The sequence below is a fragment of the Taudactylus pleione genome, unplaced genomic scaffold (genome assembly GCF_031769625.1).
Source record: "Taudactylus pleione unplaced genomic scaffold, aTauple2 ptg000760l, whole genome shotgun sequence".
Classification (NCBI taxonomy): Eukaryota; Metazoa; Chordata; class Amphibia; order Anura; family Myobatrachidae; genus Taudactylus; species Taudactylus pleione.
In genome coordinates, this window is record NW_028285162.1 from 523521 (window position 1) to 785933 (window position 262413).

Below are 262413 nucleotides of genomic sequence, written 5' to 3' on the forward strand. Positions count from 1 at the left end.
GACGAGTGAAGGACTTTCCTTCGCTCGTTGTGTCTGATCAAAGGGGGCGTGCTGTCGATGTTGATTGACAGCACGCCCCCTTTGGTGGGCGTGCCGGGGTCGTTCATGACATTGAGCACAGCCGCTGAATGATATCATTAACGATATCGTTCAGCGCCGGGCTCTCTCCCCCATTCCCTGACATGCAGCAACCTGACGAGATCGTCAGGTTGGCCTGCATGTCAGCCCGATGAACGATAATGACGAACGACCAGCGGGAACGCGTGTCATCGTTATCGTTCATCTTTTTGGGGTTAAAAATGGACGACTGAACGATAACGATATCATTATCGTTCAGTCGTCCACTTTATCGCCCAGTGTGTACGCACCTTAAGTATGTCATTAACCAATTATCGTACCATAGTTTATTTTTATGAAGCCAGATGGGTGCTAGCTTATAACTCGTTACATTGTTACTGAACATCACTTTCCATTCTGCCAAACATCCGCTAGGGGGCGCAGAACTGCTTCTACCTACTAAGTCTGCAAAGGAGGAGTCAGGGGGAACAGAAAGGAAGAAGAAATAAAAGTAAACTCCCTTCTTCAAGGTAGGCAGCAAGAAGACTTTTCCCTGGATAGAAGTGAGAGCTACGCCGTGCTGAGAGAATAATAAACAGGCATAGAAGATATATGCACAGGGAGAGCCATTAGACTTTAGGGGTGGAGATTTCTTTGTGATACTAACTTTGTTGGGTGATCTGGATCTGTCAGTGGCTGCAGAAGATTAGTCCCATCTCTCTCAGAGTGCAGAAATGTGCATCTACTAGGCTGTGTGTTCCACACCCAGTAACCAGGATTCCGGCTCTGCTCTACTTGTGCATGCGAATTCAGATTGTGCCCGGCAATGGACTGAGTATGTGATCTGTCCCAGGACTGCGGAGATTGTAAAAAGCGGATCGCCTGGGACGTCCTCAGCTACATTGCAGTTGCTGGGATATAGTAACACGACACCAAAGTGTTGGGGTGCTGGAAGAGAAGGTAACTGGATGCAGAGTTCTGGCCGCGCAACGATGACCGTGTCTCGGGCAGAGAGTCCTGCCTGAGGCTCAGACATATTGGGCTCTCTATGGTGGTTACTACTTAGCAGACCTGGAGCAGAGATGCATCATCTGGCTGGGCTGGTAGTGTCATCCTGTGTCCCGGCTCTTTGGGATATGTAGTAACTGAGCTGCTGCACATTATCAGCTATGGCTCTGAGCAAGGGGCTGAAGATCCATGTCAGACAGGAGGCGGCGTGCTACGGTGTGCTGCTGGAGTCCCGCAATAGAGAGGACTGTCTGCTCTTCCAGTCCGGCACCGTGGCCACACTGAGTAAGTGCTGTGGGAGAGGGGAGGGAGCAGTGCTGGCTGGCTGCTCAGTAATAGCACTAGCATGCGTCTGTCAGCTGCAGCGTGGTATTACGTGATGTACTGTATGACTAGCAGGCAATTCATGTAAACCATTATAGTTTAAAGGAGTGCATTTACTTATACTATAGTGCACAGGTTCTCAAACTCGATCTTCAGGGCCCCAAACAGTGCATGTTTACCAGGTCTCCTCACAGAATCACGTGTGAAATAAATAGCTCCAACTGTGGATCTTTTAAAATGTCAGTGAGTAATGTAAACACCTGTGCACGTTAGGGGTTCTGGAAAATGCGAACTGTGTGGGGTACTGAGGACCGAGTTTAAGCACCCCGGCTATAGTTGAAACACTGCATACATTATATATGTAGACTGTCATTACTACGAATTCAGTATGATTTACGGCCGGCGGTTCAAATCTCGGCAGCAGCAGCCTGACAGAGGCCTGTCGGGCCTAATTTTACACCTTAACCCTCTAGGGTGCCTAACCCTAACCTCCCTCCCCCCCCCCCCCCCGTGCCTGACCCTAATCCCCCCTCTAATAGCCTAAACTTAAGTCCCCCGAGGTGCCTAACCTCCCTCCGGGGTGCCTAGCCCCCCCATCCCCTAGCCTGACCTTAACCTCCCTAAACCTAACCCCCCGCGGCTGTTCGCACCCAGCACCCCTGTGATCGGGATGCGCGGGCGCTGGTCTCCCAGCGTCGGTAAAATGACAGGCATCTAGATTTAGATGCCTGTCATTTAACCCTCGCCAGGATTAAGTAGTCTGGAAGCCGGCGGTCGGCATTGCGTCCACGTATACCATTCATACCTCTGCTTTGTAAGATTTTGCTCAGCAGCAAGAGGTATATACTCGTAACATATGAAGTGGCTACCCATTAGACAATATTTTGTCCGATCCAATGAATTTAGTGTATACCCCAACTGTACATCTCTGCTGTCCTCATTCACCTTGCGTTTCTGTGCCATGTGGTGCGGTACAATTGGTGCGATTTAGATGCTCCACCATGGGTAGTGAGTTGTACTTTTTTGTTTGAATCGTAGCCACATACAGAGTTGCTCACGTTGTACCATACACACTAGATTAGTACTTTTTTTTTTTGCAAAGGAATTGGTAAAAAGTCGCAGATTAAGCATAACGCTACGTGGCACAATGCATTGTGCGGTCGCTCATATTGAAACTCTGCTGGATATATATCAAATCTTGGAGAGAGATTAAGTGGAGAGACCTAAAGTACCAACCAATCAGTTTCTAACTGTTGTTTGTTAAGCAGCCTGTAAAGTTAGTTAGAAGCTGATTTATTGGTACTTTATCCCTCCAAGGTTTGATACATATCCCCCTCTGTCTTTTGCCTATTTTACCCAGATTAGCGACTTAGTCGCACACATGAAATGCCAGTACCAGTAGACATTGTACCCCCTGCATTGTACTTTTGTTACATTAGTGATGTGAATAAGATGTATGTTTTGAGGAAAATGTCTCTGGAGGAACACTTGCGCAGCTAAGCCACAAAGTACGTGGCTCTCAAATGTGGCTATTTGGAGTGATTTGAGCTACGGGTTATATGAACACATCTGTATATAGTTGCATTGCTGTACTGTTAAACTGAGTACACTCTTAGCAAATTTTTTTAACCGATTTGCCCGATTTCGACAAATTGTTAAGTGTGTACAGACTATGTTGTGCGGTGCGCGCTCCCGTGTAGATTGTAAGCTGCATCATCAGATGCATTCCAACTTGACTATGCAGCTGAGAACCCCATGCAGCTAGTGCCGACATGTTGGGCACAGAATTGTCTAGAGTGTACCGGCTGCCCAATATGTCAGCCTGTCGTCGTTTAGTGTACACAGCTTTAGTTGTCTTGGAGGTAAGGAAGTAGCTCTATTCAAATGGAAACATTGCATGAACCCATTATTTGTCAATATGATCAGGATGTGAGTAACAACAGTAACAGGGATAGGAACGATTCCAGGAAACTACAAAATAGATTAGAGCTTCCCTTGTTTGCAGATAGGGTAAGGCTTGGAGTATGCAGGGACAGTTTTTGGTCGGTTTAGCTACTGACTTGCCTTACCCCATATTTTCAGCCCCTCTACCCCTGCTGCAGAAAGTGGACGAGCCTCTGCTTCTGTTCTAAATTGGCCACCGACCAGGTACATTCTGGAATCATTCCGCATTTCTTTACATAGTTGTGTATAAACAGTTAATTCTGTATAGCTGTGCCCATTGTTGTATTTACTGTGAAGTTCCTCTTATAGGCACTTTTCACTTGTAAGAAAAATCACCTGGTATAGAAGCTTTTTATATGCACTCCTCAGTTTTGCTGATTAAGGAATTAACCCATTAGCATGAATTCTTCTTATATCACCACAACGGCAACTATATAAAAGTGGAGTGGAACAAAAAAAAAGTGCTGAAACCTGGTCACATCATGATCTGCTGGTTTGGTAAACAATTAATTCCGCCATACTTACTTTTTTTTTTTTATTCACATAAACTGAATGAAAACACCTATAAATCCTATGCAGTTGCCCATACGTCTTATAATCTTTTGATATGCAGTTGACAGGCATTATTTAATAGTATACACCGCATGAAAACTGCATATAGAAACCAAATTGAAAATAATCTGTCATTTAAATGGCGAAGCACTGATAATAAATAACTAGCTGTTGTACCAGGAGCTGCCATGCTTCCCACCCCTTCCTATCCTTTTTTTTAATGCCACCTCTATTCATATTCTCTCTCTCTCGCTCTCTCTCTCTCTCGCTCTCTCTCTCTCTCTGTGTCTCTCTCTCTGTGTCTCTCTCTCTGTGTCTCTCTCTCTGTGTCTCTCTCTCTGTGTCTCTCTCTCTGTGTCTCTCTCTCTGTGTCTCTCTGTCTCTGTCTCTCTGTCTCTGTCTCTCTGTCTCTGTCTCTCTGTCTCTGTCTCTCTCTCTCTCTCTCTCTCTCTCTCTCTCTCTCTCTCTCGTCAGGGACCTCAGTATGTATCGCTGTGTGCACTGACTATGGCCAGAGCACCGTACTTTGAATACCTAGAAGATACAATGGTTCCTTTTACTGCCATCACCTGTGATACAGCTACAGGTCCCCTCACTCTATAACAAATGTGCATGCTCGGTGACACTATTCCTACTTAGATAATTGGTCACCACCTGCTTCTAGCAATTATAAACATTTTGTAGCATAACCTCTATCACAATTGCACAGCCCTGCCAACACAATTCCCACTCAGTTAGCCCCCTGCTACTAGCAATTATGAACAGTTTATAGCATTACCCTACAGCGCTACAAGTCTCATCATAGACTGGGTTTTGGATCATATATGGATTAAACTAATAATACTTTATTTACAAAAGAGTACATTGTTTAGGTATAAAAAAATGTTACAAAGGAACTGATTACAAGATGCATACATGTGTTGCAATTTCAAATAAAAAGGTATACATTTTCAGAATTAACATGCAGCTAAATCCATATTGGGGGAATACATACGTACTACTGCCGGGCACAAGTCCGGCGGTTCAAACTCCGACAGCGGCAGGCCGACAGTGCTGAAAATCACGATTGTCCCCAGGTAGGTATCAGCTAACCTAACCCTCCTTAGGGGTGCCTAACCCTAACCTTCACCCCAGTGCCTAAACCTGATCCACCCCCCCCCCTCTAAGTGCCTAAACCTAAGTCTCTCGGGAGGGTGCCTAACCCTAAGACGCCTGTCATTTAACCCTCGCCGGGATAAAGCAGTCGGGAAGCCGGCTGTTGGGCTTACGTCCGCCAGCTTCCCGATTGCATACCATACTGGGGGCACAGCAGAAGTAATGGAACATTTCCTCGATCAGATTGAACCCCAGAGAAAAAACTTCAATTCCTTTTATCCCCTTGTGATGTCATTACCAAGTGTTACCTGACTGGCTGACCAGCTAAATCTGGGACTTTCACTGAATGTCCAAGTCACTTTTAACTTAAATCAAAATTATTGTGCATAACTTCCCCTGCAGAATGATTAATAAGATATGGGGTGTTCACATTGGTATCTGCTATTTTAGCTACAATATAACTATAATTATGATGCAGTGTGATGTGGGAAAGGTTAGCTACCTCATATCTTGGAAGTCAAATCTCCGAAGGCTTTCCAAATCGCACTGGGCCTGCGTATCGACATTAGATATATTTATGAGCCTTTGGTATAGGTCGCTAGGAGCTTCCAATCTCCTCTCCTGAGTGGAGTTAACATACTAATGAAAAACCTTCCATGGGCTAAAAACACCTTCCTGTAGTATACCGTGTTTCCCCGATAATAAGACACTGTCTTATTTTTTTTTTGGTTCCAAAAAACACCATAGGGCTTATTTTCGGGGTAGGTCTTATTTTAACTAACATTGACAGCAGTGCCCCTTATGCAGGCCCCCCCCTGTAGCAGTGCCCCTTATGCAGCCCCCCCTGTAGCAGTTCCCCTTATGCAGCCCCCCCCTGTAGCAGTGCCCCTTATGCAGCCCCCCCTGTAGCAGTGCCCCTTATGCAGCCCCCCCCTGTAGCAGTGCCCCTTATGCAGGCCCCCCCCTGTAGCAGTGCCCCTTATGCAGGCCCCCCCCTGTAGCAGTGCCCCTTATGCAGGCCCCCCCCTGTAGCAGTGCCCCTTATGCAGGCCCCCCCCTGTAGCAGTGCCCCTTATGCAGGCCCCCCCCTGTAGCAGTGCCCCTTATGCAGGCCCCCCCCTGTAGCAGTGCCCCTTATGCAGGCCCCCCCCTGTAGCAGTGCCCCTTATGCAGGCCCCCCCCTGTAGCAGTGCCCCTTATGCAGGCCCCCCCCTGTAGCAGTGCCCCTTATGCAGGCCCCCCCCTGTAGCAGTGCCCCTTATGCAGGCCCCCCCCTGTAGCAGTGCCCCTTATGCAGGCCCCCCCTGTAGCAGTGCCCCTTATGCAGGCCCCCCCCTGTAGCAGTGCCCCTTATGCAGGCCCCCCCCTGTAGCAGTGCCCCTTATGCAGGCCCCCCCCTGTAGCAGTGCCCCTTATGCAGGCCCCCCCCTGTAGCAGTGCCCCTTATGCAGGCCCCCCCCTGTAGCAGTGCCCCTTATGCAGGCCCCCCCTGTAGCAGTGCCCCTTATGCAGGCCCCCCCCTGTAGCAGTGCCCCTTATGCAGGCCCCCCTGTAGCAGTGCCCCTTATGCAGGCCCCCCCTGTAGCAGTGCCCCTTATGCAGGCCCCCCCTGTAGCAGTGCCCCTTATGCAGGCCCCCCCCTGTAGCAGTGCCCCTTATGCAGGCCCCCCCCTGTAGCAGTGCCCCTTATGCAGGCCCCCCCCTGTAGCAGTGCCCCTTATGCAGGCCCCCCCCTGTAGCAGTGCCCCTTATGCAGGCCCCCCCCTGTAGCAGTGCCCCTTATGCAGGCCCCCCCCTGTAGCAGTGCCCCTTATGCAGGCCCCCCCCTGTAGCAGTGCCCCTTATGCAGGCCCCCCCCTGTAGCAGTGCCCCTTATGCAGGCCCCCCCCTGTAGCAGTGCCCCTTATGCAGGCCCCCCCCTGTAGCAGTGCCCCTTATGCAGGCCCCCCCCTGTAGCAGTGCCCCTTATGCAGGCCCCCCCCTGTAGCAGTGCCCCTTATGCAGGCCCCCCCCTGTAGCAGTGCCCCTTATGCAGGCCCCCCCTGTAGCAGTGCCCCTTATGCAGCCTCCCTTGTGTAGCAGTGCCCCTTATGCAGGCCCCCCCTGTAGCAGTGCCCCTTATGCAGGCCCCCCCTGTAGCAGTGCCCCTTATGCAGGCCCCCCCTGTAGCAGTGCCCCTTATGCAGGCCCCCCCTGTAGCAGTGCCCCTTATGCAGGCCCCCCCTGTAGCAGTGCCCCTTATGCAGGCCCCCCCTGTAGCAGTGCCCCTTATGCAGGCCCCCCCTGTAGCAGTGCCCCTTATGCAGGCCCCCCCCTGTAGCAGTGCCCCTTATGCAGGCCCCCCCCTGTAGCAGTGCCCCTTATGCAGGCCCCCCCTGTAGCAGTGCCCCTTATGCAGGCCCCCCCTGTAGCAGTGCCCCTTATGCAGGCCCCCCCTGTAGCAGTGCCCCTTATGCAGGCCCCCCCTGTAGCAGTGCCCCTTATGCAGCCTCCCTTGTGTAGCAGTGCCCCTTATGCAGGCCCCCCCTGTAGCAGTGCCCCTTATGCAGGCCCCCCCTGTAGCAGTGCCCCTTATGCAGCCTCCCTTGTGTAGCAGTGCCCCTTATGCAGGCCCCCCCTGTAGCAGTGCCCCTTATGCAGCCTCCCTTGTGTAGCAGTGCCCCTTATGCAGCCTCCCTTGTGTAGCAGTGCCCCTTATGCAGCCTCCCTTGTGTAGCAGTGCCCCTTATGCAGGCCCCCCCCTGTAGCAGTGCCCCTTATGCAGGCCCCCCCCTGTAGCAGTGCCCCTTATGCAGGCCCCCCCCTGTAGCAGTGCCCCTTATGCAGGCCCCCCCTGTAGCAGTGCCCCTTATGCAGGCCCCCCCTGTAGCAGTGCCCCTTATGCAGGCCCCCCTTGTAGCAGTGCCCCTTATGCAGGCCCCCCCCTGTAGCAGTGCCCCTTATGCAGGCCCCCCCCTGTAGCAGTGCCCTTATGCAGGCCCCCCCCTGTAGCAGTGCCCCTTATGCAGGCCCCCCCCTGTAGCAGTGCCCCTTATGCAGGCCCCCCCCTGTAGCAGTGCCCCTTATGCAGGCCCCCCCTGTAGCAGTGCCCCTTATGCAGCCTCCCTTGTGTAGCAGTGCCCCTTATGCAGGCCCCCCCCTGTAGCAGTGCCCCTTATGCAGGCCCCCCCCTGTAGCAGTGCCCCTTATGCAGGCCCCCCCCCTGTAGCAGTGCCCCTTATGCAGGCCCCCCCCTGTAGCAGTGCCCCTTATGCAGGCCCCCCCCTGTAGCAGTGCCCCTTATGCAGGCCCCCCCCTGTAGCAGTGCCCCTTATGCAGGCCCCCCCTGTAGCAGTGCCCCTTATGCAGGCCCCCCCCTGTAGCAGTGCCCCTTATGCAGGCCCCCCCCTGTAACAGTGCCCCTTATGCAGGCCCCCCCCTGTAGCAGTGCCCCTTATGCAGGCCCCCCCTGTAGCAGTGCCCCTTATGCAGGCCCCCTTATTGCAGTGCAAGTACGGTACTTACCTGAGTCGCCGCCGTCCGGGATGTCCCTCTCACTTGCGCGCTGACTGGATCTAATATGATCCAGCAGGCGCGGCCGCACAGGATCCTCAGCGCGCGGTTGACGTCATGATGTCACCCGCGCACTGCATGACTGGGAACGCTGGTCTCTGCAGCATTCCCAGCTCAAAAAGAGCTTATTTTCGAAGTAGGGCTTATTTTAGACCGGGCTACAAAAGTAAGGGTAGGGCTTATTTTCAGGGTAGGTCTTATTATCGGGGAAACACGGTAATTCTGACTGTTAATTAACAAAACCAGCATCTTATGAGTCGTAGGACTTATCACTCTATTGCAGCGTATTTCAACCACTGTGCCGCGGCGGTTAGCTCAGCGCACTTGTACTGTTGTGTCTTTTACTCCTGTGGAGTCCAATATAGTGTGTTTTATTCCTGAGGAGGCCAATATAGTGTGTTTTATTCCTGAGGAGGCCAATATAGTGTGTTTTATTCCTGTGGAGGCCAATATAGTGTGTGGTTTTATTCCTGTGGAGGCCAATATAGTGTGTGGTTTTATTCCTGTGGAGGCCAATATAGTGTGTGCTTTTATTCCTGTGGAGGCCAATATAGTGTGTGCTTTTATTCCTGTGGAGGCCAATATAGTGTGTGCTTTTATTCCTGTGGACGCCAATATAGTGTGTGCTTTTATTCCTGTGGACGCCAATATAGTGTGTGCTTTTATTCCTGTGGACGCCAATATAGTGTGTGCTTTTATTCCTGTGGAGGCCAATATAGTGTGTGCTTTTATTCCTGTGGAGGCCAATATAGTGTGTGCTTTTATTCCTGTGGAGGCCAATATAGTGTGTGCTTTTATTCCTGTGGAGGCCAATATAGTGTGTGCTTTTATTCCTGTGGAGGCCAATATAGTGTGTGCTTTTATTCCTGTGGAGGCCAATATAGTGTGTGTTTTTATTCCTGTGGAGGCCAATATAGTGTGTGTTTTTATTCCTGTGGAGGCCAATATAGTGTGTGTTTTTATTCCTGTGGAGGCCAATGTTTATTTCTGCATTGGTCGCGTACACCACATCGCCGGATAGTGTGCCTTGGCAATTTTAAAATCTTGTGTAGTGTGCCTCAAGTTGCAAAGGTTGATAATCACTGCTCTATTGACATGTGATAAGTCCTACAATAAATCTGGCAGCAGATTTATAACTTATATCTATGAGAAACCTAACTCACAAGACCCTAATATCGATATTTCTTATACCCCTCTTTTCTCTCTCCCCTCTTCCCCTATTTCTTCTTTCTCTTCCCTTTTTTTTTTTTTCTCTCTCCCTCTTCCCCATTCATTTCTCTTCGGCATTATTTTTGTCTTCTTCTTCTGTTTCTCCCCTCTTCCCCCTTTTTTTTCTCTCCTCTCTCCTCTCCCCCTTTTTGTACCCCCTCATTTTGCCCCCTCCTAACCCTTTTTCTCCACTTCCCCTCTCTCTTATTTTAAATTTTTTTTGCTTTCCTCCTCCTTTCTTCTCTTGCCTTTTTTTTTCTCATCCCTTTTTTTTTCTTCTCTCCCTCCCTTTTCTTGTATATTCCCCCTCTTTACCTTTTTTCATATGTTGTAAATACTGCAGTATTGTATACCACGTTGTTTATCCTATTCCTGCACTTTCTCTAGCTAATTTGATGTCTTTCGCTCACCCTTTTTTCACTCTCATGATCGTTCACTAAAACCGCATCCTTTCATTTTACATTTTAGTCCCTAACTTTCCAACTATATCTTTCCCATTACACAAATATATAAACATCTATGTTCTCAGTGTTCCTTTCCTATGACCTGTACAAAAGGAATATCTGCCCTATTATCACAGAGCGAGTCACGGCTGTGGCTCACAGCACGGTGTGTTTCTAACTGCTCTGAACAGACTGCACAAACAGTCAGGGGTAATAAATACAGTAAGTGGATTACATGTATAGGGGATGGCAGAGGTTTTATTTACACTGAGTTCAGGGGGCGAGCACTTGCATTACTATTTTGGCCATATTTGGTACATTTTGTTTGCTGTGTCCAGAGATGTAAGCAGACCATTTTCTGTAAAGTCAAAGTCTTCTGAAAAATAATGAAGTTATCATTTTTGTTGGTACTGCATAAAGAAATACTGATGGCGTTGGAATCTGACCAGATTATTATGGTGGATCTTTGCTCCACATCTCTGACTGTATGGTAACCAAATGTGGATATGAAAACATTATAGAGCTTAGATTCTATTTGGAAGAGGGTACAAATGAAACGAGGAAGTGAGTGTGGAGATTGAGAATGAGGCCCCTATTACACAACGATGCATAACCCCTTTAGCACTGGCTCAGGGGTTATGCCACCTTTCTGGATTTAACAAACCGCGGTAATCTAAGATCTTTTAGATGGCAAGAGCGATGCGCTCCCCATTGCCGGCAATGGAGACCTGACTTTCCAGGCACTGTCGGGTCCCCGTGTCATACACATGCACAGACGGACCGTGGCAGTGTCAGGCTCAGCCGTAAGGAGGACCTTGCAGGACCTCGCTGGAGGGGTAAGTATTGGTAAATACCAGTGAATTTTTCGGTAGTATCACAGTGATACTAAACAAAAAATTCAGCTGGTATTTGCCTTCGTTGTTAAATAGGGGCCTGAGGGTGCATTAGTCTCAGTAATATAAATGGGAGTATTTTAATACCAATTAAAGACAAAAGTCATGCACAACATGTTTATGATGGTCGTTAATGAGATTTGATTGTCATTTTTTAATCAGTTATGTGTATTACATTCATCACTTTTGAAACTTGACAGAATGGAGCATATCCATTATTAACGTTTTCTTTGTTTTCGGGAAAGAACTACTTATTAATCTTTTTCATTTTATTAACAAGTGCCTTTATACAGAGTTTTAGATGCTTGTTGCATTCTTTTAGTTTGGTTCTAAAAGCAAGAATAGCACACCACATAATTATTTCAGGAATCTCAGTTTTTTTACTCTAGATATTCTCAACCTACTTTACGAATGGTAAGTGCATACACGCTCATCAATCATTCGGCCAATGTGTCTGCGCTGACATCACAACTGCGTATTTAAATTTGCCCGCCCAGCTGAGATGTCAGCCACCGGCGGGTCCCTGGGAGGTCAGCGGGTCACCCGTTTCTGCAAGATATATCGGCTGTGCTGCAGGGCAGATGTGATAGATCTGCGAATGACGTTGTTCAGACATATCATCTGTAGCTAACTGCCGATGCACTACAGATATATGGCATGTTCCATGGAACGGGCGATATATCTATCAGTGTGTACCCAGTATTGGAATGGATATACAACTAGCTAACTATCGGTGTGACGCTGTTTTCTACTCACATTATTCATTCCCAATTACCAAGTACCAAACTCATTCATTATATTTACACCCGTACTTAATTCAGCTCAAGTTACTGCAACTGGAAAATGGGTCATGTTGAAAGGTTTGCAAACGATATGTATCGGATTGTCCTTCTTACTTTGTGCCTGGGAATCTTTCTTCCACACAGAAATTGTTAGACCTTCAGCATTGCCTCAATTTTGCAAGGAGGAATTAAATAGAGGATTGAAAAGGGAAACCTTTAGAGTATTCATTAGAGAGAGAGCTCTTGTACTGCTGTTTGCTCAGATTTCTGTGGTGAACAGATTCAGGCCTATATCTAATAGACTGCGAGTTGCAGGATCCGGCACAATTCTGGTGATTTAGCTCGTAGATATAAACCTGCAAAATGTAAATTATTGCTTCTTTAAATCTATGGTCCGTATTCAATTAGAGGCGAAAAGGCGCCATCTGCGAAAAAGTTTCGCCGATACGATGTTTTCGGCTCATTCGCCTGTTTGTACGCGAAGTTATCGCATACTTTAGCAATGCGCGCTCCCGCTTTTCGCCCTATTCAATTGCAAAACAGGCGAAAACACGCATGTGCGAATGCCGAGACTAGCGAAAAGGCCCACTTTTTTGGGGGGAAATCCGTCTTTACCCCAAATAAAGCTTAAGTGACCCTGATAATCAATATAGAAGTGTATTAATAGCTCTAATAAGTGTTTTGTGTACCTAGTTAATCAATGGGCTGTTATATGCACTTTTGCATTAGTGTGGAAAAATGAGATAAAGCATTTTTTTTGGTGTTAAAAATTTTTAGTTAAATTGGGGGTACATTAAAATGGGCACTAGTATATTTTTGTGTTAATAAAGTGCATTTTAAATTACTTAAAAAAAAAAAAAAAAGACCTACTGCAGCCCCCTGCAAGCCTAAAAACACCTGTCCCATCCATACAGCCCCCAAAACACCTTACCCAGTACTTTAGAAACATTTTCCAGCACTATTTACATTTTCACCCCAAAATGTACGTGACCTTTATAGGGGGTATTTTGAAATTTTATAGTTTTATTTTTTTTTTCCCTTAATAGTCATTGGGGAGGGGTCCAAAGGGTTCTGTACCAAGGGCCTGATTCAGACCTGCTTGCAAGCGGGTCGAAGCTTGCCCCCTGCACATGTGCCGCGTCCAGTGTGCACATGCGCGAGCCCAAGCGAGCGACTGAAGTTCAGTCGCTCCGGGGGTCGTTACAAAACGGGGCAGCTGTCGATGTTGATTGACAGCTCGCCCCGTTTTGTAGTCGTGTAGGGAGGGTGGTTGAGCAAACGCAGGAGATCCCAAAGGAACGCCTGGCATTTGTGGGCGGCCCTACTGACATCACTTGTGATGCCAGTAGTGGAGTTCCTGCAGGAAGTCCACTCGGGCTTGCGGGAGCCGAGACCCTACCACAGGGTCTCGTTGCAAGCCCGATGGTCGCATTAATCGTGACCATCTCCTGGTAAAAATATTAAAAATCCCCGCCCTGATTCAGACCAAGCGGCTCTGAATCATGCCCCAAGTCCCCACTTTTTTTTTAGCCCAAAATAGAGCTTTTGCACATCTTTTCTCCTTCCTATGGGTGGAGAAACCTTTTTTTTTGCTTGTTTTAGCCTATGGAGTTTTCACACAGGCGAAAACTTTCCGGACATGAATAGGGCAATAAGCGGGAATGTGTCAAACATCGCATCAGCAAAGCTTTTTTCGCAGATCGCAGCTTTTCGCTTCTAATTGAATATGGGCCTTTGCGCTAAATCGCCGGAAACGCAACGATTTCTGCAATTCGCAGGCTATTACATATGGGTCTCTCTCATATTTGTCTATCAGTGTTATCTAAATTAAACAAGCTGTATATATTGCAATTAACAGTATTCCACTACATATAAATTACAGAATTATACACAGCCCATTCCTGAATAATGGGAGAACTGCTTTATTCTATTGTCAATGCATCATTGATATTGCCTTAATATCATACTTACAAACAAAAATGGCAGCTGCTCAATCAATCTAGCAGTACGGTTGAGCTTATTTCCCCTTCGCGCTAGGGACCTGGAAGTGACGTGAGTGAGGGCTGAAGTGCAGTTCCTGCCCATGACAGCCAGCTAAAGAAGTACTTTGTCCCCACTTAAACAGGTTTGTTGTCCCCTCGCGGGCTCGCCACGCTTCGGGCACGGTGGTTCGCTACGCTCGCCACATGGTTATATTCCCCTTCTATGCCCACTTGGATGGCAGGGAATGACGCTGGACACTGGCTGATGACAGCAGGGTCCTCTCCATGAAGGGGATTTAGACATTACCCTAGCAGTACTAATCAGGTGCATGAAAGGGAGGGGTCATACTAAGTAGAAAAAGGAGGGGGGTTTAACCCCCTATTGTTCCTCAGCACACTGCATAATACTTGCAACAATATATGAAGACTATATGGTCATAGAAATTCAGAGAAATTGGTTGCATGCATTTGCAAATACATGGGAAGCTGCTAGGCCACGTCACGGCTTCTCTGTCGCTAGCAGTCCTTAACACTTAGGGGTTTACGTCCGGGGCGCAGTGCACCCCGAAAAACGTTCAGCCCTGGAACCCCCCAGGGCATCACACGAAAAATGGAAAAAGAGTGACAGTGCAGTGTAAAGTACAGATGTGTAAGGCTAATTAATAAGGGGTTAAAATATTACATGAATAAAATACAATCCCTATCCGTGATTCCTCAGAAGGATCCTTGATGACTATGCCTGTTGCTGCTGCTGTTGCTGTCAGTGGATCTTCATCCCAGAAGGGGACCAGGAGGAAGACTACTTGTAGCATATCCTCCAAAAAAACAATTAACTGTTAAACAATTGTTTGCAAGGGCAAACAAGTATGACAGCAATCACCCATTTGCACAGCAGATTACTGACGCCATAACAGCTATGCTGGTATTAGATGTGCGTCCAGTATCCGCCATTACTGCAGTGGGTTTTCAACAGTTAATTAAGGTCCTGTGTCCTCGCTTCCAGATCCCTTCTAGATTCCACTTCGCTAGAACAGCAATTCCAAGTCTGCACAAGGACATTAAAAAAACCTTCACGAAAACAAAACACGGAGGTGAGTGTAGTAATCTCCCTGATTGCACCTTACCCCCATTATGAAGCTGTTCTATTAAAAATAAGATTATATATATGAGACCAGGAATCGGCGGCACTCAGGGCTTTGTAAATAAAGACAACACACGCTAAACGGTAGTCTAAATCGACGTTTCAATTCTGGCGCATTTTCATCAGGACACAAAATCCTGATGAAAATGCGTCAGCATTGAAACGTCGATTTAGACTGCCGTTTAGCGTGTGTCGTCTTTATTTACAAAGCCTTCAGTGCCGCCGGTTACTGGTCTCTTGATCATTACCTGCAGTGTGTATGCGGTTACATCCAGAGGGCAACGGGGTAAGAAACATTTTTTTTCAAGTAAGAGTGCCGGCTTTTTCTTCTTATATATTATTATAATTTATTTTTTTTATATTTTTTTTCAAATGGGATCATTAGTATCTTTTCCCTGCATTGCTTATAAGGCACAATGATCCCTGTGGCTAAATACATTTCCTGAAGAGTATTAGTGTGTTTTCATCAACAAATAGATCTTATTAATTGCTTTTGGGCTTGTTTGAATCTGGATGTAAGTCAGTTTTATGATACGCCTCTCAGATGTAGCAGAACATGTCCACATTACCGTAGCGCTCATATTGTAGGTGTTACTTTCACAATCTCCCTGAAATGCTTTTTCAAAAGTAGGCAAGCATGCTTAATATTGCTATTTTTCTTGGAAAACATGCAATATGCTATTGGTGAGATAACTAAAGGCTCCATTTCAGAGTAATAATAGTAGATGATAGTAAGAACAAATAGGAAGAGAATACACCACAAGCAAGAAGAAGAACAGGTGGCTGAGTAAGCCTGTCGTGGGTTAAACAACGAGGCTAGGGGCTGCATTTTGTTGAGGTCACATGTTCAGTTCCGCTAATTTTTTGTATTTTTGCGGTGCGGCTTGGGCATAGTTTGTATAAGCATAGCCGTACTTATTCGCGGATGCGAGCTCTAATTGTAATATTAGTAGGAGATAATGCTAGACAATAGAGAGAGCGATCCCCCTACTTTTACATGTTCCTGCTCGGGGCAGTGTGAGGGTGCCACGTTTAGGGAATGTATTTTGAGACGGGGCGCGGTCACACAACACTGGGCCTCTCAGAGCCCCTTTACTTCCTCTTAAAACACCACCGCTAATACCGTATACACCTGCCTCTGGCATACATAACATTGGAGGGTCACTCGTCACCTCCCAACTCTTCTGGAATCTGGTCAGATGTCTTGAGCTACTTGATGAAATCAAGACTTTTCCCAGATAATTGGAAGGTATGGAAATGGAATACTGCTAGTGTAATAATAATGGGAGTGAGGCAATAGCATGGAAAATAACACTGTTCAGCAGAATATAAGACATGGTTATGAAAGGGCATAAAGACAGAAGCGTAGTGCCAAGGCTCTTGGATGAGATGTTATGCCCCTTTTTTATGCAAATGTGTTTACAGATCTCTGCAAACCAGCGGTACAGAGTTTTCACTTCCAACGGGAGCAGTTGAGTTGCATATGTAAACGATATTTTTCACTGTCAGAGTCAAGCCCTACTTTTCAAAAAGCATTTCAGGGAGGCTGTGAAAGCAGCACCTATGAGCGTGGCGGTAAAGTGGACGTGTCCTGCTACTTCTGAGAGATGTGCCTTAAAATTGATTTCCATCCAAATGTAAATAAGACCCAAAGAAGTTAGTAAGATCTACACTGATGCTTTTCAGAAAATGCATGTAGCCATAGGGATCATTGTGCCTTATAACCAATGCAGGGAAATGATACTAATGATCCCAGTTTAATGTATAAATCTGATTATTTTTTTTTATTATTATTATTTTTAATATAACTGCTACATAATGGGGGTAAGGTGCAATCAGGGAGATTGCTGGACTTTTCAGGGAGTCTGGGAGATTGCTACTATTTCAGAGAGTCTCCCTGACAATCAGGGTGAGTTGGCAAGTATGAGTCAAGGTAAATGTACATTTATGGTGGGATGTACTAATTATTGTTGTTTTTGTTTTCGGGCTCATTGTTTTGATCATGCTGTTTTTTTGTCTTCTTCAGCCGCTGTATTTTTGCCATATGTACTATTTTTATTTTTCAGATGCTGTCACTGACTCCTTTCCCTGTATTCTATGCATGTGTCAATTTTATCCACCATGAGTTACTTACTGCCATACCCAGCCACCCTTTGCCTCCAACAGTCACATTTAGTTACAAAAACAAACTAAACGGCCACTGATTGCTGACATAGATTTCCTGAGGTGAAAAAGAAAAAATAAGAGTAAACGGCTTTAAAAAAAAAAAAAAACACAGTATAAACATTACCTTTAACAAAAAAAGACAGTTTCAGGAGAAAAAAAAGTATAACAAGTTGAACAGCACTAAAATCGCCTTCTACAAGTGGAAGTTTTTTTTTACAAAACTTTTAATAGTACATCCCCGAAATTAACAAAACAGCCCTACCGGAGCAGAAAATGGCAAACACTGCAGCAAACAGTAATAGTACATCCCGCTCTTAGGGAGGTGTACAGCTTTTAACTCCCTCCAAAAGAACAGGATGTTTAGAGGTGTCAGAGACCCCTCCTGTTACCTGTACTTCCAATGACAAGATGGACTTCTGTGGTAAAGGTGCACTTTGTCTAATATAATAATAAATTCTGTAATAAAGACAGTCCAAATGATTAGTTTAAGAAGTAAATGAGGCTAAACCGAGCAGTGTTTTAGGAGAAAAGCCAAAACCTGTAATAAAATGTTAAACTGTGCACTTCATTGTCTACCAAGGCAGCTGCTGAGGTACATTTACACAACAAACCTAATGCTGGAAAATCCCTGCTGATAATAATCAGAAGAGGAGTTAATCTATGCTTACTGGTAAGAAGACGAGTCAGTGAGCAAACAGTGACAGGGAAATATTGTCCGTGGCAGACACTTGTGTATTGATCAAGAAGGCAAAAATGATACAGTATCCGCATGTGTAAAGGCCATTTTAGTTATGGTGAATAGGCCCCACAGAATCCCAGCATGGAGGAGAGCTTTAGCAGAATATACAGGTCACCAGCCGTTGACTGTGTGCGGGTAGCGATGCAGGATGGAAGCTGTATTAGTGGTTGTAGCAGAATGGAACACACAGTAATATAATAGCTGGGTCTCTCTGGAGCTAAGTGAGACACGGCCTTGTGCCACTGTGGCACTCTAACACAGTGACAAGATTGCACTGCTTATGCACAGTATTATAGATGGTGGCCATCTTGGTTAGGGATTGAGGCCTCCCTAAAGAAGCCAATATAGAATATGCACACTAGCTCTCTCCGGCTTCAACTGTTACACAAACTTTTACTTTCAGCTTTCTTGTAGCAACCTAAAAAAAAAAAAATAGTGGTTTAGCCAAGCGAGAGAACCTCTTCATTTCGAATTGTTCTAGTCCACATTTTCTTGATAGATAAATCAGCGAGACTCCTCTCACCCACTGTGCAGACCATATCAATAGTCTGTTTCTTCATGAACTCATAACTGCTGTTACTCTCAACATTGTCAATGCCTTCCACACCTGTAAAATTCAATTTATGCAAAGTCGCTTTGTCTATTTTGGACTTCCACTGCCACCAGTCAGTTCTTGACTTTGGTTTCTGGATGTCTTGAGGTTTACTGAAAGAAATATTTTCGAATTGGTCATCGTATCTTTTCAGTGGTTTTCCAATATTTGATCTTGCAGAAGTTCTTTGTGGTCGGATGTCTACACTAGTAGACACCGGGTTAAGGTATGTCTCCAGCTGCTGGCATATCCAGTGACAGATACTGTACTTGCTCTGCACTTAAAATTCTAGATTTTCTTAAATTTTTGCTGTTTCTTTAAATATGAAATCTTTTGACTTGACAAGCTTTTTGGTACTTGGATTTCAGAGTCTGTACCCTTTACTTTTATGGCAGTAACCAAACATGATACACTTTATGGACTTTGAATCCAGGTTTATCTTCTCTCTTTTATCATGCGTACATAGGCCCTCATTCAGAGGTGCTCGCAAGAAGCGAGCGCTCGTTCTGAATGAGGGCGGCCGCTTCTATTTTTAAGTGCGCCCTCCTGGTCGCTAGCTAAGCTGTGGGTTACCACCCACAGCTTTAGCAACCGACCAGGTTGATGGTCGCAATAGTCAAGACCATCGTGACCATCAGGGCTTGCGACGAGACCCTAAGGTTGGGTCTCGGCAGCCGCAAGCCCCAGGGAGCTTCCTGCTCTGATCGAACAGGAAGCTCCCCCCTGACATCACTGCTGATGTCAGTGCGGCCGCCCACAAAACGGCAGGTGTTCCTTAAGGAACGCCTCTGTTTGTGAAACCACCCCCCCTACAAAACGGGCCGAGCTGTCGATCAACATCGACAGCCGGCCCCTTTGTAGAGAGCTCCGGAGCAAGAGAATTTCTCTCTCGCTCCGGGACTTGCGCACATGCAGTGTGGCTGCTGTGAGATTCTTTACATTTTGACTTTCTTCCTCTCCTCGCCTCATTCTGTGTTTTATGTTTTAAAGTAAGTGTGGGAGAACAATTTTTCAGGTAAACTGCTGTGGACATTGCTTCCGTCCAAAATGGCTTGTTTAGGCCTGCATCCTTCAGCATACAACAAAGTTTCTCCACTAGTGTGCGGTTTACTCGCTCACTCACACCATTTTGTTCAGGAGTATACGCAATATTCAATTGTTGTTCAACTCCTTTAGGAAGAATTCCACATCTTTGCTTAGATATTCTCCTCCATTGTTGGATTTTAATGTATTTAGTTTGTGACCTGTTTACTTTTCTACAAGTCTCTGGTAGTCTACAATTTTCTTTACTACTTTAAACTTTTTTACTATGAAGTATGTGTGTGTAATTCTTGTGAAGTCATCAATGAACATAAAGTATATGTATCCACTTACTGACTTGACTGCCATTGGACCACACACATTTGTATGTACTAACTCTTGTGGGGCTTCAGCCCTGCTTGCTGACTTTGAAAATGGCTGATGGCTTTGTTTTTCTGTTATACAGCTTTCACATACAGGTTTCTCTGCATCCATCACTTATATTCATCTAACTATTTTGTTCAGTAATTTTTGAACACTGCCGATCCAAGGTGACCAAATCTTCTGTGCCAAAGTTCCAAAGACTGTTGCTGTTGTCATCATTGGATAACACTGCTGTGTGCCATGGATGGCATCAGGTACCTGTTGCTGTTACGGTCTCTTTTCTGTTCCGTACAATGCACTTTCCTATTACGATATTAACTCTGTGACCTCTTTGTGCTAGGAACCATAATGGCTATGAGACTTGTTCCCATCTCTGGTACACAAAGCACATCTTGGATTTCTGTGACTTTAGTTTTAGTCCAATATCAAGCGGGTAGTGACTTCCAACTTTTATAGCTGTCACCACTTAATTCCCTATTCCTTTGATTGTTATAGGATCACATGTGGCTAGTGTGTTGTCGAAGCCGGATGATTGGCTGAGACCAAATCTTAAATGAATATCTGACGACGCCATCTTGCGTCGTCAGCACGAAACCATTGTGTACGATGCTATATTTGATTATTAACGTCGTGCGTCTGCTTTGCTACCGCATATTGTTGAAAGTCCTATCAAAACCTATACGCACATTAAATAATACAAATAAAATATACAAGACGCACAACGCACAGTTGCGCCGTTTATCAAAGTACAAAACACATAGACGCACAACGCATACTAGCGTCTTTACACAATATCCCACACATGCAATGACTTATAAAAAGGTTCCCAAGCATCACGCTTAATATTAGAGGTTTTATTAGTGAATACTTATGTTGTGAAATGTAATGTATACGATATTTAAGGTACATAAGCTAGTAGACATATCATGTTTGGTACCAGGGCCGGATCTAGACATTGTGGAGCCCAGGGCGAAATTTCTTAGCTGCGCCACCCCCCCCCCAAAAAAAGTTTCCATATATGGCGTTCCTATGCACGCGTGCTTCCGGAAAGGGGGTGCGACCGATCAGGGAGGGGGTGTGTCCATTTGGAACACCCCCAATTCATCACAGGTACACAAATATCTAGAAACGAAAACAAGATGTACATACAGAGACACATATACTCAAATACAGATACCATATACACATATACATAGCTAAATATATACACACATACACTCATATCAATAGGTATACATATATTCATATACAGTTACACATTTGCATTAAAAAACATACCACAGTCTCAGAATGCCGAGCAGCTGGCTCCTAGAGGACGGGAGGAGAGCTGGGAATGGTCGTCTGCACTTGTGTAACAGGGAAGATCATAGACTGGCAGCCCGGCAGCTTGTTCAAAGAGACATAGGCCGGGAAGTACGTTTTCAGTGTTTTACCACATTTTCTGTATGTATCATCACCTGGCCACCAGGGATCCAATGCAGAGGGGGAAGCCTTTGGGCGTCTACCGCATTGCGCTGCTATGAGGGATCCGATCGGATCCCTCCCAGCATGCCCCGTGGCCGCCGCGTCACTCTGCGCATGCGCTTATGGACTCCTGGGTCATAAACCCGGAAGTCCACTACACAGCGCAGATTGCAAACGACAGCTCTTATCGGAAGAGCTGTCCTTTGTGCTACTGATTGCATATGTCTGTGCATATGCTATCAGTAGGTATGTGAAGCATGGCGGGATGTACTCCGCAAGGTTAGCACATCCCACCCATAGTTCAAATTTCAGAAAGGGAAACTCACAGGACAGGGGAGGAAAGCTGAGAACAGGTGCCTGCGCTGATATTACAGCGGAGGTCAGTGACAGGCAGCCCGGCAGCTAGCTTTTAGAGCAGGGGAGGAGAGATGAGAAGGGCGCCCACACTGGTATTACAGCGGAGGTCCGTGACAGATAGCCAGGAAGCTGTAAAGATGATCCTCCACAGCGGGGTAGGGGATAACGGGCAGCGGCTGCAGCTGGTAAGGCCTGCTGCCACAAGGGATGCCAATCCCGGGCCGTTTTTTCAATCTCGGCATCCCCGGCATTGAGTTGGTCATTTAATATATTTTTTCTTATGGGCTTTTGCTGGGCCATGAATGTTTTTCTATTTCTGTGGTGTTAGGGCTCAGCCAGGGCCCCCGAACACCACAGGTACTATAAAATAAATACCATTCATGGCCCAGCACAGGCCCACAGGAAAAAAATAAATCTTTCATGGCTGGGCCCCAACAGTCAGCAACATAAAACAATTAACATTTATGGCCAACCCTGGCCCCAGCCCCCTGCAGGAATAAACTCACTTTCAGCCAAGGCCCCCCCCCAACACCATACCAAAATAGAAGAGGAGACTCACCCAGGCCAATACTGCAGACCAGTCTCCTCCAACCAGAAGCGAGGGGTGCTCCAGCAGGTACAGTCAGCCAGACTGTCAGTCTCTGTTTGGGGGTGCAGGCTTGCAGCAGCAAGGCTTCTTTTTTACACAGGGGCCCGGCTGGCTGCCTGTCACTACACTAGCCCCCACAGCCACGCTGCTGCGCTCCGTCCTCCTCTGCATAATTGCCGCAGGTGTGGCTAAAGGAGGACGGGAGGCGTTGGGCAGCACTGCGCGACGCTGCGTGACCTCTGACGTCACGCAGCGGTGGCGCCGCGCACAGCCGGCCAGCATCTGAGCTGAGCGCTCAGGACTCCTTCCTTTTTTTTTTTAAATATTTATATGGGGACTCAGTAGCGCCCTCCAGGGGTCGGCGCTCCGGGCGATGGTCCGGTTAGCCGCCCCCTAGAACCGTCCCTGTTTGGTACCATTCTAATTCACTATTTATTTGCAGATCTCCGGTTCTATTGGCAAGGAGATCGCATCATGCGTCTGCAAGTTATGAACTATATGAAATTAGTGGTTAGAATGTAAACCTGTATGTAGTGTCTTTTGACTAGTTTTAAACCAGTTCTTCGGCGGGAACCACAATAAAGCAACATCTGAGTAACTGGGACATACCCACAGTGATGCTGTATGAACTGTCCAATGATCTGCATCATACCAGAATGTCCAGGAGCAAGACCCAATGGAAACCTGTTAACTATTTTCTTTGTTCTGTAAGGTATATAGCCTGCTCACTGGTTGTAGTATACAGCCATTCTTCTTGGATGACCACAGGCTTCTGGAGAGACGACTGTATGCTGGGACCAGTGCGCACGCGTATGTATCGGCTTGTACCATTTGTATTTAATTGTCTTCTGCACTAATTTTGTTAGATCAAAGCGTGTGAATTTTTGTGCTTTGGAACCACAATATAAGTCTGGAAAGCAATTATTTGTTATGCGACTTGTAGCACTAAACAGCGACATTTTGGGTATATAGATTTAGGGGTATCAATAGTTGGGGGTTCATGGTTTTGGAGGTCACACTGCCATGAGGTCGCACAATAGCATACAGATCTCGATTTCGCACCAAAGGGTGGAAGGCGCCATAAGCAGGAAAGAACGCACTGTGTTCAAAACCTGCACCTTCTGGTGTTGTGAACGCGATATCCGTTATGTGATTTCAAGGAGCGCTGACTAGGACCTGGGGCAGGAGAGAAAAGTTTCTTTCATTGTCTGTCTTGGCGCTAGATTGCGAGTCGCACAATAGCGTATACGCATTTCCTGTATTGCTGCCATGTGTTCAAACAATCGTTCTGATAGTATTGTTGTATTGATAGCGTTATTACTGTGATTATTGTTTAAAACCTCTGAATCATACTGCCATATTAGCGAAAAGTCTAGTTTTTGCGCAGAAAACTAAAGGTGTATGAAAGCAGACGTGTGATTGTAACGTGATAGAGGCTACTACTGTGTGTGGGGCCTAGGCTAGGTACCATGTGTAAAGACCTAAAGACTCGGTAGGTGTTTGACGAGGCAGAAAGCTACTGAGTGTGTACGCATATCAGGTGTATTGCAGCAAGGACAGGGATTTTGTACCTTGAAGAAAACTAGGGGGTTTCGAAATTCGGCTTCCAATAGTTGTCGCAGAGCCCATTGATCAATTAGGTTCTCTGGACACTGCGACTAGACCGCACGGTTGGGTAGACCGTGATTGTGACTTGGGTTGTAGTGGAGGAAATCACTGGAAAGGGTAAGTGTTATTGGAACACTTAAATTCTAACAGGGGTGAGTACTCCAAAAGGGTGAGCTACCGGACAAGGGCTGAAAGGTGTCCGGAAAGATATTATAATTGTATAAGACATTATTCTGTTCCTCGTTGTGCGCTCTGTCCATAACAGTTATCGGGCCGGTTGTGGACAACGGTATAGGAGTGCGTGAAAGTAGCTCCATTGGAATCATTCACCGGTCCACATTCACTAGCGATAAGTTGCCTAGCATTTTCCCAGATTAGTGCTAAGCAGACGCTGGGAATGGTCGACGATGTGCTGCTTGTGGAAGGGCCGAAAGGGTCGGCAAGGCATATAATGTATACAAAGTATGGTGCGTATGCAACTGCGTACTGTGATGTATGGGTTAAGATGACCGAGATGTGTGAAACCTTTTCCTAAAATTGGCAGTTTTGATGTGGAGGTGTTGAATAATGTTAGAGATAGCATCTGTGTGGTGAAATCTCTAAAGAAAATCTCTAAAGAAATGAGTAAAGTATAACGATTGTTTGAAATTATGGCAGCATGAGGGGAACACGTGGTTGAGTGGTGTGCTCGCGCCGCTAAGTAGCGTTGTGAGAACTACGCAAAAGGGTGTGCACGCGATGCAAAACAGTGTTGCGCACGCACCTCAAGGGAGCGCGCTCGCGGCGCTAGTTACCATCAGGTGCGCACCACAAAGTAGCGTACACGCACCGCAAGGTAGTGGAGCTAAGGGTATAGGTATTTGCGCATGCGCACCTCCACCGCCCTATGCGGCTGAAGGTGATGATACAGCCGATACTAAAAATTATAAAAATGTAACAATTAATTTGTACCCTATCCTGAGTAATCATAAGGAAAATGTTTGTGTAGATGATGAACCAGTTGAAATGTCAGCCATTGCATATGCAGTAAATCTGTTAGACACAGCACTGAACCCAGAAAGGGAAGTGATCCAACCAGCTGTATCAGCAGAAGGGATCCCATCAGTTATACCAACAGTAGAAATTGATGAAGGTAATACAGTGCGTAGTAGTAACAGATTGAACTCCCAGAGTACTAAGGTAAAAGTTCCCATAAATAACCGTAAAAATAGCAAAGTGGTAGGTGTCCATCCTGTTCAGACAGTAACTGTTGCCAATGGGAATCCGCACGGAAATGGTGCAGTACCCACAAGGGATGTAGCAATGCACTGTCCATGGACAAGTGCAGAATTACATTCAATAATGACAGAATTTCCCGACCCTAGAAAATAATTTAGCTATGTGCCAAAAATTTATAAAAGCTTTAGGTAATGCTCATGAGCCAACCAACAAAGATTGGCGAGTGGTATTACGGGCTTGTCTTCCATCCAATACCGATGTGAAAAAGTTTATCACTGATTGTGTGTTGAATGGAGATAGTCCCTTAACTGATGAGAACAACCAAGGTAACATTATACGCATAGTCACCCAATTGGCCGCATATTTTCCAGTGGTAGTGAACTGGAGTAAAATTTTCACCATCAGGCAGAAGGATAGTGATTCTGCAGCAGATTATTTTACCCAAGCACTGCTGACAATCACCCAATATACAGGCATAGAAAATATAAAAGACAACACACACCACAGGGAAGTAGTGTCACGGTACTTATGGATGGTCTTTAAGACACTCTAAAGACCAGGGTTCAAACCTCTCAGCCTAACTGGAGAGGAATTACTGTAGATGCCCCCAGGAGTCAGCTATAGAACATGATAAAAACATCCTCAGGAAGAGAGAAACACAAAGTGAGAAGCTAATGGCCATTGGCTTTCAAGCTTTAGAAGGAATGTACACACAGCCACCCAACCCCTACCATATACAACAACAAAACACATCAACATATACAGCCACAAACCTCATTCCACACGCAACCACAAACTCTCCATGCACAACAAGCTACACAACGACAACTTTCCAACATAAGATGTTACACATGCAACCAGAAAGGACACATAAGTAGATACTGTCAAGAGAGAAATAGGGGGACAAATAATAAAAAAATTCATAAGTTCACACCAAAAGGATACCAGCAGAATGTAGGAAACTCTCAGCAGTCGGCGGCTCAATTAGTGGCCATGAATGCTCTTACTAACCTACTGGGAAGGAATTTGTTGTGTAAAATGGGATGTCATTTACTGTACCCCTGATGGTATATTCCTAGATATCCCAGAGAAGGTTGCGCATGAGGTAAGGGATATATTGGACACTCCACAAAGGTTAATGCTTCACTCCACCGTTTTAGAACAAAGCCCATCCCAAGTAAAAGAGATGTTATCTCAAATACTGGGTTCACTTTTAGACCAAGGATGGACAGGACACTGGATTGATGGCAAATGTATCTCCTGTAATGGTAAATTTAAAAAGTAATAGGCAAGCTCCAAAAATCCCTCAATACCCGTTAAAGCCAGAGGTAGAGCTAGGGGTTTATCCAATAATGGAAAGGTTGTTACAACAGGGGATTTTAATCTGTACAGCTATCCCAGCTAATAGTCCCATTTTTCCAGTGAAGAAGGCTGGGGGGAGGGGCTATAGGTTAGTACAGGACCTTAGGGGTGTAAACAAAGTAGTTGAGAGCCAATTCCCCATAGTGCCCAATCCAGCTGTCATCCTCATGCAAATTCCACCATCTGCAACCCATTTTACTGTCATTGACCTATGTTCTGCTTTCTTCTCTGTCCCTCTTCACCCTGACTGTCAGTATCTCTTTGCATTCACCTACAGGGGGGGTACAATATACATGGACACGATTGTCCCAGGGTTTCATAGATAGCCCCAGTATTTTCTCTCAAGCCTTACACGACTGCTTGCAATCTTTTCAACCTGCCAATGGATATGTTCTAATTCAATATGTAGATGATTTGTTGTTGTGCTCTGATTCGTTTATGTCATGTTTAAATTATACTAAACTGTTGTTGCTTCATCTCTCACAAACAGGACACAAGGTTGCTAAGGACAAATTACAGCCATGCCAGACTAAGGTTAAATACTTGGGACACTGTCTAACCTAGGGGCTACAATATTTGACAACCGACAGAATACAGGCCATACAGACATGACACTACCACAGAAACAACAGCAAATCCGTACCTTCTTGGGCATGTGTGGATACTGCAGGACATGGATCCCAGGTTTTTCTATTCTGGCCTTACCTTTGCAGGAATTGGTGTCATCTGCAAAACCCGACCGTGTCACACACACTGAAAACAGAGCAGGCATTCCTTAACCTTAAGGACAGTCTGACAAGAGCACCTGCATTGGGAATACCAGTTTACGAAAAACCTTTTGATTTATATTGTACGGAGGCTGATGGCTGCGCAGCAGGTGTCCTCACACAAAAACATGGTGATGCTAGTAGACCTGTAGCCTACTACAAGTGCCCAATTGGACACTGTGGCAAGATCACTCCCAACGTGTTTAAGAAGTGTAGCAGCAACCGCTCTTTTGGTCAGTAAGAGTGAGGATGTAGTATTAGGCCATGATATAATTGTTTATTCACCCCATGCTGTATCTGCTTTGCTGAATTCTGACCAAACCAGACATGTTTCCTCAGCTAGCTTCACGAAATGGGAACTAGCTCTAATGGCACCTGCAAATATCACCATTAAAAGGTGCAGTACGTTAAACCCAGCAATGTATATACCATATGTGCCTTGAGATGCACAAAGGGTGGAGAGAGGTGAGTCGTTGGTTGAAGGTGTTTTTTGCAGGTATATTGATACACATGATTGTATGGAATATTTGAATCCGACCTTTACTGCAAGACCTGACATACGTGATACACCATTAGAAAATGTAGATGTGACGTTTTATACGGATGGGAGTTGTCATAGACAAACTGACACAGGAGAATTATGCACAGGTTATGCTGTTGTAGATGACGAGGATGTTGTAGAAGCTGAACCACTTGGTCCACCTCATTCAGCACAGTTGGCTGAAATGGTGGCATTAAGGAGAGTTACACTGACTCTAGGTATGCCTTCGGGGTAGTCCACGATTTTGGGGTTCTTCAAAATTTTATGACAGCAGGCACACCAGTTGCACGCTCACACCACATAAAAGGACTATTGACAGCAATCCAACTACCAAAGGCAGTAGCTGTCATCAAATGTAAAGCCCATACATGTGAAGAAGACCCGCTGTCACTCGGCAATAACAGAGAAGAAGAAGTTGCCAAATGGGCAGCAGGGTTAAAAATAAAAATGCAATTTGATAAAATTATGGTTTTTCAAATGATTAACTCCCAGAAATTAATTGAGATGCAAAACTTGTGTTCCATACAGGAAAAGGCAGTCTGGAGATCAAAGGGATGTGGTCAGGAGTCCTCTGGACTCTGGAGAGATGGACAAGGTAGGCCGGTTGCTCCCAAGGCATATTACCCAACCCTGGCTGAGGCAGCGCATGGTTTGACTCACCTAGGAAAAGGAGGTATGTGTAAATTAGTCAGATTATACTGGTGTGCACCTGGATTTTCTTCTCAAGCTGAAAAGAGGGCTATGTCCTGTTTGACTTGCTTGAGGAAAAATGTTGGGAAGACCATCCCTACCGAACCATCCCATATCCCTCCGACAGACAGACCTTTCCAGGTAATAAAAATTGATATCCAATTACCACCCTGCAGGAATCTCAAGTATGTATTAGTTTGTACTGATGTGCATATCCAGCTGCCACTAATACTGCTGTTTATATTGGTAAAAAGTTTGTTCAGGAATTTGTGTGCAGATCCGGTATCCCTAGAATCATAGAAAGTGATAGGGATACTCATTTCACTGGAGATGTTTTCCAGTATATGTGTAAGTTAATGGGTATTAATAGTAGACTTCACACCCCCTCCCGACCGCAAGCCAGCGCGAAGGTGGAGAGAGTGAACGGTACTATTAAGAACAAACTGAGCAAGATCATGCCTGAAACCAGATTGGGATGGCCAGAAGCCTTACTGCTAGTCCTCCATAGCATCAGGACTACTTCTAGACCTCCTCTTAATCTGTCCCCCTTTGAGATACTGTTTGGGAGACAGCCTCATTTGATTGTAATTCCACAGGATGATCTGAAGTGTAATAATGAGGTTACTGTGAAATACCTTATAACAATGAGTAAAAAGTTGAAACCGCAGCAACAGAAATTGAAATTGTTTATCACCTGACATGCCTGAGACAAACTGTCATGATGTTGAACCTGGAGAATATGTTATGATCCAACATTCCTTATGTTCAGGTTGTTTGACAGACCAGTGGGAAGGACCGTATCAAGTGTTGCTGACAAGTACGATATCATTGAAAGTAGCAGAGAGAGATACCTGGGTCCATTCCACTCACTGCAGAAAGGTCAATCACCCGGAGGAGATACAAGGCGGAGCCGAGACAGATAACGTGGACCTGTCGATTGCACGCCTGTTCCGGGAGAGCTAGAGACTGCAATGCAACACCTGAGCTAGAGAAATTTGCAGACCACTATTCCAGCAATGGAGTGGTGGGCTGGGGTTGTGTTTGTGTTTCCTTCCAGGGTTCTCATCATATTCATTTGTTTTGGGATTTTCTGTTTCTGTGACGGAGAGGGAGGTTGATGGTGATATCAATGGAGTGGGGTCAGGAGAAAGTGACAAAACCATTAGGGAGGTATTTGGCAAAACCCAGTACAGTAATTAAGAGATCTGTCATCCTAGAAACTCGGAGTCAGTGTGAAGGTCTGTTGTCTGAGGAATACTGTATGCGTGCAAACTGTGGATCCCTAATTGATGAAAAGTGCATCCAGCGATGCCAGTCCAAGAGTAATCTGTATTTGGGCAAACATCCTTTAGAGGATTACCATTCCCTAGTGGATAAGGTCTTAAACCAGACTGAGTGTTGGGCTTGCACTCATGTGCCTCAGGGATAACATAATGTAGGTTTAGTACCACTCCTGTTAAACGTCTCTGAGGTTCTTGGATTACCTAAAGGGAAAATGCTGGCCGGGAAATTCATTAAGTCCAAACCTCCAAATTTTAAGCTTCACTCGTACCAAGTAGATGGAACTCTCATGTTTAAACTTCACCAATTTCAATAAACCAGGCAGTTGGGAGGTGACCGGGAACAATCAGACAATGACCTTCTCACACAGAGCTGATAACGAACCACTAGATGATAAACTTGTACATGACATTACTAACAATGGGAGATATTTCCGGTATAGGTATACTCGTAGTCCGATCAAGGAGATGGTTGGCAGAGTACCAGTAGGGTACTGTGCAGATATTATACAACCAGAGACATGTTTTAGCGAAATGGGAGAACCTGGGATAGAATCCTTTGTCAGAGAAATGTGTTTAATGGTAATGATGCATTCTATCCCTTATGTACGCCCAGATGATGTGTATTTTATATGTGGAAGGAAAGCGTACAAGTCGCTTACTCCGAGTTCTGAAGGTTTATGTTATCTGGGAAGGGTACTCCCAGAGGTTATGACCCTTACACATGGTGAAATGCTTGGTATTCATAAAAACATACCATCACCACCGTATCGTCATACACAGTATGAACACAGAGACAAAAGAATATGATACCTGGTGATGTACATACAGCCACACAGTTGATTAGCGAAACAACTGCCTTCCAAATTTTGGTATCATTAGATCCCTCCATGATCACTCGGGGTACTTTACATTTTAGATACATCCAAGACCTTGTTAAATTAATAGCCAATATCACCGAGATGTATGATGACACGTTCAGGTAAACAGGTAAAGAGCTACAGGCCTATAAGAAAGAACTTGTGCAACATAGACTGGTGTTAAATTATTTAACAGCTGTAACTGGCGGATACTGTGTGACTCTGGCCACCCAAATTGGTATCAAGTGTTGCACTTATTTCACAAATAATGCTAGTGATCCCAAAGAGGTGATAGACCGGAAGATGGATGAGATTCTGCAGCTGAAATGGGAATTTCAAAAGAACCATAATGCCTCATTGACTGAGCTGGAGAAAAAGGTAGAAGAGTGGTTCTCGTGGTTGAACCCTGTAAAATGGTTCTAAGGTCTAGGAGAGTGGGCCCAGGAAATGATTGCTAGTATAGGTAAGCTCCTGATCCTCATAGTGGTTGTCATCTTAGTAATTGGCTTATGTGTCAGATGTGTTCCTGCTGTGTTGAAGTGTGGAAAATGTAATGCTAAGGTAAACCGGGAGAATTAAATTATGATGGTGGTTAGTAGTAATAGTCTGAATACTACGGTAAATGAAGAACTGCATTACAATCCTGAACTAGAATGTACCATCAGATAATTGTATAGATTTAGCCATGCATGAAATGTATTATTAAATGTTATTTTTAAACATCCTAAATAATGTAAGTCCCTATTCCCTTCAAGACTTCCTTTATAGGTTAGGTGCATACCCACATCTTTCCCATGATCTACAGAGATCCTCGGTGTGCGTATAAGGGTAGTTTTATGTCCCCCCCCCAGGGGCGCATTATTGATGGTTTAATGACCGAATTGTGCCTTCCCATAATATAACATTGAATAATATTTTATAGTGTGTGACTGAATAGATTAAGCCTAGCGTGTGATAGCGTTTTGGTTGCTATCAAAGGGTGGACTGTCGAAGCCGGATGATTGGCTGAGACCAATCTTAAATTAATATCTGGCGATGCCATTTTGTGTTGCCTCTGACGACGCCATCTTGCGTCATCAGCACTGAACCATTGTGTACGATGCTATATTTGATTATTAGCGTCGTGCGTCTGCTTTGCTACCGCATATTGTTGAAACTCCTATCAAAACCTATACGCACATTAAATAATACATATAAAATATACAAAACGCACAGTTGCGCCGTTTATCAAAGCACAATACACATAGACGCACAACGCATTCTAGCGTCTTTACACAATATTTTCACTCCCACACATAGAATCACTTATAAAAAGGTTCCCAAGCATTAAAGCTTAATATTAGAGGTTTTATTAGCGAATACTTTTGTTGTGAAATGTAATGTATACGATATTTAGGGTACATAAGCTAGTAGACATATGTTTGGTACCATTCAAAATCACTGTTTATTTGCAGATCTCCGGTTCTATCGGCAAGGAGATCGCATCATGCGTCTGCAAGTTAAGAACTATATGAAATTAGTGGTTAGAATGTAAAGCTGTATGTAGTGTCTTTTGACTAGTTTAAACCAGTTCTTCGGCAGAAAAGCCACACAAAGCAACGTCTGAGGAACTGGGACATACCCCCAGTGATGCTGTATGAACTGTCCAATGATCTGCATTGTACCAGAATGTCCAGGAGCAAGACCCAATGGAAACCTGTTAACTATTTTCTTTGTTCTGTAAGGTATATAGCCTGCTCACTGGTTATAGTATACAGCCATTCTTCTTGGATGACCACAGGCTTATCGAGAGAAGACTGTATGCTGGGACCAGTGCGCACGCATATGTATCGGCTTGTACCTTTTGTATTTAATTGTCTTTTGCGCTAATTGTGTTAGATCAAAGCGTGTAACTTTCTTTTATTGCAATAAGAACTTTTGTGCTTTGGAACCACAATATAAGTCTGGAAAGCAATTATTTGTTATGCGACTTGTAGCGCTAAATAGCGACATTTTGGGTATATAGATTTAGGGGTATCAATAGTATTGAACCACTCTCCATTGCAGTTGAAATGCCTGGTAGCACCTGAATCGATATACCAACAATCTTCTATTCAGCTGTCTGACAGTCAGTGCTGACTCATCTTCACCATTGCACTTCTTATTCTGCATAGACCTATTTTGTGACATATATAACACTTGTACTCTGAACTTCTCACTCTTTGTCTGTAATGCAGTACTCTCAGGCTCTTATTCACATGGCACACATTCTTGGAACTGCAGTAGCTTTGCTCTGACTCTGTCTGTAGTTAACTTGACTGTGTTTGCTTTCAACACCACTACTGGAAAGTCAAACTCAGATGTTAAGTTTTGCAGCATCTCCTTGGCAATCTATTCATCATCTACTTGAACTCCTACAGATGTTAGTTGCTGAGATATAGACATCAATCTGTCAATGTAGTCACTTATACTGCTGTCTTCTCATAGCTTGATATTGTACAATACACAGCTCAGATTAATTTCTCTCATTAGACCTCCATCCTCATATGCTGCCTGCAGTGCTGTCCGCATGTCTTTTGCTGACATTTTTCATGTATGATAGAGTACACGTGTTGTTCAACACTCAAATCAATCATACTCATGGCTATCTCTACATCATCTGGGTTTAGACAGTTCTCTGGATCAATTGTAACTTTCCACAACCTTTCGCACTTCCATAGCAAACTTCCATGTGGTGTAATTCTCTGCACCTTATAGTTTTGATAAATCTCCTACAGTATGTGCATGCTACTTACTGACATGATTATGCAGCTTCTGTGCTTTGGTTAGCTCTCTTTGCTGACACACTGCGCTGTAAACACTGCTGGGCATTTACACTGCCTGGCATTCTGAAAGCTTGGGGTTTGTGTGACTGGGCTCATAACCTGTTGGAGTATGTATATACTACTGGCAGTGGTATGGCAGCATAGTTATACACACCAGCGGATGCCCTGACTCGGTGAACAGCCCATTGCCTAACCAGTGGGGTGGTTTATTCAGTAGTAATTTGATTAGTACAGCCGTACTCGGTTATGCACACACAGACTCTCAGCATGGAGCAGATCTTGAGATGAGTATACCAGCCTATGACTGTATGAGGGTAGCAGTACAGATTGCAAATTGTAGTAGCGGCTGTAGCAGGATGGCACATGAGGTAATAGCAGGGTATCTCTGGAGCTAAGTGGAACATATCTGTGTCTCACTGTGGCACTCTAACACAGTGACAAGATGGTGCCACACATGTGCAGAAGTACAGATGGTAGCCATCTTGGTTAGGAAATGAAGCCTCCCTACAAGATCCAATATGGAGTATGCACATTATCGCTCTTCGGCTTTAAAATAACCAGCACTTCCACATGCAGTTTGGACAATGGAGGTCACCCTGCCATTTACTCCAGTGGAAACGCTGAAATGACCCCGCTGCTTCTGACACCAGGCAAAAATAGAAGTGCACATGGGGACATTGGACCAATAGGTTTTACTGCTTTAACTATTTACATGCATCTGTTGGCATTAAAAATGCTGCTAATTAGTACTAGTGGCTTAGCTGCCTTATTAGGAATAGATGTACTAAGCCTTGGAGAGAGAGAAAGTGGAGAGAGCTAATGTACCAAAAAACCAGCTCCTAACTGTAATTTTTCAAATACAGAAGCACAGCCTGTAAAATGACAGTTGGCAGCTGATTGGATGGTACTTTTCTCTCTTTCCACTTTCTCTCTTGAATTCTTAAGCCGCTTATCCACTACACGATATATTGAATGATAATGACATTATCGTTCAATCGTTCATTATATTGTGCATTGGACATTGAGCCCACACTGAACGATATATCATTCAGTGCCTGCACCCTCCCTTATCCCCGTACCTGTACAACCTGATGATTTCGTCAAGTTGGACAGAAGGTTCGAGCGATGAGCAACGGCGTCAACGACCAGCGGGAGCACGCATCGCTGGTCATTGATGGCATATCCACTGCACAATATTGCAGACGATTGAATGATAACTATGTCATTATCGTTCAGTATATATGGTGTAGTGGATAGGTGACTTGAGCACATCTCTCGCTTAGAGTGGGCTGTGCTGTACATGTTTTGAGCAAAAAGTTTTAGATGATAAGTTGAGCCTTAATTTTACTCCTTTGCTGCTGAGGGTTTACTCACCCCTGTGCTAAGCCTATTCTGACACTTTTTGTGCTGGTCACATTCCAATTTTAATATGCGTACTTATTTTATGCAGTACAAAGAAACATTACCCCTCTCAGCGCGTCAGGTCCCCAGAAACTCTGCTAGCTCCAGATGACACTTGTATATCTGTATGTGACGGAGTCTCTGAATCAGCACATGAAGTGCTATGATGCAGCAGCTTTTTTGTACGCAAAGTCCCATTTCCAGACTCTGGGTCTCATTCAGACCCGCTCCAGAGCGAAGCGGGTCGATGGTACCCAAATGCGCATGCGCACGACGGAGGGCGCTCCGTTGTGCGCATGCGTGAGACCCGAGCCGTCGCGCGAGGCCAAGCCGTCGTTATGGGTCTCTCACTAAAGGGGGGCGTGCTGTCGATGGTGACTGACAGCACGCCCCCTTTAGAGGGCGTGCCGGGGGCGTGGTTGCCAGACGGAGACGTTCCCATGGGAATGCCTACCGTCTGGGTCCGGCCCCACTGACATCACTAGTGATGTCAGTGGGAGTGATTTTGGCTCTGATAGAGCCAAAATCACTCCTGGGCTTGCGGCAGCGAGACCCTACCGCAGGGTCTCGTCGCAAGCCCGATGGTCGCGATGGTCAAGACCATCGCGACCATCATCATGGACGCTCGCATAAGCTGTGGGTGGTCACCCACAGCTATGCGAATGTCCAAGAGGCCGCTCCATTTTCAGGTAGGAGGGCCCTGATTCAAAGCGAGCGCTCTGGTCAGAGCGTCCGGCTCTGAATCAGGCCCTCTGTCACATACAGATATGTGTTGCATTTCAAAGTAATCAGCAGAGTCTCCTGGTGCGTCCTAGTCACATTTTTGGCAAAAAAATAGAGCGGATGCCAGCAGAGTTGCACAGAACCTGCAGCTCACTCATGACAGGCATATCGTGCTGCATAGCTTATTGAGGATAGATGTAGGAGGACACATCTGTGTGTTTGTATGTGTGTGTGTGTGTGTGTATATATATATGTATATATATATTAGGGGTGTGCACCGGCCACTTTTCGTGTTTGGTTTTGGATCTGGATCTTTCTTCGTGTTTTGGATCTGGATTGGTTTTGCCAAAACCACCCTTCCGTGTTTTGGGTTCTGGGTTTTGTGTTTTGGATCTGTATTTTTTTTAAAAAAAGCATAAAAACAGCTAAAATCACAGAATTTGTAGGTTTTTCTGCTCCTATGCTATTATTAACCTCAATAACCTTAATTTCCACTCATTTCCAGTCTATTCTGAACACCTCACACCTCACAATAGTGTTTTTATGTCCAAAAGGTTGCACCGAGGTAGCTGGATGACTATGCTAAGCGACACGAGTGGGCGGCACAAACACGTGACCCATCTAGGCGTGATACTGCAGTGGCAGACAGGATGGCAGTTTGAAAAACTAGGCCCCAAACTGTACATAATGCAAAGATAAAAAAGAGGTGCAAGATGGAATTGGCCTTGGGCCCTCCCACCCACCCTTATGTTGTATAAACAGGACATGCACACTTTAACAAACCAATCATTTCAGCGCCAAGGTCTGCCACACAACTGTGGCTAAAATGATTGTTTCGTTTGGGCCTCCACAAAACAAGTTGGCAATTAATCTGTCCCTGCACAAACTGGCTCTACGGAGGCAAGATGTCATCCTCATCCTCCTCATCCACCGATTCCTCACCCTCTTCAGTGTGTACATCCTCATCCTCACAAAGTATTAACTCGTCCCCACTTGAATCCACCACCACAGGTCCCTCTGTACGTTCTGGAGGCTGGTCTCCCTGGAAGAGCTGATAATTCATTTTGATGAACATCATCTTCTCCACATTCTGTGGAAGCAACCTCCTACGCCTTTCGCTGACAAGGTTCCCGGCTGCACTAAACACTCTTTCGGAGTACACACTGGAGGGGGGGCAACTCAGGTAAAATAGAGCCAGTTTGTACAGGGGCCTCCAAATTGCCTCTTTTTCCTGCCAGTACAGGTATGGACTGTCTGACATGCCTACTTGGATGCTGTCACCGATGTAATCCTCCACCATTCTGTCAATGGTGACAGTATCATATGCAGTGACAGTAGACATGTCAGAAATTGTTGCCAGGTCCTTCAGTCCGGACCAGATGTCCAAACTTGGTCCTGCCTGCCCTGCATCACCGCCAGTGGGTTGCTTAGGATACCTAAGTTTTTTCCTGGCAGCCCCAGTTGCGGGAGAAAATGAAGAAGGAGCTGTTGACGTGTCACGTTCCGCTTCAGCTGACAGTGTGTTCACCAGCAGGTCTTTGCACCTCTGCAGGCTTGTGTCAGCCAGAAAGAGAGACACCACATAGGCTTTAAACCTAGGATCGAGCACAGTGGCCAAAATGTAGTGGTCTGATTTCAACAGATTGACCACCCTGGAATCCTGGCAAAGCGAATTAAGGGCTTCATCCACAAGTCCCACATGCCGAGCGGAATCGCTCCGTCTTAGCTCCTCCTTCACTTTCTCCAGCTGCTTCTGCAAAAGCCTGATGAGGGGAATGACCTGACTCAAGCTGGCAGTGTCTGAACTGACTTCACGTGTGGCAAGTTCGAAGGGCTGGAGAACCTTGCACAACACGGAAATCATTCTCCACTGCGCTTGAGTCAGGTGCATACCCCCTCCTTTGCCTATGTCATAGGTGGATGTATAGGCTTGAATGGCCTTTTGCTGCTCCTCCATCCTCTGAAGCATATAGAGGGTTGAGTTCCACCGCGTCACAACCTCTTGCTTCAGGTGATGGCGGGGCAGGTTCAAGAGTGTTTGCTGGCGCTCCAGTCTTCGGCACGCAGTCGCTGAATGGCGAAAGTGGGCAGAAATTTTTCGGGCCACCCAAAGCGTCTCCTGCACGCCCCTGTCGCTTTTCAGAAAATTCTGCACCACCAAGTTTATTGTGTGAGCAAAACATGGGACGTGCTGGAATTTGCCCAGATGTAATGCCCGCACAATATTGGTGGCGTTGTCAGATATCACAAATCCCCAGGAGAGTCTAAGTGGGGTAAGCCACTGGGCGATGATTTCCCTCAGTTTCTCTAAGAGGTTGTCGGCGGTGTGCCTCTTACTGAAACCGGTGATACACAGCGTAGCCTGCCTTGGAACGAGCTGGCGTTTCTGAGATGCTGCGACTGGTGACGCTGCTGCTGTTGCTGCGTAAGGTGATACATCTACCCAGTGGGCTGTCACAGTCATATAGTCCTTAGTCTGCCCTGTTCCACTTGTCCACATGTCCGTGGTTAAGTGGACATTGGGTACAACGGCATTTTTCAGGACACTGAGGACACTTTTTCTGACGTTTCTGTACAGTCTCGGTATCGCCTGCCTAGTGAAGTGGAATCTAGACGGGATTTGGAACCGGGGACACACTACCTCCATCAATTGTCTAAATCCCACTGCACTAATGGCGGATACCGGACGCACATCTAACACCAACATAGCAGTCAAGGCCTCAGTTATACGTTTTGCTTCAGGATGACTGCTGTCGTACTTCATCCTCCTCGCTAAGGACTGTTGGAGGGTCAATTGTTTAGTAACAGTAGTGGTGTTCCTACTTCCCTTCTGGGATGATGAACGACTCCCAGCAGCAGCAACAGCAGCAGCGGCAGCAGGAGGCGTAGCAATGCAGGATCCTCCGGAGGAATCCCCGATAGGAGAGTCAGTCATGCCAGTGACATGGCCTGCAGGACTACTTCCGATCCTGACCTAAGGAGGAAATTGACGAGAATGGAGTTGACGGTGTGGTTTGCAGGCGCTTGGATACAACAGGACAACGGGATTTAGGTGTCCCTGGACTGCTTACGGTCTTAGCCAAAGTTTCTGAACTTGACAGTAACTTATTACGAACGCGCTGCAGGTGCCGTATAAGGGAGGATGTTCCTAGGTGGTTAATGTCCCTACCCCTACTTATTCCACCTTTACATAAGGTACATATGGCAAGACAGTTGTTGTCCGGATTTGGATAGAAATATTGCCAGACCAAAAAGGTGGAATGTTTGGTCTTCTGCCCAGGCATGACCGTGATGGGCTTTTTCATCCCACGGACAACAACTGTCTCCCCCGGAGCCTGATTTAAACAAACCACATCACCATCAGAATCCTCCTCGCCAACTTCCTCCTCAGCGCCAGCTACACCAGTATCCTCATCCTGTTGTACTTCAACAGTGACATCTTCAATTTGCATATCAGCAAGTGGACTGTGGGTGCTCCTTTCAGCACTTGCAGGGGGCGTGCAAATGGTGGAAAGAGCCACCTCTTCCCGTCCAGTGCTGGGAAGGTCAGGCATCGCAACCACCACCACACTTGGACTCTCCTTGGGGATTTGTGATATCTTCTTAGAAAGCACAGTTCTTCGCTGTGCTTTTGCCAGCTTAACTCTTTTGATTTTTTTAGTGGGAGGAGGGCTTCCATCGTCATGTGAAGCTGAACCACTAGTCATGAACATACTAGGGATCGACCTTAGCCGTTCCTTGCCACTCCGTGTCGTAAATGGCATATTGGCAAGTTTACGTTTCTCTTCAGCTGATTTAAATGTTTTTTTCAAGGTCATTTTCCTGAACTTTGTCATTTGGGATTGTATGTGCCCTCTATTATGACATTGGGCATCGGCCTTGGCAGACGACGTTGATGGCATGTTATCGTCTATGTCATGACTAGTGGCAGCAGCTTCAGCACTAGGAGGAAGTGGTTCTTGATCTTTCTCTATTTTATTTTTATCGGAGAAAGTTTGATCCTCCATTTATGTTATATCGATTTGATATATACGTGCGGCTAAACACAGAAAATATTTTTTTATTTTTGCTGGAGAGTAGTGCACTTTGTGGGTTACACCAGCCTTTAAGAAATGAGCCAGCCGGCTCTTTACTTATGGGACACAGGCGCACGCTTGGCGCTGCTCCTTTGTTGATGCACGTGCGGCTACTGCGCACACAATTCACAAACACAGAAAATAATTTTTTATTTGGTTTGGACTGGAGTGTACTTTGGGGGTTACAGCACCCTTTAGCGGTCAAGCCAGCCGGCCCTTTACTTATGACACAGGTGCACGCTTGGCACTACTTTGTTGATGCACGTGCGGCTACTGCGCACACAATTCACAAACACACAAAAAATATTATTTTTTAGCACTTGGGGGGAGCACCCCTGATGGACAGAGCACCCCCTGGACAACACTACAGCACCCCTTTAGGACTGGGACACTGCACAGGACTTTGGAGTGGACACAGCCCCTATGGAGAACTGACTGCACAACACAGTCCAGCCAGCCCCTATGGACTTTGAAGTAGTGGACACAGCCCCTATTAACAACAGCAGCACAACACAGCCAGCCCCTATGGACTTTGAAGTAGTGGACAACAGCAGCACAGCGCAGCACAGCACAGCACAACACTACTCTGCACTACACTACACTACACAGCCCAGCCAGCCCTAACTCCCACCCTCCCTCTTCACTGTCCACAGCCGAGTGAGAAAATGGCGCCGACGCGGGTACCTTATATAGGATCCAAAACCCGCGAGACTCGGAAGGCGGGATGATGACGTTTTGCCTCGATTTCAGATCCGAGTCAGGCGGGAAAAGTCGAGCCTGCCTCGGATCTGCCTCGGAACGGGGGGGTTCGGATTTCAGAAATACGAACCCGCTCACCCCTAATATATATATATATATATATATATATATATATATATATATGTATGTATGGGATGTAGTTATGGTCGCCAGTCACAATCCCGACGCCGGAATGCTGGCTAGGGTTTAGGACAGGCGTCAAGATACCGATGCCTGTCATAATCCCGACGCCGGAATTCCGAATGATGCGGCCCCGAACGAGGTAAGTACGGGCGTCCATCCTCTTACCCGTGGGTATAGGTTTAGGGCACGCCGGGAGGACTTAGGGTTACAGCCGCCGGCAATACAATCCCATTCCATATATATATATATATATATATATATATATATATATATATATATATATATATATATATATATATATATTTTATAGTAGAGTCCGGCACTCTCCAAAATGTATATTGATTGCCCTGGTGCCACAACAGACCAACGGTTAAATATAAGCAGAAAATAGTGAAGGGCACTCAGCGGGACTTCAGCAGCTTGTAATAATAAACCAGACGGAGCTGATGTCACTGTCAACGTTTCAGCAAGTTAATGCTTTTATCAAGATGTCTTGATAAAAGCATCAACTTGCTGAAATGTTGACAGTGACACCGACTCCGTGTGGTTTATTATTACAAGCTGCTGAAGTCCCGCTGATTGCCCTTCACTATTTTCTGTGTGTGTGTGTGTGTGTGTGTGTGTGTATATATATATATTACTAGCTGAAGTACCCAGCGTTGCCTGGGTTTACATCTTCATGTTATTTTATTATGTGATGTCATCCAAATTCATCTAGTGGAAGGCTCAGAACAGGCTCCTCGGGTCAAAGTTCTGCCCAGCATACACCAACGGGAGGTCCGGCCAGAATCCTAACCCCCCTAAAACATGGCTAAGATCCATCCGGACCACCTTGCGTTTGTTTCATCCCAATCGCTGTAGAGGTGTCCGAATGCATAAACAGACAGACAAACAGACCAATGAATTTTATATAAGATAATATATGGCTCGGGTATGGGATGCCGGCGCCCGGGATCCCGGCGGTCAGAATCCTGATGCCAGCATCCTGACTCCAACCCATAATCCCTAACCCTCCCTCCCCCGCTGCCTAAGCAAACACCCAGCCCCCCAAGTGCTTAACCCTAACTCTCCCCCTAGGACCTAAACCCAATGCTTACCATCGGCATGCTAGTGTTTCTAACTGGTGTCGGGATTCTGGTGCCGGCATTGTGAGCGCCAGCATCCTGACAGCCGGGATTTAAAGCACATCCCATATATATCTATATCTCCAGCAATAGCTTGGCACTCTCCTCCAAGTTACCGGGCGCCCACCAGAGGGGGTTTGGTGGCACTCATCGTCTAAATACAATGTACCTTTTATTGTATGCAGACTGTGAGTGCAGGGCCGTAGCTAGGGTAGTGCGGCCGGTGCCATCGCACAGGGCATCACTGGTCAGGGGGCGCTGTTTGGGCCTATCAAATTTCTGTTTATTATCATTCTTGCTTGTAAAGTAGAATCAAAAGTAAATAAATTAAATAGTTTAACAGCTGTTATAAAAAATAAGAAAACAATAAATGTTGTCCCTGAGCAATACCTTCATTGGAATAACTTTGATCTCCACTACACAAAGGCTGTATATACATCTGTAGTTTCCCTTTTATTTACCTGACATAAGCTGAGTACACACGGTACGATGTGTACCCAGCGATGCGATCCACAATTTGATGGCCGATATATTGGGCGGTCCACACACACGGAGCGATCCGGTGCCCGACCGCCCAATATGCCAGGCCCCCTGGGAGGAGCGACAGATGACCCATGGGAGCGCGCAGTGGACGATATCATACACACACACAGAGTACGATATAGCTGCGATATCGTTCCAATCCATCGGATCGGCTGCTATATGGCTCCGTGTGTGGGCGCCTTTACTAAATGGCCTAGTAAATCTGTAAAATGAGAGAGGCACTTCGAACTATATACAGGGACAGCACAGTAATTGGCATTGTTGCCTCTCACCTACTCAGTTTGACTCCTGACTGCGGTGTGATGTTTGTATGCTCTCTCCCTTTTTGTTGTGGTAGGTTAATTGGTCCCAGACTAAAACTGTACCCAATGTGTGTCTGTGCTTACGTGTTAGGGAATCATAGACTGAACACCCGAAGGAGCACAAATTGATGTGAATGACGACAAATATTCTCTCTACAGCACTGCATAATGGGTGGCACTATATAAATAAATGATGATAAATGATAATCCTAATAACAATAGACATTACTTGATTGAAAACAGCCTTTAAAAACAGAATTGTGTGTACAAGATTAAATCAAAATAATTGCTCATCAAAGAGAATGAAGTCCAGCCAGTTTGGGGCCATTCCAAAAAGCATACAGTCGCATTGTACATAAACTTTAGGAACAATGCTAACTTCCAACAAAGTGCCAGGAACAAAACATCAGGACAGGGCTTGATATTCATTGCACATGTACTGAAAACGGCACAGGAGTTTACTGTATATTTTTTTTGTATATATATATATATATATATATATATATATATATATATATATTATTATTATCTTATCAGTATACACCAGACAGGTGATCAGCATATTAATTCATGTCGTGTTATTTAAATGGCTTGCCAGTATTTTTTGAGATTGGATTAGTGAAATCATACACATATTTTAGACAAGGGAACATATTAGTGCTGTAGTGCTGATGACGGACATTTGTATCACTTATCTACAAGTAGATCTCTAATTCAGTATGGAAGTGAGTTTGCGGTTTCCTATGTTCAGGATATATGGCTTGCTTTAGTTGACAATGTGTTGTTATAGTGCAGGTCTGCTCATTGAGTTGCTGTCCTTAATGACTCCCCAGCATTCTATGAGGATGAGGTCAGCAGCACCTGCTGTGCTGTCAGCTGCCTGGAATTGGGGTAGTGAGAGCTGGAATTTTCATTCAGACATATCTTAACACATTTCTCCAGGGACTGATAGGCCTCTGTGTATGTAACCAACGTATCTATGGCCCTGATTCAGAGATGGCCACTTTTGTACACAGCGGCAGTACAATAATATGGTAATGCCGCAGCAGGCGTCTTGTGTAAATAGAGGCTTTGTGTTTTCACGCTGCCAGGGCCAGTGAAGCTGAGTCAGAAGATACAGACACTGGCCTCGGCACACCTCATTAATGGGCTCGCCATGCCCCCGTTTTTGAGAATGCTGGCTACCGCTGCCATGTCCACGCCCCTAAATGACCGCATCAAGTCAGTCATGCTGCAGCTTGGGGGCACTGCGTGTGATCTTGCAGAACGAGATCTGCACGCGCAGTACGGCATCTATGCATGCGTAGAACCCACTCCATTTTGTCAGGTTTGCATACATCTCTGAATCAGGCCCAATGTACAGTATCTCGCCCTACGTAACACCTGATTACTTGTGCTGCGAAACAGTTTTATCCTTTGTAACTGGACATGCAAGGTGTAGCTAATAAATAATGAGACTGTACTTGTAAAAAATAATCCATACTGCGTGAGTTAAAAGGGAGTGGGGGAACATTGACCTTGGACTATCCCAAAACTGTTTTGCAAGTTTCACCCTCTCGCACAGATAGTTTGCTGTGTCACAGCGTTTGAAGAAGCTCTGTTTCCCATGCAACGTAAAAATGCTCAGTTCAAAATTAAAGCAACGCCATAACTTCAAAAGTTTTCGTTAAATTGAGCAAAACATCCACATAATCTTTCCATATGCTAACCGAGGCTTACGGGGCAGTGTGTTTGAGTGGCACAAAAGGTTTAGTGACAGCCGTGAAGATGTCGAAGATGTTGAACGTTACGGAAGGACTTGCACATCAAAAACAAATTTAAAATATAGATAAAAATGTAGAAAATTTATCAAATTGACCATGGACTCTGACTCCGAATCCGAATGATAGCAGAAACACTAAACATTGACAAAAAACTGTTTAGGGAAGTTTTTCATTAACCTGACAGAAGTTTGTGCTAAGATGGTCCCAAGGCTTCTCACTGCCAAGCAGAAAGAAAAGTGAACCAAATTTGTATAGACATTTTGAAACAAATTCAAGCTGCTTCACATTTTTTACCTGTGATGAAACATGGATCTTCCAGTACAATCCAGAGATAAAACGATGTCTATGCACTATCATCACCAAGAATGAAGAGAGCACTTCGAATCAAATTCAAAGCCATGTTAATCGTTTTTTTTGCTATCAACCCTGTTATTTTGGAAGACTGGGTACCAGAAGGTGCAACAGTGAATCAACATTACTACAAAAATGTTCTAGCAACTTTGCGGGAAAGAATTAGAAGAAAGAGTTGTGGCTAAATGGTTTTATCCTCCATCAGGACAACACATCACCCACACAGCTCTCTCTGTAAAGCAGTTTTTGGCCAAGAAATGGATTGCAGTGCTAGAACAGGCTCCATACTCGCCAGACCTAGCATCATGTGACTTCTTACTTTTCCCTTAAGTCAAATCTGTACTCAAGGAAAAGCATTTTGCATCAGTTACTGAGGTAATGAAGAAAACGATGGAGCTGTTGAGACAGCTGACAGATAATGAGCTGCAGCATGGCTTTGAACAATGGGAAATAAGAATACAGCTATGTGTGGATGCACGGATGCATAGAAGGGGAACGGAGTTAAAATTAAAATATAATTAAACCTAAATTATAGCTTCAGTTTCGTTATTTAATAGCCACACCTTGTAGGTGCTAAACTTGACATAGGGTAGTAATAGATGTGGTGGTTTATTTATGTAGCTGCTTCAAAATTCATTGATAACTGACCATTTGTACAGCTGTACCTAACGTTTTACTGAACTTTTGATGAGACCCTTCACCAGAAGTGTAAAGGCTTTGTGAGAGTGAAATTTCTACATTTGTTCTCATGCCCAGGCCGGAGAAGCTGCTGATTCGCATACCTAAGGCGCTAAGGCCGCTCATGCCCAGTGTAAATGTGCACTGTACATCACAAGACACTGTGGCTAAGGTGACGTTGTGTTTGCTTCAAAAACTGCCTTCTGCATAGTATTTCACACTTTTATACTCTGCACACAGATCACAGTCCCCATAACTTACTATGGGTATGCTATCAACTCCAATTTTAATGGTACAGCATGAGAAATCATTGATTTTATCTGTGGTGGCACTTTTAATGAAGTGGACATATCAGTTATAGACTAAAGCTGGCTACACACTAAACAATGTGTGTACCCAGTGATCAGACGGGCAACCCCCCACCCCACCAATAGGCCGACATTTTGTACTGCCGGTACACAGATGAAACTGTGCCCGACCGCATCACCCTGCATGGAGTCGTCAGCCGCATCATCTGGTTGAGCTGCATGTAGGGCCAACCTGGCGATGCAACTGACAACCCCACGGGAGCACACACAGCTGTCATCCGGCCGCAGATTGTGCATGGCTGGTCTACTTCATCTGTAATTGTATGGAAATTAAACTGTTCAAAACAGACAACTGCAACACATGAAATCTATATATAAAATAAAGTTCCTGGTTTAGGGGTTTGTCGAGTTTGAACGAACAATTCTACATAGCATATGTCAGTGTTTCCCAACCTCAGTCCTCAAGGCACACTAACAGTCCTGGTTTTAGTGATATCCATGCTTAAGCACAGACTGTTAAATCAAAGTAACTGAGGTACTAATTAAGTCACCTGTGCTCAACTGTGGCTATCCTTAAAACCTGGACTGTTAGTGTGTCTTGAGGACCGTGGCTGGGGAACCCCTGGCATAGGTCGAGGAAGGTTTTTTTTTTTTTTATTATTTTTTTTTTTATTTAATTTACTTTGAATATACAAAAAGAAAACAAACTAACAAAAATACATGCTTAATAACTGCTAACAAAGTGACACATTAAAAAAATATATAGAGAGCAGCGGACAAAAAAAATAAATTCACACACGATGTCAAATAAATTAAAATAATTGAATATCTGCATATCATTGATATAACAGAACCAACATCACATCTCAAGACTGTTGGGAGTCCTCAGTCGGACCAATTTGGGGAAGCATACTTCAAGTCGAGCCAACTGGACCAAATCTTAACATATTTAGATTCGCTTTGCGAGTTATATGCAAAAAAACGTTCATTCTGCACTGTTAGAGCAATCAAGGATACCCAAGCCTGAAAGTCAGGACTTATAGGGGCCATCCAAAGTATTGCTATACAGATCTTAGCTAACACACAAAAATTTATTGCATATTGCAATTTGTATTTATTTAAAACATCAACATCTATAATCCCAAGACAACAGAACCTTGGAGTAAGAATAAAATTAAAAATACCAGTATCATATATCTCCTGAAGGACCCGACTCCAAAAATATTGCACCCTTAGACATTCCTATAATAAATGCCAAAAGGTTCCAGAGGCTAAATTACACTTAGGGCATACATCAGAAGCCCTCCCTCCAAACTTCACCATTCGAGCTGGTGTCAAATAAGTTCTAAGTACCAGAAAGAGCTGAATCTGCTGAAAACGAACAGAAGCAGTAGATACACGCGGGAAAGCATTCCCAGCTTAATTTTAAACAGGGCAAATTAGAAGCATGATGAAATGACGGCAAAAACGAATAAAGACAGGAAAGTGTCCGCCTAGATGTGAAAGAAAAGATTTTAAGGGGGAATGCTGCATCGAGAGAGGCTTACTAGCAAATTTAGTGTTCAACGCGTGCTGCAAATGCCTAAGAAAATAATTCGATGGGAGTTTAAATTCGTCCGCTAGCTGAGTAAAAGAGTTAAGAATTCCATCTTGATATAATTGACTAATCTTAATAACACCTCTACTACCCCATACTCGAGCACTAAGGGAGGAGAGCTCCGACGGGAACCCCAAAGAGCAGTATCTGGATCAATCTCACTGAATTGTATTCGTGCATGAACAGCACGCCAAATTTTCAAGGCCTGTAATATTGGAAGGGGATCATTGCGAGAAACCAAATAGCTAAGCAGAGCCTGCAGAGGTGCATGTATGCTGATACCTGAGAAACTAAAAGAGCCGGAAGGGAGTCAAATGAACTGTCATGCACCCATAGCTGCAGATGGGCCAGTTGCGCCGCATAATTGTAGTATTGAAAATGGGGAAGTGTTAAGCCTCCAGAATCTTTAGACCTACTAAGCACATCCAACCTTATTTCTGGCCGTTTATCTAACCAAATCAAGAAAGAAATTATACAATTCAGCTTCCGAAATATTGATATAGGGAGATAAATTGGGGTTTGTTGAAAAATAAATAGAAATTTAGGCTGCACTATCATTTTAACGATATTGACCTATCCCGTTACTGTAAGAGGTAGTTTGCGCCAAGTTTTAGTCCTATCTTATAAATAAGAAAACAGAGGCAGGATATTCAGAGAAGAATAATCCTTCATAATATTAGACACCCAAAACCCTTAAATTTTTAAATGAGTCGACCCAGCATAGAGGAAGAACCAGGGCCATAGCAGTCGCATAGTCCCGAAGGAACAGCTAAACTGGTAAACTGCGCATCTAAAAAGACCTCTCCTTGTGAGCCAGATGTAGGAGACCAATTGCTGCTACAAAGGACCAAGGTGCAGGACAGTTGAGAACTGTAAATATTTTTAGTTGAGAAAGGTATCGGCAATGTCAGGGGTGTTGGAAACCAGTAAACCATCTGCAGTAACAATTTCAGGAACAGCTGTAGAGGAACGGTCAGCATGGACTAAGTGAGCCAAATAGCTACCAGTCTTATCTGCATATGTATAATGGGAGTGAGACTGAAACAACAGCTGACGGGTAGCCCTATCAGTAAGATGTGTAGTCCAAGCAGACTAAGCCGCCAACCACCGGACCCGAGTCTCTTCTAGCCTATCTTCTAAACAATCAGTCTCCAGTGAATGGCAAGCAGTCTCAAGTTCAAACTCCTTCTTCCTATAGTTCTTTTTAAGTTCAGCAACCCGTTGAAGCAGAGTCCCTCGCATGAAGGACTTAAATGCATCCCAGATAACATCAACCGAAGCAGATCCAGTATTATCAGTAAAGAAATTCTTCCAAGCAGCCTCTAGCTCTGATTCAGCCCCCCATCTGCAATAGCCAGGAGGGGTGTAACTTCCACAAGGACTGCCCTCTTGGACCATTCAGACCCACATTCAGTAAAAGGGGAGAATGATCTGATATACCCCTCGTCTTCTATTCAGCGCCAGATATTTTGGGACTCAAACAAGGGGAACCCAATACCAAATCAATGCTTGAGAACGAGCAAAAGCAGGAATATTGCTGTATCCCCGGATGCTTCACCCTCCAGGCATCTACCCACCGCAGACCAGCAACAAATTTTGCAAAACCACTGCCAATCACCACCGGACCTGCCTTAGGAGACTTACGTCACTTAGTCAAATATTTATTAAAGTCACCCAGACAGATCACAGGGGTAGTAGCAGACAACGCAATAAATTCTGCTGCTTTTTTGAAGCATATCATATGAGAATGGAAAGGGTATATAAACAGCTAGTAAAAATATGGGGGCAGTGTGAACCTTACAATCAAGGAAGACATATCGCCCATAAGGGTCAACCTTAACGGCATTACTTACAAATGGTACCAATTTCTTGACCAGAACAGAAACCCCCCCATGAGGATGAAGTGTGTGTGAAGCAAGATATGCCCAGCCCACCCAGGGGCGCTTAACGGTTAAAATCTTGTTTCCAACCAAATGAGTCTTGGTTAAACGGGAGATATCAGGATCATATTGTTTAAGCATGTTTAACACCAGAGATCTTTTTATCTTGTCATTAATCCCCCTAATATCCCAACATGGCTGCCTCACCTGGTACACTCGTGGATAGGATGAAAATTACATGGACCTGATGATTATGGTGGGACCCTACTCCTAGCGTTCGGACGCTGCAGCCATTCATTTTGTGTCATCTCTTCCAGGCATAACCTATTTCACCCAGGGTAATCCTACGTAGTGCGCCTAAAATGGCTGCCTCATCTGGTACCTTTTGTTGGTGAAATATATAATCCATGGAAGTTCTTTTGCAAAATGGCTGCACCAACCCTGCAATATGTTTATTGTGCTCTTTAGGTTTTGGTTGTTTTTAATTATCTCCGTGTGGTTTTCTATTTTCTGCAATACCTAATCCTTGAACAATGTGCCATGTTTTCTGATGTCTGTAAAGCAACTTTGAGTCCTGCTGGAGAAAAGCGCTATATAAATACTGTTGTTGTTGTTATAATAAAAATAGAAACTATCTGAGAAAACGGGGAATAAACATAAATCAGCATATACAAAACAACAAAGAAAAATAAACTTATCAAACCCAACCAGCCCCCCTCCCTCTATACACCCCCTCCCCAACATAGGCATGCTTGGATCCCCAAAAAGTTGTAAAATACCTAGACTAAAAGAAAAGTCTCATAGAATAAAAGAAAATCCCTACAGATAGAAGGGGCAGTAAATTGAATTAGCCACCAATACATGGGTGCCCTCCAATAGAGACTATGATGATGAGGGCAATTTACAGACTATGGGCCTGATTCAGAGGCGCGCTCTGAATCAGGGCGGGTGCTGTTTTTTTTACTTGTGGCCTCCTGGCCACTCGCATAGCTGTGGGTGACCACCCACAGCTATTGCGAGCAGCCAGGATGATGGTCGCTATGGTCAAGACCATCGCGACCATCGGGCTTGCGACGAGACCCTTGTGGTAGGGTCTCGTGGCCGCAAGCCCCAGAGAGCTTCTGGCTCTAATAGAGCCGGAAGCTCTCTCACTGACATCACTGGTGATGTCAGTGGGGCCGCCCCCAAACGGCAGGCGTTCGCTTGGGAACACCTCTGTTTGTGAAGCCACCCTCCCATCCATGCCTACAAAACGGGGCGAGCTGTCGATCAACATCGACAGCCGCCCCTTTTGTAGTGAGCCACGGAGCGAGTGCTTTTGTGCTTGCTCCAGGGCATGTGCACGCCGCGCGTGCGCACTGGGCCACCATCGACCCACTTGCGAGCGGGTCTGAAACAGGCCCTATATACAGAAGAAATTACATAAACCAGCCTCCTGACATAGGACTAACGGAACCACCCAAAATAGTCATATATCAACAGAGAATGCGCATACAGAACATCCACCTTTAGAAATATAAGAACTGAGTCGGGAAGATCGTTATATCCTGAAAAAAAAGAATACAGGTAATAACACAAAATAGGCCTAATATCAAAGGCAAATCAATCTGGAGCCAGTTGTCCATTGCCTGGGGCAAAGCGATCCAACCAGACAGCCGCCTCACGTGGAGAAGTGAAGAAGCAAGTCTCCCCGTCAGCCACCACTCGCAACTTGGATGGAAATAGCATGGCATAGGAGAGGTTCAAATCCCGTAATCTGAGTTTAATGGGGAGAATTTGAGCTCTGTCTTTCTGGACCTCAACCACAAAATCTGGGAATACTGAAATACGCACACCATTTCGTTCCAGCGGACCGTTAGTGCGAGACAGCTGGAGTACAGTTTTCTGATCCTTATAATGCAGGAACTTGGCATTGAACGTACAAGGCGGAGCACCAAGAGGCAGGGGCCTAGAAGGAATAAGATGCGCCCTTTCCACCGCAAATTGAGAGAAGAAGGAATCTCTGCCATAAGTAGCAATAAGCCACGACTCAAGAAAGGATTCTGGAGAAAATCCCTCTTCTTTTTCAGGTAATCCCACAAAATGAACATTATTGCAGCAATGTTTTCCCTCCATACCTGACATCTTGCTTTGCTAACGGACATTTGCTGGCTCATATTAGAGAGACGTTCATGTAGAGGGCCGTTGGAGTCCTCCAATGTAGAAATATGGGTATCAACTTCATCCACACGCTCACGAATCCTTTGCATATCGTGTCGAAGCAGGGAGACATTAGACTGCACTTTTTCAATTTTATCTGATAGGTATTTTCCACTGACTGTAACAGCATCCAGGACCTGCTTCAAGGTGACTTCTGGAGGAGCTGCAGCAGCAGGACCATGGGAGTTATCTGAAGTCGCAGTCAGGTGGCGGATTCTGTGAGCTTTCTGTCTGAGAATAAGATATGGGTAGAGGAGTAGTGCATAATGCTCCAGTTTAGCAGCTGCAGCTCCCTGACGAGTTTTACCCATAGTTATGGGAAAACTGGGTTCAAATTACAGGAGACTGTGCTGGAGCTTAACAGTGAAGAGAGGCACACCGTTTCCAAGATGTCCGCTGAGCTGAGTGAGACTGGCTCTCACAGATCAGACCAGAGATATCTCTGGCCAGATATATAGGAAGAGGCAGACCCTCTATGCTACCCCTGCAGCAGTAATGGGAAAGATCACATTCCACCTGCGTTACAGGATGTGCAGGTGACAGCCGCTGCAGCATTTACTAGTGCTAGACCCAGAAACTGCGGGCCGCGTCGCTGTGTCCGAGGTGGCTGTAGAGAAGGCCGCAGGCAGGTAGATCGCTCCCGAGCAGAGGACAACGCTGGATGTTCCTCGGGTGAGTCTCCAGGGGCACAGAGGGCAGTCATACAGTACGCAGGATAGGGCAATTACAGGACAGGTGATAGGAGAGCTCGGAGAAGACGTCCTCACTCCATAGCAGCCCTGGCCATGCCCCCCAGGTCAAGGAAGGTTTAGCTGTATGAACCATTCATCTGTGACAAAAGGGAACCGAGCAGTGACTATTTTACTGAAGCAAAGTCACAGAAAAAACAGTTGTGCTATGTGTGTGTGAGACTGCTGCAGGGCGAGGGCTGTGCTCTGATTGGCTCTATGAGACAGTGGGAGCCAATCAAAGATAGCAATGTGCCCTGTTGCTTAGCAGCAGCCTAGAGAGAGGAGGGAGTCTGGGACTGAGCAGGGTCACGTCTGAGGCAGACAGAGAGTTAGAGACTGCCTCCAATGAACCCATGAAGATGCCCCGATGCCGACACCGTAGCCAGAAAGGAGCCAGGGGAGGTATAGCTATCAGGAATTTAAAAAAAAAACAAAACATCCATCAGAAACCATCAAATGATTTCCATTTGATAGTGGCAAACAATGGACCGCCACCATCAAATGGTAGAAACACTACCATTGGAATAAAAACATTGAAGGTTACTAACCATCGGATTCCAATGTCAAGGGGCAGGAGTGAGAAGCAAGGGGCTGTGGTAAGAACCAGTGGCAGGAGTAAAAAGCAGGGGCCTGTGGTGAGATGCAAGGGGCTGTGGCAGAGGAGTAACTAGAGTTTTTGATGCCCAAGGAAAATTGAGAAATGCCCACCCCCCCAAAAAAAAATAAGGAAAGCATGATAGAATACTTGTATAGATACATAAACTGGTGAATGTACTATAATATAACCAGGGAGATGTATTAACGGCAAAATGCGGTAAAACCCCCGAAAACTGCATTTTCGGGGGTTTTACCGCATTCCCCGTATGTATTAAGCAGCAGAATGCAGCGTCGCTAGGTAATGCCACCTTCAGGAGGCGTTACCCAATAGAAGCCTATGGGCTTCTTAGCGCGATGCTCGGGGCCGGGAGGGATCCGATCGGATCCCTCCCATGAGCCCCCGCGGCCTTCTGCGCATGCGCAGAAGGACTTCTGGGTGTTCAACCCGGAAGTCCCTCTGCCCGGCCGCATCGCAAAGGACAGCTCTCATCGAGAGGGCTGTCCTTTGCGAAATCCTTGGTACATACCGCGGTAATGAACCGCGGTATGTACTCGAAGTCGGGGGGGGATGTACCGCAACGGCGATGTCGCCGTTAATACATCTCCCCCAATGCCTCCAATTCACATTATACCACAAAAATGTTCCCCTATTCACATTTCACCACACAGAAATGCCCTTTATTCACAGTATGTCCTACAGTAGCAGTGCCCCTTATTCACATTATGCCCCATAGTAGCAGTGATCCTTATTTACAATATGCCCACAGTACCATTGTTCCTTATATACAATATGCCCCACAGCAGCAGTGCTCCTTATATACAATATGCCCCACAGCAGCAGTGCTCTGTATATATACAATATGCCCCACAGCAGCAGTGTTCCTTATATACAATATGCCCCACAGCAGCAGTGTTCCTTATATATACAATATGCCCCACAGCAGCAGTGCTCCGTATATATACAATATGCCCCACAGCAGCAGTGCTCCGTATATATACAATATGCCCCACAGCAGCAGTGCTCCCTATATATACAATATGCCCCACAGCAGCAGTGCTCCCTATATATACAATATGCCCCACAGCACCATTGTTCCTTATATACAATATGCCCCACAGCAGCAGTGCTCCGTATATATACAATATGCCCCACAGCAGCAGTGCTCCATATATATACAATATGCCCCACAGCAGCAGTGCTCTGTATATATACAATATGCCCCACAGCAGCAGTGCTCCTTATTTCCTTATATACAATATGCCCCACAGTACCATTGTTCCTTATATACAATATGCCCCACAGCAGCAGTGCTCCTTATATACAATATGCCCCACAGCAGCAGTGCTCCGTATATATACAATATGCCCCACAGCAGCAGTGCTCCATATATATACAATATGCCCCACAGCAGCAGTGCTCCGTATATATACAATATGCCCCTTATAGCTATGGCAACTTATGTGACCTGGGTCTAATGCCTAGGGTCACTTATAGCAACACGGACATAATGCCCGCCTATCAGTGCCAAAGGCCTGATTACTCCCATGGGCCAAGTGCCCGACAACCTGGTGGTCTAGGAAGGAGTTAATAAGGCCACCACTGCAGCACTCTCCTCTGGTCCTCAACGTCTTTCTTCTGCCGCCTCTTCTCTGCATCCGGCCTTCTTTTTGCTTGACTGCGCCGTCTTCTGGCCTCTTCCACGGCCGCCGGAGCTCTTCACAAGTGACTGGGAGAGGGTGACAGGAGAAAGAGGGTGATGTTGAGCTAATGATGCAGGGGAGAGGGAGAGGGTGACAATTAGAGGCAGTGGGTGACGCCAGGGAATGGGTGACAAGGGGAGACAGTGATGCCAGAGTGAAGCAGTGGATGACATAGAGGATAAGGGCTCTATTTATTAACATTATTTTTACTAAAATAAAGTGAAAAAGGGGTACTTTCACACCCTTTTCACATTATTTTAGTGTCACCTATAGTTATTACAGGGCAATTGGAGTAGAATTCGTAAAATTCTACTCCCAACCCCTAAATATCACTTATTTTTAGTAATCAGATCGCATTTCTATAATTGTAATGGGAAATGTGATACGACCAAAGTTACTAAAAATAAAATGTGAAAAAAATACCTGGAGGTGGCATTATCCAGGGTCTCCCCCGGTTACTGGGGAGAGCAGAGCCGGGAGTCGGTCCCTGTAATCAGCTGTCTGGTATAAACAGACCTCAAGCTGATTACTGTTAAAAAAAAAAAAATTGAAAATTTTTTTTTTACTTATCTGACTCCAGGGATGTCTCCCATAGTGCACTGCGGCCCGGTCATCAGGTGATTGGGTCCCAGTGCAGTATGGGATATCACCTGACCGGAGGACATGGAGGACATCACCGGAGGCACGGATCATGCAGGTAAGTGCTATTAAGGGAGGGAGTGGGGGGAGGAGGGGGGGTCGCAGGGGGTCCGTGATCGCGGGGGCGGGGCTTAGCACCGGGGGGTAGCAGCGTCGGCCGGTTGGCGCATGTGCGGGCACTTTAGTCACGGTATATTCGCAAAAAATACCGTGACAGTGTGCGGAGGGGATTCGCAGGGACAGAGCTTTCTCGCAAGCTCTGTCCCTGCAAAAGATTTGTAGTAAATCCCTGTGATATTGCCTGAATTCGCAATGCGAATTCAGTTGATAATGTCACACTACAATCTGCATTCAATATGCGGATTGTAGTAGAGCCCTAAAAGAGAATTAGTCGGTGGAGTGGCACACAAAAGCAAAATAACCAATAAATGTAAATGTATCTTATTTATTAAAAAGCATATATATATATATATGTATATTTAATATCAAAAGTACAATAGGATAAAATCTAAAAACACTCCCGGAATGTATGCAAGACATTATATACAAGTTTCAAATTGCATATATATATTGTATGTAATGACACAACCACTAAAGGACAAAAATGTTATGTCTAATAAGATCAAATTCACACACTCCAGAGAGTCCTGCTAATAAATGTTACTCAGTCCCAGATATATTTATGGCTATATTTGTCGCTGAGACACCTCAATGTCAGTGCAGCGTTTTAAGAAAGGAGGGGGCCCGTGTGCAGCCTCTGTTTGGGCCCCCTCCTCTCTGTCAGTGCAGTTGATTCTGGCAGTAAGCATGCGCGGGTCTCCGGGATATGGTACCCGCGCCTTTTTCACAGGGACATCTTTCCTGCTATGCGCAAGTCACCGGGAAAATGTACGCCATAATTTTCCCTGTGATTTTTTACTGCTCTGCAGAGCTGGTCCGACGCTGCAGAGCGGCACACCGGAGTTTGCGGAAAGGTAAGTATAGCTAAATATGGGTGCAGGGTGTGCGATGTACTGCACCCATTATAAATACGCCCCTGATGCGTTTCCTGTCTGTGATCAGGCGAATCCGCAGCTGTACTGAGAAGTGCAGGAAAGCTCAGTGGAAGATGTGATAAATAATGTTATGACAGGGCAGTGCTTCAGGATATCAGTGACTATAGCTGAATGATAATAAACACAGCACCGGATAACAGCCAATCATTACATGGTGGTCACATAAATCGCAGAGTCCCTGCCAAGGCTGCATGCCATCTTATAGGTATGGGGACAACTTGCTCAGGCTGTAATAAAAATCCGGCTGGTGCAGAGTCAGCCTCGTGCTGAGGACCAATGAATATGCACAGTGCACAGCCAGATAGATGGTACAGTAATGAGGAAGATATATTCCTGCTGGCCATAAATATGAAAGAAAAGGTTTGAAAGTGGTGAACATTGGGCCTGATTCAGAGCCGCTCGCACTGAATCAGGGCCGGGCTTTTTTCTTTTGTTGGAGCGGCCTCTTGGCCGCTCGCATAGCTGTGGGTGACCACCCACAGCTATAGCAAGCGGCCATGATGATGGTCAGCTCTAACCGGTAGGTTTAGGTTGCGGTGTGGGGGGTGTTAGGATGCAGGGAGGGAGGCTTAGGGGGTGAAGGGGGGAGGGCTAGGATACTTACCCAGCCCCCGTCGAGATCTGAGCATCGGGATGCTGCTGTCGGTCTTTTGACAGGCGGCATCTCGACAACACAAGAATTAACCCAGTTAGACTTCAGCTGCCAATACATAGTCCAATCCTGATTAATGTAAAATTTGACCCCATTGGGGATTTTAACTAAAATGTGCTTTTCTCGTACAGAGGGCCTGATTCAGAGCCGCTCGCTCTGAATCAGGGCCGGGCTTTTTTCTTTTGTTGGAGCGGCCTCTTGGCCGCTCGCATAGCTGTGGGTGACCACCCACAGCTATAGCAAGCGGCCATGATGATGGTCAGCTCTAACCGGTAGGTTTAGGTTGCGGTGTGGGGGGTGTTAGGATGCAGGGAGGGAGGCTTAGGGGGTGAAGGGGGGAGGGCTAGGATACTTACCCAGCCCCCGTCGAGATCTGAGCATCGGGATGCTGCTGTCGGTCTTTTGACAGGCGGCATCTCGACAACACAAGAATTAACCCAGTTAGACTTCAGCTGCCAATACATAGTCCAATCCTGATTAATGTAAAATTTGACCCCTTTGGGGATTTTAACTAAAATGTGCTTTTCTCGTACAGAGGGCCTGATTCAGAGCCGCTCGCTCTGAATCAGGGCCGGGCTTTTTTTATTTTTGGAGCGGCCTCTTGGCCGCTCGCATAGCTATGGGTGACCACCCACAGCTATAGCGAGCGGCCATGATGATGGTCGCGATGGTCAAGACCATCGTGACCATCGGGCTTGTGACAAGACCCTTGTGGTAGGGTCTCATTCATCGCAAGCCCCAGAGAGCTTTCGGCTCTAACAGCCGGAAGCTCTCCACTGTGATGGCAGTGGGGCCGCCCCCAAACGGCAGGTGTTCTCATGGGAACGCCTCCGTTTGGTCAGCCACCCCCCAGCCCACGAAAGGGGGTGAGCTATCACTCAACATCGACAGCTCGCCCCCTTTGGTGCGAGACACGGAGCGACGTATTGCCCGTAGCTAGCCGGGTCTCGCGCATGGGCACAATGGAGCCGGCTCCGTCGTGCGCATGCGCTGTGGGCCACCATCGACCCGGTTGCGAGCGCTCAGCGCTTGCGACCAGGTCTGAATCAGGCCCATAAGCCGCAATCCCAGGAGAGTAAAAGTCTGTGGGGTCTATTTACTATAAGAAAGGAGGGGTACTAAGAGCTATTGTGGAAAGCAACGACTGGAACAGAAATACACATAGGAATAATAAAAAATATAAAAAATAAAATATAAAAATAGAAATTTAAAAATTAAAATAAAATTTAAAAAGTTAGATAAATGTAATTGGTATGAAAGAAGAATAGGAGAGATATGAAAGGGAAAAAAATAAAAAAAATTATTAGATGTTTAAAAGCCCTTCCGGGATAAGGTGTAGATGAGCAGTATCATTTTGGGTCTTAATGGAAGCCGTCCGTGGAATCTGATATTCCGGGCTAGCCCTAGCTGACCCTACCTTAGACTTGCTTGTAGTCTCTAAGGTGAATCACTTAAGATTCTGTGTCTGGGTAACTTCGCCGGGTCCGTGCATCCCACGTGTATTACCCGTGGCGCTGTGTGATGATGTCAGACACCCACTGCTGTACACGATGTTGGCCTGAATGATGAACAGTCTTGGTTTAGGAGGAAAACTCCATGCTTGAAAGGCTGCCCGGATAGAAGCTGCCGTATTAGTGAGCGGCAGTGACTGTAGAATGGACGTAGGATTTAAAGCCAACCTTACAGCAGCAATCAGAGAGCAGTCTGCTATTTACTAAGCGGTGTTAGGAGACAGAGTGAAAAGTGATAAGGTACCAGCCAATCAGCTCCCAACTGCCATGTTACAGGCTGTGTTTTAGAAATGACAGTAGGGAGCTGATTGGCTGGCACCTTATCACTTTTCACTCTGTCTCCTAACACTGCATAGTAAATAGACCCCTGTATAACGTAATGCATTTCACTACAAACTGCAGCTTCTTCAGGAGGTGAAAAGTCATGTAGAGGATGACGGGGAGAGGCAGAGGGTGACAGGAGAGAGAGGGTGATGAGATAGTGAAGCAGGGGAGAGGCAGAGGGTGACAGGAGAGAGAAGGTGATGGGGTATTAGTGAGGCGTGGGTGACAGGGAGAGATAATAGGAGACAGTGGGAGACAGGAGATAGTGGGTGACTGGGGAGGCAGTGTATGACAGCAGTGAGGTCTCTGCATGCAGACATAAGTTTACTTACTGGGAGAAGGGACAATAACTGCAGCCACGATGAGCTTGTGATGTCATCGGTCAGCACCACCTCCTCTTAGGCACCCAGCCAGTCCCAGATACACAGGAGGCAGAGAGAAGGAGCTGGGGAGAGAGGAGGGGTGGCCTCCCTGCACATACACCACCTCCTTCTCCTCTGGCCGAACCACGTCCTTGGGGCAGCGGCATACTAGTATACAGATGAGTCAGTTTGACTCATCATATTGCCGCCGACGAGCCCCGGTGCAATGCACCGTGCTGCACTGCCGCTAGATCCGGTAGGGCTGTCAGGCTGACTAACAGCCCGCAGCCACTGTTGATGCCAGGGTCTGCCGCCACTGGGATCTGACATTTGATCCTAGCACTGGCATCTGTGCTGCCCTGGCTGGCGGCGCCCCCCTCTGTTGGGCCTGCCACGGTGCCCAGGGCATGTGCCCTGCTCGCCCCACCCTAGAAACGCCTCTGGGCTGTGGTGAAATATAGAATGCTGTGCTGAAATGCAGGGGTCAGGAGTAACAAGCAGGAGGTTGTTGTGAGATGCATAGGGTAGCAGGAGGCTGTGAGATGCAGGGATCTGTGGCGAGATGCGGGGACAGTGGTGACATGGCGTAGGTTGTTATGAGATACAGGGGGCTGTGGTGAGATGCGGGGACTGTGGTGACATGGCGTAGGTTGTTACGAGATATAGGGGGCTGTGGTGAGATGCGGGGACTATAGTGGCATGGCGTAGGTTGTTATGAGATACAGGGGGCTGTGGCGAGATGAAATTGTCCCCGTGCTAGTAAATCAATATATATAAAATATTTGTTTCAATTGATTTTTAATTTACACGTAACAAACTATTTTCCAAAGCAAAATAATAATTAGTATAGTCAGTAAAACAATAAAAGTGTATCCCAAGACTGACTTTTCTTCTTCAATATTGAATTGTTATATATATTTGTAGTACAACCGTGATAGGTTTGATTTGTAGAGTATTTATCTTAACGGTCTTAACGGTTTTATAAATACTTCATATCCTGTTTAGAAAACTGTGTTCTGGGATTTTGTCAGTGAATTGTTACCAACTGTACCTAAGAAATGTCCATATTTTTCAATATTTTCCTAATGCATTAGCTAATCCCTATTTTCTTGCCTCTCAGATGCAATAATTATCTTTTTTTATTTTCTGGGATTTATAAGTAGATATTTAGTAAAGTGAAGTATTTAAAGCAGTGATACATCATAGATTTTATTCTTTAAATAGCAAGTACCTTTTTAGGATGTTACAGTGAAAACAGCTCAGAGGGGTGTCTCAAAGCCTCTCTGCTCAAAACATCATGTACCCTATGAATGTGGTTGCCATGGTAGGCACCTGACACTATTGATCATCTGCAGAATTATCAACCGTTAATATCAGTCTGAAAAAATACCCTAAAGGAAAATGGTAAATACAAATGTGTCCTCATATATCTAGCTTTAATACGCCATGCGGCGTGAGCCCCCGGCGTGGGTGAACCCCCATGTCCCATGCAAGTCTGCTTGCGCTGAGCATCTTTTTTGCATCTTTCTCTGCCGAAAAGCCACCTTATTTGCTATGAGATGCGACTAAAGCACCAAGAGACTGCACTGATTAATTTGATATGCAACACTTATCTGTTTGCAAATGAGTATGTAAATGAGGCACAACGTAACTTGGCGTGGAAAGAAGCCAGGCCGCTGCATTACATCAGTCTCCCTATGTGAGTGTGACAGACTATACATGCTCACATATGAAAAGAAAGCATCATTTACAGAATACATAATCTATCATGTAGTAAATCTTCATTTGGCAAATTGTGTGAGGCAGGGGCTGGCTGGCAACTTTCAGCTTGGGGGGCAAATGAATGCAAGCGGCCCTGGCAAGTATAGATGGCATCCTGCCATCCGAGCCAGCAAGCCTCTGTAAGCATTTATGTGGGCCCCCTCCGACCATATGTTCTTTTTGAACCTATTGCAGGTCAGAGAGGTTTTCTGCTTTACATGTAATAGTGAAATCACTGACCTACCCTGCTTTTGCTCACACGCTAGGGGTTGACGTGACAAGGGGGAATGCTCATAATGAGTGATGACAAGACTTATATATATATATATAATATATATATATATATATATATATATATATATATATATATATATATATATATATATGAGTTTTTTTTGTTATTGATGCTTGGTTTCAAACACACAAAAAAAAAATCATAAATAATAAATAAAAAGCTGGTAACCCCCTAAAAAGTAATAATCAGACTGGCATTGTGTAATGCTGTTTATAGTGCCTCGTCTTTATAGTACAATGCTAAATGTGCGCCTGATTCAGGTATGTACGCTAATGCTTTTGCAGCTGCGATACTGCACGCAGCTCCTATGGAATAATATGCTAATTCTGTAGCCGTTGCAGATCATAGCCATATCGTCACCTGGACTGAGCTGTCAGAACAACTTTATCTGCATACAGGATCGCAGACGCACACTATGACATACCCCAAAAAGCGTTTGGGGTTTTTTGCCGCCATTCCCCATTACATTCCGCAAATGGTCCCTGACTGTCGATCACTTGAAGGAGACCTCACTGTGAGTAGCAGCGCAGAGCTACCTTGGCGCATGCACAGTCAATGACTCAACTGCGTAAATATCGGCATAGTGTACATCTCTGACTCAGGCCCAGTATCATTGTTACAGGAGGAGGAGAGAGGTCAAAACTTTTGCTTCTTATAAAGTAGGCAACAAATATTCTAGCAAAATGCTCAATTAAAAGAACACTATTATGAACTTTACAAACCTATAAAGCTAAGTGGTTTATTGTCCATATTACTAAGTTATAGTGCACCGTGTGCTGGTCCACCTTTGTACAAGTAACTATGCTGACACAATATGCATATGGCACAGTAGGTCCATGGTAGCCTATGGCATAGGAGCCGCTTACAATGCCTACACACACACACACACACACACACACACACACACACAATCAGTGACTGCACCACTGCGATAGCGCCTGCTCTCAGAGGTGTAGCGTAGAGCTGTGGCGTCTGGAGCAAGCGCATGTTATGGCGCCCCCCATAGTACCGGTGTGTCTGGCATAGCCACCGTGTGGAGGCAATTTGAGGTGACAGAAATTTAGCAGAGGCAGTGTAAGACTGGGGCAGTAGGCACGGCCGGATTAAATCCTACATGGGCCTGGAGCTGAAAATGTTCAAAGGCCTATACTGAGAAGGGGAAGAGCTGTGATCGGTGCTGTGTGAGTGTGTTCAGAGTCACCTTGGTGGGTACACTATGAACACTATGTCTCCCTAACTACATAGAAATAGAAAAATTGCATCATTTATTTTTTGGGCGGGAGGACTAGAAAAACTATTTAAATACTTAAAATGTATGGCCAGTTAGGCAGCTGGTAAACATGCTGTCATGTTGATGGGCCTATTTTTATGTGGAGGCCTGGAGCTGTAGCTCCATCCGCCCCATTGTTAATCTGGCCCTGGCAGTAGGGGCCCACTGGGGGATGTTCAGTTTTAACAGGTGAGACATTACCCTGAAGGTGCCATTTGGGTAGACTGAGGGGGCAACACTGGGCCTGAGGGTGAAGTGGACTGAATTATGAAATAGTAGTGTATAAATCCCCTTCTGTTTCTGTACCTGGAAGTGACGTGCATTGAGGGTGGAAATGCGGATTTCTGCCCATACAGTCCACCAAAAGAAGACAATTGTCCCCTCGCAGGCTTGCTTCGCTTGCCACGCTTTGGGCTCAGTGGCTCGCTGCGCTCGCCACAAGATTGTATTCCCCCTCAATGCCCACGTGGATGGTAGGGAAAGATGCTGGACAGTAACTGATGACGCCATGGTACAGAAACAGAAGGGTATCTATCCATTACCATTGTGAAATGGGGCTGTCTTTGGAGGAGGGTGCAGTGTTAGAGCAGTATTTTTTTTGAGGGTGGTAGTTTGGGGGGGGGGCAGTATTTTGAAGGTGTGCAATATTTGGAGGGGGAGCAATATTGTGGGAGTAGTGTGAATTAAGGGCAGTGTTAGGGCAATATGTGGAGTGAGAGCACTGTTGGAGCAATATGAGGAGTGGGATCAGTATTTTGGGCAGTATGAGGAGTGGGAGCAGTGTTTTGGGCAATATGAGGAATGGTAGTATTGTTGAGGTAGTATGAGATGTGGGAACAGTCTTGGGGCACTATTGGTTGGGGTAGCAGTGTAGGGGCAGTGTGTGGAGGTGGGACTGGGAGCCCTGAATGCCCTAATACATTAAAACATAACAGAACTCAGGGCAAAAACACAAAGATGAAAGACCAACATGGCAAAAAATAACACTAAAAGACAGTAACACTACACAGAGGACACTGCACAGAGCGTGTAAATATGAATGCAGCAGGGAGGAGGGTGCGCACTGCTTACCGTGCTTCCAGTACTAATGCAGCCAGAGATGCAGAGGTCAGGGGGCCCAGCCTGTGCACAGTGCATGGGTGCTTCCGAGTCCCGACAGTGCCCTCATCACGCTCTCGGCAGTCTGATATATAATATCCCTAACGGAACCGGCTCTGGAGCATGAGCTCCATCTGCTCCGCCCACGCGGTGCCCTTGCAAGAGACCGAACACACTGAAGTGAGTCTACAGTGCTGGCTGCACTGTAAACTCACTTCAGTGTTAATTCTCTGGCAGCGCAGCAGCTCTCTGTGCGAGCGCGCTTCACTGCAGTTTTCCCTGATTGGTGGATGGCTGGAGCTATTCACCAATCAGTGTTAGATACTCCCACAACTGTGATTGGTGGATGGCCAGCACCATCCACCAATCAACGCTTCTAGCACAGTGCAGTGAACAGTGGAGAATGGACAGGAGTCACGGCGCCCGGGGGGCAGGCAGAGAATGCTAGTCATGCATTCCGATTGAGCCTTCTGGCTTGTGTGGCCCCAAATGCCTAATGGTATACCGGCCCAGGGGGTAGTTGGCACCCTGCCCCCCAGCCCAGCCCGCCTCTGGACTGTGAGGTAGGTTACACTAGCTAGGCAGTTTTGTCCTATGCTAGAATTTCATTCATTCATTTATTGAATCACAATCAGTATTTGAAGTAATTAAATGAAGATCTTATTTCAGTGCGCACTGTACAAACACTACTATATGATTCGTATCTTCCAAAACATGCACTGAGAGCTGCACTGAAGACAGCATTATATCATCAGCAGCATGTTTAGATTGCCATGTACTGATACAGATTGGGATGTATCCTATGAGAGCTGTGCTTTGTGGTGTGAGGACTTCTGGGATTATGACCCGGGAGTCGTTCTGCACATGTGCTAAGTGAGGGGCACTGGGAGGGATCTTTTGGATTCCTCTCGAGGAATTATATGAAAAGAAGCCCATACGCCATCTATTGAGGACAATACAGCTGCTCATTGATCGGTATTTAGTATCCGCAAGCACTCAATTCAAGCTCTAAAATCACAGGAGGTTGAAGCCATTACACAAGGGGCCACCATGTTTTTTGCTGTTACCTGATAGTCACCTGCAGTCCTGAATGATGTTTATTCTAATCTAACGGTCTATTTACTAAGCAGTGTTAGGAGACAGAGGGGTCTATTTAATAAGCTCCCAACTGTCATTTTTCAAACACAGCCTGTGAGATGACAGTTGGGAGCTGATTGGCTGGCACCTTATCACTTTCTTATCACTTTTCACTCTGTCTCCCAACACTGCTTAGTAAATAGACCCCCTAATTTGAGACTAGCAGTGTGTTATATAAAACAGCATTTTAAATAGTTTTGTGCTTATTTGCAGCACCTGATGAGAAGGAAGCAATTAAAGGACAGTATGAGAGACTCCAGGAAGCCTATGGATGCCTTGGTGAGCTTCAGTTGAAATCAGGTAATATATATATCCTTCTTTTTTTTTTTTTTTTTTTTAATTCTCTCTTTCTTTCTTTCTTTCTTTCTTTCTTTCTTTCTTTCTTTCTTTCTTTCTTTCTTTCTTTCTTTCTTTCTTTCTTTCTTTCTTTCTTTCTTTCTTTCTTTCTTTCTTTCTTTCTTTCTTTCTTTCGCTTTTTTGTATCAAGTATTCAAGACCTGTTCACAAATTTCAGTCCTATAATTACAGTATCAGCGTGCACATCTATATACTAAGTACTTTGTTCACATATAGAAGTACTCATCACTTTTCATTGAATAATGTTTCTACCTCTACCCTGTTTACTCGTACCCCCATTGGCTCTTCTCTTTGTGCTCCCTGTAACGTCTGACTGCACCCAGGTGGCCAGTAAAAGGCACCACCTTAGCCAGGTAATTTCTGGAATCTACATCTACTACCGTCTTTGTCATCAGCTGACTCTAACTGGTCTGAAAGTCCCAGGATTAAATAGCCCCAATCTTAGTAATATCTCCCCTATATGTTTGTATGCCAGTTAGTAATGATGTTACCTATCTTTACAGATCCGAATATTTGCAAATATACAGAATCTATTTTGTTTATTTTGATGCTAGAAAGATCTTTCTCAAACTTTCATTTGTATACTTTTTTTTTCTTTTTTCCAGTGCACATACTCTATCTAGAACAGGTGCAGATTTTGGCCAGGATGTTCTATAGGAAAAACGTGGTAAACACCCTGTGTACTAAGCCCCGGTCGCCTGACTTTCGATGCGAAGGGTAACGCCAGGTTTGTCTGGCGTTACCCTATAGAAGCCTATGGACTTCTTACTGCATCCCGCTCCCCGCTGCTTCGCCACAGTCCCGCAGTCGCCCAGCACCTCACTCTGACAGCTTCACTGCATAGCGTAGTGAATAGATGATGTGTGCATGGCATCTCTGCACTGTGAGGGTAGAGCCTGCGGGCAACCCTGAGTGATGTAAATGGGGGTGTGCCGCAAGGCCACATTCCCTTTACCAAAAGGCCATGCTAGTCCTGAATCTGAAATTACAAATGTTGGGAGGTATGCTGATGTATCAAGGTTTTTAAAAATATTTTCTTGCAGAAATTGCATCTTCACGTGTTTTTCGTAATATTTCATTATTCAGATACGTATTAAAGGCTTAATGAAGGTGATAGCACAAATATCTTCTGTGTTATTTAAAAAAACGTACAATATTGCAAAACATCCCTGGACCCATAGAACCGTATAGTAACTGCGATGTTTTCAAAATGTATCATGTTTCGTTAAGCATATTTTTGCAGAGCTTGTTCATTAACTGTAATGCCATCTGAAGGTGATGTTAGCAGGTAGAATTCACAGCTGGGTGATAGATCTTTTCATGGACCCCTTTACCAGTAAAAACTGCTGAGAGATGTGTGCGATGAGGTGCTCCTTTACAAGTAAGGACTGCTGATAATATATGTGCTCTAAGGCACTGTGTTGTTAGCTCTTTAGACTTTTTGTTAGATCTGCCTGATCAAGGGATAACGTTATTTTTTTTATTTATTTTTTTTAATATTAATTTTTATTGTTTAAAGTTTTTCAGATCACAAATAAAAAATTGTTAGATACAAAATATAAAATAAAAAACAACAACAGAATAAGAAAACAAAAAATTGGCGGTCAAAATAAAAAGGGGAAATTTGAAGAGAGAAAAAGGATACAGGTGGTAAATAAATTGTATGCATGGTAGACCATGTAGACTATTTTAAGTTTAGTAGAGAATAAATACATACATACAAATACAAGTACAAGAGGAGATTACATTGAGAGCGGTGGGGTCGTAAAATATAAAGAATCCAACAACAGCATCAGGTGTTGGATAAAGAGGCCCCGCTCCGTGTGCTCGACAATTTTGTCACCCAGTACTCACTCCACCAAAACCATCGTATAGAGGGGTTAGAGGCCGAAGATGAATATGAGGATCCTGCTACTTCAAATTCGTAATGGCTGTGAACTTTGGTTTCCACTACCCCTATACTAGGAACATAGGATATTCGCCAGTGTTGGACTATAACGAGTTTAGTTGTTATAAGAACATGTCCCATAACATAACGGTCTTGATTGGAAAGATGTCCTCAATATACATGAAATATAGCTATTAAAGGCCGGACAATGCTGGACAGGACCAAAAGATATGGAGTAGGGAGCCAACATGACCACAATTACGCCAGCATAAATTGGATGTGGAAGGTCATATTGTTTGCAGCAAAGTTGGCGTTAAATATAGACGACGGAGAAGTTTTTAAAAGTGTTCTGTATGGGAAATACACCTGGACAGATGAAAACATGTCAAAGACAGAGTTCCACTCATCTACCGAGAGACAACAAGATAAGTCAGCCTCCCACTTCACTAAGGCAGATAATTTTTGCGGCTTCATGAATTCAATCAAAAGGGAATACCACTACGAAATGCTACCCTTACTGTCTGCTGTAAGGAATTTGTCCCTGATATAACGAGGTGGAGTTGACATAGTATGGGGGGCATTGTGTGATACTAAATAGCCAGTGTCTTAGTTGAAGGTATTTGCTAAATTCTCTATGAGGAAGGGAGTACTGCATTTGGATCTGGGTGAAAGATGATAAAGAGCCTGTTGAAGTTAAGGAGAGCACTCCCCTGGCTTTCCAGAGTTCAAATTTTAAATTTGGTATAAGGTGCATCAATCCTGCCAATGAAAAGTCAGTGGAAGGGAGAGAAACCGCTTCAGATCTCGAGACAAATTCTAGCCAGGCTTTGCGGGAAGCCATGACCACAGATGAACGTACAATAGGCTGTAAATTAATAGTAGGTGGCAGCCATAAGGTGTCAGTCAGAGGGAATGGAGATACCATTCCTCATTCCAAAAGGACCCACTTTTTAGGATGTTCAGTAGTAAACCACGCACTGATCTGAGTTAGTAAACTAGCTAGTTGATATCTATGAAGGTCTGGGAATGCCAGTCCGCCATCCCGTTTAGGGAGAGACCTCATTCTACCCGCTAACCTAGGTTTCTTACCTCTCCAAATGTATTTGAGAAAAGCGTGTGAAATTTCCTCAAAAGATAGCAAGGGACCATTCTGGGGATCGTTCTAAATAGATAGATATATTAATTTGGGAAGGAGGACCATCTTCAGCGTAGCAATACGACCCAGCCATGAGACATTCTGCATCATCCAATCAGAGAGAAGAAGAGAGCTCTTACTTAGAAGAGGGGAATAGTTACACATAATCAGATACAAAATTTGTGGGGTAAGTTGAATTCCCAGATATTCAAGGCTTCTGTCCTGCCACTCATAGGAACACTCGGCTCGAAGAGATTGTAAAAGATCAGAAGAAAAATGAATGGGGAGGGCCTCTGGTTTTTAACTATTTAACTTATAATAAGAAACATTAGTATATTCTTCCAAGACTTCATTTAGGTGCGGAAGTGATGAAAGTGGATCTTTGTGGGTCAGGAGGACATCATCCACGAATAAGCAAATTTTATGAGAGATCCCGTAAAGTACAGGACCTTGGTTAGATGATCGAGTTCTGATAGTTTCGGCCAGAGGTTCTATTGCGAGCGCAAAAACTAAGGGCGATAAAGGGCAGCCTTGACTGGTACCATTAGAAATCTGAAACACTGATGATAGTAGGACGTTCGTGAAAACTCTAGCTGACGGATTAGAGTATAATGCTAAAATGGAAGTGAGAGCCCTACCACAGATTTCGAACCTATGAAGGACTGCACTGTGCAGCCTGTCGAATGACTTCTCAGCATCCAACAATAATAGCAAAAGGGGTTCATCTGAAGCAGAAAAAGCATCGACAATATTAATAACTCTCCTAGTATTATCTGGAGATTGTTTACCCTGGACAAATCCAACCTGGTCCTGATGGATAAGAGATGGAAAAATGGGATTGAGTCTATTTTTGCAATGAGTTTGGCATATATTTTAACATCGGTGTTAAGTAAGACAATCGGACGGTAATTTGCTTATGAAGAGGGATTTTTCCCTGGCGTTGGGAATGCTACTATCCGAGCTTCTAACATTTCCCTAGAGAATAAGCCACATGTTGAAGCATCATTAAACACCTGTACTAATACTGGGGTCAGAGTATCTTTAAAACACTTGTAAAACTTATTGATGTATCCATCAGGACCAGGAGCCTTATGTATAGGGAGAGAGTCTATAACTATCGCTATTTCTTCTGGGGTCCACGGGTGCTCAAGAGAGCTTAGGGAAATTGCATCTAATGAGGGCAAATTAATATTTTTAAGAAACTGTTCAATTTTATCGGTGTTAGGTTGTGGGACTAGAGGGTCATCAGATAAGTTATACAGCTTACAATAATATGTCACAAAAGCATCAGCAATCTCTAATGGGTCAGATACTTTAATTCCCTTCACATTAGTAATTACTCTTAATTCTTTCTTTTGCCAATTTTCCCCTAAATTTGCTCGCGAGCATTCTTCCTGCCCTGTCGTCCTGCACATAGAATTTTTGTTTCAAGTTAAAGCGCGTTTTATGAACTTCCTGTGAAGTTAAGACATTCCATTCTTCCCGAGCTTTGAGAACTTCTCGAATAATTTTTCATTGGATGGGGAAGTTTTTGTGTCTGGATTCCAAATCCTTCAAACGAGATTCTAATTTGGCTTGACACCAACGAATTGATTTACGAAGGCGAGCCGCTGTCTGGATTGCTGAGCCCCTAACCACTGTGTCACAAGCGTGGAATTTAGGAGCTGTGTTCCCGGACTGGGCCTTGGATCTGTATTACTTGGCGCAGACGTTCGCTGGAGGAGACTTGGCTTAATTAAGTTTCTCCGCATGAGAGGGTGCAGCGAACTGACAGGAGTTTGAGGAATGCAGCAGTAACGAGGTAGCTAGGAAGCTACGTGGAGCGGCTGGATAGCCGAGGGTAGACGGTAGCTGAGTGGCTACGTGGAGCGGCTGGATAGCCGTGGGTAGACGTTGGTAGCTGAGTGGCTACGTGGAGCGGCTGGATAGCCGTGGGTAGACGTTGGTAGCTGAGTGGCTACGTGGAGCGGCTGGATAGCCGTGGGTAGACGTTGGTAGCTGAGTGGCTACGTGGAGCGGCTGGATAGCCGTGGGTAGACGTTGGTAGCTGAGTGGCTACGTGGAGCGGCTGGATAGCCGTGGGTAGACGTTGGTAGCTGAGTGGCTACGTGGAGTGGCTTGGTTAGCCGTGGGTAGACGTTGGTAGCTGAGCGGCTACGTGGAGCGGCTGGATAGCCGTGGGTAGACGTTGGTAGCTGAGCGGCTACGTGGAGCTGCTGGATAGCCGTGGGTAGACGTTGGTAGCTGAGTGGCTACGTGGAGCGGCTGGATAGCCGTGGGTAGACGTTGGTAGCTGAGCGGCTACGTGGAGCGGCTGGTTAGCCGTGGGTAGACGTTGGTAGCTGAGCGGCTACGTGGAGCGGCTGGTTAGCCGTGGGTAGACGTTGGTAGCTGAGCGGCTACGTGGAGCGGCTGGATAGCCGTGGGTAGACGTTGGTAGCTGAGCGGCTGGATAGCCGTGGGTAGACGTTGGTAGCTGAGCGGCTACGTGGAGCGGCTGGAGCGCAGTGGGAAGGCTTGCTTAGCTAAACTAAGAAACTAGTTGCACTGGCAACTTGTGTGAGCATTGGGGATCCTTTTATAGTGGACACTGGGAGCTGACAGGCTGAGAGAGAAGGAGAAGGCTCCTCATTGGTGGTAGTGGGGTCACATGGGCAATCCAAGATGGCCGCACCCATGCACCGGAGGACAGCGCTTCCTGGAGGTAGTCAGCGGGGACCAGCGGTCAGCAGGAGCCGGCGTGGGAGCAGCACAGCAGCGGGACCCTCCAGAGGACAACAGCGGAGACTGCCTTGGGAGAAAAGGAAGGAGCGTACAGCGCGGGAGCCGGAAGACAGCGCGGGTCAGCGCCCGCACAGGTAAGCGACGGGGTCTGATTCTGGGGTCTCCAGGCCGGCGTGTGACAGTACCCCCTTCTTCAAGAGTGGCCACCGGACACTTCCTTGGTTTATGAGGAAATTTCACATGGAACGCTTTGACCATACGGGGTGCATGGACATCGGAGGCATTTATCCAGATTCGTTCCTCCGGACCATAATTCTTCCAGTCGATGAGGTATTGAAGACGGTTGTATCGACAACAGGAATCTAAGATTCTGTCAACTTCGAACTCCTCTCCCTGCTGTGTTTGAACACTAGAAGCTTTAGGCAGGACCCTCTGAAATCGGTTTAAGACTAGTGGTTTTAAAAGAGAAATATGGAAAGAACTTGGAATGCGAAGAAATGGAGGAAGCTTTAACTTGTAAGCCACAGGATTCAAGACTTTGATGATTGGGAATGGACCAATGAATCGCGGAGCAAATTTCATCGAGGATACTCGGAGTCTTGGGTTTCGGGTAGAAAGCCAGACCATATCCCCAGGTCGGAAATTTGGAACCGCTCGTCTTTGGCGGTCAGCAAATCTCTTGTACCGGGCTGATGTTTTAGTCAGAGAGGAACGAACCTTTTCCCAGATGTTGGAGAACCGTTGAAGGGACATTTTGGCCGCAGACACATCTAATGTGGGAAGAAGAGGGAAATCTGGCACTCGAGGATGTTGACCAAAAACTGTAAAAAAAGAGTTGAGCTGGTGGACGTGTGCTAATGATTATTGTGGGCAAATTCGGCCCAAGGAAGAAGTTCAATCCAGTCATCTTGGGAGGAGGAGACAAAAGTGCGCAGGAACTGTTCCAGGTCTTGATTGACCCTTTCGGTCTGACCGTTGGTCTGGGGATGATAAGCGGTAGAAAATTTGAGTTTTACCTGAAGGGCTGAGCAGAGTGACCTCCAGAACTTCGCTATGAACTGTACTCCCCTGTCGGAGATTATCTCTTGAGGAAGGCCGTGGAGCTTGAAGATCTCTTTTATAAAGCTCTGGGCGAGTAGAGGTGCAGACGGAAGCCCAGTAAGTGGTACGAAATGAGCCATTTTGGAAAAACGATCCACGATAACCCAAATTGTGTTGTGGCCCCGAGATGGAGGAAGATCAGAGATGAAATCCATAGATAGGTGAGTCCATGGCTTAGATGGAATTGCAGGAGGTTGGAGTTGACCCTGTGGAACCCGCCGAGGTATCTTGTGTTGGGCACATTTGATGCATGAAGACACATAAGACCTGACGTCCTTTTTCATCGAAGACCACCAATAGGACCGCTGGATAAATTCTAGGGTTTTATCCATACCCAGGTGACCAGAGAACCGGGAAGCATGAGCCCAATGCAGTAACCTCTTGCGGAGTTCCGGAGTGACGAAAGTCTTCCCAACCGGGGGTATAGAAGATAATTGGGTAGAGGCGAAGAAAGCTGAATTCAAGATTGGTTGGGGCTGTTCCATGGGTAGATCAGGGTTGCTCGTCATGGAACGGGAGAGTGCGTCGGCTTTGAGGTTTTGTGAACCGGGGCGATAGGAGATTTTGAAGTTAAATCTGGAGAAAAACATTGCCCACCAGGCTTGACGAGGGTTCAAGCAATTTGCAGATTTAAGATAAAGGAGGTTCTTATGGTCAGTAAAAATGGTAATGGGGTAATGAGCTCCTTCTAGAAGATATCGCCATTCTTCGAGGGCTAGTTTCATGGCGAGTAACTCTTGATCTCCAATGGTGTAGTTCTTCTCTGCAGGCAAAAACTTCCGGGAAAAGAAACCACAGGGATGAAGTTTTTCATCTTTAAATCGCTGGGAGAGCACTGCACCGACACCTTCAGAGGATGCGTCCACCTCCAGGATAAAGGGCCGGGTGGAGTCTGGTTGCTTTAAGATGGGAGCGGAGATGAAGGCTTGCTTAAGAAGTTGAAATGCAGAGGTAGCTTCGACGGGCCATATAGTTGGATCTGCTCCCTTGCGGGTGAGGGCTGTAATCGGAGCTACCAGAGTCGAGAAACCTTTTATAAACTTGCGATAGTAATTGGCAAATCCTAGGAATCTTTGTATGGATTTTAAGGAAGAAGGAAGAGACCAATCAAGAATGGCTTGTAGTTTTGACGAATCCATTTGAAGGCCTGTTCCGGAGATAATGTATCCCAGGAATGGTACACTTGAGACCTCAAACAGACACTTCTCTAATTTGCAAAACAGTTGATTGGACCGCAACCTCAGAAGGACTTGTTTGACCTGGTCTCGATGAGTTTGGAGGTCTTGAGAAAAAATCAAAATGTCGTCTAAGTAAACGACCACACACTTGTACAAGAGGTCCCGGAAGATTTCATTGACGAAAAACTGGAAGACGGCCAGAGCATTACAGAGGCCGAAGGGCATAATGAGATACTCGTAGTGCCCATCCCTGGTGTTGAAGGCCGTTTTCCATTCATCGCCTGGACGGATACTAATTAAATTATAGGCTCCTCTTAGGTCGAGTTTGGAAAAAACTGTGGCTCCCTTGACTCTATCAAATAACTCTGTAATGAGAGGAAGAGGGTAGCGATTCTTAATAGTTATTTCATTAAGACCCCGGTAGTCAATACACGGGCGCAAGCCACCATCTTTCTTTTTTACGAAGAAAAATCCAGCCCCTGCTGGAGACGTGGAAGGTCGAATGAAGCCTTTATTTAAGTTTTCCATAATGTACTCCGACATGGCCTGAGTCTCAGGGAGAGATAGAGGATAGGTTCGGCCTCTAGGAGGATTCTTCCCGGGAATCAGATCTATGGGACAGTCCCAATCACGATGGGGAGGTAACAGGTCTGCGCTCTGTTTGCTAAAGACGTCCTGAAACCCATCGTAGGCTTTGGGCAGGTCTGTAGAATCCCGTACAACGGAAGATCTGATAGGTATTACCCGCTGAAGGCAACCTTTGAAGCAATTGGAACCCCAGGAGATTATTTGCATGGTGGTCCAATCGATTTGAGGTGAATGTCTCTGTAGCCGAGGACTAAAGAATGAGAGGCTTTGGGGATCACTAGGAAGGATAGTTGTTCGGAATGGAGCACCCCAATGGTAAGTTTAAGTGGTGTTGTACGATGGGTGATGGTTCCACTAGAAATGCGACTACCATCGATGGTGGTTAAAGTGATGACTCGAGGCAACGCTTCCGTGGGGATTTGATGCTTCTGGACAAATTCAGTAGTGACAAAGTTCTCTGCCGCTTCGGAATCCAGGAGAGCTAATACAGCTTTGGAACCTCGAGGACACTTTAAATGAGCCTGGATGGTGGAATCAGACTTCCTTTGTGATTCAATGGCAACTCCTAACTTAACCTCTCTTTCATAAGTTAGGAGGAGGCGTTTCCCGGACGAATGGGACAAGTTTTAACTAAATGTTGAGGAGATCCGCAGTACATACAGAGGTTCTGCCTCTGCCTTTTCTGCCGCTCCTCAGCCGATAAATGAGAGCGGTTGACCTGCATGGGTTCTTCGCCCAGAGGAGGAGAGGGTAAGCGGGAAACTGGATGTGGCCTTCCACGATCAAATCTGCCTCTTTCCAAGGCACGCTCCCTGTGACGGAGATCCACCTTGTTGCAGAGAGAGATTAACCCATCCAAACTGGTTGGAAGGTCACGGGAAGCTAGGTCGTCTTTGAGCCTTTCAGAAAGGCCACTCCAGAAGGCAGCGATGAGGGCATCCTCGTTCCAATTGAGTTCTGAAGCCAGAGTCTGGAACTGGACTACGTATTGGCCGACGGTCCTGCTGCCCTGACGGAGGCGTAGAATATCAGCTGATGCGGAAGTGGTTCTTCCGGGTTCATCAAAGATTTTGCGAAATGTAGCAACAAATTCGGGGTAGTTGGAGAGCGGGGGATCCGACTTCTCCCAAAGGGGCGAGACCCAATCGAGTGCTTGGCCAGAGAGTAGAGAGATGATATATGCCACCCTGGTTCTGGCCGTCGGAAAGTTGGCGGATTGTAGCTCGAATTGGATTTCGCATTGGTTTAAAAAACCCCTGAATAATTTGGGGTTGCCATCGAACTTGCTCGGAGGGGAGAGCTGAAGACGAGCAGGAGGTAGAACCGGAGGAGCAGGTGACACCACAGGAGGAGAGGCGGCTTGGGAGCCAGCGGGAGCGGGATGAGCCAGTAAGGACTGAATGTTGTCCAGGCGTGACGACATATCTTGGATAAATTGGATCAGCTGAGCCTGAGAGGTCTCCTGTCTTTCCAGACGGGATAGTACATCCTGCGAGGCTTCTATCCCAGATCCTTGACCACTTGCCGAGTCCATTTGGCCAGTGCAAACTGTCACAAGCGTGGAATTTAGGAGCTGTGTTCCCGGACTGGGCCTTGGATCTGTATTACTTGGCGCAGACGTTCGCTGGAGGAGACTTGGCTTAATGAAGTTTCTCCGCATGAGAGGGTGCAGCGAACTGACAGGAGTTTGAGGAATGCAGCAGTAACGAGGTAGCTAGGAAGCTACGTGGAGCGGCTGGATAGCCGAGGGTAGACGTTGGTAGCTGAGTGGCTACGTGGAGCGGCTGGATAGCCGTGGGTAGACGTTGGTAGCTGAGTGGCTACGTGGAGCGGCTGGATAGCCGTGGGTAGACGTTGGTAGCTGAGTGGCTACGTGGAGCGGCTGGATAGCCATGGGTAGACGTTGGTAGCTGAGTGGCTACGTGGAGCGGCTGGATAGCCGTGGGTAGACGTTGGTAGCTGAGTGGCTACGTGGAGCGGCTGGATAGCCGTGGGTAGACGTTGGTAGCTGAGTGGCTACGTGGAGTGGCTTGGTTAGCCGTGGGTAGACGTTGGTAGCTGAGCGGCTACGTGGAGCGGCTGGTTAGCCGTGGGTAGACGTTGGTAGCTGAGCGGCTACGTGGAGCGGCTGGATAGCCGTGGGTAGACGTTGGTAGCTGAGCGGCTACGTGGAGCGGCTGGAGCGCAGTGGGAAGGCTTGCTTAGCTAAACTAAGAAACTAGTTGCACTGGCAACTTGTGTGAGCATTGGGGATCCTTTTATAGTGGACACTGGGAGCTGACAGGCTGAGAGAGAAGGAGAAGGCTCCTCATTGGTGGTAGTGGGGTCACATGGGCAATCCAAGATGGCCGCGCCCATGCACCGGAGGACAGCGCTTCCTGGAGGTAGTCAGCGGGGACCAGCGGTCAGCAGGAGCCGGCGTGGGAGCAGCACAGCAGCGGGACCCTCCAGAGGACAACAGCGGAGACTGCCTTGGGAGAAAAGGAAGGAGCGTACAGCGCGGGAGCCGGAAGACAGCGCGGGTCAGCGCCCGCACAGGTAAGCGACGGGGTCTGATTCTGGGGTCTCCAGGCCGGCGTGTGACACACTGCTTTCAAGGAACACCAAAAGGTGAATAAGGAGGTGTCCTCAGGCTTGTTGTTCTCCAAATATAGGGAAAGTGCCTGGGAAATAGTTTGCTTAGCCTCTAAGTTCTGGAGCAATAGATCTCCTAAGCGCCATAGACTAGGAGGGGATCTGTGGGATGTGATAGCCCAAAGTAAACTAAGAGCTGAGTGATCAGACCATGTTATGGGCAGGATGGAAGCCTTTTTCATCTGTTGCAGGAACCATTTCTCTGAAAGGGCCAAATATATTCGTGAGTATGAGTGGTGAACGTGAGAGAAAAAAGTTATAGTCTCTCATAGTAGGATTCCTCGCAAGCCAGATATCATAAAGATCATATTCTAAAATTTTTAATCTGAACATATGGGAGTGGTCACGTATCACATGAGTTCGTCTACTGTGCTGTATGGGGGGACCTGTCCATGGATAGGTCTAAAACAATGTTAAAATCCCCCATAACTAGGATGGAACCATAACAGCAAGATCCAGAAAATAGCAGCTGCTCTAATCATTCTGGCAGTACTCTTCAGGTGCATGAAAGTGGCCTAGCAGCTTCCCATGGATTTGTAAATGCATGCAACTAATATCTCTGAATGTCTATCACCATATAGTCTTCATGTATTGTTGCAGGTACAATTCAGTGTGCTGAGTTGAACCCCCCCTTTTTTCTACATAACAGCAAGGTCGTAAGGTATTGCAAAATTTCCTAATAAATGAAACCTTTTTAGTATTTGGGGCATATACAGATGTTTCCCAAGTAGGATAAAAAATCTCCCTTCCTGATCTGCCATTTGTTTTTCCAATACAAACTTACAGGTGTTAGAGATTAAAATGACTACTCCCACTTTTTTACAGAGTCCATTGGACATGTAGCAAAGGGGGTATATAAAAATCGAAAATTGAGGGGGAGATTGCTTAATAAAATGCTTTACTTTCAATGCTACGATGTGAGCTTTACATTTAGTAAAACAATGTAGGGCTAATCTCCTCTTGTTTGGTGAATTCAAACCTTTAACATTCATAATACATTAACCTTTAGCGATCAAAAAATTATAATGAGAATAGACATAAACAAATAGATCTACAGTTAGAAAATATCTGATGTACCCAGATGAGGGGGAAAAAATACTGAGTAAAAAAATTGGGATATAGCTATAGCAATCAATGAAAGAAGGTAAAGGGGACAAAAAAATAGAAAATAAAAGTATAGAGACAAATAAAACAAAAATAGCTCCATAAAGGGCCACCACTGATGGTTGAACATTGGGGTATGTGGAGGTGGCAATACCCCTCCATCACTCCATTCAAAAAAGATAATATAAATCATTAAAATTTAAATATAAAGTGAATCATATAACAAACTGAATAAGCATAAAACCAGTAGTAACAATGACAACAATTACTCCTTTCGTATCTGACTTAGCAATATAATAAGGTAACAGGAAAAGTACAACATTGATCATATACCAGACTAAACATATAGTGAACAATAAAAATACGTGATATTGGTATATTGTAAACACAAACAGCATATAGTTAATATAGAGCACAATGGTCGTAGAAGTCATTGCAGTAGAGAGATGTGCTACAGTAACACTGAGAAGTAGAAAAAAACACATCAGTAATGGTAACACTATATCAATCATTGTGACATAAAGCCAGTAAAAAAAACAAAAACGTAATAGTAATGTTAAACTAATAACTATAACGAAATTTGAAATGGAAAACAATGTAGCAGTATCAAAATTGGACAAAATAGCAGATATCGTTAATACTAACAATTGAAGCATGATGTTTAATGTCAGGTGGAGGAGCTACCAGCTGTGGACCATTCCTGTGCAATCCGAGGGCTGTTGGGAACCCCTGAGGAAATGTCCTCCAAATTCCAAGAGACTAAAAGTAGGACACCTTTATCAGGCGAATTCACCACTGCAATCGAGCCGTTTCGTCTTATAAGCAGCTTCGTCTGGAAACCCCATCAGTAAGGAACATTGGGCCTGATTCAGACCCACTCGCGAGCGGCTGTCCGCTCGCAAGTGGGTCGATGTTATGGACTGAGTATGCGCACGATGGAGGGAGCTCCGTCGTGCGCATGCGCCAGACGCGACGAGCGAAGGAAAGTCCTTCGCTCGTTGTGTCCGATCAAAGGGGGCGTGCTGTCAATGTTGATTGACAGCACGCCCCCTTTGGTGGGCGTGCCGGGGGCGTGCCTCCCTGACGGGGGCGTTCCCACGGGAACGCCTCCCGTCAGAAGCCGGCCCACTGACATCACTAGTGATGTCAGTGGGAGTGATTTTGGCTCTGATAGAGCCAAAATCACTCCGGAGCTTGCGGTTGAAAACCTCAACCGCAGGCTGCGGCTCGCAATTTCGATGGTCGCGATGGTCTCGACCATCGCGGCCATCACAAAGCACGCTCGTATAGCCTGTGGGTGGTGACCCACAGCTATACGAGCGTCCAGGAGGACGCTCCATGAAAATGGAGCCCGGCCCTCATTCAGAGCGTGCGCTCTGCTCAGAGCGTACGGCTCTGAATGAGGGCCATTGGCTTTCTGGAGGGCTTTAGTGACCAGATAGAAAGAAAGATCTGCGAAGGGCCAATGTAGTTGCAGAGAGGTCACCAAAAACCTGAAGGTCTCCCAGAATAGAGGAGGCGATATCCGAACGTCTGGCCGCACGTAGAATCTGTTCTTTAATATGGAAGTAGTGGAGGCGCATCAGAGTATCTCTAGAGGCTCCAGTTGGTGCGTTACGAGCCTTCGGAAGGCGAATTCGGTCCAGGAGGAAGTCTGTTATAGAAACCATAGGGAGTAGTAAGAAATATACAAAATAAAAAACTCAAACAATGATGGAAATAAATATACTGTACAAATTCAAATTAAACCGGTATTATTCAGACGGTGTTATTAAATAATAAACCTGGGTAACTGGCTTTCTCGTCATTTAGAATGTTGTGAGAACAGATAACAATCTCATCCCATGTAAACAAGCTCATACTGGTAAAACCTTTCTTTGCTCTACTGCATGACATAATATTAGGTTAACCGTAAGGAATTTTGTATCTTTTGATTATTATTTGCAAAATAACACTGCAATGCATACTACTACTTTTGTGAAATACTTTCGGGAGCAGCTGGAGAGGAGCTGCTGCTCTAAAGGTGCGTACACACTAGGCGATCAGGAAAGACAGTACGATTACGACATCGTAATCGTACCGTGGTTCCTGATCCCCTGTAGTGTCTGCACTGAACGATCAGTCGTTCAGTGCAGGCACTGTCCATCATTCCTGAACATGACAATCTGTCGTTATCTTTAGATTGTGCTGCATGTTCAGGCGATGGACAATGTCGGAAACGACCAGCGGGAGTTTGCATCATTGGTCGTTTCAGACATAAAAGTGCACGATTACTGAGCGACTACATGATTGCGATGTCGTAATCGTGCAGTCGCTCAGTAATATCGCCCAGTGTGTACCCACCATAAGCTTCGGGGAGAAGGGGGGGGGAGCCAGTCTATAGTCGTTACACCACGCCCCCTTTGCAGGAAAAGCTTGTGAGCCCATAGGTAGGGGGCGATTCTCGTCATTTAGCCCCTACCTACGGACTCGCAAATTTCTCAGAAAATCTCCCCATCCTGCTTTCTTCACTAGGAAGTGGGTGGGATGCGGGAGATCTGCTTACTCTTTCGGGGGTGCGGGGGCGTTACCTGAAAAATCGTGAGCCTCCCGCAATTCCCGGGAGAGTAGGCAAGTATCTTGCAATGATTTCCATATTTGTACATAATTAAAGGTTTTAATTCAATGATTGATAACTTTTCTTCATTCACTTTTGTGCAACATTATCAGCAGCTGCCTAACGTGAATATGATTATGGTGAAAGCAAGCTGGGGCACATTTACCACTATCTGCATTTAAAATGCAGTTGTAGTGTGATATTTTCGGGATGTACTAAGATTCACAAGCGAGAAAGCTCTGGGCCTGATTCCGACCCGCTCGCAAGCGGGTCGATGTTGCCCAAGTGCGCATGCGCATGACGTAGACGACTCCATCGTGCGCATGCGCGAGACCCGAATAACGACGGCCAAGCCGTCGTTATGGGTCTCGCTCCAAAGGGGGCGTGCTGTCGATGGTGATTGACAGCACGCCCCCTTTAGTGGGTATACCGGGGGCATGGCTGCCCAGACAGAGGCGTTACCATGGGAACGCCTAACCGTCTGGGGCCGGCCCCACTGACATCACTAGTGATGTCAGTGGGAGTGCTTTTGGCTCTGATAGAGCCTAAAGCACTCCAGGGCTTGCGGCAGCGAGACCCTACCACAAGGGTCTCGTCGCAAGCCCGATGGTCGCAATGGTCTTGACCATCGCGACCATCATTTTGGCCGCTCGCTATAGCTGTGGGTGGTTACCCACAGCTATGCGAGCGGACAGGAGGCCGCTCCAAAAAGGAGGAGGGACGGCCCTGATTCAGAGTAAGCGCTTTGTCAGAGCGTCTGGCTCTGAATCAGGGCCTCTGTCCCTGCAAATCAGATCTAGGGGGATTTTTCGCAAAAAATACAGAGCATGTGACTGCGCATGTGCCTCCGCCTGCCCCTCCACTTGCACACCTTGATTGGTGATCCGGTGAGCTCCTCTGTAACTCCGGTCATCAGATTGCTGGGCTCCTGCTCTGTGACCCCGGTCATCTGATGTGTGCTGTATACTGAGATGCCAGTTTACAGCACACATCAGATGACCGGAGTCACAGAGGAGCTCATCAGATTACCGGTCCCTGGGCGCAGGTTTGTTTTTTGTTTTGTTTTTTTAACGTGGTCTACTTAGACACACAAGGTTGATCACATGTTCTGTCTCCCATCTCTGCTCTGACTAGCATAGCAGGAGTAGGTGAAATGAGTGAAATCCCTAATAACGCCATTTCCAGTTGGTATCATTATAGCAAGGCTTCTCCCGTTACTGCTTTACAGTTGGATTTTAGTAAATTTGAGCACATCACATAAGTATGGAAAATGCAATCTGCTTACTAAAATATTGGGCTTGGAGGATAAATTAGCGATTTCTCCTCCAATTGCCCATTGATACATTTAGGTGATATTAAAATAATGTGAAGAGGGTGGGAAAATACTCGTTTTCATATTCTTTTAGTAGAAAAAATGTTGACAAATCTAAGTAGCAGTGATAATTCGCAACATGCATTGTATTATCTGTGGGTGGCATGTTGGGCAGGGCAATTATATACTTTTTTTCATCTTTACTTCCCTTTTGCTTCTTTGTACAGCTGGAGCAAGAGCAATAAAAACAAAACTAAACTAAACCTATGCTGATATTTTACTGTTCATTTCACATACCTGACATGTGCACCTGTCTTTTTATTTCACAAGATGCAGCGTTAGTAAGTAAGACCTATTGTACCTAAAGACTTTCACAAATACGTCTATACCAGAAGTCAGAATTAGCCTTTAGTAGTATCGCAAACATAACTAAGTACTCCAGGAAATGCAGTGTTACTTTCCTTGCATTGTTCAGCTGGTTTTTCAGGTTTTACTGTTGCATTTATCCAGAACTGGTTGTGTAGTTATAGTGAAGTTGAAAACATTTTTTCCAAAAAAAAAAAATTTTGACTTTTAGCCACCCCATATAAATAGCATACCATATAAGTATAAAGAGCTTTAGCATTTATGGTGCTCGTAAATATCATGAGTGCTGTGAACAGTCTAACTGGAATACCTACTCCTATGTGCAAGTTCCTTAATGTGAGCACAGCAAAACAATACACTAGGGCAGTGGTTCCCAAACTTTTTTGGCATCACGACGCCCTAGAGTATCAGCAAAATTTTCACTGGAACCCTAAGCCAAAAGTTTGTTATTGAGAAATTCAGAAAAATATGTAGTAAAGTAAATTGTGCTTACCTGTCATACAGTACTTAGGTTCAGTTATGTGGTGGTGGACAGGTTTGCGCATGTTTGTCCACATATTTACATTACATTGACCTTAAATAGTTTGATTCGAATGGGGTTGTATTGCCGGTGGCTGTATAGCCGGCGGTTCAAATCCCGACAGTGGCTAGCCGAAAGTAGGAAATCCCGACAGTGGCTAGCCGAAAGTAGGAAATCCCGACAGCGGACTACAGATAACCCTCCCCCCCAACCCTATCCCTCTTTTAGGAGTGCCTAATCTTAACCTCCCCCTAGTGACTAACCCTAACCTTCACCCGTTAGTGCCTAAACTTAACCCCCCCCTCCCCGCGTCCCAAACCTAACCCTCCCGGGGGGGTGCCTAACGCTAACCTCACCCCGGGGGTGCCTAACCCTAACCCCCCCTTCCCCCTAGTCTAACCCTCCCCGGGGGGGGCCTAACCCTAAGTTCTCCTGGGGTGTCCTAAACCTAACCCCCCCCCCCTGCTTGGCTAAGAGGATGGGCGCCCATACTTAACTCGTTCGGGGCCGTGTCGTTCTGCATTCCGGCGTCGGGATTATGACCTGCGGCCGCAACCACTGGCCTAGGGTATCACCCCTGACCCTCCCTCTCAGTGCATTTACATATGAGGTATGCATAAATGCTGTTTTATTTTAGATTGCACAGCCAGCAAAGCAAGCAGTAAGCTGGACATTTGTGTAGTAACCTCCCTGGAGTCTATGATATACTGGGCGATATGCATCAAGGGTAAAAATATGGTCAAAACCCGAAAATGCGAGTGTGACGTCATTTTTCATATGCACTAAGCCCCGGAGTGTGATGCACTCCAGGACTTGGCTGCGGTGGGTAACGCCATCTTCATGATGGCGTTACCCATAGAAGCCTATGGGCTTCTCTCCGCCGAGTGCTGATAGAGGGATCCAATCGGATCTGTCCCAGCACTCCCCGCAGCACGTGCGTCCTTCTGCGCATACACAGAAGGACGCCGGAGGGCTTCTGGGTCATAGACCTGGAATTCCCTCCACCGCAAAGGGCCACTCTTACCGACAGAGCGGTCCTTTGCGGGGATCGTCAAGCATACCAGCGTCATGCATCCCGCCCACTATCTCTGTGTAGGAGATTTCACATTAAACACACACTAGACTTGCCATATCACCCCTTTAACACATATGAATTACAGAGGTTCTGTAGATGGCTGACTTCAAGTCTCCATTTTACCTGGTTTTAATCAGCCACAGAACCTATATAAAGGCCCCCATACATCTGCCAGCAGATTGCGCGATCCAGTGATCGGATCGGAAACGCCATCGATATTCCGCGATCTGTCACAGAATCGGTGAAATCCACTATGTTTAAATTTCACTGATGTGCCAAACACAATCATATTTTGAACGTGATTGGCAAATCTGTGAAATCCAACATGCCGAGTTGCAGGATCGCATGGGGGTCTTAATTCACACTGTCCCAGATTAAAGGGATGATATGGGAACCCTACTGATAAGCGAAGTTGCAGTTTTTAGAGCAACGATGTTATTAAAAAATACTATAATAATAGCACTGGATGCTGCATTTCAAATATGAAGAGCAGGAACTTATGAAAAACAGACCTAAAAAGTTTTGTTAAAAATGTATATGTTCTGACCATGGGCGGGATGTATTAACGAGGAAAATGCGGTAAAACCCCCGTAAATGCATTCCCCATATGTACAAAGCTCGTCCCGGTAGGTAACGCCACCTTCAGGTGGCATTATCCAATAGAAGCCTATGGGCTTCTTATCTGGACGCTCCCTGTTCAACTTCTCCTGTTCATCTCTGAGACTAGAGTTACAGCCCAAGCCTGAATAATAATGGTCTTCTGCTCATGTGCAGAAGGATGCCACAGGGACCCTCTGTCCGTAGCCTTTGCAAAGGACAGCTCTTATAGGGGGAGCTGTCCTTGGCAATATTCTAGGTACATACCGCGGTATGTACCTGAAGACAGGCGGGATGTACCACATCGCTGATGCGATGCTTAGTACATCCCGCCCTATAGGAGCTAGAGTGCAAGTAATGCTGAGCTCTCTTGGATGTAAAATTTTTGGCACTTCCCCAGTTTTCATTACAAAATAACTGCAAAATACTTTCTTAAGGCCTTGTTTTAAAATGAACCGTAAACCCATGAAATAGCTTTTGAGTTGATAGTCCCATTACTTTTGGCCCCTTAAAAAGTGGGAGGCACATATAGAAACCGATGTAATTCCTACACCGTTCTTTCACCTGATTTGGATGTAATTACCCTCAAATTAAATCTGAAAGTCTGCAGTTAAAGCACATATTGTTTGTTTCATTTCAAAGCCATTGTGGTGGTGAATAGAGGCCAAAATATGAAAATTCTGTCAATGTCCCAATATTTATGCACCTGACTGTATTTGTTAGGTTACTAGAGTTGTAGTGTTTGGACACTGGTGCACCCTGGGAGTTGGAGTAATCTGGGGATTTCCAAGTGATGTGTGCTGCACTTTTAAATGTTGGAGAGGTTACCTATCAGTGGTCTATTTTCTTATTACAAAAGGTCTTTTTTTGTTTGTGTGTGTTTTTGTGTAGATATTAAGGCCCTCATTCAGAGCCACTCGCTAGCGGCAGTACGCTCGTTCCGAGCGATGTTCGCACATCTGCGCATGCGTACGGTTTTTAGTACACATGCGCGAACCAGTCAGTGCGGCCGAAAATCATTTGTACGCTATATAGCGAGTGCCTGCTATTTTGAGTGACAGGATGAGGCGTATGTGGGTGGTAACAGGGGAAGGTGCTTGAAAACGGGGAGTGGAGATCCGATCGCAGGCGTGCTTAAAGGTCAAAACGGGCGTTTTATGGGTGTGCATAATTAATACAGCAGCGTCAATGACCACGTCACTTGTTTTTTTTTAACTCAGAACTGCTCGCAAAATAGCGGTTGAAAAAACCAACCACAAGAATAGCGAGCAGTTCATATCCTGTTCGATGTACTCGATTAATCTAATAAATAGCGGACATGACGTATGGTGCGAGCGGCAAGGGGGCGTTTTTATCAAATAAACGAGCGTATGTTTTGCTCACTCGTTCAGACTTAGAGGTGTGAACAGACTGCAATGTGCGAACGGATCATTTGCATAGCCACCCCTTGTTTTTGAACGAACGAACGCAAATAGCGAACGGCTCTGAATGAGGGCCTAAGTACCTTGATAGCGCTGATTGTGAAAACACCTCTTTATGATCGGGATATATTAATAACTTTCCCCACAGTATAAAATGATATCAATTTAGTCATAATTATACACAACAAACATAAAATGGTCACACAATATTACATGGAGGAGAAAAGGGTTCCACAAAAAAGCTTCTCACCCAAACAAGGTGCTGCGGTGGGCAAATGCTAATTAAGCAATGGGTCCCGGGCCTCAATAGCTCGGCACCACCGCAGATAGTGTGTTAGGTCTAAAAAGCGTTATTAGGTTCCCAAATTGCGTCCCTCCTGGTCTTCAAGTATTCACCTTATTGCAACTCGTTTCGGATCTCTTCAAGGATCCTTTTTCAAGCAAAGGTGACTTACAATCCATAGATAGCCCTTGTGTTCGCCGGAAGTTTCATACGTTCCACCTTGCTCCGACTTCCTTTAGAAAGCCCAGAAGTCATATGCGTTCCACTTGTTAGGGGGAAGGCTCTATTCCGGATCATCTAGTGGTTACTAGGGGATATTTGGGCTCCGGTTGCGGACATCTTGGTGTGGGCTAAATTCACAAATTAGGTAACGATGTACGGAACTGTTTGCCCATTGTTATTGAAATAAACAGAGTGGATCAGAGTGAAGCAGAGTAAAACATATTGGAATTATTTCAATTACAATGGGCAAACAGTTTCTAAAGGAAGTCGGAGCAAGGTGGAACACATGAAACTTCCGGCGAACACCGGAAGTGACGCGGCCGCCGCATCCATCGTCAGTACGCGGGAATTTTGAGACCAATCGGAGTTTGGACCAGGGTATAAAAAGGGCTATCTATGGATTGTAAGTCACCTTTGCTTGAAAAAGGATCCTTGAAGAGATCCGAAACGAGTTGCAATAAGGTGAATACTTGAAGACCAGGAGGGACGCAATTTGGGAACCTAATAACGCTTTTTAGACCTAACACACTATCTGCGGTGGTGCCGAGCTATTGAGGCCCGGGACCCATTGCTTAATTAGCATTTGCCCACCGCAGCACCTTGTTTGGGTGAGAAGCTTTTTTGTGGAACCCTTTTCTCCTCCATGTAATATTGTGTGACCATTTTATGTTTGTTGTGTATAATTATGACTAAATTGATATCATTTTATACTGTGGGGTAAGTTATTAATATATCCCGATCATAAAGAGGTGTTTTCACAATCAGCGCTATCAAGGTACTTAGGGCCTGATTCAGAGCCGGACGCAATTAGCGCTCGCTCGTCCAGAAAAATAGGGGTGGCTATTCAAATCAACCGTTCGCTCTTTGCGGTCTGTTCACGCCTCTAGGTCTGAACGTGCGATCCAAACTTGCGCTCGTTTTTTTTAAAAATACGTCCCCTGGCCGCTCGCATCCTACGTCATGTCCGCTATTTATTAGATTAATCGAGTACATCGACCAGGGAATGAACTGTTCGCTATTCTTGGGGTTGGTTTTTCCTACCACAATTTTGCGAGCAGTTCTGACTATAAAATAACCCAGTGACGTGGTCAATGACGCTGCTGTTTTAATTATGCACACCCATAAAATGCCCGTTTTGACTTTTAAGCACGCCTGCGTTCGAGCCCCGTTTTCAAGCACCTTCCCCCGTTACCACCCACATACGCCTCTTTCTGTCACTCCAATTATCAGGCATTCGCTATTTAGCGAGCACATGAATTTCGACCGCACTGACTGGTTCGCGCATGCGTATAACGATCCGTACGCATGCGCAGTTGGGCAAACATCGCTCGGAGCGAACGAGCGGCCGCTTACGAGCGGCTCTGAATCAGGCCGTTAATATCTACACAAGTCTTTATGTGGAGTTGGTATTACTCCATTTTTTAGTATCCTTCAAGCAACAACATTGTTTTTGCGCACCAAAGCCTAACTCATTTTTATTTTGATATGTGTGTGTGTTTTTGTTAGAGATGTGCACTGGGCCATTTTTGCTAGTTTTGGATCTGTATCTCCTTCGTGTTTTGCATCTGGATTTGGTTTTGCAAAACCACCCTTGCTTGTTTTGGTTTTGGGTCTGTATTTAAAAAAAAAAAAAGATAAAAACAGCTAGAATCGCACAATTTGGGCCTGTTTTTGTATCTACAGTATTATTAACCTTAATAACAATAATTAAAGTAAGCGGCAGAGCAGCAGCACAAACGCACGGCAGTTTAAAAAAATATAGGACATCTATGAAACATTTCCACACAGCAGTAGCAGACAGGATGGCAGTTTGATAAACTATAAAAATGGCAGTCGGCAATGCCCCAAACTGTGCAAAATGTAAAGCAAAAGAGGTGCAAGATGGAATTGTCCTTTGGCTCTCGCACCCACTCTTATGTGGGATAGTAAAAAGAATATGCACAGTTTGGGATGTAGTCGCCACCCCGTCGTGCGGGATGCCGACGGTCTTAATACCGGTGCCAAAATCTCGACAGGTAAGGATCCCGGCACCAGTACCCCGACCGTCGGCATCCCAAAGGTAAGTATCTGGGTGTTAGGGGGAGGGTAGCATTAGCTAGCGGGGTTAGGCACTAGGGGGTGGGTTAGGTTTAGGCACCGTGGATGGTGGCTTAGGTTTAGGGAGCAGGGAGGTTAGGTTTAGGCACTAGGAAGGGGGGTTAGGTTTAGTCACCGGGGAGGGTTAGGGTAGGGGTTAGAAAAATACTTACTATACAGTCCTATAGGTGTCGGTATTCATACCCAACCCTACAGTTCAACAAACCCAGCACCTAAGCGACATGACTGACACCTTTTGTGGCTGAAGTTCTTGGTTTGTTTGGGCCCCCACAAAACTATTTTTTGGAAGGACTACCTTCAATCATTAAGGTTGCATATGCTGGTCCAAACTGCTGGTAGCTGATACTGGACTGCTTGTTATTAATTTAGAAATTATTATAATTTTGTTAAATAAATTGTATGAACTCAGTGCAAATGACGTAACATGGAGGAGGCGCCTAGATGGCTAATGCCCCTACCTCTACTAACTTTAGCTTCACAAATGGTAGAGATACCTTCACAACTGTTGTCAGGAGTTGGGTTCAAATAATTCCTCACCTAAGACATGGCTTTTCTGGTCTTATGCCCAGGCATGACAATATCGTTCTTTCTTTTTATCACGAGCAAGAACTGCTGCCACTCATGGCTGATTTACACAAACCTCATCCTCATTATCAACATCCTCATTAGCGTCAGATAGGATACAAATATACTCCTCATCCTCCTTTTGCACTTCATCCACACTATCAATTTCTATTATTTCACCATGTAATACTAGCACAGCCGTCATGGCGTCAGTGATCCGCTGTGCAACTTGGTGACAGCTGTCATACTTGCTTCCTCTATCAAAGGATTGTTTAACAGTTAATTGTTGTTTTAAACTAGTAGTAGTCTTCTTGGTCCCTTTTTGGGATGAAGATTCACCCCAGCAGCAGGCCTAGTGCTCAAGGATTCTTCTGAGGAATCCTGGATAAGGTAGGTGTCATCTTGCCTTATTCTGGATGCAGAACTACCTGAGATCATTAGTGAGGATATTGATAATCAAGGTGTTGGAGGTGGAGATTGCAGGTGCTGGGATCTAGCTGAGGGAAGGGAGCTAACTGATGCTGGACTGTCTGTTATTTTTTGTAGCACCAGTTTCCGATTTTCCCAAAAACGTTCCATGAATTTGCTGCAAATGATGTAACTGAGGCGGTTCCTAGATGGTTAAGGTCCCTATCTCTACTTTCTGTGGCTTTGCAAACGCTACAGATGTCTTAACAATTGTTGTCTGGATTTGGGTAGAAATAATTCCACACATAAGAGGTGGATTTTTTTCATTTTATGACCAGGCATGATAATGGGCTCTTTCTTACTATGGGCAACATTGGTTTCCACTGATGCCTGACTAACGCAAACAACCTCATCAACAACATCCTTATTAGCATCGGTGTCCGTTACATAAATATCCGCCTCATCCTGGTGCACTTCCACACTAGCATCCTCTATTTCTATGTCAGCATGTTGACATGTGTTGCTCTTACTTACATTTGCAGAGGGTGCACAAATGGTGATAGGAGGCTCCTCTTTGAGTACAGAATTGAAAAGGTCAGGCTCACACATTGCACCCGAGGACACACTTAGACTTTCCTTGGGATTTGTGACATTTCTGAGCACACTGTTGGTTCTTGAACCTTTAGTGGTTTTCATTTTTTTACACCTCTTCCAGAGTGAAAAGGTTTTGCATAGTCATGAGAGGCAGAAGAAGATGCCTCACTAACAGTTGCAGAACCGCCACTCATAAATAAAGGCATATTGTGGTGAATGGCATATGGTGAATTTTATGTTTTTCTGCACTATACTTTCCCTTTATTAGAGGTGGTTTTTTTTCTTTACCACTGTAAAATATTGGTTCTTTGATTTTAGATGACTTAAACCCTCTATGCCCTTGGGCATCGGCTTTAGTAGATGACTGGTTGCAGCAGCTACAGCTAAAGTATTTGGTTGTTTCTCCTGCTCTTCTCTTCTAAACTGATCATTATCCATTCTTCAATTAGCAGCTCAGCTCACATTGCGGGGATCCAAAGGGCTTTGTACGTAAACAAAATCACTGTGGTACAGCACACAGGACAGTACAAAGTAACAATAGAACCAAATATATATTATATTTAACTTTTTTTAGCAATTTTTTTTTTCTACTGACACTGTTTGGAGTCACAGTGCTTATGCAAAGTTAGTGAATGCAGTGGGCTATGGCCTGTAGAATCACTGCAGTGCCAGTCTGTGACAGAACAGGGACAGCCACTGTATGCCGACAGTATGGAACAGTACAACAAAATTGTTTGTTTTTTTTTAAACTTTGTTTGCAAATGACACTGCTGAGTCACACCACTTATGTGAACGCAGTGGAGTACAATCTGCAGCGTCACAGTACTTGTTTGGATACACTGAGGTAAGGTCTACAGTGTCACAGTACTTATATGGATACACTGGGGGGGTGTGACCTGCAGCGTCACAGTGCTTATATGGATACACTGGGGTACAGCCTGCAGTGTCACAGTACTTATATGGATACATTGGGAAAACGGCTTGCAGCATCACAGTGCTTATATGGATGCCCTGGGGTACGGCCTGCAGAGTCACAGTGCTTATATGGATACACTGGGGGGGTACAGCCTGCAGTGTCACAGTACTTATATGGATACACTGGGGGATACGGCCTGCAGCGTCACAATGCTTATATGGATACATTTGGGTACGGCCTGCAGCGTCACAGTGCTTATATGGGTACACTGGTGTATGGCCTGCATCATCACAGTGCTTATATGGATACACTGGGGTACGGCCTTCAGCATCACAGTACTTCTATGGATACACTGGGGTACAGCCTGCAGTGTCACAGTACTTATATGGATGGATACACATCAATCCAACCACTGGACAATGCCAAATCCAGTAGTGTGTCTGTCTTCTAGCTTCATTGTCATAATAGGATATATTAAGGACAACAATGGCTCCATCCTTATCTGCCAATCTAATTGTGATGTTAGGGTTATTTTTCAAATCTCACTGCCTTCTTCTCTAGCAGGGTCAAGTTGTATCCTTATTTTGTATCTTTATTTTTCTTTGTTTGGCTAGTTCTGTTGATCTATGACCATTTAAAAGGATCTTTATCATTTTAGTAGTGCTATTAATGTTTACTTGGTGAATGATGACAATCCTATATAGATAATTTATACACCTTGTGCACATCTCTTAGGTGATCGCTTGAGGCTTGGTATTATATATATGCTCACACCTATATATGCTGGCTGGGTGGGGTGAAAATATCAGAAATTGTAGGTCCGTATGGAGGTGAAACCAAAAACACATAATAGGCGCTAGTGAGACTAATAGCTCTCAAACAAGATAATCATTAACACTGTGCAACTGCTTTAAATGGGGAGCTATACCTTATCTAGGAAAAAAAAACATAGAATGTAAGCAATTAAAAGAGTGCTGTCCGGATACAGTATGTGTGTGCGTGTGAATATATATATATATATGTGTGTGTGTGTGTGTATATATGTATGTATGTGTTTATGTATGTATGTAGATATACTGTGTGTGTATGTGTGTGTATATATATATATATATATATATATATATATATATAACAGAAAATTTTGTGGGTTTAGGCGCCAGTACAGAATAACATCAAGTGATCAATACCACCTTTGATATAACATGCGGATATGCCCATAGGTTAGTAGATGGGCGTCAGCTCCCTGTCAAAATAAAGTAGTATTGGTGGTATACTACCTAGTACATAAACACAGATAGGGGAATTGACCATGAGCGACAATTTATTACAGAGAATTAAAATAAGGGGAAAAAATGGATAACATAAAAAATGCATTTTGAAATTTTATTCTATTTAAATTGCAATGGCTATGTTTTAAATCTCTTAATTGATTACCCCCATTTTTTATGTTATCCATTTTTTCCCCTTGTTTTAATTCTCTGTAATAAATTGTACATCACTTTTTAAACTTTATTTTATTGGTATATTTATTGTACTACCTATATGTCACTATATCTAGCACTTTTATATTAGCACTTTATATTATATTGCACTTATTGCATTTTTACACTGATTAGCGGATTTGCCGCTCATGGTCAATTCCCCTATCTGTATATATATATATGTATATATGTATGTATATATATATATATATATCATCAGGGTTTGGAACCTGGGAACAGGCCAGCCAGGCCAGGAAGGTTCTTACCCCATAAGAGACTAGACAATAGTATGATACAATGTTTTCGATGTATTGAATTGAGCCATATTGCTGCTAATTGTCCACTCACCTCTGAACCTATGCAATGTGATACTGCTTATGTCCGTCGCAGAATGTCTTTCTTTGCACAGCCTGTCACCGACAGGCTGAGACAGATAAGCAAATGTGTGATGTCACTATAGAAGGCAATCAAGTAGCGGCTCTGTTAGATTCTGGCAGTCTGGTTACACTTATGAAATCTGAACTAGTGAACCCCTTAAAGCGGAAGGGAAGAGCTGGTGGTTGGTGTGACCTGCATACATGGGGATACTCGGTATTATGTTACTGCGGAAGTGAACATAGAAACACGGTATGGTTCTGCTATAGTCTCTGTGGGTTTGGTGCATGGCTTGAGGTATGACATAATGTTGGGGAGAGACTTTGCTCATTTCTGGAAGTTGTGGGAAAGCCGATTTGTTACCGAAGTAAATAACCACGACCCATTTGAGAAGGCTGCTGATGCAGTAGCAGGGGGAAGTTTGTGCTTATTCCAAAGCCTGACAGGAGTGTACGTTTCAGCAAAGATTTCCGAAAATTGAACAGTGTGTCAAAGTTCGATGCCTACCCAATACCAAGGGTGGATAAGCTAATTGAAAGGGCAGGAAGCCAGCTGGCCAATGCAGATGCTTTGTCACGTGTCCATTGTTTGGGGGCTGCAGTTGTTCTGCCCCACAGGTTGAAACAAAGGGGGGGGGGATATGTGATAGAAGTACTGGTAAAGTGGTCAATGGCAGGTACATTTGCCCTAGGTTTTGGCCTATATGTTCTAAAAAACCCCAGGAGAAGTCTGTTTTGTAAACAGACCAGAGTATCGGCTTTTGGAAAAGCCGGTTTGGGTCCTGAGGGTGTGGATGTGAGGACAGAGAGGGCTCCATCCACAGGCCACTCCAGGTTTTGGGCCTTTCAGCCTGGTAACAGGCTCATTAGGTCTTGCAGCTGGAAATGGCTAAGATAAGCATGGCTTGTTTGTGCCTGAGTGTCTCACACCTGGGGAAGTAGGCATGCAGGCTAGCATGTCCAGAGACACTGGACATGCCCTGTAAGTACTGTGCACGTGCTGTTATTGATGGTGAGGGCAGTAGGCCCTACCATTCTGGTAGTGTGGGTATCCACTGTTTAGTTAGTGCCCAGTCGGCCTAGGGTTTTGTTTACTGTTTTATTTTGTTTATGCGTTTGGTACAATAAAGACTGGCGCTGACCAGTTTGTACAAGAACCCCAGACTTGTGTCCCGTTTCCTTGGCTGCTGTGTGTGTAAAGAGGGAGTTCCATCTACCCCAGGTGAGGGACCCCTATCCCGACTGTGTCACAAAATATATCTATATATATATATATATATATATATATATATATATATACATATGCACACACACACACAAACAGTAATTAATTCTATAAAATAGAAAAAGTGTAAAATACTAATGATAAAAATAACATTAACAAATGGATGTCTCCAAATAATCAACTCAATCAATTACAAGAACTTGCTGATTAAAAAATACATTTTGAACCAACAGAAATTACATATTAGAATTCATCAAATGTCTTAATTTGTGGTTATTGGCAACATATTCTAAAAACTCAGGGGCCTATTTATTAATAATATTATTTTTTACTGAAATAGAGTGAAAAGGGTGTTTTGTCACCCATTTCACATTATTTTAGTATTGATTACTAAAGGGTAATTGGAGTAGAATTAGTAAATTTCTACTCCAAACCCTAATTATCACATATTTTTAGTAAGCAGAATGTATTTCCCATACTTGAAATGGGAAAAGTGATCTGGCCAGATTTACTATAAATGAAATGTGAAAAAATACCGGGGGAAAGCCCTGTGATAATAACGCCACCTTGAGATGGCGTTATCCAGGGTTTCAGGGAGGTGTGACGCAATAGAGGGGCTGTGGCCGGGGATACTACCCATAAAGGGGGCGAAGCGGGGGTGTGGCAACAGAATTGCATCATTTTCCCCCGCCCCCGCTACACAGTGTTGATATTTTCAGCCTTGTGAAGCAGGGGGCGGGGTCATGATCATGTGAATCACGTCATCGCTGCCCCCCACACTGCTGCGGGGATCTGTTTGTTATTTGCGGGAGGTCTGGAGGGGTCGGCGGCAGGCCGGGAGGCGTGACTGTTTTTTCGGGGTGTGGGAGCGCCACCGGATCAATCTGGATAGTAGGCATGTATGGGCAGTGCAGAGCCAGGAGCCGGGCCCCAGTGATCAACTGTGTGGTCTAAATAGACCACAACCTGATCTCTGCAAAAGAAATAGTTAAAAAAAAAAACTTGCCTGATTCCAGGGACCGGAGATCGGTGCTCCGGTGATGTCCTCTGGGGCTTCACTCAGCTGGTCTACAGGCGCCTGCAATGCGACCCCTTGGGGGGGTCACGAGGTGATAAAAAAATAGAGGGGACGTGTGCGTACAGGATTTGCAGGGGCTCTGTACCTACAAGGGATTTTTGTTAAATTCCTGTAATATTTCCTAAATTCGCAATGTGAATTTAGTCGGAAATATCACACTACAACCACATTTTAAATGCGGGTTCTAGTAAATAGGGCCCCCAGAGTGGTTCAGTTGATATTATCCAGATCCACTAAATGTTAGTGTTTTGCCTGATGTTAGTCCGTCATCTGCAGGTTCATTAGATGGTTAAAAAAGCAGCAAAAAAAGTATTGTTAGTTCCAATCACTCTCTCCCAGTTAAGCATTCTGTAAACTCCTTGTAATTAGGTTTACTAAAATATCATAAAAAATGTAAACCTGCATCAGTCTCAAAATCAGTGGTATTGGTTAATATAGACCGGTAGTTTACACATAGGTAACGTTTGTTACCTATGTGTAGCAATTGTTTTGCCCGTGCACGGCTATGTCCTTATTTGCTCCAAGCGAAGATCACTTGTCGATGCTACTGAAGTAAGCTGTAGGTGGGGAGAGGCAGAAACTGGATGCGGTATGAAATCCTCTTAGGACTCAGTGACGTGCGGTGAGGTCAATGGCTGGGGAGGCACACATGTATGAAAACACAGTTTTTATATCAAAACTCTGGGGCATGACAGGGGAGGTTCTGCAAGAACCTAATAGTACCGCTGGTCAGTACGTCTGTTGGCTAAGGTTAGCCTCTTGTGTACAGTACTGCCACTGAGATCCCAGGGCAGTAAGGATAAAATGCCTCTGTATCAGTTGCTGACGCCGGCAAGACAGCACGTGAGGCGGAGGTACCAGGACTTGGTGCGATAATACTGGAGACAGTGTTTTCCTGTCAACCTGACTTGCGGGGGCCTGGGCTTGACGCTTTTCTCAGCTTGAATAGAAGGGCTGTTTCCCGTATGTAGGGGATAGGGTGAAAATGATGCAAATCGCATAGTTAGAGCCCCACCCCCTCCGCACGGACCCATGATTCGCAGCATCTTGTCACATCGGGAGAGGGACCTAATTGCGTGAAGAGCCTAGCCCTGCTCCCGCAGTGGTCAGCTTCATCTCCTTTCCAGGCGAAGCACAGAGAGGAGAAATATAAAGTTGCCAAGTATGCATAGTGCTCACTCTGCATAAACTCTATGTATTATGGTGTACTGCTCTGTCAGTTTGTGAACCTTAAAAAAAAAATTTATAGATCTTATTTAAGAAAACATGTATAATACAGGAAAAACACAAATAAATGAATTGCTATAGTTTTAATAAGGTTACTCAAAACATAAATTGGGATTTTAAGGCAGTGGTTCCCAAACTGGGTGCCTCGAGGCACTTGTAGGGGTGCCACGAGTTGTTGGTCCAGGACCAAATTAAATTATGTTCAATGTGATAGGCAGATCCGGTGCTTGTGGCTGCCTAACATAAAATATGTGGACAAACAAGTGCAATTCTGTCCACCATCACAACTGTACCTAAGGTTGACTTACAAGCACGATTTACTTAATTTAATATATTTTGCTGAATAAGAAACTCTTGGTCTAGGGGTGCTGTGAAAAAAATTCTGATACACTATTGCATTGTGATTCAAGAAAGTTTGGGTACCACTGTCTTAAAGATTTTGAAACCATCCAAGTTATAGCTTAAATAATCAATATTCACTGTATTAACATATTAACAATTTAAAATGTAAATGTTTTGATGGGCCAGGTTAGTCACAGGTTTATTCTATTGTAAAAAGTCTCTGATTCTCTGAATATGAACAATTATTGCAGCCTTTTTTAACTGATTGATGCATTTAGATGTTCCTATTTAATTGTACTTGTGTGGATGCACTTTGAGTATATTGTTGTTTTTTCTAGGAAACTCTCGATTGCACTTTCTTGTCTTGGTGAGCGGATGCACCTCTGTTGGAAGAATCTTAGATGTGGAAGTATACAAAATCACAACAACAGAATTCTGTCCACTCCAAGAAGAGACCAAAGAGGAGGAGCGGGTTACAGCTCTCAGGAAGATACTGAATTCAGGGATGTTTTATTTCTCTTGGCCAAATGCAGGATCAAACTTTGACCTTACTGTCCAAGCTCAAAAGCAGGCTGACCATAGTGGTTATGAACCTGGGAACTGGTTCTTCTGGTTAGTATAACTGTTACAATAGTATATTGTTCTATAGCTTTACAATAGTATATTGTTACAATAGTGTAACTGTTACAATAGTATATTGTTCTATAGCTTTACAATAGTATATTGTTACAATAGTATATTCTCTAGCTATTAGGTGCATAACCTCTTTAATTTCACTTCTTGATAGTTACAACAATCTCACAAAATATCGCATTCTTATTCAAAACATCACAGAACAAATTTAACCTTCCAACAGAGATTTTCATAGTGCACAAGTACAACCGCACACAGTAATATATATATCTTTATATTAAACACACCGATAAAACGGGACCAGTAAATAAAGTACATTGTATGTGCTATATGTATTACATATGATGACAATAAAGCAGTAAGCGAGACTGTAAAGTGGAATACACTATGTAAGTAATTGTTGATAAAATAATATTCACAAAATAAACAAATATATTAAAATGTAAAAAAAAAAAATTAAATATTGTTAGATCCACCGCATGACATATGCCACAAGCAGATCATACTTCAAGCATAAAAACAAATAAAAATATTATTCAAATTAATACAATTATATTGGTACCAAAGTAAAAATAGTAAAAAAGAAACTTGCAACAGGAGATGGTATTTTATTTGAATTTTCTTGGTGATTCTATTTGTTCATAGTTTTATGTATTAATATCCATTAAATCATTATTAGAATTTAGCATTTTTTTAAAATGTATTTAATCTCAACAAGATTAATAACATACAGTATAGAAATGGCCTTTCAAATAGGCAGGAACAATATAAACCAAATACACATATCTGTAAAATCAACAGAAGATAGTTAAGTAGTAACGTTACTGGATTTAAACCTCTATACGCTCCTGCCTATACCTTCTAAATCCTGCCTATACCTTCTAAATCCTGCCTATAACTCCTAGAATTGACGCTATTTGCGTATGCAGTCATACAGTAAATAAATGCCTTCAGACTTTGAGAAATGTGTTTCCAACGCACAAAGGTTATTATTAGAGATGAGCGGTTCGGCTTCTGTGGAATCCGAACCGCTCCGAACATTGGGGATCCGAGTCCACCCGAACCCATACTACAGGGGGGGCTACTACTGGGGGGGGCCTGCTACTGGGGCAGCCTACTACTGGGGGGTCCATACTACTGGGGGGGGCCATACTACTGGGGGGGCATACTACTGGGGGGGCATACTACTGGGTGGCATGCTAATGGGGGGCATACTACTGGGGGGGCCTGCTACTGGGTGGCATGCTAATGGGGGGCATACTACTGGGGGGGCCTGCTAATGGGGGGCATACTACTGGGGGACATTCTACTGGGGGCACTGCATAGTGGACCCTACTACTAAGGGGACTGCATAGGGGGCACCACTGCTGGGGGACATTGTGTAAAAGGGTCACTACTGTGGGCATTGTGTAAAAGGGGCACTACTGTGTGTCATAACATAAATAAGAGACACTACTTTATGGTGTAATGTGAATCAGGCCCTATGTGCGGTGTAATGCGAATAAGATTGTGCACTGTGACTCCTAGGGCCGTAGCCCACTTTGTAAACAAGTACTGTGACTCTGCTGGCCGTACCCCACTGGGTGGGTGCACTACTTTTCATTTCTGCCACTGCTGTGTGGTAATGTGTCATAGATGTGCTTTATACTGTGGTGTCTGTGTCGTTGTGCGCTGCTTTGTCGCTTAGTAACCAGTCAGCTCACTGCAACCTTTGGCCAATAATGTTGAAAACAATATTATAAGCTGTGATATGGTCTAAATTGACTGGAAATTAATGTTATTGAGGTTAATAATACTCTAGGAAGAAAAAAAAGACCAATTTATGTGATTTTAGCTTTTTTTGTCAATTTTTGTAAAAAAATCCAAATCCAAATCCAAAGCCAGTCACCGCAGTTTGGCAAATCCAAGTCCAAATCCAAAGCCGGACGACGAATTAGAACCAAATCCAAATCCGGCAAAAATGGTCCGGCGCACATCCCTAGTTATTATTCAACATAAAAACAGTAGGTTACATGCTGTGATCTAAAGACAATTTAGCGCGAAATCATACAGACCCAAGGTACAGTTATACATACGCACGCGCACTGGGACCAGTTACCGGCATCTACAAGAAACCTCCATCAACAGCATCAGCAAGAAGACTCCAGATTGGAGTCTGTACGCACATTTATACCCTTACAGGGATAAGCAATACAATAGGCAACTTTGGCATGATTCCATTGGTTCCCAGTCGCGGTGCTTCTGTTACAGAACATTTAACAGGTTGATTCAAATGGACACAGGTCAGCCTCCGACAGCCTTTTGTCTCCTTTTTCCCGCCGCATGCAAATCTAAGCTGCTTACATTACAAAGTACATTTTAGTGTTTTAACTCTCTACAGTCCATAAGTTGAGAATGCATGTTGCGATCTTCTCACCGATGATACCAGAAAGCTGTTGAGACATAGTAGATCAGTACAACACCAAACATGGTTTGCTTATCATGTACTAAACCTTAGATATCAAAATAGTCTTTATTTCACAACATTAGCAAGAAATGAATAAACCTTGAATATTACACTTTGAAACTTTGGAACCTTTTATGTGAGTGTGCAGTGTGTAAGTATTTGTGGTTTGGGAAAAGAGGCTAGTTAGATTTATGTAGCGAGGACTTTTAACTTCGAGAAGATGCATATGCATGAAGCTAATAAACAGCGTTCGTACGTGGGGTATTATGCATTCGTTAATGTGCGTATTTTAATGTGTGTATGGGGTGTGGTGAAATATGCGATCGCAAGGTGCTAATAATAGCATCGCTATATGTACTTAAGGGGTCTATGTACTAAGCAGTAATAAGAGACATAGTGAAAAGTGATGTCAGTGATAAGGTGCCAGCCAATCAGGCCCCAACTGCCATCTCACAGGCTGTGTTTGAGAAATGACAGTTGGGAGCTGACTGGCTGGCACTTTTTCACAGACTTATCACTTTTCACTCTGTCTCTTATCACTGCTTAGTACATAGAGCCCTAAGTGTGAGCTTCCCTAAAATGGCGCTGGGCGGCCATTCACAAAATGGCGTTGTGCAGATCTAATTTTCTAAGATGGTGTCTTGTGGCCATTCGCAAGATGGCGTCGTTCCAATCTAATTTTAAACTGATTCTGTCTCAGCCAATTATCCAGCTTCGACAATAGTCAGGGTAATTACAGAAAAGAACAACTATATATGTGAAGCTAACTGCATAAAACATTGTTGGTGGATGTTATGCTGGGTACACACTTTGACAACGGCTCGGTGAGTAGAGCGATCCACTGTTGGAGCTACCGATTGTTAAGCTATACAAACATTTACCAAACGACTGATTGATGTCTGGGCTGACATCACAACTGGGCAGGCATTTAAATTTGCCCGCATAGTTAGATGTCCGTGTCAGCGGTCTCTGCAGCAAGTGTACAGGTGGACGGCGGGTTGCCCTTACACACATACAGATGCACCAATATATTTTTCACATATATCGGCATCAGCTGTGCTGCAGGACCAACCTGATATGTCTGAACTATGTTATTCACAGACATATCGGGTGTACATTCCTGCCAATGCACTCCACAATATATCGCTGGTCGATAGAATGAGCGATATATCGGCAAGTCTGTACCCAGCATTAGTTTTGTGTTATAGCTTATTGTGTGTATCCTTAAGTTTAATATTATAATAGAGGTAATTGGGGGGAGGGAAAGCATGAGGGGGTAGAAGGGGGGTATTCTCCAAGGCTCAAGCAGCCTGCCATACAGAAGCCCAAAAAGAACTATGGGACCAAGGAAATAAACAGTGTCAACAACATTAAGAAATACCAGGGAGTGGGAGTTGTGGAGTAAGTACTAAGGTTCCCAGACCGAATTAATTATAGATTTTGTTGTGAAGCAAACTGGTAATATATCCCATTACTGCAACGTGCTACACATGGACAAGCATAGCATTATAGTTTGCTGGGCCTGGCTTTTTCCAGTTTCTAGCTATCTGTGAGTGGGCCACAGTACAAACTGGTAATATATCCCATTACTGCAGCGTGCTAGACATGGACAAGCATAGCATTATAGTTTGCTGGGCCTGGCTTTTTCCAGTTTCTAGCTATCTGTGAGTGGGCCACAGTACAAACTGGTAATATATCCCATTACTGCAGCGTGCTAGACATGGACAAGCATAGCATTATAGTTTGGTGGGCCTGGCTTTTTGCAGTTTCTAGCTATCTGTGAGCGTGCCACAGTACAAACTTGTTGTACTAGCTTGGTCTGGAGATAGCTAAGAGCCTTAACTGGGTAGAACAGTAGCATAATAAAGGAGTCAGTAGGTATAGTGACACTAAGTTGCCGCCCAAAGAGGGCCAGATAAAGGAGGTAGATAGCTCCCTGACTACCTGCAGAAAAAATAAATTTCAAAGGATGTGAGTTGTCTGAGCTTAGATATTTGAGTGTAAGATTGTATTAACACCTTTTAAATAGAGGAACTGAAAGTGAAGGGTCGAGAATAGATGATCTTCATTAAAAAAAAAAAAGTCAGAATAAGAGCTTGGAGTGATATCACCAGCCACATGCCAAAACCACGTAACCCCAGCCAGTATCCGTGGTAAAGCACAAGTGTCATTGAACCCCATAGGAAAGAGAGGGTGTCGCCAAAGAGGAGACAGAGAGGATGGTGCATAATTTGTTTTAATAAATGCTTTATGTAATCTTTAGAGTGCTGTAGGATGGAGTTTTGCATTTTCACCATTTCTGTAAGTGTCAGCAGTAAAGATCAGTTGTTGGTATAAGATGTATAACTGGCATATTCCTCCCCATAGCATTGTGCAGGCAGTGATCCAGTAGAAACTTCCTTTATTAGTATAAAGTATATAACATGCAGCATATAATTTATTGACTGCTTCCCTAAGCTTCAGGAACCTGAGCACAGTGTATTATGGGTGAGTCCTCCGAGAACACTCCAATAGCAGAGTAATCCTGTTCTGTATAAGATGGATAGTACAAGCCTGTACAATACAGTCCTTTGTTATCCAAGAATTCTTTCCAGTTAGCTCTGCCTGCCTATGACTATTGCTAATGGAAATATAATATATAATATATGCATTATAGCCTAGATACAGAGTTATGTTTATATGGAATTTATACAGTTCTTTACTTATTATTAACCATTTTCCTTTCACATTTATGAAAAACAAAATGCAGAATGTTCAGTACAGAAAAGTACAATTACGCTGTAATACGGATACGGATTGATGCGTCCTTATACGTCACCATCGTTCTCACCAGCCCTATAGCAGGTGCCGTTTCTTAGGCTGGGTACATACCTAAAGATTTTCTGTCCAACCCGCCAACTAGTTGATTGGTTGGAATGAAAATCTGGTAAGGTATGAAAGCAAATGACAATCAGCAATTTGCTCCCAAATGCCGGAAAATGGACAAAAACTGTTGTTTGAACAAATTATTTAGACCAAACATTTAACAAACTTGTCTGATGTCTATTTTCATCTGTTTTCTGGCATTTAGGAGCAAATTGCTGATCATCAGTTACTCCCATACGTTACCAGATTTTCATTCCAACCAATCAACTAGTTGGATGGTTGGATAGAAAATCTTTAAGTGTGTACCCAGCCTTAGTCAGACTATGGCCTCCTGTGCCTGCCGCTTGCATTGAAGTGGCAGTGACAGTCCCATAATACACCCACTGAACGTAACATTTTTGCATGCATTCTAGTCACCACCCAGGAACGCCTATTACTTTTCTATTCTGTTTTGATACCATGCATCTCAATTGCAACAGTGCCTTTGTGCATACACTCTGTGTAACACGTGTCATAGGAGCCTTTCAAAATGTTAGTGCATTTGCAGTTGCAGAAAATTGCTACGTAAACTTCGGCATTGTATGCGGCTCTGTATCAGGCATATTATCATTCTAACATCTTCCTGGTGATCTTTCTCAGCAACATGTACAATAAGTATAGAACAATTCCTTTTACCTCTTCCCTAGACCAACTGCAATTAGCCTCTTTATATGCCGTTGCCAGCTTTAGAGCATCATGTTTCCTGCAGAATGTTGTATATGTTACATTTTACTCATTGTAACTTATGTTCCTTTTATTTTATTATAATCTGAGAGATTGATAGAAGTCCATTGTGAGGAGATACAAAAATATATGTCCTACTTCGGGAAACCTTTAATTACCTCAGCGTAGGCCGGACATCACATAGGCTGAAATATTTCCTGTGCACAGACCGTACATAAGCATTAGAGAGTGACATTAAATATTGAATGCTGACAGCAGCACATAATACCTGCCATGGTAATGAAGGAAATACCCCACTAGCTACTGAATACAAGGCTGTTACTCATTAATGACTAGTTGTCTCCATTTCCTATTTGGTTTCTCTTGTGCTACTGGTTAAATTACTCGGACAAGTTAAAAATAATCTATTCCGCAATGGGAGATTTGCTGGAGCTGGAAACGTTGTCATGTACAGATGTGGTTAAGATTGGATATCCCCCCACCACCATCCAAGTTTAGCGCGCAGCAAAAAAAAATGGGCGTGGTGAAATGATGAAAAGGGCGTGGCTACTGAAAATGGGGCGGGCCAACATCACACACCACCAATTTCTTTACAGTCTGGGAACATTCCTTTCTATTCCATATGCACCTTACCAATACGGTGGGTTCTCACAATGTGGAACCTTTGAAGAAATGCATCCTCCCTGTGACGACGGCGTCTTCAGTCGGTATTCAATATTCATGTAGGTCACATCATCCGGAAGATGCCGGTTTGTGTAGGAATATTAACAAGGTCATCATCATACAATAGCAGTTCAACCAGACTCGTTCCCCTTCTGTAATTCCTTCCCTCTGCGTCTCTCAGCCACACCATCATCTCACTGCATCATCTCAGCCAAACCATCATCTCCCTCCATGTCATCTCTTCTTAGCCACACCATCGCCTCTTCCCCTGCGTCGTCTCTCAGCACACCATCATCTTCCCCCTGCATCAAATCTCAGCACACCATCACCTCCCCCCCCGCGTTGTCTCTCAACACACAGACACACACTGACACAGATACACACAGACATATACACAGACATTGACACAGATACACACAGACATACACACACACTACCATAGATACACACTAACACATATACACACACACACAATGATAGTATGTATGTGTCAGTATGTATATGTATGTATATTGATACACACTGACATATATATATATATACACACACATATACATACACACAAACACTGACACACATATACACACACACTGACAAATATACACATACACCATGACACATGCACACAAAGCCTATACAGACACACACTTACACACACACAAAGCCTATACAGACACACACTTACACACACTCAGCCTATACAGACACACTTATACAGACACACTTACACACACAAAGCCTATAAAGACACCCTTACACACACAAAGCCTATACAGACACACACACAAAGCCTATACAGACACACTTACACACACAAAACCTATACAGAGACACTTACACACACACTGAAAGCCTATACAGACACCCACACACAAAGCCTATACAGACACACTTACACACACACACAGCCTATACAGACACCCTTACACACACAAAGCCTATACAGACACCCTTACACACACACACAAAGCCTATACAGAGAGACTTACACACACACACACACACACACACACACAAAGCTTATACAGAGACACTTACACACACAAAGCCTATACAGACACACTTACACACACAAAGCCTATACAGACACTCTTACACACACAAAGCCTATACAGACACTCTTACACACACAACAAACACACACAAAGCCTATACAGAGGCACACACACACATAAAGCTTATACAGAGACACTTACACACACACAAAGCCTATACAGACACACTTACACACACAAAGCCTATACAGACACCCTTACACACACACACAAAGCCTATACAGAGACACTTACACACACACACACACACATAAAGCTCATACAGAGACACTTACACACAAAGCCTATACAGAGATACACACAAAGCCTATACAGAGACACTTACACACACAAAGCTTATACAGAGACACACACTTACACACACAAATGCAGCCAGCAGCCCCCCACATAAAAAATGAACACCCCCCTCCCCTCCCCTCCAGCAGCAGTTTAGCCATCCAATACAGCCCCCCCCCCAGCGGCAGTTTATCCATTAGCCACCCCCCCTTTCACCAAGAACTTACCTGTAGTGAGATGGAGAGCACCGGGGAGAGAAGAATCACTCCTCACCCGGCGCAGACGGCAGCTCTAGTCCAGGACTCCAGCAGGTCAGGAGGAGGATAGAGCTGGTAGGAAGGCTGCCTAGGAGGGGCTGCGAGCCTCCACTGCAGCTCCCCCTACAGGCAGCCAAGCCAACAGCAGGCTAGCAGGCACACTTGCCTGCTTGTTAAAAACCAGACTCAGGACACAATGGTGGTGCAGGGGAGGGCGTGCGGGTACGATGCCCTGGCCGGCAGCATCCCCCTCTGCAGGGCTTGCCATGGCGCCCAGGGCACGTGCCCCGCTCGCTCGGTCCTAGTTACGCCATTAACTGGCACAAAGCATGAAGCATAATGCAATATATTATCAATGCTCAGCGATGCAAATGTGCAGTAACCCGGAGAAACCAATCAACAATTATTTGTTTTGTCTATCTATTGCAAGGAAGAGAGTGAATACAAATGTCTGATTGGCTGCTATGGTGTATCGTGCATTTTCATAACTGAGTAATGCATTGCGGAATATGTGTGCGCTATATTCATAACTGGTAATAAATGTGAAAGTGCTAAATAAGGTATTAATGTGTGCCTCACCAGAGCAGCCCAGCCACACCAACCCCAAGGGGCACCGCACCCCAAACTCATCCCCAAAACTGATAACTATATCCAATTTGGGTAATAATTGCCCAATATAAGGCCACATGATAATGGCACATACAAATATACCTGAATTGAGAGCTAGCTTACCTTGGTGTGGCTAGGCTGCTCTGGTGAGGCACACATTAATATCTTATTTAGCACTTTCACACTCTCTAATATATTTTTTTCTATTTTATTGTGTGTATATATATATATATATATATATATATTTTAGCATTTTAATTACACCTTAAACTTATTAACGCATAGTTTTTGCTTTAATCTTGTACTAACACTTTAGTCTCTCACTGGTGTGCTTCACTGGGGTGGCTGGCTATCGCCAGCTTTTTTGGGGGTTCTGCACCCCAGATTCTGACCAAGTGATAGGGACCTCCGGTATCAGAGACGCCGTGACGCGGCCTGGAGGCTTAGCCATATCTTTGCAAATATATGCAACTGAGATCTCTGAATTATCTACCACCATGTAGTTTTTCAAATCTTATTGCTGATTTCATTCAGTGTGCTGGGGGATTACTTTTTGTTGTTTCTGGTAATAAATAATGGTTGTAGATAAACCATTGTATATAGGCTAAAGCTGCATACACACACAACGATGTTAGTAACCAATGATTTTAGTGAACGATTTTCGTTCAGATTTTCCCTTGAAAAAGTGAACGAAAATCAGTTATATCGCTGCATACGATCCATGATTACCAGTTCAATAGTTTACAGATGTGTCCCTGGAAGTGCCACTGTTTGTTTTATTTGTTTGTTTTTTAGTATTGACCAAATGTACCATGCTATTTCTCTGTCAGTCTATAGAATGCAGTTCTCACACTATGGATGTTAATAATTATAATCATTTGATAAATTAAGAATGGGGTCTAACTAAACTAGATAGTGACCCTTGAAATTATAGTATATTTAATTGTTGCCAGTTAGGGTATGCTGGGAAAACTTATATGCAACTGAAAAGACAGCATATATGTATGCCCACATCCATATGAGCGTTTCTTGAAGCCGGCGGAGAAAAGATGCAGCAGGTATTGCATGAACTTGATCAACTGCTGTATCCATGCCATTAAAAAATATATTAATAAAAGTTATCTTCCACTGCCACCCAGAAGAAGTAACCAGCACCAGTGCTATAGTCTGGGCTTGTTACTGTTAATACAGAGGGACAACGTAGGATCGCCCTGTAAAGCAAGAAATAGCATCAGCCTGGTTGGGCTGGTCACTCTATCACAATTATTAAACTCACCTTTACATGTTATTTCTGTCATCAGCATCAGAACTTATCTTTACACCAAGGCTTATGCGGCCCATACACTGTGCGATAAAAAGACGTACAACCTGTCTTATAAGATTTCCCTTGAAATTTTCCCTTGAAATTTTAGATACGATGTGTTCAAAAGCTGTACGATTTTTCGAACGATCATACGATCCGATGTTTCGTTTCACGATTACAAATCGTAAACGATTGATCGGTTGTGCACATAACCATTACGATAAATTTGCTGGAATGTGAATAGGGGAGGGCTTATCTAGGGGGTATAAAAGGCAGCTACCATTTTAGGTATGTTATATACTCTGCTCTGTGACTAGTTAAGCTTGGCTGTATACCTGCTGAACGCTGTGCAGTGCTAGTGTGCTTTGTTAAAGCTTGACTTGTACAAAGTGTTGTATTTCTTCAGATATCTATCATCTTCTGATGGATTTCTATCGCCATAAGCTTTTGCTAGCCTATGGCTCCTTGAAGCTGAAAGGCGAGGAAGCTGAGGAGACGAGGAGGATGAGGATGAGGTTGTGCTGGACTAAGGAGTGGCTGACGAGGAGGGAGAGTCGCTCCCATATTCCCCTGCTGATGGAGATTAGGGAGAACAACCTGGACGATTATCGCAACTATCTGCATATGGATGACGACACCTTCCAGGAGTTGCTGCGTCTGGTGACTCCCTATATTCAGAGGCAGGACACCAGCATGAGGATGGCCATTCCGGCTGAGGACAGGTTGGTGGCTACCCTGCGATATCTGGCTACAGGACAGTCTTTCAAAGACCGGAAGTTTGGGATCCTCATTTCCACCCAGCGTTGGGGCACATCATACCCGAAACCTGTGATGCCATTGTAAAAGTCCTGAAGTACCAGTATTTTAAGGTGAGTAAAAACACAATACTTTTTTTTTTTTTGGTGTAAAAAAAATATAAAATTTTATTTAATTTTTTTGTAACCTGTTTGCAATCAAATGTTTTGTTAATTAACGGAACGTTAATTACAACATATTACGTTGTAATCAACATCACATGGCGCAAGTGCAGATTGAGGCCCCTGCAAACATCTGCTCTTGTGTTTTCTTTTGGCCCTGCTCAATCCGCATCATCCACACCCCATACCATGCAGCAGGTATTGGGAGAGAACAAAATGGCTGATAGACTAGAAAAAAAGAGCATAAAACTTTTTCCAACATCACCAAATACTATAAAATTCGGGATTCTCAGCTCCCTCAGCCAACATGGCACTATATAAAACCTCCGTAGAGGTGGATGTGGAGGGGTAGGTCCTCTCGGGCCTATTGTAAGTGGGAGGGGGTGTAGGAATGGATGGGGATGCCCCATTCGTTCTGTGGCCAGTTACGTTGCTGGTGGGCGACCATGGTAGGATGGTGCTGCGTAAGGAAGTGGAGGCGACAGGAGTAGAGGACCTGCAGGTGGAAGTGGAGGTGACGGGGTTACAGGGTCTAGGTGAAGCGTGGAGGTGCCTGTCAGCTTCTTTAATTTACCCAGCATAATGACCTGGTAAATTATTCTTTCAGCATGAAGCTGTTGCTCCTCCTCCAACATACGTATGCTACTTGTAACGTGTGACCCAAGGCTGTCGAAGTGGTCTGGGGGTTTGCAGAGTGCCTGTCTGACTTGCTGCATTAATGGATCCGGGTTTGGCAGACCCCTGCGTGCCTGTCTTCTAGCTCGGCGGGGAGGCTGTGGTGCCTCTACAACACTCTCAGAAGTTGTAGCCGGTGCACTTGGTGGACTAATAGAGAGGGTCCAAGTCAGCCGGGAAAGACTGTAGGAGTAGAGAGAGATTAATGTTAATATACAGTAAAGTCTAATTTATATTTTTTCTTTATTTTAGTTTCCTACAATGGTGGAGGACTGGCAGACCATAGGTGATGAATTTGATTGCCGCTGGAATTTCCCAAATTGCGGAGGAGCCATTGATGGGAAACACATGCGTATTATCCCACCTGCCCACAGCGGTTCATTTTACAAAGGCTTTCACAGTATCTTGCTGATGTCGGTGGTTTATGCCAACTATGAGTTTATTTATGTGGACGTGGGAAAAAATGTCCGTGCTTCAGATGGTGGATCCTTCAAAAATACAGAATTTTATAACAGACTATCCACCAACCGTCTCAAATTTGCCATCTTCTGCGGTTACGAAGCATGGCCTCAACTATGTGTTCGTGGCTGACGAGGCATTTGCTCTACATGAACATTTATTAAAGCCGTATGGACAAAGGGGACTGACCAGAGAGAAACGCATTTTCAATTATTGCCCATCTAGGACCTGGCGAATAGTTGAAAATGCATTTGGGATAATGTGCAGCAGGTTCCGGATATTCCATACGGCTATAAACCCTTGTGTGGACAAAACTGATTCTGTCGTCATGGCCTGTTGTGTTCTGCACAATTCTTTGAGGAAAAAACATACCTTACAACTGCGGACTATGGGGATGGCCATCAACGAGCAGGAGCAAACACACGAGGGTTTACAAATGCCCTCTGTCATCACACCATCAGTGAGGGAGACAGTAGCAAGTGCGCAGGCAAAAGAGGTCAGGGAGCAATACCTGGCCTACTTTAATGGAGTGGGCACTGTACCATGGCAGGAGGACAGTATCCGATAATGAACTTGTATGTACTTACCACATCCATAGTCGAGGCCGGCTCATCCTCTGGGTTCTCCACTGGTACAGCCTCTTCTTCCGGGCCTATATCTACAAGTAGAGTTTGTGAAGATCTCTGGGGCTCTTCCTCGTGGAGAAATTCAAGAAGGGGGTAGTACCAGAGTGTACTGTTATAGATGTCATCCGTCCCTGCGCATGACTCGGTCTCCTTCCTCCGCTCTTTAACATACACTGTGCGGAGGTTTTGGATGCGTCTTCTCACCCAATCTGGACAAGCCTCATCATGGAAGGGGAGGGAAAAGGTGACTATGTCATCTATCGCCGTCGCCCTGCGATATTTGTTTTTATAGTCCTTGGACTGCACCTTTCACAGGCACTCGTGAGCGTGATAACGCTCAAGGAATCCACTTATAAACTGGCGTTCTCGAGGGCTATTCATTTCAGTGGAAAAAAAAAATCAGAAACATCTGTAAATATAATATATATGTTTATTTTTAAATGTTTGAAAATGTTATTGTTGATCATTGATTGTGTTATAATGTTTATGGTTGAGTTTTTAGTTTATAGTTGAGTTTTAAGTTGATTTTAATAAAATGTAACATTTTTAAATATTTATCTGTGTACATAATTCAGTGGCATAGTGGTGTATAAACAATGGCAGTGCCAGGGATCATATGTATTGGTAGCATAGTGGTATATAAACAATGGCAGTGCCAGGGGTCATATGCATTGGTGGCATAGTGGTATATAAACAATGACAGTGCCAGGGGTCATATGCATGGTGGCATAGTGGTATATAAGCAATGCAGGGCCATGTGGGAGGACACACGGTGGCATAGTGGTATATAAACAATGGCAGTGCCAGGGGTCATATGCATTGGTGGCATAGTGGTATATAAACAATGCAGGGCCGTGTGGGGTGACACACGGTGGCATAGTGGTATATAAACAATGGCAGTGCCAGGGGTCATATGCATTGGTGGCATAGTGGTATATAAACAATGGCAGTGCCAGGGGTCATATGCATTGGTGGTATATAAACAATGCAGGGCCATGTGGGGGGGGACACGGTGGCATAGTGGTATATAAACAATGGCAGTGCCAGGAGTCATATGCATTGGTGGCATAGTGGTATATAAGCAATGATGTACTGAGTGCCACGAAGTATACTCACGTCAACTCCACACGCTGCGATGCGATGCTGCTGCTCTGACGCCGTCTCATACAAAATGGAGGAAGGGAGTGGCTAGGGATTTTATACACCTCGTAATAAGACATCTGATCGTATTACCTGCCAAAAATGATACGATGTGTGTCACATCGTGGTAAGATAGGTCGCCCTCGTACGGTTTTCCAGTACGAGAGGTGATCCGATTAAATGACTGCGGGGATGCGTATCGCCATCGTATGTACACCAAACCAACATACGATGTATACGATCGATCGGTACTATCGATCTAAATCGTAAAAAAAAGCTTACTGTGTATGGCCGGCCTTAGGCAGTCACAGCTAGGTCTAACTATGACAGGCCTCCTAAATGTAAAGGGTATGTGCCTCTGCTCTGTGCTTGCCTGCTCCTGATACACCTCTCCAGGTTTAAGGAGCCAAAAGAACAAGTTCATCTCCCTTAAAATCTGGACTCCTTTTACTGCACAACTTGCAGTTAGACCAACTTTTAATTACAGTACATTCAAAGCACTGAACTGTAGTGCTATTAATCACACAGACACAATGATTCAGGGTGAGGAAGAGTGGACATCTCCTAAACAGTCCTGGGCATTAAGCCCCAGAGTTGTGCTAATGAGGAGATGGAAAAATATTAGTTGGTTTCTTCACCTTTTATACCACAAGTGCGTTAGACTTAAAATGCTGAAATGTTAAAATAAGTCCAGTTTACAACCCACTTATATATGGAATTTGTGTTTGCAGGAACAGGTTGTTGCATGTACCCTTGAAGCACTACCAAGTCAGCTGCTCTGACTGGCTTCTGAAGGTCATCTGCGGAGGGGTAGAAATCCGCACTGTGTACGCCTCACACCGGAAAGCCAAGGCTTGCCTTATCTCACGTATCAGTGGTGTACGAGCAGGCGCCAGGTTCCACATCCGCGGGGTGGATGATGACGGACATGTTTCTAACTTTGTGGAAACAGAGCAGGTATTGTAATAGATTTCTCTTTCTTTTACAGTTGACACTTAAGAGACGTAGTAGTTATAGAACTGTACCAGCATGCATCATCCTTGTTTCTGCTCAATCAAAAACTTCTGTGTTTTAAGCCTACAAATAGAGAACCAATATTTTTAGTGACCCCATGGCCAGTGGTATGATTAGTAGCAGTCTGTTACTTTGTGTTTGATGTGTTTTTCCAAATCATCTTGTTCCATTTACTTCCATATTCCCTGCATTTATCACCTGTAAATGTATTGAGAGTGACCACCACTGACCTGAAAAGCACTAGTAACAAAGCATTTCCATTTGATACGTGTTTGCACTCATGTTTTTACTTGCAGTTTCTTTTATACAAAGGCAGTACCATTGGGTATGAGGCCTTATATGTAGTGAAAGGCCTACATTTGTTTCTCATTTCCTAAAAGTGACATTTGTGCATACACATAAATATTTGCTCTCTGTGCATCCTAATAACTAGGATTGTTTTTTAACCCAGTGCTATATTTCAGCAGGAAGGCTGTTCTTGAACCTCTCATTAACTATGACATTGGGCCGAATGCATTTTGTGGTTAAACCTCAGAAAATGACATTTACCGCATATTCACCAAGCCCCGATATGCTATTAATACTGTACCTCCAAGAGTTGTCATTCTACAGTCTACCCCTAACTGTAACTTTCACAGCTATTTCATATACTAACTTACTGCCATCACTCAGATTTCTAATTCCATTTCCTTTTTTAAATGGCATCTAATAGTGTATTATGGGCCTGATTCTGAGGTGGAAGCAGAACAGAAAAAAAGCATGTAACTTTGCACCTTGGTAAAACCATGTTACACTGTATATGGGGCATATCTAAAATGTGCGGAGAGATTTACATTTCAGAGAGGCGTGTTTTCTTGGCTTTGCTCCCACCTCAGAATCAGACCCTATATGACACAACTGTGAGCTGCATGTCAGAACTGCTGGTACACAATTCGATTTGGTAATGTTTCAGCAGCATCTAGATCTAGAAAGTGTTTATACCATCTCACAGCTAGCTTTATCGTGCTGTATTACTAAACTACAGCAAAAAAATGTAAATTACTATTTAAATTTTTTTACTGTTTATTATTCTGTTCATTTACTTTCTTACTATTTTGCTTCAGGTAACAATTTAGGATTTAGGGCGTAGTTCCACTGAAGTTAGTACACAAGGTAATCTTATTATGTCATCATACTGCTATTACCATAAGGGTAATAGGCTTAGTAAGTTTGTGAAGTTATAAACAATTTTGTGGTAATGTGTTCCTTATATTAATACAGTAAGTTACCGTATTGTATGTTAGGAGAAAGCATGAGGGTGAGAAGTCAGATTTTCAGTAAGGTTTGCAATTTCATCTTTTGCAAAATAAAAACTGATGTTTTCTGTGTACAACCACCTATGAGGTTATTTTTATCTGGGGCTGATCCATATATCAGTAAACCCTTCTAATAAATTAGATATTAGATTACCCTTCTATGGTTAAATGTGGTTTTTACTTTTATGTAAGGCCGGCGTTTCTAATCCCGACAGCGGCATCCAGGCAGAGGAGGAAATCCAGATCGTCAAAGGTAAGTATGTACTAACCTAATTCTAACCCTAACCCTCCCTTAGGGGTGCCTAATCCTAACCTCCCCCCTCTAAGTGCCTAAACCTAAGTCCCCTGGGAGTGCCTAACCCTAACCTCCCCCCGGGGGTGCCTAACCCTAACCTCCCCTAGCCTAAACCTAATCTCCCGGGGGGGTTCCTAACCCTAAGTCACCCCCGGGAATCCTGAACCTAACTCGACCACCCACCCCCGCGGCTGTCCGCGCCTTCGATCGGTAAGCCGGGTGTCGGGCTCCCGGCGTAGGTAAAATGACAGGCGTTGGGATATCGATGCCCGTCATTTAACCCCTTGCCGAGATTAGACAGTCAGGAAGCCGACTTTCGGTATTCCGTCCATCGGCTTCCCGACTGCTTTCCTAAGTTGCATCATTCTAGTCATTGCATCTGCCAAAACTTTTTGTGTTGCTCCACTATTACATTAAGAAATCTAAACTGAGTAATAAAATATGATGAGAAAATTGCTCAAATATATTTTTAGAAATCTAAATGCAAAATGCTAACTTGCAGTTTGGATATGTTGTCCCTTTTATTGCTGTAAATTATTTCATTCTAACTAATAAACCGTTTGGAAGTTCAAAGTTGTTGACTGGTGGAGGAGGGCACCTACCCTTCCACATTTGTAGTTGTTTCAGTATATACTTATAAGTATAAGTACAATTCAATATACTAGTTGATGTCTGAAGAATATAAATGTGATCATATGTACATTTTTTTTTACAGACAATATATGTGGATAATAATGTTTCCTCCTTTGTTCAGATCAGGGGATCTGTCCCGTTATTTTGGGAGCAACCCGGGCTCCAGGTACAGTGTTACACTTTCTCTTTGTTTAATCTCAATGTATTCCAACAAAAAATGTATGTAAAATTGTATTATTTGTGAAACAAAGGGATAAGTTATTTCGAAGAGCAAGAAAATCAAGTAAATCCATTTTTGTCTCCCGTTATTTATTTGCGCCATGATATGCTCAATGTATATTATTATGCTTTATAAATTTAGTTGGAGAGTAATAATAAATCAAGTATTTGACTATATATGTTTGTTTCTGAGTTGGGTAATAACCCCGATATTAATAACTGAATTGATTTATTACTCGCTCTTTCACCTCTTTGCATGGTGCTTCTCTAACTACACAGACAGAGATTAATACCCTTTCAAACATACAGGTCGACCCAGTGTTCTGTCTATGTGTGAAAGAGTCCAACCTGGGTTGACTGTCATGGGTCCGCAACCCTTCTTACTACCAGGGTTTTTCCCCTCATTGACCCAGGTCGCCTATAGTGTGAAGGCACGGCCCAAGTTTTTAGACCTGGGTCACTCTGAAAAGAGCTAGTTGGCTGTTCGGGGCGCTGGCAGATGACCTCATCATCAGGCGGCAGAACAGACAGCATGGTTTATTGGAGTGAAGAGGAGGTGTGTGAGCTGCTAGCTGTTAATTGCTGCATAAAGCTCTCATTTGCTGTGTGAAATAGCAAAAAAACGCAATAGCTCAGGGACTCCGTGCTACACAGTAGTAACTCGTTGGCCATGATTAAATCAATCCTCCCACTTTTCATTATCTAATTTTTGTGAGACAAAAAAGCGCCCACTTTAAATGGCTCAGACTGATTGCCAGGGCAGACACAGTCTAACAGTGAAAGAAGTTGACCCCGGAATAACCCGGGTCCAAAGGGTTGTGTGAAAGGGAGTCTCCAAGCTGTGACGCAGGCTGTATCTGTTTCAAAAACCTGGGTTGGAGTATGGTCGAAGCCCCAGCTTATATCTGAAAAGGGTATAACAGACTTTGCACTATAGACAGTTTTATTAGCAGGTGATTTGTGCTTTCATCGCTCAGACATACATTATGCTTTCTTGAGTGATGAGCAGATTTTCTTGGTGTATGCTAGACTGAATTGTTTCTGCTGTGTTGCAGAGGATGTTGTCCTTTAAAAGATGCCTAATAGTGAATGTGTTGCACATAAACTAAATTGGGTACAAGTGCGATGTATGTGCACCGGGCGCATATGCTGCTATTGCAGACAAGAACACACACGGAGCTCTGCATATTGGCAATAATATACTATTTTTCATACACTTTTTTTTTCTTTTCTTTTTGTGCTCATTTTGCAACTAACTCTGCATCAGACCCAGACACTGTAGATTGGTGGATTCATACACAGGGGCAGGCCAAGTGCTGTCACAAAAGCTCAAACGGTAGATTCAGCTCTTTTACCTGGTTCAGATCCCATTGGGTCACAGTCTAAAGATGTGGGCGAAGCTTCAGCTGTCTCTAGTGAAGATGAAGGCAATACTGTACTTTACTGAATGTCACATTATGAGGTATAATCCTATGCTATATTAGATGCAAGTCCTATTTGAATTATCAGGAGGCTTTACAGAAAGTTCTAATATAGACATAATTATTTTAATTAGGTAACCTTTTCAGTGAAAATACCCTGCAAATATGTTTCACTATAGTTATAATGTATAATATTGCTTTCTTCGGTAGGATGCCTCTAATGGTTTGGCTCTTCTGTCTGCCAATGTCGGATCATACAGCTGCTGATAATACTCAGTATTGAAGCTCCCCATATTGCACTCTACGTAAAACTACATTATTACATTTTACACTACTTTAAAAAATGGCAAATCCAGCCTATTACATGTCACCTCATAATAGCCCTGCTTTGTTACAAAGACAAGCTTTCTGACATGTGGCCCTCTAATCCGTAACACAAATCAGCATATACATTAGTATTCGTGTTGTATACACAGGTATGGTTCATTTCAGCATCATTAGATGTATCAAGAAAGATGCCATTTCTGCAGCAAGTAATGTGGCATAATTAGGCATTGGTGTCCCCCGTATACCAGCAGTCTCAGTGCGCCGCACTGTAGGCATACTCCAAAAATCCTGCTGTATCCCGTGTGTCTCATCCACTGCTACTGCTGAGCTGGAGTCTATGTTGAAGTGTTTGCATTTCTGTGTCACTTTCTTAGTATGTGATCACAAACCATATCATCCACTGTAAATACATTTAGGTTATTGGGACTCATTGCAAAGATGTAACTGGCAGATATGTGTCTTTATTCTCCTAACATGCTGTATTAATTCTCCCAAATATTTCTATGAATGTGCTGAATATTCTTCCATAAAGTATGCTGTACACATGGCACTTCTATTCCATTGCTGGCAGAGAGGGAAATATCTCATCTGGTATTATGTCGTGCCAAAGAATGTCTGCAAGTTATAAAGCAGCCAAAGAGATTTATATTCAGAATCCAGGGAAATAATATGTTGTCTGGACATGGCATTTCCTCTGAAGTGACAATTATAACATTAAAGTGTATCTGTGACTACCTGGAGAGAAAAAAGAGCAATATTGATAAATACCGAAAACAACCTCCTATAATGGTGCTTTCAAGTATGGATTTGTGTATTACAACCTGTAAGAGGCTTAGCTGAAAACCCAAACAAATCCTTCTGTAATTATTCCTCTAGCAACACGTACAGCTTCCCGATCCTGTGACCATTCAACACAATTGCTTACAATGTGGTTTTCATTTCATTAATAAGGCGAAATCTATCAACAGTGTATTTGACAATATATCATACTGGAGGCATAGGTGATAGGATACAAAATCAAAGAAAGCCTCCATAGATCAAATGAAAGAAGGTTTTAGTTCTGGAATATGTAATGTCCCATCCTGTTCTGGATGCAGAATAGCTGGAAGGAATACCAGGACTGGTAATAGATTAAGGGGGAATTCAATTAGCCTTTCACGGCTGCCGTGATTCACGCAATTCTATTGCAAAAGATGTGAAGCAGTATTCACCGAAAAAATGTTCTTGGTGTTAGCAGCGAAAAGTGCAGGTGAAAATGGGGTGATCTGCCTGTACCCCAAAAAAAGTCAAACTAAGATAGAGTAATTTTGTAGAAGTGTTTTAGTGACCATATTCAAAGGGTTTGGTTTTTATAATTTGTGCCAGATGGCTGTTTTTATATGCATTATTCTCTAACAAGACAAAAAATGATAGGAAGCAATATTTTCTACATCAGGGTCCATAGGGTATCCACAGGATACCTTGGGGGTATAGGTGATGACGTCAGGCATCGGTCACCATAGAGTTAAGTTTTCAGCCTCCCAGGATGCACTAGGGTCCCCCTCCTATACCCCGCCCCCGAACCAAGGCATCTCAGTTTCGTTGGTGCCCGGCTCGGAGTCGGAGCACCTGTTTAGAGGGGGGCTAAGGATTAGCCCCTGAAGTTTTCTTCAAGGCAGCTATGGCTGCCCATCTGGAAGTACAGCATGGACAGTCACTACTGACGTCCATGCTGTCTTCCCTACACCCCCGCCGGTACCAGAACGCCGGTACTTATTCCGGGGATGCTGGTAAGCATCTGGGGTCACAGCTAGCGGTGACCCCAGATGTTTTGGACCATGGCCGGATTTAAGGGGGGCAGCAGGTAAGCAGCGGGGTCCCGCGGTGGGTCCCCGCTGAAACATGGTCCTAATTCCCCAGGTAGGGGGCTCCCTGGGGACTGGCTGCAGCGTGGAGCCAGGTAACAAACCTGTGCTTCCACTACCCCCCTGGGACAGCGGACCGCAGCTGAGCGGTAGTGCTGCGGCGTCCCAGGGGTTAATTGCATGCCAGGGGAGTGCGCCTTCCCTGTACACAGCCGGCGCCTCCCCCGCTTAACACAGCCCTATCCTCGGTGGCCATCTTTACAGAAGCATGGTGAACGCTGCTGGAAGCTGCTGATCGGTGGCATCGTGGTCTGGGTGCCCCGGCATACCTCTCTTCCGTTGGAACAGGTCTGTGTATGCAGTGCTGTGTCCTACCAGACTGTGTCGTTGAGGATCAGCGCTGATAGTGCAGGGATTAATTTCTTTGCAATGTATGTGACTGCTGCTAGCGTCTGCTGCCTGTACTTTCACTTTCTACTGTCAGCCTTTTCACTGTCCCTGTTCTTCTTCTGCTAAAGCCCTTGCGGTGCGGTGATTGCAGGGCGGTTCTCCCACTATACTAACGTGTTTCAGTGAGAGGGGTCACATACTTGCCATTATGTCTGAGAGTGATTTTCCTCTCCAGCTTCTGTGTACTACGTGCAAGGTACCTATAGCGGAGGGGGAGGGTAGCGCGGAGGGACTATGTCGGCAGTGTTTTTAATTGGCGCGACCAATTACTGTCACGGCTCCGGTACAGGAGCCGCTCTGGGCTTGTTTCGCCAAAGCGCTTACAACCCTAGTGGGGCCAGTTAGCTCCGCAACCTGCGTTCTCTCAGATGGGATTGTCCCAGCAGTCAGTGGTGTCGTCACCCATGCAGGGGTTCCCGAGACAACTGATGGTACCCCACAGTCTCCCTATTTCCCCTCCTCAGGTCTCTCAGGAGCCTGCGTGGGTTAATTCGCTGACAAGCTCTGTACAGCATTTGTCGGACGTGTTACAAGGGGAGTCTGTGTTGCGGCCTCACAAGCGGCCGGTGGCGTCTCTGTCTGCTCCTTATGAGGATGACGATGGGACATCCGATGATGGGGAGATTGTGGATCTTTCTGACCTAGAACCTCCCCGTACTAAAGAGTCGGACGCTAAGTCTAAGGTTTATATTCCTGGACTTATTCGTGCAGTCCGCACAGCTTTAGTTATTGAGGATGATGATTCTCCGGGGTCAAAGTCCAAATATGCCTTTTTTAAGGATATTAAGGGTGACGCCACAGTGTTTCCTCTTTCGGGTCAGTTAGTAGACCATTTAGAGGAGGCGTGGAAACATCCTGGCAGACGGTATCAGCCTCAAAGACGTTTAGCGGTGGCTTATCCGTTTGCGGACAATTTTTTCTCTAAGTGGGAATCCCCTCATTAGGTGGATTCTCATGTGACACGCCTAGTCCGAAGTGCCACATTGCCCATGCCCTCCATGTCCTCCTTGAAGGATGCTACGGACCGTAAGGTGGAAATCTCCCTGAAGTCCATTTATTCCCTTGCGGGTGGGGCATCCAGACCGGCTATGGCCGTATGTTGGGTAGCCAGAGCTATGGAGCACTGGGCCGATAGTTTGGAGGCGTCTTTGGATTTCGACTGTTCGGCTAAACAGTCCGAGTTGATAGGAAATCTCCGGGATTCGGCCACTTACATCAATGAAGCGGCCTTGGATATTAGTACCCTCACTTCTCGCATTTCCTCAGCAGCTGTGGCTGCTCGTTGCACCTTATGGTTGCGATCCTGGAAGGCGGACGCTGATTCCAAAAAGGGATTGGAAGCTTTGCCATTTAATGGAGAAGTCCTCTTTGGTCCGGATCTGGACAAAATTGTGACCACGCTGGCGGCAGCCAAGTCTGCATGTCTGCCGTCTGCTGCGGTCCCTTCCAGTTCGGGTACATCGTCCTTTCGGCCTTATAGGGCCCAGGGTAGGCCTAAGGCAGAGTCCTTTCCCAGACAGGCTGGGCCCAAGAAATCGGCCAAGCCCAGGAAACACGCCTGGAGTACCAGACGTCCAGCCCCTAAGTCTGATGACAAGCCTGCGGCCTGACGGTCCGGGCCTCCCTTTGGGGGATCCCAAAGTGGGAGGCCGTCTGCTGCAGTTCGCCCAGTATTGATCGGCAACTACGACAGACACTTGGGTTCACGAGGTGGTTTCTCACGGGTACGTCCTCTCCTTTCGGCACAGGCCCCCATCCCGATTCTTCACCACGGGTCTTCCCTTAGACCAGACCAAAGCCTTGGAACTGCGGAAGGTTTTGCACACTATGCCCCAGGCTGGAGTTATAGTGCCTGTTCCATTCTCCCAGATGGGCCAGGGTTTCTATTCCAATCTATTTTTGGTGCAGAAACCCAATGGGTCCTACCGTCCGATTCTCAACCTCAAGGCCCTCAACAAGTCTTTGTGGGTGCCGCGGTTTCGGATGGAGACCCTACGGCAAAAGTCCACCCTGATCCCGTCTCAGAGGATTCTGCACCTCGGAGCCTTATTGGACTCCAGTCAGCAGAGGATCTTTGTGACGGGGGAAAAGATCTCTGCCTTGCAGTTGAGGGTGCGCAGTTGTCTGCAGAGTCGCCGTGTGTCTCTACACTCGGCGATGAGGTTAATGGGCTCCATGGTGTCAGTATTCGACATGGTGGGATATGCCCAGTTTCACTCCAGACCTCTGCAGCAATTGATCCTGTCCAAATGGAATGGACTGCCTCAGAATCTAAAATCCCAGATGCTGCTGCTCACTCTGGAGGTTCGCCTGTCCCTTGCCTGGTGGTTGCAGACGACCCATCTCAACAAGGGTCGTCCGTTTTGGGTGGAGAACTGGGTCCTATTGACAACGGACGCCAGCCTTCAGGAGTTGTGGAGCGGTCACGGGTCCACACTTGTTCCAGGGCAGATGGACTCAGGCGGAAACGGAGCTTCCAATAAACATCTTGGAACTCCGCGCCGTTTTCAATGCTCTCCAGCAGGCACAGCGGGTTCTCCAAGGTCACCCCGTGCAGGTCCAGTCAGACAATGCTACCACCGTGGCCTACATAAATCGTCAAGGAGAAACCCGAAGTCGGGCGGCACTTGTAGAGGTGTCCCGCATTCTGGTCTGGGCGGAGCGCAATCTCCCGCCCATATCAGCAGTATTCATCCCGGGAGTTCTCAACTGGGAGGCGAACTTTCTCAGTCGCCAGGAAGTTCATCCGGGGGAGTGGTCCCTGCACCAGGACGTCTTTCAACTTCTGGTGGACAGGTGGGGTCTTCCAGAGATCGACCTCATGGCTTCTCGGCACAACAACAAGTTGCCGGTGTACGGGTCTCGCACAAGAGACAAAAAGGCGTCTCTGGTGGATGCTCTGTCCGTCCAGTGGACGTTCCGGTTTGCTTATCTATTTCCTCCGTCTTCCCTTCTTCCTCGGGTAATCCGGAAATTCAAACAGGAAGGAGGAACGCTCCTGTTGATAGCTCCCGCGTGGCCCAGGAGGAACTGGTTCTCAGACTTTCAGGGTCTGTCCGTGGACAGTCCTCTGCGGTTGCCGCTGCAACCGGACCTACTGTCTCAGGGTCCTTGTCTTCACCCGGATCTGACTCGGCTGTCTTTGACGGCGTGGCTGTTCAGACGGCCATGTTAAGGTCCAGGGGGTTTTCCAGCTCTGTAGTACGAACTATGCTAAGAGCTTGGAAGCCTTCTTCTGCAAGAATATACCATCGTGTGTGGCATATGTTCTCCCAGTGGTGTCGGCCGAGAGGTTATGCACCTCAGGAGTTCCGTCTGTCTAGAGTGTTGGCTTTCCTACAGGCGGGACTAGACCATGGGCTTCGCCTTGCTTCTCTGAAGGTGCAGGTGTCTGCCCTGTCCGTCTGGTTCCATCGTAGGATTGCTACAATCCCTGATGTGCACACCTTTATGCAAAGTGTTCTTCGAATTCAGCCGCCATTTGTTCCACCGCTGGCGCCTTGGGATTTAGTTGTGGTCCTGAGGGCTCTCCAGGGACCGCCGTTTGAACCACTGAGCTCAGTAGACCTTAGATGGCTGACAGGTAAAACAATTTTCCTTCTGGCCATCGCTTCGGCAAGACGTGTTTCTGACTTAGGGGCTCTATCCTGTAGACCCCCTTTTCTGATTTTTCATGGGAACAGGGCAGTGCTGCGCACTCGTCCTGATTTTCTTGCCAAATTTGTTTCATGTTTCCATATAAACGAGGAAATCGTTGTGCCGGCTTTTAACTCACCTGACCTGTCAGTGGGTGAGGCCACTTTGGACGTTGTGCGGGCCTTAAGAATTTATGTTGACCGCACTTCCTCGTTTCGGAAGTCGGACGCCTTGTTTTTCCTCTATGGCTTCCGTAAAAAGGGTTGGCCTGCTTCAAAGCAAACTTTGGCAGGTTGGATTTGGATGGCAATTTCAGAAGCTTATCTTCATGAGGGCCTTCCGGTTCCATCCTCTGTGAGGGCTCATTCCACTAGGTCTGTGGGTCCTTCATGGGCAGCTCGAAGTGGTGCCTCTGCAGTCCAGATCTTCAAGGCTGCCACGTGGTCCTCTGTCCACACCTTTGTGAGGTATTACGCGTTTGACACCTTTGCCTCTCAGGATGCTTCCTTCGGGCGGCGGATTCTCTTTTCAGCACAGGAGCGTCCCCACCCTTGAGGGATACTGCTTTGGGACATCCCCAAGGTATCCTGTGGATACCCTATGGAAAAGAAAGTACAAGTGCATAACTCCAACATTACTAATTATATATAATACATTATGCAATAGAATTTTGCAATACAGGTTGAGTCTCCCATATCCAAATATTCCGAAATACGGAATATTCCGAAATACGGAATTTTTTGAGCATGACTGAAATAGTAAAAACTTTGTTTTTTGATGGTTCAATGTACACATACTTTGTTTGAGCCACAAAATTATTGAAAATATAGTATAAAATGACATGCAGGCTGTGTGTATAAGGTGTATATAACTCATAAATGCTTTCTGTGATCAGATTTGGAGCCCATTCCCAAAATATTTCATTATTTTATGCAAATATTCCAAAATACGAAATATTCCGATATCCAAAATACCCCCGGTCCCAAGCATTTTGGATATGGGAGACTCAACCTGTACATAGAGGTTTTAGCATAATCATGGCCATGGTTATGGGCCTACCCACCGCGCCCAGGTAACCTCTGAGGGTAGGTCCTTAACCTACTGGGGATGAAATCCAGAGCACAGTACACCCCCAAACAGGCCCAGCTGAGCCACCACAGAGCATCACTCTAATGAGAGAAGGTGAAGTGTAAGAAAGTGTAAGATAGATAAGAGCAGCTACTGCTGCATATATAAGAAGGTGAAAAATACATATATATTAAACAAACAATAAAGGTGCTAAAAGTGCAAAAAGAAAAATGTGTTTATAATGCGATGCCCTGAAGCAGCCCAACCAAAGCAATCCAGGGGACCCATGCCCCAAAAATCAACCCATAGCTGCACTGCAGTATAACATTTTTTAGGACTTACCTAGGATTGTGCCTTGTAATAAGGTGCAGTCAAAATGCCAGAATCCCTGCTTAAAACCAATGGGGGAGGGGTGCTAATCTAGGCTGAAGGCGTCTCAAACCTTCATGTGTGCATGGGAGCACACTAAATAGAGTATATAGAAAGGGGGGCCCTAGACTGCACACCCTGAATATATATATAATGGGAGGTGCTACCTGTGGAGACTATTGTTGCAAACACAAGAAAAGAAAGTACAAGTGCACAACTCCAACATTACTAATTATATATAATACATTATGCAATAGAATTTTGCAATACATAGAGGTTTTAGCATAATCATGGCCATGGTTATGGGCCTACCCACCGCGCCCAGGTAACCTCTGAGGGTAGGTCCCTAACCTACTGGGGATGAAATCCAGAGCACAGTACACCCCCAAACAGGCCCAGCTGAGCCACCCCAGAGCATCACTCTAATGAGAGAAGGTGAAGTGTAAGAAAGTGTAAGATAGATAAGAGCAGCTACTGCTGCATATATAAGAAGGTGAAAAATACATATATATTAAACAAACAATAAAGGTGCTAAAAGTGCAAAAAGAAAAATGTGTTTATAATGCGATGCCCTGAAGCAGCCCAACCAAAGCAATCCAGGGAACCCATGCCCCAAAAATCAACCCATAGCTGCACTGCAGTATAACATTTTTTAGGACTTACCTAGGATTGTGCCTTGTAATAAGGTGCAGTCACCTTCTCTCATTAGAGTGATGCTCTGGGGTGGCTCAGCTGGGCCTGTTTGGGGGTGTACTGTGCTCCGGATTTCATCCCCAGTAGGTTAGGGACCTACCCTCAGAGGTTACCTGGGCGCGGTGGGCCATGGCCATGATTATGCTAAAACCTCTATGTATTGCAAAATTCTATTGCATAATGTATTATATATAATTAGTAATGTTGGAGTTGTGCACTTGTACTTTCTTTTCTTGTGTTTGCAACAATAGTCTCCACAGGTAGCACCTCCCATTATATATATATTCAGAGTGTGCAGTCTAGGGCCCCCCTTTCTGGATACCCTATGTACCCTGATGTAGAAAATATGAGATATGGTAACAACTTACCTTTGTTATCTCTATTTCTACGAAGTCCATAGGGTTCCACAGGACTCCCGCCCTGTCGCACCTGTGCTGCAGATGGGCTTTACTCTGGTCACCAGTTTTTCCTCTGGTGAGAATGTGATTCTTGTGTGTGTCCGGATCTTTTTTCTCTCTCTTCCTTCTCCTCCTCCGGCCCATGGCTTGGTACGTAACTGAGATGCCTTGGCTCGGGGGGTGGGGTATAGGAGGGGGACCCTAGTGCATCCTGGGAGGCTGAAAACTTAACTCTATGGTGCCCAATGCCTGGCGTCATCACCTATACCCCCAAGGTATCCTGTGGAACCCTATGGACTTCGTAGAAATAGAGATAACAAAGGTAAGTTCTTACCATATCTAATATTTTTTTGGAAAAATAAATGCTATATTTAAATTTAGGTTACATTTTAATTGGTGCAAGTATGTTTTTGTGTCGTCATAGTGCATTTCTTATTTTTTTTTTTATAAATACACCTGTCACTTGCACGTGCAATACCAAAAACATGTCCCACCCATAAAGCCCACTAAAATAAGTACCCCACTACTTTAAACCCATTTTCCAACACTTTTTACATATTCACCCCAAAAATTACCTGTCATTATTGGCCCAATTAAGCTAATTAATAAATTATCTTTGCATAACTAGTCATTAAGGGGGGACTGGGATTGTATTAGCCGCTGGTTCAATACCCAACAAGGAGAGACCGACAGGCTAAAATCCCGACAGGCTGAGGTAAGTACTCTAACCCTCCCCTCCCCCCCTAACCCTGACCCGCCTTTAGGGGTGCCTAACCCTAGCTTCCCCCCCTAGTGCCTAACCCTAACCCCCTCAAGTTAGTGCCTAAACCTAACCCCGCTCCCTAAACTAAACCCTCCCGGGGGGGAGCCTAACTCTAACCCCCCTTCCCCAAGCCTAACCCTAACCCCCCCCCCCCCCGGGATGTGCATAATCCTATATCCCCCCGGGGTTCCCTAACCACCCCCCCCCCTGCGGGAATTCATACCAGTATTCTCCTTCTGGCCAGTCCTACACTAATTATAAGCATGAAACAATTTAGCTTTTTACATGATCATTGCTTTGCTTTTCAACTGGGTTTAATCTTACTGGCACACCGTTGTAAAAGGCAGGCAGGGCCGGCCCAAGCCTAATATTTTTGGTAAGCGAAGATGCCTTTTGACGCCCCCTGGCAGACTTTGCACGCGCCGAAGGTGCATGCGCCCGATAAAGGAAAGTGGTGTGGTCTCATGGGAAAAGCCATAATCACGAGCGCCGCCCCGTAATTCAGATTATGCTGGGTACATGCCCAGTGCTCTTGGTTATGCTGGGCATACTCCCAGTCCCATTCTCCAGTCAATAGATGCCGCATGCATGCGCAAAAAATATACTGGTAGGTTAATAGGCTCCCAACACAAATTAACCCTAGTGTGTATGTGTGTGAGCATGTGATAGGGAACATAGAATGTAAGCTCCACTGGGGCAGGGACTGATGAGAATGGCCAACTATTCTCTGTAAAGAGCTGCGGAATTTGTAAGCGCTATATGAATAACTGGTAATAAATAAATAATGGTATCTATTCACCATTCCTCCCTCCCCGCCCCATCTGGTACACTTTCTCACCAAAATAGGGATGGTTGGGGGGTATGCTAAAGGCGAGGTCTCAAAAGTCATGGGCATGGTCACACAATATTATCCCCAGTTCAAACTACACCACACAGTAGTACAATCTTATTCACATTACACCACATATAGTGCCCCTGATTCACATTACACCAAATAGTGGTGTCACTTATTCATGTTCTGACACACAGTAGTGCCCCTTTTACACAATGCCCACATTAATGCCCCTAATACAATGCCCACAGTAGTAGTGACCCTAATACAATGCCTACAGTAGTAGTGCCCCTTACACAATGCCTACAGCAGTAGTGCCCCTTACACATAATGCCCACAGCAGTGGTACCCCTTATGCAGTGCCCCCAGTAGTGGTGCCCCTTCTCAATACCCCCATTAGTGGTGGCCCCAGTAGTAGTGTCACCTGTAGTAGTGCCCCTGTAATAGTGCTCCTAAAAGTAATGCTCCCTGTAATAGTGCCTCCATTAGTATTGCCCCCTGTAACAGTGCCTCCAGTAGTGATGCACCTGTAATAATGCTCCCAGTAGCAGTGCCCCAATAGTAATGCCCCCGTAGTAATGCGCCCTGTAAAATTGCCCCCAGTAGTAAGGCCTCTGTAATAGTGCGCCCAGTAGTAAGGTCCCTGTAAGAGTGGCGCACACATACACACAAAAAACCCCCCACAATACTTACCTTAAGCCACGATCCTGCGTCCGCTGCTGCCCGCCACTCCTCGGAACTATGGGAGAGATGTAATGATGTGCCCGTGGGGGGAAGCTGAAGCTCAGGAGTGAGCTCCGGCTGCCGCTGTGGGGAAAGAGCTGGGCGCCTGCTGGTAACAATCAGCGGGTGCTCGGCAAATGGAGCCTCCCTGCAGCGGCCGGGGGGGAAGGAGTGTGGCGGCGGAGGGGTGCTGGAAGGAGTTTGGCCGCGCTGAGGACTGAATTGTGGCCGGGTGGCTAAACACAGCGCTCTCTGCTGGCAGGCACTCTACACGCCTGCGTAGTCGGCATAACGGACGGGGCGGCCCTGAGGGCTGAATTAAGGCCTGTGGGGACCCCATCAATAAAATTGCCACGGCCTCACTCGTGACAGTTAGTCTCTGGACTCTCCACTGACCGGCAAGGTTGCAGCATACTACATTATGTCCGCAACACTGCTGGGAACCGACTCCCGGCAGCATAGTGGACATGATCTAATACACTGCCAGGAGCAAATGCAGGATTTTGAGTGGGGGGATATATATAGCTAGATAAGGTAGATAAAACAGGGAGGGAGGAAGGGAGAGGGAGGGAGACGGAGAGAGAGGGGAAGGGAAAAGGGGAGAGATAAGGGAGGGAGGGAGAGGGAGTGAGACAGAGAGCAAGTTAGAGGAAGAGAGAGAGGGAGGAGGGGACAGGGGGAGAGAGAGCAGATGATCAAGGGGAAGGGGGAGAGAGAGAAGGGAGGAAGGAACTGAGAGAGCACACACACACTACCTGTTTCAGCTCCAGCATCAGCTTTCTGATGGGGAAAGGCACTACATGGCATTAGGGCTTCCATAATCGGCCACGGTCGGGTCCATCAGTAAGTGTGCTGGGCGGGAGCTGGCCAGGTAGAGTCCAGAATGGCCTGGTTCCGGCCAATATTTGCGTAAGTGTCGGGGGCCCCTGGGCGACCGCCCCGCCTATAATCCGGCCCTGAAGGCAAGTAATCCCAAAGCAATAGCAGCTCTTAGACGCCAGCGGAATCATCAGACTCTAGATGTTTAGGGAGAGAAACTACAATAAAGTTTGGTTATTTATTTCTATCAAAATAAAGGCAACAAAGTACTGAGCTCTATCACAAGTATTTTAATAAATGTAATGAACTGAGTTATGGAGAGCAAGAGGGGTGTGACCACCTTTGCAATCACCAAATATATATGTTTATTAACATTTACTTATATAGAACCAGCAAATTCCACTGAGCTTTTACAAATGGGAACAAAATAGTAATAAAATGAGGCTGTGTAATAGCATACATACAAAGAGGTTAGAGCACCTGCTGGTAAGCTTACAAGCCATAGGCAAATAGAAATTTGATACGGATAATGCTGGGTGCACACGGAATAATCGTCAGCGATAACAATATAGCTGAACGATCTCCATTTAAAAATCCTGGTGTGATCAACAAAATTGTTGATCCACACACCAAACTACCATCAACGATCAACTATTGCGGACCCCTATGGAGAGATAACGATATCGTCCAGGTTGGCCTGCATGCATGGACGATAGTCGATATTGTTATCGTCTAGCGGGAGCACTCATTGTTGATGGTTCATTGCATACACATGGAACGATATGAACGATATATCGTTGAATGTTATAGATATCGTTCATATCGTTTAAATATCTTGTTCCGTGTGCACGCGCCTTAACTTCTATATATTGCAAATTGGTCCAGCCAGATTGCAGAGGGTGGCCAAATGATCTAGTCACACCACAATGTTGGATTGGGGTCAGTAGGTTGTGGGAGTGTACAAAGAAAACATATGTAAAGTTATGTGTGGATTGTGTAGGTGGGAGGTAATTCTGTAGAATAATTAATGATGGTCATGTGAGTGGTTATGAAATTTATTAAGTTTGTCTGAAGTGGTGATTCTCAGGCAATGTTTGAAGGTTTGGAGGCTAGAAGAAAGTGTTGTGCTTGGGAGGGCAATCCACAGAATGGATGCAGCCCGGCAAAAGTCTTGTAACCATGAATGAGAGCAGATTGTAGTGTGGCTGACAGTCGCAGCTCTTGCACGGAGCGGAGGGGCCAGCTGGGAAATATTCAGAGATAAAAGCTGTATGTTGGTCTAGTTTGGTTTATAGCCTTATGTGTAAGTAGAAGTATTTTCTATTGAATTTGGTAAAATACAGGCAACTAATGTATAAGGACTGACAGAGCAGAGAAGCAAAAGGATGTTTTTTGAGGTCGATCAGTGTAGCTGCTACATCCAAAATAGAGTGTAGGGGCGAGATTCTGTTTATAGCAGGGATGGGGAACCTCAGGCCCGGGGGAAGTATAAGGGCCCCGACATCATTTGGTCTGGCCCTGGGAAAATTTTTCTGCTAGACTCATCTGGCTAGGAGGGTGCCTAGAATGGCACCCTACAGCCAGAATCTATGCAATAGTGCCACCTGGAGCGTCCTTAGGATGCTTCAGACGGTCACACCGCTGCCCTTACAGCTCCCTGGCATTGCTGTAATCAGTGGCGATTGTGGCCCCGCCCCTTTTGACATCACACGGAGGAGGCGTGGCCTGCATCGAGCCCACAAATAGTAATATATGTTTCGAAATGGCCCTCTGCAGAAAAAAGGTTCCCCACCCCTGGTTTAGGGGGAAGAGCTATAAGGCGACTATTGCAATAATCAATGCTGGATATGTTTTGTGGGGGAGATTTATCAAAACTTTGAGTGAGATAAATTAGAGAAAGATAAAGTACCAACTAATCAGCTCCTATCATTATAGAGGCTGTGTTTGAAAAATGACAGGAGCTGATTGGTTGGTACTTTATCTCTCTCCATTCTCTCTCTCTCTCTCCCCCTCCCTCCCCCCCCCCCCCTCCCCCCTTTGATAAATAATTGGAAGTATGTGTGTTGGGCCTGGCATGGAGTGTGAAGATTAGCTAGATCCACTTCATCAAGGGCTATTTCTTGGGTTTGGTTAAGATGTGGTACAGCAATATTAGTAGAAGTAGATGTAGAAATTGGTAAGATATATATTTCATTATTATTACTATATACTTATGACAAATACAGCTGATTTGTCCAGCTCCTCCAGTCAGAAAGTGCACCCTTCGATTTATGTAAGACATGGTGAAAGTAAAGATGCTCCATTTGTACATCAGCAAATACATGTCTGCACACTAATGCTTCCATCCCTGTATTTTGTGTTTTACAAAGCTTTACGTTTATATATAAATGTTTGCAGATCAACAACACAGTGAAACGTTTCACCAATATTTTTCCCTATTATTTCAGGTTGGCTCTCATCATCTTAAGCTTACCAGAGGACTAGAAGCCAATGCTCCAGCATTTGATAGGTACAGTGGTTTTAAAGCATGTGTGTTAAATAGAAATGTCAGTACAAAAATATGAAGCGCTTTTTTAAATGAATGTACAATTGCTGTTATAATTATAGTTCAAATCGCTCATGATTGTAAAATGTAATTAGAGTTGCTCACATTTTAAATGTATATGTTAAGTAAAATATCACAAATATAAAAAAAGCGATAATAGTTTCAGAATTTAAGGATACCCATTGCTTCCACAAGAGTACAGAAGGATACACAACTCTGCATTCAGTGTTTAAGGAAGTTTGTAGACAACAAAAGTAAATGCAAGAGGTACCAAGGCATGTGCTCATTAATAATTTCTATTTAGCAAAACCAACATTTGGGGGGAAGGGTACAAAATAAATAAAAGGAAGGGGACCACAGTTCCCATACAAAAAAAAAGAGTTTTCAAAACACATACTTTAAGTGCACAATTGCTTAGGACTCCGATCAAAACAATAACCGGCTAAATACAGGAACCATGTGTCTGAATAAGTGATGTACCTGTATGTTACAAGTTAATGTCATCAAAACCATTTTATCAATGGCGCAGAGGTCCTGATGAAAATGAACGCAATGGCAATTTCATACGCAGACCAAGCGATTGTTTGCCATCGCGCATGCGTATAATCTGTGATCACATTGCGACAAGATGTCCACTTGATCTGCGTTGATGTTACCAATATTTATGCAGATATGCGTCATCGCACGCAGGTAAGAAGGCAGCAGTGGGCATCTTTATGCTCCAGTGATCTTTGCAAACAGCATATTTTCGCAGCTGCGTTGCATACAAAAACGCAGCTGCGGTCGCATTAACGTCCATCTCAGAATCAGCCCCAGACACTGAGTATGGGTGTCCCTGTGTCTCCATTTCAAAGACAAAATGGACCATAGCATGATCTTACCAATAGAAGGTGGAGGAGTGTTTTTCTAAAATTGAGCAATGACACTTTTGGTCACTACTAGAATTTGCCTTAATATACAGTATATCAGTCATTCTTCGGAAAATCTGGGGGTATACATGCAGAAGGGCTATTAGAGTTTAAGGTTGTAATCTAAACTGAAGAACCTTAGAAATTATGTTGAATACCTCACACCACAAAGATTTACCATAGCTTGGAGAGAGAACGTGCCAACCAACCAGCTCCTAACGTTCATTTTTCAAACACAAGGGTCTTTGTACTAAGCCTTGGAGGGAGATAAAGTACCAACCAATAGCCTAACTGTCATTTTTCAAACACAACCTGTAAAGTGTCATTTATGAGCTGATTGGTTGGTACTTTATCCACGTTATCTTTCCAAGACTTAGGCCCTCATTCAGAGCCGCTCGTAAGCGGCCGTACGCTCGTAGCGGTCCGATGTTGTCAAACCACGCATGCGTCGGTGTAACAGTGCGCATGTGCGTACGGCTGTTTGCGATCATTTTTCCAGTCGTTCTTCGAATAGCGAACAGGAAGTGACATATCAAATGTGATTGACAGAACATGTCTGTTTTGGGGCGGTGACAGGGGTGGAGATGGGAAAACGCAGGCGTGGCGAGGCGATTTTTGGGCGTACATACATTATCTGATGCGAACGGCCAATGTGAACGGAAAAAGTGTTACGTCACTGTCTGATGAACTTTCCATTCAAACTGCTCGCTCAGCTTGTGGTCTGGTATTCTCTACCACAATGACGATGGTCTCTTCGTTCCTCCCGTGGCTCATCGATGGTCTCCCGATTTATCAATTGAGGCCTCATAAACAATCACTTTTGAATTGCAAAAATGCTTGTAAGGTGTATAGCAAATAGCCTTTTTTTATTAGCCAAAAACCGTACGCAGGTGAACTACTCAGCTGCTAATTTCTGGGTTATACAATCAATTAGCTTACAAATGTCTTTTAAATTTGCGTGTTTTTCCAAAAAAAATATGTTTTTCTTTTTTATGCCAACAATATTGTAGGCATGTTTTTTTTTTTCTTTTTTTAGGGGCCAACAAAACAATCGTCCTTTTTTTTTGGATAAGTGTTAATTAAAACTCTTAAATGGTTTTTAACCCTTGCTTTTTTTTAAAAAAAACTAATGTTTACATTTCCATTGTATTGTTTGTAATTGTGTTTGTGGGATTACCTTTTAACCAGTTTTTGAATGAATTAACAACAGATTTGTTCAGATTTTCAACCTTTTTTTATTTTTGTACACAATTTTTTTTTAGTGTGTTTTTTCATAAATAAAATATGGATATCTATAAAAAAACAAAAAATGTTTTTAGAAACGCACAAACAAAAAAAGTGGCATTTTCAAACCACAAACAAACAATCAAAATTTAAAAACAATTCACAAGAAAGGAGAGGGAGGTTTTGGCCATTAAGGAATATGGGGCAAACACAGAAGGAATGTGGGAAATTTAGCCAGTGCTGTCATTGCCTTTTGGCCCGTTTGGCCGGGGTAGGGAGGGAGCCTGAACGGGTCCGGGAGGTCCTTCGGCTGGCCTGTCCAGAGGCAAATGTTGGGGCCTCTGGACTAGGCATAGGGCTAGGCACATTTGGAGGGATGGCTGTTGTTGTGCCAGAGGTGGAGGATCCTGATGTTACGGCAGGAAGGGAGGCTGGCTCCAACATCTGCTGGCGAACGAGCTGCTCCAGGACATTTGCAATACGGACGTTGGCCCCAGTATTTTCCGCCAGGGCCTTAGCAATGGTCACGTTGGCCGCAGCACTTTGCTTCAGGGCCTCCGCCACCCGTAGCAGACTGGCATCCAGCCTCACCAGAATCTCAGTGTGCTGATCCGTTTTAAGATTGAGCTCAGTGAGGAGGGCCACTGCCTGCGAAGGGGATTGCCCTGGACTGTCTTCCACAGGGTCCCCAGCCGGATCTACTGGATCCTCCCCTGCAGAGCCAGCAGAAGTTCTGCGACCAAAGCTCCCCTCTGGAGCAGACTCATCCGCCTGTGTCTCTGTGAAAAAAAAGAGAAAAGAGTAACATTAGAATCTAGTTATTGTCCAAAACACATTTCTGAGTTATTAACATTACTACATTTACCTGAGGCAACATGAGGAGCCGCAAAGTCTAGCATGTCGGTATCCATGTTCGACACGCCAAACACCTCCTCATCCTGTACACACCCCTGTGCCATCTCCTCCAAATCGTTGAGCTCCAGTGACACAGGGGTGGGACCCCCACCTGTCCCCCCTGCATGCCTAGCCCTATCAGCCAGTTTTTGCTTCAGCCGATATTTGAAATCGCTCCATCTGTGGGTTAAAAAGTTGGCATTATTCCTGCAGTATTTTGACCTGTAACCATTTTTTCATAAAATGTAGTTTGTACGTACCGGCATTTGACGTCCCGGGTTGCTCGTTCAAACTCACCCACCCTATTGACAGCACTGGCTATGTCATCCCACAATTTCCATTTCTGGCTTGCACCCATATTCCTTGCTGCCTGGGGCAGGTTGTCAACGCACATTTGGACCAAAACCTCCATCTCCTTTCTTGTGAATTGTGGCTGTCTTTTTTTTTTTGTTTGTTTTCTTGGCCTGCTTGGGTCAGCAGCCTCTTCCATTACATCCTCAACACCTTTTTGTAAACTGGAAATAAAATTTATAATGTAAAATGTACCTAAAATGTTGGTTCTACATAATCCTTTAGGGCCAAAAAGACAAATACTTACCTGGCGCCTCTTGGCCAGTGCTTTGCTGCTCTGTAGCCATTTTTGTGTTTCAGGTCTCACTACAGCAGACCGATTGGGGTTTTCAGTGACGTTTTTATACATGTGTCAGCATTATTCGGCCGCATCATTGATTGTGCGCTCCTATTGTCCGTCCGTAATTTGAGCGGGAAAATAAAGACTATTTATGGCTTGGTGTGACTCGAGTCGAGGTGGCGGGTGATGAATGTTGGAGGTTTGACGTAGGAGTTGTTTGTTGTCGGGTTTTGGAGTTTGGAGTTTTCTAGTGTGATCGTTTTTTTGGTTTTCTTATTTTTTTTACGTTCGCTTTTTTTGGATTGTTTACCTTTATTATTTGGAGTTTTTGAGTAAGTCTTTTTCAAAACCACCGTAAACAATTTTAGTAAATAGTTAAAAAATGTTCGTACTTATGTTTGTTTGTTTTTTGGTTACAGTTATTTTGGCCTTGCCCCATTGACGTTTTTATACTTTGGGTTATTTGTCTGTTTTTGGTAAGTGTTTTTAGTTTCATGAAGTTACAATTTCGATGTTGGTCTTCGCACATGCAGGTATGTCCTAAATAAACAAACAGGGCAATACGGAAAACATGCACATGCAGGTATGTCCTAAATAAACAAACAGGGCTATACTGGAAACATGCACATGCAGGTATGTCCTAAATAAACAAACAGGGCTATACTGGAAACATGCACATGCAGGTAGGGCCGCAAAAAAAACACTCCTCAATCTGGAACCACAAACAAGCAAGCAGGCGTGGGGTTCGGCAGCGCAAATCCGACCACCTACGTTCCAGTTGGCCGATATTTCGGCGATATTGCCGAAGGAGTGCAGGCGGCGGCGCACCTCCGCGTACGCCATACGCTTGCGTAGGTTTGTGATGGGGAGGATGATGCATGATCATGTGGTCCATGACCTCTGTGAGGACCAGGAGCTCACGCCTACAAAACGCGGAGGCTCTCATGATGGCAATGATTTAAAAAAATATATATATATTTTAATAAAGGCCCCAGAAAAAATTTGATTGGCTAATGTACTTGGAAAAATAACAGAACGCATAGTATTGGTTATTGTATGAGTCATGTGACCTACATCCTCACAAATATAATGTGAGTTATGATAGGCTTGATGCAGTGACATGCGTAAGCTAATTTAAATAAACAAATTAAAGTACTAAAATATGCCTATAAAAAACATAGGTAAACAATAGTATCATTCCTAAAAACATTTAAGTTATAAAAACATTGGTGAAACCGTACGTATTCTGCAGTACAAATGACACACACTCACAAGAATAAAGTTTATTGACAATGAAGAAAAAAAAAGGATTGAAAACATGTGAATAGCAATTAAGGTAATTAATATATTGATTGACATGAAACGATGAAAGTATGTTTGAAGAATGAAATAGCAGGCAATCGAAAACTGACAGGGCCACTTCCGGAATTGAATTGTGCAATCGTTCCCTGCAACGAAAGAGGAGACAGACGGTCGCTATTTAGAATGTTCGCTAGCTAGAGGAGGGGTTGGGAGACTATGGGGCGGTAAATTCACAACGAGCGAACTTACGAGCGAGCGCGTAAATTTTAATATTTCCGCTCGTACGGCGGACGAGCGAACGGCCACTTGCGTCCGGTTCTGAATCAGGCCCTTAGTACATAGACCCAACAGTCTGTAAAATGGCTTAAACAGATTGGCTAGTACTTTATCTCTCTCCACTTTCTAAGCTTTAATAAATCTCCTTTTTATGCTGGGCACACACTTAACGATGTGTACCCAGCACGGTGTCATCCGCGGCGGGTCCCAGCGGGGGTGCGGCATCGGCAAATGCATACACACTTGCCGATGCTGGCAGCAACCAGCAGCATGGCCGATGTGGACGATATGTCCTCCGTTCTGCCAGTTCGGACAACATATCATCTAGTGCGTAACCGGCTTTAGACAAGCGGTGTATCTCAAGATAAATAGTTTCCCTCTATTTAACTTTAAAGTGTTTTCTGAACATCCACTTCTGATTGTAACTGTAACTTTGATTTATCCACTGGACTGTCCCCTAAGAAATATAAGTACCAAAGGCCTACCACTTTGGATGTTAACATGTGTATGTATGTGTTTGAATCTGTAATCAAGTGAAGAACCCTCGTTGAGTTCTAAATTGCATTTTAGTTTGTCACTATCCAATCCATCATTGTTGGTTCCACACTAACCATAGCGAATCGTATTATTCCTTCCCTCTAGTGCTTCACCCCGCTTTTGGTTGTATTGTTGTTTCATACTTATTCTCTGGATTAATGTATACTGCTTATTTAACACTATACAGTGTTATGGACACATTGCGGTGCCCTATAAATAAAACATAATAGCTACTCTAATACATTCATTTTTAGAAAAATGTAACATTGTGGGATTTCATATTCTTTGAATGAATGGTGACCTGCCCATCATCTTGTATTCTGTACCACTTCTCGCTGTCCAAAGGAGAGCATCAAGCACTGGATCATCTACCACTGTTCACTATGCTGCAGTTGAGAGGTAACTGAAATGGCTGCGGAAACATTACAATTGGGTATTGCACTGACGCCTCCTCTAGCTCTGGAAGCAATGGGGAGAAGCAGTGAAAAGGAATTTCTTTTTGAGTTAGGCACCTACTAATGACTTGATGTCATGTATTGGTCAACCCTTGTTTTCATTACTGATAAACTCATTGCTCATGAAGGTCCTGGGGAAAATGGTGTCCACTTTCAAGGCAGTGTATTCTAAACTGAACTAATTTTGAAATGGAACAAGTCAAGCCAATACTTGACCAGTAAACTCCTCAGACTCTCCCAAGGAATGCTTCTATGACTCTGATTAGGGCTGGAATCAATGCTGGTCACCAATTACCCATCTCTGATTGGAAAATAGAGTTGCTAGAAGACAGCAGGGCCATTGCTCTTCAGTAATGGTTACAGGATCTTTGTACTCCAAAGGAGTGAAAGCTGCCAATAAGCAAGCTGGAGCGCAAAACGGTTTTGAATGCTTTGGCTCATGGCTACCAGTTCATACAAGGAAGGGACATCAAGATACAGTCTGACAATGTCACAGATGTAGCTTGCATAAAACACCAAGGATATACCAAGAGCACATTCGGATCATGTATTGGCTGGAGCAAAGAATTCCAGCCATCTCAGAGGTTTGGAAATCTGGGCATCAGAATTTCTCAGCAGACAAACACTTTTCCCCTGGGGATAGTTCTTTCCAGATATCATAAAATGGCTGGTGGACATGTAGGGCAAGCAGAGGTTGACATGACGCCATCTCAGTTGAACCACAAGGTTGATCACTTCTGCTACAGTATGGTGGATCCACAGGCATTTTGGTAAACACCATGTTGATTCCTTGGAGATTCCTTCTGATCTACCGGCTACATCCGGTAGCAATTCTTGCATGGTTCCTCAAAAAAGAGGACTTTCCAGTGATTCTGATAGGTCTGGACGGTCCCAGAAGTTCTTCCTGCCCAGATGTTCTCAAAACATGGAAGATTGCCCCACTTTGACACCTGCCTCCAAATCTTGATCTCTTAGCCAGGGCACCTTTTATCACCCAAGTTTAGTTCTGCTGGCTTTAACAACATCACTGTTTAAACCTTGAACCTTAGAGTCAAGGTGTCACAACCCTAGCTAGTTTTTTACCTTTTTCCTTGAGACTTACCTCTGCTAGCTGCTCTGTGGATCTGTGTGTGCATTTGGACTGTGCTCTCCTTTCCACAGTGATTATTCATCTGGGCCCTCCTCTGCCTGTGAACACTGCTAGCCTTGGTTGAAATCGCAGGTGTAGTTCTGACTCTCAATACTGCAGAGATGATTGCTCCCTCTGCATGTTGAGCCCTCCACCACTCAAAGTGCTGCTACCAGACCACCTGAACGTATCCACCAATTCCTGCCAGACCCAGAGTATATGCATCCTCCTCTGATAGCATTCGGGGCCTGAACATCTCGTTACTTCCCGTGGTGTACAGATTGTGCTATTTCTGTCTCCCTGTATACATGTGTATCCCAGGCTCCTGCTTGTAGTAACCCCTGGTGCATCTGGAAAACCTGCTGGTTCTCAGACCAGTCATCCTGCTAACAGCAATACCTGGCATACCCAGAAATCCTGCTAACAGCAATACTTGACATACCCAGAAATCCTGCTAACAGCAATATCTGGCATACCCAGAAATCCTGCTAACAACAATACCTGGCATACCCAGAAATCCTGCAAACAGCAATACCTGGCATACCCGGAAAACCTTCTGGTTCCCTGACCAGTTCATCCAGCAGTTCTGCTAATAGCTATACCTGGCGCATTTGAAAATCCTACTGGTTCACACAAGTGAACCAGCCGTCCTCCAATTATTTGGAGTCCAGTCACCTCCCGATCCTAACCGGTGATAATCCAGCCATCCTCCATTCACCTGGATGGTCCAATTCAGCAAGTCCTTTCGTTGTCTAAAGAGTTCCCAGCCGCACCAAGTAGCTCCCGTGCTACCATCATTCTCCATACAGCTTCCCAGCCACACAAAGTAGCTCCCGTGCTACCACCATTCACCTTATGGCTTCCCAGCCGCACCAAGTAGCTCCCGTGCTGCCATCATTCTCCATACGGCTTCCCAGCTGCATCAAGTAGCTCCCGTGCTACCACCATTCTCCTTACGGCTTCCCAGCTGCACCAAGTAGCTCTTGTGCTACCATCATTCTCCATATGGCTTCCCAGCCGCATCAAGTAGCTACTGTGCTACCACCATTCTCCGTATGGCTTCCTAGCCGCACCAAGTAGCTCCTGTGCTACTACCATTCTCCTTACAGCTTCCCAGCCGCACCAAGTCTACCTACTGGTACCCTGTTCAGCTCAGCATTCATTCCTGCCGGTCCCAGTCCAGTTCCTCCAAGTTTTCCACTGGTTCCACTCCAGCGTTACAAGTTTCCTGTTCCTGTCATTTATCATCAAAGGCAGTTCTCACTGCCATACAATTCTTATGCAAACAGAGCTATTTACATCATCCATGGTACCAGTCAAGCTGGTCTCCGCTTAATCCAGCTCAACACCTGAGTCAGGTAACTCTCAAACACCAATTGTGACAGTATGTTCAGGCCCAACGATGGTGGCGGATCAAGCACATAATACTGGACCAAATGCATTCCGTAACCTGGTCGCTCGCTTGGATTCACAGGAGGCGGTACAGCATCAAGTGCTACAGCTTCTGCAAATGATGACTAATTGGCTAGATGATACTCAAATCATACCTGAACCCCTAACTACCTTCCATCAACTGCTGGAACAACTACAAGCTACCTCAGGCTGTATTCAGAGGCGGCCGCACGGTCTACGACCGCACGGCCGCCTCGATGTTTGTCAAGTGCGCATGCGCACGAGGGAGCCGGCTCCTTCGTGCGCATGCGTGAGACCCGCTACGACCGACAGCGCTGGTCGTAGCGGGTCTCTTTCCAAAGGGGGCGAGCTGTCGATGTTGATTGACAGCTCGCCCCGTTTGGAATGCGGGCCAGGGGGGTGGCAGCCCAAACGGAGGCGTTCCCATGGGAACGCCGGCCGTTTGGGGGAGGCCCCACTGACATCACTAGTGACAGAGCCAGAAGCTCTCCGGGTCTTACGACAAGTGAGACCCTACCCTAGGGTTTCGTCGTAAGCCCCGATGGTCGCGATGGTCAATGACCATCGCGACCATCACCCTAGCGGTCGTTAGAGCTGTGGGAGTTAACCCACAGCCTAACGACTGAAACAGAGGCGGGCGGTCAGGATGCAAGCGGTCGCCCAGTTTCTGAGCGACCGCTTGCATCCTCCGACCGCCTCTAAATGAGGCCCTCAGTCTCAACTAAAACCTCTGCCTTGGTATCCCTAAGAACCAAAGATTCTTTCATACCAAGTAAAGTGAGATATCGAAGTTACACGCATCCCAAGCTTCCTGTGGCTGAATGGCAGCGGCGCAAAGATTTACAGCTCTGTCTCTATTGTGGGGGTACTGACCACTTAATTAAAGACTGTTCCCTTTGCAACTCCAACAGTAATTCCAAGTGTCAACGTTTCAGTGCCCATTTCGATCCCAGCCCGGATTCTGCCTGTTCCGGTCCCAGCCCGGATTCTGCCTGTTCCGGGCCCAGCCCGGATTCTGCCTGTTCCGGGCCCAGCCCAGCCGAGTTTGGTTGAATCATCCAATCATCACGCTAAAGAACCCCTAAGCGGTAATGTCTCTGTTCCTAAAAAGAATTCTGTAACACAACACTCACTGGACACTCCTGCACCTATTTTTTTCAATGGAGATTTGACTCAATATGCAGCTCTTCTTAAGGAATATGAAACCCTAATGAGTGTAAATTCGTCTTGTGATAACAAAGACACTAATCTTGTTAAGTACCTTCTCCTACACTTCAGAGGGAAAGCTTTGGAGTGGGCTAATCCACTCATTGAGTCCAAGGGTCCAATGATTCTAAATATAAAGACTTTCAGTGAAGCTGTTATCAAAGAATTTGTTCCTAACCCAGTAAACCAAATTCTAGAAAAGTTCCCAGTTCCAAAATTTTGTTCAAGCAGTCTGTTGGTTCTACCAAGAAATCATCCTCTGCGCAGTCTCCCTCTCCCCTGAAGTCCGAACAATGTCAAGTTTTCAATGGCCAGCATGCTGAATTCCAAGCATCCAAGGAAAGCAGCACTATAGAATCGGCATCCCTGAACATGAGATGTGCGCACACCTTCGTGTCACATTAGTACAACCGTACCTCCCAAAATACAGACTCTGACAAAGTTTCTAGTATTAATACCTAATGAACTATACACCCTAAATGTCGCTATTTAGCGTTGTAAGTCGCACAAGAAATAATTGCTTCCAGACTTTGATTGTGGTTCCAAAGCACAAAAAGATATTATTCACCAAAAAGCATATAGTTACACGCTGTGATCTAAATACAGTTAGCGCAAACAAATTATACAATCACAAGGTAAAGTCGATACATACGCATGCGCTCTGGATCCAGATTTCCCGGCATCAACTATGAAACCTCCGCCAACAGAAAAGAAAGATGACTAACTACCAGATCCAGGGTGCTTGCTTATGTACCCTTGCAGAGATAGGCAATACAATAGAATGAGTTGGCATAATCCCATTGGTTCTTCCTCTTGGTTGTTCTGTTACGATGCAGTTCATAGGTCAGTTTGTATTGTGATAGTTCAGCCTTCCAACAGCTCTTTGTGTGCGTTTTCCTGCCGAAGAACAAGTCTAAACGGGCTAATAAACATTACATTACAGAGTACATTTCAATGCCTATCTCTCTATGATCCATAATTCGCAGACGCATGTTGCGATCTCCTTGCCGATGGAACCGGAAATCTGAAAATAAACAGTTTTTTAGAATAGCACCAAACACGGTTTGCTTATCATGTACTAAACTTTAGATCTTAAACACAGTCACTTCATAACATAATAAATAATGAATAAAACCTTGAATATTAACCTTAATGCTAGGGAACCTTTCTATGTAAGAGTGCAATGTGTAAGTGTAGGGATATTAAGAAAAGACGCTAGTATGCATTGTGCATCTGCATGTTTGTAGAGTACACCATGGTGAGTGCTTTGCAGGATTGTTCATATTATATGTTTTAGTAAATGTATGTATTTATATAATGAGGACTTTTAACCGTGTTCTATTGCGTGGGAAACGCACGACGCTAAATTATAACATCACCGTATGTACTGATATTGTGTGAGATTCGCTAAAATGGCATTGGGCGGCCATTCGCAACATGGCGTCTTGTTGCCACACGCAAAATGGCGTCGTGCAGATTTTTATTTTAACAGATTCTGTCTCAGCTAATCATCCGGCTTCGACAGTCCACCCTTTGATAGCAAACAATACGCTATCACACTCTGATTTTAAAATTAATTTAGGCTTACACTATGACATATTATTTAATGTTATATTATGGGATGGCACAAGGTGGTTCTTAAACCATCAATAATGTGTCTCTGAGGGGGACATAAAACTACACTTATACGCACACAGCGGATCTTGGGAGATCATGGGAGAGATGTGTGGATGCATCTAACCTATAAAGGAAGTCTTGAAGGGAATAGAGACTTACATTATTGGGATGTTAAAATAACATTTCATAATACATTTCATGCATGGCTAAATCTATACATCATCTGATGGTGCATTCTAGTTCAGGGTTGTAATGCAGTCCTTCATTTACCTCAGTATTCATATTGTTACTACTGACCACCATCATAATTTCATTCCTTCAATTTACCTTATCTTTACATTTTCCACGTTTCAACACAGTAGGAACACATTTGACACATAAGCCAATTACTATGATGACAACCAATATGAGGATCAGGAGTTTACCTATGCTAGCAACTATTTGCTAGACCCACTCTCCTCGGCTGGAGAACCATTTCACTGGGTTCAACCAAGAAACCCATTCTTCTATCTTTTCCTCTACTTCAGCCACTGAAGCATTATGGTTCTTTCGAAATTCACATTTTAACTGCAGAATTTCGTCCATCTTCCGGTCTATCACTTCCTTGCAGTCACTAGTATAGTTTGTGATGTATGTGCAACACTTTACACCAAATTGGGTGGCTAAGGTCACAGTACAGTCCAGTGACAGCTGTTAGATAATTTAACACTAATCTGTGTTGCACCAGTTCTTTCTTGTAGGCCTGTAACTCCTTACCTGTGTACCTAAATGTGTCATCATACATCTCGGTTATATTATCTATTAATTTAGCAAGATCTTGAATATATCTGAAATTTAGAGTACCCCGAGCGATCCTGGTGGAATCCAATGCTACTAAAACCAGTTGTTTCACTAATCAATTGTGTGGATATATGTACATCACCAGGTATCATGTTTCTATTGTCACAGTATTCATACTGTAGTGTGAAGATATGGTGATGGTGTGTTTTTATGAATACCAAGCATTTCACCATGTGTAAGGGTCATAACCTCTGGGAGTACTCTTCCCAGATAACACAAACCTTCTGAACTCGGAGAGAGCCACTTATACGCTTTCCTTCCACATATAAAGTATACATCATCGGGGAGAACATAAGGAATAGAATGCATCATAATCATCCAACACATTTCCCTAACAAATGATCCTATCTCAGGTTCTCCCATCTCGCTAACACGTGTTTCTGGTTGTATAACCCTGGCACAGTAACCTTCTGGTACTCTACCAATCATTTCTTTGGTGACACTTAGTGTATACCAATACCGGAAGTGTTTCCCACTTAACCTAATTGTGCGTAACAGTTCAAAATTTATAGGCTCATAATCAGCTCATAGTGAGAAGGTCATCGTCTGGTTATTCCCAGTCACCTCCCAACTTCCTGGTTTATTGAAGTTGGTGATGTTCAAACATAAAAGTGATCTATCCACGGTACTGGTGGAGTTTAAAATGAGGTGATTTGGACATAAGAAATTTTCCATCCAGCGTCTTGCCTAATTCTATTACCTCAGAGACATTTAATGGAAATGGCACTAACCCTACATTATGCTGTCCTTGAGGCACGTGAGAGCACACCCAACAGTCAGTTTGGTTTAAAACTTTGCCCACCACGGTATGATAATCCTCTAAAGGATACCCACCCCAATACTGGTTATACTTAGGCTGGCACCGTTGGATGCATCTCTCATCGATTAGGGACCCACAAAACTCACAAATACAATAATCCTCAGACGATAGACCTTCACACTGTCTCCGAGTTTCCAAAATAGCAGATCTCTTAACAATTACTGTACTGGGTTTGGTCAGATACCACCCTTGTGACTGTATTGCTCCTTCTCCCAACTCCACTTCATCGATATCACCATCAGCTGCCCTCTCCATCCACTGTCCTCTGTCACATAAACCAGAAATCCCGAAACAACCCGGGATGATGAAAACTCTGGGAGAAAACACAAAGATAACTACAGCAGACCACTCCATTTCTGAAAACAATGATCTAAAAATTTCTTTAGCCCAGGTATCTCACTGTAACCTTTAACCCTCCCAGAACAGACTCGCAATTGACAGGCAGGGTAGGCTCTAGGGGTGTTCGACCAGTGCGGTCGCACAAGGGCGCCATCTGTAGAGGGCGGCACCCCTCCCCAGCATCCAGATTTCAGCGGGACAGTATTGTCCCGCTGTTCCACCCGCGGGCCGAAGTGGCCCATGGCTGGTCAAATAGGGAGGCTGGGGACCTCCACTGCCACAGCCGTGTGGCAGTGCCGGACCCCCGGAGAGTGAATGGATGCCGCGTGCATGTGAGAGGGCTGGGCTTTACCCCCAGCCTGACATTATTTGGAGGCGTGCCATGCGGGCACGCCTCCAAATAACATCACACAGGGGGCATGGCCCATGGTAATTAGGCCACGCACCCAAATTCGGTCGCACGCGGCTTTGCTTAGGGCGCACTCTCAGGATCCGGCATAAGGTGCTGAGAACCCTGGAGCCGGCCCTGTTGACAGGTCTACGTTATCTGCCTCGATTCCGCCTTGTCTCTCCACCGGTTGGTTGTCCTTCTTACAGTGAGTGGAATGGACCCAGGTATCTCTCTCTGCCACTTTCAAGGATGTTGTACTTGTCAGCAACACTTGATATGGACCTTCCCACCGATCTGTCAAACAACCTGAACGCAAGAAATTTCTGATCATAACAAATTCTCCAGGTTCAACATCATGACAGTTTGTTTCTGGCATATCATGTGACAACAAATTTCCGTTTCTGCTGTTGCTGATTTAACTGTTTACTCATTGTTATAAGACACCTTACAGTCACCTCGTTGTTACTTTTCAAATCTTCCTGCAGACTTATAATCAAATGAGGTTGTCTACCAAACAGTATTTCAAAGGGGGACAGATTGAGAGGGGTCTACGAGTTGTCCTGATACTATGAAGGACAAGTGGTAGTGCTTCTGACTACCCCAGTCCAGTTTCTGCCATGATCTTACTTAATTTATTTTTAATAGTACCATTCATCCTCTCCAGCTTGGCACTAGCTTGCGGTTGGTAAGGGGTGTAAAGTCTACTATTCATACCCATCAACTTACACATGTTTTGGAAGACATCACCTGTGAAATGAGTACCCCTATCACTTTCAATAATTCTAGGGATACCGTATCTGCATACAAACTCCTGAACAATTTTCTTAGCAGTAGAAACAGCAGTATTAGTGGCAGCTGGGTATGACTCAACCCAATGAGAAAACACATCAGAGCACACTAATACTTGAGATTTCTGCAGGGTGGTAATTGGATTAAATCAATTTGTATTACCTGAAAAGGTCCGTCGGTCGGAGGAATGTGGGATGGTTCGGTAGGGATTGTTTTCCCAATGTTTTTCCTCAAGCAGGTCAGACAGGACATTGCTCTCTTTTCCGCTTGGAACACAGCAAAAAATACAAAGATTACTGGACCCGTGTGGATCTGTTAAATTGGAGGCACCCTGCAGCAGTAAAAAGCGGTATGCCAAACCTCAAAAAACACAATGAAATAAATAGAGAAATACTGCGCTGGTGTGTCCCTGTCAGAAACAACAATCAATTGTATCAATGGTAAAAATCACACATGTTTTAATAAAAATAAATGAGATACAAATACATACATAAAACACTAGACAATAACAATGAAATTAGCCTCAAAGAGCTTATAGTGTATGATGGCTAATTTTATTAGCACATTATCATTGGTAATTGTGTGTACCACAGGGGTATCCAATGAAGGTAATAAAGTGGCAATGTCCCATATGTTAAACACGGATTAACAACCATGATAATAAAGGAAATCCAGCACTCGATTAAATAAATGTATCATATGATTGGAACAGTCCTGGCCCGCAAGTGGGATAAAGGAAAAAGGACAGTCGGACAAATCCGATGACACCTGTTTAGATGGTTGTGACCCACTTGAAATTTAGTAGATGGAGTACCATGCAGGGGATTTACTCACGGAGCGTCTCTGGCTCAATGCTCCACATGTAACAGGTAAAGTGGCCGGTTAAATCTCCCTCGAGTGTCTGCAGCAGGTTCGCTCTCTCACTCTCTCCGCCGGCGGAGAGGGGACGAGCGGCCTCCGTTCTGTGATAGACCATACAAGTGGGAAGGCTCTGTTTACTCTGCCGTGCCAGCAGCTGTGATGGTAATCAAGTAACACGTGGAAGACAGCGTCGCAAGACCATCTTTTTGGCCGCTTGCATAAGCTGTAGGTGGTCACCCACAGCTATGCGAGCGGTCAGGAGGCCGCTCCATTTTTAGGTAGGAGGGCCCTGATTCAGAGCGAGCGCTATGGTCAGAGTGTCCGGCTCTGAATCAGGCCCTAAGTCCTGTAATGGTAAAGCCAGAATAGAAAAACCTGGGATCCACATTCAGCAGTATCCACACATTCCCAAGAAGGTATGGATTTGTTGTTGGTTCTGCGGTAGTGTCATGGTCTGTATGGCCTGGATTCTGTCAGTTGTCAGATGTTGTAACCCCTGGGTTAGGCAGTGTCTCAAATATTTAACCCTGGACTGGCATGGCTGTAATTTGTCCTTAGCAACCTTGTGTCCTGTCTGTGAGAAATGAAGCTACAGTAGTTTATTATCATTTAAACATGACATAAACGAATCAGAACACAACAATAAATCATCTACATATTGTATTAGTACAGATCCATTGGCAGGTTGAGAAGATTGTAAACAGTCGTGTAAGGCCTGGGAGAAGATACTGGGGCTGTCTATGGAGCCCTGTGGCAATCATGTCCATGTGTATTGTACACCTCTGTATGTAAACGCAAATAGGTACTGACAGTCAGTATGAAGAGGGACAGAGAAGAAGGCAGAACAGAGGTTAATGACAGTAAAATGGGTTGCATTTGGTGGGATCTGCATTAGAATGACAGCTGGATTCCCCCTATCTCTACCACCTGTTTTAACGGGTACTGGGTAATTTTTTGAGCTTGCCTACCTCTTTTTAGATTTACCATTACGGGAGCTACATTTGCCATCAATCCAGTGTCCTGTACATCTTTGGTCCAAAGTGAACCTGGTGTTTGAGATAACATTTGCTCTACCTGAGATGGATTCTTATCTGAAACAGTAGAGTGAAACATTAACCTTTGGGGAGTGTCCAATATATCCCTCACTTCATGCGCAACTCTCTCTGGGATATCTAAAAATATACCATCAGGGGTACAGTAAATGACACATCCCATTTTACATAACAAATCCCTTCCCAGTAGGTTATTAGGGGCCGCTGCTGCCAGGAAAAAGGAATGCCTGGTATGCAATGGACCGATAGTAACCTCTGCAGATTTGGTTAAAGGATAATGTTGCACTTTACTCGTTACACCCATTGCTGGTACTATTTTGCTGGTCACCTGTAAATTAGATGTAGATTTTATCACTGATCTGGTCGCCCCTGTGTCTACAAGAAAAGAATGTTTAGTACCAGCTACATCAACTAACATTACAAGTTCTTCTCTAGTACCCCCAGTTAACCTGACTGGCTGTAGACTACAGGTGTGACCTTTCCCCTAGAGCTGACTATCTTCTTCCAGCAAAGCATTCACTGCTGCGATGTAAGCAGGTGATAACTGGAATTTTCCTGTCTGTTGTGGGTGCCTCCTCTGTGGGTATGTCAGTGTTCCCTGGTTTTGTGTTTCCCATTTCTTAGCCTTACAGAACTTACTTATGTGGCCTTCCTTGTTATATCTATAACACCATCGTGGTTGACGTGTTTTGTTGTGTGGGGAATGAGGAAAGATTGTGGTTGTGTATAGGGATAAGGGTTTGGAGGTTGTATGGAATGAGTGTATTGTGGCTGAGTGTGATAAGAGTGCTGTGGTGTTAATTGCATTCCTTCCAGAGTTTGAATACTAACAGTCATTAGTTTCTCACTCTGCATTTCTCTCTTCCTAAGGATGTTTTTATCATGTTCATTCCCTGAGTGTGTCTACCATAAGTCCCCTCCAACCAGGAAGTGAGGTCTGAACCCTGGCCTTTAGAGTGTCCATAAGACCATCCATAAGCACTGTGATTGTCATTTCCCTGTGATGGGTGTTGTCTTTTATATCCTCTATGCCTGTGTATTGAGTAATAGTCTGCAGCGCTCTGGTAAAATAGTCTGCTGCAGACTCGCTCTCTTTCTGCTTGCTCGTGAAGATTTTACTCCAGTTAACAATTAATTGGAAAAATACAGCTAATTGGGTGACAATGTGGGTTATATTGTCCTGATTACCTGCATCTGTTATGGGACTATCTCCATTAAATACACAGGCCGTGATAAACTTTTTCATGTAGGTATTGTGTGGAAGACATGCCCGTAATACCACTCGCCAATCTTTATTAGTTGGCTCATGAGCATTACCTAAATCCTTTACAAATCTCTGGCATTTTGCTAGTTCTTTCCTAGGGTCGGGGAAATCTGTCATTATGGAACGTAGTTCTGCTCTTGTCCATGGACAATGCATCGCTACATCCCTTATGGCCACCACACCATGTGCATCTGGATTCCCATTTGGAACGGTTATTGTCCGGAAGGGATGGATGCCTGCCACACTGCTACCTTTGACCTTACTACCTGTTTGAGAGTTCAGCCTCTGGCTACTACGTATGGTATTAGCAATCTCCGCTACTGTTAAAGCAGGTGTTAATACTTCCTGCACTGGTGGGGCTACCTCCATCTCTGGTACTAGCGGGGCAGCTACCTGTGCTTGCTGTGGTGGTACATTTAACATTTGTGTAACATGGGAGAGAGTGGACATCACAACAGGTTCCTCATCTGCATCATAAACATGTTCCTTATAGTGACTTAGAAGAGGGTACAAGTTACTTGTTAAATTTTTATGAGTTTTTAGATCGACTGTACCTTCACCCCCATCTGCATAGGGCGGTGGTGGTGCACGTGCACTACTGACATTACCTTCCGCAACGCACCTTGCTGTGCATGCGCGCTACTTTGCGGCACGCACGCTAAACTATTTGCATGCGCGCTCCCTTGCATCGTGCACATGACACTAGTTTGCGTCACGTGCACACCGCTAAGCCACATATCCCCCTCGTGCTGCCACAACTTCAAGCAATCATTAAACTTTACCCTTTACTTCAGAGACTTCACTAAACATATACTGTCTCTGAGATTGTTCAGAACCTCCGAATCAAAGCTACCAATCTTAGGAAAAGGTGTTCTACATTTCTTGGTCATTTTGACCCATATATCGCAGTACGCAGTAGTGTATACACCATACTTTTTAAACATAACATACCTGGCCAACCCTAACTGCCCTTCCACCAGCAGCACATCATAGACCATTACTAGAGATTGCCTTGCACCCATCTGAGTAAACGCTTAGCAATTTCTAGAGAATTTTGATTGGTGAACGATTTTCAAAGAGCTACGTTCACGCACTCCCTCCCGTTTTACACAGCAGACCCGCCTGCCTTTACAGTCAGTTTGTATAACGAGCAGCAGAATAACCACCTATTGAAAATTATTACTTGCGACGATATTAACTCAAGCTTCCGTCGCTCACTTCCTACTTTGAGTTTACTCCCGCTGGTAGCATCTAGAAGTTCCAATAACTTCTAACCTTGCCAGCAGTTTCACTCCCACGACAACCCACTTCACAATCACAGTTTTTATATAACCATGCGGTTCGATCGCATTGCCCAAAGAACCTAACTGATCAATGGACTTTGCGATTATTGGGTGCCGGTCCAAGAAACCCCTTAGTTTCTCAATAACCTAACCACAATGTACCTGCTTTGTACACTGGCCCAGAAGTTTGTATGGCCCCTTCAGGCACCTACCGAGTTTCCACTGAGGTTTAACAGACAGTAACCTCCACTATTTAGGCTTAACAGACAGTAGCCTTCATAATTCGCAGACGCATGTTGCGATCTCCTTGCCGATGGAACCGGAAATCTGCAAATAAACAGTGGTTTAGAATAGCACCGAACACGGTCTGCTTATCATGTACTAAACCTTAGATCTTAAATACAGTCACTTCATAAAATAATAATTAACGAATAAAACCTTGAATATTAACCTTAATGCTAGGGAACCTTTCTATGTAAGTGTGCAATGTGTAAGTGTAGGGATATTAAGAAAAGACGCTAGTATGCATTGTGCGTCTGCGTGTTTGTGGAGTACACCATGGTGAGTGCTTTGCAGGATTGTTCATATTATATGTTTTAGTAAATGTATGTATTTATATAATGAGGACTTTTAACAGTGTTCTATTGCGTGGAAAACGCACGACGCTAAATAATAACATCGCCGTATGTACTGATATTGTGAGAGATTTGCTAAAATGGCGTTGCGTGGCCATTCGCAAAATGGCGTCTTGTTGCCATTCGTAAAATGGCGTTGTGCAGATTTTGATTTTAACAGATTCTGTCTCAGCCAATCATCCGGCTTCGACACTAGTGAGAGGTGGTCACCCTCTGATGTTAGGCTCCAATATGCCACTTGTATGGGACAGAATCAATCGCTCCGGGAGTCTCAAGGACCAACCATCTAACACCATCCAAATTGGTCATGTTTCGCTTAGTTCCTCCCAGGAGTCCTATCAGTTTTTAAGTCCTACTAAGCCTTCCATTCTACTTTTAGATACTGACTCGGAATCTGAGTTTGACCATGCACATGATAATTCTCCATTCCCTGAAGAGCATCTGTTGTTTAACCGTGTCCTTCCCAGTCACGAATTTCCACAGGAGTTACCAGAGATTCCATGTCCGTTGGTTGGCACAAAACGTTCTCGCAGCAAAAAGAAGAATCGGCGAAGGTCTTGAACCCATCTCCTTTGAAGAATTTCCACTCCAGGTATCCCAATAAAATGTGAGCATTGGGAAGATGTGTGAAGAGATGCTTTCAAGAGTTATGGTGTCCCTGTGTTTGAAGCTCCTGGAATGTCATGTTCGGAAGAAAGTTTTCCAGTTTTTCTGGTGTCTAATTTTTTCGTGTTCTCTTATGTATTTATTTGGGTGTTCGGAGTCCACCCATAATGAGGGGGGTACTGTCACAACCCTGGCTAGTTTTTTACCTTTTGCCTTGAGACTTACCTCTGCCAGCTGCTCTGTGGATCTGTGTGTGCATTTGGACTGTGCTCTCCTTTCCACAGTGATTATTCACCTGGGCCCTCCTCTGTCTGTGAACACTGCTAGCCTTGATTGAAATCACGTGTAGTTCTGACTCTCAGTACTGCAGAGATGATTGCTCCCTCTGCATGTTGAGCCCTCCACCACTCAAAGTGCTACTACCAGACCACCTGACCATATCCATCAATTCCTGCCAGACCCAGGGTATATACATCCTCCTCTGATAGCATTCGGGGCCTGAACATCTCGTTACTTCCCATAGTGTACAGATTGTGCTATTTCTATCTCCCTGTATACAAGTGTATCCCAGGCTCCTGCTGGTAGTAACCCCTGGTGCATCTGGAAAACCTGCTGGTTCTCAGACCATTCATCCTGCTAACAACAATACCTGGCAAACCCAGAAATCCTGCTAACAGCAATACCTGGCATACCCAGAAATCCTGCTAACAGCAATACCTGGCATACCCAGAAAACCTGCTGGTCCCCAGACCAGTTCATCAAGCAGCCCTGCTAATAGCTATACCTGGAGCATTTGGAAATCCTACTGGTTCACACCAGTGAACCAGCCGTCCTCCAATTATTTGGAGTCCAGTCACCTCCTGGTCCTAACCGGTGAACCAGCCGTCCTCCAATTACGTGGAGTCCTATTACCTGCCGGTCCTAACCGGTGATAATCCAGCCGTCCTCCATTCACCTGGAGGGTCCAGTTCAGCAAGCCCTTTCGTTGTCTAAAGAGTCTCCTCACTGTGCTCCCAGAATATTCTCTATCTTCCAGTGTACCATTCTCCTTATGGCTTCCCAGCTACACCAAGTAGCTCTCGTGATACCACCATTCTCCTTACGGCTTCCCAGCCGCACCAAGTAGCTCCCGTGCTACCATCATTCTCCATACAGCTTCCCAGCTACACCAAGTAGCTCTCGTGATACCACCTTTCTTCATACGGCTTCCAAGCCACATCAAGTAGCTCCTCCACTACTATCATTCTCCCAGCCAAACCAAGTCTACCTACTGGTACCCTGTCCAGCTCAGCAAGCCTTCCTGCCGGTCCCAGCCCAGTTCCTCCAAGTTTTCCACTGGTTCCACTTCAGCGTTACAAGTTTTCTGTTCCTGTCATTTATCATCAAAGGCAGTTCTCACTGCCATACAATTGTTATGCAAACAGAGCTATTTACATCATCCATGGTTCCAGTCAAGCTGGTCTCCGCTGAATCCAGTTCAACATCTGAGTCAGGTAACTCTCAGACACCAATTGTGACACAAGGGGTTTTCTGATGGTATGGAATGAAAAACTGTTGTCACTAATAATTACCACAGGTTTTAGAAGATCTACATCACTTGGTGTGGAGCTAAGGATTTCTAACTCTTCTTAGTAAATGATGTTTCTTTTGGAAGTTGGTTTAGAACTCAACTCCTTAGATTTTCATGTCTCGTTTGTTTTCTTTCAGAGAAAAACGGTCTCTCTTACCTGAATTGTAAACCTTCTTACAGGGAATAATGCATTTGCAGCCTTTATTTATATATATATATATATATATATATATATATACCAATTGGTCCCTTGGCTCTCAACCTGGTGCTGACAACTTAACAGCACCCTAATTTCAAACCATTGGATTCTGTAGAGTTTATGATCTTTACCTGGAAGTCTGGCTCCTTGTTATTTATCTATTCAACTAGAAGAGTTTAAAAGCTGGTTGCTCTGAATTGTAGAACTCCTAGACTGGCTTGTTCTTAGCAGCAAACCTTCAAAAGAATTAGCCAAGTTCTCTCTGAATCAGGACTTTGTGATTCCAGCCTTTTGCCGATATAAGTAACTAGATGAAGATGGCTCGCTCTGTTTTTTGAACATTGTAAGGGCATAGAGAATCCATAGTACCCATTCCTACCACTTGGTTCTTTATGATAACCACAAAGAGGATGGCCATCTTTCAAACAGACCTTTACCTGGTGGATTGCTTTGGTAATTTGCCAGGCTTAGAGCCGTATTCAATTTGAGCCGAGCTGCGTTAAGTTAACGCTGCCCGGACTTAATGCCGACTTCACCTGTTTTGTAGGCGTTAAAGTATCGCGGCCGTCCAGGCTTTACCCCTTATTCAATTTCAAAGTACACGTAAACGGCACCCGGCAGTACTGTAACAAGCGGAAAGTACTGTCATTTTTGAGGAAATCAGCCTGTCAACCCCCAAATGATGTTCTGACATGGGGTTCACTATGGTGTTTTTAAATGGGCTCAATAGCTGCTAAATAGCGTTTTTCTATACCTGATGCAGAATAGTATTTAGGAGTATTTTTTACAGAAAATAAGTTATCTCAGCAAATTTGGGGTCCTTGAAAATGGGGGTCAGCATATTTAAAGTTGAAAAAGTGAAGTTGAAAAAATCATTAAAAATCCACCTGCCGCAAACACCTGCAATAAGAAAAACACCTGGGGCATACTTGGGGACCCCCCCCAGAGTCAAGTTCGCTAGTTTTTAAGTTTGTACCCCAACATTTTTTTTTTCGCCCCCTTTTTCAAAGTCAATTTTTGTGGTGTCCTTTAAGTTTTTTTTTTTTACACAGATTACCTTTGGGGGACTGTCTTAAGGCTGCATGGGGGTTCCCGAAACGTTGCACCCCAAAACCCCAATTCTGCACTTTTTTCCGCCTGCCATTCATAGGCGATACTTTACCGAATATTACATTGCATTGACTTTCCGCCTAGGCGGAAAGTCTTCCAAATTGAATACGGGGTAAAACCGAAACAGGCGAAAATGACGTCATCAACTTAAAGCGGATCCGGACTTAACGCTTCAAATTGAATACGGGCCTAAGTCTCCTGGGCTGCAGTCCCTGAGGACTTGAATGAGAAGTTGTGCACAGAAATTACATGGTCATCAGTACACACCTTTACCAATTATTTTTGTGTCCATGATGCAAGTTTTGGACATAATATAATGCATGCAATGCCATCACTTCTGAGTGTTATCTCCTTTAGGGACAGCTTTGGGATTTCTACATAGTAGGGGTTACTATGTGTCCCCTAATGATTATTAGAGAAAATTTTATTTTTGCATGTTTGTTAAATTCCCTCTATACCCTATGATATTCCTATGATAATCCAGTATTTCACAATGGAATACAAGAAAAGGACAATTTATAGTATCAGTTAGCAGTTCCTCTTTAATTGGGAGATTGATATAATATGAATGATATTTAAAGTCTGGAAACCTTTTTGAAAGTGAGACTTCACATCAAAATTTATGACCCCTAACTTCCCCGTCTTTTGCTGAACAAACCAGGAGCAAAAGTTGTGTGTTTTAAACCTTGCACAACCAAGACTTGCTTGCCTCGCTAATTATTCCACACGGCTTAATAAGGTCATGTGCCCCAGGAAGGATAACACAGCTATATTTATCTCTTTGTAGCTCTGGGCATGGCAGCGTTCCCAGGAAGAAATCTAATGTACATACTTTTGTTTCCTGTACAGTGGTTGCTGGGTTGGGCATTTCAATTTAGAATTTACCACATACTGTATCTCTATGTATACAGGTCTACCACTATTACTTGCATGATTTACACTAGAAAAAGCAAACATTTTGATATTGTATTTCAGAAGAAAAAATGTAGGAGGCACTTCTGGTGAGAACCTCTCTGCAGGTTATACATATAAGTGATTACCTACAGGTATTTTTAATACATACATTTTGAACACTGTGCCACAGATTAATTCTGTAATCATTTCAGTTAATTACATCCATGAAAATTTCCAAGGGAGGGAATTCAGTTCAGCACAATGTACTACCGTGATATTTCGACTGCGCGCTTTACTAACTAATCTGATCGCCAAACATCAACTTTTTTCCTGTTCTATAAGAGGCAAGGGAAAATTAACAATGTTACCGTGCATAAAGTACCTACATTTTGGTCATCATTCATAAGATAATTTTTGGGATTCTGATTCAACACTGAAATTATATTGTTGAGTATAGAGAAATGTTTGTTTTGAACTGAATATTATAATTATAAAAAAAGGATTTGTGTATTTTATCAGACATATGATGCTATTGAAGGAACAGTATGGACAGCAAGTGATTGTTAATCTTCTGAGGAGCAAAGGAGGAGAAGAGGTTTTAAGTCGTGCCTTTAAGGTAAGAAGTAGCTCGCTGCTATGTATAGCAATTTATACAGTAATGCATCTTGTTCATTATGGTTTAATTGAAGAAGAGTACAAATATTTACAATTTCCAAATGTAATATTTTAGTATTTTAAAAAATGTATATTTCCTGTTTTTTTTTAAAAATCATTATTATTATATATTTAATCTCGTAAGCGTTTAAATGATCCCTTAACAAATCACTTGACTTTCTAAAGCAGCAGTTTCTGGCTTCCACTATAAAACCAGACCAGCGTGTCACCATCAAAATGTACGTTTACAGTCTTCAGTTTTTTATTGCCTGGAAAACCTTAAATTGAATGCCATATTGGGTTGGCTTAAGATTCCAAAACACTAGAACATTTAATTGTTCATAATCAGCCAATTTAGTTTACTTAATGAATGATAAAATGATAATTCACTTAATCCTTAAAAGATACAATTGGTTAATGACAAACACAATTAATTGATCTGATAAAAGACCAGATGATTTTTAATTTATTCAGCCTCTCCACAGTTTAGATCAGTTTGGTTGTCCTGGTCAGATAATTTCCTCCCATACCCATAAAACTATGGTCCGGATTCAATGACCACAATACTTATTGCAGGCTTGTAGCCTCAGGCTTTAACACCGGGAGCTTATCAATTGCAAGCCCTTTACCTCGCATGGTAAATTTGTGGCTAATGCGGGGTAACTCATAGATTCCGGGTGAAGTACCCAGAGCTTTGGGTCAACGCATTTGCAGCAACCACTGTAAGAGCAGAAAGCCCTCCTTACCGTAGATTTCTGTTTGAGTCTCGGGGGGGGGGGCCTGATTTAGGGATGTACGCTAATACAATCGCATTTGCATTCTGTTACGGATCGTAGTTGCTAAGGGGTCTATTTACTAAGCGGTGTTAGGAGACAGAGTGAAAAGTGATAAGGTGCCAGCCAATCAGCTCCCAACTGTCATTTTTAAAACACAGCCTGTGAGATGACAGTTGGGAGCTGATTGGCTACCACCTTATCACTTTTCACTATGTCTCCTAACACTGCTTAGTAAATAGACCCATAAATATGCTAATGCCTTTCAAAGCACAGCCGAGCATAGGGACACCCACTACTGCCTTCTCATATACGTCCAACGACATGCAACAGCGTAGACATCGCTAAGATAGACACACATTGGGCAGTCACACAGCATGTAAGTCATGTAAATCAAGTCTGACCAGCCACAAACACTGCAGCTCTCCTGACACGCACATAGCTCTCATTCTGTGAAGGAAATCGCAATAGCTAATTTATGCACACCCATGAAACTGTGTCTAAATGGTCAGACACGCCAGTGTTTTTGCAACCACCCTAGCCCCAGACACTGCTACACCTGCGGTAATTAGTGTGGATAATTGAATCTGGCCCTATATCTTTTCATTTGATAAATCATCAACCTGGTTTAGTAATTTTTGAATGATTTATTTTTGAGGGTATGATTATAGTCAGCGCCACTTACAGATGTGTCCTCATACACTATTGCCACGGTTGCGCCAAACCGCTCTTCTCAGTGCTCCAGGTTCCGTGCGACACAGCTTGTGCCAAGCGTCTTTTTCGTACAAATATGCGTCTTGGGTCCGTATTCAATAAGCGTCGATAATATCTGCCGATTATCTGACGATTTTATTGCACTTTTATAATGAGAAACAGGAGAACGGTTTTCTCCATCTCAGACCAAAAGGTTCTGAAAGAAATCCCCATATTTTGGGGGAAAAATAGGGATTTTGCATTTTTTTTCTCCAGCTCTGAGACTGCACTGATTAATTTGATATGTAACACTTGTACGTCTGTGTGCTACGATGCAGCTCTATTTTTTCTCACAAGGTCTGTTTCGCTTCATCTGTGACTGTACATATTTAAAACTAATTCCTGAAGTCACAGCCCGTGTTTTGCTGCTTCTGCGGTGTGAATAAGAAGCTGATTTAAAGAAATAGTCGCTCCACTCCACAGCTCTGCATGGTTCACTCAAACCAAGTGTCTCGCGTTGCCTGGCGTATTGAGGCTAGGTTTATCATCTGTACATGTATTGCTCGGACAAATTTTAATACTCCTTTATCTTTACCTTTAGAAACTACTGTGGGCTTCCCTGCACGCAGAAGATGTGCCAATGATAAACTTTGATTACCACCAAATTGTGAAAGGAGGGAAGATTGAAAAGCTTGAAAACTTACTTAAACCCCAGTTAAAGCTGAACTTGGAAGAGTTTGGAGTCTTCACAAAGGGAGAAAATTTAACAACATGGTAAGTCTCATCATGGCTTGTTGGCAGCCTGTAACATTCTGTATTGTTGTTCAAATCCCAGCCATTATGTGGAATTTACAATACTACAACAACAATGGCAACTTTTGGTAATACACTGGCTAGCATCACCTGAGGAGCACCTACACCTGAGGTTCTCCCTAATTACTGTAGTACTGGAGGGCTGGCTAGCATCACCTGAAGAGCACCTCCACCTGGGGTTCTCCCTAATCACTGTAGTACTGGAGGGCTGGCTAGCATCACCTGAGGAGCACCTACACCTGGGGTTCTCCCTAATCCCCATATTGCTGGTAAACTGGCTAGCATCACTTGAGTAACACCTACACCTGGGGGTCTCCCTAATCTCCCAGTTGCTGGTAGGCTGGATAGCATCACCTGAGGAACACCTATACCTGGGATCCTCCGCAATCACTGTCCTTAATCTCAACGAGTTTGGGCAACAGTGTCACAATAATGTACATCATTGCCAGGCAATAGATTGTCTTGTCCACTTTTGGACAGTCCTTTATCAAAAAGACCTGATCCCTCCATACATTAAATTTGGTGTCCCACCACCTGAAGTCAAGACTCGGGAATGGCGGAGTCTGTCCAGGGCTCAGAAAACAGGTCTGTGGAAGCATGCTATGGTATAGCAATAGAATGTGTGCAATGCCCTCATTTTACTTCAGGAAATGGGCAACATTACATGTGGTTGGCACCTGGTGTCACGTAGCAGGGGGCTCTTGGTTGTGGGTGGGACCCTTTTATTTGCTGTTCTGAGGGGTTATGTTTTTTAAAAAGACTATACACATAACTGTATAACAGTCTAGTGTAACCACAATGTTACGCAGAGCAATTACATTTATTTTTATTGATTTTTTTTTTTTTTACTAGTGTAAGAAAGAAAAAAAACCAGTACATTAAACATAATAATTGTTCACAAAGATACAAAAACAGGCCTATAAGAACATAACAAAAAAAAAGATATATACACTAATACTGTATATCAAAATAATATTTTTATCTACTAAAAAGATTTACTTTGTTATTTATTAAGAGTGGTATAATAATGTAAAGTATAGAACCAAAATCTTGCAGTGCTCTTGCGCCTCTTTTATTAGAAAATGAATGGGCAAGTAGTCCAAGTCCATAAAACACTGCCATGAAATGTAGAGTACAAAAACTATTTTATTATATTTCTCTAAAGCAAACAAATTAAATGCCAATTGTAAAGTATATATATTTTTTAAATCTTTCTAACAATGTATTCTATATTTTACTATACTATGTTTTTGTTAATATTTATAAAGCATCTTTCTCCCAATAGTACTCATTGATTATTTTTTTTTTTATATTTTTTTGGTTAGGCATTCTCTGTTACAATTCCAGGGTTACTCACATAAGTAAGCTAATGGAGATTAGTCTAAATTCCCTAACACACATGATTTGTTGTTGTCAGAGGCCAATTAACATATCAATATGTTTTTGGACTTACCAATCATCCCACATCAATAAACACTATTGATATGTATATACAGATGTGTCCTCATACACTGTAGCTTCAGACGCGCCAAACAGCCCCTCTCAACATGCCAGGTTCCATGCAACTTTGTTGCACAGAGCCGCCATACCTGCCTACTCTCCCAGAAGTTGCTGGAGTCTCCTGAATTTGTAGGCATTCCCCCGCACCTATGGTAGAGTAGGCAGCCCTCCCGCAACTTGCCCACTTCCTAGTGAAGTGTGCACTATGGGGACGATATTCCCGCGAATCGCGGGTAAACAGTGAATGGGCGAGGCCAATACGTCATATTGGCCCGCCCCCTCTCAATCAACCCGTGATTCGCAGCATTTCCTGTGAGGGGACGGGGCTTAGTGACGTGTAGCGCCGGGCTTCGACCCCCACCTCAAGCCAGCTGTGTCTCTCCTCTGGACTGCTCCCGGAGGAGAGACTCAAAATGTATGCAAGTATGCGCAGAGCGCCTTTTTCACTACAAATGTGCATCTTTTGTGCACATATAAAACTGGAAATAACAAAACTACTTTGCTATACTGCACTGACCAATTTTATGTGCAACATTAGTACATCTGTGTGAAAATGAGTCTGACTTTCTGACTCTGTATACGAAATGCCATGATGCAGCGGCCGTGGCTTTTTCTCATGCCAAATTCTGTTGTGCTTCATCTGCGACTTTGAGACTAATTTCTGTGCGGTTAAAGTCGCAGCCCAACATCTGTAGTACACTTGGAGTGGTGTTTTACGATGTCTTCTATGCAAATAAGATGAAAAATTAAAAGATAAAGACTCTATGCTACATCTCTCGTATGGTGTTTTGAGGCTTTGTGTTTAATGACACCTCTGTACTGCATGAGATACTTTACTTAAAACTTCAAATCCAGGATTTTGCTAATACGGTATATGTGTAAGAGTAATGGTTTTACAGATTTCCTCAGTGGCTTAACACACTACAGTAAACAGGATAACATAGTAATAGTGCAGACATACAGTACATATTGAGCATATCGTGTCTTTTTCATCTGAAAGTTTACAGAAGGGAACATTTCGTGTCAATTGTCTGGACTGCTTACATCGCACTAACAGTGTCCAAGCCTTCATAGCACTTGAGGTAGGTTTCTTAGCTATTAAGACATACATTGGAGTTGTAATTCCTGCTTTTATCTGGATGGAACAGAATTATAGGGGTCTATGTACTAAGCAGTGGTAAGAGACAGAGTGAAAAGTGACAAGTCAGTGATAAGGTGCCAGCCAATCAGCTCCCAACTGCCATCTCACAGGCTGTGTTTGAAAAATGACAGTTGGGAGCTGACTGGCTGGCACCTTATCACAGACTTATCACTTTTCACTCTGTCTCTTATCACTGCTTAGTACATAGACCCCATAGTCATTTAAATTCAATATTAAGTAAGAACCTATTGTGCTATCACTTATTTCCTCCTTTGTAGAGAGGGTTCTGGAATTTGTGGAATTTCAATTTTAATGTAACTTTTGTGAAATAAGTAGAGAGTATTTTAGAGAATTTGGCAACAGTATAAATAAAGGTAATTTGCTTTTGTGTAATTTACCTTTAAGTTGTCTTTTTTGCATAAAAGTATATAGCTTATAGTGCAATTCTTTTTCCAATTTAAGCCAAAATGTGTGCTACTACTTTTCTGATAAATTTGCAGAGGCCTGGGGGTGGGTGTAGCACAACAGAAATATCCAGGGGTCTTTTGTATCTTTTTTTAAAGGCCAGGAACCAGGTCCCAGAAGGGGACAATATCCGGACAAGTCCACCATATATGTATTATAGTACGCCTGCAGCCACAACCCCGCCAACAATTGGGTGAGGAGGACGGAAACATTTTGTTAAGTCTCTTGGGAGTATAATACCAGCGATAATAAATGTTGTATGCCGTCTCCTTTATTTTAGTTGCAATAGAGCTTTGGCTATCCCCAATCTCATATAGTCCAAGGCCTCATGTGGAGAAGTACGAGGTCTTGCAAGCAATTTCATGGGGCCTCAGGGAAGGGAGGGTGACGTCTAGAAAGAGGGCATAAAGCTGGGAGATTAAGCCCTTGGACAAGGGAGAGTGCTTACATAGATTTTCAAAAGGAGTAAGGGCTCGGAGAACAGAGAGTGAAGGAAGGGAGTGTAGAAAATGGTAAATTTGAAGGAACTCAAAGGGGTTAAATGTCTGGGACAGGGATTTTTGTTGCAATTCAGACAAGGATTACCATTGGCCCTGGTCCGAAAAATCACCAGGAAATTTAAATCCCACTCGAGACCAATTATGAAACTCGTGGAAGAAAATCTAGGGGGGAACAGGATTATGCCAAATAGGGGTCAGGGGAGATATTGGTGAGGAAAGATTCATCTTGAGAGAGTAGAAGTCTCAAAGTTTGGAATTAAATTTGATAGTGGGTAGCAGTTTAGATGTATGGAGTCGGTGTGCAGGGGATAGACCCCATAGGGGGGGGGGTCAAATCTGGGAGGCCAATTCAATATCAAGCCAAGAAAGCCTGGGGGAGAGTAGGAAGCGATAATTTGAGAAAAATTGGGGGCCAGATAGTAAAGTTTAACATCAAGAAGCCCTTTACCACATCTTGGAACTGACCTCCAAAAAGGTTTTAGCTGCAATTCGCAAGGGCTGTGATTTCAAATAAAGTGGACAAGGGCTATTACTGGGGAATGAAGCGGGAACAGCTACGGGTAGGGTCTGAAAAAGATAGCCGTTAAGATGAATATTGTACAAATATGGGGACTATGATCCTACCCAACTACAAAATAATAAGACTGTTCCAGGACGTTGAATTGGTCTGCATTCTGGTAAACAGAGGTGGGAAATTTTTACGAAAAAGAGAGTCCTTACAGGAGGTCAGATGAATCCCCAGATACTTCATCTTTTTGGGTTACCATTTGAAATTAATATTAGTTCTGAGGCATTCAGCCTCCCGGGGATAAAACATGTAGCAGCATGGCTTCTGACTTGGTATAGTTAATCTTATAGCCTGAGATGTTACCGTAGTACTGAAGGATGCAAAAAAGAATGAGAGAGAAATTGTACTTTGAGTCAGGGATAGGAGAATGTCGTCCGCGAAGAGAGCGATCTTAGGAGTGGTATGTCTCACTTGCACACCATGTATGTCAGAATGGGATCTAATATGAGCCGCAAGTGGTTTATAAGGGCAAATATCAAGGGGGAGAAGGGACAACCTTGCCGTGTTCCATTACAGATGTGGACTGGGCCAGAGGGTATACCGTTGATCAGGACCGTAGCAGAGGGGGCAGAATAATGTGCCAGGACACCAGTGAGAAAATCACCAGACATGCCAAAAGCTTCAAGATAGTGCAATTCTTAACTTTAAAATACTGTAGTAAATATGTTTTGAATCAGCTAGCTGAATAGCTTGGGAGGCTCTTGTTTGCTTCTTTATAATTTTACTTTTATATTTAGATTTTGCGAACCCAGCTGGAGAGCCTTGGATTGGTTGATATGAAATCTGTGGTAGAGCGTTTTGATGAGTCTTACAGGTCCATGTGGTCTGTGAACGGGCATAACCTGAGCATGATATTTACAGGAAGCAGGGCATTGGAGGGCAAAGCTAAGGTATGTAGAAACCATAAAGTGGTAATAAAGAAAATATATATGTCTTAACATATGTCTTGACTACTTGCCCGCTCCGGTGACAACGTCATCGGCCGCCCGGCCAGACACGCCGGAGAAGTGGCACACGGAGAGGCATCTATGGAGGAGTCTTGCAAGTTACTCCCCAGCCTGCCACTCCAAAGACCATACAGCGGTAAGGTAGGGACAGTTGGTCTAGACACCTATCGGCACCCCGGGACTCCTTCTTTTTCACTCAGAAGAGCTATAAATATAACGCTTTCTAAGAAAACAAATGGATCCAAGCGCTCAGTTCCTAAGAAGATAGGTTCTACCTGATATTATCAGGGAAAACACAATATAAATAAATAAATGGATAGTTTTTTCAAATAGTCACGTTCATAATCCCCTTCTCAATGCGGGAAAACTCCACCAGAGTTTTGAGGCATCAATACCATTTTTTCCACAGAAAAGTAGGTACAGCTTAATAGGGGGAGCTAATCCTAAATGACCCCTATATGCTTTCTACTGTGCCTTTTCAGAAAAAGGACATTTATGGTGCGCAGCCATTTTTTATGTATGTATTTGAAATAAATTGTCTTAATGATTTTACACTATGTTTGTGTCTTTTCCTCTATTTTTCATATATCTGTGAGGAATTACACATGATTATTGGATTAATGGTGTTGAAGATCTAGACAAGTTGACAGAATCAGAATTTGGATATTTTCTTCTCAAACTTCTCCCGGATTGAGAAGGGGACTATGAACGTGACTATTTGAAAAAACTATCCATTTATTTATTTGTATTGTGTTTTCCCTGATAATATCAGGTAGAACCTATATTCTAAAGAACTGAGCGCTTGGACCCATTTGTTTTCTTTGTATACGTTTCTTGTTTATGATCCTGTGTTTATCATTGGGGGATAAGCTGCCAGTTCGCTAACTGTGAGCCTAAGGAATATTTCTTTTACTATGTACAATATTCATAACACTTTCTAACCCCATTTTTTTCCCCAGGTAGCATCAGAATTGAGTTTCTATTGTTTTTTATCGTTTATCTTTCATCTTCCCTATCTATTTCTTATTTTAAAACCACCCTCCTTTTATTTTATTTTATTTTAAATCACTCTCCTTTTTATTATTATAATTTTTATTTTATTTCTACTACCTATCACCACACATATTAGAGGGGTTAAAACAAGCGCTATTAATATCTTAATTTTCCATAATAAGCTGCTTTTCAAGCCAAGTGCTGATATATAATTCAATATACTGTATATTAAAGTATACTCTCAGTCAGAGCCGTAACTAGACTTTTTGGTGTCCTGTGCCAGAAAGAGCATTGGCGCCCCCCTCATTTTTCAAAGGGACATAATGCTCCCAATAAAGGGTCATGGCTTTATGGGGAAGGGCCAGGGAAGAGATAGGGGAAGCCAGGAGATGCTGGGGATGAAATAAGAGGAAGCTACAAGCAAGAATGATAATAAACAGAAATGTGACAGCCCAAACAGTGCCCCCTGACCTGTGGTGCCTTGTGCGATGGCACCGGCCGCACTACCCTAGCTACGGCCTGCTTTCATTGGCCACTTTAATAGGCACACCTTTTTAGCACTGGGTAGGACTCTCTTTCCCCAAGAATATCCTACATTTTTTGTGGCATGTTGTGGCCAGTGGATTACACTGAACTCACTGTCCGGTTCATGGAACTAGGTTGAGATGACATTTGCTTATGTTGCTTTATCTGTTCAAAGTAGCCATTAAAAGATGGGCAGACCATTGCCATAAAGAGATGCACATGGTCATGCAGCAATATTTAGGCCTTGGCATTTGAAGATGAATAATTGGTATTAAGGTGTTTAATGTATGCCAAGAAAATATTCCCCACACTATTACACCACGACCACCACCGTTAGCCTAAGCTGTTGTCACAAGGCAGAATGGATTAATGATGTTTATGCAACGTTCTGTCCCTTACATCTACATGTCACAACAGAAATCAAGATTCGTCAGAACCAATTTTGGTCAGTCTGTGCCCACTGTAGCCATTTTCTTTTTACTGTTTTTGGTTGATGGAAATGCAGCTTGGTGCCCATCTAGGTTAAGGTTTGACGTGCTGTGTGCTCAGAGATGTGTTGTAAGGTATGGTTATTTGATTTACTGTCTCCTTCTTGTCAGCTTTAACCACATAACTGGCTAATATTTTTTCAAAAAAACGCTCAGAGGTTGTCAGGTTTTTTATGATCCAATTAGGTCAAGAGCATCTATTTAGAACTTATCCAACCCGATTTTATTTGCAGAAGGGCCAGAGAGCCCTCTGATATTGGCAGCTGCTGGATGATAATCTTCCAGCAGCTTCCCAGTGGGCGTTTCTGAGTGGTCACATCGGATGCGGCCACACCAGGCAAGTGGTGAAGCAGTCTGGACATTCTCCTCTGGCTTCTCACATTAACAAGGCGCTTTTTGTCCATAGAACGGCCACTCTCTGGATGTTTTTTTTATTTTACACACCATTCCCTGTAAACCTTATAGATGGCTGTGGGTAAAAATCCCTGGAGATCAGTAGTCTCTGAGAAAATTAAACCACACTGTCTGGCACCATATTTGCCTGTTTCAGTAGGCTCAACAACGCTAATTTTCCTGCACACCTCTATGGGATGTGAGGACAAACTAGCGATATTGCTGGCTACGATGTGACTTTTTGGAATGACACATTTGGACCTAGCTGCTAACCGGACCACATAGAATATAAAATAAGTTAGCTCCACCTACCTTAATTGGTATTGCTGAGTGTGAGTCTGATGCTTATAATGTCACTTCAAATATTTTTGGATTTGATTAACTTTTTAGTATTTGATTTATATAAGATAATTTGCTTTCATAAGAGTTATGTATACTGAGATAATATTGCATAATTAATTATAGTAACTGGCTCTGTTTTTTTAACTTCATTAGTATGAGATATAACAGGGTAACAGGATAAGGTAAAATATCTGCCATATCACAAACTGTTGCTAACAGGACAGTATATTTACTCAATATGTGAAACTGACTTTAACAGATATGCCAACATCCAGTAACAAACGCAAAGTGATCTCCTGATCATACAAAGCTATTTTGACATGCAAAGAAATACAAGACTGCACATATAAAATATAATTGTGCAGCCCTAGCTCCACTTTAATTTGAGTTTATCCTTATTTAAGTGATTTGTGTTCAATCTAGAGATCACTTGACTTTAATTATTTATTTATTTATTACCAGTTATTTATATAGCTCACACATATTCCGTAGCGCTTACAGAGAATAGTTGGCCATTCACATCAGTCCCTGCCCCAGTGAGCTTACAATCTATGTTCCCTGTCACATACACACACACATGTACACTAGGGTTATATTTTGTTGGGAGCCAATTAACCTACCAGTATAATTATTTCGATACAGGTTGGAAAACTCAAAGACGGAGCCCGTACAGTTTCCAGAACCATTCAGACAAACTTCTTTGATGGTGCAAAGCAAGAGGCTATCGATTTACTGCTCATGGGGGATTTCTACAGTGATGGTTATGCAGACAAAGGACGGATGTTAACGAACAGCTCCGATCTACTTGGTAAAATGTGTATGACAATTGCAGAGAAAAACAACAGTAACATAGTATTTCATCAAAAAGTTACAGTAATATATTAATCTCTCTCTCTGTATATATAATATATAATATATATATAAATTAATAAATGGGGCACTCACCAGGTTTATTCATGCATATAAAAACCTGCTGTTTGTTACTCACATAATTAATAGAAGTGCTATTGCTTCTCCAACGGTCGCTCAGTTTAGACGGCCGGCCAACTCTAGGAAAAGTTCTTGTGGTTCCGAACTTCTTCCATTTCCGGATGATGGAGGCAACTGTGCTCATTGGAACCTTCAAAGCAGCAGATATTTTTCTGTACCCTTCCCCAGATTTGTGCCTCGAGACAATGCTGTCTCGAGGCTCTACAGACAATTCCTTGGACTTCATGCTTGGTTTGTGCTCTGACATGCACGGTCAGGTGTGGAACCTTATATAGACAGGTGTATGCCTTTCAAAATAATGTCCAAACAACTGAATTTACCACAGGTAGACTCCAATTAAGCTGTAGGAACATCTCAAGGATGATCAGTAGAAACAGATGCACCTGAGCTCAATTTTGAGCTTCATGGTAAAGGCCATGAATACTTATGTACATGTGATTTCTTAGGTTTTTTTTTTTTATTAAATTTGCAAAAATCGAAAAAAAACTTTTTACACATTGTCATTATGGGGTATTGTGTGTAGAATTTTGAGGACAAAAATTTATTTATTCCATTTTGAAATAAGGCTGTAACATAACAAAATGTGGAAAAAGTGAAGCGCTGTGAATACTTTCCGGATGCACTGTATAGGCAGTATTACTGCATTGAGGTAATATCTCTGGTTTCATTTTAATAGGCAATAGTATGCTTACAATTTCCAAAGGCAATTTTTATATAACTTATATAATAGTTTAAAGTAGACTCTACCTAGAGTGTAAAATGTTGTAGTGTACAGTTTTATTTAGTAGGGGTGAACCGGATGTGGTATGAAAAGTCGACATTCAGAAGGTCGACTTTCTGAATGTTGACTTTCAAAAAGTTAACATGGTTAAAATGTCAACATGTCCAGAATGTCAACATATGTTTTTTTGTTTATTTTAGCCTAAACCTAAAAATATGCAAAAAAAACAACATTATGTAAACATTCCGGTGCCGACGTGTTAAATGTCGACATTCAGAACCTGTCACAATTGTGGTGTCGACATATAGAAATTTAAAACCATAAATTGGAATTAGGGGAGTTTGTTTAGAGAACAAGTTTGTTGCCTTAAAATTGGTGAAATTCATTGGTATTCTGAACAAGCGCACCATTTTTGCGCATCTGAATTCACAGGGTTGGGGCAATGACAACAATGATGTCTGGCTGATACATGCCAGTGGTTATGATAAGGGTTGGGTACGGCATGCAGGCTGTCAGAATCCCGACGCCAGCATCCCGACTGGGTTACAATGCCGACACCTACCGGTAAGTAGGCTACCCCTAAACCTAACCCTCTCCCCCGCAGCCTAAACCTAACCCTCTCCTTCTCCACAGCCTAACCCTCACCCTAGTGCCTAACCCTAACTCCAACCCTCCCCTTAACCCCAATACTTACCGTCGTGATTCAGCTGTCAGGATTCTCGGCACTAGCATTCTGAACGCCAGCATTTCGACTGCCTGGATCATGACAAAATCCCAGTAGTAATATACATAAGACAAACACTGGGCTGTTGAAGGCTTCAGGGAACATGGCAGGTCAGGAAAACAATGCACCCGGGCTAAGTGAAACCCCCAGGAGCACCCTAGGAAAGGATTTTTTAGCATAGTGAACTCTAGAATACTAAGGGGCTGATTCAGAGTTGCAGACAGATCTCTCATCAGACCAAAAGGAGAAAATAGAGATGAGTGCCCAACAATGGAGCACACTATACGGTACAACCTGTACAATTCGGAAACTTTATTTGATAATCTCTCCAAAAATATAGGGAACATAACACTAATGTATGGAAAGCAGAATAAATAGAAGTCTTTTTATTCTGCTTTCCATACATTAGTGTTATGTTCCCTTTATTTTTGGAGAGATTATCAAATAAAGTGTCCGAATTGTACAGGTTGTACAATGAATTAATTGCCCAAACTGATAAATAAAAGGGTCAGAAGTTCCTAATCTCCCATTTAAAAATTATAACAAGAAACATATAAACTAGACATAAGTGAGAAGGAAGGGGCCAACATGTGTGGCTGATAAAGGAGAAATAGTCAAACAAATGAACAGACAACAATGTAACAATTCAAGTGCAAAGCCACTAATAATACAAGACTCTGTTCCATCAGGGCACAGCAATAATTACATTAGAGCAAATCTCTGGTCAGGGCCTGCACACACAGCATCTAGGGATATCTCAGCTACATCTTCATTGCAGCTAAATGAGTGTAACTTGGTGGCACCGAGAATTCACATGTAGGGTAAGTGGTCCATGTGCTTTTAGCTGGAATTGTTGGCTATTCAAAGTGTAGACAGAGGGCCTGATTCAGAGCCGAACGCTCTGACCAGAGCGCTCGCTCTGAATCAGGGCCCTCCTCCATGAAAATGGTGCATCCTCCTGGACGCTCGCATAGCTGTGGGTGACCACCCACAGCTTATGCGAGCGTCCATGATAATGGTCGCGATGGTCAAGACCATGGCGACCATCGGGCTTGCGATGGAGAGCCTGCGGTAGAGTCTCGCTGCCGCAAGCCCTGGAGTGATTTTGTCTCTATTAGAGCCAAAATCACTCCCACTGACAGTGACTAGTGATGTCAGTGGGGCCTGCTTCAGACGGTAGGCGTTCCCATGGGAATGCCTCCGTATGGCAGCCATGCCCCCGGCACGCCCACCAAAGGGGGCGTGCTGTCAATCAACATCGACAGCACGCCCCCTTTGGTGCGAGACCCGGAGCGACGGAGAGCCCGTCGCTATCCGGGTCTCGCGCATGCGCACGACGGAACTCCCTCCGTCGTGCGCTTGCGCAGTGGGGCAACATTGACCCGCTTGCGAGCGTCCTGCGCTCGCGAGCGGGTCTGAATGACCCCCAGAGTTCCTCCTGATTTCAGACCTCTCTTACACCAAGGATAGGTGTAAATGAATGCTGATGGTGATGATGGTTACTTTCAGATGTGGTTGTATTGAGGCAATGTAGCCAAATCTGAATACAGGTGAAGATCTGCATTTATTTCCTGCAGATGTGATTGAACCGTGCAACTCTGAATTATACCTAACATTTTTAGTTAGATGCTAATATTTAGTTAGGAGCTGATTGGTTGACACTTTATCTCCATCCACTTTATCTTTCTCCAAGGCTTAGTACGGAATCGGTATGAAATACCCGGCGGTTCGATTCCCGGCAGCGCCTGGCCGACCACAGCAGAGTTCCCGGCAGCGGAAGCCCGACAACGCTGGAAATCCCAATCGGCATTTCACCCTCCCCGGGATATGACAGTCGGGAAGCCGGCTGCCGGTATTAAGGAAGCCGGCATCCCGATTGTATACCCTTAGTACATCTATCCCATGTCTGATAGATGCTCCATCTCTGGGTAACCCTTAATGAATATGTAGGTTATAAGAATATTGTCATGTCTGAATAGAATGTGCGAACACAGAATAGACCAACATTTATTTGACTATCAAAACAATAATCCGGAATATGGAGCCATGTTGCTTGTATGTCTTTTTCATCACATCAAATGCCTTTTTTTCCTTCACTGAATGAGACTTATTTATTGAGGAAATACCTAATGACAAAGAAATCAATACATTCAAAAGGTGGAACAGAGGTTAGCATTGCCTGACAGCACTTGCTTGGGTCATGGGTTTGATTCCAACTAGGGCCCAGTTTGTGTAGAGTTTCTATGTTCTCCTTGTTGTGGTGGCGCTTGTGTCTGGGTGCTCTGGTTTCTGCTTACACTGCAAACAAATACTGGCTTATAGCAAAAGTAACTCTAGTGATGATGTGTGGTAGTGAATACAGCTTGTAATCTCCTTTCGGACTATATGTGAATACATATTCTCTGTAAAGCATTTAGTAAAATGTAGGTACTACAAACACAACTGGCAATAAAGAGAAGGTGACACATAACTTAAGGTAAAACGGCTATATTATTCACATAAGTAATAACAAATGTCTGTATAATTCCACAGTGAATCCAAGTGTTTTAAAAGCCATGTCAGAACGCCAGTTTGAGTTTACAAATTTTAAAAGGACTCGTGTTGCCATGGGAACCTGGAATGTAAATGGAGGAAAGCAGTTCCGGAGCAATATCCTTAGTACAAGTGAGCTCACAGACTGGTTACTTGATGCTCCCCAACTATCTGGAATTCCTGATTTACAGGGTGAGTGTACATTGGTAATGTGAGCTGAATTACAGGGTGAGTGTATATTGGCAATGTGAGCTGAATTACAGGCTGAGTGTACATTGGTACTGTGAGCTGAATTACAGGCTGAGTGTACATTGGTAATGTGAGCTGAATTACAGACTGAGTGTACATTGGTACTGTGAGCTGAATTACAGGGTGAGTGTACATTGGTAATGTGAGCTGAATTACAGGGTGAGTGTACATTGGTAATGTGAGCTGAATTACAGGGTGAGTGTACATTGGTAATGTGAGCTGAATTACAGGCTGAGTGTACATTGGTACTGTGAGCTGAATTACAGGGTGAGTGTACATTGGTAATGTGAGCTGAATTACAGGGTGAGTGTGCATTGGTAATGTGAGCTGAATTACAGGCTGAGTGTACATTGGTACTGTGAGCTGAATTACAGGCTGAGTGTACATTGGTAATGTGAGCTGAATTACAGGCTGAGTGTACATTGGTAATGTGAGCTGAATTACAGAGTGAGTGTACATTGGTAATGTGAGCTGAATTACAGGGTGAGTGTGCATTGGTACTGTGAGCTGAATTACAGGCTGAGTGTACATTGGTAATGTGAGCTGAATTACAGGGTGAGTGTACATTGGTAATGTGAGATGAATTACAGGGTGAGTGTGGATTGGTAATGTGAGCTGAAAGTTCAAAAGGAGACACTGCGCCAGCCATAGGGGGTCGTAAGTGTTGAAGGTGATCACGATGGTGCACCAGTGGTGGAGAGTTTTAGTCCACCGGCGGATTTGCACTGTCCGCCGGTGGACTCAAACTTGCAATTTCCGCAAGTATACAAGAGGAAGTCTGAAACTTATCGAAGCTTCAAATCTGAAATAATTTGCAGCGGTGCTTGCATTAGTGCCTACCTCTGAATGAGGACCTATGTGCTGATTTTCAGGGTGAGTGTGCTGATTTATTTTAGTTTTAAAATGGAAAAGCAAAACCATATGCAGTGCAATATCGTATGAGTGATAAAACTTGCAAATCCACCTTCCTCAATAGTCATGCATTTAAAAGCTATTGCTTAAAAACGTATTAATGTTACTACTGTCTCAAAAAGGGCACACTAATACTCTACTGCTGCAGTAGAAAGATAATTAATTGAAATCATATTTGTTTGTTTTTATTTATGCCCACTAAATTATGTACATGCTACTGTCTGCTAATCCTTAATTTCAGTATATTGATAGATGCCAGCTATTGCATACAATTTTGTGTATCTTCTTATCTGCTGCCTTGTATTCTACTGTACCTTACTGCCCAACTTCCCTCTTTATTATTTCTATTACAACTACCATTGCTTGAACAAGCAGCTAAGATAAACCACTCATCTACCAGTAAGAAGACTTAAGGGACATACACACGAGACAATATCCTTGAATGATATGAGGAATAACGATATTGTTCAACGAGATATCGTTCATATAGTTCCGTGTGTATGCAATGAACGACCAACGATGCACGCTCCTGCTGGACGATAACGATATCTTCGGTCGTCCGTACATGTAGGCCAATTTGGACGATATCGTCAAGAATTCAAAGATATGGCAGGATGACTTCACTGAAAGATATCTATCAGTGTGTACACCCAATATCATTTGTCCTGCACTACAGAAAGTTCAAGGGAAATTTTTCACCAATATCGTTCATACAGGACATCGTCCAGTGTGTATGCTGCTTTACACTTGTACATTGTTTATAGATGAACAGTATGCTTCTAATCTTAGGGCTGATACAAAGTTGGAGATAAGCTAGTTTTCGTAAGGTAATATAGATTTTTTTCACACTATGCATGCTAAGAAATGGTCTGAAAACTCATGCAAGATGTGTTAATTCAGAACTGGATGCATCTTGCACTTATTACCCTTATGACTAGCATAGTGGGACACTTAGATAAGGGGTGTTCTGACATATTGAAATTACTGTAAGGGTGTGTTCATGAAGCTGTGATCTTTCAGAGCTGGAGTCCGGCACCCATACATCTGCCTTCAGCAGCTGTATTGGTTGTAATAACTTGAAGTTACACTAGGGTTTGAGCAAGCAGCTCAACTGGGATGGGTACGGGATGCCTGCATTCGGGAACCCGGCGGTCAGAATCCCGAAGCCAGCATCCTGGCAGGGTTAGAATACCAACACTGTCTGTCGGTATGCTAACCGTCCCTCCTCGATGCTTAACCCTAACCCCTCCCCTGCCCTTCTGCTCCACGGGAGGTTTCTGTCCTCCCTGAGCTCGCCTTACATACATGTGTATATATGTGAATGCCTAAACCTAACCTCCCCTTCCTGCACCCTAAAGTTAACCCACCTCCCTTGGTGCCTAACCCTAACCTCCCCCTAGTGCCTAACCCTCCCCCTAACCCCGGTACTTACCTTCTGGATTCCGGCGGTCGGGATACCAGCGACGGGATTCTGACAGGTGTTGGGATTCAGGCACCGGCATTCTGACCACCGGATTCCCTTCCGACGGTATTTTAACCGCACATCGCTCAACTAGCTAACTGCTTTTGATTGGCTACTTGTAGGCTCACCCACCATGCAGTTAATGCAGATACATAATAGCTAATAAGAGATTGTTTGCTACCACCACAGCTGAGTGCACTTAACTAATTGCTCTTGGATATTCAAACTCAATTAAGTGGCTGATTCTTTGCGGGATCAGTTGATGTAGTTTGTTGTGCTTTGCAAAATTGTGATTTTTGACATTGTTACTGTGCATTATCTGACAGCAGATAGTTTTTCATAGTGTTTCTTATGTATGCAGTACTTCATATGTAATGCTGCTGTCACTTATAATCAACATATCCCCCTGGAGGCGCTATACAAATAAATATTAATGAGTCTTAGGAAGTGTACTATAAAAGAAACAATAATAAAATATTGCAATACAGGTTGAATCTCCGATATCCAAAATGCTTGGGACCAGGGGTATTTTGGATAATGTAATATTCCGTATTTTGGAATATTTGCTTATCATAATGAAATATCTTGGGAATGGGACCCAAATATACACACAGAATGCATTTATGTGTTATATACACCTTATACACACAGCCTGCAGGTCATTTTATACAATATTTTCAATAATTTTGTGACTCAAAGTTTGTGTACATACATGAAATTCAGTTATTTTTCATATACACCTTATACACACAGCCTGAAGGTAATTTTATAATTTATTTTTAATAATTTGTGCCTTAGACAAAGTTTGTGTACATTGAACTATCAAAAATTAAAGGTTTCATTATCTCAGTCAAGCCCAAATTATTCTGTATTTCGGAATATTCCGTATTTCGGAATATTTGAGATATGGGAGACTCAACCTGTATATTAAATTAGAAATAGTTAAAAATAAGTATGAAAATAATGGGCAATTCTTCTGCATTGGTGATGTATACTAGTTTCTTCTCACTTATACTGCAGTATGTCCACCATCATACCAATGTTAATCCAGCCACAGGGCCAGCATTTCACCACTACCAGCCTCCATTCTTTGAGCTCCACCTTAGGCTGCCATTTGGCTCTATCACAGCCACTTGTAGAGCTTTTTAAGAGGCTACAGTTTCATACCTCCTGGCATTTAAACATTCAAAATCTGAACTAAATTAACTGTTCGATCCACCTAAACTGCCAACCAATTTCCCACTTTTGGGCGACCGTCCGTCCCTCTTGAGGTTCTCAAATGTGGAATGTCCTACCAAAATCGAGACAGTTTAGAGGTATGTAGTTTCTACAGAGTTAGGACCTTGTTCTCATGGGCGGAGGGCCCGTGTGCAGCCTCCGTTTGGACCCACTCCTCCCTAACCGGTGGACCCACCCCTCTGTCACTGGAACTGTGAGGTGCAGACCTCTGGAAACATGGCGCTTGTTTCCGGTGATGTTTGCGGCAGACGGAAAGCTAAGTATTGTGAATGGGTGCAAGGTGTGCAGTGTGCGCCCCCATGGAACACACACCTTGCACCCATTATAGGTATGCCCATGCTTGTTCTGCTGAGGTCACTTAATATACATACAAGAGAACATAGTATATATACTGTATATATAGGTGCACACATACTACTGAAAGTGAAACGCTAAGAAAATAAGCACCGTTCTGATGCTGTAAAAGTTACAGCATTAGAGATTTCTGCATTTTTTTATTTGTTTTCCTTCTTAGGAACATTTGTAAAGGTTTGTATAGAGTAGCAAATGTAAAATGTTAATGTTTATATTGTATTGATTTTTGTGTTTTGCTCTTAGGTGATCAGAGCAGCCCTCCCGACATATTCGCCATAGGATTTGAGGAAATGGTTGAACTAAATGCAGGAAACATTGTCAGTGCCAGGTTAGTGATGTTCTCAAAAGTTAAAAATGTAACTACAAATTAAAGTTATTTTAAAGGGACTATTCAGATGATATTTAATTGGTTTAAGGTTTAAACTAACGAAGCATAAGTTTATCAATTTATTTATTGCGTAATATGTTATTTTGTTTATGTGCATCAGGGGCAGTCTCTATTAAATCTTTATAGGTAGCTGTTCTCTGTGGTTCTCAGCCATTTGGTCTAACTGAAAGCTTAAAAGTGCCTGCTTGTATAGCTGAATGTCTAAGCAGTTGTTTTGCACCCTATGCTTTAATTATTTTCAGGCAGTGTTCGGTGTTTACTGTTATCACAGTCGGAAACAAGATATTTACAATGCAGTAGCACCCTAACAATACTACTGTCGTTACCGGCAAATGCCAAGGAATTATAAACAACACATGTGAGCGACCTACTCTTGTCAAAGTGCTTGTACTAATAACATAGTCTGAGCTCTAATCATTGAGAGTACCATCATTTGAACACATATGCAAATATTGAATTTTAACAAAAATGTAGCAGAAGTTACCCCAGCCCTTCAGACAGAGAATACATTCCATGAGAAGCCAATACTATTATTCTAAGGCAGCTGAAGATCTCACATGGGTGTAGCACTCCTTCTCTCTTTTTTCTGGTGATCCTATTACAGGTATATGCATATCTGTATTTATTATTGATGGTTCTTACTGGTGTTTGTGCACAGCCGTCCTACAGGACTTCACATGAGAGCTGTATCATTGCAAATTACTCTCTTGCAATATATACCATAGTTTTTTTACATTAAAAACCTAATAATCCAAAATAAAAACTGTAGATTCAAAATTAATAAATATAAAATACTTAGAAATAAATACACTGATGAGAACCAAAAATACACAGAAAAAAATACCCTGAATGAGAACCATTTAGTGTATGCTACCAGTGTGACTTTGCTACAGGTGTACAGTGCCCAAGTACAGTTTAGACCAGACTGCCAGTTGCTCTAGTCTTTTGGATTTATTTACACTCCGACCCTCTATTAAACCAAAAATTATTACTCACAAAAGTTGAGGTGTGACTGCTTAATTTATGACCACTGAAATTTGTAGTTATTGTGTATGTGTGTACATATGTGAATGTGTGTGTGTATACATGTGTATGTATATGTAAAGTGTGTGTATGTATACATATATATATATATATATATATATATATTTTACCCTCCAATGGCAGCATTAATGCAGAAAAGATCCACTCTATACAAGTGTGTTTACCACTGTTTCAATGGTCCTTAATACATTTTCGTCAAAATATATATATATATATATATATATATATTTGTATATTGTCTTTTGTGATGATGAGGTCCTGATGACGGGGCTGCGGCCTTGAAACGTCGACCCAATACACGATTCATTTGATTAATTCCTCTGAGTGCCAGTTTTCTTTTGGATACGGTGTGTATATATACATATATATATATATATATATATATATATATATAAATATAATATTGTGAGTGTGTGTATATATAATATAGATCTAAGGCCAATACATAACTCTTTGAGATGATTTACCATATACGTACTATTTAATTTATTTACAGCACAACAAATAGGAAAATGTGGGCTGAGCAGATACAGAAGGCCATCTCCAGAAATCATCGATATATATTGTTGACTTTCGGGCAACTTGTGGGTATCTGCCTCTTTATTTTTGTAAGGCCATTCCATATGCCATTTATCAGGTACAGTATTCTTATCACAGCTAACATCACATTTTTGTTTTTTTGTAACTGATGTATATGTAAATATTTAATACTTTTTACATATCGAATTTGAATAGAAAAGCAGGTGATCCTTATCTGGATGAGATAAATAGATGATGCAAATGTTCTGAACAGTACCATTCTTTTGCTAGGGAAACAAATACATGAATACATAATGTTGTGTACTTGTGCATCTCAATCCCAACAGCGCCTTTGTGCATATACTTGTGTAACGTATGTGCCTTAGGAGTTGTAGGGATTTTCGTGCACGCGCAGTAGGAAAAGATCACTCAACTATGTAAACACCGCACTGTGTGTGGCTCTCAATTAGGCCTAAAGTATATTATGCCGTAACAAATAAAATGTTATATATTCTACAGAATATACTGTATATGTAGCACCACTCCTCTTTTCAATATTCAAATGAACACTGGGTGTAATCAAGCAGTATCAGAGAAGTATAGTGATTTATGAGCCATACCACTGCAGGCAGGGACAAATTTGTAGTTTAAAAAAACCTAGAAAATTGTCCAGAAATCATTCACGTATATGGGCAATGCAAGCTTTCAGGACACAAAGGAATGGATGATCCTGTCCAATACTGTTACAAATATCAACTTACAATTACCTAATTCTCCCTATAGACTACATATTCTCATCAGAATCTGCTATGAGTCTCTTATCTGCACCTCCTTTCTCTACTTCCAATGTAGTAATGTTTTTAGGTTTCATTTTTTTTTTTTGCGTTGTTCTAATTTTCAATCTATACTTGTACATTTGTTACTTATATTTGTACTTATGTGATTTATATTTGTATGTTGTGATATGTTAAATTATATTGTATTTCTGTGATTTGTATGTGGACTGTTAGTTACTGTGGAAGTTAGGGTGCATGACAAATAAACGGTGATGATTATAAATAGTGACTCAGAGACCCGACACTACAATTATAAATAGCGACTCAGAAAATGAAACTACAATTTTAGACTTTGTGATATTTACATGTTGAAATTCTTGCAACGACCGTGCCCTCTTCATCCATTTATTTATTTATTTATTTATTTATTGTTTAATGTAATCCAGGGAAGAAATGTGTTTTCACATGATTACGTATTCTAGTATGGTGATTTTAATTACCGATTGGAGCTCACATATGAAGAAGTTTTTTATTAAGCATCAGGACTGGAAAAAACTGTTTGAATTTGAATAGGTTTATAGTATTTCATAATGAAGAGTGGCTTGCTGATGTTTTTAATTAAGTAACTAGAGGTAGGAAATATAAAATGTGTGCTCCAAAAGTGGCAGCTCTCATTAGGTGTATTTACAAATATATAAATCCAGATATAGAAAATACAAACAACGTATTACCCAAACTTATGCCCACAGTTTTCTCGCTAATTAAAGAAAAAGCTTAAATTATATTTAAAGGTTTTGTTTTCCATCATAAGTCATTTAAGATAATTACATTATTCACAGATTAAATATTTGTTTTGTAATATCAGATAGAAAATAATGTAACAGGGTGTATAGTGAGCCCTTGCTACTGAATACAGTCCACATTGTCAGTATATTTCTCTATGGTCATGTTTCTGGCAGAGATCTGGCGATGGACACTGTGAAGACTGGTTTGGGAGGAAAAACTGGGAACAAAGGAGCTGTGGCCATTCGTTTCCAGTTCTACAGTACAAGTTTTTGCTTCATATGTAGTCACTTTACTGCTGGTCAAACCCAAGTAAAAGAACGAAATGAGGATTACAAAGAGATCACCCAGAAAATAAGCTTCCCCTTGGTGAGTGCTATATAGCTTATTATGGTTATGGGTGACTGAACCTCACAGGAATATTACATCATTTTAATAATGTCGCAAGATTTTGTATATTTGAGCTTTGTTTTCCCAGTGTCACCTAAGGGCTCCTCCAAGTTGTATTATCAATTATGAATTCAGTTATGTTTTGAGAAGGGTAATATTTACTGAGCAATGAACCATTTCTAAGCAATAGTATTATTATTTACTAAAACTTAAATACTTTTTTATACCACACTATTTTGTTCTCCTATGGGGTCAATCACATAAGGTACTAGTTACAGTCGCAACGGTGTGGAAACGGCGCCAAAAACAGCTCAACTCTCCATCCTCGTGGCCTGATCTGTTCCTGGACTCGCAAATTTTTGTACACAGCCCTATGGGGCTGCAAACAAAAATCTGCAAGACTGAAGCTACCATAAATGCAACTAATAGGATTGACCTCTATACAGATGTGTCCATCTACATCTTACTTGTGCGTTAAACAGCTCTTCAAGTCGTGCCATGCCATGACTCTGTAGTGCTGAGCATCTATTTGTGCAACTTTTTACATTTAAATGCGTCTTATTCACAAAGCGATAAGAATAGAACACACAAGCAACTTTTGCTGATTAAAAATACTGTACCGTAGTATTTTGCATGCCAATACACCCACTTGTGCATCTTATTTGCATCACTTTTCGAATGAGACGCATTTGAAAGTAAAAAGTCACATGAAAGTCGCTCAGCGATACTGAGTCACGCAGCAGTCACATGTTATGATTAACACGACTTGTAGCACACGGAGGTAAGATGTATGCGGACACATCTGTATGTGTGTGTGTATCTCTCTTTCTCTCTCTCTCTCTCTCTCTCTCTATATATATATATATATATATATATACACAGTATATAGAGTTTCTATATATATTTCTATGTCTCTCTCTTATATTTATCATACCTTTTTGTACTGTTTTGGTATTTTTTTTTTCTTTTCTTAAATACATTACTTAAAAACAATACATTACTACTTGACGATATACATATATATCATTTGATATGATGCCTTTTGGTCAGTTTTGGTACTTTGTTTTACTTCATTTCTTTAATACATTACTCAAAGACAACAAGAATGTATTTCAGAATTTCAATGAATAGTGCTAATATTGTGTTCTTTTTGTTATCAATTAAATATAGAAAAAATTTAAACCGCTTATTTGCAGTACTATATATAAATAAGTATTACAAAATTGCAAAATGTCATTTATTTAATTTTACATACTGTAGAATGACACTACAATTTTAGACTTTGTGCTATTTACATGTTGAAATCCTTGCAAAGCCAGTCATCTTCACTCATGTTTTTTGTTTTTGTTTTTTTGTGTAATGTAATCCAGGGAAGAAATGTATTTTCACATGATTATGTGTTCTGGTGTGGTGATTTTAATTACCGGTTGGACCTCACATATGAAGAAGTTTTTTATTTTATTAAGCGTCAGGACTGGAAAAAACTGTTTGAATTTGATCAGCTCCAACTTCAAAAGTCCTGTGGAAAAGTATGTATTTTGCTACATAAAACTATCTTTACAGGTTTCTTAACTGTTATACTGTTATTTTAACACACAATGTAACTTTTTTAAAGGCAGGTTGTACAAATATTTTAGGAACTGGAAGATAAAGTTCACATGTCAGTCAGACTATTGAGAAATTAGAAGTACATTCAGGTAACTTTAGCGTAACAATGGAAATGTTTTAGTAGGACACATGATAGCATAGCATGTTATTACTGAAAACAGTTTTGTTTGGTTGGAAAATGAAAGAATTGCAGAATTCATCGAATTACTTGAATATTACATTTCCGTAATGTACGTTCCACAAATAGGTCTTTTTTTATTTCTGATTTTTCTAGTATTGTTTTAATATTCTTTTTAATACCTAATGATTATTGTTTATACATCATCAAACTTCCCAATATTGCCAAGGAAATTAGTATATACTGTACAGAACTCCATTGGGAAGACAGGGGCAGATGTACTAAGCTCTGGAAAGTAATAAATTGGAAAGTGATAAACTACCAACCAATCAGCTCCTAACTGTCATTTTTCAAACACAGCCTGTAACATGACAGTTAGGATCTGGTAGTTTATCACTTTCCAGAGGTTAGTACATCTAGTACCCTATAAATATGGTCTACCAAGTTCCATTATGAGGGTGAAACATAACAGGAGGATACTGGTAGTTTCACGTAAAAAGAAACTCCCTTGCAAGCTAATGTTTGCAGCAACTGTATAGCCAGATGACTAGTTATATTGTTCAGATTATATTACTAAGTTATACTAGTTAAGATATGTTGATGAGTGATGGCCCATCCTACTCTAAATCATTGTATATTCTTTAGATGTTGTTATTTATAAAAAATAGTTGTTTAGCTGAAGTTCTTAAGGCTAAATAGAAGAGATAACGGGTTAACTAATTTAGCTTTATTTTGAGACAACTTGGAAATACTCTGCACCCAGGAGAGATGGAAGTAATGTACCTAGTACTGTCACAGGAAAGGGTTATATCTGAATTCCAGTAGGTGCATTCTCATTAAAATAAAGCACATATAAACAATCATATAGTAAGAAAGTATCAGCAAAATAATGCTGCTTGCTGACTGTGTGGCCCACTGTCATTCTCTTAGTGAGTAATACAGAATTAAGTATCATTATAAACTCTGTATTATGTGATAATGGAGGTAAGATGTAGAGTGAGAGTCACGATGTGCAATAAAAGCATACATTAACATCATAACCGTTCTAAGCAACATAACTGCTATGAACTTGATAAGTATGAAGAGAAAAGTATTATACACTGTTTATTATTGTAGGTGAAACCTCAAGTGTTGCATGAAAGACACCAGCACTGAGGCAGCTATGTTGTGGAAAGCTTAAAGGAAACCTTTAGTCCCATCATGAAGTTTACAATATACAGAACTATAAGTGGTATAAAACTTGCATTTGGTATATAAAGCATACAGAAGTCCATTGCATTGTACCATTTTTCTATCATCAGATAGCATCCTTTTTAAACCATATTCATTATTTTTCTCTATAGATATTTAAAGATTTCTATGAAGGTACAATTCACTTTGGGCCAACTTACAAGTATGACATTGGTTCAGAAGCATATGACACAAGTGAAAAATGCAGAACCCCAGCTTGGACGGACAGAGTATTATGGTGGAGAAAGAAATTACCATTTGAGAAATCAGGTACTAGCCTATTTACTTGGTTAAGATAAGATTATTGCAGTCAATGTTCCAGTAATTCAAAGCAGTAAAGCCCACACACCTTCATGTACATGTCTTGGTGGTAGCTCTATTATATAAGCCAACAAATATTTTAGTTTTTAAAGAGGATCCACCCACAACACATTGTTGGTAAGAACATTGATGGAGGGACTAGAAAATGAAGGTCATTTTATAGCACATAAATAAGTAGCTAAGCTAAGCAATAAATGCATACAATTATATATGGGTAGTTTTTGGTTTGTTTCTAAGCCATAAAATGTAAATTTACATTGAGGGGTCCACTTTAACAATTTTAATGCTTCAGCATCTAAAACTAAATTAATTTGTTTTTCCAGAAAAGTTGTTTTCAGTGGTGTAAGGATAAATACAAAATGTTACTTATTGTGTATGGACCATTGGCTGCATCTGCCAGGGTCCTAGATAGCTGCACTGAGCTCATGCCACTCTGCTCTCTACTTTTCCCCCTGGCGGAGTGGAATTCAGTGTTTAAATGTGCACTTATACATGAATAGCATGTTTACCGGGGAGGGTCATTAACTACAGCTTGGCCAGTTTGAAGCAAGCCAAGCACTCAAAGTAGCTAGCAGAATAGCATGGAACAATTGTAGGTGAATGGCCGTTACATCCTTAAATGATTTTAAATGATGTAGTTGCACAATGTGGGACTCTGTCACAGTGATTTCAAAGAAGTAGACAAGTACTGGTCAGAGTAACAAAAATTAAAGTTTATACTGAAAAATTTCTCTAGTTTGGAAATATAATACTAGTGGTTGAAGCTGGATCTTTCCACATATAGCATCCAAATAATATGTATAGACAACTGTCCTATACACTATGCTTAAAATACTTTATAGCATGTTATTTTGTGACAAGCATCAATGAAATGTACTTTGCCTGTAATGCAACATGGCATTGGATTACCATGATAAAACACCAAATTGCCATGATATAAAGTATTATTTTACAATGGTAAGCATGTGCCATGTTTTCATACTGGGTAGAACCTGCTTTGCTTCCGCAATTAAAAATTGCTTGTAGAACGTCATATTTACAGTCATGCCCTAACATCTTTTATTACATGTGCTCAAAATCCACATGTAGCTGGAGACCTTAATCTTCTAGACAATGATCTGGATTTCAGTACTAAAATAAAACACACATGGACTCCTGGTGCACTCATGTATTATGGTAGAGCAGAGATTCCGGCATCTGATCACAGGTACTCTCTCTCCTACATATGGTCAGTTTTAAAAATATTTAAATCAAAGTATAAAATGTGTATTACTTAACTTTCAACATTTCTTTGTTTTTAAATACTGTTCTATGCAGATGTTAGTGGTGGGAGTTTTGTCCTCTTTTTTTTCCCATTATTATGCTCACTTTTTTCTTGTACAGGGGTGAGCGGTTAACACACTATCATGTTAATGACAAAATGCAGATTATTATTATTATTACATTTTATTTATAGGTCGCCACAAGTGGTCCACAGCGCCTTACATACGTCAATACGTAGGACAGTACGTACAGGGTACACAGAACATTATAATACAGATCACTTTAATGTCCTGGCAATAGATAGAGAAAGACATATGTAATGGAATTTTGTATATGTTCTATTTTTATACTTATGTTTATGCATATGTCCAGAATATATGTATAAAATATTTTAAACAAAACCATGAGTAATAAAATTGAGCTTTCATGTTCAATATTTGCTGTTCTTCAATAGAAAATATGTGAACCAGATGACATTTTAAGTAAAAATTATTTAAGGATACAAAGAATTCTCAGTGGGTTTACAAACTTCTTGTCACATAGCATTATAGTAAGAATATATATACATTCACATACACACACTACAGTACATGTCCATAAAATCAAGCATACACCCATGCATTCTCCATGTTTATAGTCCATTATTAGCAAAATAGGTTGTACTGAAAAGCCCATCGACTTTTCATTGTTATAGGATGCCACCTTATCAAAAAGCACACCTTTCCTTTTGAGCTTACTTGGTTCTAAGGTAGAACCCCAGTTCAGTATAGGCAGCAGTTTGGCTTCAGAAGCACCCCAAGTTGTGGTCACTACTTATCAGCAAGCTAGATGGTCAAATTTGTGCCCTGCTAGAGCTGTGTTGTCAACTGGAAATTACGTTTTTGTGAAGTGTACACACTGTCTAGGAGCAACAGCAACACTACTGCAATGCAAAAGGCCACATAAACTCACAGAACTTGGCCGTTGAATGTATGTGTATATAGCAAGCAAGCAAGGTCCACACAAAAACTGTAGTTTGACTCTGGAGCAGTGGAAACTTGTTCTCTGCATCAGCATCTGGGAGTCTGATGGACCAATCTACGTCTGTTTGATGCCAAGAGAAAGCGTTCTGCCAGAATGCGTACTGCTATCTGTAAAGTTGTATGGAAAATAAAAAGTAGTCTGGAAGGAAAATAACAATAATACAGCAAACCATTACATTCTAGAAGATTGTGTGCTCCAAACTTTGTGGTAGTTGACAGTTTGGGGAAGCCCTTTTCTGTTTAAGCAAGATAATGCCCCAATGCAATACACAAGGTTAATCAAAAAATGGTTTGCCTAGTTTGGTTTAAAACAGGATGGTTTTTCCATTTATATCTTGGGGCTATATTGCTGAAATGTAGTTGCTGCTTGTCATCACACATACTGTTGTACTTTGAAGTTTCTCTTTCCAGTTGCTGGACCTCTATCTTGGACCATTTCAGTTTTTTTGGGAGACTTTATCTGACAACTTGTAATCATAATCATGTGCAAATGCTAAAAGTTTTGGCAAACAACCACTTGTCTGAGACAGTTTATTGAGACCAGTATTCCCACACCATTCCCAATAGCCCATCTTGTTCTCCAGAGGAGCCATCACCTCATTGGCTGGCTCACCCTCTTAAATTCATTTTCACCCATTTTACCTGCTTTAGCTATTCAGGCAAAGACTCAATAACTGTTTTTGAGTTTCTGAACTTGAGCTTCATATACTTGCACCGTCTCATCCTAATGCTGGGTACTCACCTGAACGATTGATTGGGGGGGGGCAGGCCGAACCTGCGATTTGGTAACTGTTCTGCACATACACACTTACCAATCCGCCGTCAGACATGCCTAGCTGCAGGAACCTGTAGTGACGTATTTGTCGGCGGTTACTGCAGCAGGCATATGGGTCTGTCGTACACATAGGCAGATGTATCAATATATCTGCACAGCCGATGTGATATGTCTGTAAACGTCGTTTACAGACCTATAGGCTGTATACACAAGCCGATGCACTTAGCGATATATCGTTCGTTGACTGTACGAATTATATCTCATAATGTGTACCTAGCTTTAGAGCTGACCTATTACCGGTATTTCATCTCCTCACAAAGGTGCTTATTGTCAAGCTATTGCCAGTGCTCATTATCACAAGCATATACTTCTGCTCAGGTACGTTCTACTGGGTATTTGTCAGAAAGTGTTTTATGCTCACATGGTCTTTTGCTCGCAGTCTTTGTTCCATCCCTTGCGTCTTCTATTGTAGAGCATTTTCCTGACAGTTGAAGTTGCTGAAGACTACCCCTTGTCATTTTTTCCATCATTATCTTTCAGTGTCCAATGGTAGTGTGTATGCACAGTGCCCACCATTTTCAGTTGTATGTTCTGCACCCAGCAAAGGGATAAGTGCAAGTGTCGCTGATGGAGAGGACAGCTGCTCTTGCAGCTGGGTCGTGGTGTGATCACACAGATGTGTACAACTCAGAATACAAAGTATAGTCACATAAGACTTATGATCGCTACCGACAACTCCTTTTTACTCAGTTCTTTGAGAGTGTCAGCTAAGTTTATAAGTTTAACTTCATATTCTGTATGCTTTATTGTAAGGCGATCTTTTTCTAATTTATACACCTCAAGCCTTGCTGATATATTCTACCTGATAGATCTGTGTACATTAATTATAATAATATATGTGATTATGTGCCTAATACATTCACTTTAATTCCCATCTCGAGTCCTCAAACACCCCTAACATTCCAGGTTTTAAGGATATCTGTGGTTGATTGCAGGTGTTTTAATTTGGAACCTCAGTCATTTTTGATTCAACTACCTGTGCTCAAGCATAGATATCCTTAAAACCTGATCTGTAATGGGGGCCTGGCGAAAAAAATTGGGAACTACTCCTTTGACAATTTAATGACAGTGTTTATCATCACCACTTCATAATGCCTGTAGTTTTCTAGTCAGAAACCAGTGTTCTAAGTTGCCCACCTAATTCTACTGTTAGGACCTGATTCATTATGGATCGTAACTGCAACAACATAAGCAGATCGGCCGATGGTGGAATGCACCGCAGTGCACGTGCGTGGGTTTGCATTGCGATTGCACTGCGATCAACTACGCAGATAGAAAGACATTGCAGACCAAGGGATGGAACGTCAGCGTTTGGGGGTAGTGATGGGGGAGTAGTAGGAGAAACACAGGCGCGCCTGTCCGTTTGAACGCCGTTGAATGGGTGTGCATAAATTAGCCACTGCGACGTTCCCGATGTATATGCAGGACTGCAAGGTATTACGGATGTGAGATAGTGGTAGTGGGCATCTCTATGTTGGCTGTGCCTAGGCTTTGTGATAGCATTCATTAGCATATTTTCGCAGCAGACCTGCTTGCGTAATAGCAGCCGCGATCGTGATCCGTAATGAATCAGGCCCTTATCCGCTATAAATTGAAATATCTAAATAGTTCTCTATATATATATATATATATATATATACTCGAATATACTCGAGTATAAGCCGAGTTTTTCAGCACAAAAAATGTGCTGAAAAAGTACCCCCTCGGCTTATACTCGAGTCAAGTGTAGCGCTGACCGGACGGAGTTCGGTCAGCGCTACACACTGCCAAACACACAGCCGCCGGAGCCGGCAACTGCGTGTTTGGTGTAATCAGCAGCCGCTGAGAGTCTGTCAGACTCTCAGCGGCTGCTGCTGCTGCTCCCACTGCGGGAGCCATCTTCCGGCTCCCGCAGTGGGTGATGGGAGACACGTCGTCATGACAACGTCTCTCCCATGCAAAGCGGCCGGAGGAGCGGACAGCGGCGGGACCAGGAGCGGGAGCTTCAGGTAAGTGATTTTTTTTTTTTATTCTTGTCACGTCTCTCTCTACTGGGGGGGGGGGGGGACTACAGGGGGCACTACCAGGGGGTGATTAATACAGGGGGCGATTACTACAGGGGGCATTTTCAGGGGGCGATTGCTACAGGGGGCACTAAAAGGGGGGATTACCACTGGGGGAACTACCAGGGGGGGATTACTACAGGGGGCACTACCAGGGGGGGATTACTACAGGGGGGATTACTACGGAGGGCACTAAAAGGGGGGATTACCACTGGGGGAACTACCAGGGGGGGATTACCACTGGGGGAACTACCAGGGGGGGATTACTACAGGGGGCACTACCAGTGGGGGATTACTACAGGGGGCACTAAAAGGGGGGATTACCACTGGGGGTACGACCAGGGGGGGATTACTACTGAAGGCACTGAAAGGGGGGATTACCACTGGGGGCACTACCAGGAGGGATTACTACTGGGGGCACAACCAGGGGGAATTACTACTGGGAGCACTACCAGCTGCTGCCATTTCCCACACTAGGCTTCTACTCGAGTCAATAAGTTTTCCCAGTTTTTTGTGGTAAAAGTAGGTACCTCGACTTATATTCGGGTCGGCTTATACTCGAGTATATACGGTAAGTAAGCATATAAGTAAGCATGTAGCTGGAATAATGGTTCAAAATAGATAATTTAATTACTTGCCTAATTATAAATACTTGCGGTATATTACCAAGGGGTGAAAAATGTGGTGTTTTCTAGTTTGTGGCTACGTTCGCTACAAGGATATTTTATTAATGCGTGCGCAAGAAACTGCTGCTTATTTATTGCGTCTGAGTCTTAACAGAGATGCTGAAGTTTCTCTTCCTATAGAGATGTGCTTTGCTCATGTAATCTTCTGTAGAGTAAAAATGTGCACTATACCTTACTGAGTTATGCTGGGCATACACAGCCAGATAAAATGTCTGTCAGACCGACAAACATTTTATCTGGCTGGCTGCCAGCCGCAGATGTCAGGTGAATCCCAGCAGTTCATAGCAATCCACACATCACAATAATATGTTGCCTGAGGGGCCAGTACTGCCAGGGAGTCTCATTGTTACTTTTATCTTTCAAATGAACAATTTATTGCAAGAATCTGTTATAGAGAAGGGAAAATATATGAATGTTATATGACTCTTACACAAAAAAAACTTATTTTTGAAATACACAGCCTTATGGTTACACCTACTGCCCAGAGATATCAAATAGATGAAAGAAATGTAGAGATATTCAAGGCACATTTCACTGGTAACCATTATCACAGAGAGATAATATTGTAGACATTTTAGTATTCATTAAGTGTGTTACTTCCAGTCTGTATGCCCTCACTATGCATGTCACACCTTGTGTAACATTAGATTTGTGAGAGAGAATGAGTCATGTCTCCTGGGTGGGGCTGTCAGACCAAAGAAATTTTATTCATTTATGTGACAACCTATGACAAGGTGAGAATATGCTGGATGTCTTATTTTAATGCTCGTTGGTAGTATAGTCTTCTAATGTGCTCCCCCCATATGCCATCAATTTTAAAGTTTTTTTTTTTTCTTAATATGAGCCATATTTTTATTTACAGTTTAATGTATTTTACTTAATATAGTCATCTCTGTTTTATTTCAGTCTCTGCGTTACCTGCAGACTATATTATTTATCAGCTAAAACTATAAAATAAATAGGGGGCGTAACTAGGTATTTGAAGGCCCCATAGCAATAGTTTGCAAGGGCCCCTGTGTTCCACCTAATGGTGAAAATGTATATAACACATGTAACTTTGCCATAGAAGGTGGGCCCCATATCAGCTGCACCCCTTGCACCTATTGTAGTTATGCCCATGGCATACTTGCCGACTATCTGACTGTCTCCTCAGGGAGGAGGCAACCAGATCGGCATAGCAGGAGGAGCGGATCGGGGGCGTGACTGCGCGATCGCGGCCCACCCCCACCTCACATTGCTGAGATTACCGCCATTGTGCAGCCAGGGCCACGATGACTCATATCAGCGTGAATCACGTCATTGGCTCCCCCGAACCGCCCACTGACAAGGCGAAAGTGGGCGGCGGAGGGGAGCGGAGCGGACGCCAGCTGGAAGGGGGGTGCGGGCCAGCTGGGAGACTTGCTCAATCTTCTGGGGGGTCGGGAGCACCACCCGATTATTTGGAGGCTCCTGGCCATCCCGGGAGAGTAGCAAGTATGGCCCATGGGGGGGTATATTTACTAAGCAGTGGATTTTCAAAACCCTCGATTTTTGCAGATTTTGCCTACAAGATTTAAAAGGGCAATAATATTTCATGCAAAACAAGCCTGATTTTGCATTTAAAATTATTGCCATTTAAATATGGCAAGCAAAATTGGCAAAAACCGTGGGTTTTAAAAATCCACTGCTTAGTAAATATACCACATAGTTGTTATTAATTGAGACGTGTCTAATGCTCATCTGTCTATCTTACAGACCTGTTCTAGCAATTGTGGAAGTGGAAGTTCAGGAAGTTGATGTGACATCTAGAGAGAAAGTTTTTCAGGAAATCTCCTCATCCCAGGGCCCTCTAGACGCCACGGTGGAAGTGCACATCCTGTTCCCAACAGCTGAGGAGAAAGCAGAGTTCCCGGAAGACCTGAGTGCAGAGCTTCTGCAAACATTTCAGAATTACGGCACTGTTGTCCTTGTACGGTGAGCACAGCATGAACAATACACATCAAAGCCACTGAGTAGGAGGCACTTGAATTTGACAGATTCAACTACTTAATGGAGTGAAAGTAGCAAGCTACAAATTGGAGTGATACAATAATCATTAATACATTTAGCTCCTTAGTGACTCAGAGGAAAGAAAAAATGCTCATTTCCTTTTATCCGTCCTAAGACAGTTACAGTGTTTCTGTTTTTTACATTACCCAGTTATTTGAACATTGCATTCATTTTTAAATTCATATTCAGGCTATTTGTACATTTAGCATTTATCACTACCCTTAGTTTGCTATAATCTGTATGGAATAATACATCATTATATTTTGCAACTGTTGAAACATTTCATTCTCTATGTAAATGGAATTCTTGCTATCTTTGAGTTATGTGGACAAGACATCTACGGCCCGATTTCCTGTTCTGCTGATGCCAATTGACAATCAAAAACGCAGATCGGCGGACATTGATGATCGGGGAATCGGTGAAATTAAACATGTTATAAAATCCCAGACTCACCGATTCTGACCATTTTCGGGTTCCATTCGGGGAATCAAGATTTTCCAACATGTTGGATTTCTTTGTTCCCCCAACATTGGTGTCGGCGGAATGCGGAACCACCCCAGTACAGGCTAGATGTATTGGTCCATTAAATGGGAATTCATGCAGTTTACTGTTCCATTGTAACACAGAGCGTACAAAAGAACAAAATACCGCATGAACAACATTTATACAACACGGGCGTATTTTTAATGGGTGCAGGGTGTGCAGTGGGGGCCCACACCGCACACCCTGCACCCATGTATACTTATACTCACCTGTCCTTAGTCTCCAGACTGCTGCTCTGCAGCACTGGCTATTTTCCTGGTGACTCTCGCATGCGCAGTACTGCTGTGCAGTACTGCTGTCCCCGGGAAAACTGCACGGGTGCCATTTTCCCGAAGACCCGCGCATGTGAAGTAGATTCTAGCATTTTTTTGTCAGGTTTAGTTCTGATTTAATGATTACATCAATAAAGGCAACATGCAATTTTAGAAATGATGCTGTGATTACATACAGTGTGGTTTTTTTTTTTCTTTTTCTAGGTTAATTGGAGGGCAAATGATGGTCACGTTTGCAGACAGCAGGACGGCATTAAGTGTTCTCGAGCAAGATAGTTTGACGGTAAATTGAATTTAGATAATGTAGCATACATAAACCAGTTAATAGCATTCAAACTCATTAGAGGAACTGTACAAAGTATGAGCTGCTGAAATGCAATTATTCTGTGTCTTTCTGATTTACGATACCCACTGAATAAGTCAGAATAAATTGGAATGTATCATGGCTATTTTCTCTTGCTGCAGAATTATACAAGATGCGTGATTCCAGTTTATATTCAGTAATAATAAAGATTAGCCTATGCATTATTTTACTGCACATTTATGACACCTCATACTGTATAAGTAACTTCTGCTCTCTGCTACGGTCAAGTCAAATTATAATATATAGGGGCCTATTCATTAAACCTAAAAATTCTCTAGAGATAATTAGGTTTAGAACTCGCATGGAGTTCTACCTAATTATAGGTGGAATTCATCATTCCACCTCTCCATAAGTATCTATTCCGAAAAGCTGTCATTTTTACAATGACAGCTTTTCGGGAAATAGATACTTTTCCCTGCCTACACTACCTTATTGCATCTGGAAACAGTGCTGCGCATGTGCTGTTACATCTGTAAAACCAGTGCATGCGCAGCACTGCCTACAGATGCGTTAAGTTTGTGTACCCCCCACCTCCCTCCGCTCACCTCTCCCCCCCCCCGACTTACCTGTCCGCGCAGCAGCCTTCGGCTCCGTCCTGCATGGTCTTTCTTGTGCTCTGCTGGGGAGCACACATGTCCGACCAGCCTCCGGAGCCTGAGGACGGAGCAGAGCGGCAGAGGGACTCGTCGGGGGACCTGCACACGCGGATACAGGTAAGTCGATTCTGCTATTCGCCACCTCACAGTGGCGAATAGTAACTGCATCAAATTCCGAAAATTCAGAATTCAGAACATTTATAAATGTATATAAGTGTGTTTTTGTAACCACAAAGTTGAAAATGTCAGTTGTTCAAAATGAAAATTAATTTGTTTACATTTAAAAGTAATGTATCTACCTACCTACGCACGCAATCCAAAACCATGACACTAGTGAATAAATCTTAATCCATTCTTGAATGAAGTGCACCAATCCTCCAATCTATGAGAGGGGCAGCCAGTTGTAGATGAAAATGATCTAAAAAAAACTAAAACAAAAAAAAAAAAAAACAGGCGCCTCCTTGTACAATGTTACCAAAAGAACACCAACGTGAACAGAATATATATTAAAGTGATATCCAGTTGGCCCCATATCAATAATAAATTATATAGAGCTTATCTAAATCAGATTTTTTTTTTTTAGGGATTACACGTTCTTCCCACTTCCTTCAGAAATACCTTCAATGCTCAGAAGAAAAGATGGGAAGGAAACTTCAGCGCACAACATATTACATGCATTTAATAAAATTCTCATGCCAATTAAAAACATACCATGTATAAAAAAAACAATAAGCCTTATCTGATAAGATACCAAACGTTGAACAACAGGAACTGTTTTCTTCAGTCTAAACCAAAAAAAGACATGATAATAAACAGAAATTTGACAGGCCCAAACAGCGCCCCCTGACCTGTGGTGCCCTGTGCGATGGCACCGGCCACACTACCCTAGCTACGGCCCTGACGTCTCTCCCATCCACTGCAGAAGCCGGATGATGGCAGCCAGGTCGTGTGACTGGTTGCCCAAGCACATTATTTGTGTCTTTTTCAGCATAAAATGCTTCATAGTCGCAATCCAATGTGATTAAGACGCACCAGGAGACTGCACTGATCAATTTGATATGCGACACTTGCATATTTTCGTGTGTCTGAGTGTGTAAATAAAGCTCAATGAAACTTGGCATGGAAAAAAAACATTGCCGTTGCCTCATAACACTTCATATACAGATTCAGACTAAATCACATATTAAGTGAATCAGTGCAGTCTCCTGGTGCGTCATAGTCGTAGCACATTGCAACTAAGATTCATCTTCAGTCGAAAAGACGCAAACTTGAGCAACAGTGTGAGGACACCTCTGTATATAAAAATATGGCATACATTCAATACACATTGGTGTAAAGACTTTTTAAAAATGCTTTTTTTTCTTGTCATAACGGTTATCCCACCAGGCTAAAAAAAAAGAAAAATGGTATAGCAATCATGTAATTACATAATCATGCAGACTTAATATGATCCACATTTTTTAAAATATTTTATTTTTTTCAGCACTGAGAGATAATCGATGTTACCTTTGAATTACTTTTTAGCTTTCTTTTTCTTTTTTTTTTCCTGTGTTAGGTGAAAGGAAAAACAGTAAAAATAAGACCAAAGACGAAAGATTGGCTGAAGGGTCTACAGGAAGAAATTGCACGTAATAGAGACAGTATAGCACTCCTGTCACCAAATGCAAACTCCTGTCTTCTGGAGGAGAATTTTGACTTTTCCAGTCTGGACTATGAGTCAGAAGGTTGGTAAAAGATACAACATTATAATATGAATGTTGTAACGTATAATGTTCTCTGTACCACGTCTTGGAACAGGTGGGTAAACACGGTCTTTATTTTTCTGGATATTTACCTTGGAAATTGATAGGGCTCACAAGAAACAGAATTATATAAATACACAGGGTAGTGTAAGTAAAATTTCAGCATCCCCACTGTGGTGAATATATTAAATATATTGATTTTATTACATCATTTTGACCAACTCACAATTGATTAATTCTGAAATTCGTTTGAAACATAATGCTTGAATAGCTTTAATGTATAAGATAGAAGTATCTCATCACATCTGTGTGTCACAAGAATGTAGTTGTTGTAGGAAAAAGGTCTTAAAAATTTATATATACAATTGAATGATGTATGAACTATATAAATGGTAAATAAGCTCTAATAACTAATAAATGAAAGTATTATTATAGTGGGTACTAACATTTTATAAAATAATACTTGATAGTTGAAATACTGTAGGACTTATTTCTTATATAGCGCAACATATTCTGTAGCGCTTCACAATTGGAAACATTTATAGAACAAAACTGGGTAATAACAGACATAGAGGTAGGTAGGCCCTGCTCGCAAGCTTACAATCTATAGGGAAATAGGCATTAATACACAAGGATTGGTGCTACATATTGCATATTGGTCCAGCCAGATTGCAGAGGTTCTTGGTGGGCTGTATGATCCAGTCACACAGGAATGTTGGCCAAAGGTCAGGAGGATGTGAAGGAAAGAAATTGTGTGACTGTGAGAGGGGATGTAATTAGATATGGAAGCTATGAAGGTTATGTGGGTGGTTCTGGAATCTGATAAGTTTGTCTGAAGAGGTGAGTTTTCAGGGAACGCTTGAAGGTTTGCAGACTGTCTTAATGTGCGTGGTAGGGCATTCCACAGAGTGGGTGTAGCCCGTAAAAAGTCCTGTAACTGTGAATGAGAGAAGCAGATCTTGTGCTGAGTGGAGAGGTCGGTTTGGGATATATTTTGAGACTAGTGAAGAGATGTATGTTGGTGTGGTTTGGTTAATAGCTTTATGTATTTGAAAGTATTTTGTATTGAATAAGGTAGAAAACTGGTAACCAATGGAGGGACTGACAGAGCAGAGCAGCAGACGAACGTTTGGCGAGGAAGATCAGTCTCGCAGCTGCATCCATAATGAATTGTAGTGGCGAGAGCCTGTTTTTTGGGAAGACCAGAAAGGAGACTATTGCAATAGTCAATGCAGGAAATAATGAGTGCATGGATTAGAGTTTTTGCAGTGTCTTGTGTAAGATATGGTCGAATTTTGGATATGTTTTGTAAATGTATGTAACAGGATTTTTGAGACAGACTGAATGTGGGGAACAAAGGACAGATCAGAGTCAAGGATGACACCTAGGGAGCGGGCTTGTACGGTGGATTGTCGAGTTATCAACAGTGATAGAGAGATCAGGTTGGTAAATACTATTGACCAGTGGAAATATAATTAATTATGTTTTGGATATATTAAGTTTGAGGTGGCAAGATGACATTCATGAAATGGCGGAAAGACATTCAGTGAAACGGACCAATACAGATGGTGACAAATCTGGGGAGGATAGGTAGATTTGAGTATCCTCCGCGTACAGATGATACTGAAATTAAAAAAAGCTGATTACTTTGCCAAGAGAGGTGTGGTATAGATGGGGAAAAGCAGAGGACCTAACACTGAGCCTTGCGGTACTCCAACTGATCGAGGTAGCAAAGAGGAGGCAGAATCAGAAGTGAAAGAGCGATTAGATAGGTAGGATGAGAACCAAGGGCTGTATCCTTAAGACCTTGGGATTGTAGTGTTTGTATTAGAAGAGAGTGGTCAACAGTGTCAAAAGCAGCAGAGAGATCTAGAAGTGTAAGAAGCGAGTAATTGCCTTTAGCCTCAGATAATTCACTACCTTAGTCAGTGCTGTCTCTGTTGAGTGTTGGGAACGAAAGCCAGACTGAAGTGGGTCCAATAAGTTGTGAGAGTTAAGAAAGTGTGTGAGGCGGGTGTAGACAAGTCTCTCAAGTAACTTGGAACAGCATGAGTGATAGAGTCAGAATTTTATTTTTCCAGAATGGGAGTAATCACTGCATGCTTGAACAGTGATGGAAAGATACCAGTAGAGAGAGAGAGATTTCAGATTTTAGTTAAGGTTGGGATGAGCACAGGAGACATAGCTTTACTGTTTTGTGAGAGCATAGGATCAAGAGGAGAGGTAGGAGGATGAGAGGAGTGTAGATACTTCATCTTCATTTGTCGGGTCAAATTAAGAGAATGTGGCAGACGGTTCAGGTAGGGAATTGAGCAGGTCACTGGCTGAGGAAGAGCATACCATTTCATTTCAAATCTTATCAATCTTGTCCTTGAAATAAGAAGCAAGATCTTGTGCATGGATAGTAGCAGGTGGGTTGGGTGAGGGAAGGGTAAGAAATGATTTAAATGTATTAAAAAGTTTCTGGGGATTAGAGGCTTAAACAGAGATGAGAGTTTGGAAATATGTTTGTTTGGCGGTGTCCAGAGCATTACGGTAAGAGTGGTAGATAGTCTTATGTGAGGAAGTCACTTGACACCACTGACATTCTACTCTATGTGAGAGTTTTTGTAGTTCTTGTTAGAATCCAATGGTTGACGTCTAAGTGTACATGAATTGTGATGGGTAGCTTGAGCTACTTCATAAAGGGTTTTTTGTAGATCCTGGTTCAGGTATGATACAGCAGTTTCAGGAGAAGTGAATGTAGAAAGTAATGAGAGTAGTTGTCGTACAGGGTATGCAGTCGGGAAGCCGGCGGACCTAATCCCGACAGCCGGCTTCCCAACTGCTTAATCCCGGCGAGGGTTATCTGTTATTCTACTGACGCCAGGAGACCGGCGCCGGCATCCCGATCGAAGGGATGCCGGGCGCCGAGTGCGGATAGCCGTGGGGCGGGGAGGGTTAGATTTAGGGTTCCCGGGGGGGGACTTAAGGTTAGGCACCCCCTCAGGAGGTTAGGGTTAGGCTAGGGGGAGGGAGGGTTAGGGTTAGGCACCCCCGGGGGAAGGTTAGGGTTAGGCACCCCCCGGGGACTTAGGTTTAGGCGGCGGGGAAAGGGGGGTTAGGTTTAGGCACTTAGAAGGGGGATTAGGGTTAGGCACCGGGGGGGAGGTTAGGGTTAGGCAACCTAAAGGAGGGTTAGGGGGTAGAGTTAGGTTAGTAAGTACTTACCTTCTAGACGATCGGGATTTCCTTCCATGTCGGGCTGGCGTTGCCGGGATTTGAGCCTTGCGGCCGGCGGTGTATCATACCAAATCCATACTGTGGTGCTAGATATGAGGTTCTAAGTAGTATAGTAGTCCACCCTTTTAAACTTTATACTTCCTTATCACCTTTACTGAGCCACAGTCCTTAGTTCTCCTAAATTTCATTTGACTGGCTGGGAGATTCCTCACATTTATTGACTTCCTTTGCAGGTGATATATTGGACGATGACTCAGATTATGTGATGCCTCCTCATCTGATGTCTGACAGGTCAGCAGCTGGCGATGATATGTCTTATGGGAATGAACAGATGCCAGCTAAACAAGCTTCCAGTGCTGCTCCAAAGAAACCACACTCATTTAAAGGTAATAGTAAAATCAGCTACAGGAATTTTATCCTTTAATGTTTTTGTCCTAAAGATGTGTCCTCATACATCTAGCCTCAATACGCCACGCAGCGCGACTTGTGAGTGAGCCGCCAGGTTTCTTGCAACTCTGCTATTGTTGGGCATCTTTTTTTGCTGAAAATGTTTCCAAGTCGCAATGCGATGCAACTAGGACGCACCAGCAGACTGTACTGAATAATTGTTATGCAACAATTGTCTACCTATATGAAGCACAATGTAACTTGGAATGAAAGAAAAAAGCTGTGACCGTTATATTGTAGCACTTCGTATACAGATTCATATTCTCAGTCACGCACAGATATGCAAGTGTCACTTTCCAAATTAATCAGCAGAGTCTGCTAGTACATTCTACATTGCGACTTAGACACGTTGTCAGCAAGAAAAGACGCCCGGCGCTAGCAGAGTCTTGCTGGACCTGGTGCGCCGAGAGAGGCTTTTTAGCGTGACTACAGCAAAGATGTGTAAGGACATATCTGTAAGTGACATTTAAGTCAAACAATTAGTGAAATACTGAGTGTTGGAGCAAGGGGTGGAGCATAGTAATTCACCACGCACCTTGTCCTGCATCAGTATATTGATAACCACAAGTACAGTATGATAGCAGGGAGGAAAGTTATGTTGCGCTACTGGCAGGAAAAGTGCTGGCTGCTCCTTTGCTGATCCTCTCCCATACATTCTGCTATCATCGCTGTTCTCCTGCATGCGCTTATGCAGGAGGAAGCACATAGTGATTATGTGATTTACTTATGAATCACTGTATCTCCTTTTCTTGTAAGCATAATGAGGAGTACACCAGTGGCTGTGAGGTCAGTGTATGGGGGAAGGGAGAGAAAATTGTAAAAGGTAGGGAGGATTTATATGCTAAGTGCTAATAAGTAGGGTTTGGGGCTTAGTTCACCAGCATAATGTTTCTTACCAGTACCTCTTACTGTCTCTGGTATCTCCTTAAATGCTTAAGGAGGAGGTCAAAATGTGTTGCTCTAAAATTACCATGCGCCCGATACTTTTGTAATTGTATTGAGGAGCACAGAACATTCTGGAAATAGGGTTGGGAAATGATGACATTCTGTCGTGTATTGGCTAGAGATGCACAAACTTTTCAACCCAGTTCAAACCAGCCTAGTTCGACATTTGCAAACTTTTGGTCTCTGAAAATGATCATCACCCTGGTGTTTTTTTTCCTGCAAATTGCTGACCTGTTAACTCGACTTTATTGTTAAAAGATGTTAAAATAAACTATACAAAGTTGCCATTTCTGTCCGTGCAGCTTTTTCAACTTTTCTGTAATGTGAACACCGGACATGAGTGTTCTAATTTCAAATTTGAATGCTCTGTTCACATGAAAAACCCTTAAAAATACTATATATATATAATTTTTTTTTTATTATTTTTTTTTTCGCTATTTAACCCTGAACAAATTTATTGCTAATGTCCTTTGTTTATAACCAGTTTTTTTATAACCGTTTTTGAAACGATTTTGAGCATTTCTAGTGTTTACTTCAGACTCTTGCATAAGCTTTGGGCCTATGCAAGTCTGAAGCAATCCTGGAACCTGAGATACCCCTGTTTCAAATAAAAGTGCTTCCATCTTTCTAAGTACGAATATGGGGAAGACGTAGGGACTTAAAGGAGGGTATCCTATTACCCACGGTAATTTGCTGCACAGAAAAAAATGGATTTTATTGTGATAAAAGCACGATGGTCATTACTGGGTAATCAAAATTACTGTTTCTTGCCCAAAAGCCACAGACCTATGTACTTTTACGGCATTGATGGCCTAAAAAACCTTACTTGGGCAGGTAAAACAAAACCCCCATTGGTTAGCCCTGTCGGAAGTAATTAGTCGCGGCTAAAAATACACCCCACCCTCACCCACACACAAACACACATACTACCCCACCCCATGCTTCCTGCTTGTCTCACTCTCTGCTGAAGAGTTTCCGGACCGGTGGTGAAGGAAGTTGTTTTACATGCCCCACCTCTCAGCAGACGACAAGTGAGACTTGTCGTCCACGGTTTTAGTGTATATGCGGACAACTCGACGTCTGCAGAGGAGGGGTTAATAGAAAGTTATTCTAGCTGATTGACAGCAAGCTATAAAAAGCAGATAGTGCAGGGTACAAGTAGCTGTATTATATAAATCTTTTGTTTTTTTATAGATGACACAGACTTGCTGGTTCTAAAGAAGGAGCTTGAGAATGTTGGTGAGGTACGCTCCCGATCACCAAGTAGATCACTATCTGTTCCCAACCGACCTCGAACACGTCCACCTCAGAGACCACCACCTCCAAGTAAGGAACTATACTGTATGTCTGTTACATGGTAATGTATTATTATTATAGCATCCTCAATAAAAATAAGTTCCTAAAGATTTAAATGTGGGGGAGATACTGAGGGACAGGTGAATTTTTTTAATATATGTTTTTATTGATTCTGAAGCACATTAAACAATATAAGAAACATTTTGCAATGTTGTATAAGAATAAAGAAACATAACTAAGTTACAATAGTGATAAACAAGTAAGAATTAAGAAGGTCCTGTGCATACTAAGGGGCCCCCACCATTTGGTATAGGGGAATTGTTATTTACAAGTTATTTACAAGTAGTAGTTTACCGCCTCATAAACTGACTCGGTGCTGTGACAAACCCTATACTGAACCACATGAGGTACCAGAAGGGATGTCCTTAAAAGACCTCTTACCACATGCTCATGTTCTAGGGCAACACGGTACGCAATTCTATATGTGTGTTGCGTGTCAGTATTGTCTTAACTATTCACACTATTAGGCACTTGTTTCCACTTTTTGTATTTTCATAAACATTGAGGACTATACAACAAAGGTCAAGCGGCCACCTTCAGATCTGGGAATATAGTGGATCATCCATACGAGAGACTGATTTTTTTGAACAACTACCTTCACCTTGGTTAGCACTGTGATCAGTACCCGGATTTCAGTGTGTGTATATATATATATATATATAATATGTGTGCGTGCTGAAACCAAACTTCTGCTTTAAATGTATAGATATATTCAAATAAACCAACTTTATCAAAGTATTTTGGAGTCAATAAGTAAAATTATTTGCTGATACACCAAGATACTCCTTTTTTTTGTAGCACTCCTTGTATTCAAACACAACAAAGTTCATCTGTCAAATCAAAAGTTTGTGTTATTTTTATAAAAGACATATTACCCTTAAAGCTTTCCACTGGGCAAATTACATTCGTACCAAATAACAAACATACAGATGTGTCCACAAACATCTGTTGACCATGCACTACAGGTCTCGTTACACATAACGCGTGAGCGCCGTGTGACCCTGTAGCACTAAGCAGCTTTTCATGCAACTTTTTCCCTTTAAAATGTGTTTTATTTGTAAATCGATGTGGATACACAAGCCGCTTCTGCTGATTAATACGATATGTGGCATTCCTATATTCTGTGTGCGACTGCGGTTATATCTTCATGTGAAATGGTACGTTACATTGTCAGTGGCTGTAACACTAACGTAACATTTCACATGCAGATACACTCGCAGTCGCACACAGAATATAGGCATACCGCATATTTTAATCAGCAAAAGCTGTTTCCTATTCGTATCACTTTGCAAATAAGACACATTTTAAGGGAAAAAGTCACGCAAAGACACTCAGCACTTCCAAGTTTATTTAACCTGCAAGGAGGCTAGATGTATGTGGACACATCTGTATAAGCATATCACCAAATCCTCCGGTTTTCCACATAACGGATCCCACAGTCATGCTGCACTGCTGGCCTGCAATCTATAGCTTACCACCGAGGCTGTCCCTGCGTGTCCGGCATGCTGACAAGCTGCACTGTGTTTTAACCATAAGGTCCAAGGTAGCGACACAAGGCTACATTTAGTAATGCTGGCCATACACGGGATGATTTTTAACACGATTTTGGCATTTTCTATAGGTTGGACAGACCAATCGTTTGCAAATAGTTGTATTTTGAGTCTTCTGCGACCCTGATGCGCGTCCCCGCCATCGTCTAGTTGGATCGCAGATCAGATGGTTTTGCAGAGAGATCTCAACTGATCGTGTATGATGTGATACACTTCTATGCATTTTATCCTATGATCTTAACGATCAATCGCACACCATTTGACCACATCTTATGAAGAATTTCAAGGGAAGAATTTCAAGGGAACTCGTACAACTGATCTTACCAACTTTGAATCTCACCGTGTATGTCTATATCCAGCTAAGGACGCACCCAATGCCATAGCTTTTTTTTTACTGATTTATTAAAGTATTTCCATTTGTTTATGACAACCACTGTAAGGGAATATTGAACGGTGCAGAGTTGGAGATTTATCCAAAATAATCAAGTTAGGAACAGCAAATATATTTGCTTGTTATTGTATCTGTTATGATTGATTGGCTTTTTTTTATTTTTTTTTACAGAAAACAACATTCCAGCATCTGTTCAGCAAGCAGTTACACTTCTTCCTGGTGCACCTCAGCATCCTGTAAGTCTGAGCTATAAGAGGCAGTAATCTAATGCTGGGTATACACAAACGGCCGTCCCGCCGACCTATCTGACAATTGGTAAGTGCATATACACTTACCAATCGTCTGCCCGATGTGTTGGGCCTGACGTCACAACTGAGCGGGCATTTAACTGCCGCTCGCTGTCACTCACTGTCGGGTCCCTGCAGCATATGTATGGGCGATCGCCAGGTCGCTCGTACACACCAGCTGATGCACCGATATATATCTGCAGATCTATCAGCCATCTGCTGTCATTTACAGACATATCGAGTATACACACCCGCCAACAATCTTGCGATATATCGACCGTTCCAATAAATGGTCCATATATTGCCCAGTAGATACCCAGCTTGAGACTTAATTTAATCCTTCATCCAATGTGAACTACAACAATAGCATTCAAAATATATAAAGAGTATTTTTTAAAGTACAAAAATTCAAGCCTGAATCTATTGTGCTGTTTTGTGATGTAATTCTCCTATTTTTACACACATGTGCCATGGATGGTGCATTATTACATACAAGTGATGAAGTGCCCATCCAGATATAGGTGTAGAAATCTTTCAATTGACATTTGCATAGCATGTCATTAAAATCTACAGCATTTCAGTGGCACTAAAAATGTAGTTTGGATGGAATTAATGTAGAAAATGAAAGCATCTGGTCTGGGCTTAGATGGCTCAAACAGACTTAGGGGCCTATTCATTGAAGTTCAGAACTCGCTATGAGGGATACTTTAGTATCCAACTCGCAGTGGTGGAAGCCTGACACCGAAGCAATTCATCAATGCTCCGATGAGGGTCCAACTGCTCCAAAAACCAGTTGTCCCCGTGGAAAGTGTCGCAGCTACTTCTGTAGATGCGTTACTTACCTGCTCCCCGTCGTCCTGACAAAGCATGCGCAAAGCCGCCAGAAAGGAGTGAGGAGGTGGCGGAGGGATCCACTCGGAACCCTCTTCGCATCCCCGGAACTCCTTCCCATAGGAAGGAGCGGAGCAACGAGAGCAAGTGCCATCTGAAGATGGTGCTTGTCCTCGGCAGCAAACTCTGAAAACTTTCAGTTTTCGGAGTTTGCTGAATACAGGGAGGGGGGGTCCTATCGGATCCCTAATGATGAATGGCCCAGCAATTTAAAAATGCTGTAACTAGCGTTTCCGCATGGTTACCGGGCCATTTATCGGTTGATGAATAGGCCCATAGTCTCTCCCCTTACCACTTGTTCACCAGTACATCCTAAGTAAAGTTCTGTACATTTTGTACTTTGTAACCAGTGATGTATGGCTCTCATATCTGTGAAACAGAAAAGTTGTACACCTATGCTGTGTGACATGAGTTTTTCCAGCCGATAAATGTAGTAATTGGCTTGTAGCTCTGGTTTAAAGCTACCCACTTGCACTGATATGAATGAAATTTTCCAAAAACAGTTCATAATAAGTGAGCTTATGACTTTATAGCAAACACTATTACTTTCAAGTATTGGGCGATCAAAATTCAGCACAAGAATCAGTGGATGCCAGAAAAATCAAGTCCTTTTGCAGGGAGAAAATGGATGTGCTGACAGGGGTGTAACTAGACTTAGGGGGGCCCCATAGAAAAATCTCACGCCCCCCCCCTCTTCCCCTGCGCACCCTCTCCGCACTCCTTCCTGACCTTCCGCGACTTACCTTTGCTCCGTGGTCACGTCCTTCAGCAGTGAACTACGCAGGGCAGGGACATATTTTCTCCTGGTCGGCTCCATCTCTCCTCATTGACTGATGTTTGGAGGAGCCATGCTGAGCCTGCTGGGACATCCCAGGATCACGGCAATGCCTGCTCCCAGTATCAGTCAGTGAGGAGAAACGGAGCCGACCAGGAGGGCAGATGTGCCGGACCTGCGCAGCGTAAGACACTGTTGAAGAAGGACACAAACATGGCTGACCTGGCACCCGTAGGTGCAGGGGCAGGGCCGGAACCTGGAGGCGGCCTGGGTCCCATAGGAGCCTCACCCCCTGCACGTACGGTAGTTACGCCAGTGGATGTGCACCCTAATGCAAAGCTAAGGACCGCCCTGTAAATGCACCTTTCAGTCCATTTTTATCATTTCATTAATTTTGTTTTGCATAATTAACTAATTTTTTTACATGCTCGCACCACGTGTCCTGGATGCACGCACCCTGATGCTTAATCTCACACTCTAGTCGCGCCACACATGTATCCAGATTGTGTTTGTACAGAGTCGCAGTTGCTATTTCAGACGCACACACGGAGATGTGGATTGAAAATGTATTGGGCAGTGACTGGTATTTCAGTGTGTAAAGATGCTGAAAATGGGTGTCTCAGTCCTTGCACATTCGGAGACACACTTGTATACCAGGGGAAGGGCTGTTGTTAGCAATAGGATATAGTCACAGACGCGACTACGGCAAAAGACACTAAGGGGCAGATGTACTAAGCTCTGGAAAGTGATAAATTGGAGAGTAATAAACTTCTGACCAATTAGCTCCCTAGTGTAATTTTTCAATCACAGCCTGTAACATGACAGTTAGGAGCTGAATGGCTGGTAGTTTATAACTCTTAATTTTATCACTTTCCAGAGCTTAGTACATTTCCCCCTAAATCAGCTGCAGCAGCAGCGTGCCACTCAGAATCTACCCAACCATCTTCTATGGCAGTTCCTGGCATCTTCTCCTGTAAGATCAGGTGCCAACATACAAAAGTAGGTGAATGACCTCCTTTGTTGTCCTGGAGACACTTTGCAGCTGTCACGTTAAATTGAATTCCAGCTTTGCATCCTTTATCATTGGCTGTCGTCTTTTATGCAAGTTGTAAAATGTTTATCTTATATATTTATAGCCAAAAGACAAAACTGGGATAAGTAAACCTTACAATGTGAAACAGATTAAAACCACTACTGCACAGGAAGCAGAAGAAGCTATTAAGTGGTTAATGGATTCCAAAAAAGGCGAGACTTTATTTAACATTAGTAAGTATATCAGCACTCATACCTACAGTGACTGTACGAATAAGAGTGATCCAGGTCACACTGCAACAATCCTAATTATTTAATCTGAATTAAGCATAACATATGTGTAAAAAGATAAAAATAAAAACACATTGGGCAATTAATTTGATTTAAAAAAATAATAATAATGTACATAGCGTCCAGACTTGTTTTTTTTTTCCTATTCATTTTTTTGCTTTAGAATTCTAAGTTCAACAACCATTAAAAAGTTGTACTCACAACACACATTAAGACATTTCTTAAGAAAAAAAACAAACCTGTATCCTACGATAGCAAGGCAATGTGCCCCATGTTAAACCTTTTCATACATTTGTGGCCAGACTCTACTGAGATGCGTGGAAGATATAGCTGGGAATAGGCAGGTTTGTCTGACGCACAAAAATATATATATAATCACATATACAGTTCAGGTGCACATATAATAGAGTTTCTTAAATAATATACTGATAAATTGATAAGCTGCTCCTAAACGTGATATATCTGCAATATACACCTTGGGTTCAAGATAAAAAAGCCTGGATTAGATATCAGTTGGTATTAAATGTTATATGCCTTGATTGGCCAGCAATATTATTTATATCAATTAACTTAACCAGACAAAAGAGCGCTTGACATAAAAAATAACAATTTAATATATATTTAAATAACGGAAATGCAGATGAAATAAGTAAATAAAAATAATACACATACATAAAATACTAGCTGGTACGAAGTATTAATAATATCTCATATCTGTACATAGGAGATCCACCTCTGCAGAAGGTGTCTCCTGTAACAATATGTAGTATGTAACCATCAATTACTTTGGTTTCATGAAAAATAGTCTCTGTCATCCGGGTAAAAAATAATAGTAGCGCTGATAGTGACAAGGCTTGTAGTACAAATACCTCAGGGTGTTTTATATGGTATTTGTTACTAAGTATCTTCACATCAAATTTCCGGCAATCAAATTGTAGCAGGTAATCAATTGACCTGTTAGAATATTGTGTGACGCTGGTTCAGTGATAGACACTTCCACCCCGGTGGTTTGTAACACCGTCAGTGCTCGAAGTGGGAATTTAGAGGTGGAAGTATGCAGATTTAAATCCAGACCCCCCCCCAACTCTCACTCCAGTGGCTGTCCTGCACTGGATGACACCAGGTGCGGTCACCACAGAATAGTGAGTGCGGCTACCCTTTTAGCCCCTGTTTTCATCTCAGCCACTGCACCTTTTTCACTTACTACACTTGTACCTGCCTGCTTCCCCTTCTCTCACCCCCTGTCCCTTTCTCTAAATGGCTCCCCCTCTCTCAACCCCTCTACTCCACTAACTGCCTATTCATCTCTCTCACCCCTGCCCCTCTCATTAACATATTCCCTCCTACACCCTCCCCTCTTACCTCTAGCTACACTGCAGCTGGAACGGAGCTGGGGCCTGGAGCATTGGGTCCCTGCTGAAATGCAGTTTAATGTCCACACCGGCTGCCAGCCAATCCCGGCTCGCGGACCAGCTCACCGGCCGGATCTGTGAGCCAATGAGAAGCTGCCACTTGGCAGCTTCTCATTGGGTAGCGCTCTGTGAGCCATGATTGGCTGGCTGTCAGTGCCGCTGCTTACTAGTGCAGCACAGCTGTTACCCGAGGCTCCTGGCTCCATGCCAGAGCCGTCGCCGATAGAGAGATGTGTCCCCAGCGGAACACATCTCCACATTTTGCTGTTCCAGCGCTGGGATCCCATACTAGATCCCAGTGCTGGTACAGCTTTTGCGGCAAAAACGAAGTGGCGGTGGGAAGTGGCGGTATGTCATACCGCCGTATACCGCTCCACTTCGACCACTGAACACCGTCCAAAACACATGAGTTTGAGACTGGCTCTCATATGATAGTCAGAAATGGTAACTGCAAACCGCCAGCCGGCTGTTGCGGAGAGTGTCACAACCCGTCTGCTGAGATATATATAATATATAATGATATGTATCTAATGGAAAAAAAAACTAAAAATCATGCGTTTGCCCCTGAGTTGGGTACGTGATCCCGCAGCTGACAATGCTGGGGGTCAGAATCCCAACAGCGTAATCCTGACTATGGAAATTCCAACGCATGCAGGTAGCAACCTAACCCTGCCCCTAACCCATGTTTCCCACAGCCTAACCCTTCCCTACCGCAACCTAATCCTATCCCTCCTCCTGGCAGTGTAACCCAAACCCTCCCCCTAGTGCCTAAGCCCTAACCCTAAACCTACCTCTAATAGCCACTGTCGGGATAACGGCACCGGGATTCTGACCGCAGTCATTGTGTGCCCCGGGATGCGGACTATATCCCGTTTAGGCACCTTAAATGTAAATACAGTAATTTTTTAAATGAAAAATTATTATTATTACTTTTTTTTTTAAGTGGCCTCAAATTAACGTAAAATTACGTCTTTTAATAATTTTTTTCTAATAAAAAATGGAGAAATCAGTCATTTGACACCATTTAAAAACAGTAATTTCCTTATGCCCACTAACAGCCTTTTGCTAACTAAGTTGTCACTTTTTGGGGGGTTTCCCACTTTTTCATGCCCTTCTCCCAAGTCGCATGCTATAGAAAATTTGCACGCCCTCCCCGCAAGTAGCGCGAGTTGGCATTTCCAATTTTATTAAGCGTTTCTCGGGAGAGAGCATTCATGCAAAATGTGCGAGCTTCATAAAACAAACTCGCACTTGTAAACCCGCACCTAATTGGAATGGCCCCTTAGTTTGCTGCTGAGAAACAATAAGGGGGTTCATGATGCTGGTGGGGAAGTTTATTTCCTGCCCAGATCACAAGTCACAACCAGTACCTGCTTCACTGAAGGTACCTTAGCATTTGCTACTTTAAATGTGATCAGGCTATGTTAGGTGACCGCCTAGGAGTTAATTTTGATGAGCTGGGTGAGAGAGCAATCGGCACCCCCAATATCTTAATTTTAGTGATAGCTGGCAACACTGAAGCTGTAGCACTGTGGCTAGCCACTCCACATTAAAAGCTAGGGGATATTATTCAAGGGAAGCTACATATGAATGTGGAGGGATTAGTTTGCATATAAGGGTCACCTGCAGGTGACTTAGGGCACATAATAGGCATGTGGAAGGGTCTGACGGCACATAAGGGTCATCTGGATGTGACTTAGGGCACATAACGGGCATGTGAAAGGGTTTGATGGCACATAAGTGTCATCTGGAGGTGTTTAGAGAACATAAAGGGCATGTGAAGGGGTATGAATGCATAAAAGTGGCATATAGGGAGGTCTGATGGGCTTGGGGCATGTGGAGAGCTAAATTCTGATGGGACCCAGAAAATTATTAACAAGTAAGATATTCTCTTCAGGAAACTGTTGAGGGCCATATACAAAGTATTTTGTTGCTAGTTATGGCTAGTAATGATGAAAACCGATACCGTGGACCTGATTCAGCAGTGGATGCATTTAAAACATCGAACACAAGTGCCTGATGTTTTAAATCTGCACGTGCGCCCGAGACGTACTGGGCACGCCTCCAGATGGTAACCATATAAGGTGGGCGCATATCAAAATTGCTTGAAGATCCGTGTAGAGATAGGCATTCCTCAGTGTGACTGGGGGTGGTTTTCGCCAGTGGGCAAGTCAGGACCCTGCACTGGCATGATGACCACGTACCATCGGACATTCTGATCAACCGATGGCCATGTACTCGGACATTCTGAGCAACCATAGGGTTGCTGTAATGTCCGATGGTGCGGCCAATGTCTTTTTATTGTGTGATCACCCCTCCGTGGCGCTGTGACACCAAGCCTGTACTCCCAGCGGGGCTCCAAGGGGGACTAGCTAGCAGGCTCCCCAGACTGCAGCCCGGAATCCAGGGGACAGGTAAGGCGGAACCCCGTTCGCGGGGACCCGCGGCTTAGTGTAGTGTAGTTATCTGACTCTGACATCATCTGAGAAAGCAGAAGTCTTAGATCTCTCTCACTCTGACTCCGTCTGAGGAGAAGAGGAGCCACCCTCTAAACTAAATATTCCTGCTCTTTTGAGAGCGGTAAAATCTATTTTACAAATAGAAGAGGATGAACCTGCTCCTAAGAAAAAGAATGCACCAGAATTTCCTCAATCATATCCACTATCTGATCACATGAGTGAAGCATGGAATATGCCTGGTGAAAGGTTTCAAATTCCAAAGTGATTCATTTCTTTTTACCCGCTTCCAGTTGCTGATTGCACTAAATGGGAAGTTCCCCCAGCGGTGGATTCTCATGTAACACGTCTGGTTAAAAATGGCACAATACCCATTCATACTGCAACCTCCTTAAAGGAGACTACAGACAGATGTATAGAAGCTTGTCATAAATCCATTAACTCTCTTACAGGAGTTGTTACTCGTCCTGCTAGGGCTATGGCCTGGGTGGCGAAAGCAATTGTGAGTTGGGCAGAGGCCCTAGAAGAGACATTTCCCCCTGATGCTTCAAGGGAACAACTATCCTTCATATCTCACATTAGGAATGCAGCCTCCTACCTAGGAGAAACAGCTCTCCTGGTCTACAGGATATCCGCCATTGCAGTAGTGGCCCGCCGTATTGTTTGGCTCCGTTCCTGGAAAGCAGATTCGGACCCAAAGCGGGCTCTGGAGTCTCTACCTTATTCGGGAAACATCTTATTTGTTCCAGAATTAGATAAAATTGTGACTAATTTGGCGGCTTCCAAGACTGCATTCCTGCCCTCTACATATAATGCTAAACCTAGGACGTCATCCTTTCAAGGCAAGGCCAAGGGTCAGTCCTTCCAACGGCAACAAACATCGGCCAAGGCCTCCAAACCTAGGGCCAAACAAGCCTGGGCTACTAGACGTCTACCTGCCAAGTCTAAAGTCAAGCCCGCAGCCTGACGGGGTCTGTCCCTGGGGGCTCCCAGAGTGGGAGGCCGACTTTTTCCATTCACCCAGGTTTGGCATCAGACCACGTCAGATGCTTTGGTAAGAGAAGTGGTCTCCCACGAATACGCCCTCTCCTTCCTGAGGCGACCCCCACAACTGTTCTTTTGCATTGGGCCTCCAACGGACTCGACCAATTTCAGGCTCTGCCATTTGACCTCTCAACGGCCCCTCGAGTCTTTACCAAGATCATGGCAGTAATGGTGGCCTCTCTTCGTCATCAAGGGATCACACTGCACCCATATCTGGTCGGTATTTCGACGCCTATCTTAAGTCCCTTGTCTCATAACTGCAACCCGTGTGGCTTACGGGTGGGAAAAGCAGCATCAATGAGGATACAATAAATTTGGGAAGTCCTTCCCTTGGACATGGGGTGGAACCTGCAGAGGCATGATTATTTTTTAATTGACAGAGACCATATATATTAATATATATTACTTTTTATTTGATTGTGACCCCATATATCATTTATACATTGAAAGGGATACAGATTTTAATTATACTTTCAAAAAGATAGTGAGCTTTTTTTTTTACACTCTGTTTGCAAATGCTGCAAACAACAATAGATATTACATTTCTTGTACTAAATGAACACATACCTACTCTCATGGAAGTTGCAAGAGACTCCCGATTTTTTGGGTAGTCTCCGGGACCCCTGCAGAGTGTGTGGATCTAGGATCACAACCTTCCTAGTGAGGCTCAGCTGTGCTTGTTTAATGAATTTTAAAATTTTAAGCAAGTTAACATTTTATTGTGGCTCCTAGTGTGGCCCTTCGGCCAAAAAGGGTGTGAACCATTGGTATATTTCTTTTTCAGTAGTTTAAAATAGTTTGAAGTAGTATCCAAATCCAATATAGGGGCCTGATCCAAGGTTTACGTAAATCTCCGCACTGTGCACGCGCAGATCTGGTCCTGCATTTGGAGGGGAGCCTGAACTAACTGTTATAAAAAGGAGTAAGGGGTCTATGTCCTAAACATTAGAGAGAGATAAAGTGGACGAAGCTAACGTACCAACCAATCGGCTCCAAACTGCCAATAATATGAGTTAGGAGCTGATTGGTTGGTACTTTATCTCTGTCCACTTTATCTCTCTCCAAGGCTTAATACATAGACCCATAAATCCCAAACAGTAGCTCATGTAAACTGTGAGAGGCTTGTTGATATTGTTCTACCTAATCCTAATTAAAATTCTTAAAAAGGGAACTTGGCTCAGTTTTAGAATAATCTGCCTAATAGAAAATGACCATGTGACAAGTAGGGGAATATTTACTAGTGCAGGTTTATACAGTAGAAGTGGAGGTGCTACCAAGTAAAAACTGATGTCAGCAAATAATACTATTTTATCTTTAGTTTAAAGGCCATTTATCATATATACTTTACTGAACAAATTTACATGCACACAAACACACCATCAACATATACCAGCAACCTTATTAGTTGTTTGTGGCTACTTACTCTGACCTCCTTAACAGGAGTGGTGCTGGCTGGCTGGCTGGCTGGCTTTCAGTTTGTCCAAGTCTTGTGGTAGCGTTACATCTGACAGTGAATGACTGTCTCGTTGTGTGCTGATTCTGCTGATGACCTGGCTGCTCAGTTATAAACATAGTTCTGTGAACTTGTGAACCAATCACAAGCCAGTGGAGGCTCCAGAGGTGGGGCTGCAACGCAGTACAAAATTCAAATATAGGGAGCCACACCAACTGCCCTTCCAAACACTGCAAAACATCGCCGCCCAGGACTCACTGGCAGTTGGTGTGGCCCCCCTATTTGAATTTTATGCGCTGCAGCTCCACCTCTGGAGCCACCACTGGTCATAATCAATACATGCTTCCAAAGCCGTCCCTAACCAGTTTGATGCCCTAGGAAAGATTTTGGGTGGTGCCTCCTAGCACTGTTGCTAGTTCCACCTCTGACCTAGCACCCCTCTCTCAGCACAGCACCCATCAACTAGCAGTACAGATCACAGCAGCAGCCAGCAACATCCATCACCCCTCACCCATTGCATTCCTCATCCACAGAGCTGTAACTAGACATTTTGGTGCCGTGTACCAGCAAGAGCATTGGCGGCCCCTCCCCCCTGTGTGGCTCCCTGCTGACAGGTGCAGCCTGCTGGACTCCGCAAAGCTCCATGGGAGGTGGAGCTGTTGCAGCTGGGCATGCCCAGCAGCCCTCCTCCAGTGACGATTTTTGTTACTGCCCGCTGCCCTCACCGTCTCTGCTCCCTTGTGCTGCTGCCGGCTGTATGAGCTGCAGCCCGATCAGAGCTGAGCTGAGAGCTCCAATCGTGATAGAACAGCAAAAGCAGAGGCGCCATCCGCCTGTCCCAGCCCCGCCATTGCCCGAAGTCAAGCTGAGCTGGCCCTAGCTCGGAATGCATGCTCCTAGGAATTTGCCTAGTTTGCCTATGCATAGGTCCGGCTCTGCCTCCACATGATGGATGAGCTACTGTAATTAGTTGAAGATTCTGGGTCAGTCTGCGCGATCTGATTCTCTGTGTTTTAATATACAATGCAGGGATACACTGATAGTGCTTGGCCTTAATCAGTAGAGGTCATTTACAAGTAATTTCTCAAATTGGTAAATTAATAATGTACTCATTTCTCCTAGACTGATACATGCTTGTAATGTGATTTTGTAAAGCATGCTTTTTATTAATTTCATGTAAATATGTTGTAAGGCAAGTTTTTTATTTGTATTTCAGATAAACAAGATGAGGATGTAAAATTTGGTCTCCATCGCAATCAAAGTTTTCTAATAGCAGAACCAAATTCTGTGCCCCCAAAAGTACCATATGCACACTCACTAGAGACAGAAGCTGTGCTGGTACCACAGCGAGCTCCTCCAAAGGTGCCATGTACTAGACCTGCTCCTCCCCTTAAAGCCGGAGTCAAATCTGAGCCTGTAAGTCGGACTATCAGTGTTTGTATCATTCTAGACTTTATTCAGGAAAAAAATATTTACACATTTTATATTTAATAATTGTATGGATATGATTTTCCAAATGAACACGGGCAGTTCCATTACCAAGTATATATTTGTTTAAAAACAATTATGTGGTTACTCTTTGCAAGCTTTTTATTTTTCATACTATATTTGCTAGTATGTGACACTGTTTATTATGTAAGTGTAAGTATGCAGAGAAATAAGTCTATCCCAGTGTTGGCTAACCTTGACACTCCAGCTGTTGTGGAACTATATATCCCAGCATGCCCTGCCACAGTTTTAGCATGCCCTAATAGCAAAACTGTAGCAGTGCATGCTGGGTTATGTAGTTCCATAACAGCTGGAGTGTCAAGGTAAGCCAACACTGGTCTATCCAGAAAGATATGTTTATATACATTACTGACTATTTCTAGAAAACTAAAATGGAAAATGTCAATATTTTATTAAAAAAAAAACCCTACATTGTAAATAAAAATCAAGAACTCATCATGCCCGTGTTGTACAACCCTGCTGAGATAACATTGTGGTTTCATAGTAAGAGTTTCTCATTCTAGGCTGAAATGCCACCTCTCTCCCAGTTTATACATCATGTAGCCAAAGGGGAGTGTGAGCTAGACACAGCAGGGGCTCCTCTGGTAGGGTTTGGCAGCACTATTCTGATGACATCCTGCTGTCATTATAGTTACAGTTACTACACTTACAGATGTGTCCTTATACATCTTTGCTGCAGTTGCACTAAAAAACCCTTCTCAGTGCGCCAGGTCCTGTGAGATTGTTCTAGCACCAGGTGTATTTTCTTATGGGTCTTTTTGCCCAAAAATTAATCTAAGTTGCGATGTGATGTGACTAGTACACACCAGCAGCCTGTGCTAATTAATCTGATATGCGGCACTTGTATATCTGTGTGTTACTGAGTCTCTGAATCTGTATACGAAGTGCTACAAAGTAGTGGCCGCAGCTTTTTTCATTCCAAGTTCCGTTGTGCTTCATATACAGACTCAGGTGCACACAGATATATAAGTGTCACATATCAAATTAATCCGCACAGTCTGCTGGTGTGTCCTAGCTTTGAAACTTTTAGATGCATTTTCGGCAAAAACAGTTGCTCGACACTTGGGGAGTAGCACAGGACCTAGATATGAGGACACATCTGTGCTACTGCTTACTACATGATAGGTTTGCAATTTGGCACATCTACCCTGTCTGGAAACCAGAAGAGGGACGTCCTGGGGCAAACATCAGATTTTTCCAAAGTGATGCCAAGTTTGTTTTTTGCCAAAATCCTGTGTGATACATACTGTAGAAATTATACATTCAGTATATATGTTATATTTCTTCTACTCCGCAAAAGCCTACAAAACACACTGCCCAGCAAGAAGCAGCCATTGCAACAGTTTATGCCATGCTAGAGATGGCAGCACAACAGTTTCCTTTAAATATTATAATATTTCTGGACTGACCCGCGGGGAGGGGAGGGTGCTGTATAGATAAAATCTGGTCTGGCTGCCATGGGGAAATGATAGAAGTAATACGCGCTATAAATAAAATATATACAATCACATTATCCAAAATGTTATGTATAAAATAAAGTCATTGCTCCTGCATGCAACATTAATCTGCCTCCAAGATGGAATATCCCAAAATATATACACTATAATCAGACATAGTAGGATGGCAGTGATGTGACGATACCGATCTGCATACAGGCTGACATCAGAGATTGAGAGAGGGCCCTACGTGTTTCAAACCTACAATCTTCTTTGTGCGCTGCATTTCCATACATATTTAAGCTGCTGGTGGATTTGTATTGCATACATTGCGTTGTTGTTGTTGTTTTTTATGTGATTGTATTTATTCTCAATAAAGATTTGCTTTAATGATACTACACTGTTTGGAGCAATTACACTACCGGTGCTCCCAGAGGCGGTTACCTATGGTAATAATGGTGTCACAAAAAGGACAAGAAAGAATGCCTGTTAGTAAGGCCTAAAAAGATTAAATAAGTCTGTATCCCAATATTTCTGCTGTGTGATTAGCACACCTATTTGGTGTACTCTGTACGAACAACTTTTGATATTAGCTTCTGGGGACTGCATTGTTTGCAGCCCCGAGAAGCTCTGTACGGCTGCCCGAAAGGCAGAGCAGCGGCTTCCAATGGAAGATCCCCTCTGCTAATCGCAGCCCGGACTGGCAGTCCAAGGGGGAGGAGACACCTCCCCCTGGGGCTGCCTGTCCTGTGCATGACTGGCATGTGAGGCTTCCAATGGGAAAGCCACCTCCAGTCACAATGTAGCGCACTGGCTCACTGAAGTGGATGATTTTACTGGGGGGGGCTGCAGCCTCGCAGCCCCTAGGTAAAATCCGCCACTGGTTTGTAGCACTTTACAAGGCTCAATAGTAGACTTTGAGTGGGTGATGCTGGCCCATGGGCTCCACATGGGCTTCTCTGCCCAGAAGATCAATGGTGACTGAAACATGGTTCAGCATAGCTTGGCCCTATAGCATCAGAATTGGCTGCTCAGGTAGTAGTTTCACCCTTGTTTTTCTATCAGCCTTGTAAGTTACACCCTGCAACTTATACACATGTAGTTGTGGTAAGCCAGACCATGCACCTTAAACATACGAATTTGTAGTAAATAAGTAGTTGTGGTAGATCACACCCTACATTATTATACATATGAAGTTGTAGTAAATTACACCCTACATCATAAACATGTTGTAGTTGAAGATGATTAAGCTGTTTAATGATAACTTTTGTGTAGATAAAAATAGTAAGTGGTGTGGTTAGATTTTTTTTTTTAAACTTAATGAGATTTATTTTTCTCCCTTTCCAAAGTCTCTTCATCCAGAACAGAACACTGAGCTACAGCGGCCAAGTGTAGATCACTTACCACAAGTTCCTCCTAAACCAGTGCATCATGGGGGCATCTCAGATTGTGTAACACCTTTGAGACTTCCACCAAGAGTTCCTCCAAAAGTGAAACCTGAGTCTGAGAATTCAGATGAATCAGAAATACTCCCAACTGTTAATTCTATTCCAGGCCTGGGAAATAATGTACCATTGGTTTCTACTGAAGAGCAAGTGGAATCTTATGCAAGGAACCATCCACTAAATAATACAGAACTGAATGTAGAATCTACAGGATTAGCAAATTTGTTTGACATTTCCACAGTATCTAAGCCAGTTCCCATTGTGGCTGTGAACGCTGGAACAATTGCAGTTACTCCTTCAACCTTCAAACCAGAGCTGCAGTTAGGGGCTACTGGTTCAACAAATTCCTCACCTGTACCTTTGATACCTAAACATGAGCACAAGGTAGATATTACAGACTCTAGTGATATTCCTAGAATGCGTCCAGTACCCAAACCAAGAACAATTCCACCTTCTCAGATTCTAAAACCTCAAGAAATAAAAAATAGTCTTGAGATAACGTCTACTACTAAAACGAGCATTGCACTTGAGGAGATGTCAAATAATAATTATTTTATCCCAGCGGTTCCCCCACGGAGAAAGAAGTCCGCTCCGGCAGCTTTCCACCTCCAGGTGTTACAAAGTAACAAAAGTTTGTTTCAGGTTAATGTGACGTCAAATACTAATAACAATAGTTCAAGTGGTGGATCTTTAATAAACATAGATTCTGATTATTGTAACACTGCAAGCACAAAGGATGATGGTGATCCCTCCTCTCTCCTTCCTAAACCACTAGAGCCACAAAGAAGCTGGTCTTCTGAAGAAATGGATTTGTTAGATTTTGATGCAAAGAGAATTCAGCCAGCAAACACTGGCACTAACATAGAGCAATGTACTGGTAACTGGCTAATATTTCAAGATGAGGAAAAAAGGGAGAATACTATTTCCAAGGGGAACTATGAGTCCCCATGGTGATTGCAAATATGTAAATGAACTTCAAACTAGTGTCACACAAGCGCATTGTATATCTGTGTACTCTAGCCATGGGATCGCTGCACTTCCTCTGTATGTGTGCTTTTATGCTCTGTAGAGGCTGCCTGTAGTATTCATACAGCACTCAGACATTTCCTTGGCATTTACACTTGTGGAGGCATATAGTGCACTAAGCAATGTTTTCTATACACAGACAATGAAAGGAACTGTGCTACACTACCCTACAATATATAGCTCCTCTTATTGCTCAATAAGGCAGTAATCCCTTCACCAGCTCCCTATATCAACATGTCTTTTTCTATTACTTCTTCAGTCACTTTAAATGGCTTCCTCTGAGATGCCATGATAAATTGTTGTCTTCAGAAGGTGTCAGTCTATATCGGGGTAGCTGGAGCTAGGAAACGTAGGAAAAGCACACACTTATTTTACTGCTTATGACTGTTTTATGTATGCTCTGCACACCGCTGATCTCTTCCAATTACCAATATGACCTATAGATGTAGCTTTCATATTTTCCATATCAGAATATCCCATTTTTACACAGACTTAATACTGTCCTATTATTGCAGTGTGGTAAAGCACAGAATGTAAATTTCCATCACTCTATTTTCTTTTCTATAAACCTAATTTTGTGAAAAGATTCACAAACTCCATAGGATGAAAATGACTAGGTCCAAATCTACCAATAGATAACTTAAAATCTAATTTTATATCTATTATTTTCTCAATAAAAAATATGAATGTCTGTCTGTTAAGGTGTGTAATGTTCTGTGCCCTGACTTGCTATACTTCACTTGGTGGATTTTCCTACTGGGAAGTGTCAATTAGATTTCAGTATAAAGACAATGGGGCAGATGTATGAAGCTGTGGGAAGTGATAAGGTGGAGAGTGATAAACGACCAGCCAATCAGCTCCCAACTGTCATTTTTCAAACACAACCTGTAACCTGACAGTTGGGAGCGGATTGGTTGGTCCGAGCGGATCCCTCCACTGCCTCCTCACTGACTGCCCGGCCGCTTTGCGCATGCGTTACCTCAGGTTATGCATGCACAGAAAGAAGCCAGCCACGGGGACAGGAAAGTAACACAGCTACTTCTATAGTTGCACTAATAATCACTGGGACAGCTGCTTTTCGGAGCAGCTGTCCCTGCACCGAAGCAATGACCAGGTGTATACTCCATCATAGGGGACCATAATTAAATGAGAGTTGTCCTGCATGTTCTTTAAACATTCTTAACAGCATGTTCCAAATTGTCCCACAGAAAATATAGGCTTTTACTGTCCAGATTGCTTCTTACAGGTGTATTCAATATGGGAGCGAAAACATAGTTTTTGCGTTAATATCGGAGGTATGACATCATTATTGCAGGTTTTACTTTTACACCGTATTCAATTTCAAAGACTTATCGCAGTTTTGAAAAGTCTTTGATAAGAAACCGGGATAACTTTAAACCATTGAATAGGTGTCGAAAAAAAGTGCAGAATTGGGGTTTAGGGGTGCAGGCTTAAAAAAAATAGCCTGCACCCCTGGGAATGACAGTTAAAAAAGAACTGTGTCAAAAAATTTTTTTTAAAAAATAGGGACACCCCAAAAAATTAATTTAAAAATTGGGGTGAAAAAAAAAAATTGGCCAAACATTGTATAACAATAGGGAAATAGGTTCAGGGCTATTCTGCAAGTATGCGGCAGATGTTTTGAAGAATAGAATTATAGCGGCAGGTGCACAAATGCAGAATTTGTAAAAATTTACTTTAGAGACTTAAAAATATGCTAGTACCCATTTTCATGTACCCCAAATTTGATGGGACCACTTAAAAAAACGAAAAAAATAACCTAAGTGCTCTTCTGCAACACTTCTTCAATGTCGGGAAAAAAACACCTGCTGCGGCTATTTAAATCCCCGACTTTCATTTAAAGGCCAAAACGGGGGTACCCACAGTGTTCCCCCATGTTTTTACAACTTTAGGGGGTCTTACAATTTTTTAAAGGAAAAATTCGTAACTTTACGCAAATCCAACTTCAGAGTTTCCCGCTTTCGTTAATTTTATATTGAATACGGGGATAAGCGGGAGCGCGCCCGATACTTTAACGCAGGTAAAAACTCCGATATGAAACGTTAACTTCGACAGTGAAGTTAACGCTTCATATTGAATACCCCTCTTAAAGTGTTAAACGTATATATATTGTTCAGTGTTTAATTTGGTACAGTATTTACAACCAATTAAATATATGAACCATTGTTATTTCAAAGAACTACTATTAGAGTGATATAAACAGGATTTAAAGCTAAGCCTATTTTAATTAAATGAATAGTGTATTCTAGGATCTTCTACAGCAGGCCTGGCCAACCTGTGGCTCTCCAGCTGTTGTGGAATTACAAGTCCAAGCATACTCTTCCTCCGATCAGTGATAAAGCATGCAGGGACTTGTAGTTTCACAACAGCTGGAGTGCCACAGTTTTCCCAGGCCTGCTCTACACAATAAAGATAGAGAATTGTAATTAGTTCTGTACAATATTCTAGTTAGTTCTCTACAATACAGAGTGTATTGTAATAACTGCTTTATTATTGTCAACTGACAATGCTGCCTTTCAGTAGCCACATGCATTTTCCCAAATACAGTGGTCACAAGCTGGTACCGGACAGATTCCCCACTTGGGTGCAAGTGCCTCTGCAGTAGAGTCAGAAGTGCCATCCATAGGCGAAACTAAGGGGTGCACCGGACCACCCATTAGCCAGCTGGCCAAAAATGTATTCTAATTACTCTCCGGTCTGCACCAGGGGGGCTAGTTGTTGCAACAAGATTCTCTAGAGCTCCACCTACCCTTCTTCTAGTCACGGCCTTTCAGTGCACGCACGGCGTAATGACGTGATGCCGTGCATGCTCTTTTGTGTGCCTGCGGCTGCATGTGAAGGAGAGGAGACTGAGAAGAACTGAGGAGGAGCAAAAGCACAGGAGCAGGGGGATGCTGCAGAGTGTTTAGCCTGCCCTCAGCTTGTGCTGGGAGAAAGACCCAATGTGACAGCTGACCCTGAACCCTTAAGGAGAGAAGAGGGGACGCTGTCTAACTAAGTTATCAGGTAAGTGTGTGTGTATTTATATATAAGTCTTGTCTTTAATTTATCAGGTACTCCACTTACATATATGGAGTCAAACATATTATCTAAAGGACTGTCTTACATACCCACGACTAGACCTGACAAAATCCAATGGGCTCAATAGGATCTTGAGACTTAAGGAACATTTTGGCTCTAAGGACCGGGGGACTATAGACACACACATGGAGAATCTTCCTGAGCCACTGAAAAAATTAAGAAGCGATCCAAGTTTGAATCAGCAACCTCCACTGCTACAATTAGAACTTTTTTAAGAATGCTAGATTTCCATGCTGATGGAATAAACAAGACTAGTAAGTATGTCAACAATCTGACTAGAGAAGAGAACCTGGCATTAACCGCTCTAGCGGCCAGAACAGACATTATAATAAGGAAAGCTGATAAGGGTGGTGTGGTGGTCGTACAGGATATCGGTATGTACGATGCTGAGTGTAAACGCCAATTGTTGGATGCTAATACATACGAATTGCTGAATAGGGACCCCGCACCACTCTTCAAGAAGGAGTTTGATTCGGTTTTGAGCTTAGCAGCCAATGAGGGGGTTATTACCTCTGAGATACGGAACATACTAATTGTGGAATTTCCTATAGTACCCATCTTTTTTACAGTGCCTAAGGAGCATAAGACATGGACAACCCCCCTGGCATACCAATTATGGTCCGTATTTAATTACAAGCGAAAAGCCGAGATCCGCAAAAAAGTATCGCCGCTTGAGAATTTTCGCCAGTCGGAAACTTATCTCTGTATTCAATTCCATCTGCTTTTCACATACGCGGAAAGTCAATACAATGTAATAGGCGAAAAAGATTTGCCTCTGAATAGCAGGAGAAAAAAAGTGTGTGTGCAAAGGTGGAGAAACCACTCAGAACCCTTGGAACAGACCCCCAAACGATAACTGCGTCAAAAAAATCCAGCAAAGAACACCCCAAAAAAGTACTTTAAATTTGGGGGCGAAAAAGCACAAAGTGGGGGGACAAATTCCCAAACTAGCGAAATAAGGTTCTGGGGGTGCATGTGCTTTTATGAGGGAGCAATTTTACTTCTTTTAAAACTTCACTTTAGAGACATTTATAGATGCTTGCACCCATTTCAGGTACCCCAAATTTGACAGGTCTACTTATTTTCTCTAAAAAATACTGCTTTAAGCCATTCTTCACCACTCGTTCAAAGACTGTCTGACGTCCCTGATTCTGACACCACTTTTCACCTGTTTTGACTTCGCTTGTCGCCGTTTTCGCGTCTTTTGGAATTGAATAGGGCAAATAGCGGGTATGCGCACGATAAGTTTCCGTGGCTAAAATACACTATGTAGGGGAAAAGTCTGGCATGCAAAACTTTATTGCGGGTGCAAATCTAATTGAATACCACCCTATATCTGCCAGGGGGTGACTGTTCCAGCCTATTTCTGTGTACTTGGATAGTTTTCTTAACCCTTGTGTTCAGGCTCCAGCATCATACTTTTTATTGTTTTGGACGACGGGATCACGGAGTTAGATAGTTTCATCAGTCACCTTAATTGCAACACTTTTGGTCTCAGGTTCACTCACACTTTTGATTTTACCACCATCAATTATCTTGACATTAAAGTTAGAGTATCAGACGGGAAAATACACTCAGCTACTTATATTAAAGATGTAGACTGCCAAAATTATCTACACTATAAAAGCAGTCACTATAAACCATGGAAGAACAACATTCCCAAAGGACAGTTCCTTCGCCTTAAAAGGAACTGTTCCACAGAGTCGTCTTTTGAGACCCAAAGTCAAGATCTCTATCAGACTTTCATCAGAAAAGTATACCCAATATCCATTCTAGACAAAGCTCTTATAGAAGTCACAAATACATCTAGATCTTCTATTCTTTTCCAAAAAGATAGAGCACCTCTCAACAAAACTAATTCTGATAGATCTCTTGCCTTTGTGATTCAATTTAATACAGCTGCCCATGAAATTAAGAAGATCATTAAGAAAAATATGACTATATTATATCATGATAGATATCTCAAATCTATACTTCCATCTAACAATATTGTGACATTTAGGAAAGCTCCGACTTTAAAACAAAAACTAGCTCCTAGTTTTTTCCCTGCAGATACATCCACTACTATCACATTGTCTGCTGTCAACAGGTTACCACTCAAACCTAAAGGTTTTTTTTAAATGCAGACGTGATAAATGTCTAACCTGCAAACACATGGTTAATGGCACCAACAATATTACTTCATACAGCACAAAAGAAAAACATGACATCAAAAGCTTTCTAAATTGTAGGTCTAAATTCGTCATTTATGTCATTCAATGCAAGTGTGGCATCCAGTATGTTGGAAGCACCACACGCAGTTTACACCTCAGATTTCTAGAACATAGAGGAAACATCAACAAAGGTTTCAAACTACATAGCCTTTTAAGACATATTGCCAACTGCCAAATACAAGAAGTGAAAGCTTTCTATTTCAATAGATTTTAGATAGATGGTATTCACACAATTAAGAATTCATACATTTATACTGTTTATTAGTTTTATTTATTTATTTGTTTATTTAAAATTATTTTAAATGTTTATTTAGTATTTTATCTTTTATTATCCTCCAATTTTGAATATATTTTTATCAATTGATATAGATTAAATATATTTATAATAGCATTGTCATTTTATCTGCACTCTTAAAAGAGCTGTTTAGTTTGAAACAATCTGTACTAATCTGTTAGAACAAGATGGTATCAGCAATCAGAATTGCAACATGAGTGATGCACACCTACAATGGATTAACACAATCAAATTGAGATATAAGGCTGTCCGATTCAAGTGAGAACTTTCTACCTCTGAGGAAACGGCCAGTCTGAAAGGGCCGAGAAACACTTTAGGTGTTCCCACCCTGATCGTCTACCTCAAACGGGTTATGCTGACAAGCCACATTGTTTTTATCCACATCACTGAGAAGCACCTCCTCCGAGGTGTTCAGCCACAATAGCGAGACGTCGCTTGATATAAGCGGCACACGTTCATCATAGCCGCTCTACACACATGGCTGTACCATATAAAGATGTCGTACTTCTCCTTCCTATCCCGGCCGGGACCCGCAAGTGCACGGACAGCTGACTTCTCCACGCCGCACACATACCCGCACCGCACGCCTCCTCCAGCAGGTAAGACACTCTAGCTCCACACTATTGTGCTGGCTTAATCATTAATCATTTTGGAAACTATCTCACTATCGCATCTACACTATGTTGCTTTATGCTGATGGGTGATCTTCCTGCGTAATACCACACCATTTATGCAAGACTCCATTATCCCCACTGTTCTCAAACCATTCCTGAGAACATATTGAGATATTCTGACTGCATCAATTCTAACTAACAGTGACATTTTCATCTATATTTCTCTGTCATCTTTGCCATACAATACTATTCATATGGTTGTTATACATGTTGGTTCTGTATGCTATGAATTTATCCATTTATCCTAATTGATTTACTTATTGTTGATTTGTATCTCATTGTGTGAGCCTTATCACAAAGCATCACATTTGAAGATTGTACTATTACTATTATTAATTTTTTCTCTGTGTATCGTAGGATGATTCATACCACTGTTGCATTGCTACACACTGTTTATGTGTTTCATTTTCAATACCTGCATACCGATTTATAGACATATCGGTTGTATTCATTCAATATTTGAGTATTTACCTATTCTCCATCTATTTTTATCTATTACGCTGATATATTATTAAAAGTGATTTTACTTTTTTATTGATATATATGTGCACTTATTTGTGATATAAATATTATAGTGCTCCAACACTTCAAAATTCCTTTTGGTGCCCCCACTTAAAAGGACAAAAAAAAATCGATACTGTTTCTGTGTGTACTAAATAAAAACTTACCTTACCTATATGGTAGTTTATCTGCAATGGGGAACCTCTGAAGAAATTGATCGTCCATGGGCAGACAGTGGAGCTCATTCAGAGCTGCTCGCTAGATGCGATCGCTCGAACCCAGTGTATGCAAATTCGGCTAAGTGACGCATGGCAGGTGCTCGCTTGGAAAGGCATAAGCACGCCCACTTTGTGTTGGCGAGTAATCACTTTGTCTATAGATTCCCATTAGCATATGTAGAGATGCCCACTAGCGCATGTCACCTAAAGGAAGTGTATTAAAACACTGGTACAATGAGGACCATCGGAAGGGCTCGCAGCGCTTGTGGTTGCCTTACCTTACCGCAAGCACTGCGAGGACTTTAGTGTAAAAAACAGGCAAGTGACGTGTACTATGATGCAGCCTCTTAATTATGAATGCCTTGGAAACGGCGTTGAAACACTCAGGCACGCCTTCGTTCACACCTCCACTTGCCCCCTTATTAGTGTCCTGCCCCTGACCACCCACAAACGGCCTCTCCTGTCACTCATTACACTGGCGAGTGAGCGGATTCCGATTGCTCCGAGTAGTTTGCGCATGTGCAGAATGAAGTGTGCACATGCACGGTCGTTTACCATTGGCCGTGAACAAGCGAGCGGCCGCTTGCGAATGGATCTGAATGAGGTCCAGTGTCCTCAATCAGTAATCACTATTCGCATTGAAGTTCACATGGTCTGGAAGATGTCTGTTTGTGTAGGAATAAAACCAATGTCATCATACAACAGAAGTTCAACCAGAAATGTGCCCCCTGTGTCCCCTCCAGCATCCTGCCCCCTGTGTCCCTTCCAGCCCCGTCATTCCAGCCTCCAGCCCTCTGTGTACCCTCCCGCCCTGTCATTCCAGCCCCCTTTCCCATCCAGCCCCACATTATTTCAAAATGCTTGAACACTGGAGATGAACTTGAGAATGCTTGAACACTGGAGATGAACTTGAGAATGTAAAGATCCTGGAGTAGATATGCACAGAGAAATTCAGAGAAATGTTGACACAGGCATGTACTGGGATTTGGTAGAGGTCCAGCTGAAAGCTAAGTAGTAATTAGCTGGACACCTGACACCTCAGTACCGCAGAGAAGCTGCAGTAGAGGCTGACAAGCACACTACAAAATACACAGGAAAAGTAACATAATAGACTGGAAAACTGAGAGAGAGCTCAAGTCTCAGACTGAAAATTAGCATGGAAGCCAATGCAGGAAATACTGGAGAACTGTGAGTAGGCTGAAGCAACACTCTGAAGGAAATAGCACAGAGCCACACTGGTGAGTAACACAGTCACTGGAACAGTGAAGTTGAACAGCAGTTTCCTGTTCTTGGAGTCAGACTTAAATACCCCTGGGTAGCTGGTCATTGGATCAGAGGATCAGCTGAGTGACCACAGGACTACCATTTGGAGAGACTAGTCAGGTGATATGGACCAAAATGGCTACACCCATGCCCGGAAACCAGTACGCATGCACGAAAGCCCTAGCAGACCCCGGGGAAAATACTCAGTCACCACTCACCTCCACTCCCAGCGACTGAACACCTAACCCCAAGGATGCTGGTGCGAAGGTGAGTAGCAGCCAATCCCAGGCTGCATCCTGACACCTTTCCTATCTGGTACACCTGCACCTACACAAGAGCCATCTTGGGTGACACCTTGGTCGCAGGTTTTGTTGCATATGTTGGATAAGGTCGCAGCATCGCGTGCTCCTACCAGGATATTACCGCCTACTGTGGGAGACCCACAGCAGTTGCATCCTTCTATGTACATGTCTCCTATGAATCCCTGTTTGTTTGATTCTTCTGCTTACTCTAGTCAGAGTATGCTGCCATTTATAGCCCCTCAGCAGGTGGTGCAGGCGGATAGACCAGTGGCAGTAAAGAGGCAGGGGCATAAGAGAGGTTCTCTTCAGACATTACCTCAGGATTCTGACCCACCCTTCTCATCAAACTCTGGTACTCAGAGTTCTGGATCTTACTCAGTGGAAGAAGACCATCAATCCTCTGTGGATGTTCCCTCTCTGGTGAGAGTGGTTGATCTGTCCTCAGTATAGAGGATTAGGAGGTGCCGCCGAAAGCTAAGACTCCGGTCTTTAGGCGTCAAAAGGTGGCTAGAGATAATTTGCCTCAGTCTGAGCAACTGACGAATCTCATGTCTGAAGTATGGTCTGCTCCAAATAAGCATTTCCATACTACAAGGAATTTAACCTCCAAATATCCATTTGCTCAGGGCGAATGTAGCAAATGGGAAGTACTCCCATCAGTAGATGCTTATGTGACTAGACTGATCAAGAGCTCTATGTTACCCATTCTTGCGGCATCCTCGTTGACGGAGGCTACAGATAACTATTTAAAATCAATGTTTTCATTATCTGGAGCTATTACCAGGCCAGCTATGGCTGTTGCCTGGGAAGCCAAGTCTATGGAAGAATGGACAAAGTTTCTGGAGGATAGCATGCCTAATGCTACCAGAGAACAGCTGTCTTCCCTCTATCAGATGCGAGAAGCAGCAATGTATATGGGGGAAGCGGTCATTGACGCAGGTATCTTAGCTTCTAGGGTATCGGCAGCTTCAGTTGCAGCTCGATGAGCCCTTTGGCTAAATACCTGGAAGGCATATACAGGTTCCAAGAAAGCCATGGAATCCTTGCCTTTTGTGGGGAAAGTACTGTTCGGAGCAGAGCTGGATGACATAGTTACGTCTAAATCTGCAGGGTTGCCATCTACGACTACCCCTAAGTATAGGCAGTCGTCAGCTCGGTCTTTTCACCCACAGGGTAGGGCAAAGGCAGTAGCAGCTCCAGGCACGGGCAAGCCGGTCCGTCGCCTGGAGCGCTACTGTTTCCAGAGGGTGCAGGAAATGCCCACCTCCCTCGCAGAGCTATGGGAGATATTTAAGCTCAGCTGGGAGGGAGCGGAGGAGGGAAGGGGCGGCAACACAGGACGGCGCTGGGCGCAGCTCAGCCTAGCACCGGCTGTCGAAGCTGAATAATTGGCTGAGACAAGTTCAGTTTAAAATTTAATCGCAGCGACGCCATCTTGCGAATGGCAGCAAGACTCCATTTTAGAAATGAGTTCGCAAGATGCCATTTTGCGAATGGCCGCCTAAGCACCATTTTAGGTAAACTCACAGTATAGTACATGTGGCGATATTTATGTTAGCAATATGCGATCGCTTCTTTCATCATTTCTCATACACACAATCATACCCACAAGAGCACTATTAACTAGTCGCATATTAGCGAATGCATAAGTTTTTGAATGAAACCACTGTAAAAGTAGCTTTATGCGCACGCATCTGCCCCAAGTTAACTAGCGTCCTTATATCAAACCCTGAATACCCACACATTCCATATTCACACATAAGGTTCCATAAGCATCAAAATGTATGATTTAAGTCGGTTAAGTTAGTTTCAATGCTGAGAAATAAAGGTTTTTGATAACTAAGGTATTATACATGATAAGCAAATTGTGTTTGGTCTTGTTCTGATGCGTACGCTTTTTACAGCATTCCGGTATTATCGGTGGAGAGATCGCATCATGCAAACTCAAGTTATGGATCGCAGAACCTACAAGCAACAAAATGTTTAACTGTTGGAATGTACAGAAGGCGTTACTAGAAAGATTCCCCTGCTGTTAGGGAGAGTCTATTTAAACCAGCCTGTTAAATGTGCTGTAACATATGCTTCTCATCTGGGAACCAATGACATCAGCAAGAAACTTCCCCTTTGTCCTGTTTTAGTCTGAGGGGGATAAATATGTGTGCCCGTATACTGGTTTTTTAGTCCATGCTGAATGCTGTATGAACTGAGGATCTCTATTCTGAGGTCTATCTCTGGGTCGGAGGCGCAGCGTATGTATACTGTACTTGGGTCTGTAATATTTCCTTTTACGCCTAAATTATGTATGTATCAATTGCGTGTAACTGACTGTACTTTTACCTGAATAATACTTGTGCGTTGGAACCACAGATTCCACTCCTGTCTTTATTTGCGGTCAGACTGCATACGCATATTAGCGTTATTCTTAGAGGTTTATAGGAAGGATTTTAGAAGGTATAGGCAGGGGTATATAAAGGTTCTGATCCAGTTTCGTTGGGCAAAGGGACAGTCTTCTTCTAGACAGGATAATTCCCACAGGAGATGGCAGACCAAGTAGTCAAGGTCAGCCAAGCATCCAGCTTCCAAGCCGGATGGTAAGCCCACTGCCTGATGGGGTGGGCCTCCCCCTGGGGGGGTCTCAGGGTTGGAGGCTGACTCCTACAGCTTTCTCAGGCCTGGCATCAGACCACGACAGATGCCTGGGTTCGAGAGGTGGTCTCTCAGAGTTATGCCTTCACGTACCTGAGGCATCCCCCTCAAAGGTTTGTTGGTACAATTCTACCTTTAGACCCGGTCAGGTCTTCTGCCTTCCGGGAGTCTATTGGGGCCTGCCTGAGGTCGGGAATCATAATCCCCGTTCCTGTGACAACAGGTAAGGGGTTATTATTCAAATTTGTTTTTGGTTCAGAAACCAAATGGGTCACATCACTCTATTCTGAATCTAAAGTCTCTCAACAGATTCATCCATGTGCCAAAATTCCATATGGAAACCCTATGGTTAATTATGCTGGCAATGGAGCCTGGAGATTTTATGGTCTCCCTAGTCATACAGGATGCATGTTTCAATTGCACAATCCCACCAATTTAAGCCGCTACCCTTCAGGCTGGCCATAGCCCCTTGGGTATTTACCAAAATAATGGCAGTGATGATGGCTTATCTCAGACGACGAGGAGTCAGGATACTGCCATATTTGGATGACCTCCTGATGTTGGCACAATCACAGGAGTTGTTACAATGTCATCTGCAGATGACCATTGTCTGCTTACAGGAGCACTGCTGGGTAATAAATTGGAAAGAGTCCTCTCTTTCTCCAACTCAGCGGATAGTGCACTTGGGGTCGCTGCTGGACTCACTGGGCCAGAGGATTCTCTTACCAAAGGACAAGATTGTGGCACTACAGTCTCGGGTGCGCAGTCTACTCTGCAATCAGTGTGTGTAAGTTCACCTGGAAATGCAGGTGCTGGACTCCATGGTATCCACATTCGATATGGTGGCATATGCCCAGTTCCACTCCAGGTCCCTGCAGCAATGGATTCTCTCTCATTGGGATGGTCAGTATCATCGGATAAAGTCTCAGATGATCCGCATCTCGCCTGAGGTTTGGCTCTCCCTCATTTGGTGGCTGCTGTGGGCAGAATGCCATCTTCCAGCAATCTCGGCAATATTCATCCCAGGAGTCCTCAACTGGGAAGCGGACTTCCTAAGTCATCAGGACATACAGATGTGTCCACATACACCTTTGTGAAAATTGAGCCATGGCCTGCCATTCATGGCATCAGATAACAAGCCCTGCCAAGATATACATGTCGGGACATGTGTAAGGAGGCTGAAACATAGTGTAGTACCACTTTTCAGACAGCAAGTGGCATTTTTAGAAAAGTATACTGCGGCTGCCTAAGTAGAAAGCTGGAGAGGAAGATCCAATACAGTAAGCTGCTTCCCATTGCAGTGCCAGACAGGCTTACAAAATTTCCTGCATACTTTGGCTACATGTACAGTAAAAAGTCCTACAGAATAGAAAATAGCACTTGGAAATATAACACCCTATTTCATATACTAAAAAAAAAAACGATTGCTATATTTCTAGCTGGATCTAGAACAGAAGCTGTCAGTGTCAGTTCATGTTCACTTTGTAAGAGGTAAAAGACTTCAGTATTTGCCTATAGGTGTTATAGCGTAGTGGTAAGGTGACTGCACATCACACCAGTGTAAACCTATTTTTTTTCTCCAAAAATAAATTTTTATGATTCAATATATATATAGTATAATTCAAAAACTGACCATCAGTAATATACTATATGTTTATGTCCTTCTCCAGGTAAACCCTTTGCTTTTCTCAACACAGAGGGGAGGGGGGGGGAATTAAACATCCACTTCAGAGGTCAGTAATCAATCTGAACTTTCTTCCCACCAAGTAGTACCTGAAAGTCTCTAATGCCCACTTTATGGCCAATGCTTCTTTCTCGACCGTAGCATAGTTTCTTTCATGTACAAAATCTGCTTTTCCACAACTTCCAGAAGTGAGCAAAGTCTCTACCCAATATTGCATCATACATTAAGCCCTGTACCAAACCCACAGAGACTATCGCGGAACCACATGACATCTCGATGTTCACTTCTGCAGTAACATAACAGCGAGTGTCCCCATGTTTGCAGGTCACACCAACAGTTTTCCCCTTACGCTTCAAGGGGTTCACCAGCTCCACTTTCACAAGTGTCACCAGGCTATAAGAATCTAACAGAGCCTCTACACGGTTGCCTTCTACAGTAAGTACACACATGTGCTTATCAGTCTCAGCCCGCCGGTTGGCAGTACAGGCTGGCTGTGCAAAGACCGACCTCCTGCAGTATACATGAGCAGTATCACATTGCATAGATTCAGAGGTAAGTGGACAATTAGCTGCAATATGGCCGAAGCCACCACATCGGTAACATTGAATCATATTATAATCTAGTCTTTTTCGGGGAAGGAACCTTCCTGGCCTGGTTGGCCTGTCTCCAGGTTCCTCACCCTCAGTCTTAGGTACATTCCACCGCCCAGCACCCTTCTCCCACCAGTGTCACTGGGAGTTCGCCGACACGCCATCGGGGATCGGTGGGGCACACTCATCAGCTCCTCAGCTGCCACATACTTCTGCAGAGATGCAGGTAGTGATCATAGATACTGGTCCATCATGACTCCTTCCACAATCTGTGGTCCTGTTAGCGTCTCAGGTTGCAGCCATTTTGTGGTAAGATGGATGAGGTCATGCATCTGTGAGCGTGGAGGCTTTTTCATTTGGAACTCCCAGCAGTGGACTTGTTGGGCGTGAACGAATACAGTGACTCCTAGACGAGTTAGGATCTCTCTTTTCAATTTTTCATAGTCTTTGGCATCAGCTAGGCACAAGTCGTAGTAGGCCATTTGTGGCTCTCCAGACAGGAAAGGTGCCACCAGACCGACTGAGAAAGCCGCCAAATTCAGAGGTGGAGAAACGCGTTTTGTCCGAGTTCCGGCTGACACTGATCCACACTGACCAGTCATCTGCTCAAAGGAATAAAAACTCCTTTTAATCCACAGAGACTAGCGACTTAGCCCTGAGTGCTAATAGCAGGCTCACCGTTAGGCTGCAAGGTGACATTGGCAGAGACCTCTTACCTGCCGAGTATACACTCAGAGGGAACTGAGGGAAAAAATCCCCTGGAGACGAGCGACCCAGTCACAGACTCTGGCAGCGGGCTGACTGTCTGGTGGATCCTAAGATTTGTGGGTTCAACATCCCGGTAAAGAACATTGTACTTACTTTTTTTCTTTTTACCACATGGCCATGAGGGACACTTGCTAAAAACTGCACATTGCAGGAGCTTTGAAAGATCCTGTCTTTGGCAAATATATAACCTAACAGTTATCCGTATATAAAATTACGGGAGTGTTGATTGTCTATTTACATTGAACATTGTGTTTATTTGAACCACAAATGAGAGTAATATTGCAAACATCATAAAAATCATCAAACCGCTTCAAGCTGATTTTCAGGTGAAACAGTTTAATTATCTCAAACGGAGAACGAGTGTTATCAGAAAGATCTGCACTAGATCAAACAGCAGGAGTCAAATACTGTGTATCAACTCATCTTAGAATAAAAAGGAATCTTTATTGATACACAAAGTATCCTTATAGCTGCTGTCTACACAATTGTTGCAATTTTATTGTGGCTAATCTTGAATAGACACTACTCTCTTTGGGAATAAGAGACAATTATAACAGCAATTATTTGTTTTAGTCTATTACTCCTTAGTTTTACAAAAAATTGCAGACTCTTTATGAGTTTTCTTATTTTTGTGCGGTATACATTTTTGATGGAGATCACCAACTAATTACTGTATTGTAATATTGCTGGCCAGCAACTGCTATATGTGAATGTAATAATTAAAAATAGATGTATTAAATATTAATTGCTGACTTCAGTGCTCTTTCTTTTTTCTGTTTTGCCACCAGACTTGCCCATTGTTTCTTGGGCCAACTCTCCCTCTTTGCTGTTCTCTCAAATGCGGTGAGATATGCTTCCACATCATCGCCTGAAGTCATCTTCTGTAGGAAGAGACTGGCGCGTATGGAGCGAGCGGTGGTGGGAGGACCAGTGGGAGCATCACCAGACCAGGGGTAGTAGGTGTTGTGACACAGTCTGAATAGGGGTCCCTCTCCTGGGTAGATGGATTCACTCTTTAAGCACACAGCAGCCAGATAAACAGAACACAAGTCTGGGTTCTCATACAAGCTGGTCGGCGCCAGTCTTTATTATTTGGACACATAAACAAAAGAAAACATAAATAAAAACCTAGCCCGTCTGGGCACTAACTAGACAGAATGTTCCCTCTCTGTCAGAACACTAAACAAAAAGCATGTCCGTATTACTCACAGGTTTTGTATTCAGCAGTGTCTCAGAGCAAGCTAGCCTGTGCCTGCTCTCCCAGGTGTGAGACCCTGCACCAAGAGATTACATAGCTCTTATGAGCCAGTTCCAGGTGAAACCACTAATTGGCCTGCTCCCAGGCCAAAAGTTCCAAAACCTGGAGTGGCCTATGGATGGAGCCCTCCCTCTCCTCACATCCACACTCCCAGGACCCAAACCAGCTTTTCTCTAAAGCCGACATTTCTAGTCTGTTTTTCCAAAACTGACTTCTCCTGGGGGTTTCAGAACACATGTGACAGGAACCTAGGACATACATAGAAACCATTCCACACTTTTCCAGTGCTTCTATCACACACACACACACACACACACACACACACACACACACACACACACACACACACACACACATATAGTGTGTGTATATACACTATATATAAATGTGATTTCCCCTCAGTCTCCCTGCCCTCATCCACCTTGTAACTTCCCCTCAGTCTCCCTGCCCCCACCCATCCTGTTACTTCCCCTCAGTGTCCCTGCCCTCACCCTCCCTGTAATTTCCCTTCAGGGTCCCTGCACTCACCCTCCCTGTAATTTCCCCTCAGTGTACCAGCTCTCACCCTCCCTGTAACCTCCCCTCAGTGTCCCTACCCTCATCTTCACTGTAATTTCCTTCAGTATACCAGCTCTCACTCTTCCTGTAACGTTCCCTCAGTGTCCCTGCCCACACCCTCCCTGTAGAATCAGGCCCAATACTGAACATGTAACTTGAGTTCTATATTAAGGTACCAAGTAGAAATGTGCCAGACAGTACATTAAGTGGATTGTTTCAGAGATATCATTACATATTATGTCATAGGGGCCAATTCAATTCTGTGTGCTATTGATAGCGCCAGGAGGGAGCTGCCACAGCTATTTAATTCAACGCGCTGTTAGGTCGACTAATTGATTTCTCCTCACACCCTCCTGAGAGGAGATATCTGACTAAAGTGCTGTTTTCCGGCTTAGCACAGCGCTAACAGCCTCGCGGCCGGCACTTTGGTCTGAGCGAATGCCAGTTTTCACTACTATATACGGCTTAAGTTGCGAGAACCGGCATTCTCTGACTTAAATGCTTCAAGTCGGACTTCACATCGCAGTCAATTGAAAAGCTCCGGGACCAACATCAGCTCTCAATGAATTGAATCATCCCCATAGTGTAGAGATATCCAGACATTGTTTGTAATAAGAATATCAGTCTGAGCCCCCTGTGTCTACAAGTTCTGCTGTCATGTCTGTATTGACTGCAGACTCCAAACTGGTGAATCGGCAGCTGTAGCAGTATAAGTGCAGGTGGCAGACCTTTTTCAGTGGCACTGACCAGACTCCAAGGGGGCCAATCCACAAAGAAAAGGGAGGGGGCTATAGCTACTAAAAAGTGTACTTAAACGTAATTGTTTCTGATCACTGAAAGCCACTAATGTGTTGGGGAATAAGGACTGAGCAAAGTCATCTGCTGCTGTTCCATAACAATTCTTCTGAAATCTTCAGGAGATGTTCACTACTAACTGTTAGCCTCCAGGGCTAGTTGCAAGATCTTTTCCCAGAGGAGCAAGGGATCTGTTAACACCTGCCTGACCATCACAGCTGAAACTCGGGTGGTTGGGAAGGAGGCAGGAAACACATGGATATGTTGCAGTGGGATATAGCCATTTAACTGTTTATCTTATATATTGTACCACTTTTTTTGTTTGTTTTCAAACAGTGCAGATCCCCTCTCCCCCAAAATGTGCCAAGCAAGCACCTGCAGGAGTGTTAAAACAGCATCTAAATTTTATTTCACGTTATCATAATCCTAAAACTCCTGGGAGCCTCGGCCATTCGCCTCAATCAGGAGTCAACAGGATGACCTGATAATAGGGTAAGAAATCTTTGCTGCTTAACTAATGGTCACCAAACTTCCAAAGTAAGGTAAAGTTCTGACAAGTGGTTGGAACTGGGACCACTGTAATATACACTTAATTTCTAGGACTAAAGTTGCGTAGAAGGATGAGGTTTTTCTCAAACAATTCACTTGCCAATTTGTATGGCAATTCTGTTCACTTTCAGTAAGGCTCTGACTCTTAAGATATTGTAAGAAAAAAAGGAGGTAGAAGGGGAAGGATAAAATGACGCCGCACTAAGCCAACTAGATAATTCTAGAGTAATGAAAATGTGAATATATCGAATAGATGATGGTGAAAAGGAAATCTGTATTCACCTAAATGACAGAGGCGCTCCCTGAGAGTTTGGGGCACACTATGTCACAAAATATTGGCAAATAATTAAATTTAAAAATTTACTTTTATTAGTAATTGATTAAAATACTAAATATTAGATAGATGACACAACATAAAATTCTGCTACATATACGTAGAGAGATTATTAATGATTTGACTCAATATAACCTGTGTGTAAATACTACAATATATCCAGTTAATTAATCCTAATACATATTAAAGTGCACTGTGCAGAAAAAATGTGCAAAGAAAAAAGTTAGGGGGGGGGAGGATGGGAAGTTTAGTATTGAGATTTAGGAGATAAATTATAAATAACTTACTGTTATAGACAATACTAATGACATCATCTGTAAAAAATCACAGTGATACAAAAAGTCTCTTTACCACAAATTGCCCCTGTCTATAATAAATTCAACAATGAACCCTAAAGTGACCAGTGCAATTAGAAATAAATACATAAAAAATTCTGTGAATTCATAAATAAGAAACAATTGTTTGTGACATGTGCAAAATGCAAATATAAATTGTTACACTAACGAAAGAAATAATGAATAAATAAATGTATCAGCAAATTCATGAGTTAATAAACAATTGCTTGTAATAATGATATAACAGAAAAAATGCAATCTCCCATATTGATGTGAAACATCAAACCAGTAATAAATGGCGAAAGTTAATCACATATATTGAAATTTAATTATTTGATATGTATTCAATCAAATATCAGTCACTGATTCCATATTGAAATCAAATGGACTCAATGACAACCACGTATTCCATTAAATTTACCCTATAATTGGGAAACAAGTTTTGAGGCGTCCCTCAGTATAAAACAGTTGAAATCATAATCTCCCTTGTATAAATAGTTACAGGTGAAAGTAATAGTACCTGTGTACTTATCAATCCAAACATCTGCTGTTACCAGTGTTACTAATGCATAGGCCTGGTAATGAGAGTCCATGTTCTGTGGCACAGTGAAGAAACAAAAATATTTTCTCTGCTGTCAGTGCGGGCAGTGTAGTCACCCTGTTACAGCAGCATTGCAGGGTGAAACTAACAGAGGCGGCAACTGATGAGAGTCTAATGAATAGTGAGAAAAGGGAGAAGAGATACCTGTCGGCGGGGAGCAGAGAGTGAACACCCGCTTGTTATTTGTGGTCCGTGGTGAGTGGAGTCCCTGTGCGCTCAGAGACCCCTGCTAATGACGTGGCCCGACGCGCGTTTTGCATAGCGGCTTTCTCAAGAAGGCACACGTGTAGCTGAGTGGGCTGGATGTAAATACATCCAGCTCACATGTAATTTGTCAAAATTTGGTGGGACACACATCCTACAATGGTACCTTGATGATAACATAATTCCCAAAGGACTCATCATACACAAATCACCCTCCCACAGCAATGACAACATATCCTTCATGCAACAACAGTTTCCATCACTAGAGACAAACTACACAAAACAGAGGCAAACATCACAGAATGGAATAAATCCAAAATACTACGCAACAAAAGTGGTAACACCAACACAGACTCAGCACCGAAGACACACAGAGAACACACAGAGACAACCCAAACCAAGAAACAAAGACACAAACGCAGGATAAACAACACTAACAAGACACAGACACACCCACTTCCACAGAACATAAAATCCAACACATCTCCCAACGACACACCAATATACAGAAAACTAAAACTCACATACCAACAGTATATGTCCAAAATCCACAAAGTTCACAAAACCCCAGAACACTCTACAAACAAAGACAAAGACCCCCTACCAGCATCCAACATAAGTTCAGTAACCGACACCTCACTCAGCATATACGGTATTGAAGATAATGACCAAGACACACAATACGAAAACCTAGCGAGACTCTCACTGGAACAAGGGTGGATCACCACCATCAGGGGCGACCACACAATCCCCAGCCCATCAGACCAAAAGGGCCACCAACCACAAGAAACACAGACAACATAACCAAAGAAAAACACCCAAACCAAGAACCATGGTCACTCAATTTTTTAGACCTGGAGGCAGGAAGTCGTACCTGCCCACCAACAACACGACACCCGACACAAACCCCAATGAGCCAAAAAAGAAAACTAAACCAATTAGACGAGGATGTAGAGGAGAACAAAGAGGAAAACCACACCACATGCCCCAAACACCCACAATGACACCTACTACAGGGATTTTCAACCTCAGTGAACATCAACTTTCCAAAGAGGACACATCACTACTCAACAAAGGACTGAAATTTGCCCCACACAAGGCACTCAACAAATTAAAAATTTACCTATATGTTAACAGATTCATACGACGCCTAACACTGAAAAAATACTTCATGACACACCCCGCCACCAAACCACCACCCGAACTGGACAACTACAAAAACACCACATTAAAGCCACCATCCAAGTACTACCCCAGCCACTTAAAAGGACATCTTATACACACATTCGAAAAACTAGTCATGGACGATATCACTAAAATACCAACACCAAAGAAAAACCACGTCAAAAACATAACCATAAATGAAAAGAAAGCCCTCAAAAGACTACAACAAAACCACAACCTTATAATCAATCCAGCAGCACACCCGTGACCAAGCTCCAGTGGCGAAATGTGCGTCGGGGCGGACGGACGATGGCTATGGCTGTACGGCACAGCATCCCAGCTCCAAGTTTGTACCCTTAATTGGGACCTTATGGTTTGGCCACGAGGGCATTTATTTCATTCAATTTATGGGCACACGCTAATAGGCATGCATACTATATGCCTTCCCCCTTTTCTGGGGACGATAGCAAACACCTAATTACAGGGGATATTACTGATAACAACAGTGGCGACAGTCATTTTGAAGATATATTTAGTAAACCCTCCTTATTTTTGACAAATGATTTATATCACATATGGTTTTGTATACGAACTTAGATACAAGAGGGTTTGTTTGTAACATTTTATGATATTAACTGCAGCATGAATAGGAGACCAAAGGAGTTTCTTTCTCACTGCGGGAATGTTCACACTGTGTTTCTGACTCCTGTTTGATGTGGGAACAGACATGATTATAATCCCTGCTTTTGTGTCTAAATCTGTTTATTTCTGATTAGTTAGGAGACACTGTTTTGTGTATCAAGCATCTGTCTTTACTTTTCAAACATTTTGCAACTATGTAGACATGAATGTGAGTTCTAATATAGAGAAAGTAACATAGATATAATTTAGTTGATTTATTTATTATTTACTGCTGAATAACGGAATATCTGGTTCAACTATGTTTTATTTTGATATTTTACACTTTCCTCTACCTCTATTAACTGCAGACAATCTCTAGTGAGTAATTCTCTCATTGAGTGTCCTATGCATTATGTATGACACCCAAAAGCAGAAATGAAATCTGAGTAAAGTTCCCGTTATTCTGTTGTTTCCATAGGTAAACTGCCCTCCGGTAATCTCTCACTCCTCACAAATAACACTGGCATAGGTGGGGAGCAGCAGAATGAGGAGAGGCAGCACTATACCTAGACTTTTCTTATATTTCATGTCTGTAGTGTTCTCATAAATTTGATGTCAATTAGGGTACACTTGGATATGTCTGATATATGAAAGATTTTATGTTATATTTGTCAGACCTTCTGTCCAGTACTTAATGAATTATTGAGCCTTTTGATTTTACACAGGCAGAGTCACGATTTAGCCTTGGATTCAACAAGGTTATGTAGTAAATTATATTAATTTCAATTACGTGAAGATATTGCATGTTACAGCAATTTATGCTTGATTTATTAATTTCAATTACGTGAAGATATTGCATGTTACAGCAATCTATGCTTGATTTCTTCTATGTATTTCATGTTTCAAATATTTCGCCCTTTCTTATTGTAAAATGTAATACACTGTATGTTTCTTTTGTTATGACGTGTATCACAGATAGACATAACGTATATTACAAGTAAGATTTTCCTGTTTTTTGTTTCATTGATTGTGATTTTTGTCTTATTTGTTTTGTTTTATGTGTGATAGGTAGTATATATGTACCTCAACAGATGTTGCACATGTTAAAATACGAATTTATTGTAAATCTATTTAATAAAAGTTAAGATTTAAATTACTTATCATACATTAGTTTAAGAGTGCTCACAAAACAGAGTTCTTCTCTTTCCGTTGTCCTAGTTATTACATATCTAACTCTAGTGAGCACCACCACTACCTTATATGATATATAATTATTCCCCTATAATATAGGTATAGTGGTCTTTATACGTCAGTATATTCACATACTTGCCTGTGCGTTGTCTACCCTCTTCCCCTTTCCTGTTCATAACTAATCAATCCAGCAGACAAGAGCGGAGGCATAGTGCTTCTCAACAAAACAGACTACATCAGGGAATCACAGAGACTTCTACAAGATAAACATACATATGAGACATTAAACAAAGACCCAACCCAGGCATTCCACAACGAACTAAACAGAATACTCAGAACAGGACTCAAAGACGGCATCCTCACAAAACAGGAACACGATTTCATACACAACCCACACTCTGTCATCCCCGTCTTATACTACCTCCCCAAAATACATAAAGACATCACAAACCCCCCAGGTAGACCCATCATATCCGGAATCAATTCTATGACTGCAAACCTGTCACAATACATAGACCATCTATTGCAACCGTATGTCAAACAACAACCATCCTACATACAGGTCACGACACACATACTCCAAATACTGGAAGGAGTCACTTGGGGTGATGACCACTGGCTTGTAACAAGCGACGTCACATCACTATACACCGTAATCGACCACACACAAGGATTAAACAGTATACGCCATTTCCTAGACAAAGACCCAACAATAGACCCCCGACAGACACAGTTCATCTTGGATAGCATCAGCTACATACTAACACACAACTATTTCTGGTTTGATGGCGACTATCACAGACAGAAGACAGGGACTGCCATCGGGACTCGATTTGCACCCAGTTATGCCAACCTTTTTATGAGCAGTTGAGAGGAATCCAACATCTGGTCGAGGCATAACCTGGGAGCAAATCTAGTCCTCTGGACAAGGTACATAGACGACGTATTCTGCATTTGGAAAGGACCCCTAGATACCCTCAAAGATTTTCTTACACACATCAACAACAACGACAGGAATCTCCACTTCACATCCCAATACAGCCAATCCGACGTCAATTTCCTCGACTTACACATCTTCATCAAAGAACACAAGATCCACACCAAAACCTATCACAAACAAGTTGACGTTAACAGCTACATTCTGTCGGACAGTGGTCACCACCGAAATTGGCCCCAGAACATCCCAGTGGGCAATTTAAATGCATAAGATGTAAACTGTACAAATATCACCGATTACTATGAACAAGGAGAAAAACTCAAACAGCAATTTACAGAGAAAAAATACAACACCGACTCACTACAACATACATTACAGAAGATAAGGAATGAAAAAGAGGACCACTACTCACTTACAATAAGAACAAAGAAAAACACATGCAAGACACCATCCCATTCATCACACAATACAACGAAAGTGCAGGACTGATTAAACACATCATTCAGAAACACTGGAATCTGCTCCTAAAAGACGAATCACTCACAGACACACTCCGACGCACCATGACAATATACAGAAAAGCTCCAGACATCAAAAGCAAATTAGTCTCAAACCACATCCTACCACCTACTCTCAAACAAATGACCCTTACCAAGCAGCCCGTCCACAATGGCTTTTATCATTGCGGCACATGCAGCAATTGCCGCACTCTAGATTACAGAAACACAAAACCTACTACCACTTTCACCTTCGCTTAAACTACGTGGCTGGTGTTGTAGGAAATGTGTATCTTGTATGTATTACCTGTTTATCTATTAAGATGCACATCCAACCTACAGTACAAAGGCAGAACCGTGAGGCCATTTAAAACAAGATTAGCAGAGCACCTCAGAAGCATCAAAAACAAATCAGAAAACCACAACATTCCCCTACATTTCCTGGAGAAACACCAAAGTAACCCCAAGGACATTGAATTCCTTGGTATCAAGACCATCACTCACAACTGGAGAGGGGGTGACATAACCAAAAGACTCAATAAAGAATAATTAAAATGGATATTCACTCTGGACACTTTCACACCCCGCGGTCTCAACATAGACAATGAGATCCAGTCAATCATCTCCAAATAACGCACACCCGAACCAACCACCACCCCAAAATAAGACTGAAGTTATTGCTCGACTTCAACTCCATAGGATGACACCATACACCAAAAATCATCATACTTCACAACACACAACTATAACCCATCGCAATCACATACACAAGACACACCCAACCCCAACCTGTACATTAGTAACCACCACACAATCAGCCCCTGCACACACCTGCATCTCATCACCATTCAGCAAGTCCCTGCACACACCTGCACCGCATTATCATTCAAACACACCATTGGCCCAATCTGATTCCACTCACTACTCCAACCAGCCCTTGCACACACCTGCACCTCATCACCATTCAGCAAGTTCCTGCACACACCTGCACTGCATTACCATTCAAACACACTATTGGTTTAATCTGATTACACTCATTACTCCAACCAGCCCCTGCACACACCTGCACCTCATCACCATTCAGCAAGTTCCTGCACACACCTGCACTGCATTACCATTCAAACACACCATTGGCCTAATCTGATTACACTTATCACTCCAGCTAGTCCTTGCACACACCTGCACCGCATCACCATTAAGCAAATCCCTGCACACACCTGCACTCCATTACCTCTCAAACACACCATTGGCCCCTTGAGTCACCTGACCACACCCCCACCCCCGGAAGTGCACTACATAAGAACCTCAGAAGCATTGATCATCTCACACCTCCTTGAAGAAGGTACCTGTGCCGAAACGCGTTGGAGACCCCCAGACACCTACCCATCTTGAACACATCTGCATCTACATCCGCCCCAATCCGGGCACCTGAACGGCAGCAGCAGCGCATAACCAGACGCTGGCCCCCACTCACACCAGCCCCAGCCTCTGCCAAAAGACAGCGCTGCACGTGCTCATCACACCACCACACGCAGCACAGGTTTCACCTGCACTGCATCCACGGAAGTGAGCCACTGAAACAGTGCATGTCCTCCACCGCAGCATCATACTGGACTTTGAGAAGAACTGATCAATGGACCTGGACACCTACCGGTAGGTCAGCACCCATTCTCCTCCCCAGTGCGGGACGCCGCAAAGTGGGAGCACCCCTGATCACCTCTAACAAGGCATCCCAGTTCAGAAGTCTGTCAACCATAGGTCCAGCAGGGAAGCATGCAGTAGTCAGGACCGCATGTCAAGGAGCCCCCTGAAAGGGTTGAGCCTACTCCCCACACTGTGGATAAGCCCTGTCACCCCAAATCACCAACAACTGGGCAGTGTGTGCTGCCACGAGCCATCTAAGAGACCTTTATCTTCCAGGAGCACTGTGCCTCCTACTGAGCAACTACCACCCTCTACGTGCACAAACAGATACAAATAAACGTATTTGTTTTTTTCACCATCCATCCAGCCTCCAGTATTTCTGTTCTATCACAACACATCCACCACCTGCTCCCCCCAACCTCCCCCCGTTTTTTTCCCTCCTCCCTCTCCCCACCAATACACACACACACACAACCAAGGAGCGCACGTACCCTCCAATCTTATGATAACAACAAGATATAATACATTACATTAAAACATTTCAAAAGACACTATAATGGACACTTTTCTGAGAGAATGAAATACACTCTGGTCCGAGTTATATTTATTAGATCTGGAACGCAGGATTCTCGACCCACCTATGGGAGCAATGGATTAAACACGAATGAGCATACAACAACTATTTTCAGGTGCACCCAAATAAGGTAATACACTAGTCTCTAATCCCCTCTCTGCATGCAAGAGATAATTGGCCACTAGTTTTAGATCAATGTTGCCCGGGTTGGTGAATAGTTCATTAAAGGCAGGGATTAAGTAGTCCCAGTGCAATATAAAGTCCTGCACAGCTTTTTAGGTAAGACAATTAGATAGCTGTCTGGCTACCATATTTGTAGTATAACATTCTCCCTTTCAGAAACAGCTGGGGGTCAATTGATGAAAGTCACTGAAGAGTAATTGCAGCAATTCACTCCTGGCTACTCTCTGTATCCTTGCGGATGATATGGTTGTTCTTTTTACTCACTCTGCCCTTCACAATTCCTCTCAGCTGCCAAATTAGTACTGCAAACGGTATGCCCTTTTTAGAAGAGTTAGCTGTTTAGCTAAAAATTAGCAATTCTACTGTACTTAGGTTATTCTGAGGTAAAATGGCTGTCACTGCAGGGATCACTGCCTTTCACTGTACTTAGGTTATTCTGAGGTAAAATGGCTGTCACTGCAGGGAGTACTGTCTTCTGCTGTACTTAGGTTATTCTGAGGTAAAAGGGCTGTCACTGCAGGGAGTACTGTCTTCTGCTGTACTTAGGTTATTCTGAGGTAAAAGGGCTGTCACTGCAGGGAGCACTGCCTTCTGCTGTACTTAGGTTATTCTGAGGTAAAAGGGCTGTCACTGCAGGGATCACTGCCTTCTGCTGTACTTAGGTTATTCTGAGGTAAAAGGGCTGTCACTGCAGGGAGCACTGCCTTCTGCTGTACTTAGGTTATTATGAGGTGAAAAGGGCTGTCAGTATGCTTAATTACTTTTGCTGGTGTGAGTGTAACACAGTCTTGGTGCACTAACTATAATGCTGCACTGAGCCCTTTGTAACTCTCCAGCTGCTAATTGCTGTCTGGCCGGGAGCTAGCTTAGATCGAGAAGTGTAAAACAGCAGGGGTTGAATGGGTTACTCACTGCTTCTGCCTCCTGACTTAGTTGCTATCCTTTGCCTGCCTTCTAACCAGTCAGCTCTGCCTTTGCTCCGAGTCAGCCTCTCTGCAGCTCCGCCTCTGCACCGGCCGTCATTCACCAGCCCCGGGGTCTCTGGGCAGCTCCCTCTGACTCTGCTTCCTCCAGCAGAGCCCCGGCAGCTTCCTGCGCACTCCGGACCAGGCTCTGAGCTGCTGCTGCCTCGCGATGTCTGATGCTTTCCTCCGGGTAGCGCGGCACCCATTCAGAGGCTAGCCGCCTTAAGTAAGTCCCGCTCTCTCTCCTTCTCTCCTCAGAGCTCCGCTCCGCTCCCCTCAGAGACTCTCCTCAGGCTGTACACACCCCAGCATCCCTTGCAGCAGCACTCTTTATACCAGTGGTCACGCGCCGGTCATTTTCCCGCTGACAGCACGCACCGCTCTGGTCACTGGCTGCCTGCATATCAAGGGTTCTTCCCTTGGTTGCCATTGGCTATCCCACGGCTGACCGTGCACCCACTGGTTTCCCATTGTCTGGCGCGGGCAGCAGGCTCCACTCTCCCTCTATGCAGGGGTAGTCCTTTGGCAATCAAGCTGGGCATTTTTCCTTGGGCACATGGTATAGAAGCACAGTAATTAGCCCATAAAGTGTACAAGCAAGGCAACATACTTATTTATACATCAATCAGCCTACTATATATATATATATATATATATATATATATATATATATGGGCAGCTTCCTATGTAAATACATTATTTATTAACATGTACATAAATTAATTTGTCAGTAATCACTTTAGGGGTATCACACCACCCATTACCAAATGTCTAGTTTCGCCTATAGCGCCATCGGTCACTGCATTGAGAACTCAGCAGAGGGGTCCTACGTGTTTTGAAGGTCACGGCAGCCTTTTTCAAGCATGGGTCATGTCCCAAATCTCGTCTCCTATTTGACAGATAACAGTGTGTGTCTGATGTAAACAGAATGTAATAATCACAGAAGCACCCAGGTGGGGAGTCTAGCCAGTTCCTGCTTGTGATTGCTGAGTTCACATGAGTGGCCAGTGGCACTCCTGAGTCCTGGGAATCTGTCAGACCCACACCCAGTGACGGGTTGGGTATGAGATGCCAGCAGTCAGGATCCCAGCTGTCAGAATCCCGACACCGGCATCCCGACAGGACTAGCATACCGACAATTGTTGTTCTGTATTCTAATCCTCCCCCTCTCCCTACCCTAACCCTCCCTGTTTGGTGCCTGACCCTCACCTCCCCCCCTAGTGCCTGAATGTAACCTACCCGCACGCCGCTGGGATATGGACTATATCCCCCCAGTGACTGCAAGGGGAAGATTTATCAAAGCTTGAAGAAAGCTAAAGTGGAGAGAGATAAAGTACCAACCAATCAGCCTCTGACATTTTCCAAATCACTAATAAACAGAAGTACAAAAGGTGAGTATAGTGATGGGTAATACAATCAAATCAAAGCCTTGTATGTTCATTGTTCCTCAAAATTAAGATAATAATTCATACTATATTTGGCTAGATAATTCAGGTAAGTACAGTAGTACAGAGGTCCCATCCAGTAGAACAGAGCTACGGATAATTATTAAATCATTAGGTTAGATTTACTATGCAACGTGCAGATTCTTGGCAGTCTTGACTCCAAACTTTAAACAGCAATTCTATAAATACAAAACAAGATACTTTAAACAGTTTTGGCAAATTAATCAATTTTCAAACACTATAAATACTGAGAACATTCTGATTTTACAGAATTGACAATCATGACATGGTGAAATTAGTAAAATACAAAACATATTACATAATAATAAGAATTTATTAGAATGCATGTAATTTATACTTACAATATATACTAAGGGGGGAATTCAATTAGCCATGGTAATTGATTCCTACCCCGAACCTCGCAGATGAAAGGAGACTGCTGCTGCTGCTCAGTGGTAGCACTCTCTCTGGTCGCACTGCAGCCCAGCACACAGCAGCATGTGCTTGGCTGCTGACAGGTAAGGTATTGGGAATTTTTTTTCAGGCGCTCAGTAGGCTCCGAAAAAAAAAATCCCAAATAACCATCTGTTTTCTGGAAGACGCTGGCATTAAAACATAGGATCTGTGAACTTCTAAATGGAAAATATATAATTATAGTATAATTGGCTATCATAAATAAGAAATGGAAGACTAATTGATAATACTATAGGTGAACTCTATGGACAACAGATTGATATTACAGAATTATTTTATTTGGGACTATTGGGTAAATATAAGAATTAAACAATATTTGGACACTATTAAAAAGTAAGCTATGTACTAGTATTTTCATTATGATAAAATTCATGTCATGAGGGCTTTTATTATGTTGGTATAAATAACTTCATACAGGTATCAAATTAATCTGGTGTCATGATTCAATCATGTATATTAATTAAATACTACTGTATATTTATATTCCTCAAAAAATAATGCATGATTTAAAAAAATCTAATGGAGTTAATTAGTAAAATAGAGAAGATGATTTAATAAGTTAATTACAGTGCCTATAGAAAAGCATTTTGTCTTGTTCAACATTTTATTACATGCTGGGAAGAAAATGGATGTATTACATTTTTTCTACTGATCAGTACATTATTCTCTGTAATGTAAAATAAAAACAAAACAATACTAGAGACCAAATGTATTCACCTATTTGGGAAAAAAAAGCACTGTGCAATCAACTGTCTACAGTGGTCAAATAAATAATAGATTTGAGTCCATGTGTGTGTCTAGAGATGGGGTCACATTATTATTATTAATAATAATTATAATAATAATATCTTTTGTTTATTGGGCACCACAAAGTGTCCACAATGCCGTACACAGGGGATGAAAGTGCACATGACAAAAATGTTAAATTCATACACGATACAGAGTTATACTATGAACAAACAACTACGAGATAGGAGTACATAACAAACTATGCAAATAAAGACATCATGAGAACAGTATGAGCACAGATAAGCAGAATAATAAATGCATGGATGCAAATAGAAGAACAAAGCGCAAAGTATACAGAAACAATTCAGTATAGACATAACAGGAACAAAAGAAGAGGACAGCTAGTGGACAGACATAAGTTTAGCAGTCCATGAAGTTCACAGAGGAGGTGGGGGCTAAACAGTTGAGGTGGTGGGAGGGTGGGATGAAGTAGGTAAGGGTAGTGAAAATGGGGAAAAACGGGTTCAGGAAAGACAAATAGGAGGAAGGAGAAGAGGATGGCTCGAGTGGAAAACAATGAATAGTAGTCAGTGTAGTGCAGGTAGTTGGACCTGGTAATACAGATTTATGATGAGATACCGGTGAATAATAGAGTGGACATCATGAGGAACTAAAGTAGAAGCAAGTTCTGCAAGCGGTTAACAAAGCTGCAGTGATTATCTTATTCAAGCTATCAATTCAGTAAAGCAGAGGAGCGCTAACTTGTTACTTTTTTTCTGCAGTGACACACTGGAGTGACATGCACATGACACTATTTTAAAGATCTGAAAATAAATGTTAATTTACCTTATTGTATTATTCAAATCTTCTAGACATACTTGAGTAAAGCACACACTCCCAGCAGTTCTTTGCATAATATATCAGTAGCACCCCTAACACCCCTCCCCCTGATGCCATACACAGTGCAGAGCAGTTGCATCCCCCCAAAATGTTTTAAATGGGGACATGAGGTAGTGCACCTGAAAAAGGGCCCTGGCTTCATGGGGAAGGGCCAGGGATAAGATAGTACTCATGGGGCAGCCAGGAGATGCTGGGGATAAAAGAAGAGTATGATAATAAACAGGAAAATTGACAGCCCAAACAGCGCCCCTTGCCCTGCGTTCGCACTAACCTAGTTTAGGCCCTGACACACTGCATTGGTCGTGCAATCATCCCATCTGCTGTGCAGCAGATGAAACAATTAAAACAAGCAGGTATGATGGATTGGGCACACACACTTTTCAATGTGTACGATATATCATTCCGATATGCATCTGAATGTATGTGTACCAAGCTTTACTCTGCTGTATAGTGTGTGCCCAGCTTAACTCTACTTGTTCACATTTCGGGACCTTGCCATTTACACCACTGTCATTGTATGAGACATATCAGGCACCAACCCACAACACACTAAGGTGTTGAGACACAGTTTGAGAAGCACTGCAGTAGAGAGAGTCCATGCAGTGTACAAGGTTAAGGTGTAGAGGCTATAAGAAATCACAAAAGAAGAAATCTTTGCTATCGTATGTTTATCATTTTGCTAGAAAATATTGTGATTATTTAGAATTATTACAAATCAGTCCAACCGATATATAAAGATTGTTAGAACTAGGGGTGTGCACCGGCCACTTTTCGTGTTTTGTGTTTTGGTTTTGGATCTGGATCTTTCTTCGTGTTTTGGATCTGGATTGGTTTTGCCAAAACCACCCTTCCGTGTTTTGGGTTCTGGGTTTTGTGTTTTGGATCTGTATTTTTTTGTAAAAAAGCATAAAAACAGCTAAAATCACAGAATTTGTAGGTTTTTCTGCTCCTATGCTATTATTAACCTCAATAACCTTAATTTCCACTCATTTCCAGTCTATTCTGAATACCTCACACCTCACAATAGTGTTTTTATGTCCAAAAGGTTGCACCGAGGTAGCTGGATGACTATGCTAAGCGACACGAGTGGGCGGCACAAACACGTGACCCATCTAGGCGTGAAACTGCAGTGGCAGACAGGATGGCATTGAAAAACTAGGCCCCAAACTGTACATAATGCAAAGAAAAAAAAGAGGTGCAAGATGGAATTGTCCTTGGGCCCTCCCACCCACCCTTATGTTGTATAAACAGCACATGCACACTTTAACAAACCAATCATTTCAGCGCCAGGGTCTGCCACACAACTGTGGCTGAAATGATTGGTTCGTTTGGGCCCCCACAAAACAAGCTGGCAATTAATGTGTCCCTGAACAAACTGGCTCTACGGAGGCAAGATGTCATCCTCATCCTCCTCATCCACCGATTCCTCACCCTCTTCAGTGTGTACATCCTCATCCTCACAGAGTATTAATTCATCCATGCTGGAACCACAGGTCCCTCTGTACGTTCTGGAGGCTGGTCTCCCTGGAAGAGTTGATAATTCATTTTATGAACATCATCTTCTCCACATTTTGTGGAAGCAACCTCCTACGCCTTTCGCTGACAAGGTTCCCGGCTGCACTAAACACTCTTTCGGAGTACACACTGGAGGGGGGGCAACTCAGGTAAAATAGAGCCAGTTTGTACAGGGACCTCCAAATTGCTTCTTTTTCCTGCCAGTACAGGTACGGACTGTCTGACATGCCTACTTGGATGCTGTCACCGATGTAATCCTTTAACAGACAGACGCACGCTTGTCGCTGCTGCTTTGAGGATTCAAGTGCGGCTACAGCCCACACAATTCACAAAGACAGAAAAAAAAAAAGAATATTTTTATTGTTTGTGGAGCACACTTTGAGGGTTACACCACCCTTTAACAGACAGACGCACGCTTGTCGCTGCTGCTTTGAGGATGCAAGTGCGGCTACAGCCCACACAATTCACAAAGACAGAAAAAAGAAGAAGAATATTTTTATTGTTTGTGTAGCACACTTTGAGGGTGTCACCACCCTTTAACAGACAGACGCACGCTTGTCGCTGCTGCTTTAAGGATGCAGGTGCGGCTACAGCCCACACATTTCACAAAGACCGAAAAAAAAAGAACAATATTTTAATTGTTTGTGTAGCACACTTTGAGGGTGTCACCACCCTTTAACAGACAGACGCACGCTTGTCGCTGCTGCTTTAAGGATGCAGGTGCGGCTACAGCCCACACATTTCACAAAGACCGAAAAAAAAAGAACAATATTTTAATTGTTTGTGTAGCACACTGTGAGGGTGTCACCACCCTTTAACAGACAGACGCACGCTTGTCGCTGCTGCTTTAAGGATGCAGGTGCGGCTACAGCCCACACAATTCACAAAGACAGAAAAAAGAACAATATTTTAATTGTTTGTGTAGCACACTTTGAGGGTGTCACCACCCTTTAACAGACAGACGCACGCTTGTCGCTGCTGCTTTAAGGATGCAGGTGCGGCTACAGCCCACACAATTCACAAAGACAGAAAAAAGAAGAAGAATATTTTTATTGTTTGTGTAGCACACTTTGAGGGTGTCACCACCCTTTAACAGACAGATGCACGCTTGTCGCTGCTGCTTTAAGGATGCAGGTGCGGCTACAGCCCACACAATTCACAAAGACAGAAAAAAGAACAATATTTTAATTGTTTGTGTAGCACACTTTGAGGGTGTCACCACCCTTTAACAGACAGACGCACGCTTGTCGCTGCTGCTTTAAGGATGCAGGTGCGGCTACAGCCCACACAATTCACAAAGACAGAAAAAAGAAGAAGAATATTTTTATTGTTTGTGTAGCACACTTTGAGGGTGTCACCACCCTTTAACAGACAGACGCACGCTTGTCGCTGCTGCTTTGAGGATGCAGGTGGAATCTAGATGGGATTTGGAACCGAGGACACGCTACCTCCATCAATTGTCTAAATCCCACTGCACTAATGTCGGATACCGGACGCACGTCTAACACCAACATAGCAGTCAAGGCCTCAGTTATACGTTTTGCTTCAGGATGACTGCTGTCGTACTTCTTCCTCATCGCTAGGGACTGTTGGAGGGTCAATTGTTTAGTAAAAGTAGTGATGTTCCTACTTCCTCTCTGGGATGATGAACAACTCCCAGCAGCAGCAACAGCACTAGGAGGAAGTGGTTCTTGATCTTTCCCTATTTTATTTTTATCGGAGAAAGTTTGGTCCTCCATTTATGTTATATTGATATATATACGTGCGGCTAAAGCGCACACAAACACAGAAAATATTTTTTTATTTTTGCTGGAGAGTAGTGCACTTTGTGGGTTACACCACCCTTTAAGAAATGAGCCAGCCGGCTCTTTACTTATGGGACACAGGCGCACGCTTGGCGCTGCTCCTTTGTTGATGCACGTGCAGCCACAGTGCACACAAGTCACAAACACAGAAAATATATATTTTTTTGGTTTGGAGTGTACTTTGGGGGTTACAGATCCCTTTAACGGTCAAGCCAGCCGGCCCTTTACTTATGACACAGGCGCACGCTTGGCACTACTTTGTTGATGCACGTGCGGCTACTGCGCACACAATTCACAAACACAGAAAATAATTTTTTTTTTGGTTTGGACTGGAGTGTACTTTGGGGGTTACAGCACCCTTTAACGGTCAAGCCAGCCGGCCCTTTACTTATGACACAGGCGCACGCTTGGCACTACTTTGTTGATGCACGTGCGGCTACTGCGCACACAATTCACAAACACAGAAAATAATTTTTTTTTGGTTTGGACTGGAGTGTACTTTCGGGGGTTACAGCACCCTTTAACGGTCAAGCCAGCTGGCCTTTTACTTATGACACAGGCGCACGCTTGGCACTACTTTGTTGATGCACGTGCGGCTACTGCGCACACAATTCACAAACACAGAAAATAATTTTTTTTTTGGTTTGGACTGGAGTGTACTTTGGGGGTTACAGCACCCTTTAACGGTCAAGCCAGCCGGCCCTTTACTTATGACACAGGTGCACGCTTGGCACTACTTTGTTTATGCACATGCGGCTACTGTGCACACAATTCACAAACACAGAAAATAATTTTTTTTTTGGTTTGGACTGGAGTGTACTTTGGGGATTACAGCACCCTTTAATGGTCAAGCCAGCCGGCCCTTTACTTATGACACAGGTGCACGCTTGGCACTACTTTGTTGATGCCCATGCGGCTACTGCGCACACAATTCACAAACACAGAAAATAATTTTTTTTTTGGACTGGAGTGTACTTTCGGGGGTTACAGTACCCTTAACGGTCAAGCCAGCCGGCCCTTTACTTATGACACAGGCGCACGCTTGGCACTACTTTGTTGATGCACGTGTGGCTACTGCGCACACAATTCACAAACACAGAAAATAATTTTTTTTTTGGCTTGGACTGGAGTGTACTTTGGGGGTTACAGCACCCTTTAACGGTCAAGCCAGCCGGCCCTTTACTTATGACACAGGTGCACGCTTGGCACTACTTTGTTGATGCACATGCGGCTACTGCGCACACAATTCACAAACACAGAAAATAATTTTTTTTTTGGTTTGGACTGGAGTGTACTTTCGGGGGTTACTGTACCCTTAATGGTCAAGCCAGCCGGCCCTTTACTTATGACACAGGCGCACGCTTGGCACTACTTTGTTGATGCACGTGCGGCTACTGCGCACACAATTCACAAACACAGAAAATAATTTTTTTTTTGGTTTGGACTGGAGTGTACTTTGGGGGTTACAGCACCCTTTAACGGTCAAGCCAGCCGGCCCATTACTTATGACACAGGCGCACGCTTGGCACTACTTTGTTGATGCACGTGCGGCTACTGCGCACACAATTCACAAACACAGAAAATAATTTTTTTTTGGTTTGGACTGGAGTGTACTTTCGGGGGTTACAGCACCCTTTAACGGTCAAGCCAGCCGGCCTTTTACTTATGACACAGGCGCACGCTTGGCACTACTTTGTTGATGCACGTGCGGCTACTGCGCACACAATTCACAAACACAGAAAATAATTTTTTTTTTGGTTTGGACTGGAGTGTACTTTGGGGGTTACAGCACCCTTTAACGGTCAAGCCAGCCGGCCCTTTACTTATGACACAGGTGCACGCTTGGCACTACTTTGTTGATGCACGTGCGGCTACTGCGCACACAATTCACAAACACAGAAAATAATTTTTTTTTTGGTTTGGACTGGAGTGTACTTTGGGGGTTACAGCACCCTTTAACGGTCAAGCCAGCCGGCCCTTTACTTATGACACAGGTGCACGCTTGGCACTACTTTGTTTATGCACATGCGGCTACTGCGCACACAATTCACAAAAACAGAAAATAATTTTTTTTTTGGTTTGGACTGGAGTGTACTTTCGGGGGTTACAGTACCCTTAACGGTCAAGCCAGCTGGCCCTTTACTTATGTCACAGGTGCACGCTTGGCACTACTTTGTTGATGCACGTGCGGCTACTGCGCACACAATTCACAAACACAGAAAATAATTTTTTTTTGGTTTGGACTGGAGTGTACTTTCGGGGGTTACAGCACCCTTTAACGGTCAAGCCAGCCGGCCTTTTACTTATGACACAGGCGCACGCTTGGCACTACTTTGTTGATGCACGTGCGGCTACTGCGCACACAATTCACAAACACAGAAAATAATTTTTTTTTTGGTTTGGACTGGAGTGTACTTTGGGGGTTACAGCACCCTTTAACGGTCAAGCCAGCCGGCCCTTTACTTATGACACAGGTGCACGCTTGGCACTACTTTGTTGATGCACGTGCGGCTACTGCGCACACAATTCACAAACACAGAAAATAATTTTTTTTTTGGTTTGGACTGGAGTGTACTTTGGGGGTTACAGCACCCTTTAACGGTCAAGCCAGCCGGCCCTTTACTTATGACACAGGTGCACGCTTGGCACTACTTTGTTTATGCACATGCGGCTACTGCGCACACAATTCACAAAAACAGAAAATAATTTTTTTTTTGGTTTGGACTGGAGTGTACTTTCGGGGGTTACAGTACCCTTAACGGTCAAGCCAGCCGGCCCTTTACTTATGACACAGGTGCACGCTTGGCACTACTTTGTTGATGCACGTGCGGCTACTGCGCACACAATTCACAAACACAGAAAATATATTATTTTTTTAGCACTTGGTGGGAGCACCCCTGATGGACAGAGCACCCCCTGGACAACACTACAGCACCCCTTTAGGACTGGGACACTGCACAGGACTTTGGAGAACTGACTGCACAACACAGTCCAGCCAGCCCCTATGGACTTTGAAGTAGTGGACACAGCCCCTATTAACAACAGCAGCACAGCACAACACAGCCAGCCCCTATGGACTTTGAAGTAGTGGACAACAGCAGCACTACACTACACTACACTACACAGCCCTAACTCCCACCCTCCCTCTTCACTGTCCACAGCCGAGTGAGAAAATGGCGCCGACGCGGGTACCTTATATAGGATCCAAAACCCGCGAGACTCGGAAGGCGGGATGATGACGTTTTGCCTCGATTTCAGATCCGAGTCAGGCGGGAAAAGTCGAGCCTGATTCGGATCGGGGGGGTTCGGATTTCAGAAATCCGAACCCGCTCACCCCTAGTTAGAACTCTTGTCTGTTTTGCTGTGTTTCCTGGCAGTATGTTTACCAACCACCAGGGTTTACAATTGCTCCTGTTATGTAAGCTGCAGTACTGGTCCTTACCAGAGGTGCTTTGGACTATGGCCCTGATTCAGAGCTGGACGCTCTGACAGAGCGCTCGCTCTGAATCAGGGACGTTTTTTTTTTTTTTTTTTTTTAGAACAGCCTCCTGGCCGCTCGCATAGCTGTGGGTTACCACCCACAGCTATAGCGAGCGGCCAGGAAGATGGTCGCGATGGTCAAGACTATCGCGACCATTGGGCTTGAGACGAGACCCTTGTGGTATGGTCTCATTGCCGCAAGCCCCAGAGAGATTTCGGCTCTAATAGAGCCGGAATCTCTCCACTGACATCACTTGTGATGTCAGTGGGGCCACCCCCAGACGGTAGGCATTCTCATGGGAACACCTCCGTCTGGGCAGCCACCCCCTCGGCCCGCCCACCAAAGGGGGCGTGCTGTCACTCAACATTGACAGCACGCCCCCTTAGGTAGGAGACCCGGAGCGTCGGATTGCCCATCGCTATCCGGGTCTCGTGCATGCGCACGACGGAGCCGGCTCCGTTGTGCGCATGCGCTCTGGACCACCATCGACCGGGTTGCGAAAGCTCAGCACTTGCGATCGGGTCTGAATCAGGCCCTATGTTCTACACCCAGGTGTCAGGTAATTCATAACTTCATCACCAGTATGGACAACACCTGACACCTGCATATTTAGTCTGTGTTAGGATTTGTGGTTAGAAAATCATCTTGGTGGTAGTTACCAGTCATAGTGTTACTGGGATACTGCAGCATGTCCTGTCCTTTTTCTGGCTTTTTGCAAGTAGCTGGAAATCCTGTCTTCATGTGTTCACTAATTAACTAGCTCTCCCTGCAGAGCTCAGGTGCACACATGCCTTTGATTAAGAAGTGCTCTCTCCAGGAATTGGTTCTGATTGGACCCCGCTTCCTTTAAGTTTCAGCCAGCCTTTTACTTCACTACCGGTTATATTGCCTGACATCTGGAGAGTGTTTGTGCTCAGAAGTCTGAATCCTTTGCCGGTCTTACCTTGTTCCACAGTTCCTGTATGCTGAGTTATTCTTCCAGTATCCTGCACCTGTCTGCCTGTTTAGGATTAGCCTGTGGAATATACCCTGCTGTTGCCTGTGGACTTTCATTCCAGAGCCCATCCTAGCCATGTCAGTCTGCTTCCAGCCTGTGTTCCTGTCGTGCCAGAGTTCATCTGTCTGCCATATTGCTCCAGACACACCTCAGCCTGTATCTCATCTCGGCTCTCAAGCTGCATCTCGGCTGTCATAGCCACACCAAGTAGTCCCCGTGCTGCCAACATTCATCATACGGCTTACTAGCCACTCCAGCGCCGCAACATCGACACAAGTACTGCTCTATCGCCACAACATTGGCACAGTTGCCGCATCACAGTCTCCATATGGCTTCCCAGCCGCATCTAGCAGCCCCCGCGCTGCTAACATTCATCATACGGCTTACTAGCCGTTCCAGCCAGCTCCAGCGCCGCAACATCGGCACAGTTGCCGCACCATTGGCTCTCAAAGCCATTTCCAACCCCTAGGCTGTTTATCTACGGCTGTTGCCGCAACATCGGCGCCATCGCTGCAACATCGGCACTATAGCCGCAGCACGGCCCTCAAGGCAGCACCTTGAACTTGTAGCTTCAGCCACTGGTCCTGCCATTTCATTGTTCATTGTCTGTCAAGTCTTAGCTTGTGTTTTGTTTGTCTAGTTCTTGTATGTATCTTGTCTGTCCAGTCCTTGTGTTTTTTTCTGTCATTCTTGTCATGGTCCATTCTTGTCTAGTCTTGTCTTGATATCCTGCAGTATCGAGTCCTGGTCATTCCTGCTGTGCTACCTGCTTAGGTTGTCCTCTCGCTTCTTGCCTGACGACCCAGCTGCACCATTGTTCCTAGAAATTCCTGAGACCTATCATCTGTCGCTGCTAAAGTATCCTGTCACTCATGTCAGTCCCTGTACTCATCATTCGCAGCCTCACTCCAGCTAGTACCAGTACAGGAAGCACTGCCACTCCTCAGCAGTCCTGTAGTCTCTCGTTGGTTGTGTAAGCCTCTACTGCTGGAGGCGTAAATCCAGGCAGCCACCTAAGTACCAGTGTGTAAATAAAGCCCTAAGGGAATGGCGGGTGGCTGTTATTGGTAGAAGATCCTCTCCCTGGCTCTATAGGTCTTACACAACCGTACGAGTACCGTAACAGTCTGCCTGAACCCAGCACTCCTCACTAATGTTTTGGATAAATGTTTCCTGCTTGTATTTGGATCAATGTTCCTGCTAAGTTTCCTGCTATGTTCCTGTAATGTTTGCTGCCGTTTCTGTGCCTACCTAGCAAAGGATCTTCTGCCATTAATCAGATTACCATTCTGTTGTTAATTACCATTGTTTCTGGACTTGTGTTCTTATTTATTCATGTGGTCTGTGTCAAGCAAAGGACCAACTGCCATTTACCAGATAAGTATCCTGCTAATTGTTTCTGGATTCTGGGCCTTATTCTGACCCGCTCGCGAGCGCTTGGTCGAGTGGGTCGATGGTGCCCAAGTGCGCATGCGCACGACGGAGGCGCCTCCGTCGTGCGCATGCGCGAGACTCGAATAACGACGGCTAAGCCGTCGTTAAGGGTCTCGCAGCAAAGGGGGTGTGCTGTCGATGTTGATTGACAGCACGCCCCCTTTGGTGGGTGTGCCGGGGGCGTGGCTGCCCAGACGGAGGCGTTCCCATGGGAAGCCTACCATCTGGGTCCGGCCCCACTTACATCACTAGTGATGTCAGTGGGAGTGCTTTTCGCTCTGATAGAGCCAAAAGCACTCCTGGGCTTGCGGCAGTGAGACCCTACCGCAGGGTCTCGTCACAAGCCCGATGGTCTTGACCATCATTTTGGCTGCTCGCTATAGCTATGGGTGGTCACCCACAGCTATGCGAGCGGCCTGGAGGCCGCTCCAAAAAGGAGCAGGGATGGCCCTGATTCAGAGCGAGCGCTCTGTCAGAGCGTCTGGCTCTGAATCAGGGCCTCTGTTTGCTTCTACCATTATTATTGCAATACTCCTGTAATTTTGCATTGCCATAGTTCTTCTGGTTTGCCATATTATACCCCTTTTACACCAACTGAATAACCCGGGTCATTGCCGGGTCGACCCGGGTCGATGCTCTGTGTGAACGGCTCCCAGAAAAAATTCCCGGGTTGATTTACCCGGGAATCTTACTCGGGTTGAGAGCAGGGTTGAACACGGGTTGTTCCCAGGTCATGAGGCAGTGTGAACGGGTGCTACCCTGCTTATTTGACCCGGCTAGCTCTGAACGATGCTGATTGGAGCTTCTGGGGCACAGGCAGGTGATGTAATTTGTCAGTGCCCTGCAGAGAGAGACACACATGAAGCCATCGCTTGCCTGCCTATCCTTCTACACCACAGCAGCCTGACCAGCAGCCACAAAAGCAGGCAGGCACACAGCCTGCCACAGCCAGAACTGCAGGCTGCACCACAGCCTGACCAGCAGCCACAAACACAGGCTAATACACAGCCTGCCACAGCCAGAACAGCAACCTGTAGCAATGCTGTAAGCAGTCCCCACCCCTCTCTTTTGTTGCCTTTTGTGACCTCATCTTTGTCAGCCCTTCAAAAAGTCAATTTTTAATGACATCTATAGGGAAAAGCAGGGATTTCCCGGGTTCAGTGTGAACGGGGCAAACCCGGGAATAACCCGGGTCTAACCCGGGTCGAATTGCAGTGTGAACGGGGTCTGAAGCTAAGTTCGACCCGGGATTGACCAGTGTTCTAATTCCAGGGTCAGACCCTGGATTTTGGTGTAAAAGGGGTATAAGTCTGCTTTGCAAAGTTCAGCTACATTGCTAAGTTCTTCTACTTTATCAAGCTTACCTGCATTCCCCTGCCTTTGTATCATCCCTCAATAAATATCTTTATATATTTCACCATACTCTGTGACTCCTTGTTCATCATACCCAGAGGGTTCATATCAAAAATGGTTCAAATGTATATCCTATACAATGCAGAATGAGCCATATTAATACTTTTATGATATTAAATGTATTTGTGATACCTATAAATAATATAATATAAAAAGTTGGTTAAATAATAAAGAAAACTTTACAAAGCAATGAAGATCTGAAAAAAAGTAGACAATGAGGAGACTTAACAGACATAATTACATTAAAGAGATCTATAGATTTCTGTACAATCTAAATTCTTACTGTAAAAATTCCCTACAGAAGAGTTTATGGCCTTGTTAGGGGATCATTTGGTATACGGTGTGCACAAAAAATTATTATAAAAGATAAATATCAATATTTAATGGAGTTCAAAACCCCTGAACACAGGTTCATAAGTCTCTGGAGAATCTTTCAGGTAGACTCATTATTGTGAGAATTGATTCCTTTAAATCAGATCCATAACTCGCAACCGTTCTGATTTCAGTGGGACAATCCTGCTTTTCAGGCACTGTCCCATCCATGGGCTTCAGGGTGAAGTTGGGCAGACACTCTGTCACATGGTGCTCTGCATACCAGAGCAACGGTGAATGGTGAATGGTGAATTTTATTCATAAAAAGTAATTGTAGCACAGATAAAATGTGACAAGTCCTTATTTATATATGAGGATAGTTTTAGAGAAAGATGATATTCAGTAAGCACCATTAAGATGCTATCCCTAAATCTAAATAGCTAGAAAGGAAGAATCTTATAGATTATAAAGAAAAAGAGACTAAAAAATATCTGATTCCATTGGTTGACCCTAAATACAATATTAGTCAACCCTACTGTTTTAAAAACATGTATATTTTATATAGAGATGAGCAGTTCAGTTGTGGCTTGGATCTTCCTGCCAAGTTCGGATCTCAGAACGAGGCAAAACATAATCTTTCACAGACATCTCGGCACAGATGCCCAAGAAAGATGACACTTTGCCTCGTTCTGAGATCTGAACAGCTCATCTCCAAATTATATATCATACTCCTCTAATCTCCTGGATATTCTGAGGAGTTCTCCATGGCTTCTAGGAGGTATCTAAACACCCCAGACACCACACCCTCTTGCACTTGCCACTTGAACTTACCTTGGGATCTCGCAGCCAGGAAGTCACTAATGCTGGGCATACTCTATACAATTATCTGTCCAATCTGGCTGGTTGGAATGAAAACCTGGTAATGTATGGGAGTAAATGTCAGTCAATCATATGGTTTTAAACACTGGAAAACAGACCAAAAACAATTTTTCAAATTGGTTAAATTCGTGTGTTTTAACCAATTTGTCTGAACAACCATTTTTGTCTGTTTTCTAGTGTTTGTGAGCAAATGGTCAATTGTCATTTGCTCCCATACTGTCACAAACTCTCAGACGGATTATGTATGCGACCCGTATTTTAGGGAATTGCCTAGACCTATGCCTGAGGCGCGGAGTCTAATGTGCTGGCAGTATTCACCAAGGACCCTCGCAAGAAGGTATGGACTTGGCTGTGTCCGACAAACAGGTCGTGGCCCTCAGGTTAGATTTCCCTATACAGGTGCTGGTGAACACTGGATGAAGCACAGAAGAATAAACGTGGTCAATAGGCTGGGTCAATACCATCAGGCGAGACGGTACCAGGGAGCAGACATAAATGGGTCAAAGGGATAGCCGAGGTCAGAACCAGATATCAGATGCAGTACCAGGGAGTCACAAACAAGCCAAGGTCAGAATCAGGATAACAAGAATTTCACTGGAACGCTGGAGTATGGTAATGGAGCCTATACTCTGGCACGTGTCTGGTGCCAGAGACTCCCCCTTATAGGGAGAAGTTCAAATCTCGCGCCAAACGTGACTTCACGTTTGGCGCGCCTGTCACTTTAAATTCTTTTGCAGGTCGGCGCGCATGCTCCTAGGAGAGCCACGACCGCCTGTACTCACAGACACACAGCGAGGGGGACCCGGGGCCCCGCTGCTGCCCGCCGGCAGTTCCAGTGCTGTCGAACCCGGTAAGTAACAGCTGGTGTCCGGCGCACTGTGACACATACAGATTTTCATTTCCACCAGCCAGAGTAGACAGATATTTGACAGATAATTGTATAGTGTATGCCCAGCATAAGTAATGGTGCGTACACATAGAGCGATGTGCCAGCGATACGATAGTGCTGGCAGATCGTTATGCACCCTCCCTGGTATGCTGGATGATCAATATCGATCATCCAGCACACCAACTACTTACCGACGGCTATAGTAACCTGCTCGATATCGAGTAAATTGACCGACATGCACGACCGCTGGACGATATCGCTATCATCCATAGGTGAGCACGCATCGCTGGTCGATGGTAAGTTAGCAGGGTCCATTTAAAAGAACAATTTGAAAGATAACGGTATCATTATCATTCAAATCATTATTTTAAATCGCTACGTGTGTACGCACCATTAGGGGAATGTCAATAAATATATTTTATATAGGTCTTTGGTGTATTTTTCAGTATTTCAAAATGGAAAGAGAAAGAGATGCCCTATTACGGAGACACTCCCAAGTGTTCTGGTGGAGTTTTATTTTTAGGTATGACATGGAGCTGTAATAATTCTTCACAGATATAACAGACATGAAGGTATATATCTGCAGAGAACTCTAAAATTTAACTTTTATTGGTTCTGCTAAAATAACATCATAGGATAAAACAAAAAGCAAAATAATTTAAGTGTGTGTGTTATTTAAGTCATTGTAGGGTCCAATATCAATCTACAATGTTAGTTAGATCAAAAATGGCTTGTCTAAATATTGGAATATATTTTCCTTTGTTATAACCAAAGTGAATAAATGTAGGTCTAGATCTTCCTACTGCAGTATGTATTCAGTAGTATCAATTTGAATTATCTATAATTGACAGATTATGGGGCCTAGTCATCAACACTAAAATAAAGTTTTTAAGGACGTTTTCCTTAAATACCGTTATTTTAGTATTCATGAAGAGACTTAACACAGGAGATGTACTGATAAAACTTACCTGTGTCAGCGTGGGTAGGTCCCCCGTCGTCTTCCTCCGTCGCTCTGGTTTCTCCTCTGGCCCTGGTGGATGTTCTCAGACGTGAATTTTTAGGTATGATGAATAGGCCCCCATGTCTCACAGAATCCTCAGCACATGTAAATCATCTATAAGGTTTAAACTTTAAACACGGTACATAAGTAGTTGTAGTAATAGATGATAATGTTCTAAAATGATTAAATATTACACTACTTTATGTTACTCTTATTGTACCAAAATCCAGTTGGGAACACGCATGGATGATTTTATAGGGATGATTACATTTATATCAGCAATACTCGTTCACAATGTACATACTTCACTGACATTCTTGTGTCTATTTTATTTCTGATGATTCTGATAGCAAACTGTGGTTAAATAAGAAGCAGTTCACAGGTGAGATCATTGACGCACTGCGGGCTCCCCTCCAAGACCAAACCCTTTACATTAGTACTGGCTTTACCCGGGCTACCCCGACCATTACTTTGATTACACAAGTGAGTAGGGTGCCAGCCAGAAGAGGGTGCATTGTTCCCTGTATGTAGCTGCCCAGGTAGCACCACCAGCACTGCTCCCTGCCTCTAGCAACCCAGCCAGCACCATGCCTTCGGCCCGCTCTGATGTGCTGCTTATCTGTTGGAATCAGGTCGGTCCACCCCTGGCTGTACCCTGCTGCTGGCAGCCCTGATAGTGATCACTGGCTATATGAGCTAAACAAGGCCTCTGCACAACATTATGGTTATGTATGTCATACTCTGCACTCTGATATACTGCAGCACTCTATAAGGTAATACATAATAGTGTTCGTTTTGGGGTAAGGCAAAATGTGAACTTCCCTGAGCAAACATCCAGGAGTGTCATCCTCCTACATCTCTCCAATGTCATCTCTCTGCATCGCTACAGTGCCACCCCCCTTGCTACTCATCAGTACCATGCCCCTGCATCTCACCAGCTTCATTCCCCTTGTGTCTAACCAGCTTCATCCCCCCATGAGTCTCTGCAATGCCATCCCTCCACCGTCTCTTCAGCACCATCTTCCTGTGTTTCACAAGCATCAGCCCCCCCGACCAGTGCCATTCTTGTGTCTTCACTCCAACACCATCCCCCTGTGTCTCTTCATCTTACCCCCTTGTGTCCTTCCAGCAGCTCCCAGCCCCTGCGTCCATGACCATCAGCCCCTGCTACTCCCTATTCTGTGAACTCTGCTGTGGTAGAACACTAAAAAAACTTTTTTTTATCTAATATTAATTTTACCAATATTTTATGACCTTGCAGAAGCAAACTAAAGGTTATCCTAGAACCAGCAGTAAAGATACCTTTATATGAGGGCTAGAGACAACTTCCTTGGGCTCTAATTGGTGAAAGATACCTTTTTACGCATTTAGTGCATTTTTATCCTGTAAGTGGGGTATACTCATATTCATTGTATTCTTAACACCGGTGGCCTTGGGGGATATTGGGCCTAATTCAGACCCGCTCGCGAGCGCTGAGCGCTCGCAAGCGGGTCGATGGTGCCCGCATGCGCACGACGGAGGGAGCTCTGTCGTGCGCATGCGCGAGACCCGCATAGCGACACCCAAGCTGTCACTATGGGTCTTGCACCAAAGGGGGCGTGCTGTCGATGGTGAGTGACAGCACACCCCCTTTGGTGGGCATCCCGGGGGCGCTGCTGCCCAGACGGAGGCGTTCCCATGGGAACGCCTACCGTCTGGGTCCGGCCCCACTGACATCACTAGTGATATCAGTGGGAGTGATTTTGGCTCTGATAGAGCCAAAAGCACTCCTGGGCTTGCGGCAGCGAGGCCCTACCGCAGGGTCTTGTCGCAAACCCGATGGTCGCGATGGTCATGACCATCGCGACCATCTTTTTAGCCGCTCGCATAAGCTGTGGGTGGTCACCCACAGCTATGCGAGCGGCCAGGAGGCCGCTCCATTTTTAGGTAGGAGGGCCCTGATTCAGAGCGAGCGCTCTGGTCAGAGCGTCCGGCTCTGAATCAGGCCCATTGTACACAAAATCATAGGATATAAAGATACTGCTATAGGAGTATCTGTACTTATTATATTTAAGTAAGGTACGCTGATTCTAATCATATTCTCGGGAGATTAGGAATGAAGGTGACTTGAAACCCCCTTCCTTTTTATAATCTCACTAGAGTGAAAGAAAGTTACCTTGTATTTAATTTACTACACATTGGATATTCTGTTTCTTTTATGAACATAACCGGCATGAAGACTGAATATCCTGATATTGGTCATCGGTTCTAAGGGTTGTATATATTTTTCTTAGTCTAGTTGATTCATATTCTAAAGTATGTAATTTATCATGAACACAAGGAAACCTAAAGTGTTCATTGTAGAAATCACATACATATATATCTGATTAAAAAGCGCCATTGGAGAGTAGTTCACAAATTTTTGTATTAATACACAATGTAGTGCTGCTTGTGAACAGACACTTTAGAAGGACACAGCACATCCAATTTACAGCACAGTACAGTGCAGCATACAGCAGCGTGCCCCTATACACATTGACTCATAACAAGTGGCACAGCCACTTGTTATGAGTCTGGACACAGCTCAGTCAATTCTTATGGTTTTTTTTATATATATATATTGTCGAAGCCGGATAATTGGCTGAGACAGGATCGATTTAAAATTAGATCGAGGCGACGGCATTTTGCCATTTTAGTGAAACTGGCCATTATAAGTACATACAGCGATGCTATTATTTAGCGTCATGCGATTCCCACGCAATAGAAAGAAGTTAAAAGCCCCCACCACATAAATACAGACAGCCACTAATACATATAAATTGATTATCCCTGCAAAACAAGTACCATGGTGTACTCCACAAAACACATAGTCGCACAGCGCTAACTAGCGTCTTTTCCCAGTTCCCCAATACTTACACACTGCACACTTACATAAAAGGTTCCCTAGCATTAA

General features: G+C 43.6%; 1 protein-coding gene across 1 annotated transcript; it reads left to right on the top strand.

The window, feature by feature from the left end:
• Positions 1-926: 926 nt before the first annotated feature.
• Positions 927-216233, top strand: SYNJ2 (synaptojanin 2). The gene is made up of 27 exons (XM_088457429.1): positions 927-1350; positions 64597-64683; positions 96129-96402; positions 111169-111394; positions 113757-113840; positions 129684-129745; positions 154546-154642; positions 156748-156920; positions 159460-159541; positions 161871-162023; positions 165464-165629; positions 169789-169980; positions 174248-174332; positions 175933-176073; positions 177691-177883; positions 179275-179433; positions 180974-181130; positions 182271-182388; positions 188764-188982; positions 190077-190155; positions 192388-192556; positions 196030-196182; positions 198383-198514; positions 200657-200721; positions 203575-203704; positions 211343-211542; positions 214421-216233. The coding sequence occupies exons 1-27, from the start codon at positions 1227-1229 to the stop codon at positions 215468-215470; spliced, it is 4770 nt and encodes a 1589-aa protein (XP_088313555.1). The 5' UTR covers positions 927-1226; the 3' UTR covers positions 215471-216233.
• Positions 216234-262413: the final 46180 nt, after the last annotated feature.

What these genes read in the sequence shown, in the direction of transcription:
- SYNJ2 (XM_088457429.1), top strand. Translation starts at nt 1,227, where the DNA reads ATGGCTCTGAGCAAGGGGCTGAAGATCCATGTCAGACAGGAGGCGGCG. An exon ending in AAGCCTTCATAGCACTTGAG is followed by an intron (nt 159,542 to 161,870) that starts GTAGGTTTCTTA and finishes TTTTATATTTAG; the next exon opens with ATTTTGCGAACCCAGCTGGA. An exon ending in CATTGGAGGGCAAAGCTAAG is followed by an intron (nt 162,024 to 165,463) that starts GTATGTAGAAAC and finishes ATTTCGATACAG; the next exon opens with GTTGGAAAACTCAAAGACGG.